Source organism: Drepanopeziza brunnea (assembly GCF_022702325.1).
Source record: "Drepanopeziza brunnea f. sp. 'multigermtubi' strain 214-2 chromosome Unknown ctg3, whole genome shotgun sequence".
Taxonomy (NCBI): Eukaryota; Fungi; Ascomycota; class Leotiomycetes; order Helotiales; family Drepanopezizaceae; genus Drepanopeziza; species Drepanopeziza brunnea.
The window spans coordinates 2,111,142-2,333,459 of record NW_027094066.1 but is presented as its reverse complement, the minus strand read 5'-3'; the positions used below and the strand labels follow the sequence as shown (position 1 = coordinate 2,333,459).

Here is a 222,318-nt window from a genome sequence, read left to right as displayed (position 1 = left end):
TGATCACCTTGCCGTTGATTCGCTTGGGAGCCGCAAGGCAGTTCTTGTGACTAGCTTCGTACGGACCGTAGCAGTTTGCATAGCGAAGGGGTGCCGTGCAGTCTTTGCCGTCGGGCCCGTCGTGCTGGTCTTTTCGCTCGCCGCAGTAAGAGCAGCGTGCGTGCCGAGTGCACTTGGCCGGGTTACATTAGCCGAGGCAGCCAAGGTCGTGCCTCTTAATAAGTTGCTTTTTGTCGACCAGCCGAGAGTAGCTGCTGCAGCCGAACAGCTTAAAGCTGCGGACCTCTTTTAAGAAAGAGACCATCCAGCAGGTCAAGCCGGTCGCCGGGTCGGCTCCGTGCTAAGAGATGCGGACGCTCACCGAGGCTCTCCCGGCCTGAGCCAAGATCTTTTCGTCGATATGCTCCGCCGTCTTGAAAATCTCGCCGAAAAGGCCCTTGATTTCGGCAAAGACCCCTTGGACAGCGTACGTGTACCATTTGACCGGGATAGTCGCTCCCGTGGCCCCAAGAACCTCTTAGTACACCTTTTTAGCCTCATTTGTGATGAAGAGGTCTTTCGCTTTAAGGTTGATCGGGGTGAGTGCTTAACTCGTGCGAGTAGCCTCAAGACGAGGGATAGTGGTTATATCGACGCCGTCCAGTTTGTCGGCAATGGCCTTGCGGGCGGCGTAGCTGTCGGAACGAGCTAAGAGTGCGGCGGAAGGTACTTGAATCAAGACTCGCTTGTCTTGGCGTGTCTTGGGTTGTTCGCTAAAGGACTTGCGAGTGGCCTGAGAGCTCGTAGGCTTGCGGGTCCCTGCAGGTCTTATTCTTATAACGGAAGAGGATCGGGACAGCTTAGCGATTGCCGACTGAGCGGCAGCCCTTGAGTTTTTCAAGGTCTTCGAAGGCCCCGCGGAATCTGCTTATGAGACAGACTTAAAGAGGGCCGTTTGCTCGCTACTATAAGGAGCGGTCGAAGGAAGGGGGGGAGTGGCTGCCCCGGTAGTTGCGTGTGAATGAGTACGCATAAACGTAAGGAGACTCTTAGAGAACTCTTGCGCATAGTGTCGAGATTCGGAGTCAGGTTGGTCGTCCACAATCTAGTCCGAAGCGGAGGCGTATTGCTGCTAGACACGTCGTTTGATAGCAGCCGCGCGATCGATGTCGTCGAAGTAGCTCTCGATGGCCTTCGTCGCCGTGTTGGTAGTCGGTGCTCCTCGTCTTAATACGAAAGGAGAGGGCTGCAAATTGATAGCAGCGTTCCCTCTTCTCTTTTTAGAGTGCTAGGTAAGGTTGGACGGCGATGCAGCGTCTTAAGGCCGTGTATAATCGGCGTTGTTGGTGTTGTTGTTGTCCGCGGAGGACCGAGATGGAGTGACGGGAACCATTTCTCGAGCTATGCGGCGAGCGCAACGAGCTATTGATCTGGTTCCAGCGGATTCTTAAAGAAACCGTATCTTAGGAATCGAATGCAATGAAAATCAAGTCGTTGTGAGCAAGTTGAAAATTTCGTGTTGAATAATTAAGATGTGCAATCTGCTAATAGATGAGAAGAGCAAGTGAAAGGGTGTTATATGAAGAATATCGAATTTCAAAGAGCCGTCCTCAAGATCGCCTATTTCATCAGAAGAGCTCGTGGTCACCAGTGGACTTCGAGCTGCACGACTCGTGGAGAAAACGCCTGAACACCGGAGTTGACGCTTTCGGCATGGCTACAACAGAGGACCACGTTGCATGCACCATACCAGCCTCGGAACTTGAGTTTCTCGGAAGTGGCGGTGCTCATGTATTATGTGTACGATGGCTAAATTTTCTTGTGAAATAGCTAATCGTCGGCTCGCTTAGGTGGGCCTCCTTTCATCCTTTCAGACTGAAAGGATGAAAGGAGGCCCACCTAAGCGAGCCGACGATTACTGTCAATACCCGAGGTGTTTATCAACTTCTTCAGGTCCTATTCCCCTTCCGGGTTCCGAGCAGAGATCCCAAGGTCCCTATTACTGCGAGTATACGTGCTGAACAGTAAAAAAAAGAAACGCAAGTCGCGGATCAGTCCTCGAAAAGGTAGTTAAAGGTTTTCGATCACAGCGCTTGCAGACATCTCATATTGCTTTAAGCACATTTCGCGTAACTGCGTACGGACTTTATATACATGTTGTAGCTCCGGAGGCCTGTTATACATGTATTCCGTACAGCGTCATTGTACTTAAGGCATATGGTCCGGGTATTATTAGTACCTCCGTAATCCGCGTACGTTTAGTATCTGGACCACGTACCAATGGCGCCTGGACCGCGTTGGTACTGATAGCGTCTGACCTCCGTACCTGCTGATTTATAGTGATTGGTATTCACTGTGATTAAATTTAGCGTCTGACCTGCTATAATACTACCTTTAATTTCCTATCGTCTTCTAACAAACGATTCAGGAATCAAAAATTGCTAAGGAAAGAAGAGAGAAGAAAGAAAAACAAAGAGCATGAGATTATATTTTTTTCTTCTCCTCATGTGCATTGTTCCATTTTATCCGTACATTGTGTGGATCTCATCTAGCGATCACTTCGATCGCTACGTAGTACAGTCTATCATGTATATATAATAAAGGTAGATTATCGCCTCAGATCAATTACAGTAGCATTGTGCTTCTTCGTCTTTTCTCTTTCTTTCTTTCTTTCTTTCTTTCTTTCTTTCTTTCTTTCTTTCTTTCTTTCTTTCTTTCTTTCTTTCTCCTCCCCCTCTCTCCCTCTCCCCTCCCCCCCTCTCTTTGCATCTCTCTCTCTTTTAACATAGAGAAACAAAGAAATGAAAGAAAAAGCGAGTGAATTACTGAATGAAACAAAGAAAGAAGAAACAATCCCTCATCCGGTCGGGAAAAAAAAAAGGATATAAGACGTCAGAACTCCAACCCCCATCTTGCGCACGAACAATAACCCTCTATCTCAATCTTTTGAAGTATACACAAACATCATCATCAGGAGAAGAGGAAGAGGAAGAAGAAAAAGAAGCTTTTCTAAGTATTGCATCGAGAAACTTACTATATCAGCTAAAGAAAAGAAAAAGACACGAAACGAAACCGAAGAACAGTACAAGCAGGGAAGAGAATCCAAGATGTCTCTATCTCTATCTCTATCCCCATCGCCAACCCAAATCCAAACCTATCGCACGCCGGTCGTGCCACATTCGCCCACCACCATCACCATCACCACCGCCTCCACTGCCCCATGGCCCCAGACCGACCACCAGATAGCGCTCGACTCCCTCACAGCCACGCTCGCTGCGTTCAAGCTACGCGTCCTCGCCTCCCCGACGAGCAAGCCAGCCCCATCAGAGCCAGACGCTAACTCCCAGCAGTCCCGAACATCGTCCCTCTGCTCGAGCGAAGAGAAGATTCGAATGCAGTCTTTATCCCTGCTGATCCCACTGCCCCTCGCGATCCGCAAGATAAAGCTTGCTGCACCGCCGTCGCCGCCGAAGCGGCCGACGGTGGTGCAGTCGCTGGGTAGGAGGCATTGCTCGTACGAGGCGCTGGTGAAAGTGTGCTCGATTCCTGATTTCAATTCTGATTCTGATTCTGATTCTAATTATGATAAGGGTTCTGATTCTGGTTCTAGGAACGAAGAGAGGGGGGAAGGGGTCGATTTCCGATGCCGCGCAGAGCCGTTCCTCGCGTACGACTCCTTGTACGACCCTGCGCTGGTCTTTGACGAGGTGGACTGGACGCCGAGGACGACGAGGAGCGAGACGAGTGGTTGGATGAGTCCTTCGTTCGTGGGGGAGAGCGAGGGGAATGTCTGGGATAGGAATTGGGGGGAGGATGATTCTGACGAGGAGGAGGAGAACTTGAGACCGATGCCCTTGCGCTTGGGGATGGGCTTGAAATCGAGGCTTAGGATGCTTGAGAGAGATAGTGAGAGTGAGTACTCAAATTCGCGGCCGGGGACGCCGGCGAATGTGGAGAGGAAGATGAGTGTGGAGAGTAGCCTGAACCCGTGGGCGAGGGACGGACGGAAAAGTATCGCGCGGGATTTGGCGAATGTGGTGATGGATTTTGAGAATACCTCCGCATGCGTCGAGATCTTCGCTTCACTGGATGTTGAAGCCCTCGTCGCTGATCCCGAGTGGGAGTTTGAAGACCACGATGCCCTGCGAGGCGCCACGGCGATGGATCTCAGACGGCATGCCCCGAGGCGGAGTTGCTGGTGTCATTGGTGCGAGTTGGATCGGAGCTCTGTCCCGGGGGCAAGGGGGATACACGATGCGACCAAGTGGTGCGGGTGCAATACGTGCTTGGATTTTCTCTCCGTGGAGATGGAAGCTGTTGAGAAGGTGGGTAGTGCCGAGTGGTACGGCTCGCTGCTGCAGCAGATTCAAGAGCAGGAAAGATGGGCTGTGAAGGAGGAGAAGGATTTCGGGATAGCGACTGAGACTGAGACTGACGCTGGCGTCGAGCAGAGAAAGGGGGAATCGTGGGGGACGATGATCTCGAGGGCGTTGCGGTCCGAGTGAAGAGAGTAGGATGGATGGATGCCTTTGGCTGATAATCTAGAGTAGTTCATACATTCATTTAATCGTATCCACGCATCGATCGTCAAGCAACGTGACCAAATGATCAAAAGCAAGCAGAATTACCTATTTAATGCCTTAAAATCAGCCGCAGAATACACAACAGTAGAGCAGAGCAGAGCAGAGCAGCGCATCACATAACTCGAGTCAGACTTCCTGTTCGTGCCCTCTCTCGTGACATTTTCGTGACACTCTCGTGACTTTCCACGATGTACCCACCGTTGATCACCCGTCGTTTATCACCCGCGCCACCAATCAATGACCACAGGCCACACCCGCCACCGAAAGCCAAGCGGCGCGGGAAAAATCTCTAGGCTATCGATCGTCGACGTCGCCGTCGTGAGCAGTTTCTGTTGTAGTTTCTCTTCCGGGCGGAATCAGCCGTACGAGGGCGGGGTGGCCGGCAGGTTTCGAACGAAGTGCGGCGGCAACTGGCGGGCCAGACGGATAGCCCTGCATATCTGCACCGGCATCCCCATCTCCATCTGAATCTAGAGTGAGAAGTGCAATCCGGAGATTGAAATGGAGACGGAGATGGAGGTGAAGATGGAGATGGAGATGGAGGTGGGGTCGTGCCGGGTCATGTCATGTGATAAATAGCGGTAAGGTAGAATAAGCCCCGCAACACACTGTACGGACAGAACTCTTTACAGAATAGGCCCGGTCGTGGCCCGCGCAAAGGTAAGGTGAGGTCATCTTGACAAGGAGAGTCCTGTACTAGCTCTACTATATTCGGGATCCCCGCATCAATCTCAGCCAATCATATATGAGTTAGCAATGCCAAGCTGGACCATCCCGACCCCAGACCCCAACTAGCCCCCACCCCAGCCCCTCCCAGCCCAGGGCCAACCTTCCGGCAGAGAAAGAGCTGCCAGAACTCAGTGGTACGTAGAAGCGCAGAAGCGCAGAAGCGCATAAGCGCCGAAGCTCACTCACTTCTCGTCCCATCTCCCTCTCTCCCTCTTTCTCTCTCTCTTCCTCTCCGCAAAACCGCAGGCAATTGATTCGGAATACTTGCTTGCTTGCGTGCCTGATCAACTGATTGATTGATCGATTGATTGTTCAAATCCTTCGGTTCGTTGGACAAAGCATACAAGAACTACTGCTGAGCCTATTGACGTCAGTTAAGTCATGTAAGTTCCCCTCCGTTGCTATGCCACGAAAGAAACTGCTACGACAGTAGGTCGTGAGCAAGTGAGTAAATAAGTAACTGACCGACCTCAGACCGGATGGACGTATAAGGCAAACATTACAAACATATACCCCTCACTCACTTAATCAATCCTCGGGAATCCGAATCTGCAAGCAAGAGCTGCTCCTTCCCGGATTACCACCCCTCGCGCACTACGTCTTTTCCAATCGCGACATTACTGCACTGATTTTCTTCTTCTTCTCTTCTTCTTCTTCTTCTTCTTCTTCTTGTTCTTTTTCTATTTCTTCTTCTTTTTCTTCTTCTTCCTCCTCCTCCTGCTCGCTCCCCATCACCAAAACCAGCTGAGAGCGCCGCAAGCAATTCCACTACCACTACAACACTATGCGGCGCGAAATCGATACCGAAACAAAACGGGACATCCGGGGCCACTATCTCTTCGAGGTAGCCACTGAGGTCGCCAACCGAGGTACCTATCACCTACCTACCCCCCCCCCCCCCCCCCCAAAACTCCGTGGAGAGGCGATCATGGGTCGGTCAGTCACTAACCGCAGGCAGTGGGTGGCATTTACTCCGTCATCAAGTCCAAGGCCCCCGTCACCACCGCCGAGTATGGCGACCGATACTGCCTCATTGGGCCTCTCCACAGGCAATCTGTGAGTTGGAAGACTCATGCACAGATCCAGATGCCTACTAACAACCACAGGCCGCCGTTGAGGTGGAAGCCCTTACTCCAACGAACCCCCAGCTGGCCGCCACTATCGCGGCTATGGAATCGCGAGGAATCGGCATCGTATACGGACGCTGGTTGATCGAGGGAGCCCCCAGAGTCGTTCTGATCGATACTAAGACGGGATACCGCTTTCTGGACGAGTGGAAGGCGGACTTGTGGCACACGGCCGGGATCCCATCTCCTCCGGGCGATGATGAGACCAACGAGGCGGTAGTCTTTGGCTACCTGGTCGCATGGTTCTTAGGAGAGGTCAGGCGAAACTTCTCTACGATGCGGACTCACCAGCTAACAGCTATAGTTCGTTGCACACGAGAAGGATAAAGCCGTCATTGCACATTTCCACGAGTGGTTGGCAGGCGTAGCTCTTCCCCTCTGCAAGAAGCGACAAATCGATGTCACGACCATCTTCACGACCCACGCGACCCTTCTCGGTCGATACCTGTGCGCTGGCTCGGTTGATTTCTACAACAACCTACAATATTTTGATGTGGATCATGAGGCGGGAAAGCGTGGTATCTACCACCGCTACTGCATTGAGCGCGCCGCGACACATGCCTGCGATGTCTTCACGACCGTGTCTCACATCACGGCGTTTGAATCCGAACATCTCCTCAAGCGCAAGCCCGATGGTGTGCTTCCCAACGGTCTCAATGTCACCAAATTCTCTGCCATGCACGAGTTCCAGAATTTGCATCAGCAGGCCAAGGAGAAGATTCACGATTTCGTCCGCGGCCACTTCTACGGGCACAATGACTTTGACCCGGAAAACACCCTGTACTTCTTCACGGCCGGTCGCTACGAGTACCGAAACAAGGGTGTCGACATGTTCATAGAGTCGTTGACACGCCTGAATCAACGACTGAAGGCCTCCGGCTCGAAGATGACCGTGGTCGCATTCATTATCATGCCGGCGCAAACCCAATCCCTAACGGTGGAGGCCTTGAAGGGGCAGGCGGTGATCAAATCATTGCGAGACACGGTTGACACTATTGAGCGTAGCGTGGGAAGGCGGATCTTTGAGCGCGCTCTCAAGTGGCACGATGGCGACCCTATGCCCGATGACAAGGATTTGATCACCAGCCAGGACCGCATCCTCCTCCGCAGACGGTTGTTCGCCATGAAGAGGGAGGGGCTGCCCCCGATCGTAACCCACAACATGGCCAATGACGGCGACGATCCGATTCTGAACCAGATTCGCCGAGTCCAGCTCTTCAACCAAGAAGATGACCGGGTGAAGATCGTGTTCCACCCTGAATTCCTGAACTCGGCCAATCCCGTTCTGCCAATGGATTACGACGAGTTTGTCCGAGGGACTCATATGGGCGTCTTCCCCTCTTACTACGAGCCGTGGGGATACACCCCGGCAGAGTGCACCGTCATGGGTGTCCCTAGTATCACCACGAACCTCTCGGGATTCGGATGCTACATGGAGGAGCTGATTGAGAACTCGACGGACTACGGAATCTACATTGTCGACCGCCGCAATAAGGGTGTGGATGACTCAGTCAACCAGCTTGCGTCCTACATGTTTGACTTTGCGGAAAAGTCTCGTCGTCAACGTATCAACCAGCGCAACCGAACCGAGCGTCTGAGCGATCTGCTGGACTGGAAGCGAATGGGCATGGAGTACGTGAAAGCAAGACAGCTGGCCCTCCGCAGAGCATACCCCTCCTCCTTCAGCAGCGAGGACAAGGACGACTGCATCCCGGGTATTGAGCAGAAGATCTCCCGGCCATTTAGTGTTCCTGGATCGCCGAGGGATAGAAGTGGGATGATGACGCCGGGTGATTTTGCCAGTCTGCAGGAAGGCAGAGAGGGTCTGAGCACGGAGGATTATGTTGCGTGGAAGTTGCCGTAAGTTTTTGTATCTGAATGGACGGATTTGCGTTGCTAACTGCTGCAAAGTGAGGAGGAAGACCCCGATGAGTACCCATTCCCTCTCACCCTGAGGGCGAAGAAATCCACCAGTCCTTCGAGCCCTGCCGAGTCACTCCTCACGAATGGCAACTAAGCCCGACTTGGATGGATGAATGTGGATGATTGGGGTGGTGGCCCCAGGCAACTTCCGATATATGAATATTAATCCTCGGTGGGGGCGGCGATGCACGAGGAGTCCGGTCAAGTGGTGGAATGCAGTGGGTTGAGATGAGATGAATGGCTAATTGTGCTCGGTGTGGGACAGGACCGGGAAAACCAAAAGCAACCACTCGTGTAGTAAGATGATTTTTCGCCTTTGCATCTGCTTATCTGTCTATCATTGCGCGCATTGGGGTTTTGCTTGCATGCATGTAAATTTCTATCATGGAATGCTCAGTCTACTCTTGCTTGGTTTTTCTTGGTCGAGGTCCTCGCTCGTATTTGATGGCTAGTTGCATTTTCTATGGACCTTGTGGTTTTTCGTTTGCCTGCATGCTTGCCTGCTTTGATGAGATGATAAGATAAGAAGATAATGTGGCATAATAAGATGGGATAATAATATGACATAATATGATATAATAAGATAATGGGACGGGATTGAATGATAGGATGAGTAACGGGACGGTATGGACGCGAGGGAAGAAGAACAAAAACGGGATGGCGACACTGAACAAAGGAAGAGAAAAGTAAATTAGAAACTATGTAATTTTGCATTTTCTCTGTTTATATATATATATATATATATGCATATTTAATTCATGTATATGTATTTTACTTGATAATTAATTATACGATATATATTTTAATTTAAAGAGTGTGAACGAACGAATCAGTTTTTGGAAGTGTGGAGTGGAAGAGATGGGGGGAGGAGAGGAGGGGGCGAGGAGGGGTTGAGGGGTGAGGGGTGAGGGGTGAGGGGTGAGGGGGTGATGGGGCCGGATAAGTTTGGAAAACCTGGGACGTTCGTTGTATTTCTCTTTAAGAGGGGGGGGGTTTGTGGGGGGGGGTTTTTTTTTTTTTTTTTTGGAGCTAAGAGTTAATAGTCAGTGCACTGACTATTAGAGTTATTCTGCTTTCTGAATATAGTTTCTTAACTTTTGAAAGATGGTTAGGTTAGTTTAAGTTAGTACGTAGGTTAATAGGTGCAACCTTTTTTCCAAGGTCGGCTAGGTACCTATCATATGGCGTTAGGTCAATCGAGGAGCATGAAAGAAATCCTCGAAATGAGAACGTGCAAAATTGAAACCTCGACAAGTAGTTTCGTTGTGGAATCGATGTTGCGATTTATTTGCGATTGCGCTTGGTAACGTTCTCTGACGTTTGATTTCGAGGGTCGTTCGTCTTCCTCTTATCTTAATACGGACGGAATGGGTACAGTAGAGAAGTATCCTTGGATACAATATATTTCCCCCATCCCCCTCCGCTATTTTACAAGTCAGGATTTTTTTTTTTTTTTTTTAAAAAAAAAACAAGCTTTAAACGTTAATAATTACTCTGCAGTTTTTTTTTTTTTTTTTTTCTTTTTTTTTCGATGGAGACTTGAGATTGAAATTTATATGCCAACTGCTCTTTTTGCAGATTTCTTCTCCTAGTTTTTCGAGAGGGGTTTCGGGGTTTACGAGGTTTTGTCTTGGGGGTTTAAATGTCTAATGCTTTTTTATGAAAAAAAAAAATACTACTAGTTCAGTCAACTAGAAGCCGAAAACAGCTTTGAAACCGAGACTTGGGAGAGGTACTAAACGCGCGTCCTTAGCCGAGAGAGAAATTGATGTATAAAAGAGAGCGCGGCGAGGATTTCTCGTATTGAGGGAAACAAAAGAGGGGAGGTACAGTTCATGACGATTTGAGGATGATTCTGATTTGTGCTTGCTTGGGTTGCTTTAGTATTGTGTTATGTTATGTTATGTATAGTTAGATCTTGTATGGGTTTTGGATAGGTAGCTGGGATTTCATAAGAGAGAGGGCTGCATGTGATTGGGTTTGTATAGAGCAGGCTTGCTTGTTCTGTTAATACGATTGATCTGTTGTTATCGTGTATGTTTGTGTTGTCGGTACATATTGTGCTGCCAGATATTATTGATAGCTTTTTTTTTTTTTTTTTTAAAAAAAAAAGACGGATGAGTTGAGTTTTAGTTCATATCAGCTCTCATAATTTCCTGCTTGAGCTGATTGTGATTTTACCTTACGTGGCTGAGGGATTGAGGCCGATTTTATTTGTAGAGCTTCCAGTTCTTCCAGGCCTTCAGCTCCTCCAGTTCTTCCATTGTTGGGTATTGCATTGACTGATACTGCTCTTTATAGGTACCTGGCTTATAATTTGAACTCGGTCATTTATAGTGATTGCAATAGGTGACTTCTAGGTAATTGGCGTGCATAGTACTGCGTGAATTTGCTTGCATGACTGTCGTAGCATACAGTAGGTAGTACTAGGCAACTGCTGTTGGCCACTTAAGCGAGAAAATCAAAAGCAACTTTAAACATTCAACCACCACTTCTCAATTGCGTAATAATCACAAATCCAAATCCTATAAAAATAATACCATTCGCATTCCTAGATCTCCTTCATTCTTATTATTCTTTGGCGTAATTATTCGAATGCGCATGGACCTTAATATTTGGTATGCCAGCCTTTAGCCGCGATACAAGCTTTAATCTTATCCGGCATACTCTCATACAAACATCGAACAACGACTGATCTAACGTATCCCACGCAGCTTGTAATCAACTCTCCATCTTTTGCCTTGCGGTCTGATTTGTTGATTGCAACGTCGGGGAACATTTGGTGAAGGGGTTTTGTTTTTTTTAGTTTTTTTTTTATATATAAGCCACTTAACGTGCTCGATCGGATTGAGGTCGGGGGAATAAGGTGGCCAGTAAGACGGCTTAAACGGGTGACTCGCTTCACTCATTATAAATTCGTCATCTTATTTCCTTCGTTGCTACTATCAGTGCTGAGGTCATGCGATTCCAATTTCTTAAAAGATACATTATTTGCGTAATAATAGAAGTTGGCAATCTTGGGGCTGTTTAATTCGTAGCGGTCTTTTCTTTATGAGAGATGTATGTATCTCCGGAGTCCATCTTAACGTATGCAATCATCTGGTCCTCAAAGTGATGGTCCAATATTCAGCTTGGAAAATTACCAAGATATCAGTCTCCTCTCCAAGCTTCAGCCCTAAGCATTCCATTAGCTTAGGCAGACCTCAAAGATTGTGAGTTTGTGTCTTCAGTTCTGTAAAAAACCAGTCTGGCCGATCAGAATTGTGAATACAAGAGGAGATAACTGTCTTTACTGTTCAGGTTATCAGTGAAGGTGAAGATGAACTTTTTATTGCAATGTCGGTCTATTTAATCTCCATTTCAAAGGTAAGTCTAGATCAACAATCCCATCAATCGAAAACGTCGTCCGATATGTCTCCAAAAAAGATCCCGCTTGCGGGAGCAGCAGCAGGAATTTATTGAAGCCACGAAGTCTCTCTCTCTCCTGCTCGAAGTACTCCGCGTATCCAAACAGATCAAATTGTGCGCATCGTAAAGCTGTGCTACCGGTGCCTAGGAAAATAGATTTTGAGCCTCGAAGACAACGAGCGCGTACGAAATGGCTCGGCTCCTCTTCTCTGTGAGATGAAGTTTTGGATTTGAAAGACTATTCCTCGGCAGCGTTTTATTGCTGCCGGTTGATTTATCGCTATCGATTCCTTTGTTTTCAAATTCTATTATGGCATTATAATCCTCTTACGCTATGAAAAAAAGATGTATTTGATATCCTATACAGCAAGTGAAGCTAACTCACATAATTCAAAAAATCAACGCAATCGCATCTCCAACAGTAGCTCCGAATAGGATGGAAGATTGAGTATACACTCTTCCGTGTCGTAACAAACCAAAAAGGATCTCGCGTTCCTATTTACGCTTCTTAAGTAAGGAGTGAAGAGGACGTAATGGTAGGCGAAGAAACTACAGGTAGCGGGTTTATATGAGAAAGCCTACTTGCTAGAATCTATTTGACACTTTTGCTGATTGCGAAAAACTTTCGCTCTGACGAAGACTTCTAGTCATAGCTTGCTCTCTTCGTAACGGGGTCGAAGACGTGTTGGGCGATCGATGAACTCTCCAAGTTGAGTCAGAGGGAAGAGCACTACCACATAAAGTGACCGCTCTCCAATTCTTTTTAAAAAAAAATTGGGGTTTCTGGAATCCTCTATGACCTGATACATATATATATCACCTTCCGACTAGACATCTGCGAGCCTCCCTCCTTAAACAATCCCACCCCAAAATCCTGTCCCCTCAAAGAGAGCAATAGAGAAGACAAGGGTTGGAATACCTACATGGAAAGCCTTTCATACATTTAGAATCGCCCTCAGATACAAACCCGTCCGTCGAAGCCCTTTGCCGTAAAAGCGAGAGGGAAAAAAAAAAAAAAAAAAAAAAAAAAAAAAAAAAAAACAGGATTACAAGTCGCCAAGAGGATCGCAGACGTATAGGAAGAAACAAAGAAAAATCTTCGCGTACTCGAAAAGATCCGAAATCGTAGATCCCTTCTCACATCTCACAACCTTTTTTGCCTTTACCTCACCCTCATGATGCAGATCCGACTTCCCCCCGGTCGATCTCTAGGACGAACAGCCTGCAGATGCGTGGGCCGCGCACTCCCTTGCTACGCTACATATACTGATCAGTTTTGTGCACAGGTTTGAGATCCAAATCCACCAGGTTGGAGTCCGGATCGGAGTCAGCAATGTGTAATTTCTGGATTGCGGCAGCGGTGCCTGCTCAGAATGCGGTTCTTTTTTTTTTTTTTTTTTGGTCTTCCTCTAATGGCTGGCTTTTGTGACATGCAAGTTCGGGCTGGGGACGATACGGCGAGTAGATTTCAAGAGAAGAGAGGTATCACTGGGGCATGGAGTCCCTCCCGATTTACTACGTAGATTGTCCAATGCTTGATAAAGAAAAGAGGCTTTGCGGAAGCGAATAGCAGCAGTGCATAGGTAGCTTTAGCCGAGAGTGCCATACCATAGGCAAGAAAAGATAAAATTTCAGGCCTTACAAATTCTTATCATTAGACTTTTCGATCTTGGCTTTTTCGTTCGTTTCGTACCCATACCATCTAACGTTACCCCCGAGACTTTTCAAAACCCCCATACCCGGGTATCCATCTCGCTTCAAAAGTGCCCCAAGAAAACTCCTCCGATCCTACCCTCCCTAAAGCCTTGCAAGACGACTGTACCCACGACACACAAGAACGAAGTATAACCTACCTATCCTCCCGTGACCTATTCCGATTTCCTGACAAGCCACAAAAACTTTACCCACCCGATATACGCAAACCCCGTGTAGGTGACCGGGACATACCTCGCCCCCCTTTTAACCCACCACATACACACCTTCGCCGCCCAGCCCGGCCCAACAATCGCCCAGCCCATCTGGCTCCTGAAAGCCGCCGGTACGATGTGCCTGTACAGCAAATTCTCATCGTCGTAGTACTTCCGAGCATGCCTCGCAAAAGCGCGTTTCGAAGCTGTGTAGTCACGCATGACGACATTACCTGGAGGCGAGGGATGGACTTCAGCTTCGGAGCCGACGTACCAGACTTCCGGGAGAAGGAGGGAGTAGCCTGACCGCGGTGCGTAGTGGGATTTGAATAGCTCAACGAGGGAGACGGCTGATGTGCAGTTGGCTGTCATGGGATCCGTCTTCGACCCATGTGAGAGAATCAAGATGTCGGTGTTCTTGAGCGTCTCGATGGTCCGGGAATAGTCGTCGAAAGTCCAGTCTTTGCCGTACTTGAGTTCCTGGATGCAAGACGGGGACTCTTTTTGCAGTTCAAGTTTGAGAGCGTGGCCGAAAGCACCCGATGCACCGGTCATGGTGATTCTGCGCGTGCGGATGGAACATCCGGTTCCTAGCACCCAGTCAAAGACGCGGAAGCAGGAGGAGATGTATGATGAGGGGTCGACATGGTGCATAGCGTGGTATTGAGGGCCTACGACAAAGGCGTTGGGATCTTTGGGGACCATGTGGGGATAGGACTTGTGGTTCGAGTCGCGGCCCTGGAGGAGAGCAACCACTATCACTCGTCCCGTCTCGAAAAGCATGTTCAAGCCGAACAGCTCATCGGAGAGTAGACCTTGTCCCGTGAGACCGGCGTACTGAGCGATCAGGTAGCCTAGCCAGCTCCCGAAAAGTTGACATGAAAGCTCAAGAGGCATCTCGAGCACCATGTTCTGGACGAGGTATCGCTCGTTGAACTTTAATCGTCGGTTAAAGTAGAGGTGGTGGACTTGATGGAGGTAGCCGATTTGACGAAGGATCCAGAAACGTGATTTGGAGAATTGGTGGAGGGCGAAATGCGCGACGTCGAAGAAGAGGGAGCCCGCAAAGTAGATCCATAGACTTGAGATGATCGTAACCCACCAGGGAGAGCCTGTGGTGCCGACCAGAGCGTAAGAAAAAATGCTATTCATGGCGGAGACTCGTCCGAGGGTTTCTTTTCGACTTGATTTGCGTAATAGAACTATCCGTTGAGACCAGGCGAGTAAAATGGCTGTTGTCTTCCATCAATCTTGTTCTCATGTCTGAGTAAAGGCCAGTGATTCACAAAGGAAGCAAGGGAAACAAACAACTCTTAGCTGCAACTGATTGATTGGTACAACACTCCCTTCGCATCCGCCAAACTTCGACTGAGGATAATAGAAACTGATGATTGTGGATTTGGCAAAGCTCGAGTCGACCCAGCCAACATGAGAAACCCCTGGGTCTGGATACTTATTTGTTCCAAAATTATTATTTTTGGTTTGTTTGAAAGCCCAGGGACGATGGAATCATCTCGACCGACGTCCAGAAATTGCCAATATTTCTCAAGAGATCATGGGCAGCAGTCCCTGATGCCTGCGATCTGTGCACCCTTAACTTGGGAAGGTGTAGCCGCCGTGTTATACTGCATGAGGGAAGAGAGCAGCAGCTGAAGCGTCAAGTCATCCCTCGCTATGAGACGCCCTCAAATCAATCCAACTCGCAGACTCCGACGCGGGCGGAGACACGAAAGTAGGTAATCTACTCAGCAATGCCAGAGCGGTTTGGAATCAAGAAATCAACAAACAGGATCAGGCACGAAGAAGAGTTCGAGAAGGAGAAGAGAGCTAACGAATAGAAGAAGTGGCCAGAAGATTGGCTTACTCACCTCGCACTGCATCCACTGTCGAGTAGCGCGAGGCTATCGCGGATCGGATACAGCCGGTACGGGGTACGGGGTCCGGTACCGATGGGTGAATGAATCGTGAAGAACAAACAAACACTGGGATCGTTGCGGGTTGCCGTGTTCAGAGAACAAACGCTCCTCCATGAAATCAAGAGCGGATAGCCCTCTCTTCCGCCCATCCATGGTCGCGATCTGAAGTGTGGATGTGTGGATGTGTGGTTGAGACTGACAAAGAGAAGAAGAAAATAATCCAAAGGTCAAAGTGGCGTGTAGTAAATCGTAAATCGTAAATCGTAAATCCAGGAGCATGAAATCCTCGAAATAAAAACGTGACATCGAAACCATGCCTGTGGTTTTGCCGTGTTACCGATATTGCTTGCTGGAAAAGATTCCGCTTGCCAATTTTCTCAACTTGCGGTTTCGACGGTCCATTCACTCGTTAATGCCGAGGGTCGCCCGTCCCACCTCTTGTTCCTTCAGAGCAAGATTTGACGAGAGGACGAGAAGTCCGAAGGTCGCAGATTAATAGAAATTGGTTACTGGAATTACTGCAACTACTTATACGAATCGACGATTGTTGCAGAAAGCGAAAACGGCCTGGCCACTACTCCAGTCGAGAGAGAGAGAGAGTTGCCAAACGTGCTTTAAGCATAAAAGAAACAAGATGTTGGATTTGATCTCTACTGTAAACAAATTATAATAGCCGGTATATCCAAGCCCCTTTCATTCCCATCCCAATAAACCGCAACGCAACGGGTCCATCAATACAAGACTAGCAACAATAGAGAGACGAACTTGCCCTCACACCTCCTCTCAAACCTCCTCGTACACCCACATTCCCTTCTCTCCAGACACAGCTCACCTCCCAAGTTCCAATAATCAAAGGGACGTGTAAGTGAAGATATCAGGTATCCTTCTTTTTTCCCACACAGAGGTGATTGACGTGCAACCAACATGGATGGATTGGACGTAGAATGTATTTTCAGATTCACATAGCGAAGTAGAGCAGAGCACACAGTGCCTGTTAAATCCGCTCTATAACCTGTCTCTAACACGCCAGGATTCCGTAATGTGCTTGCGAATGCTCCCCATACCCCGGCTCCAATCCGCAAGCTGGAGCGTGATCTATTTACAAAAAGGACAATGGTATTAGGAACGCCGATGCTATGCTAGAAGCAAGAAAAATTATGTCCCAATAAACAGTGGCACCTAGCAGAGTTTACTTCTGAAATGCATGGCCACCATTGCGAAAATCAACTCCCCACCCCACGCCGCTCAAACACCTACCAAGGCCATCCAGCTGGTGTATCATATCATAACGCCGACGATCCGATGATCTGCAAATCCGAAGGATCTCGAATCATGGGCCCACGACGCTCTAACGGCTTGAAGGGAGAGCGGCGCCGCCCCTGGCGTGGATTACCGTCATCCCGCTTTTGCTTTTTGACGGTGGCTGGAGATAGCTGCAGCGCTCTTCGATCCTCGCTTCGATCCTCGCTTCGATCCTCGCGTCCTCGTTTGGCGGTGGTTGGAGTTTGAGAGTAAGCGACAGGAGGCGATGACGATTCCAGTAGAGAGGCATCCGGCGGAGGTCGCTTGGAGAAATGCCAGTCGACATCATCGCCCTCCTGAGTGGCGGAAGCATGTCCACCCACACCTGCTTGAATTTTCGGCGTTGTAGAAACGAGTTGTAATTCATCGTCTTCAGCTACACTAACGTTGTGCTCTTGAATCTCATGCAGTTCTCCACCAATGCTCTCCTCGTGTTCCTCTGAAAGATGCGAAGGAGATTCAAGACGCCCTGTAGCCATAGCATTGTGCCGAGAACGTTTGAGTCGATCAGTAAATGAATGTTCCTGTTCTGACGTAGGAGAAGAGAAACTTTTATGCTTGCCCTTCTTCCACTCGTTTTCGCCTATTTCATGAGGGCTACTTAAAGGAGGAGGATGATGCAGAACTCGATATTCAGGCACATCTTCTTGAGAGTCTGGAATCTCTTCTTTCTCTCGCGAACGCTTGGCAGATTGAGATTGCTTGCGTTGCCCTAGCCTGTCACTGTGCATCTGGATTGTGGTTCTTTTCGCAGGCATAAGTGCCTCATTGGCATCGACGTCTTGCGTGGAGTCGTCCAGAATCTCGTAGGGAGCGCCTTCCGCCCCTAGAATAATAGCTGAATCTTTATCGAGCCCACCAAATAATGCCCGAGCTGCCTTTGAGAGAACTCTTGTTAACAGGTTGGGTTCACCACTTGTAGTCTTTTGAGATTTGCCACGCACCTCTTCTGTGGGTGCTTCTAGAGCGTCCAGCTTTGCCAACCCAGACGGGTCTAGCAATTCTGAATCGCCATTTTCGGGGGAAACGGCCAACTTAGACCGCTGACGCTTTTCGGAGTTCTCCAGTGTCTGAACAGGCTTAGCAACAAATCTCCCCGGCGATATTTGAGCTTCATCCGGCACAGGAGAAGTTCCATTACTCTTTGACGCCTCCCGAGACGCAGTATTGGACGTGAGCGCAGAGGCGTCTTTCTCCGGGGTCTTTGAGGCTTTCTTGCTTTTGGCCTTTGCCTTTCTCTCAGCTTCGGCCTCCGCTTGCTTTCTCTGAAGGTCGAACAAGAGCTCTCTAATATCATTGCGCATTTTTGATGCTGGTGGCCACTCCTGATCGTCATCGATAGTGACATAGTCCCTCAGACTCCCTTGCAAGATGCCCTCAATGAACTGGTCTGGCTTCTGCAGGAACTGTTCAATGTAGGTGAGCAGGAACAGGCCACAATCGCAATGGTTATCCTGTTGTGGTATGCCTTTAGCAGTCATACCAAGGTTGCCCGGATCTTTGATTTCGATGTTCTTTTTGTCCTTGATTTCTTGTATCAAATACTTCTTCAAATTGGAACAAGTCGGAGAGTGCGCTATGCCAAGAGAATCGAGTGTGATGATCCGTGGTTCTGTAGGGTCGTATTTGCGAATAGGTGCTGTCGATCTGCGCCTGACCTGCTTCGTCTGAGATTGATCTGTCTCGATCAAATCAGGTGGCAGATCTGACACCACATTCGCTGGCGGCGCGTTCGTAGGGTCCGGCATTACATCTGAAGTAATGTTTGCTGGCGGCGCGTCGTCTATTTCCAATCCAGTCCCTTCAACAGCACCTGGGGCGTCGTTGATGAGGTTTCTGTCATGCTCGCCTCCACGAACGGGCGATTTCTTCCCATAATTCTCCAAGCTCAAATCCATCGTGTTTGTATCCACGGCTATTGAGGAGTCACTTGCTGGTAATTTCCCAGGCAAATACTGAGGTGAGGGTAGACGAGAAGTCGATCCATCTTGTGATCTAGGCTCCTTTGACTCATCTTCTGAAGTCTTGTTCTGTATTGGTGGGCTCGGTGCCTCCTTGGAGCACTCCTCGAGAAGTTTTGGTGCATTGCAGATGATCGCGACATACCAATGAACGGTCTCATTGACTGGGATAACGATGTAATCATACTGGAGTAAGTCTACCTTTGATGTCCAGCGAGCAACAGCTTCGTGGTTGATACCACCTGGCTTGCCTCTAGCTGACTTGGTCAACCTCTCGTAGAAAAACGTGTTGTGGAAGTAAATACGTTTCGCCAAGTCTGGTCGCTCCTGACCGAGTCGATGTTCTAGCCAGCGAAGGTAGAACACGATCAGGTTGTCGTTCAGAAATTCTCCTTCATCCAGTCGCTCGATATCTTGTCGATCCACTGAAGCTTTATTCTTCCCTTCGGAAGGATAGATGACCGAATTACCATTCGGCCAGTATTTCTTTTCCCATCCTTTGTTCTGCACTGTCCAACGCGGGGGATCTGGTGTTGGTGATCGCTGCAACCGTGGCTGACGGGGGGCAGGTGCTGATGGTGCTCCGTGACTTGAAAACTCCCGAGAGCGAGTTTTACGGGCAAAGGATTCCTTGGGTGTGGCGCGACTCGAATCACCGTAAAAAGTCAGGGCACTGAGCTCGTCATTTTTGCGTACATGCGGCCCTTTCAAAAGGTCTGGACTATCGGGGCATCCACCCATTTTCTTGGCGAGACCAGCAGACACCCGAGTTCCTCTAACAGGCTTGCCCTCTTGCTGATATGCGTCATCGTGCTTTTCTGAGATCCGAGGTCCTCTATCCCATAGTCCATTTGCCTTTTGCCTTCTCTGAGAATTGGCTTTGGCTAACCGTAGGTCATCCGGCTCTGCAGATAGCAGAGCTTGCCGGCTTTTACGCTGATGCAGTTTCGAAGGCACATGCTTAAAGGCATTGTCCAGGTATTCCCTACAAATATCAAGTCAGTAAAGTTAATTCTGGTTAGATGCGAAACACTGACTCCATTCTTGTTATTGCGCGAATGTTAGGGTGGATGGATTTGAGCTCTTCGTAGAGCTGTTGACACAGATCCGAACTTCCGAATTCGATGTACAATTTGGGAGCACCATCCTGGTCTCTGGGCTTGTGAATCACCATCTTCGAGCTCGTGCGGCAGCTTTCAATTCTTTCCACCTTGTTGCTTGAAAACTCAATTCTCGGGGTGTCTTCTGCCGCAAAGGCAAGTAAGCCACTATTCTTATCGTGCTTTAGGACCCCAGATCGGGTCAATTCTTTGAGCAGCCAGTCATTAGACTCTGAGAAGAATTGAGATACCTTGTACAATTCTTCTCCGAGTACATTCTTTGCCTTCGTTTTCGATGAGCCATACTTAGTCGGGGCAATATCCGCACTTTTGCCTGTTTCGTCTTCGCTCGACTCGTCCACAGTGAAAGACTGCTTCCGGCTGTTCTCTTCATTAGAATTGGCCGGCGACTGCTTCTGGATCTTGTGAGATTTCAAGAGTTCATGGGCTGGGTGCAAGTCTGGATCAACAAGTTCGTCTATTTCCGAGTCATGGTCACTCTTATTGATCTGCTGTTTCGCTGCGCGAGAAGCAATCGGTACGGCAGAGCTACTAACAGAATGGAGACTTGATACGCCCATGCCTCGTGGTCCAGGATCGGCAAAGTGCCAAGACGTTTCTCCAGTGCTTGTCCTGGAAGGTCCTGCTTTGAAGTTTTCTTGCGCTTGTCTGAGACGGGTGTTACCTGAGAATTTTGGCTTCAATGTAAATTCATGGCTGCTCGCATCCTGAAATTTGGGGCCGGTGTCTCTGTTCGACATGGGTCCCGCCTTCTTGGATGTTGAAACAGTCTCCGTTTCTTCGTCGAAAATAGGATCGTCGGCGTTATCTTGGTGACGCTCAATAAATGAGTTGCTGAATCGATGAGGGCCGCTGATGACCGTCGGGGGCTTATCCAAAGAGCCTGTAAGGGCGGAAAAAGGCTCCTCCGTATTTTGTCGACTGGCGGCTGAAGGGTACCTCTCGGTAGAGCCGTTGGCCCGTTTCTTCCGGTCTTTTCGTCCTCTTGGTACTTTCATGAAACTCTCTACCTTTTGTTGCTCTGGTACACGTCTTTCCCCGAGACTAAAGGTTCTTCCAGAGCCATTGCGTTCGCGACTGTGTCCCGATCTCTGTGAAGATGTCGCTCTGTGGCTTGAAGGTTGTGGTGTCTCTTCAATGTCGATAGCTGTGCCATGGGTCGTACCTTCGACTCGCTGCCTCTTACTTGGTGGCTGTCTGGAGGCATCGTGTTCGGGGCCTGAGGTCAGGTCGAAAGTTTTCGGTTTCAGTGATTTGTTTGCGGGAATCGTGGTCTTGTTTGCCAGTCTATTTATCGGCTGGACACCGCCGCCTAGGTTTCGGGGCTTCTCAACATTAGCACAAGGTCCCATCGATTCCCAGTAATAATATACCATCTCCTCGACTTCTTCAACCTCCTTTGCGGATTTTGGAGCAGACGCAATGGGTCTGGGCATAGACATCAGCTGTATTCAATTTTCCTGCCCTTACAAATCGTCCAACATACCCATAATCTGGCGCACAGGTTGAAGTTCCAAAATAGCGAATTTGCATGCGTCGACGCCTGAAGCATGGCATTAGCAAGGTGAAAGGTCCCACGTTACGTTCTAGGGGTCATACCACTCTGACTGGCTCTCTAGCGCGTCGTCGCTCTTGGTGGCGGCCTTGTCGTCGTGTGCCTTGTCGTCGTGTGCCTTGTCGTCGTGGGCCTCGGGAGAAGACGCGTTGATTTCTTCCCTGCTAGAAGTCAGAACAGGCTGCAGAAGCATTGAGAGAGATGCTTGCAGACATACTTTGTCAGATCAACTGATCCGGCAGTATTTCTCTGCTTCTCTGCCGATTGCTTCTGTGCCGATCTGAGATCTCGGGGTGGTGGGGTGACTCTCCTCACCGATATCACAGGAAACTGGGTCGAGGATATTCATGTTAGTGAAATGTGAAGCTTTAGGGTTTGCATGTGGGGCGTAGCCGATCAGTGAATCACAGCCTCGCCGAACTCCATCGTCCTAATCAAAGAGGAAACCTACAAATTGTTCAGCCACAACCTCCTTAACCTTCTTCCCCTCGTCGTCGACTGTACCCAAGGTATCTGTATCGTAGGCTACGGGTCCTGTGCTCTCAGCAAACCTGGCCTGGGACTGAGAGCTGTTGCGCGTTTGTCTCTTTGTCCCAGAGCTTCTCTCGGACATCTCCCCGACCTCATCTGCAGCGCTGGGCCCCTGGTTCTGGTCTTCTCCTTTGTATTTCAGGTCTCCTTCTCTTGCGCATGCTTCGATGTCGATCTCCTTGCTGAGGGCTCTGCGGGAATGGCTCGATTCGAGGAGATACTCTCTTGTGGTAATTTGTTGGTGGTGGTGATGAGGTTGTGAAATGGCGGGGAGGTCGTCATCGGGTTTTCGCTCGTGATTGGTTCCTGCATCGAGCCTCGTGCCCAGGCCTAGATGTACCGGTAGATCTTCCACGGACTTGTGGCCTTGGACATTCAACATTGCAGCGATAGATTTAGCGGCCTCGGCCTCTGATTTGGACTCGGGTCGTGGTATATTTGTGACTGTTTCTAGTTTCCGGCCACCATTCGACTGGGCTCCTGGTGAAGAAGACACTTGAGGAGGCATATTGATGTTGGGGTCCTGGGTGCCATCTTCTCTGTTGCGGTCTGATAGGAAGGGTTGAAGATTGCGGATAACTTGATCGATGAGAGATACCTTGCTTTCCGCCATCTGAGAAACGAGGGGGAACTGTGGTCTCCGGAGCTACTCGGGAGATGGTTTGGCAAAATCTCCGACTTATTGTTGAGAGTTAGAGAGGTTGAAAGTGTCGAGCTGAGCAGGTCGTCTTGGTTGTAGAGGGTCGAAAGAGCTGCAGTTATAAAAGACACGCCCTACTTTCAGGCCCGATATCTGAAAATTGGTTATCAAGGGTGATGGATGACCAGGTCGAGTGAACGGGTGGTCCAAGAGTATGGTGGTATGAGGCAGCGAGATCGAAATGATTCCGCAAAGCAGATCGTATTTCTTGTGGAGGGACGAAAGAGCTGCAGTCCGCTCCAAAAGATAGCATGGGGATGACCTCGATACACTCGACTTGTTCTTCTTGGACAAGATGGGTTCGTTCGACTTCGCTTTCAACTTTCTGTTGCAGGTCGAGACGAAGACTTGATGTTGAGGAAAGAGACTTGACGTGCCCATATGAGAATTCTGCACAGGTGGGAGAGAACCAGATTCACTGCATAAACAGATGGAATTGGCAACCAAGAAGAGTACCAGAGGCGAACTTTGGTCGTAGAAAGCTCTCACTTGAGAAGAAGTTGACTTTCGTGACACGCAAAGAGTTCGACGCCGGGCCTGACCTGTCGTTGACTTGCTGGATGAGTCTGGCTAATTGCTTCGCTCCTTACTGCCATTGGGCCCATTTCAACATCAACTCTCTCTATGGAATGTTTGCTATGAAGCGGGCAAAGAGCCGTTGTGTGAATGCCTCCAGGTAGATCTAGTAGCGAATATCATCGTCATCTAGAGCAAAGGGTATATCAAAAAACCTAGTGGATAACACTGCCTGTAATTGACGGCTTCAAACTGTCAGGTCTCTCCGTTGAAGCCCCATAACCTAGGTCTCGGCAGCAAGCAGGAAAGATTTCAAAGGAGATGGATGCATTGCAGTTTTTGATACAGCTGTACACATAAGAGAATCCGCAAAGCAGACCCTCCCATTATCACCAACCACTTCTTCTGCTTCTTCATCTACTTCTTCTAGACTCCCCAGCGACTATCCATCTACAGAAGCACGTCCTGTCCTCCGCACCTCATCGCCTACTTTGCCTCGGGGTAGAGCTCCTCCTTCAGTACAACGCCGAGCTCTTCCCGGAGTGGCTTGAGCTCCTCGAGGTATTGATCGTATTGGCCCTTATTCTCAACCTTCGCCTTGATTCCTATGAAGACAACTTTGTTAGCCGGTGTCCATAACCAACCTCTAGAGCGCGTGCATGTATCCGTCGGAGATCACGGCAGTCGGCTACATACCCTCGAATATCCGCACAGCGGTCGGAAAGTCATTGACCCTCCTCGCAGCTTTCAACGCAGCCGTCAGAACCGAGGGCGAAGGAACGAGATCGTATGCGAAAGCGTTGTTCAAGTTGCGCTACTCATCGTACGACGATCAGCCATCCGGAATAACACAACCTTGGGAAGAGGGTCATGAGAAAAAGCTCACCTGAAGCTCGAAGACATCTTGGACCTGGTCGAACTCCTTTTCGTACCTATATACCAGCGCAGCGTCAGCAATTGTATATCGTGACTGGCGTGCATTAATGAGTTTCGGCTATGCAGGAATATGCTCAAATGAGCTCTCTTGGGTACCAAGGAAGGCCAATTGGGGCGACAAACCTCGCAGTGAATTCCTCGAAGCTCTCCTCGCCGTGGCTGGCATCGGAACGGAGCCTGCTACCGGTACTGAAGCTGCTGATGGAACCGGAGGTCGCGACCATGGCCGGGACGGCGTAGAGGGCTTTTGCACGGCGGGGGGTCAGGCTGCGCAGGCCATTAGCACGGAAGAAGGTCGAGGGTTGTGCGCGAGCAGCGACTCGGAGCATTGAAGTCGACGACATTAGGAAAGAGAGTGGTAGTGAAGCGTTTGGGGGAGTTTCACGAAGGGCTTTCAACAAATCATCCGGTTGTTGGTCGTCAGAATGACCACTAGATCCGGATACATTGATTGGTGGTGGATCGCTTATGTCAGCCTGGCGTCAGGTCACGGCCCCGAGCACCTGTAGCCGTAAATAGCAATTGAAGCTATTCCGATTCATCAGGTGATAGGGCTCATTGCTATCTTGCTGACATCGTGGTCGATACGAGTTCAAATTTCAGCCAGAGACTAACTGATACTGTACTTCTCAACTTCAAACCCCATCATCACACCTTCCCAAGTTCTACCTCGGAAGCACTGCTTCTCATCCGTTTGTGGCTCTGCTCTCTCTCTCTCTCTCTCTCTCTTTTCTTTTTTGTATCGTTCTCAAAATCTGCTCTTGTTCTACGACTCCATGGGTCATCTCTCGTGTTTTAAACATCGTCATCTATCAGAGTGCTAGTGTCAGATTCTGTTGGTAAATATTATACGATGCCGTAGCAAGTACCTGTTCATGTTTTACTAGGTCATAATCGATGGTTTTAGGGTGTCGGGGGCTGATTTCAGTCTAAGTCAATTTCTACTTGATTGCAGCAAAGGAGAAATCCTAGAGAAACAAGTGAAAACAGCGACTGGAAGACTTGGAGTTGGTCTGAGAAAAAGAGTCCAGAAAATCACATATTCGAGCAGCTAGCTTGAATGGAACAATGCAATAGTATGGGTGCTTGCTTGAATGATCCTTCAGCGCTCAAGGCCCCCAAGATTCGAATCCAGAAATCAACTCCGCCTCTGACATTGGTTCTTGGGCTTCGGTAAGTTTTCCGCGTACAGATGGATTAGTCGTCAAGCAGCATTCGAGACTAAGGACTCACAGTCGACAAGGAGCCCGGACTGCTGTTGGGAGAATGATCCGCCGCTTGCCATTGCAGCGAATAATTTGTTGAAGGATTAGGCTATCCCGCTGGTTCATATGCTCCAAGCACGCCTTGGTGAGCAACGAGAATTGTCCGAAAATATCAGGATGCTGAATCTCTTAGCCAGTAAGTCGACATCCTCATCCGGTATCCTCTAGATGGGAGTAAAGGTTGACTGGCGCTGGGAGTAGTACATCACTCACGATCTACGGCTTCGAAAGCACCTACCAGAATCGCTGGCTCAGTACCCCAGACCAGCTCCACACCATCAAACTACCCAGCGAGGCCCCTACACCATAATCCTGGAGTCTAACATCACTTCCCCACTTCACATACAAATGATAGCTCCTCCTTTCGCCGTCTATCATTTCACGCAAGCCCTCAGCAGCGTCCCAGCAAAGCGAAACGAGCGCAAGGGTTTTATTTAAAATTGTCGCCTATTGTCTACGCCATCAATAGCTACACCCAAGCGGTCGACGGTTTCCGGTGTGCTCCAAATAGCCGATGCAAATACCAGCTTTGGCGCCATGGCCCCCAATTCAGCACCAAGCCCTTCATTGCGCAGCTTTGCCCGCATGTCAGGCTTCCCTTCCTACGCAACACACCAAGATGCCCGACTTCGCGCTCCAGTGAAGAAGGCCGACAAGAAAAAGGCCAATCTTGAAATTGAGGATGCAGACTTTTGGCTGGTGGGAATCGTTGTCACCTCCATTAATGCTGTTAAAACGAGCGATTGCTGTCAACTGGCACTTCTTGGTCTGCTCCAAATCTCGATAATTTCAGCAAGCTCGAGTCGAATTTCATCATCATCGATCCATGAGGCAGAATAAATAAAATTAGGCCGAGCTCAGAGCCCAGGATCAAGCGCAGGACCATAAGACCACGAGATAAAATCACGTCGAAGGCTTCCTTGAGACTTCCATGCAGAAAGGCAGGGTTTCTGATGTGGTTAAATAAGAGCGCAGGTGGTGTTCTTATACTCCATCGAATCGGGGTCTTAAGTGAAACCCGGGGATACCTAAATCGAGCCGAACAGAATAAATGGCATTCACGCACTTCTGTCTTGCTGTACTATTCTCGAGACGCGCTGTCGATCGGTCACTTGAGCACACAGTCCAAATGAGTGCATGATCCCGTGCACTGAAGCGAGTTCGATCTTTTCACTCCTCGTCCTCTCTCTGCATTGCTGGATCATGATAGCCAGCAGTACACAATATTGCTACCAGGCAGTGAACCTCGACAGCGGTTTGGTATAGCTCACTCTACATTCGCCTGCACTGAAAGCGTGCTAGTAATATTCACCAGGGTACCGTGGAGGCATTAGATGGCTTTAAACAATACACTATCCAGGATATACAAGGTGAGCATCACTATAGAGTCACTGCCCGAAAGGTAGCCGAGGCTAGAGGAAATAGTAAATAGTCCAAAAGTGACAAACAGTACAAGGGACACCATCCATGTCACACAACAGCAAGAAATAGTTTCCCAGAGGAATGAACAACTAAAAACGGTACGAGCACGGCCAACTTTTGTGAGAAGAAGAAAAGGCAGACAGTCTGGTAAGATTTCCCTGCCAAAAGTGTCTGCGGATTAGCAGAGAAAAAATCGCGAGTAGCTGCAGCAAAGTTGAGAGCACCTATTCTCCAGGGAGGACTCCGCACGGTCAGCACTTGACTGCAAACTCTGAGTTCATTGCCGGCAAAATTGATGGATCTGAGATTCGGATTTTTTAAGATATCATGGACTCCAGACTAGGTATCTCCTCGTTCACATCGTACCGGTATTCTCATTCCCTTCCTTCGGTAGCTAGCGTAGAGCTCACGTGCTCCAATCCTCCAATCCAATTATGTGCCAGGGGAAAAAAATCGGCGACAATTTCAGACGGACCCCCTTTTTATTTCCCAACCACATAACGGCATCTCTCCGCTCAAACTCTCTTCATCCCCCCCCCCCCCTTTATCGGTGGTTCTCGTCGCATTTTCTCGTCGCTCCTTCCTCGAGACTCGATCCTCGGATCCCTTCTTCCCTCTTTCTGTGTTCATTGTCAGGTCCTACACCACTTTACTGTTGTGTAGCGCAACGTGTCTTCCCGAGCGCCGTTTTTAGTTCGCTTGTCGCGTTGAATAAAATTCTGTGTGAATTTTCTCCGACTCGACAAACCGACCATCAAGCCTCAACATCAACACATCCTCCTCCTCAATCCCCCTCTACACCCGGCCTTCTGCCTGCTGCAGACACACCCTCCGAGTTCTCTCCGATTTGACGCCCAAGATGTCTTCCGACACCCCCACCGATATCTTCAAGGCCCTGCCTCTGCCCAGCATCGAAAGACCCTTCGGCATACACCTATGGCCCATCTTCGACAAGGCCTTCAATGCCGTCGCAGGATTCCACCCGCAGGATTTCGACTTCCAGCCCCGAGTTACGCCCATGTCGACGTTGAAGGAGAGTGGTTTGGCCATTTTGATCTACTACGTGGTTATTTTTGGAGGGAGGGAGCTGATGCGCAACCGCCCGGCCTTCAAGCTGAACGCCCTCTTCATGATCCATAACTTCTACCTCACCAGCATCAGCGCCATCTTACTGGCTCTATTCGTTGAGCAATTGGTCCCGACTCTCTACAACCATGGCCTCTTCTACACCATCTGCGACCACAAGGGTGGATGGACCAACGAATTGGTCATTCTCTACTACGTATGTCTCGTCCCGCCCAGTCCGGCTGATACCGACTGTTGCTGACCATGCTGTAGCTCAACTATCTTACGAAGTACCTCGAGCTGATCGACACCGTGTTTTTGGTCCTGAAGAAGAAGCCATTGAGTATGGCGAACCCGTCGAGTTGGTGCGAAGTTTGTGCTGATACTATGTGAAGCTTTCCTCCACTGCTACCACCACGGCGCAACGGCCCTTCTTTGCTACACCCAATTGATTGGCTTGACCTCGGTATCATGGACTGTCATCTCCTTGAACCTGTTGGTGCACGTCGTAATGTACTGGTACTACTTCCAGAGCGCGCGTGGCATCAGGATCTGGTGGAAGGAGTGGATCACCCGTCTCCAGATCACCCAATTCGTCATTGCTCTCGGTAAGGCCGGATCTCAGCCGCATGCCGGCTTTCAGCTGCTAACATACGGTCACCAGGCTTCGTCTACTTCGCGTCTTACACCTACTTCACCTCCACCTACTTTCCATCGATGCCGAATGCGGGGAAGTGTGCCGGAGAGGAGTTTGCCGCCTTCTCAGGCATCGCAGTCATCAGCTCGTATCTGGTCCTCTTCATCTCCTTCTACCTGGCCACCTACAAGAAGGACGGACAGCGACCCACCGGCCGCAAAGCAGCGCGCTCCCTCAAAGACGCCGAGATCCCAGACGTATCTGCGCTCACCAACGGCAAGATCCACCCCCCTAGCAACGGCCACGCCAAGTCATCTGGCGCAAGCCCCAATGGGCGCACCACCCGATCGCGCAAGGCATAGGTCTCCCCCCAGACCAGACAAGACATCGGCTGCACCGATACGATGCTTAGACGAAGACGACTGCGGCGCTGCGGACCAGTCTGCGAATCGACTCCTTCTACTTCTCTGTATCATATGCTTGGAACGGCATAGAATATGCAAGGGGTAACGCCCTATTTACCTTGATAGAACTCTGTAATGTCAGTCCAGTAAGAGAGCATGGGGAGGCGCACGCATTCAATTATTGGGCTGGTGGAAAGGCGTTTTTTTTCCCGTCGTGTCTGGTGATCTTCTTCTTTCCTTTTGCGTCTTTGTGTGCACGACGCGTTCGAGATCTTTTTTTTGGTGGGTAGGAGGAAGCTTTGGCCTTTGGCTGGGCTTGTATGAACGGGCCAATGATCGTCGATGCCTGTTTTTCCTGTGCGCCTGCTACGTACAGGCGGAGTAATACGTACGTAGCATGTGTTGATAGAAGTCTAATAGACGGACGATTCCCCGCAAGGAAAGCCAAAAGTTGACCCGACACGACTGGGTATCGAGCATGGCGCACCGAGATGGAGAGGCGAGTCGAGAGGCGAGTCGCGAAGCTCCATCTGTATGCTGGGTGTCATACCCCGCCGCCCAGCCGGGCTCTGCAGTAGGTAGGTAGTACGTAGTATTTGCCCGATGATGCCATCAGCGTGACACACGACGACGATCAAGAAGTTCTAGAAGACGCTCTGCCCTGCCCTGCCCTGCTCTGCCCTGCCCTGCCCTCCCCTCCTCTCCCCTCCCCCTCCTCCTCCCAACCTGCGCAGCCAACTCATCTGCCCCGCTACCGGTACCCCACGCCTGCATCTTCTACGGTAGGGGAGGTAGGTAGGTACGGTACGTATGTATATACATACATACATACAGTACAAGATCCCATCAGTGACATCACAGGCACGCGCACATCTCCTCCTATACGTCTCCTCCTATACCCTATACGTCTGTTCTGTTCTGTTCTGTACTATACTGTACTGTACAAGAAGAAGAAGAAGAAGAAGAAGAAGAAGAAGAAGAAGAAGAAGAAGAAGAAGAAGAAGAAGAAGGTTTGGATGGGGTTGGGCTCTGTCGTGTTTGAGTTGTGGGGTGGAGGGGGGGGAGATGGGGGGGGAGGGAGAGGGGGGGATGGGGATGGGGATGGGGGGGGGGGGGGGAGGGGAGGAGGAGGGGAGGGGAGGGGAGGGAGGAGGTGTGTACCGCAGCTCCTGGGTCTGGTGTGGATCGATAGGGAGGCGGTCCCTCCCTCGTCTTTTGGGCAGGTGCGTGATGGGATGGGATAGAAGGGAAGGGAAGGGAAGGGAATGGGTGGATGGGTGGATGGGTGGATGGGTGGGTGTAGGGGTTTGGGTTTCTGGTTTTTGGTTTGATATAGATATTTATGTTTATATGTGTATATGTTTATATATGTATATGTATGTATATGTATGTGTGTATATGTGTATGTATATATGTAGCTGATAAGTAGATGATGGAGGTCACACACACACACACACCGATTCTATCCATAACAGTCAGTTATACTCTTCTTATCCATATCCATATCCATATCCATATCCATATCTATATCTGCGTCTACGTCCACGTCCACGTCCACGTCCACGTCCACGTCCACGTCCATCTACCTCTCCCCTCTTTACCTTACAGATAGGTAGGTACCTACCTTTAACTAGCTCGAGGTGGATCCGCTATCGATATCTCTACCTACCTACCTACCTATATACCTATATACCTATATACCTATATACCTATATACCTGTATGTATGTATATGTGTACCTGCTCACCTGCCTCCTCCATCCCATACCGCTCTCAAACAGATAGACAAGCAGATAGATAGATGATCGGATACATCGGATCAGAGAAGTCGTCTCGTCTCAAAGAGCGGCTATGCGACAACATCGTCGACGATTATAGAGTAGTGTAGTCTAGTCTAGTCTAGTGTAGATGTATCACAGTACCAGCCAGCCAGCCAGCCAGCCAGCCAGCCAGCCAGCCCAGCCCAGCACGGAGTCATACGGACTCTTTTTTTCCCACCCCATCCCCTCCCATCCCCTCCCAAGGCAGCCCACGGATCTCGGAACGGGTCTCGTTCCTCTGTTGTTCTTTCTCTACTTAAGTACTTATCGTACTAGGTATCGTACCCTCTCCCGTCCGCAGGTAGCTAGCCAGCCAGCCGGCTGCGTGGTGGCTTGGCTGAAAAAAAAACAAGAGGGAAACCCTATATTTTCCTGGTGTGTGTGTGTGTGGGTGTTAGTCTCTTCTTTCTCCTTCCATTCTGACGTTTAGAGTTGGTGGCTGTGAGGAGGATTTTTTTTTCTTCTTTTTTTCTTCTTTTTTCTTCTTTTTTTTTCCTGGCGAAGGTTGCGGTGTGGTGTGGTGTGGTGTGGTGTAGTGTGGGGTGGTGCGGTCTGCGGCGTGACGATATGTAGTTAAGTAAGGTAGTGGGTTAGTTAGTTTCGCCTAGCTGGCTAGCGACGTAGCTAGCTAGATACGTAGCTAGCTAGATACGTACTACGTCCCGTACCGTGGGAGATGGTTGGCGGCTTTCGCGACTGCGGCTGGCCCTCTCGCTAGAATCATTCTGGAAAAAGCGGGATGGGTTCGGTTGCACGGGAAGAATAAGTAAGGACTGGAGGGACTCGATTCGGTCGGATTGCATTGCATGTGGGATACGGTACGGGAGAGAGAAAGATATCATCAGAGCTTGGCTTACGACGAGAGGACGGGGACGGAGTACTGTACGGGCAGGATGGGCCGTCTGTTCGTGTTCCTACCCACCGTTCGCACCTGGCCCATCTGCGCTATGATTCTCGCAGGTCGGTGGATAAAAATAAAAATTCGTTCATTGGGCTTGCAGCTATACTTCTTACAACATGATAACTTGTGAGAATGTTTTCATAGGTCCGTCTGCTTACTGTATCCCTAGGGACCACCTGTCTGTACCTACCGGTACCTTACCTCTGAGCCCGATCCGGCCCATTCGTGAAGCCCAAGTCAGGCGGCCCGCGGTACGAGGCTGGAGCGGGTCTCCGTCTTGGCCGGCAAGAATTCTGTGGCATCGGTACTCCGTACACCGCTGGTTACGTAGTAGTTACAGAGTGTTCTTTATATATATTCTGCTATAATTTTAGACCAGATGGGGGTGTACCGGTACCATACATAGATTTAGCAATCGTGTGTGGCAGAAAATAGCTAAGGTTTTCCTGGGGGGGTTTTTTTTTTTCGGAGTGCTGATCGGTTGCATAGGGAGTGATACCACCTGTATGCATGCCTTGGCTGACGTTTCTGACTTGTTGATATTTTCGTGCAATCGACTCCGTTGTGAGAGGAGCAGCGAGTGCCAGATATAAAAGCGCTCGTTGGGCCCGGCGATCAAACAAGTACTCCATCCGTATGCATCGTACTCGACAGCACTTTCTCTTTTGTTCCTCCGCGTCCTTTGGTACTGCTATTCGGAGAGGCTGGCCCGCCCGTGGTTGGGGAAAAACCTTTTCGCTCGAAATAAAGCGTGCCGGAGGTTTGAGAGTCAATTGAGATGGGGGGGGGTGTTGGGTCGTATGAAAGAGTGGCCAAGTACCCGCAATTGCATACCTCTTAACGTTCGTCCCACTAAACTCTAACAAAGCACTGGTTGACAGTCGCAGCAGCAGCAGCAGCAGCAGCAGCAGCAGCAGTTGCAGCTCTGGCTTTGACCCTCCCCCGTACGAAGCATGTATCATGTACCGGTACCGGTCTGTGCCGTTCTTGGGGCCCATGGGATGAGGTGAGATGAGGTGAGATGGGATCTCGGGGGGTGAAAGGGTAAGGTACTGATGGTGTCAGAAGTAGTGTAGCTGTAGCTGTGAGAAGCTGAGGACGAAAATACAAGTGGTGGGCCAGCTGAAGCTGTCAGAGTCTCAAGCGAGGAATTTGAGGTGGGAGCTCTTCGTCCCATCGTCCCTTCGTTCATCGTCCCTTCGTCCCATCTTCCCCCCCACTTCCGCCCCTGCCCTGCCCTGCAATGCATCATGGCTGCAGCTGCATGTGCACGTGCATCTGCATCTGCATCTGCAGCTGCAGATGCAGATGCAGATGCCATCGACTCCACCCGCATTATCTCCATCATTATGACTTTTCTTATCATCCCATCCACTTCCCTACCGTCGTGTCGAGCTCGGCATACGGAGTGCTATTATTATACAGAGCACATATCATACGTACGTACATAACTTGATGGACTCCCTGCCCATCGAGACCTGTCTCGTGCTACAACATGACATAGTAGTAGGTATACATACATATATATATATATACACACACACACACACACACACACACATATATATAGGTACATATATATATCGACGCACTGCCCAACGAAACATCGTCCCATCCTCCCTCCCCATCCCTCCTCATCCAGCAAACCTTCAATCGTCAGTGGACCTGTCGACGTCGGAATATCAAACTCGACTAAGTGCACTCAACACATCGCCTCGCAAGCTCTCGTACCCATACGAGAGACCCCTTCCAGCACGGCCCAGCAGGTACTTACCTTGTGGGTTGCATTACGGAGCTCCTTCTGCGAAGATCAACTCGAAACATCCCTCTCCACCTTTCTCCATCGAAACGTCGTCTATTTAGGCTCCACCGCTGCACTATCTAGATTACCGACGCCCGTCACGCCGCGCCGCGAAGCTCCCTTTAATTTCGATTTCCCATATTCGCTAAACCGAAACGGACGCCCGTTCCTTTCTAGAAGTACCCATCTAGGTATCTACTACTAGATATAGTATCGAATACTACTACTAAGTACTAAGTAGGTATCTATTCTTACGCGCTCGGCACGAACAGGCAAGAGCTCGCCGGCACTGCGGATAGCAAAGAGTGCCAAGGGTGGCCCTCGCGTTACTATCGTCCCGTGTTTCGCAACGAATCTCGAAAAGGAGAGAGAGAGAGAGAGGGAGAGAGAGAGAAAGAGACTGAGAGACAGCGAGCACCCTGGAGCCCGCTTATATTAGCGAAATGGTCCCCAGGAACCGGGCTGGGAAGTTGCAACCCTCGGTCTCTTCTACCATTCCTTTATTCTATTCCGTCGTTGGGAAGAACCTGGACTGCGACCACAAGGCCGACGACCAAGGACCGATGCAGCCAGCAGAACATTTGCTCGAATTCGCTCCCGTCGAACCTGTCAACAGCGATATGGCCGCCGAAGCATCACCCTTACAAGCTCCGCCTCAGAAGCCATCAGTGCCGGCGCTGCTGCAGAGGAGTCCAAAGCGAGCGTCGAGAATGTCGGATGATGTGGTGCTGGCCTTGGACACGGTGAATGTGAACATGAAGAAGGGTAGCGACGGCATTTCCAGGATGCAGCAGAACGATCCTCACGAGCTGTACCTCTCGAGCGAGGAAGAGGCCTCGCTCTCGGACGACTACGACGACGACGACGACGACGACGACTCGGACTCCCTTCTCGACTTCGATAGCACATACTCCGACGACGAATCCACGGGCTGCCCGTCCCGAACGTCGAGCAGGAAGTCCCGGGAAGTCACGGCGACCGCAGTCAACTTCAAGGTCGTCGGCAAGCCGCAGATCGTCAAGATCAATATCCGGTCCAACCACGTCTCGCCCACAGACATGCCTGCAGAGGAGAAGCTTCACGAGATGCACTTCTCTGCCGACCTCCCCATTATCAGAGCCCCTTCTCCCGAGCCATCCAAACGCCGCCCCGCCGCCCGAAGGCCAGCTCCCCTCAACCTGCACTCGGCGAGGCCCATGTCCACCGCCACCCTCGATGGTTTGAGTAGCACTGCATACACGCCAGCGCTGCACACCAACGCCTCCCTGGTCAACTTATCCACGCAGTCAGGCCAGGTCCCTCCTCGCGCGCAGCGGAAACCATCCCGTCTCGCATCCTTCGTCAATCTGTCGAAGAAGAACCTCTCCGTCTCGAGCGCTCTCTCCACCCCCAGTGCTCGGTCGGCCACCTCGCAGCATTCGTTTCTCGACTCCGATCCGTACGCGCACTCCGCATCCCACAAACCGCCTTTGACGCCGACCGATTTCCCGACCGCCTCCACGCCCAAGACACCCAAGACGCCCAAGACGCCCACCTCCATGTCCTCCTCCTCCTCGGCGTGGAAGAGGTCACTCTCGCGGACGCTGTCCAAGGCGCGGAAACCGTCCACGCAGATGCTCAGCGCGACATATCACTCCTCCTCGCCCCGGACGTCGACGATGGCGCCGCCAGAGCTCACGCGCATCAACTCCAACCCGGAGCCGCCGACACCCAAGCTCTTTGAGGAGAGTGCGGCCGAGCAGGGCCGCGAGATCGACATCTCTATACGCAGGGCGGAGACGCTGCCCCTCGCGCCTGCTTCCGGAGAGGCCCCCATCAGCTGGGAGGATTTCATGAAGAGCACCATCTTCGTGCCCCCGCCCATACCGGAGGACAGCTCGATGCCGCGGGGCCGCGAGGCCCGGAAGTCGTTTAGCCTCGGGCTGGGGCGAAGGAAGAGCTTGAAGGGTCGCTAGACGAGGGCTCAGAGCGACGCGACGCGACGCGACGCGGATATCAACCATTCATTCATTCATTTTCCCTTGAAGGCTGGGATGGCCCGGCTTGCCGGCCACACACTTTTTAAAATAGCAACACCAAACTAATACCTACTGCGAGACTGGGCTCAGCTGGCAGCCCCGAAAGCACTAGACTTGGACTTGACATCCAAAATTTGTTTTCGGAGGCGGGGGGAATATTTACCTTTTTTTTTTTTCTCCGATTCACGGGATGATGAAATTTTTTTTTTTGTCTATTATTTCGGGGGGGTGGGGGGCAATGATCTGGTGGTAAATGTTACCTATTTTTGGCCTCTCTCTCTGTCTCTCTCTCTCTCTCTCTCTCTTGGCGAGGACCCACATAATGGCACGTCCCGTACAAGTCAGTCTATCTACCTACCTACCTACCTACCTACCACCCCTCGGGCAACGGAAAAATATACCAAAAGAGTTTTCTTCTTCTCCTTCTTCTTCTCCTCCTTCTCCTTCTTCTCCTCCTTCTCCTCTTCCTCCTTCTCCTCCTCCTCCTCCTTCTTCCTCTCCTTAGGTCTCTAGGGATAGAATCCCTCTCTCCCTTCCTTCGTGGTCTCAGGGATGGAGTCCCTGCTTATATATATATATATTTTATATTTTTTTAATCCATCTTTTAAAGGTTTTCTCTGCTTCGATCTCTCTCTCTCTCTCTCTCTCTGTGTGTGTGTGTGTGTGTCTAACTCTCTCTCTCTAAATGAGGATAAGAATGAGGATAAGAGTAGGAATGAGAATGAGTAGCTCTTGACCTGCTTGGCTGCCTGGCTGGCTGCTTGGCTGGTGGATTTATTTAATTAATTATTTATTTAATTTTTTTTTTCTTTTTTTGGAGGGGTGGAAGAGGGGAAGAGGGGTTGTGGAGGATGGGTGGTTGTTGTTCTTTTGCTTCGGCTTCGGCTTCGGCTTCGGCTTCGGCTTCTTCTTTGGGAGTGGTGATGGGTGTGGTGAGAGGTGGTGAGAGGTGTGTGTGGTAATGTGTGGTAATAGGTGTGTGGGTGGTAATAGGTGTATGTGGGTGTGTGTTATATTCATAATTATTTATTTAATTATTTATTTATAATTATCTAATTATTTGTGTATTTGTAGGTATATTTAATATAGATATGTATGCGTGCACGCATCTTAACTTCATTGATGCTGTTGTTGTTGTTGTTGTTGTTGTTGTTGGTGGTGGTGATGGTGTGGATGGTACAAGACTGTTGAGTAGGGAGTACCAAGTCACACATCCATACATACATACATACATCCATCCATCCATCCATCCATCCCAGATCCTCATATTTTTTTTTTTTTTCCTTTTTTTTTCTTTTTCTTCTTGCTCACCGCAACGGTCTCCTCTCTCCCGTTACCGTATAGCTTCGTCCATCCATCTACGAGGTACCGATCTGAAGATGGAAGAGGGATGCTTGCTCGCTTGTTCGCTTGCTCTCGTCCGTGTTTACGCGGGATTAGGGGGCGGTGGTGGGGTGGGGTGGGATGGGGTGGGGAGGGGTGGGGAGATAGGGGGCGTGTATGTATGTATTAATGTGTATGCACGACATGCAGATGGATAGATACGTACGTAGTACCTAGGTAGTAGTAGATGCGTAGATGAAAGAGGGAGGAGGGAGGAGGGAGGGAGGAGGAGGAGGATCACCGGTGGGCATACCTACGGTATCCTAAGCAGGGAGGGAAGTCGGGAGGGAGGATCACTCGTGTGTGGTTTCTTTCTTTTTTTCTTTTTTTTTTTTTTTTGGTGGTGGTGGTGATGGTGGTGGTTGTTTACATGGTTGTTTTACGTACCCTCTACGGTTATCTACTTACTTACTTACTTACTCTACGTGTGCGGTGAGGTGTTTGTTTCTCGGGCAGAGAGGGAGAGGGAGAGGGAGAGGGAGAGGGCGCGAAATCAAAAGAAGAAGAAGAAGAAAATAGGGAAGGGGGGAAAAAAGAAAAAAAAAAAAAAAAAAAAAAAAGAAAAGAAAAAAAAGAAAAAAAAAGGAGGGGGAGGAAAAGGAAAGGAAAGGAAACCCCCCTGCCTCCCATCCCCCCTTGAAGGCTTGGGAGATGGAGATGACGCAGGAACAAATAGATAGGTAAGGTAGGTAGGTAGCCTGGCTGGGGAGGCCGATTTGGACTGTTATTATTATTATTATTATTATTATTATTATTATTATTATTATTATTATTATTATTATTATTATTATTATTATTATTGTTATTACTATTATGACTTATGACTTATGACTTATGACTTATGACTTACGACTTATGATGGTAATACCGGTAGGAGTGTTTTACAATCATGTGCGGAAATGAGCCTTTCTGCTAGTACAGTACAGTACAGTACCAGTAAAGGTACCCAGCTAACCAAGTACGTACGCAGTACCGGTAGATGATGCCCAGGCACAGCCTACGTCCCAGGCGTAAGTACCGGTAAGTATTACCCGCCGAGGGGCAGGGTACGCCAGGGGGTTTATAAGCAGTGGAAACCCAACTGTGGAGGCACCCTTCCCGGGGGGAATAATCCCGCCTGTACTGTACTGTAGCGTGGTACTTGTACTTACGGTACTTGTACTTACTTGTATATCTCGTCTTGGCGAGACTGCCCACCTGCCCGGCTGCCAGATCGCCCGTCCTCTTACCGGAGTCCACGGGCACGGCAGGACAGATGATCGGCCGCCCCCGGTGTTCCACCCGTGGTAGGACGGTACGGTAGGACGGTAGTCCGTAGGTATCTGGATCCCGTGTGGGAACTGGGACTCGACGTGGGGGATGGGGTAACCGGTGCTTGCTTGTTTTTTGGCGGCTACGGGTATGTACTAGGTAGGTAGGTATGTAGGTATGTGTGCGTGACGCGACTCATACAGTACAGGAGTAAGTAGTAGGATGGATCCCTTGGTCTTACTCAAGTACTACTTACTACTACTACTACTACTACTACTACTACTACTACTACTACTACAGTACAGTGCTCCGTGCAGCCAGGATTTTAATACTCTCGGCAAAGGCGGGGATACAGTATGTGCGTACCAGTACTGTGATGAGATGATTTCAATGCTCAGACCTCGTTGCAGAGCCGGTATCCGAGACGGACTGGTGCTCGTTGGTTTACCTACCGTACAGACCGTACTTGTGCGCGTGTAGAATACTGGTACGCACCTAGTCCCTAGGTAGCCGCCATACGGAAGTAAAATGAGATGAAATACCCTTTCTCTTTCTTCGAGCAATCAGTTCATGTCAATTAATATCAATCACTATCAGTCTGGATCAATGTAAAATACGCGTGCACGGGGAAGACCGAGCGTTTAGAGTTTTTTTTTTTTTTTTCTTTCGCTTCATCGGCCTTCTGGACGGCTGAGATTTGACATCTGTCATCGAGAAACGGATAACGGGATGACGAATAACGAATGACATCCCTTTTCGTGCTGTAAGTATGTAAGATTAAAGGAGACGTGCAGCTGGTTGAATAAGCTTAAATACCGTGGACGCCTGCGGGGGGACGTGCGGAGGGGGGGGGGTGGAGTAGGTTCGTCTTGGCGATGTGGTCCGCGGGTTCTGGTGGGGCCGTCGCGGGTAGATTGCGCGCATGATTGTATATATAGTTGTATATATAGTTGAGATGGGACGACGTTTGGCTGACTGATTGACACGTACTACGTACATATCGGCGGAAAAGGGGGTGATGACTCGCATTGTTGTGATGTTGTGATGTGAATACCTATCAGTCGGCTGGAGTGATTGAAAATCGCTTACAGATAGAGAGAGGCATCTACCGGTATGCTCATGAGGGGAGCCCTTCCATTTTGCAGAGCAGATCCTCCTCCGTGTTTAGGCGTCCAGATCCAGATTCATCCGACTGTTGTGTTTGCATGTCGCATTGATAAGCGAAGCGAGATGCCGCTCTGGGCAGAACTAAGTGCCAGATATCGGGATCCACCTGGCTACTTTTGATACCCTGAGATATATATGTTCTTACTTATTAGAGATACCAGGAGGCGGGTAGAGAAAGATATGAGGGGGCGGGGCGGGATTCTTTTGTTGCATATCGCAGTAGCCAATCAATGCGTGCGAAGAGAACATAGTAGTCGATAGGAGGGAGGTCCCTTGGGTGGTTTGATGAGCGTCATATCAAAAGAGCAGGCACAAGCGGATTTTGTTGCATGTCGTGTTGGCCAATGGCTGGACGGAGCTGTCAGAATGGGGCTCGGGATTTGCTAGAGTGCAATGGCCAATCACCGCGAGCTGCGAACGAGTTCTGGGACTTGTGATTCGCTTCCTCAGAATCCGATGCCTGAGAACATTTGGTTGCACGCTGCTGTTGGCCGACCAGCACGAGGAAAGAATCTGGCTTGTGCTTGCGATTTGTGGTATAGAAGAAGAAGATGAAGAAGTTTTGTTGCACATCGCATTAGCTAGTAATATTGTCGGAAGAGCAACAAGCGGATTCGTCACAAGTCGTCTCGTCTCGTAACCTTGTATACCCGGGCCCTCGAAACGGCAGGAACGAAGAAACGAAAGTTGCCTCTGTCCTCCTTCGATGGAGTCATCCAGTCGTTTTCTTTCTGGACCACCTTCAACTCATCCGAACCTCGATTCTTGAAAGTCGAAAATCGGCCAAATAAGGGCTGGCTTGGTATGACTACATTCACCCCCACCAGTCCAAATAAGGCGCGAACCAAAGAGAGCCTCACCTCCAGAGAGACGATGACTCTTGCTTGCTCGAAAGCTCATTCCCGGTTACTCGGTGCACTCCCCGCAGGATTACTCACGAACGCGCGAGTCCACTGCCAACATACTTCGGGTTCCCAGACACGGCCACGGCCACGACCACGACCACAACGCGAGTAATCACTTCTAGCATCTCGGATCTACACTCGAGACGACACAGCGCAGGTCATATCACTACCAGAACCCCTTCGATCGCAGACATGACCGTCCCGGGGCACTCTGTACCAGCAGCCACGGACCCGCTCTCTCTTCACAGGACCACCCACGTCCCAACCCAGACTCCACTCCAAGCGCAAAGCACGAACGGCGTGGGGCAAAAGTGGCAGCGCAACCTATCCAGCATCACCGACGGGGAGGCAAAGCCGATGGGTCGCACCACCAACACCATCGCCACAACTGTCTCTACTGTCCACAGCTGGCGCGAGTTCGCCCAGAGAAACTCGAGGGAGCCGCTGCCGCCGATGAGACACGCCCACGCGGAAGACGAATGCATGATCAAGGCGTTCGACAACAAGAATTTGCGGGGTGGCGCGGTACAGAGCGCAAGGAAGGAGCTGTGTGCGGGTTCGACATCAGATTGGAAGATTGCCGCCCCGAAGGAGCTGTTCCCAGTTCTGCAGCCGGAGGTCTCGGCTCCCAGAGAGCTATTCCCAGTCTTGCAGCCGGGGGTCTCGGCTCCCAGAGAGCTCTTCCCAGATGCAAGACAGAGCCCTGTAGAGCCAAAGGGGTTTGATGAGCCAGAGCAAGTACGCAAGAGGAAGAGCAAGGAATTATTCATGTATCTTGTAGTTGAAAAGGATGACGAGACTGAGCACCAGTCAAAGAGATCGAATCCCGCCCGTCTACGATCAAATACTGCGCCAGCGCAGCTACCTCCCCCAACCTCACCTACTGGTCCAGTCCTTGCTAGAATCTCCCCACCAAAATTTCCCGTGGCACCCGTGACTATCTCGATCCAGGCGTGCTCACAACCCTTTAGAGCAGAATCAACGAGTCCGACAACGACGCAACCCGAATCAAGCAGCCCGGCCAGACCAGACGCTATCTCAGCCCCAGCTCAGCCAGAACTTAAGTCAAAGGACGCCTCCAACATCGTCCACTCCGAGCCAAGCACGCCAGTTCCAACCCCGACACCGCCAGAGCGAGCAAGCACCCTACGCTCTCGTCCAGAAACCAGCGATCAGGTGGCCAGACGATTCATTTGCGCGGGTCTGGGAATGCGACTGCCAAAGAGATCGCAGGATGAGATTGAGAAGCAAAAAGAGAGTATGGAGCTGAGGCGCAAGCAGAGGGAGGACAGAGAGCGAAATGGTAGTGTGCAGGCATGGAATACCCTGAGGAAGGTAGAGGCGCCGAAACCAACGTGTAATAGAGTTGAGGCGAGATAGATATGGATTAGCTGAATGGATGGTGCGGGAGCAAGGGTTTTGGATCGAGGATGCAAGGAGATGTGCTACGAAATTTGCGATGAGAAATGTGCTGTTGCAGGGAAATTATGGGGTGTTAGGCGCGAGGATGGGCCGACAACAATGGCGAGATGAGCTTTGCATATCCCCCAATTGGCTGTGTACTCGAAGGAATGGAGAGACACCACTTCAATGGGTCTCAAGAGGTCCATTTGCATGTACTCCAGGGCACTACAGTCGGTCTATGACCATTGATTTCCCACCCAGTAGTCGGCCTACGAGTAGATTTTCAACATAATTTCTTCCGGATGCCTCAGAGACAACCGGAACCTTAAGAAAATTCTCCCTATACAGTGCCCGTGAGAGTTGAGTATTTGCGACGATTGAAGTTGGCGGCATTGGTTCTGGGCTTCATGGATCTCCGGGGAAATAATACGATCAGTGGCCGGTAAGAGATGCCCACAGTCATGTATGCATATTCTGAAAATAATTGTCGTAGGACCAATCCTACATCATCTCACAATCACTCATCTTCACAGCTGGTGGAGTGTCGTCATCATAACCTGTGGGGCTTGCCGACTTGATGACCACTGCCACACTTCACCGCCACACACGTGATATCTAAATTCGCTAAATTCCCACACAGCATTTCGGTTCAACTTTCGAATTACAGGGAATTAATCAACGACATCGACAACCCACCACCAACGACATCGCCAGCACATCGTCGAGATGGCTTCCCGTCCTACCGTATCCATCTTGTCCGCTGATGGCACTGCCAGCGGTGCAAGCCACCCGCTTCCAAAGGTACGACTGTCCTCCATTTACTTTGATGAGAATTTTGCGGTGGAGGGAAATTTGTTTGGGAAGAACAGGACAATGCGCGAATCAGTGCGCAAGTAGACTGCGGAGGGAGGAAAAGAACTGGAGGACTTGGATCGATATTGCGAACTTGAGTTCGAGACCGAGAGACGAATGGGAAAACAATACGGCATGAATGCTGATAGTATGGATCACAGGTCTTCAACTCGCCCATCCGCCCGGATATCGTCCAGACTGTCCACACCGGAATGGCCAAGAACAAGAGACAACCATACGCCGTGAGCGAGAAGGCTGGTCACCAAACCTCTGCTGAGTCTTGGGGAACTGGTTAGTACACCCGCGCGCGTCAAAATGAGCATCTATCTCCGCTCATGTTCCCACCCGTAAATACAACATTTGGCATCCGGGACAAGGTCTGGGAATCCGATGGGGGAGGAAACATGCTGAAGGGTTTTGACTGGTGGCTAACTGGATACAGGTCGCGCTGTTGCCCGTATTCCCCGTGTCTCTGGAGGAGGAACCCACCGTGCCGGACAAGCTGCTTTCGGTAACATGTGCAGATCTGGTCGTATGTTCGCACCTACCAAGGTCTGGAGAAAGTGGCACCAAAAGATCAACCTCGGTCAAAAGTGAGTTTTCCTTCCTCGTAATTTCAAAAACTATCTTCTAACAATCTCCAGGCGATACGCTGTTGCCTCCGCCTTGGCTGCTTCTTCCGTCCCAGCTCTCCTCATGGCCCGTGGTCACCAGGTCTCCACCGTCCCAGAGGTTCCTCTCGTCATCAACTCCGAGGTCTTCGCTGGTGGTGCCATCGCCCGCACATCTTCTGCCGCTAGATTACTGAAGTCTGTCGGTGCCCTCGCAGATGTCGAGAAGGTCAAGGCTTCCCGCAAGCTCCGCTCTGGTAAGGGTAAGCTTCGTGGACGCCGCCACAGACAACGTCGTGGACCTCTCGTTATCTACGACCCTGAGGTTGATGGAAAGGAGCTCTCCCTTGCTTTCCGCAACATCTCCGGCGTTGAGACCTCATCCGTCTTCGCGCTCAACCTCCTCCAACTCGCACCAGGTGGCCACCTCGGACGCTTCATCATCTGGACTTCCGCCGCCTTCAAGGCCCTCGATAACATCTACGGCTCCATGACCATCCCCTCGGACCTCAAGAAGGACTTCCTGCTCCCATCCCCCGTCGTCTTTCAACCTGATATCAGCCGTCTGATCAACTCCTCCGAACTGCAATCCGTGATCCGTGCTGCCATCGGTCAAGCTCGCACCAAGCGCGCTGGTGTCCAGAAGAAGAACCCGCTGCGCAACAAGCAGGTCCTTCTCCGCTTGAACCCATACGCCTCTGCCTACAGCAAGAACAAGATCGGCACCAAGGGCTTGAATGCTGGGAAGCCAACACGCGCCAAGAAGACTTCTTTCGCTGGTGTCCTGAAGGAGGATTAGGTGTGTGACTGCTGGAGGGCGGGCGTTTCTGTCTTTGCTGCTGGTTTCCTGGCAGTTGCTGTCTGGTTACATAAAAAGTAATGAGCAGTCGCAACAATCATTAGAACTAATAATCTTAACCTGCATGTGATGTTTTGTGAGCAGTTGATTTGGGTATTCCATGTCCAAAACCAACTACGCCGCAAAGTAGTCCAACAAGTATCTACTCCCCCTTCTCAAGCGAGATGAACATCCTTTCCGCCAACACCTCATCCAAGGCCTCCTGCGGAGTCTGCTCTCTTAGTCCAGCATCCCGCTGTCGCGCCCCAAACTCCAGAAGCAACTCCCTCACCTCCCCATTCTTCCGCGCCCACTGCATCGGACTCTCATCCCTCACGTTCGGCAGGTTCGGATCCGCGCCCCTCTCCAACAGCATCCTCACCACGTCCGGGTGGTTCCTGTACACGGCCACGTGCAGCGCACTCGACTGCGCCCTCCCGCCCAGGGCGTCGACGTGCTCGTCCTCCTCCGTCTCGAGGATGTCGCGCACGAGGTCCCCGAGGCCGAACGAGGCCGCGTAGTACAGGGGCCGGGTGCGCAGGATGTAGTCGAGGGGCGTGTCGGGGATCAGGCAGCCGACCCAGAAGGCGAAGTTGCCGCCGTTGGGGAGCGCCCTTGTGGCGAAGAAGGCCTGCACCGTTTCCCTGGTTCGGGGGCTGAGGTCGGGAGACGCGGGGGGGGATGAAGAAGAGGAAGGGGGAGAGGAGGAGGAGGAGGAGAAGGGGGGAACGCCGGGTTCGCGCTGGAGGTACTCGGGCCAGCGGCTGGAGGCGTGGTCGAGGAAGGGGTGGGTTTCTAGGTGGGAGGGGTAGGATTTGTGGTTGAATCCGGTGGCGAAGAGGGGGTTCATGAGGTAGCCGAGACAGGTCTGGGCGAGGAACTGGCGGGCGGTGGTGGGTGAGAAGTGGAACGTTGGGGGGCTGGTCGGAGGAGGGGGGGATTGGGTGAGGTAGTCTGCTACCGAGGCGTGAGCGAGACGCAAGATGGGTGTGGGTTCCTTGCTCTTCGCGGTCTTCCCGAGGGGAAGGGGGTTGGTGCGGCTATCTAGGCTCCATTCTGAGGGGGCTGAAATGGTGACCAGGGATGAGCAGCTGGTGTCGTCAGTAGGCAGATTTGGCTCGCAGAGAGATAGATGTTAGGAGTACTGAGGAGAACAACCCGCCTCGCCCGGATACTTTCAGGTTGAGGAACACGCATGAGCTTACATGGCGAGAATATTTCGAGGTTCGAGGAGTCGAGAATCTACGTCGAAGTGAGGCGGTGTGCATTCCAGGTCGACTGCCAGAATCTCTACGATATCGTCGAGCGTGAGGGGTTCTTTGGTCACGGTGAGTGCCATCAGAATCTTCATGACCTCACCAAGATGCTCCTCGTCAATGCTGGAGAGGATCTGATCATAGGTCTGATCCAAATTCTTGGGTAGACCAGCAGTCAATGCTTTCCGTACCGCAGCGACAGAGAGGCAGCGGTTGAACATGTCGAGCTGGCAGACAACCCATTGGAACCTACATGAGAGATCAGCCGCAGACCATAATCTTGGCCCATGGTGACATACATCCCGCCTTCCTCCTCGAGTAGCTTGGCCTGAATCTGCAAGCGGATATCCGGCGGCCACTTCGACAGCTTCTTGTCATTCTGCAGTTTGTCCGCGATGTAAAGAACGATGTCTTCATTCATCTGAGCATCCTGCAAGCATAGCTTATTGGTGGCAATGCTCGCCAATGACTCTTCAATCTCTGCGAGCTGCCGACTCGTAGCGAGGATGTGAAGCCGTAATAGATCCCAGCTCTGCAGGCCATGAATGAATTGCAGAACTTCGTCACATTCGTTGCTTTCGTCTAAGGCATCGAGGACGATGTAAACACTGTGAAAAGTTAACATCAGATTCAGCAGAGTTGCTACGAGCGTCCTCTCATCAGCAGCTCTGATGCCGTTCTGGTGTTCCTTGTACAGCTCGAGGAGAAGAGCTGGCGTTGTCTGCGATTGGGCCGAGAGCTGGGTGACGAGTGATCGGATGAGAGACTCCACGTCTCGTTTCCCGGCGTTGTTGAAGTCGAAGTAGAAATAGGCCACGGCTGCTTTCGGCATCTTCTGGCAGTATCGCACGAGTTGTTCAATGATCGTCGAGCTGCTCCAATTAGCTCTGATGCAGTTCTCAGGTGCCGTGTCAAAAGCCTCACCAGAGCACCGTCTTTCCACTCCCAGCTACACAGACCCAGTCAACCCCATCGTTTTACTTCCGAGAGAGGACCTACGAATCCCGTAGAGCCATAGAAAGCTCTTCGGGCTGCTTAGCCATTCCTCGTACTGCTTGCTCCTCAGGATCCAAGTCCCAGTCTGTGGCTGCCGTTTCTTCCGATTTGCGACATGGTCCACGTAGGGATCAGGAGCAGCCAGCCATTGGTTTATGTCCAGCCGTACCTGATCTTTGCCATTTAGATTTGCTTCACGCACAGAACAGCTAGCCTGCGACGTACCTTCGCCCTGCTTTTGAACCATCTCCGTCAGCCCTCCCACTTGATCTTCAATAGCCATGCTCAGCGTTCTGCACCCTCATGTCAGAATTTTGCTGTCTATTTGTTCGTGTGACGAGGGAACGAAAAAGTCAATGAATGAGAAGATATTTCTCACGCCTGGTCCGCGGATAGTGCTAATGCCATCAAGCTCTTCGCCCTCTCCAGCTCCCCCAACACCCTTCCCACCTCCTTCTCCCTCAACGGCCACACCAAACTCCTCCTCACCCTCTTCCATCCCGCTTTCGGCTGCAACTTGCTTCTCAGCCTCTCTAACTCCTTCGAGCAATTCTCCAGCGTGCCGCCTTCTTGACATAGCATTTCCACTGTCGCTAACCTCGAGGACCCATCTCCATCTCCATCTCCATCCCCGGACTTTGATGGTTTTGGAGAATTCTCGATGAGCGAAAGGAGTGCTTCTAAAACATCTTTTAGCGAGTTCAGACTCGACGATATCTGCAGCACTTCTCGTGATGCGGACGAGACGCCTTGTCTGTAGTCGTATGAGACGGATATCACGGTGGCTGTGAGTTGGAGGACGGCGATTAGGGTACCGGTTATGCTGATGGGGTCCATTGCGTTAGTAAAAGAAGGGAATAGATATACGGACTGTTAACCGGTAAGCTGGAACTCGACTGAGGCCGGCGAGCGATTTGTGGGGTGGATCTCACCTGTACGTAAGTATCATCAGGTGACGGGAGGGTTGCGTAAGGTGGAAGTGACCAATAGGAGACGCAGTGATCCGAAGGATAAGATCGGCATACTGTGGTACTCGGGAAGTTGAACATAGTACGAAGCAGCAGATATATATATTTGACCAATGTAGGGTATCTCTCGTCATCTTCCAAGCACTGAGAAGCATGAAAACAGGACGGGCTGACTCTGCCCATGCCCACGCCCCCATCTCTATCTAATTTGATGACCGCCAGCGCCCGCTCGCTACGATTCCAACATAAATGGAAAACGAAACACCGCTCAAATCCATTCCAGGACCATGCTCAAACTTTTGACGGAGAAAAAAGTAAAACAAAAGCTTAAGTCCGGGATTTCTCAAAAACCAGATCTATTGCTCCTTCGTAAAAAAGTAAATCTGGCTCCCCTTGGAAGTTTCCTCCACATACCGACACGTACGATAGTTCTTCCAAAAGCTCCACAAGTACGGCGTCTTGAAGTCGCTCTGGTAATGCACACCCATCACCTTCTTGACAGCTTCAGAAGCTTCATTGGCGTAGTAGAACGGGATGCGGGAGACGTGGTGGTGCATGACATGGTTCTCGATGGCACCATGGAGGATATGGCGGCCGATCCATCCGAAGTCACGGTCGACTGCCGAGGCGGCGCCGCGGACGAATGTCCATGTTGCTGAAGGGTAGTAGGGAATGGAGAAGTCGGTGTGCTGGAGGAAGGTTATTGTTACTGTGGACGGCGTTAGCTCTGATTTCTGGCACTGGCTGATCTTTGATGGGCAGTAGAGAGAGAAAAAAGGGGGCCAAGGAGCGTACAAATCCAGTGGTTGGTCCATAGGTAGGGGAAACCGTAGAACAGCATCACGTTCCAGCCCCCGAAATACCGAGCCAAGATCCACAGCCCAAGTCCCGAGATGGCGATACAGATATCTGAAAGCAGGATATCCATTTTGTCTCTGCCTCTAAAATTCGGTCCATCGCCTCCAAGGTAGAAATGGCTTCTCGTCCACCACGGGTAGCAATTCATCCTCGGCAACGCAAAGTTGTTGATAGTCAGGTAGGTGGGAAATGCTATCAACTGATGGAAGAAGAGGTGTGTAAGTGCAACGATGGGCATATCCTCCACATATTCTCTGATCTTGGAGTGACCGTCGTGGAACTTCTCATGATCCTCTTTCAGGTTGGGTACAAATGCAATGTCCTTTTCAAGGTTGTTGGTGGTTTTGTGATGCGTAGAGTGAGTGAGGCGCCACGAGTGGAAAGGCACCAAGAGCATGGAGTGGAGAATTAGTCCCGTGACGTTGTTGAAGAGTCGGGACTGTGAGAGAGCGCCGTGGCCGCATTGGTGCGCGATTTCCCACATACCCGTGAACACGAGGCCTTGCAACAAGGAGTAGAGAATCCTTGCTAAAACTTGGAGGTGCTCGTTGGGCAAAGTGCGGATTTGGGTGGCGAGAAATAGGAGAGTGCCCGCATAGAAGAAATCTCGTAGGACGTAGTATAGTGAGAGAAGCGTGTCTGGTTTGAGGCAATGCGGTGGTATGGCTGCGTATATATCCTTCATAGTATATGTTGGAGGCTCAAAAGTCGATGCCCGGGATGGAGAAAGGGCTGAGTCGGGACCCATCTCAGCCCTATTGGCACTTGGTAGCCTCTTCGGCATATCCGGACCAGTGTAATGTGATTCTGTGAACGACTGTTGTTCTGGTAGAAGATCTGTGGCGTGGGCGTCTGGAAATACAAGATCAGAGCAGATAGAAAGGTATATAATGGGAAGGCCACGACGGCAGTCTGGTCTGAGAAAAATCGATTCTGGGTAGGGTAGTCCAAGCTTTGTTTACGATGTTTGAAGCTAGTAGATAACATGTACAAATCAATTGATGACAAATCCAATCGCGCATTTCAGTCTATGCTGAATACAATACAACCGTTGGGACCGGACTAGAACTTGGTGGGACATGCGCGCAGACAATCATGTGTCGACGGCTGCCTGAGAATCGGATGCAGAGTGATTCCGAGGAAAGCGAGCGAACAATAGGTAACTTGGTCGGAACAAAGGAATAGCGACTACACGTGACTGAGATACGGCAAAATCACAACTGTGCCAAGTTCCATATTCTACTGGCTGTAGAGGTAAATAGCTCCGAGTATGTTATTCTACACGGAATACAGTGGCAGATCGGTTCGGATGCACGCTGGACTTAGTGATCCGATTTCTCGAATCGGAATCCAAGATCCTCCAAGCTTTTCGCCTTCATTCCATCCTCAGCAAACTTCCTTCTGATGTCGACACAGATTTCTCGCAGCCAGCAGAGTCTCTCGTCCCAGAATGGTGGCACTTTGGCAAATCCGTTGTTTGCCCCTTGGACCCAGTCATAGAGATAATTGATGTATGCGGCGTCCTTTGGGTAGCCCAGAACGTGGAAAGCAGTTCCATCTCCTAGCTCTTCCACCCTACCCTTTTCCCATGCTTCCATCTCGTCCTTGCTCGAGAGGGCCAGGGTATTGGACCAGACTTTAGCTATGGCTGCGCCTTGAGCTTCAGCGAACGGAAATGGAATAATTTTCTGTCCAAGGGCGGCAAAGACCAGTGTTGGGTGATTGATACAAAAAATTTGTTTGTATAGGCCCATTGCTCGACGGCCGGTGGTGATAATTGGAGGATCAAGTGACTTCAGAAATGGGAAAGAGTACAGATACCCTGTAGCATAGACTATAGCGTCGATGTTTCTCTCTACCCTTCCGTCTTCGAACTTGACAGCTCTTCCTTCGACAATATATTCGACTATTTTGGGCACTTCTTCTTTCACAACGCCACCAACCGGTAGCTGGAAAGTGGAAGGGCCATTGATCGAATTGAGAAGGGGCTTTTTGCAGACAGCGCTGATCTGGTTAGCGATATCCGAACCAGACGCAGCATTTCCGCAAACAACAACTTTCTTGTCTGTGAAACCTTCTGGGGAGCGGTAAACCTTGGAATGTGAAATGATAGATGGATGGGCGGCATGGAACTCCTTAATCCCGGGAACATCTGGAATCCATGGGACGGAGTAATGACCATTGGCAACGCAAACAGCGTCGTACTCTTTTGTTGTCCTTTCCCCGGTAATGGTAGATTTGGCAACGAGAGTCCACAAATCCTGTCCATTCTCTTGCGATAACATCACATTCTCAACTTGAGTGGACAGTGAGATGAGATGTCTGATATCCTGAGAATATTTGACTAGGTAAGCCTGAACGTCCTGGCGCGAAGGGAATAGCAAAGAGTCCTCAGGAAAGTCCTGATCGGAAAATTGCATGAGAGGTTTGGGTATATTCGTGTTGAGAGTCTCATACATCGGGTTGGAAAAGATGGGCGCTGGAGCTCCCTTGGGCCAGGTTGGTTTCTCCAGAGGTGCCCATGGGGTTGTTTGAGGCACTGGTACTCGCTCCGTCAAGGAGGGCGTGTAGTTCCATACTCCACCTATTTCTGCCTGTTGCTCGAAGATATCAATGGTTGAGAAGGCCTTCTCAGCAAGGAGATACTTGGCAGCTGCAAGCCCACATGGTCCCGCTCCAACCACCGCTATCCTCTTAATATTGAAGATTCCTGCCGTCTGTGAAATCGACCCCATGTTGTCCTGATCTGGGAATTGACTGATGAGCGTATGTTATAATTCCTTTGCTACGGGTATAGGCGAAGGAAGTATATATGAGCGAGCCCGTTTATTGGGAATGAGATATATACAGAAGATTGATACGAAAGATTGGAGTAGAAAGAAAAAGGAAGAAGGAAAGACTTAGGTCGTAGTTAGTAGCCTGGGCTCAGGTTTGACCAATCGACGTGATATAAATAATCTTCGAATGCAAGCGTGGGGTACTGATGAGATGCCGAGACTTATAAAGACTTAAAGGATAAAGTTATTGATCAAATACTGATAAAGTTGTGCCTAACAATTGGATATCCGTGGCTGTATGAGCTGCTATTCCAGGGAAACTCCTGATTCCCATGTTCACTGGAACCTGAGGTCCTGACTGCATTGTTCATAGATTAATCACGTGCGCGAGAGAGTGCGCTAGCCTAGCGGCGGTCCATCTCGGCCAGGGTGCGTCATTGCAAACATTCCAACTCGCTCTTGACCTCCCCATCGCGCTTCGTTTCCGAGAAAACTATTTTCTCCTGTACAAGAATAACGTACAAGAACATCGTACAAGAACAACAAGCATCGACATTCATACTCCAATCGCGGATAATGAATCAAATCCATCGTGCCGGATAGGTCCACCGAGAGCTGATATGGCGGAGGAGATGAGTGGCGCGCTCGCGCTCGAAAGCACAGAACACATTCCGATCGCACAGCTTAGCCCTGAGCTATCCACACCTTCCACGAGGTCGATAAAAGCGGTGGTTACATTGACCTGGCCATACAGCTCTGCGGCCAGCTCTGTGGCCTTTCTACTTGCTGAGCCAGATTTCCGTTTGCGATGCGCGAGAGGACAAGTTCGCGTTCGATTTTCTGGATCCAGTGCGAAGGCTGTTGCAAAGTGCGGGATTCAAAGCGGAGATGAAGTTACTGTGTGCCTAGACGGTGCGGAATGGCTTCCGGATAATGAGACCGTAGCTGCGCCCGGAAGGGGCATTGAGTGGGAGCTCAAGTTTACGGAGAGGCTGTTGCTTCAGGTCAGGCCTCAAAGTGTTACAAGGCTTGACACTGCTAACACTCAGCCATAGTTTAAGCAGGACGGCGTTGACGAGATCAAGAGAATTGACATCGACCATCCTGCTCTAGTCGAAGAAGTTGCGATTCCAGCTAGAATTCCAATTACAGAGCCCGCCGAGCCTGTGTCGCCCACCGACAATGGCATCGCCGCAAACAACTCTCTTATGGGGATAATGGGCGGTGATTTATGGTCCTCTCCAGCGTTCTTGAAGCGTGCAAGAACATCGTATGGATCAATGTTTGAGTCAGATTTTGATCCATTTGGAGAAGAGGATGGCACAGTGCGAGGAAAGGGCAGAAAGAAAACTCGTTTGAGTACTACCAGTTGGAAATATACCAGTCGATCCCCGTCCCCAGAAGCTGATGAGCCGCAAGTCGAGGACATAAATACAGCTCCTGGATCGGCGCCAAAACTACCCCCTATGATGGCAGATGAAGGTTGCCAAACAGTCAACCTTGATGGGAATGATGCTACGGAAGGCATGGCCCAAACCATGGCAGACCTCTCTCCACAGGCTACAAGTGTTGGAGGCGCGACTCATGCAGTGCCCCCGTCCCCCGCGTTCTTGAACCAAGCTCAAATGCAGGTTGACACTCCGTTTCTGGCAAGCCCCAACGATTTGCCACAACTAAACGTTATTCGAACGCAATATCCAAATCAAGAAGCAGAAGAACCAAGTTTCGAGACTCCTAGCTCGCCCCGCCTGCAACCAGTGCACTCGGACTCTCTGCAACTTGTCTCACCTCTTGTATCCTCTAAATATGGCCAACTTCAGCATAACGAGCAACTTGAAGCAGAAGGGGAGCAACGACCCCCTATTATCGAGCCGGAAACCAGTGTGATGAACAGCGCCCTCTCGGCCGATGTGGAGCCAGTGGAAGAAGACATCTATGGTGCGAGTCCTGCCGGCCGTCGGGACCAGGACCAAGGACCTGAATTTCCGAGCTTCAGAAACGCCGTCGACGACCAAAGCGGCGTTGGCAACGCAAGTGTGGACGGGCAACAGTATGCCTCTGAAAATCAGTATGGTCAATGGAAAAGTGGAGGAGTACTATCAAGCCATCCTGGGTCACGACCAAGTAATGAACTCTTTACGGAAGAAGGCCGCTTCTGCGAGAACATAGAAGGCTATTCAACCCTTGATGAAGGGCTGCTTGAGGCAAGTACAGAGATGCCACTATCCGAGTACCCTCCCCTCGGTGAAGGCTTGTCAGGGCAGGTCACATCGGGCTGGGGTGCCAGTTCAGTCGCATATCCTGATCTCCCTGAATCTTCAGCATATCCCCTTCCGCCCCCTTTCCCTTCAGCTATTTTGCGGCCTCAAAATGGACCAGTCGCCCCAGCTATCGATTTCACGGAGAGAAATGATGAAGTTGCTACCGCCATACCCTTGGAAATTCTCGAAGATGAGATGGCCGCGTCTGCTGCAGAAGAAGAGATAGGGGCAGAAGGACGGGAAGAAACTGTGAATATTCAGCAGCACGGTCGTGTTGGCAACCAGCATGACTCTCCCAAGGAAGATTACAGTCCTGAAAGCTTCGAGGGCTCACAACTTTCAGCTCATGACGAAGGGGGAGGCTACGGGGGCGACACAGAAATGGAAGAGCTCCATGAAGAAGTTTATCACGAATCTGAAAACTGGTTCAGCCCCTCGCCTGACCCCCAATCAGATCTTGGTGATCAGGATTGCCAGGGATCGTACAGCGAAGAAAGCGAGGAGGGGAGCTACGGCGATGAATCCGAGGAAGAGGAGCTGCAGCGACCACCTCCAGCTCGGCCTCAAAAGTTGCCTGAAGTGATTGACCTACTCTCCTCTGATGATGATGAAGAAACTCCGAAAAGCCCTGCAATGTCGACCAGACGACACTCGCCTACATCTCTGCCACAAACCTCAGCAGATTATCCTCTTGTAGATGCCGAGAGTGATGAGGAAGACGATGAGCGAGGTGAGGCCAGAGAATCTGAGGAATATGACTCGCTACCCTATGCAAAGCGATCAATAAATGGGGCCTCCGGCGAAAACGAGATTGACGACGATGGTAGTGAAGATTCAGAGTCAGATTTGCAACCTTATGCAGATGAGCAGGATAGCAATCTCGACGCGGCAGAGGTTCGGACTCCTGAAGCCGTTGAAGAGATGAATGTAGTGGAGGTTCAAATCCCGGTGAAATCAGTGGCCAATGAAACTCCGATGCCAACCAAAGTAGCTCGCGGAGGATCTGACGGGGTCAATAACGAACCACGATTTGAAGCTTCGTATAATTCTCTATCAGTCGCACAGCCGCCGCCGCAGCCATCGATCTTTCTAAGAAGACTTTCCCAGGACCAAGATCACAAAACTTCAAGTGTTGATCATGGACAGCTCCCGACACCAGAGGATACTCAAATCTCAAATAGTATGAACTCCACGGAAGTATCTTTCTCATCTGCTAGTGAGCATCGTCACAAATCACGTGAGGTATTGCAAGATGATGAGATTGACATGGACCAGACAGACGAAGTTACCAATAAGGTCGAGGCGACAAAATTGAAGTCGATATTTGTCGAACAGACGCAAAACGTTCTTGGCCCAGGCGTAAGCCAAGAGGAATCTATCGAAATCGAAGAAGTTGTAACTAGTACGATCAGATTCGAGGAGCAGGACCAACTTGAAGAAGATCCTGAAGGTGAGGTTGCGAACGATGACGTGCAGCTTGTGCCTACCGAGTGGGATGAGTCTGCCAAGATCGTAGAAGCTAGTCATACGATAGAGATGCAGGAATCTCGCGAGGTCACTGAGGATGAGATCACGGAGACCGTTGTTATCACAGAGACTAGATCGGTGTTTATTGAAGAACCCGAAGCTTCGGCAACACTTGGTGGTGGCTTGGTGTTATACGACGGGGCTGCGGATTCTAGTTCTGAGGAGGCCAGAGACGACGGAAGTGATGCTGCGGAGGAGCAAGAAACTGCCAATGACAGCTCCCGGCGAAGTACCAGAAGTGCAGACCCCCCGATTCAAGTGGTAGCAAACACAGAAGAGAATATTCGTCCTGCAACCCCTATCGAGACCACCAACACGACGGAAAACATCAATTCAGTCTCGCCCAGGAAGTCAACAACCAAGTCACCGGCAAGTACAAACGAGAACATTTGCCCCGTGACGCCGGCAAGATCTAGCGGAGCTCCACCAGCCATTTCAGACACTGACGGGCTATCACCGATGGTCGTGATCGATGCCCATGCAGCACCCAAAGGCCACGATGCGAGCATCGAAATTGCGCTCGAAGCAGCCGACTCTCCGTCCTCACCACGTCACAATGTTCGAAAGCCTCGTGCTGCAGCATCTGAAGCATCCGATTCTTCCCTACCAAAGCACAACCTTCGGAACCGCCAGAACACAACATCCGAGGCTGCCGAGATATCTCCGCTGAACAAGCACAATCTTCGTACATCTCATGTTGCTTCCTCACCGCTGCAACACAATCTCCGCAACCACACCGTTGCCGCTGAGTCACCCCCGGCGCCTCAGCACAACCTTCGAAACGCTCATATAGATACTTCCGAGGTGGCATCTTCCTCACCACCGCAGCATAATCCGCGAAAGACAGGAGCTGAGCTCAAGCTGAGGCTCACTCGAGCTTTGCGGACAGAATTAAGCGAATTTACGCCTTTGAAAGTGCTTCGATACCATCTTAATAAGAAGCTTGATGTCCTGGCTGTGGCTACAACGACTCCGCCAGAACCTCAAAGAGCGAAAGGTGGTCCACGACACTACCAAGTAACTTTCAATGTGACCGACCCATCAACTGCTCCAAGTGGTGTCACTGAAATCCAGGTCTTTCGTCCATATAAGGATGCTCTGCCTATCATCAAAGCAGGCGATGGTATCCTACTTCGGAATTTTCAAGTGATTGCGTTGTCGAGCCGCGGCTTTGCGTTGCGTTCACATGAAGAAGCCAGTAGCTGGGCAGTTTTCAAGGGCGATGACGAAGTTGAAGTCCGTGGACCTCCTGTGGAGTACGGAGACGGGGAGAAGAGGCATTTCGAGCAGCTGAAGACATGGTATGAGAGTCTCGATGAGACAGGAATGGCGAAGATTTCAAGAGCAAATGGTGACAAGGCTGCCGGCTCTGCAGCAGGAAAGCATTAGCGAGGCGTTGTAGTATGTGTTTTCAAAGTTCAGGGAGCATTTGCAGTGAAGAATTACACTATGGCGTTCGGGGCCGGGGGGATGGGGGGGGGGGGGGGGGGGGGGGGGGGGGGGTTGTCGATATCCATGGGTGTAGTGTAAGAATTCTACGACAGCTAGGCACGATGACATTCTTCAGCATTTGACCTTGGTTTTTCGAATCTGGCTGATTTTCACGACATCACTCATCAGATGCCTTCTGCCAGAGCGATTGCATGCCAAGAGCGCTTTCGAGTTGCACGAATGCCTAGAAAGACTGAAAGCATTGGTTCTGCATCTTCCCAACTAGGATAAGGCTGTACATTGTTTTCCCAATTGGGCAGGGTGATCGGGCAATTGCGCGGCTCCTTGTTTAGACAATGCTCTCTCTTCTACGGGGAATTTGCGAGGCCGGAGAGGGGTGAGAAATGGAAAATGTATATGAAGTGAGGAAATGTTCGCGGCAAAAGATATTTAGTCCTCATTCATTTATTGGCACACATCTCTTGCCTGACCAACCCCGGCGGTTTTCAACCAGCGCTTCTTTATCGGAGGCAACTGATACGGTTCTCGGATCGCAGTCAATTTCCTTTGAGACTGTCTCTGAAGTTCCAGGTAGGTAGGTTACCGAGGGATGGGAATGAGGACGAGAGGGTGTTGCGGTGTGATGGTGTGGAGGAGTGGAATGAGAAATTGGGTCTTGAGCCACGGGGCGTGGAGGAGGTAACGTTTGGGGATGCGGCGAGGAAGCTTTTGGAGCTGGAGAAGATTTTGGTCTGGGGTTGGTGACGTGCGACTTGCTGGGCTCGAGAGGGGATGCGATTTATGAACTTGAGCGAGGTTGATCTAGCTTTCTGCTTGATCTTCATTCAATTCGACCTTCGTAGTTGAGCCTTTGTGAAAGCGCTGCGGAGACGTCCTGTTGAATTGCAGTTGCTGTAATTCATGTGGATGTGGGTGGGATGAGGTGAGTGGTGAGAAAGGCATCAATGATCTTTTGTTGACTTTAGCACCACCCTTCATCGCCAAAAGCTGTTGCGACCCATACATAACCAGCAGCAATTAGTTAAAGCCACGCAGCTGCAAAGGATGCCCATAACCTCGATGAGGAGATGATTGGTTTCACTGTAAACTGGTCAGCAAGGATATCATGCCTTTTCCAAATATAGTAAACACGCTATATATGGGTTGGACCCCCCGGGCCTGAAGGCGGAAGCTTCGGAGCCTGTGTTGGTTGATGAATTGAGGGGTCTAAAGCTGATTGATATCTGATCCAGGATTTAAGTAGGCCCGGATTTGGATGTAGTGGTGATGATGATCTGCGATGCAAATTGGGATCCATGAGTTAGATATTCTAGAATCCCATGCCAGCAGACCAGAGGTGAATTCGGTGCCAAGTGTCTTGCTCGTTGCAAACTCCCGTGATAAGAGTATAATATTCATAGCCCAGTTGTACCGTCATACATCTTCTCACCTTAGGTTGGTGAATCAGTGGACGTTCTTGATCTTGCCGCTCCCAAATAAATATTCACAGAGCACTCCCGACATGGACGCCAGTCCATCTCAACCAACTGACACTCACTCCCCCAACTTCCGAAGCTGAATCGAAGAGGGCATTGAAACAAAACGAAATTCGTTTTGGATATCTCGAGAAGACGAAGCTGAGGTGGGGTTGTGTTGTAGAGGAGAGTATTGTACGGCAGCCAGATCGCCCCACCAACGAAGCTGAGCGTGAGTCGACAAACGAACGTCAGCTTTGCGCTGCGAAAAGTCGTGGAGATCTCATCTACTCTTTAGTCGCCTCTCTTCTCTTGTGAGTCAGGTCTACTATTATTTCTGCCTTTGCTCAACTCCTCCTCCTGCTCCTGCTCCTCCTTCTCCTCCTCCTCCTCCTCCTCCCTTCCTTCCTACCCTCCTGACTATGGCCTCAGGCCCGACAAGCTCGACCAAGCGCAGCTTCACATGGACAGAAACATGCGCGAACGCGTGAGCAGGAAACGGAAGAACCCCGACACCAGCACCACAACACCACGACACGGAACTTCCTCCTCCTCCGCGAAACAGAGGAAAAGAACGTCCAAGACCAAGAAGGAAAATAGGACTCAGGACCCGAATGGGTTCTGGGGAATAAAACGGATCGTCAAGCAGGAATACCGAGACGGGAACATATGGTATCTGGTCGACTGGGAGGACGACGAGGTCACTGGAGAGTCGTTTCCTTTCGAGTGGGTAGGTTATACTATTCTTGAAGTTGAAGGGGGAAACTGAAGTTGATGAGTCCATTGCTAACATTCTCTTCTAGAGGCACCACTCAGACGTAACATCCGACGCCCGCGCTGAATGGCAGAAGAGTTGGCAGAAGCAACCAAGCAATACCAGTACTGTCGCGGCCTCAACGTCCGACGACAATCCTGACAGTCAGCCCATACGCCCTGCCAAAGTTCGGAAGCTCGTATCTAGGGCAGAGATCGCTGCAGAAGAAGAGCGATCGCGGGCCGCCAGTACTGGAATTCAAGCAAGCTTGTCGCAACCTGTGGAGCAGCCGGCCCCGCGACGTGAGATTCCTGATAGCTACGAGGAAAGTGCCCCCGTGGAACCCGAAGCGGGGCAGTCCGAAGCTAGGGAATTTCGTGTGGAGGTAGGAAGGCCCAAGGATTTTGAGACCTCCGAATACGCGGCCGTCCAGGCGACTCAGCCGTCTCCTGCTGAAGTCGCCAGTGACCTGGTTCCTTCGTCTTTATCAACCCCAGCTTTCAAACGACCGAGGAGTCGACCTCACAAGCCAAAGCAGTTTGTCTGGGACGAGGATATCGAAGAAGAGATTCCAGATTCACAAGAAAACGAATCGTCGTCTTTCAAACCTTCTTCCGGAACAGTAACATCGAGACCTGACTATACGGCGAAGAATACTCAGATAAACACAGAGGCATCTCTTGTCCGAATCGAGTTTCACGTTACTAAGCTGGTATCGTCTAACAGCCACTCTGGCATCACCGAGAGCCACTTAGCAGCCGAGCCTGCGAGAGAAGAGAATATTGAAAGTTCAGAGCCGACTTCAGCTCAACGTTCATCGAGTGAGGAACCCTCCAGTCAATCTGGCCGTTATCCGTCTGCACAGATACGATCCCCAGCTGGAAACCTTCTATCTCAATCGCAATCTCCCGAGGGACCACGGTCTGACTCGGTCGGACCAGACCAGCTGCTGTCAGTAAATAGCGTGGATTCTGGTGAGGAAGAGAGACGAGAAACAGCAAGCCCTGTGGTGGATAGTCCAGACCCCGGTGATTTGGAGATTCGAGGAATAGCAAGCCCTGTGGTAAACTGTGCACAGACCCAACACCCTCAACTACATTCTCAGTTTCTTCAAGACTCACAATTGCAAGCTGGAGCATCTCCAGCAAGATCCATATCTCACCCTACTAACTCGCAAGCCTCAGAGCCCATCTCACATAGTCAACCTTCCTCTTTGCCCCAATCTCGTTTTCCTCATATTGGAAATTCACAGGACGATTCAAGAGAGATCAATCTACCTTCAGGTGACACTTTTCCCGACCTAGAGCCCGAAGCATCCGGAATAGATCAAATCGACGATACGCAAAAGTCCTCTAGTAGCTCTGGATTTCGAAGCCAAATCTCTACATCGAGCCATCTTCCTAGTCCCCCGGTCGAGGAAGTCAAGCAAAGCATTGAACAGAACGAGGAAGCAACACCGGTCAAGTCGTCTCAGTTTAAAGAGCCTGTCTCTAGTCCGTCAAGCCTATTGTCAACAACGGGGATTTTCGCAACGATGGAACCAAGTATTGAACCGTATGTATTCGGGGAGCTCGTCCTCTTGTTCCGGATACAATTCCTCGTCCATTTCCCAAATCAGTGCTATTATCAAAGTTGCTGACTCACTTTAGAATTGCTCCTCCACCACCTTCGGACCCAACCTCAAAATTAAAGGCGATAATGGCTGAATTAAGAGCGAAAAGGGCATCGGAAACAGCCGGAGCTTCTATGGCTTCTATATCCCCATCACCAGCACCCTCATTTCGAAGAGAAGGAGCTTCCATAGCTTCTTTATCGGTATCTTCTGCAGCACATCTGCAGAATGAGCGAGCCGCTGCTGCTAACCAAGAAGTACTGGTACAAACGGCCGAAGAGACGTCAACTCCTGCAGTAATACAAGGCTCTCAGATTGTCGAAGCCATATCCTCCGAGTCTCCACCTCCTCCGCCACTCACTAGGTCTCCTAAAGCGTCCCCAGAGCGTCGGCAGCCAAGTATTGAGCAAGAGCTGGTCCTGGAGCAAGAGTCAGCTACAGAGCATACTTTGGATTCACCGCCACTTGATGTTCTTCCTTTACGAAAAAACGAGTTCGACATACCTTTACCCATCGTGGGCCTTACGAGAGGTATTTACGTTCAGGTAATTGAAGCTCACGAAGCCAAACTTTCTTTCTACCGCAAGAAGGCGGGCTTCTACAAAAGCATTCTAGTAGAGATCAGCTCTTTGGTGGATGATCTTCATAAGGTTTGCAGCCATATAGGCTTACTGGAAAACGACGCATCGCAAGAAGCGGTCTCGCCGGCAGAGCAAGCTAAATTTGCAGAGAATGTCAGTACGAAAGCCATTTTTCTCGCCGAATTCCTGCCACTATTGAAAGAAAGTAATGAGCATATCGTCATTCTGGTACGGCCTGGTAAAATGTTGATGATTTTGCAACATCTCTTACTTCAGCACCGAATCATGCACTGCCGGGCAGATCAGCCAGGATGGAAAGAGACAAGAACATCGGGAAATCTATTCCGGGTTACTCTTTATCCCACGGGTATTGAAAGATTCAAGGTTGATCCACCTTCGCTTGTCATTGCTTTCGACTCGACCGCTCAATCGGCACCTCAGCTCAGTGAGTTGCGGACTTCAAGATCCCTGGACCATCCAGTACCTCTATTCTCTCTACTGGTAACCAACTCGATTGAGCATCTGGAAAGGTGTTTTGATTCTAGCCTCGAGCCTTCCGATAAGAATTTTAAGCTTTTAAGATGCATCATCCAACTTATGGATCGGGTTGGCGACATTGACGAGGCTGTTTATCATTCTCCGCCAGATGCCGCTAAGGTTGCCGCCGAATTCATACGTGACGGAGGTGCTTGGCCACTATTGCCGATGCCGGAAATAGAAGGACTCGACCTGAGCCTTATAAACAGCCAGTCCCTGTCTTCGGAAGAAGCAACGGCTTCGGCGTCCGAAACTTACAGCGTGTCTTCTCTGCAGGTTCTCCAACCAGGTTTTAAGCGGGACTTGGTGAGGCCCTCACCATACAAGAAGATTATTTTGATCTCACACTAAAATTTCTCAGGCTACAGAAAACTCAGTCGAAACAAATCCATCAAAAAAACGAAGATTTACTCCGGTATTGGCCGAGTCTGACAATTTACGCACCAGTGACACTATTCCGTGTTCGACGCCAGCAGGTTTAGATGAGCCAGAGGACTTGGATATCGATGCACTTCTGAAGAAGGTGAGTCGGCCCCTAGATTTTTATGGGCCGTGGTTGCTAAGATGCAGTAGGTCAACGATCTAGAATCACAACTGCGCAGCAAAGATGCTACGGAGCTAGAGATTTTAGAAATCAACTCTGATTTGGAGAGTCGCTGCAAGGACTATGAAAAGAGCATTGCTTCGATTCAGCCTAAATATCAAGAAGCCCTCGACGATAGAGGAAGCTTCGAATACGAGTGCATTCAGGCAAAAGCCCGCGAGAATTCAGGTCAGAAGCAGCTTGACGACAAAGATGCAAAGATAAAGAAGTTGCTTGAGAAGATCGAGTCGCTAGAAGCCGAGCTCGCCGCTGCGCATACCGCTCTCGCGACTTCAGCTAGCCCCAAAGCAGCCGAATTCGCCCGAATCAGAGAAGAACTCGAGCAGTCCAAAGCACGGGAATCACAGTTGCATAAACGTCTTACGGCCGCGAATAATGACCTCGACTACATACGCGATTCATACCAGACCGCGTCCGCGCGTGCCAAGGAGACACAAAGCAATTATACCACCCTCGTGTCCGAAAACACTTCGTACCGGGAAAAAAACAAGGTTGATATGGTGCGCATCCAGGAGATACAATCGGCCAACGAGAACGCGGAGCTCAGAAAGAGTAACAAGCAGCTAAGAGCCCGGGTGGGCGACTTGGAACGTGCGACAGAAAAGATGAGTGAGGAGCTTAAGGCGCTTACAAGTGGGCGCAGAGCGGTGAGGGCAGCCAGCGCGCCGAAGAGTATGAGTCCGGGCCCGAGGCAGAGGATGTTGCAGCTTAGCAGTCGGGGCAACAGTCCTACGCCACGGGAGATTGGTGCTGGCGGGAATGGGTACCCGATTGGAGCGGCGCTGTCGTCGGGGCCGTCGAACTTGAGAAATGACAATACTTCCTCCTCATGAAGGGTAGGGTGGGTAGATAGACGGTTGCAGATGGATGGAGGAATGGGATACCCGGAGGGTGGGTGGGTGGATTGTTCTTTGATCATTAGCGGGAAGGTTCTTTTATTTTCAGGGTGATGCATCATCAATGCCTCCTCCGCGTCAGGACTCTACTTGCTGTTTTTGTATTGCCTCTTGCATATTCGGAGGGATTGGCGCGAGAGGCATACCAATCGACGCAAATAGCTAAGCGCAATATAGTCGTCCATTCCAGTCCAGTCCTGCCTGGTCTTACAAACGTGTTTACATGTGTATGTGGGTGCGGGTGTGGGTGTGTGCGTACGGTACTGTGCACATAACAAGGTATGTATATCCGTACAGTGGACTGGTACGGTACTGATCAGACGAAAGGGGGAAGACGAGAATAGCAAGACAGACATTGCGGACGGGGTATGCCCGAGTCGACGAAGTACCGATTCGGATATTCAATCAATAGAGCGTGTCAGTGTCCGGGTGTGGGGTGATTGATCCATTATCGTGTATGTCCATCTCGGTATTCACTCTGCGTGTTTTGCTTATTTGATGGGAGGGGAGGGCGGATTCGGCAGTGTTGAAGAGGAGAAGGGAGAGGAATGTGTGGAATGGAAGGACAAGAAGGGGAGGGAGGAATGGAGGGGAGGATTACTTATGCGGGCAGGTATGCATGGCATTGTTGTTGTAAGTCGCTGTGCTTTGCGGTTTGGCTGTCGTTACTTGCTGATGTCGGTAGGTGGTAGGCACACACATCTGGCTGGGAATGTATGACCTAGGCTGCTTGTTACAGGCCTAGTGAGAGAAGCAAGGGAAAGAAGATATGTGTGATGTACCGGTAGGTCTATTCAGCCCAAAACACAGGCCATATCCCTAGCCTACTAGCACCGCAAAACCAAAACAGAACGGGCGCCCACATAATCTTCCCTCATCCTATAATACAGCAAAAGACCCCCACCACCTGCTCGTAGTTTAATCGACCAAGCAAGACCCGCAGAAGAAGTCTCGTTCTGCCCATTTCAATTCGTAGCGACTCGCTTTTTCCCGATTAATGCAGCCCGTTAGTGTACATGGAGGGGTTTCGTAAAAGTCAAAAGTAGGAAGATCCGTCGCTCTAGATACGCTCATCATATGCAAAGTTTGGAAAAGGAGGGCTGGTTCTACTTCTTCTCTGCAGAGAAGGGGGTATCGTTTACATCCTTGTTGCCGTTGCGAGCGGGTGTGGTGTGATGGTTGCCGTGTTGGGATTTCTCCTTTCGCGCGTCGTCAATTGCAGTCCTCTGCTGGATGCTGGAGTCGTGGCTCTTCCACTCGACTTTGGTATCAGGTGGGAAGCTGAGAATGCGTTTCATCGTCTCTCTGAAGACTGTTAGTATGGTGTCACGATAGAGAGGACTTGCACATACCTGATCCTTAGAACCCTCCCGCCATCATTGCGGGCCCAAATGCTCAGGATGTCCTCCCCGTTTCTTACACTCAAAACGGCTCCACAGACTTCCTCGCTGGCCTCTGCAAACTGATCTCCAATCAGCGCAAAGAGGAGATCCTCCCAGTATCTATCCGCCACGCCCTTCTTCAATCTGACGATCCACTTTCCACCCTTCTTATTCTCTTCATCCTCCCAGACAGGTCTGATGCCTTTCTTGAAGATATGGTAGTCCGAGACAAGTGGTAGGGTAGATGGACGCTTCAGGTGGCTATACAAAGTGAAGAACTCCTCCATCGTATCGAACTGCGCTACAGGATGCAATGTTTTCTCGTAGTCCACAAATCCATTCGACTTTGATATTGGCGGCCGGAACCAGAGCGCCCAGCTATGCCTCAAGTTATGCGCAGGTGGAGGTGTGAGAACCTTGGAAGTCGTGATGCTGGTCTTCGAAGGCTTGGAACCCAAGTCCCTGAGCTGCTTCTCGGCTGTCGGGGTTTTCGCGCCAATCGCACTGATGTAATCTAAACTGGTAGTTGCCTTAGGAGTCTTCGGGTTGGTATTGAATTTGGAGAATGCACCGGTTCCGAGTCCGAATGCGCCAGTTGCGCCACCGGTTGGGGAGGTGAGGGAGGATATAGGGGGGGCCGCGACATTGAAGGGGTTCTTGGTGGTGTGCGAAGACGTCTCCCCTGCTCTTCTGCCTATGGATCCTGAGAAGCCTACTTTCGATTCAGTGGAAGGCCGAGCGCCATTCGTGGGAGGAGGCCCCGTAGACACGGAGAGCTTGCTGGAGCTGGAGACATGTTAGCTTCGCGCTCGTGGCAGGTACGTACGAGACGGGGCGACTCACTTGGCACGGCGAGTCCAGAGATCCATAGGGAACGAGAGAGGGGGTATCTGAGGGTGGGGAGAGGCGATTTGCAAAAGCGGCAAGCTTTGTCGTCGGTGGACAGAGCTCGTGAGCTACAGACGACTTTCCAAGAGCTGTCTTTCCAAGTGGTCGCTGAGCTGATTTCGAGGAGTGGACGGCAGAGGCAGAGGCAGAGGCGGGGCGAAGGGAAATTGATATCTTGTACTAGCGGAAGAGATGTAGTACTGTGATGCTTCGATAAACGTTATTTTACTGAGTTGGATTGGGTTGGGTCGGGTTGGGGTGGGATGGAATAGAAAGAGTCGGGCTGGAGATGTTGGCTGTAGTTGTGGGTTGTTGTGCGTTGTTGTATGTCTGGAGAAATAATTGAAAGCCAGCGGGGCCCAATTCGAGGTGCCATCCAATTATTTGGGGCTAGCGACGGATACGGTCTAGCGCCCGACACCTCTCGTTTGGATAAAATGCAGAACCTTTCTTCCCTTCGTGCGCTTTCTTCTCCTCTTCCTTTCTTCAACAGCAAGACCTCCAACTCAAATCTTCGCCAGCTCGATCCATTCCACACTCAGCTGGCGACTCCGATGCGTGGTCAAGATCGATCTATCTTACGATATACTACCACTTTAAAACCATCGTAGGGAGGGCCCCTTCCTACTTGTAGGATGCGTGCGCTCCCATGAATCTATGATGACCTCAAGATGGCAACATGCTCGCAGCCGGGGAATATGGGGTAGATGGGAAGGGACCGCACATGCTACTTGATACTGACGGTGGTGAGATGAGATGAGATGGGACGAGACGAGACGAGATGTACGTAGCTTCTCTCTCTATCTATATTGCATCGCCGCAATGCAATCAAATGATGACAACACAACTCTGGTAATACGATTCAGCCCTCGTGCTCTGCATGCATGGTTAGTGGTTGAGTATGAGATTCAACATTGGCGAATAAAGTCTGATGAGATACTACGTGCAGCCTGCCATCGTGGGAACTCACTTCTTCCAGAAGCTCCAACCCTGGCTAACGTTCTTTCGGCGCCAGGCAGCTTCTCAAAGTATAGGGCGGGCAGATGCGGTCATATGTCGCACAGGCCGAAGGTGTGCTTCGATCAAGCCAGGATTTTCACGGTGACCAAGTGGTAGTCGACATACGTCCGACCAGTTCCACACCAAAGTTGAGTAAAGCTGGACCATGTTGCTTGCTTCAAGGTTTCTGGGACGTGCTCAGCACTCATACTATCATCGACCGGCTGCATCGCTCCCATGTACACCCACGCTTTCGCGAAACCAGTTCCAGCATCGAAATCGCATGACTGTTCAAGAGTACCGTTGTACAAAGAACTCCATGAGCTCCTTAGCCTCCCTATAACGTTGCCTCTGTCGTTGAAGGCGGCTTCGAGTGAAATGTCAACAGTATTTGTCGAGCGACACTCGTAAAGTCGAAAGTTGAGCGCACCTCTGGGCCGGTTCGTTGCACTCCATAGCACTGCTCCATTTTGGAAGCTTACCGGGTTACGCTTCGAGGACTGCTCTTGTCGAAGACTCTGAGTATGTAGCTCCGATAGCGGTGGCAGTCTCGTCTCGTATCTTTCAGAAAATTATCTGGACAGAAGGCTTCCAAGTTGCCCATTTTTGTGATTCGTCACAGGGAGGTGGACTTCTCACTTCATGATGTTATGAACCCGAAATTGGGTACATTTAATGTCTTCAAATGATTTACCTGTGACTCGCATGCTCTGAGTATGAAGCATACGAGCTCCTGGGACGCCTTTTGATAGGAAATATAGCAATAGGATTGGCGAATATCCGCTTTCATCAATTTTTCCCTTACCAGGCCAGGCACGCTTCTCCTTTCCTATTCACCTTCTATCGTCAACATCAGCTCTTCAAAGCTTCATTTGTAATATATATCTGAGTGGTAACCAGGATCATGCCATTTGAGCTGTCCCGCAGTTTCTGCCTTAGTCCAAGCGGCCAGCCATGAAAATCGGAGCACTACCACCAGCTTTACCATGTTCGGCATGAGGAATCTCAATTTGTCTAGCTTGTTCTTTTATTAGTCATGTCCCCATAACCGTATCTTTACGTTAGTATACTTCAAGACTTAAGAATACTTCAAAACGATGATAGCCACTCGGAAACCGACGGCTTATCTTCTCGCCTCATACCACGGCAGTTCTCTCGCAAAGAGAGCCGAATTTTGTCCACTATATCATGCATTGAAGAGTGGCCATCATCCGCTTCTAGAGATACCACGAGAGTTACGGAGACTCCGTATGCTACGGCCCAGATTAAGCCTCCATCAAAACATACACTGCGCTCCGGGCTATCCACGGGTGCAAAGCCACTCTCAGGGATTCAAGCTGCTGTCGAGTCTTCTTGCCAGCTCCAAAAGCTTAGAGCGACTGGAATTTTACAAACAAAGCTTTCCATGTATGCAAACGGCTCATATAAGTAGTTACATACTGCAATAATAAATACCCAGATATACATCTGCCTTCGCATTCTTCTACGCAGCCCCTAGAACCGTCGAACACCATGTCTCCACCAACTTTTGAACCTTCTACCCAACGCTCATCTACCAAACTCTATGATAGGAAGAAGATAGAGAGCAGCTCACAATACTCTCTCCTACTTCAAATACCTAACCCTCGTCGTTATCGACGAACATCTTTCCGCGAGAACTCCTTCAGCAAGCTACACCTCACTCACTTGTTTTCTTCGAACTTGACCCGTGATAGGAAGAAGTTCATCGATACCAGTCAACATGGTTTCACAGAAACTAGCCCTCAGGAGGCTCAGGTGGTGCCTGCTAGTGCCGATAAAGTTCAGTAATACTCGTGTCCTCGCTTAAGGGACTCACTGTTCAAAGTCGAAGAGGCTATACGCCCATGCTTCCTTCCAGAATAAGTTGACCCCGTGACTTGAACCCAGGTAGGTCCCCTGATTAAAAGGATAGTAACTTTGAAGTGCCTTCAGATCTAGGTGACTAATGACGGTTCCGACTTCCTCCCCAAGAAATTGCTGGAATAATTTTACTCAAAAACTCGGAGACCTGGGCACTTCTTCTCTCCGCAGTGTCGCAGATATCACCCATCACCCATCATCCATCCGTCATCAACCAGACCATTATTGCTACATTACGGACGTGGGCCTCGCATCAAAAACAAACACAGAAAAAAACGCTGGCATATCACATCACATTTAACATTTGCATCCTTCAACATCGCTATGACCTTTCCATCCGTCGCCAAACACCTCCGCCGGCTTCGCTCCCCCGTCTTGAATCCAACACCGTTTCCGAAGCCTGAGGTGCCACTTCTAAAGAGCGATATGTGCTTAGCGAACATCAAGGACGATCAGGAATGCCTGGAACCTGCCAGGGAACAAGCTGTCGCTCCTGTTATCGAGACAAGATGTTTGGTCTCTGCTGAAGAAAAAGAGCGCGATGTTCCAGTCGAGGAGGATCTTATGGTCTATGAGCACAAGAGCTACACCGAGAGCCTTACTTTTCTTCGCCCGAGTGAGTTTTGCACCGTGCTCAGAGCTTTGGGGAGCTTAGCAAAGACTGGCAAGACTGACTACCTCCAGAGCTAGGCCTCATTGCCGGCGAATCCGATGCCTACAAGACTGACCCGACCATCTTTGTAGGCATCGACCTCAAGTATCGCCCCGGTGTGAAGCAGGATATTTCTGAAGTTGGCATTGCCATCCTCGATTCTCGCGCCTTGAAGTTTCGACGCCGAGAGGGTCGCATATGCCCGCCGGGATTCCCAATTCGAGCCTACAATTTTACCGTGGCGGATACCCCGAACGCGGATTTTGCCTTTGGAAAGGCGGAGATCATAAGTGCCCAGGAGCTTCCTTCCCTTTTCAAGAAGGTCGCTTTGGGCCACATGGCACTCCAACCTCTTTACATGGCACCCAAGATCAGCGTCGTCTTCGTGGGTCGCGACATTACGGCGAACTTGGCTCGCATGGGCCAGGGCGACCCGAATTTCTGGAAGTCAGAAAATGGAATGTCGCTAGATGTTTCGGGTGTCATTGATCTTGACATCTTGACCGCGGATATGGGCCTCGTTCCGGCAAAGCTTGCAAAGCATCAGTTTCGATGTGCCGGTAATGAAGCCAACTATACCATCCGAGCAATGCTCAAGTATGTTCATTACAAGACCGATGTATGTCTTTCCGTCCCCGTGTCCTCATCTCTGTTGTATTCCCATGGTAATCTCCCCATACACGAGAGGAAACTAACCAAGCTAGGACTCTAATCCAGAGGTCCAATCAATGAGGGATTCGGTGCTCAAAATCGCCTCGGAAGGCCTTCCCGATGGTCTCATTGACGTCACAAACCTGGACGATGGTATCCTTTCAAGCAGTGAACCTACCGAACGATCATCTGGGTCGGCCGAGAGCTTCTCCTCTATGAGCAAGACTACCAGTGAGAAGTACAGCAAGGCAAGCGATACCATAGGACGTCGATTCTTAGTCAAATTGAAGGAGCTCACAGGAACTCACAAGAGGAAGCAACTTGGTCGCCGGATCAGCATGACCAATTTCTTCTCGGAGAAAGACTGCTTGGCTTAGGATTGTAAGTCGGCGAAAGGGGCGTATGGCGCATACATGCATGGTTTATACCCGTACAGCTAGGTAGCTGTGAATTGATTTCCGCTTCTCTCTTATTTTCGACTTTGGTGGACTGTGGACATTCGTAGGGTGCAATCGCAATAACCAGTGACGCGACTAAACCAGCGTATTTTCTCTCAGCGCCATCCACCACCTTGAAATCGGCAAGCTAGAGTTTCCACTGCGTGATTACGAGGGTACGGCCTGGGGCTTCGATCTCAGGGATGATAGTCACGCCTCTACCGGCTCAGGTCTGCTGCCTGCGCTCTAAGTCGGCTTGGTCATATGATTCATTGACGCGTTTGTTGAGTCCTGTGACTGCTGGGTCTGGGAAATCGAGATGAAATGCCGAGTAGAAATCGAGCTTTTCTTTCTTTGTGAGCTCTGGATTGACGGTGGGGCTGTCACTGAGATGGAGATGGAGCTTTTTCTGTTTGAAGAAAGATACATAGGAGCACATCTCGAGGATGAAATCAGGCGGGTAGTGATGCTTTGCCGCGTCCAGCTGTGCACAGTTGTCAGCTCTACCACTTCATGGCCACGGAAAATCCCACCACTAATCCTCGTACCCCCAAAGCCTGGCGTATCGACTGCACTACCGCTTCTCAACTCGGGCTCAAGACACCTCTTTGTAGAATCGAGATTGTCCCCCACCAAGCACCAAGCGGACTTGGCCCCGTGATCACAATCCCGTTGCCGGTCACTTTGATGGAGTACTTCGTATCCCTCTAAAATTGTTGAGCCTGCAGCGTTCAGGTATTCGCCCAGATTGCCAATGCTCAAAAATGTAGAATCCCTCGCAGCAGAAGTGCCTGTCAACACTGGGACTGCTAAATCCAAAGACGAGAGTAAGTTGGCCCTGAAGCTGTTAGAGAAACTCCTGGGAGTAGGTGGTAATAGGTTATCCCCTTTGGTATTGACGGCGTTCTTATTATTCTTGTCAAAAACGACGGACTGCAATTTCTTGAGAGAGAACGAGTATTTCGAAGCTGAGCCTTCAAATGTAACGGTAGGGATGCCGACCCATCTTGCGGCTGTGTCTCTGTTAATCGAAGTCCTGATCTTGTGCCAGGGACTTACAGATTGGAGGAGAAAAAAGCAAGAAGCCCACCGCTGAAGAGTTTCATGGATGTGACAGATATTTGTTTGACTTGTCAAGCGTCGATGTTCTTGGGCGAGCCACGAGCTAGGACACTGGGTTGTTGAAAGATATATTGTTATTTATCTTGATATATATTTTCTTTTGTATATAAAGATTGGAGGCCAGACCGAACCCAGCAAGCCCCGAGAATGACCCTGCGTATCTGCATACTGCATTTTTAAAGGTAAAGTAACGTTGCTGGGAAGCAAGATCTGCACGCTTTCCTATCTCCAAAGTAGGGGAAGCGTGCCATCTCGTAAGATATGGAGAAGCACGATTAAAATACGGAGAGGATGGTCGACTGGGCTCGAAACTGTGCGTGGTTTTGTCTGAAAACGAGAATGAGAACGTATGAATGCCTTCAAATGACTGTTCGAGTCATGTGACCGTAGGAAGACGGGTAGGCAAACCTCCATGACGACGCGATGTCCCACTAATGCCGCTTTCACCTTCAGGCTTCAACCTTCAACCCTCTCTCTACTTCCTTCCACATCACAACTCACAACTCCAGTTTTCCCGCTGAACATAGCGACTCCAGTGACTGAGCTTTGGTGAAAGCCCAAACACATCCTCATCGGCCACGGCGGCTGCGGGTCTCACTCATCATGGAGGGCTGGGAGGCTGAAGTCGACTTGGACTCGGTGGACTTCCCCTGGGAAATTAATAATCGATTTTTCTCCAAGAAGGAAGAGGATGAAATAGAGCTTTTCATCAATCAAGCAAGATTTCAGACGGAGGAACAGCGGCGCCGAGATGACTTCAAACAATATCTACGACGTCTCGAGAGCGAATTTGAGCGGAATGAAACCAAGATTCAGTCGCGATTGAAGACCATCATCTCGTACAAACTTTGGGTAGAGTACTATTCGCCGATCTGGCTCTCATTGTGGCTAATTCTCTCAGGGGCAAGACGTCGACAGCGTACGGACATCCCATGTGCCAGCTTATACCTTTACGAAATTCCCTAAGCTTCCCGTCGAGCTGCAAACAAGTATATGTAAGCATTCACACACTGCCTTGCGAGCTCTCAAGCAGAAGGCTATCAAGAAGGTTGCCCTATAGAAATAACTTCGCAGTGCTGATAGAAGCACAGGGTCTTTCGCCGCACGTGTCGATTCTCCCCAAACTCATCGGTTGTCTCTCATAGATTCTGAAGGCAGTGTATATGCAGATGACGACGTACGGAAACCAGACGGCATTGAAGTCTTGTGGGCCTGTCGAAAGTCAAGAGAAGTAGCTCAGAAGATTTTCACGTACCTAGAACTACAGAATAGTTGTGGTACGTATCGGGAGCCATACTTTGATATTTCCAGGGTTTCTGGTGATATGTCTCATTGCCACTATCGCTAACTTCTCCTTGATGTAGACGAAGGCCAACTCCAACTGGTCAATACTCTCTATGACAAATTCTCTATCTGTGGCCACCGCTGGTCTGATTTCAAAGTCTTGATCGATCAGGTGCTGCATTTCAACAATCCTGGGAAGATGATCAATAACTTTCAAAGAGACATACAGGGCATTCAGAAGATCCGTTTTCTCGCAGTGGACTTCAACATATTTAGCGCTATCCCAGTGCTTGTTTGGGAACAGTTTTCCAGTCTTGAGCTTCTTACTATCGTCACGTACCCATACTGCGACATTCGAGAGTTAGATTACACAGAAGATTCAGACCATAAGCTGGAGTTGATCAAGCCGCAAAAGTGGTCCATGTATGGGAGACGAGCTGATTGGATTCTGGAACGAGCAAGGAAAGCCTTCCAAGCAGCCAAGCAAAAAGGCGGCTTCCCCAAAAAAATACCAAAACTCGAAGTCCGTGTACGAAAGATTGACGACGAGGACTTCGACTATCTTGTACAGGAAGAGTGGACTGATGATATAGAGGACTACATGCAATTGCATGGTATTAACGAGTATGACCACGACCAGGATGACGAGCAAGGCCTGGACAGTGTTTGGTTTCAGCAAGCAAAGATGAGGATGCACCATGTTGTCGCACGACCAGAAATCGAGGCGTTGGAGCAACTTCATTACCCGGCAAAGGATGAGTAGTTCGTCCGAGTTCATGAGCTCTGACTAGATTGGGCAGACGTTGTTCCTGATCGATGTGTATGAGTTGTGCAATGGCTCTGACGAGATTGTGCAGGCGTCGTTTTTCCTGATCGATGTGTATGTATGAGTTGTGCAATGGCGACCAAAAGTATGGTGACAATTTTCGGGGCGAGCTATGTGTGTAGCATTGGCATAAGTCATAGTGTACAGATAGATGTGGAATTTGCATGTGGCTGAGCTGAGCAGAGCAGAGCAGAGCAGAGCAGAAATGAATACGGAGCTTCTATACAAAACTGTGCCAAGTCCGTCTTATATGATTTTCTGCATCTGATCTTGCTCTGTAAGTCATGTCCACAGGTACAGATCTCTGTTAGCAGTTTCACGATGCCTGGCCGGGCCGGGCCCGTACCCCGTCTGTTGTCATTGCACTGGCCTGAAAAGAACGCTTGGTCGCGGCGACATGACAGCCGAGCCACTTTTACGCTTCACCTACGGAGATGCACCAACAACGCTTTGTCTAGATACTAAAGGTACTACTTCGTAACTAGATGGAATGGAGCCTTTCCTCCAATTGAAGGAAGCATGGATCGTTTATCCGTAGGTTCCTCCGTATTATAATTTGTATTTACCCGTGAGTGCGTTGACCACGACGTCAAGCCGGTGGCGATCTGACACCCGCAGCATAAATAAACAAATCCCACAGGATAGGTAGGTATTGATTCGAAATTTCCCGATCTGAGAGGCTCTCCCTCGTGCGGACTTGCGAGAATGTCTACCAGAGATTGCACCCGTATCACGCCTCAATGTCCAGTCGAATACACGATCTACGGCTACTACCCCAATCTTCCTGGCAACGTTATTCTTTGCGTGGTATTCGGCATTTGCATGGTTCTGCAGGTTGGATTGAGCATCAAAGGACGCACCTGGACTTGGCTCGTTGGACTCTTCATCGGCTGCGCGATTGAGTTCGCGGGCTACATCGGCCGCATCATGATGCATTCGAATCCATGGAACGATATTGCTTTCAAGCAGCAGATCATCTGTCTAATTCTCGCGCCGTCGTTCGTTAACGGCGGCATCGACCTGACCCTGAAGCACCTTGTCCTCCGCTTTGGACCACAGTACAGCCTTATCAGGCCCGCGATGTACACGTGGGTTTTCATCGGGCTCGACGCCGTGTCCATCCTCATACAGGCAGCGGGAGGAGGCATGGCAGCCGCAGCAAGTATCGAAAACGTGAGCTTACTCAACATCGGAAACAACTTGATCCTGGCTGGTATCGCCCTGCAGGTTGCCCAGCTTGTTGCTTTTGGTATCGTGAGCTTGCATTACGCCTATAACGTCTACCGGCATCGGAAATTAGGCGCTTTTGACGGTGCGGACGCTGTAGTACCGGGAAGGTTGAAGTACTTCGTGTCCATGGTGGCGGCAGCATATTTTCTCATCCTGATACGATGCATCTATCGGTAAGTCCGCTCAGGAACTTCTGCGTTGCGGAGATCTGACATGGTACATAGTATTCCAGAGATGTCAGGAGGATGGGGAAGTGAACTGCAGCGTGACGAACCACTGTTCCTGGTATTGGATGGAATGTAAGTACTTTGTGAAATTTCCATGCATCTGGGTCTGCAAGATTGACATTATCACAGTACCGTGGCCATCGCCTGTATCGCACTCACGGTGGCGCACCCAGCTTTGTGCTTTCCTGAAATGGGGCATGGCAGAAAACTCATATTTACATCCGAGCCAGAAAGTGACGTAGAAAAATAGATTGGAACCCAAAGGAAAAACTGGGCTGGAGAATGGCACTTAATGATGAATATGTAGATAATCTACAGATTTATAATAGACTAATCAAGATATAGGACCTCGAATGGGAGAGCCTGATCGATTTTTCCCCTGGAGCGAAAATTCCGGACGATTCCGACACGGCGAAATGGGGCTAATGCCACGATTCTGGCCTCCAGAAACATGTAGGTTATATGGTAAGGGAAAGAGCGAGCCGTAAACTGAGAATAGCAACTGATTCGAATACGCATAATCACACAATTCAGCATCTGATACCTGTGATATACATGATTCACACAGTTGGCGGTCTTTCCGGTCTTTTAAACGTTTTTAAACGAGGAAAACAACAATATCGAAATCGCAGCAAAGGAACAATTCCAGGGGAAGAAATGATACGATGTTAAAATTATCTAGATGAATAATTCCCCTCCCTTTCTCCCTCCGACCACTTTCTGGACGTCCGACTCGTCCTCGCTTATGCTTATTTTCCATCGCGGAAGTCTCCATCCAGCCAGCCCCCTGACTGATTTTAAGCGAGGAGTTTATTTATACGTAAGGTAGCGATCACCAGTAAGCTCGTACCACCGACTCATCTTCGTTATTGTCATACTTATCACCTTGACAGTATTGTGATGTTGCTCTCTGCCTGATGATTGTGGGGATACCTGCTGATTGTTTTCTCGCACGGGAGTAGATGATCTATCTATCTGTCTTGGGGCTTTTGACGTAGAGCTGAAGGGGACGAAGCAAAGATGTGCAGGCGGGGAATCGGAGCGTAAACCAGGGGCCGCTGCTGGTGTTCTCGAGCTTTACCATCGAGGCGTATTCGTATGGGTTATTGCTGAGGAGAGAACGAAAGTGAGGAGGCTTGAAATGAGCTGTTTGTTGGTGTTGGTAAGTGGGTTTCGGAGTTTGTGGGTTCTTGGGTGTGGAGAAAGCATGTCGCATGTTGCTATGAAGTTTGGAAAGAGAAGGTGAAGTCAGAGGATCATTCATACTTTGATACTGCGGTGAATAGTCAGTCTTCCGCTCCTCCCAGGCCATCTCCACCGTCGCTACCTTGTTGGCGTCCACCTAGCTTCGGGCTCGCTTCGGCACCCAACTTATCGCTTCATATGTCGCAATTCTCACCTTCAGCGTAACCTAGAACAAATGGAAGCGTGTACGGTGTAGTTGGATGGCTTCTTTCATCTCAATTGCTACAGGATCTAGCACTCCTTAACAAGACCAATGCAGGACGGACTATTCTGGGCCAGAAGTAGAGATCCTTTCAAGGGAAATGGGGGGCGTATCTCCTCTGCGAGGCCGTACGTCTTCTCATAGACTTTAGCAATATTAAAGGCGGGGATGAATCCGGACGGTGTTTTCGCCACTGGACGGTTTCTTGGGGATAAGACAACTTCGAACACTTTTTTTGATGGGGTTTTCTTCTATATATATATATATATATATATTCTAGGCTCAAGCCAGCTCTCGCAAAGAAAATAGCTAAAACAGTGAGCGACCCTACACCTCTGAAGCCCGACTACCATAGTGCGTAATTCGACTTTCTTCAACCAAACGGCGAGCATATCAAGAAATGTATTTTGACTGCCGGGAAAGCCCTCAAACCGGAAACCTGTGGTAGAGGCTGTTCTGCATGAGGAATGCCTGGAATCTTTGGAGGAAATTTTGATGTTCCTCTCCAGTCTTCCCAGAAGACGTTGGAATGTATGATCTTTTGCTTGATGCGAAAGGAATCGGGAGATTACTCGAAAAAAAAAAAAAAAAAAACAACCAGAAGAATCGCTATGACAATGACAAACGGCACGGAGGGAGGAAGGGAAGAGACAGAGTCGCGTAAAGGCAGTGCGGAGATGTACTCCGTAGCTGAATAACAGATTGCCAACTCACCTCTTCCCCTCCACCCCTTAATAAGTTGAGGTATATACTATTGATATACTTCATAGGATTGACCTTTAAAGTGTACAACTGATTTGTGACAACCCTTATCGGCCCCAAATCACATAGTAACACCGGCCCTCAAGGGGGTTTTGAACCTTGAAGCCCCACTGTAACTAACTCCACCTGTTTCTGACCCTCGAGGGTGTAATTTAGTAGTATTGGGCCTTAACGGAGTACTGGGTCGGGAATAATAATCGAAAGATTTCCCGAGCTTGAGAGCTGACCTTTGGATTGGGTCCATCCCCCTGAGCCCGCTTATCAATGGCTTGAAGCCTTGTCACTACTGTATGATTGCACAGACCAGATACTCGGGTACTCGATCAGGGCTAAATAATATGTACTAGTTCATTGGCTGCACAGTTCCACTTTCGCCCTTGGTAGAACAAGACTGACTGCAGGTACCGAACGGAGCGGTCATCCCGACAGATCATCCGCATAAGCGAAGTGGGTCAACAATGGTGCCACCAATCATCCATCTGGACCTGTCAGACAGACACGTGAATATGTCTCCTATATATAAGTAGGACGTTTCGTCTCATCTCATTCGGGGACCCATCGGAATGGAGATCCGTAGATAGGATCGGGACCGGGAGGATGAATAGAGAATTTCCGAAGATGGCTGGCTAGTACACTAGTACATTGCACTCTGTACTACTATATTCTGTATAGGCATTGTTCTACAATTATTTATTGTAAGTCGACTCGGACTTGGCAGCTCGAAAGAAGTTGGTAAGTCATGAATGAATATGCATGATGTAGGGTACTTCTCCAGACTTGATGATACACCTCCAATTACATGTACAAGTTGTACTACCTACTACTAGTAGTATGTACCCTTCCTATCAAGCAATGAATATGGCCGGGGACGGCTGAACGTGATGCCGGCTGCTCTTCATGCGTGATCTGATGGCATCCTCACGGAGATCATTAATTATGTTACCACTCGCACCAGCAAAAGGACCCAGCGTCTCTTGGAAAAGGGAAATTCAGGGTTCTCCCGTTTCATCCTTTCTTCTTAGCCTGCCCTGCATCGCAAAGACTTCCCTTTGCTGTCCAACTTCTTTTGCCTACTTGTTCCCTTCTGCTGGGCCGTGATGTTGTTGTCATCGTCGACCGTCACAGTTGACGGTCTTTCACGCTAAAGTAAGGGCGTTACCGGTAGTAGAACAAGAAGTGAACTACTCGAGTACTCCCGGCTTGGCTCCGATCCGCCCCGCCCCGCCCCACCCCACTCCACCCCACCCCACCCCACTCCGTCCTACTCTGCTCGGCTCCACCGCTTTCTCTTAAATCCGGTCGAATTCTCCTAAGTTAAAGTCAAGTACGAACGGTCCAGTTCATTTCAATCCAGTCCAGTCCAGTCCAGCCGATGTTCTTGGTTAGGCCAGTGCACCGCCGTCGACCTGTATGGTACTCCACTTCATCTATCAGGACATCGCCACTCCTTGAAAATGCATCTTCCTGAACCCCGTTTCATCACTGCCAGTCGCAGTCTCTAAGACTCGCGGACGTGGACGTCGACGTCGACCGAGGACCTCGATAACAATCATCCACCTGGGAATACACCGCGCAAGGTAGCAGATCAGATAAACCACACGAACAGTGTCAGCCGCGACCGCAACCGCAGCCACAGCCTGCCGCTACCATGTTTTCTATTCTGTCCGATATCTGGGGGCAGTTGAAGTCTTTGAAGCCGGCCTTCATTTCAAAGACCCCGCATTTCAATTTCATCACGGTCCATTGTGAGTTGCCCTGGGCTTCAGAGAGGCAGCCCCCGCTAATCGGTTGCCTGCAGACTTCTGGATCATTGGCATGGCCCTTTTCGGCTCTCTATGCCTGTACATCCGAGGAGATCTCGCCTACATCGATGCGCTATTCTTTGCCAGCGGATCTGCCACCCAGAGTGGCCTCAATACCGTGGATCTGAACCTTCTGAATACCTGGCAGCAGGTGGTCTTATACCTGATTTCCATCGTTACCAACCCGATCACCATCAACTCGTTCGTCGTGTTCTTGCGATTATACTGGTTCGAGAAGCGTTTCCAGCATATTGCGAGAGAGTCTAGGAAGAACCGCCTGAGTATTGCAAAGGCCAGGACACTAGAGCCAGACATCGGGGATGAGGAGAGGGGAGTCAGAGGACGACGTATCATCGTGAACCATGCTAGCACAAGACCAAATGGTATGACAAACAAGGACGCGATCCCTGAGGACTACGATGATCAGGTTAAGAAGGAGAAAATCTTGGCCAGTGACAATGCCAGTGGCTCTCATTCATCGGAGAGCACTACCAAAGGCCGTGGTTCAGAGACAGCAGTGGATGACGACGAAAAATATCTAGTCGGGGATCAGTCTAGACCTCAGATCAAGTTTGCGGATCAAGTAAAGAGGAGCAATGGCCTGGCCGATGAGCCAATTCGGTTGCCAGCTCAGCGTAGCCACGAAGACCATATTGCCTTTCTCGAGCGTCAGCGGAATCAGGACGAGGGAGCTGTGCTCAGGATCCCTGGACCACGAGATGCAGATGCAGGCGTAGCGCCGGTCACTCTGGATCATCAGGACCAAATTTCTCCCATAATGTCTAGACGAGAATCCAGGCTTTCAGGACAGTTCTCCCATCAGGACCAGACTTCAACTAAGCAGGGCAATGAGGAACACCCACCGTCGGCGAGACGGAATATCACAATCGCAGAGCCCACTCAATCTCATATCACCGAAAAGATCGTTGTCGATGCAAAGGCTGCCAAAGACACATGTGGCGTTCTACGACTTCGTAGACCTAGAATATTTGGTGGCGAGAAAACAGACGCCGACGAACACACCCAACACGCTCGGAGATCGTCAACCTTTAACACAATCATGACAGCACTGTCGAGAGACAAAGACGAGGGTATGCCATATTTGAGTTGGGAGCCAACAGTCGGACGAAACTCGGCCTTCGTAGACCTAACCGAGGAGCAGCGAGAAGAGTTGGGAGGTATCGAGTACAGATCCCTGAAGTCATTGGTTCTCATCCTGATCGCCTATTACGTCGGCTTTACACTCTTCGGCGTGGTCAGCATCGTGCCATGGATATTCAGCGACGACTCTTACGGAACAATTGTCGAAGCTGCCGGGGCCAGTCGCATCTGGTGGGGAATCTTTACATCCAACTCGGCCTTCACCGATTTAGGCTTCACCCTTACCCCTGACAGCATGATTTCCTTCCAGAAAGCTCAATGGCTTTTGGTGGTGATGTCCTTCCTCATCATCATTGGCAACACGGGGTTTCCTATAATGCTCCGAATCATCATATGGATTACTTCAAAGTATGTTCCAAGGGAGAGCGGAATCTGGGAAGAGCTGAAATTCTTGCTTGATCACCCTCGTCGATGCTTCACTCTTTTGTTTCCTTCAAAGGCAACGTGGTGGTTGTTTTGGATCTTGGTCATCCTGAACGGGGTGGACTTGGTATTCTTCATCATCCTCGATGTAAGTGCTCTATTTCTACCAGCTTTAACAAAACACTGACCCTTCTGGAGCTGGGTAACGAGATAGTCACTGACCTTCCGGTCCACATTCGAGTCCTCGCTGGCTGGTTTCAAGCTGTGTCGACCCGTACAGCTGGATTCGCCGTGGTCAATCTCGCTGCACTCCACCCTGCCATCCAAGTATCGTACCTCATCATGATGTATATCTCCGTTCTCCCCATCGCGATTTCGGTGCGTAGGACCAATGTATACGAAGAGAAGTCCCTCGGTATCTACGGCTCTTATCAGGAAGACAACGCCGACATGGAGGAGCCTTCATACGTAGGTGCACACTTGCGGCGTCAACTTTCCTTCGATTTGTGGTATATCTTCCTGGGACTCTTCATCATTTCCATTTCCGAAGGCGAGCGTATCCAAAACGGCGACCCAGCATTCACCATGTTCAGCGTTCTCTTCGAAATTATCAGCGCATACGGTACCGTTGGTCTCAGTCTCGGCTACACCAACATCAACGCCTCGTTCTCCGCTGAGTTCGGCATCATAGCTAAGCTCGTCATTATCGCTATGCAGATTCGTGGCCGCCATCGTGGTCTCCCCTACGAATTGGACCGCGCCATTCTCCTCCCAAGCGAACATCTCCAAAAGAGAGAAATGGATGACGCCGTACGCGCAATGCGAAGACGTTCATCCCTCGCCACAATGGCGGCCAATGGTGGTCCTGTCAGCAGCGGTGCACTCAAGACTGCACGTACTAGAAGTCGCAGCCCGGTCAACCTCCTTGGCACGCTCTTGCATCCTGGCCCTACTATTCCGAACAGCCACCGCGATCCGATGCCGTACAAGTCAAGGAGAGCGAGTACGGTGTCTGTGGGTATGAGGAGCCGCACAACACGGAGCGTGAGTTCGGCTCATTCGTCTTGCGCTGATGGTCCGACCGAGAAGAGAGGTCGAACGGAGGGACGCAGGAGTTTCTTTCAAGAGGGCGTCAATCCTGCGCCTACTGTGCATCCAGAGACTATCTCCGAAGCTACGTCGCCGGCCACTAGCGGAAACACGAGCATGGGCGTTAGTATAAAATGAAAAGGTAATTTGAGCGGGGCGCAGCTTGGTGTTTGACATAGCTTTTTTGGTGGGAAGGAGTTAAGGGTTCTTGGAATATGTATATTTGCTGTCCTGGAAGCGAGCGATTCCTTTGGTTAGACCCACAGGAGTACAACAACTGTGTGATTACTTGGGACATGTAGGTATACCTATGCGGGAAGCAAATACCGCGCTGGAGTATGTGGCATTGCAAGTTGTGTGTGTATCTGTATGTGTATCTGTATAGATGGGCGGGTTGGGATGGATAGTATATTTGGGCGGGAGACGCCGGCGGCACGCGGCTGGCCTTATTTGCTCAGCTGAGAAAGAAACTAACAAATAAATAGTATCGGACAGAATCCCTCCCTCAACATACGGAGCTAGCGTCAGGTGTCAGGTGTCTTTGTCTCATGGTTACTGAGGGCTGCTGCTCTCCTGGACTCCTGGGGAAGAGGTTCGTTCTGCTGATATAGATAGATAGAATTTTTTTTTTTTTTTTTTTTTTTTTTTTTTTTTTTTTTTTTTTTTGGATTAGATATGTATTTAATAGGTAGTAGTAGAAGTGAGTGTGTAATCACGCCGTACCGTACCGTACCGCACCGGATTTGAATAGGACAGTCAGGATGGCTTTGTTGGCGCTGCGTTGCGTTGCGTTGCGTTTAGCATAACTTTATTTTATTTACTGTTCCGCGGGTGTGTGTGTGTGCGCGCTGGTAGCGGGAGGAAGGAAGGAAGCTATGGCTATGGCTGGATCTATGGCTGAATGTACGGATGTGGCTATGGATGTGTGTGTGTGTGTGTGTGTGTGTATGTGTGTATATGTTACTTAGCTGCTGCTGGATGGCTGTTGGGTGATGGGTGATGGATAGAACCCGCTCTGGTGCTGTTGGAATATACGGAGTACGGGCAGGAGGGAGCTCAAATAAGATACCGAATTCCTCACACGGATGGATAATGATGTTGGAATGGTTTTATATATACATGTTCATACATTCGTATATATATAGATACATCTACTTTACTTTACTTTACTTCTCCCCTACCCCTTAGCTCGATTGTCTTTTTTTAATTTCCCATCAGAAACGTCCGGGATGATATCTAGCCAGTCGAGTAATGCCCCTTTTCTCTTTTGTTTCTTTTTTTTGCAAAGCCGGCGATCGCGCCTTCCATCCTGAGAAAACTCCATGCAAAAAACATTGCTGCAAACGGTATCTGCTCAATATCGCTGACATACTCCGACAACAACAATAAGAACAGCAGCAACAACAACAATCTTCAAAAAATCGTGCCCATGCTTACTACAAAGCACCCACCCACTACCCACCAGCCCGTAGGTAGGTAGGTAGCGCCTAGGCGTCGGTCGTACAGATATGCACATTTGCAACCACCCCTTGACCACTTCCCAAATGGGTGTTGTTGTTGACCACGACGCACTTCTCCCCGGCTCGGACACGCCACATGCCACCCTCTCCAATAGCGAACGTCTTGCCTCCGAGCGCAACCTGGACGCGGCCTTTAGCGACGGAGCAAATCTTTACGCTCTCCTTCGAAGCATGCATAGGCAGTTCATGCTCGGTGCCAGAGCCGATGGCCAGGACCTGGAACTTCGTGCCGGAGATGGAGATGCCGAGGGGTCGGGTGGAGAGGTAGGTGGAAGAGAAGGCGATATCTGAAGGGGGGTTAGGAGGAGATTTCAGTCCCGTGGGTCGTAAGGAGAAAGTTTGAGGTTTAGTATGGAAAAGGGAGGGGAAAGGGACGAGTACTTACTTTCCTCCGTCTCTTGATCGTCGGCTTTGCCTTCGGGGTTGATACGAGCTCGTACTCTGCCAGAAGCGACTTCCCAATCCTCTCTTCCATCAGCTTCTCCAAGCTTGCCGCGACTTCGCTTTGGGGCCTTCGATGGAGTTTTGCGTGGCAAAGAGATGGCTCGTGGAAATTTGCGCGCTGGGCCGGTACGGATCGGGCTATTGAAAGGATCTGGCTGGGAGGTTAGACCGCCGATGACCGTAGCAGAGGAGGCTTCTTTGAGTGCTGTGGCGGTTTCAGATGAGGGATTGTTAGACTGTGTATGTTCCTTAGACTTCTGGCGATGTGCTAGCTTGCTGCTCTCCGCAGGGTTGGGCTTCATTCCTGGTGTGATCCGGGCCGTAGTTGAGATTTTACGCTGGGGTAGAGGAATAGGGGTTTCTATGCGCACTTGGCCATCAGAGGTGACGTTCTTTGCGGGAACAATTGGTCGGGGCTCCTTGGGAGTGACACGAGCAGCAGTTCCTTTACGCTGATGAAGGACGACTGTCGGCTTTTTAGGAAGCTCTGCCTCAGATTCCGAGATTTCCGAAGGTGGACGAGTCGGGTATACAGCTGCTTTCAGCGCGGCTTGGCCTACTTCAATCAACTTGCCCATACACATTGCAGCAGGAGACTTCGCAGAGACGGTACCTGCAATCAGAGCATCTAGTCTGCGGTCGTCGCTGGCAGGGGGTGAGTGCGTGCTGGTGATCGTAGCCAGCAATGCATCCATCTTGACTTGCTGAGGGGTCCGAGCATCTGCTGGCGCATCATCTATGTTATGCTGGCTCGTCTTTGGGTTGTGTACAGCGTTCAGTGCAGATGGGAGGCCGTTGGTTGTAGGACGTCCGCCATCAAGGGCTTCGTTATTTGCGAATGCTGCGATTGAACTGGGTCTGATGTTCGATTCTTGCAGGGACTTGTCCTTCTTGCGCCTCTTATTCTCAGACTTAGAGGTATCTTGGATCGTGCTGACTTCCGCGACAGTGACCTCCGAAGCTTGTTGTCCCGCCTCCTCCTTATCCTCGTCGATTTCTGCTGCCTTACGCTTCTTGCTCTTCTTGGACTTCTTGGCCACCGGCTCCTCAACCTGTTGCTCCTGTTTACCTTCTTCCTTGTTAACGCCCCCCGTCTGTTCCGGATAATTCCTGTAATCCATCTCACGCTTATGCTCAAGACCCTCAAGGCTCTTGGTAGCATCTGCAATCTTTCGCGCCAGCTTCGCGGCTTTGGATTCATCAGGACCCGACAGGAGAGTTTCCAGCTGAAATTTTTGCCTCTGGATTGCCGCTCTCAAGACCTCGGGATGGTCTTGACCGTTGCCATGGGTCGGCTTGGTTTCATCGTTGATGGGAAGCTGGTCTAGATTAAGTTGTCAGCAGCGACGCACCCAACTCTCAGCCCCCCAAAAGTGACATACCCTTCTCGTGGCTCTTTGCCTCTTTCTTCATCTTCTCCATCTTCTTCTTCTCCTTCTTGCCATCGCCCTTCCCACCTCTCAAGCATACAATTGCTGTGCCCTCAATCCCTCCATCACCCCCAGATGCATTCACCTCTACCAACCCCTCAGCACGACTCCCTCAAGCATCTCTCACCCTCGACCTCCCTATTATACTCTCCCAATTCCGCCCAATCCCCACTGAATTATAGCCCAAAACCAAGAAAATCACAAACTCACCTTGAGGCGCCATCTCGTCTTTCTCTTCTTCTCTCTCCGTCGCGTTGCGTATTGTTGCACAGAAACAAATCTCCAGACTCACAGAAAATCACGAGCCAAAGTCGAGTTCGTATGTTTTGTTGTTTTCCGTGAACAAAATAAATGAATCAGGTACAGAGACGAGTTGAGTTGAGTCCGGGAGGGAAGTGAGGCGAGGCGCGCTAGTAGGGAGGCGCTAGTACGGAATTAGTGCTAAGTAGCTTCGATTTGACGACGACAAGAGGTGAGAAGGGAAAGGTGAGAGGTAATAAGACAGGGGAGGTGAGGAAGAAAAAGAGAAGATCTTCAAGGACTTTGGCTATTTTGAACGGAAAAACGAAGGGGAACATTGGAGGAGAGCCTTACGAAGGTGATTTTGTAGAGCTCAAAGTCTAAAGGCGGGAATTGGGGAGCTGAGGAGTCATCGTCTTTGATAAATTGGTGAGTTTGAAAAGAGATGAGGAAAATGAGATGCTAGATTATATTTTACATGGGGAGCTAAGGGAAAGAGAGAGAGACGGAGAGAGACTGTGTATAAATATGAACGTAATTGACAGCTCGTACAATGCAAAGCTTTACATGCAGGCAACAAGGACAGAAGAGCAACAAAGGAAAGAAACATGCAGCAACACAGTGGATGGGTATCATCCTCCCTACAGGCCAGATGCAAAATGCAGAGATGCAGGACGACAACGAAACTTTGCTATCATTCATCGTGTTCGTCTCTCATCAGTAACGCCTATGCCAGCCAGCGATCCCGGCCAGCAGTCCCATCCTTTGTATGGACCAGTAACCCCCATTCCCATCCCCAAGTGCCAAGTCAGCAGCGCTACCTAGCACCCCTATCCATATCTGCATCGCCCTCGTCATCGAGCTCATCCAGTTCCTCAGGGTGTCCAAGTAAGCCAGCCACATTTTTCATCTCGTAATGCCTCTTCCTCGCCTCCTCAAATTTGCGATGCTTCTCCTGCTCCTCCTCACTCAAGCCCACATGTTCCTCTCCCCGAACATAGACGGCCTTCTCCTTCCTCTTACCATGCTCATCTACACTCTCACGCTCCGGCACGTCCTCCTCCGGCTCCCCCAGACTCAAGCCCGGGATATCATCTTCCTTCGCCTTGGACGCCTTCGCCTTACTCCCGCTAGAGCCAGACCCAGCCCGGGTCTTATCCAGCTCATCAACCATGATGTCCTCCGTATCGATCAGGCGCAGCTCTTCTTCGTCCTCCGTAGGATCATACTGCCTCGCATACGGCGTCTTTGGCTCGTCGATCTTCATGGTAGAGCTCTTCTCCTGCTCCGTCAGGTACAAGTTCGCCTCGTCCCATTTCAACCGCATTTGCTGGTCCTCGGCGCTTTGCGCGAGCGAGCCGTGAGAAGACTGCCGGCGCGATCCGGAGGGTCGAGTCCCGGACGAGGAGCGTCGGTGTCCGGCATTCTGTAGGGTGTTTTGGACCGTGATGTCTTTGTCGGAGATGTCGCGAGGGATCGAAGCACGAGCTGCAGGAGGGGGTGGAGAGTGCGATGATATGGGGGCTTGGTGAGGGGGCGAGCGGTGGTAGGAGTTTTTGAGGATTCCTGGATGGGGGTGTTAGCTGGAGATACGTGAGAGAGGGACTGAGGAGACCGGTGCCATCATGACCGGAGAGACTTGCCTTTTGGGCGGACGGTGGAGGAGCTGGGAGGGGAGTGCACTCGAGGGGGCTCTTCTGAAGCCATGGTGGTGGTGGTGGTCATCGTGTGCATAGGGCTGGCGGGCGGGCGGGCTGCGTGGGTTTGTGGGTATGTTTCCCGGTATGGTAGTTATGGATGGTCTCAGATGATCGTGGGTATGGTGTGGTGTGGTGGTGTTGTGTGGTTGGTGTTGTGTTGAGTGGAGCAGGAGACTTGGTAAGTATTTGTTTACTTCAGCTGTCAAGTATCTCAAGACGACTCATGGTGGAAGTTGACCTTTAACTTTGAAGAGCCCCAGGGCCAAAAGTCGTGGGGTCGACTCCCACTATTATCGAATAGAAGTGTGGGGCTAAGTCAGCCAACGCCAACTGGGTGGGTGTTCAACGTCATCTTACTCATCCATACCAAGGTTATCCCGGCGCGAATCATTTGATTACAAATACTTATGAGTGATGTCAATGTGAAGAATATCGAATATTACACTACGTACTTGTTACCAGTTCACAAAATCCTTTGTCACGTGATTAAATCCATTGGTACCCCGCGTTGTGCTTCTTTTCCCGCGCTTGCCCTTGGAAATTGACAGCAAGGCTTGGCCCTCGGAGTACAACCTGAGGCTTGTGAAAATGCCAAGCTGTTGACGTCGACGGTCACGTCTACGGTCGACATCGACATCAACAAAAGGTCAATCAGGTGATCCCTATGTTTGAATTATTTATATTTTTGGGACTCGAGAATGCGTGTTCTTCTTGCTTTGCACCTATCGGCTGGGTTTCCCCCATTATCGTTTCCTTCTAATCACGAGTCGCGGGTCTACCGGTAGTCAGACATATCTCCAAATCCCATCAGACCCTCAAGTCCTATCGAGAAATCTCCAAGACTCAGCCGCTTGAACTCCCCTACAGTCACAGGCTCAGCCTTCTCTGCCATCGCCGTCGCCGGACACGCCGCATTTGGAACAATCTTCGCCACAGGCGCAGACTGTTGTACATGTTTAACAGGTCTCTTCTTCTGATACCTCTCTTGAGAACCAGCTCTCCTCGGCGGTGGATTCAGTCGATCGAAATTCCCTGCCTCTCTCTGAACAAAAGTCCTCGGGCCCTGCACTCGTTTCCTTTGAGAACGCCTATACTCGAGCTCGATCTGTCGGACATGTTCATCCATGTTCTCGTCATAATCAAGAAAACTTTGCCGATAGGCTCCCGGGACCCTGACTTCGTTGGTGTTCCTTCTGCTTAGCGGAGTCCTGGCTCGATACGAAGCCGGATGGTGCTTGGGCAAAGAAGGGAGGCGTTGGATGGGCCACGGGAAGCTTCCTGGCATGTCGAATGATGGTTGTCGTTCAAGAGCAACCGGGAGCAGCTCCGCCATAGAGGACGTTTTCGATGAACTCCAGCCGTGGGGTGGAGGTATTATCGGAGGGTAGTATCTTAGTTCTGGGCGAACGAGGATGTGTGGATATTCAGCCGACCTGTGGCCAGTTAATGCTGGCACGTTTCTTGCGAGGAGGCTACGCTACATACCGAACGGAGGATAGAGGAGACCGCCGAGAGTGGTTGCTGATGCTGCTACTTGGAGTCACACGCCTACTTATAGACCGTTGGCTTACTGGCCGCCTCGCAATCACCGCCTTTCTTGGTATCGTAAAATTCGAGCTCTGTCGCGATGAACTCTTGCTCGTGTAGCATGATGATTCCGAAGATTTATCGTCCGAAAGCGAAATAGCCGAGTCGGCAAGCGACTCAGTCTGCTTATGCGCACCGACGTTCCTCCTAAGAGCGTGCTCCTCTTCCCAATCATTCGATACCGATTTTGCCCTTCCTGGAATAACCAGCAGCGGTGTCGTCGGTCGTTCCGCTACCGCACTCTTCTCCGAAATGGTCTTTAGAAGAGGTTTTCTCTGAATTTCTGTTCCTGGCCCTGGCTGTGGATGCACAGACATGAGTTTGTCGCTATCAAATACCTCTCCCGAATCGAACGAGGAGTCTCGCGATACACTCCGGTCCATGATACTATCGAATGGATCCCCTCTCGACTCGGTCTTCTTCATTTTCAGGAAGGCTGGAATTCGAAAGGGGTATTTGCAGGATTCGAGGGCCGTGATAATGATACCGGTAGCAATACTACAACCATCAGCTCGGCTCTCTAAAGCTGGGCTGGGGAGACTTACAATCCAAACACTGAAGCGATAACATCCGCAATTTGCAGCTTGCAAGCATTAGATCCAGTCAGACACGCATTCGGCGTCACGACGACCACAAGTGAAGCGATGAAAGCTGCAATCCAGAATACCAGCCCTAGACGAGCTACTATGAAGCAAGTCGCATGCAGTGTCCTCTCCGGCGGCCTTGAAACACCCACGGGTTCATTAAATCTCGCTGCCAGACCATGAAAAGCGAGATACACGACTGATGTTGCAGCCTACGAAACCCGCATCAGCACACCAGCTGGAAGATTTGTAACTTGGGATGTTCACTTACAGCAACCAACCCTAGAGCCTGTACAGCATTCACACTCCTTTTCCTCTCAGCATTAGAACTCAGCACCGAGGCTGCAACTCCCACAACTACTACGCTTGCTGCCGCCAATATCGAAATTGCTGTAAAGACAATGGCTGGCGGGAGCATCCTAGCGGCGCGGGTAGTTGAGAAGACACCTGATGGCAGAGTAGAGCCCAGATCCGGGTAATAGGACCCCATTGTTGCCTATCATCCGGTTTTCGCTTCCTTATGGTTGCCTTTGGGAGAACTGCAAAGATTTGCAATGATGCGATCGAGCAAGAAAGTCGAAGTGTCTGTTCCGACCGAAAGACGAGGCTGAGAATCAGACGCTGCGAAAGCACATTACCACCAGGGCAAAATTCCTCTCCAACAAGATGCTTTCGAGCCAAGTATCGCCGTCGTTCCGATGCGAAAAGAAGTTTTGCGACAAAATTCACTCTAGTTCTCAAGCCTGCTCAAGAAGACGGAGCGAAACGTGATGGAAATACAACAACATATAACATCCACGCTTTCACAAATGGCTGGGAACAGGAATTCCATTTCTCTAGAGGATGTATTCTTTTCCTTCGCGTGGTCCATGCTTGCCTGTATCGCATTCTCGCGCGTGGCGCGCGGATCGCCCATATATTGCATTCCTAGACGCGGTCAAGGGGGCTTTCCCATCCATTGAACCACGCTGCTAGCGTTTCAAATTGCGGACAACACGTCAAACAATGGAAGAATGGAGCAAGGAGTGAAGGGACAAGGAATCTTCTCTTTTTCCCCAAGTTCTGTTTCTCATTTCTCGTGCTGGGCTTATCGTAGTCGGCGCGTGGTGGACAAGTCGCAGCCGTTTGCGGAAGTGTCTCGGGCCACGCACAAGTATTTGACGATTAGGCGCGTCGAGTCACCATTGTTATGAATCAGTAAATCTGCCCTTGATGAGGTTCCAGATCGTTCACACGAGGTCAGCAAAGTTTTGCGCTCTCGGTTGCTTTGCAGGATAGTTCCTGACACTGCGCGCATGTTCTAAGCTGATGGATGGCATGATTGATGGCGAGTGAAAAGTACTTCTCGCGAAGCTTATCTTGGCAATTCTCTTTATTTATCTTTTGTCCTCAGCAACTGCGTCGTGGAGACGAAAGCTTTGAACCTCACCAGAACGGAATATGCGTGGCAGTGCCTAGCAGTTGTAGTCATAGGCCGAGCTTAGAAGCAATTGTAAATACTGTTTTGTTGTCGTAAGCTATATTAGTTTTCGAGGAACTCGAAGAAAAATCAACGCTGGCATACAACTTTAAACGATTTTCGAGGCTGAGTTCATTATTCCTACCTTTTCGGGTTTTGATAAGTGACCGAGGGTCAACAAAATATCCCACACACTCAGAAACACAGTTACTGAAATACAAGTATGTTTCCTGCCATCAACGCATCACCGTATCATTACTCACGTCCGCCTCTATCCCTCTTGTCTATCAATCAAACATCAACCTCAACTTAAGCACAAGGCACAACATAAAGCCCAACAGGTGACCTCGCGCTATTCTGGGAATATCTCAAGCTTGTATTATTGACACTGCTCACCTGAATGGTAATCGGCATCCCGCTCTGGCACGGGAAGGTCGCCACCGTATACCTATTTCCTGGCAGGATCGCGACCTTGCCGTAGTCTGCCTTGACCGGCGGAGTCGACGTGAACGTCGTTTCAGCATTCGCAATCCCAGCCAGCAATGCAAAATTCAGTCCACCGTTCTGGTACACGACTTGCTCCTGGCCTGAGTACTTGTAAGCCCCAGCCGACGGGCTCATTTCTGACATGTACGGGAAGAGGAAGAGCAATGAGCAGGACCCGGTGTAGGAAGACGGGATGTCAAAGTTGAAGAGTGTGGTATTGGTGGCGGAGATGGTGGCTAGGGAGGAACTGCCGAAGGATTGGCTGGGTGCTACGGGTGAAGTTGTTACGATGAGATGCGGAAACTCAAAGGGACCGGGCGAGATGTCGGTGGGGCATGTTGCTGTCGCTGGCTCCTTCGCAGCAACATTTTGACATGATTCTGGCGGCGACGGCGATGGTGCTGCCGCGATCGCGCGTTCTTTCTTGGCCGTGTCGCAATACTGCCAGTCCATCTTCAGGATGATGCTCAAACACCCGGTTCTATCCGCCCTCAAGTCGCTGTTGACGTGGTAGCCACCAAACGACCAATTGGTTGGGCACGCCAGCCAGCCCTCGCGCCCGTCGTGCAGAAATGTGCCGTCGCTCGTCAGCCCGAACTTGATGCCGAATTCCGCGCCGCTTGTGCATTGGAGGCCGCCGTCGTAGTCCATGGGGCAGGTGAGGTCGCGGTTGGTGAGCTTGCCGTCGTCGCTGAGGTTGAACGTGGCATCGTCGAGGAAGATGAAGCCGGTCTCGTGGGCGCCGACCATGATGGCGCCGACGTGGCTGGCCGTCTGGACGATCTTGGGACCTCCGGGGAGGCCGATGGCGACCAGGCGGAAGTAGCAGCCTTGGGCTGTGGAGAGTAGGATGCCGAAGGCAAAGAGGGCGATGTGATGGAACATGGTGCTTGTCATGAATGGATAATCTCTTTGAATCTGTGCAGAGACTGACGGGAGTCTTGGGTAGGGTAGAAGAAGCAAAAGAGCTATGATCTATCCAAAAAACCACCAGTACAAATGAATGGTCTGAGTCCTCCCGCCATGCGTGTTCAATGTTCTGTCTCTTTATAAGGCCGAGACCGACCGACCGACCGACCGACCGACCGACACTCGGAACATCGAATGGCTGATCAATTGACTCATCAGACCATCTGATCTCATCTCGTGGTCCCTGTGGCAGGAGCTACCCAGGATTTCCGTTCCCCTAAGAACGCAAGTAAGTACTTGCCGTAAGTAGGTAAGAGGCAACCAACGCAGACGATAGATAGCTCTTTTTCTTATTCTTCCTCTTTCCTCTTTCCTATTTCCTCTTTCTCTTTCCTCTTTCCCTTTCGCGTTTCTCCAACGCAGAGTCACAGACCCTGCCTGTAATGGAACGAAACGTCTTGCTTGTTTTCAGTCCGCAGAAGAGAGAGGGCAAAGAGGAAAAGTGTGATTTAGCTTTGTATCTATGTATCTATGTATGTATTCACGGCGGCTCTCTCGGGCGTGACGGCCTACGGGATGAAATCCTGTGTCCGCGGCGGCGGGACGGCGCATTGCCGTCTTGCTGGCTGGCTGGCTGGCTGGCTGGCTGGCTGGCTCAGTGAGTGAGTGAATGGGTGCGAGTTGACCTGGCGTGGTGGGAGCACGAGACGGGATGACGGTATGCGGTACAGATACGCTGCTGGGAGTCGGGGGTGCTGAGATCGGGGAGGGATGTGAGGACGGATGTGAGGATGAATACGGATGCGAGATTCATGCGATACTTTGAGGAGGGGGGGGGTGAAAAATATGTCTTTTGCTTCTTTCTTGTTGGGAGCTTAGGGAGTGCGTGTCTTAGATCAAATGCTGTGGTAGTTGGTTGGTGGTAGTTGGTCATGCCGTCTGGTTCTTTATTGACTCGTCGGGATACTTAGCGAGGTGAAATAGGGATTTTCGATGTTGTGTTTCTGTGATTGTTTCGGATATACAATCGTGTAGCATCGGGGCGAATGCAAGGGAGTTGGCTAATACCGTATATTTCTTGCTGTTTGAGGTCAATTCAGTGCTTCACAGAGCAGGGCAGAAGTCCACTGCTCACTGCTCACTGCTCACTGCCTATCATCATCATTTCTATAACCATAAAATCTTTTTTTGTACGAAATACCTATCCTCCTCATCCAGCCTATATCCGACGCCTCACCACGAGGATACAGAGCAGAGGAGGGGAACAGATCTAGCAAGGGCAGGCAGGCTTCGTTGATACCGTACATTACAGCTCGAGAGCGAGAGGAGAGTTGTTTGTGATGAAAGAGTACCGAGAACTTTAAATAAGTGCGCTGACAACGACACCGCCGGCCAGGAAAGAGACACTGGGTAGCTAGCTCTTGATAGCGACCGACGACTAGATCAAAAAAACAATGAGACATTAAACAATTTTTTTTTTGCTCGAAGACTCTATTATATCTTTTGAATTTATTTACACAACTTTTTTTTCCTGAAAAAAAAGGGGGGCTGCGAGATTAGGAACGCTGGATACCATACCGCTCGTCCGCTATATTATGCCTACTCTGAGAGCGCTGGAGACTATTCATGCGACTTTTACTCAGTCCCAAGATAGATAGATAGATATCATGGGCTATTTTTTCCTTGTTTATCTTTTCTCTTTCTCTCTTGGAATTTCCCAGACACGGCGTGCAATTATTAGAGTGTGAGGACGTCAATTAGCACTGGTAGCGTTCCGTTCCATTCATCGATAGGAGACTCGTCGGAGCTGGTAGATTTGAATGCCACCAAGGAGAATGCGAGATCTATGGATTTTTGTAACTTCTGAAGATTTGCGCTACAAAATACTCGCACTCAAAACTCTAGACGATGACTCCCATCTTCTCCAAACCGCGCGCTCATCCGGAGAGAGTAAGATACATTGTACATCGAGGAACAACGAATTTCTCGCCCACGAGACTGGCCCTAAAGGCAAAATTTACCCCCTCCTCCTATCTCCCCCTTTCACCCCCACCCTTGACATTACCTGCCACTTAGACTCGGATCGCACTCCCTTAGCGAATTCCCGATCCGCGCCAGCACGTCGTCGCCATCCTCACTGATAGACGCACTCCTCGCCGCTCTCTTCACCTCCTCCTCCTCCTCGCACCTTCCCAGCCAGCTCTCCACACTCTCGCCGTGATTCAGGTACATCGTCTCGTTCTCGTTCTGGAAGGCTTCCTCTCTCTTCTGAATCGCGTAGGCGAAGGTGCCTTTGTCCAGTCGTTTTGCCTTGATAGTTTTTAGCTTCACTTCTTCGAGGCCGAGCTTGGTTTTCTGGGATATGGCTTCTCTGGAGAAAGTTTTTTTAATGGCAGTGATGGTGGGGAACGTTCGAGATGTACGGGGTTGCGACTTTATGGATTGGCTGGATTGTGCGGTTTTGATGTTGATAGAGCCTGAATCGGGGCTCGCTTGGGAGGTGGCCGGGCGGGATGCGAAGGGAGTCGAGAGCGTTGTGAAGAGCGCGGGAGACATCTTGCGAATCAGAGGCCGGGTGCAAGGCGCGGATGCGCAGACGAGGCCGGTGAAAACCTCGATTGAAGTCCAGGTCGTGATGTAGACTCCGTTCCCTGCGTAGGAAAGGGTCAGGAGATGGATAAAATTGGAAACATTAGGCTGGGAACTTGGACGTACATGCGAAGTCTTGGGGTTTGTTGAGTTTGACGATTGCTGTGAGACGGAATACGGCTGCGATGATGACAAGTAGACCTAGACCGACGACGGAGAAAAGGGATGCCTTTTGGCGGCGGGACATTTGGAGGGGGGCTGTGGGTTTTTCAAGGTACATCGATCATTCTTAGCCTCCACAAATTGTGGGGGTCGAACAGCAAACGATCCGCAAGAGTACATACCAATTCGAGGAATCAAAAACGCCATAAGCGCCAAATCTCCAATAACATTGCAAACAGTATTTGTGATAAAAATAGGCGTGACTGGTAAGCAGTTCTGCGCGCCCAGAGTCCACGCATTGGATACGGGTTTACAGGAGAAAATAAACGTGAACTCGATCGTGACAGCTGAGACCAGGACGAATCCGAGAAGAGGGTATGCAATCAACTTGCTCGTCCTGTCCCTGAAAAACTGCAATGAATAGCAACCGATTCCGAGTTTGGTAGTACAGAGTACAAACTGGTATAGGAGTCTGGAGGCGAAGGCGAGTTTCATGATTGAAATTATATCGGCTTCGCTTTGGAAGACAGCCCTATGGCGGGTACCGTAGGCGACGAACAGGGAGTTCATTGCCCCGAGGCCAAGGGCTCCGAACTGGAGGTTTGATCAGTGATATTGGGGGAAGGGGGAGAGCGGTGTTTCCCACCCATGATAATGATATCAAAGTGTCGTCGAGACCCCAAGTATTGCAGATGAGCTTCCGGGTATAGAGCCTAGCAATGACAAAGAGAGAGCCAATGGTTGCTGGGACAATGGATCCTGCCAGCACCCCTGGTACACGGGATTCTGTTGATATTGAATTCGCATTGTTCTGCGAGTTCATTCAGTGATACGAAGATGACGGCGAAGTAGAATACCAGGGCAGTCTGATCAACTTACTGGGTCCATGGCAGAGAGACCGCCTTATGTTGGGTCGTAGTTCATGAGGAAACGCACAGGCAGCGGCCGAGGACTGGGAAAGATAGAGGCCATCGGCAAATTCACCCAAAATGATGGAACAGAGGTTGTTTCCAAGAAGTCCAAACATGCATCTTGCACACTTGGCAGTGCCGTGCCGCCAAGAAGACACAAGCCCAGGATCTCCCGCCAGATCTTCCGCTCCATCCCGCTTCCGCCCAAGAGAATGCTTGGCTATGTGAACTCTATTTCCCGAGGCGCTCGATACATGTTTCCTTAGGGCGGACTGCATCTTGGCCTAATCATCAGTTGTCTGGGAAAAAGCCGTCAACGTGGGACAATGTCTCTCCATTCGACTTTATCGTCGGGAGATGCTTGGGGTCCGTCTTCAGCTGAGTGAGTGTATTTCAGTAATCCGTGACTTCAGTAGCCTTCAAGACAGGTTCTTGAAAACCCCAGGTGCAATCGAATCGGCAGCTGTCCACGATTCCGGTACAAATACCTGAAATAACGCCACCAGCCGGTCTACGTTGCAGCTACACAATTGGATGCCTTGGAGCTGGACTCGGCATCCCTTGCCTTCTTCAATCCATGTATCCTTCTCCTTTGCGTATTGAGCGCCGGATACGCTCCAACGCATCAGCTCGATAATTGTTGCGCTTCCTGGCGTGCAGATCTCACACCCCTGGATGTCCAATGTGCAATAGACCCATATTACGAGCGCAGCAACGCTGACGGCGATGTGTGCCACCGGGTCTAGCATACGGACAGAAGCCCCATTCCCAGCTCCGTCGTGATATGCTATGTTTTGATGGACGGCGAGAATATCAACTGCGTGGCATAGAGACCACCGTGCTGTTGGTGTGGCTCCCCACTGTTTCATGGAGGTTATGCGCTGTTCTCGAGCTTGGCGATGCACTGCAGAGGCTTCTTCGACGGTGCCTAGATGTCGGTCCTTGGCGAGATTCGTGAGTGTCCTGACTTCGGCGAATAGTTGGAGACTGAGGAGATGATAGAATATAATGGTGTCAAAGAGGAGACCTTTCACGCGTGCGACCACCACATTCTGCCATCCAGGTCGGGCATGGTCTTCGTAGCCGTAATAGTACCGCAGCGGTAGATGTTCCTCTTGCCCAAATTCAAGAACCCCAGAATCTTGGTTGAGTATAGTATCCAGTCGCGATTTAATGTTGTCTAGTTGCCGTCTGAGAGAATCTTTCTGGAGAACTAGTCCAACTTGAGAAGCAGGAGACGCGCATGCCTTCCAAATGCTGGATTGTAGAGCGGCGAGGCATGTTTGTGTATCTTCTACGAGCATCGGCGTCTCGTTTCCTGGTATGGGGGCTAGTGCGCTTTCTGAGATGATTTCTGATATCGACTTCTGGCTACGGTAAATTGGTTCATTTGCCTGACGTTGCTCCCCTGTATAAAGGATTAGCAATGACCGACATGATATACATTATATGTATGGGGTCGCTGCCTACGACTTACACATGTGAAGTCCATCGGCATTGTACAATGCAAATGCACAGGGAAGAGGAAAATGCAGCTCTTCCGATACGACAATGGCGGGCTGATCTCGGAGTATGCTCATGTATGCATCGATCTTGAAGAGATATACTGCCAGCCTCTGTCTGTGACCTAGTCTAACGAGGCGCATAGGGATAAAATACCCTGGCTTTTCATCGATCCAGGCCGTTTCGGACTTGAAGAATCCTACCTCTCGGAGAGCAGAAACCAGAATGCATCTTAACATCACAGCCCTAGATACTACACTGTCGTTCTAATTTGAGATGAGCAAAATTTGGTCCTCGTTAGGCACTTTCACTTACCCCCAAATATAGAGCAAATACAATGTTTAGAAGGGCGGATTGACATAAATCGAGAGACAAGGACTGATATAGTCTATCTTGGGCAGTCACGGTACACTGTATGAGTTAGGGGCAACGCATGGCCAGTAAGAGGGCTTGCTTACCAGACGGGGGAGTAGCTGCTCAACCAGAGCATCGTGCCAGGTTGTTGCAAATGATTTCGACTCGCAGGTTCCTATTTCGAGATGGATAGAGTTAGCACTTCAGATGATAGATGTATGGTCACATGTGTAGATTCGGACATGGTTTGACAGACATACCTACAAGCCAGGCACCAATCATCTTTGCGGAAGACATGACGAGAGTGTCTTCCTCCTGCTCGAACGCAGGTCGGTGGACAAGAGTCCAACGATGATGAAAATGGTTGAAGTAGGCCTCAAGATACTGAGCGGACGTTGGATCTGGTGACGGGTTCTCAATGTTGTCCGAAGGCGTATCGCGCCGAATTTGGATGGTCGACCAATCGACCAAGCCAGTGGGACCAGTCAACTTGAAAGCTTCAGATTCTTTGCGTGCTTCTGTGGTAGTCTTCAGCTCTAGAGGGGCTCTCTCAGTAGGAATTTGGCCAAGGAGCGCTCTAGTCGTCGTCTGCTCATCCACCTCCATACATCCTGGCAGTGCTGCTGAGTTTAGAGGACTCGTCCGTCCGTGTGATTGGTTTTCTGCATCGGCAACCTGATCTTCTGGTCGGTATACACACTCGATGCTTCTCTTGATGCATGTAGCACAATTGTCGTTTCCGTCGCACTTAATCTTGCCAGCTCGGCAAGGTATGCAAGCTCGCTTGCTTCTGCCAGAAGGTGTTGGCTTGTAAGCGTCTCCATGTCGAGCCAGATGCCTCTGAAGCGAATCACTGGGAAGGTCAGCAGAGTTGTGATGCCGGATGGTTGTTGACCGTCCGCCTCGACCCTTCGCCTTCGCCTTCGCCTTCGGAAACACGCTCGCTCTCGCTCGCTTGAAGTAAGGTATTGAAGGAAGGGGTGCTCGTTCGCGTCGGGATCCACGTGACTCTCAGCTGACCTGGATGATGAACGTACTTTCGATTAAATTCCCGGCCGCAGACCTGGCATGTCAATAGATTTTGCGGATCATGGGTCTTCTCGTGACGCGACAAATGTTCTTTGCGCGAGAAGGACTTTCCGCAGCCCGCGTAGGAGCAAGGATGCTGGCGAGAGTCCATTACGGACGGGCATGAATTGGAAGTGCTCGTGTCGAGCAGATGATGCAGGCAGTATCCCTTGATGCAATTCTCGCGTGCTGAGGGAGCCGGATGGCGAGGATGAGGGATGCGGTCGTGGTGGTGGTGGTGGCGGTGGGAGGCGGGATTTCTTTGGTTGGAGCCGAGGGAGCCGGGCACCTAAGCCCCCTCTTGTTTACTCAGCACCAGGAGTAATCAGATGTGAGTATCAACTGATGATGGCACTTATTGATCTTGGCTAGAGTCTATCTAGGATCCAAGATGAAGTGAACACCTCATCGATGGTGTTATGTAACAGTATGGAGACTTAAATTTCGCTCATCTAGGTAAGGATACGATGGGAATACATGCAAGCATATACACTAGATATATGTATATATATAAGGCTCTTGCCCCCCCCTCTCTCTCCTCGCTCTACCGAGTATCTAAAGCCAGATCCAAAGCCCCAAGCCCAAAGCCCAAAGCCCAAAACACCATCCATCCACTTCCTCTAGGCTCTTCCTATTCATATACTCTCTCACACACACCATGGCATCCATCAAGAATGTCACCATCGTCGGAGTAAGCTATTCCACCCTATTCCAATCCCTCCCTACCTACCCCGTCTCATGTGGCTATGTATCTTCTTACTGATTCCATTCATCACAGGGAGCTGGCGGTCTCGGCAGCGCCCTCCTCAAATCACTCGTCGACTCCGGAAAGTTCAATGTCACGGCCGTCACACGGCCAACATCGACATCCACATTCCCATCTTCCGTCAAGGTCATCAAAGCTGATTACAACTCCATCGACGAGCTCACCTCTGCATTGAAGGGCCAAGACGCTCTCGTCCTTGCATTGGGTAACGAAGGCCTCCCTGGACAAAACAAGTTCATCGATGCGGCCATCGCATCAGGCGTGAAGCGCATCATCCCTTCTGAGTTTGGATGCGATCTCGACAAGGCCGGATCGTTGCCAGTCTTTGGGTTTAAAATTGCTACGCGGAAATACCTTGAGGGGAAGATTGCTGCTGGTGCTGATAGTAAGTATTTCCTCTAAATGATCAACGCTGTTCTTCCACGCCTCCGTCTGGAAGATGTGAGACTAACTGTCATCCACAGTCACCTACACCTACGTCATCAACAATGCTTTCCTCGATTGGGGTCTTGAGAAGAATTTCCTTGTGGACTGGAGTTCCGAAGAGCCGACCCTGTATAACGGCGGCGACTTCGTCTTCAGTGCCACCACTCTCGCTTCGGTCGGCCAAGCCGTTGTCGGTGTCCTTACCCACCTCGAAGAGACCAAGAACCGCCCAGTCTTCGTCGAGGATATTGGCATCTCCCAAAACCAACTGCTCGCGCTGGCCAGAAAAGTTGCACCATCAAAGAAGTGGACCCCTACCACAGTGGACCTGGCCAAAATCGAGGAGCAATGTAACGAAGCAGTGTCGAAGGGTGATTATTCGGCCAATGTGATGATTAGCTACTTGTGCGTGGCTCTCTACCAAAACAAGTACGGTGGCCGCCCGGAGAAATTAGACAACGAGCTTCTTGGAGTTAAGGGCAAGACAGAGGCTGATGTCGAGTCCATCCTGAAGGGCGTTCTGGGAGGAAACTGAGGTAGAATTAGGAGGAAGGAATGGTATTGGCGTCTAGCTTGTATTGTATTGCTTGACCCTAAATATTAGCTCCGTTGACTACCGATACCGAAAGTCTTTTTCTCCGCCTGTTGCTCTTTTTGACTCACATATCGGCTTTGGAGCACCTTCGAAGCGGATAATCGCTAGTCTCCCGAGGCGATGGTGCCTTCTTGCAACCCGATTCCTGCAACCGCAAACCGTGTCTCCTAGGCTTGCCGTCCCTACCCCAAGGTTGGAGCCTGTAGCATGGTCAAACAAAACGCCACCCAATCAGATCCTCTCATCACATTCCTAAAACATATTTGGAACTACTCATCAGCTAGCCATGAGGTTGATTTGAAACAAAAGCTTTAAGCGAATCCAGGCCAGAAGTTATGTGTACTCCAAAACTGGGCTCGTTTGATGAGATCACCTGATGAACGCCCGCCTCAGCATTGAGCTCCTTTTCCTACCTACAAGCTTGACAAAAATGGCACTGCGTTGTCCATCGGATTCTCTCGCGAATCTTTCCCCGTGGACAACAAGTCTCTTGAGTGCCAACCTACGACCCGCATCACACACGTACACATATGTTCTCTCTCTCTCCCTCTCTCTCGCTGTGTAGTTTCTGCAAAGATTCGCAAATCCTGGCTGCTTACTCTCTTTCATTTTATATAAATACAAAAGCTATGTATGTACACGCAGGGTCGGCTCGTGAAGGATAGGTTTGCAGATGATAATAGGTGGGTTGGGAAACTTCCAAATTGGTTTTTGACGGCGTGGGGTGTGTGATGGTGTCTCTGCTATGGTTTTTTTTTGGTTGGTTGGTGATTTGGATTTTAGGAGGATCAGGATTACGTATTGATTGATGGATGGATTTCGGGGGTCTGGCAATGTGTGTGTATGAGTAAGTGAGTGTACTCGTCAAAGTTGAGACAGCGAGATTCTCAGACTGACTGTGGAAAAGCAGGCAGGGACTGACTAGTCTTAATATTGTTGCTGGTGCGTTCAAAGCCGGAGAGGTGGTGAGCAGAGCGTCCTCTTGGAAGCATTTTGTTGTTCCCCCAGACGATGCCAAAGGTAGGTCGGTTTTTTCAAGTCGGCTGTAGAAGAATAACCTGCCGGCTGTTTGGTACACTCAAAGTTCTCTTGAACACCGATTTTTAACATGGCACACTTTGTGGAAGAGAAGATTGGCTGGCACTGGTCGAAGGGAATATTTCGGCAGGGACAAACAGCGAGCTGAGCATGTGTGTAAACAAACACTCTTGAATCCGCCAATAGTGCTTGGCTCACCAAAATAAGTTGTGGTACTCGCAGCCCACACTCTGAGAACGTAAACTTCGGATATTAGAGGATCTTGCGCGATCGCTAGTATCGATAGTCGTAGATAACGTTCATTAGTACGGACCATCCACCAAGGTCGTAAACCCTCGCTTAACCCCGAACAACAAAACAAAAGGGGCGACCTCGCTTACATGGCACCGATCGCCCTCAAGAGTCCATCCCACTCTTATCCTATTATCTCGACTCAGTCTAACCCCATCGACGATACTTCCACAAACCTCCGTGCCTTGATATCTCAATCCAATTCAATTCTCCACCCAGCCCAAATCTCAACTTGGAAAAATGAGATTTCAAACCCCATCCAAACCTTAAAGAGCTCTAAAACTATCTCGACCAGCGTCAGCCTCGCATCGACGATATTCTTCCCGTCTGCTCCTCTCCCCCAGCATCCCCTAACCACCAACGTAGCAAGGGTCAGAGGAGATGTATGAGACGGTCGAGCAGCTGAGGGAAGTGCAGCAGCGGATGACTGCAAATTTCGAACGGGTGCTGCGCCAGAGCCTGGAGGTCGTTGAGCTGACGAGGGGATGGAGGAACGTGAGGGAGGAAGGGGTGGAGCGGGACGAAGGTTGGGACGGATGTATGGTTGCAAAAACCTCAGCTAATACATTGGTGGGAAAGCTGCTAGGCGTTCATGAAATTTCGATATTGCAATTCTGTGGCTCCTAACGCCGCGCTTGATGCTTCCTTTATCTGTGTAGCCGAGTAGGAGAGTGCTACCTCCGTCCTCCTCTGCCAGCCCCGCCCATCATACCGCTCATCTGCTTCATCATCGCTTGCATATCCATACCACCCGGCATACCCGGCATACCAGGCATCCCGCCCGCACCGCCGCCTCCACCTCCGCCAAGCATCTTCATAAGCGATCCCATATCAGGCATCCCGCCCCCTGCTCCACCACCGCCCATGCTCGCTAAGCGCTTCTGCATAGCAGCCATTTGTTGCTGTTTGTTGCCACCGCCCATGGCGCCCTGTGCCTTTTGCAAATTCTTTATATTGCCACCCATCTTCTTCGCCATACCAGCCATCATCTTGTGCTGCGTCAAAAGATCCTCGACTTCATGGACGCTGGTCCCGCTTCCGTAAGCTATCCGTGTCATTCTCGTTGGTTGCTCGATGAACATCTTCCCATCGCTGTCAAGCTCTTTTGCAGTCATGGAATCGCAGATGTAGATCATTCGCTTGAGCTTCATGGATCCTTCATCGTCATCCATGCCTTGCATCATACCGCTCATGCCTGGTATCATGCCTGCCATCTTGGAGAGCGGTCCCATCTTCATGATGTTCGATAGCTGGTCTCTAAGATCGCGGACTGTGAAAACACCTTCGGCTATGTGCTTCATCGTGTCCTTTTGGTCCAGCTTAAGTGATTGCACATGTTCCACCAAGCCTTGCATGTCTCCCATTCCTAGCAGCTTTGACACAAACTGTTGAGGCGCAAATCTTTCCAGGTCTAGCATATGTTCTCCAGTTCCGATAAAAACTATAGGTGTATGAGTTGCCGCAACAGCTGAGATAGCTCCTCCTCCGCTTGCATGTCCATCCGTCTTCGTGATGATAATAGCGCCGAAATCAGCAGTCTCCTTGAAAGCTTTACTTTGAGCCTCGGCTTGTTGTCCGATACTGGCATCGAGAACCATAATCGTCTGATCCGGCTTAACAGCGGTCTGAATATCCACCATTTCTTGGAACAGAGCGTCCTCTTGTCGATGTCTTCCTGACGTGTCCACGATGATTATCTCAAACCTCTCCTTCTTGAACTTCTCCACACCTTCTTTAGCTACCACTGCAGGATCCGTTTGTGTGAGGGATCCATAGTAAGGAATCTTCGCCTTCGTGGCATTCTGCTTCAGCTGGTCAAAAGCACCAGCACGGAACGTATCCGCGCAAACCAAGCATGCCTTAAACCCTCTCGATTGATAGTGTCTAGCCAGCTTCGTGCACGTCGTCGTCTTTCCCGCACCTTGCAATCCCACAAACATGATAACATTTGCCTTTCCCTTCTTCGGTTTGAATGGTTCAGCATGGGGATCCACCAATTTGACGAGTTCATCGAAGACGGCTTTCTGGATGAGGCGTTTCTTGTTCACGCCCGGCGCTTGATCCTTGAAGTTGACGGAGGCTTTAATCGATTTCCGCAGGTTTCCAACCAGTCGTACGTTTACATCTGCTTCTAGTAGAGCGGCGCAGATCTCTTTAATCATGCCATCGAATGCCTAGGACTGTTAAGTGTGTTTGCGCCAGGCGGTCAGTAGGTACTGACCTTCTCGTCCAAGTTGCTGGACCTCGTCAGGTCGCTGACGGCCGCGTTGATACGCCGCCCAAGATCTTGAAGAACCATATTGCTGACAGTGTGCGGTAATGTTAAAGAGGTCGAAGTGGTTGATGGTCCTCGAAAGTTGTGGGTTCGCGGCGGGGTATGAGCTAGGGAGATCCTCGGGTATACCTATACCTGTTTCAAAAAAAAAATCCGGATAAGATGTGGGAGAACGGCGCAAGCACGATCGAACAACACCATCAAATCACAATGGCAGGAAACGTCTCGAAAAAGCGCAAGGCGGAGGATAGAACCAAGAGCAAAACACGGCCGAAAAAGAAATTCAAGAAGCAAACCGACTACGACAACCAATCCTCATCAGAAGACGAACCAGAGGCAGCGCAAGATTTCCCAGCCGTAAATCTCCAGGATTCCGACGAAGAGGGACTCGATGCCACAGATCTGATCGCTGCAGAAGAATCCGATTTAGATCTCGGCAACGATGAACCTGATTTGGGAGACGAGGAGGAGGAAGTCACAGATGCGTCGAATTCCGACTCGGAGTCTGGCTCTGATGACGAGGAGAGTGGCAATCCTAATTTGATCAAGAAGCGGAAGCGCAATGACCCCGAAGCATTCGCGACTTCTATGTCCAAGATCCTAGGATCGAAACTGTCGACGAGTAAGCGCAGCGACCCGGTGCTGTCGCGCAGTGTGGATGCGATTCAAGCTAGCAAGGAGATTACGGATCTGGCGCTGGAGAAGGCTGCGAGGCACAAGATGCGAGTGGAGAAGAGGGAGGCGTTGGAAAAAGGTCGTGTGAAGGATGTACTGGGGGCGAGTACGGCGTTTGATGCTGCGAATGGTGTGAAGGATGGGCCAACTGTGCAGGAGACGCAAGAGCTGGAGAAGAGGCTAAGGAAAACGGCGCAGAGGGGTGTGGTAAAGCTGTTTAATGCGGTCAGGGCAGCGCAGGTCAAAGGAGAGGAGGCTGCGAGGGAAGCTAGGACGAAGGGCTTGGTTGGACAGGGAAGACGAGAGGATAAGGTCACTGAGATGAGCAAGAAGGGCTTCTTGGATCTCATTGCAGGAGGTGGTGGCGGCCTCAAGGCTGGTGCCATCGAGGAAGCATAAGCAGGGATCTTCAATATCTTGAAACTATTGTCTGGCGTTGAGAAGGGAATTGGCGTTAATTTTGGCATCACCCTAGATGCATCCACCTCAGCTTTCTTCTACAGGTACAGGTACAGCATTATAATGTACATGGGTATGGGCGATAATCTTCTTCATGAAGGACTCATTATTCGACCAAGTATTGTCCCCTCCCCTCCCACACCAACTCCTTAAATCGTCAAAAGTCCGCCCGAAGCTCTCTATTTTCGTTCGGCATTTGTGTGCCCCCTACTTGCGCTGCTCGAAATCGCTCTTCTGCATATTCCTCGTCATTGATGGCAGCTTGACCACCAATCCATTCAGCTCCGGTGTCATGGTGATCTGGCAGCCCAACCTCGATGTCTCCGTCAGGCCAAACGCCAAATCCAGCATATCGTTCTCTTCGTCTGATGCCTCGTCCAACTTGTCGAACATCTCCTCATCCTGTACGATAACATGGCATGTTGAACATGTGCATGATCCCTCGCAAGCACCTTTGGTAGGGTCAGCTTTGAGTCACATGTGCTAAGCAGCATCGAACTTGCCTTCCATCTCAATATCATTCGCCTGAGCAATGGTCAAAAGATTATCGCCTTCATTGACCGCTAGCCTGTCTTCATTCCCATCCTTGTCGATAAACGTAACATATAGCCTGCTCTAAGTCAATATACATCCTATTTGATCTAGGATAGATCCACTTACTCTTTTCCAGGTGGAGGAGGTTCCCAGTGCCCATGTGAAGCTGCTAGAGTTGCCGAGAACGTCCGCCGACTCAGAAACGATCCCACAGCACTGACAGGTGTGTTTTTGCGCTGAATCCGAACACTGTCCATGACAAGGGAATGCGACATCGTCGCGGCAGATGTGGTAGATAACAGTGCTCGTCTTTGGAATCGAGATTGTCTCTCCAGCGGTATCCGCAGACATTGTATCGACCTCCTTCCTAGGGCAGACATGCTGGCAACTGCTGTCCTTGCTGGCGCCATCTGAACGTAAATAATAGAAGTACAGAGCTCGAAGATATAGTTGATCAAATTCGAATGCGCCGTAAAGTAAATGTTGATGCTCGATTTCGGGGAGGCAATGGAGTTTTCGTATTTCAATCTTCACCTATTGCAGCATGAAGAAGAGGCGAAACAGTTCCTAACCGATTGCTGTTCCTTCGAATGTTGGAATCGTTGCTTGCACGGTATGTTGGCGGTTGCGGAATAAAAATAAATAATTCTCGGTCAAGTCATTGGCGGGGCGGCAATCCTTGTCTGATGAAGCTTGCTTGCATATATATGGATTGCCATTGACGAAGTCTTGGTCAGCCCTACTTGTTTTCCAACAATACAACAACTACCCTTTTCTCACGAAATAACGATCAGTACACCATGTCAACAACACGAGAAGGTCCAAATCCATTGCGACCGTACTACAAACCACCTTCGATCGGGATACCTCCGGGCCCGCCAGGGACGACGAGCTCTGGGACCCATGGATTAGGACCAAGGAATGGCAGTGCGGCTTCCTACGCGTCATCTGCACGCGATATACTTTCAGATATCGATTACACAGACTACGGCTCGTCGTCTACGGTGGAGTCGGTAAAGCAACAAATTGACGACTGGTTCTACAGGTACATGAGCATACTGCTCGGCCAGCCATTTGATGTTGCGAAGACGGTCTTGCAGATTAGGAGCCAAGTGACAGACGATGGGCCGGCTGTCGAGCTCAAACCGCGGCGGCAGCGTAATAAAGAATCTGCGTATAATGATGTATGGATGGAAAAGCTAGGAGGTTGGAAACACAGGCTAACTCTTGTAGTATCCTTCAGATGACTCGGATCCAGACGAGCCGGCGTACTTTACATCTACTGCTCCTTCGTCTCATTCATATTCTCCTGCGAGGAGTCGGAGGCGGCACAGCAGCGACTCGAGGTTTTCACCCTCTCCTACTCCAAAGCCGGCAGCTGCTCCGGCGCATCAACTTGTCCTCAGACGATCCGATGCAGTACTGGAGGTAATATCACAAGAGTGGTCGAAAGAGGGGGCATGGGGAGTGTGGAAAGCGTCAAATATTACCTTCGTCTACAGCTTACTGCTACAAACTATGGAGAAATGGTCTAGGGGCTTGATATCTGCCCTGTTGAATGTTCCAGATCCTGAGATATCTGCTGGACTGATAGGCTCGACCTCCCCTTGGGCTACACTGGGCGTGGCTGTTGCAGCAGCGGCAACGGCAGGAGTTTTTCTGGCGCCCTTAGACCTCATCCGCACAAAGTACGCCATTTTCCCCATATCTTTTTTCTTTTCTTTTTGGCTGACATTCTAGACTTATCATAACGCCAGTGGCGTCCCCAAAACGCTCTCTGACTTCCCAACTCCGGACCCTCCCCTCCTACCTCTGTCCAGCATCTATCCTTCTCCCCACAATCCTGCACTCCCTCATTACCCCCTCCATCTCCCACTCCACGCCCCTTCTCTTGCGTTCCCACCTATCTATTGACCCAATGCTCACGCCCGGCACTTACTCTCTCTTCAAATTCCTCTCCCGCGCCGTCGAACTATTTGTCAAACTGCCCTTAGAAACTGTCTTGCGGCGAGGACAAGTCGCCGTATTACTCGAAGACGTGGAAATAGCCAAGGCCCAGGGGACATGGACATCGGACTTGAAACCCGTCGTCAAAGTAGGCGAATACAGAGGCGTGATTGGGACAATGTGGATGATTATCCGCGAGGAAGGGATTCGCGAACCTCCCATTCTTACCCAAAATATCAAAGGAAAGAAATCTCAAAAGGAGCAGAAAGGGCAAGGGCTGCCAGGGCTGTGGAGGGGGTGGAGGGTGGGCATGTGGGGGTTGGTTGGGATGTGGACGTCGCGGGCTTTGAGTGGTAGTGTGAATGGAGGGGAGTTTTAGAGGGGAGAAGAAGGGGTTGACGATACCAAGTTATTTTTTTTTTTTTTTTTCACGTTTTCTGCGGGCGTCGTGCTTGGAGTTTTGGGATACCCGAGTGCCCGCGGGACTTCGCAACATACTCTACTTCTACTGTCAAACCCAGGGCTCAATCCAGCCCGCGACTAACTCTGTTGGTCAGAGGAGTCCCAAGTGAAGGACTTTTATTTCAGCGAAGGTAAATACCGCGATACCCAACTACCGTGTACATATTCCACGATGGAAGTGTTTACTATGGGTCTGTCTCTACTCACAGCAATGGAGTCAAAGGTCAATTGGTACTTTTTGAGCTCTAAATGGAACCATTCTGGTCTTTGCCTTTGAGATGAGATATTGCATCGCCTATTCACACTGCCGCGCCTAGAGAAAACATGCCGCCCGGGACATGGGCCATGGTTATTAAGAGGCAATCTATTTTCGAGACCGGTTTTCTTAATCTCGATTGCATATCCGAGCATAGAAACAGGAGTCATCCAACCCTTCTCCTGTTGCCACTACCGGCACATCCATTAATCCAGCTCCGATAAATTTTCTGAAAACTGTTCTGAATGGTCATGGCGTGGCTTCAGAATTTCAGATCGACAAACTGGGGTCCTGTGGCTGGCTTTCTTGACTTTCCAAAGTCATCCATGAAATCGCCCTTGATCCGCTGGCTGAAGCCTGAGGGGCGCCCCATCATCTATATGAAGCCGCAGGGCCAGTAGCAGCCCGATTGAGAGGGAAGATCCGCGGGAAAGAGCTAGAAACTCTGGAAAAAGATAAAAGGGGATCATCAATCAACTACTGTGAGCTATGGCAAACTGCCAGGACGGATGTTCTTTGATATCGGTAGCATAATCCTGGTATTTGCCTAAAATATCTGGATGACTGACTACCTAGCTATAAATTGGAAGATATGCCCTATCTCAGCCTGGTTGTTGGTTATGAGATTCTCCTCGTGAACTATCCAATCCTTAGGTAGATGAGTCTTCTTCTTGTTTGGAAAGACTTTGACCACGGACGTGTGGAGCCGGGGCTGGGTTGAATGTTGGAGGTTGATGATTAGGATTATGATCGGGAAAGATCTGACTTGATGGCGAAGTGTGATGAGAATGATTTCGACCTCGTTCTATTGAACCACAGGCCGACGGTAAAAGGCAAACATGTGCTTGTTTCGTTTGGTGAACGTGCACGGGGGTACGCTACTCTCCCCCCCCATGAATAAATGTCGGACCCAGTTTAGGCCCATAAATCATAGAACGGTGGTTTATTAATGGCTCAAAGCCCTGTCAACTCCACTGTATAGACTAAATACTGGCTCAAAGATACTTTCCAAAGCTGAATCCTTATAAGTTGATTGGTTTAAGCCTTGGTAAGATCCCCTTGCGAAATTATACTTTCGACATTTATTCATGGGGGGGGAGAGTAGGAAGTGAGCAGAACAATAGGACAAACACACGTCACGACGGTGTCATTGAAAGCCGCAAGGATTGTGAAGCGCCGCGGGAACATACTACTACGTCGCAGGCGTAAGTATTACCCCTCGAGGGTAGGGAAAACACGGGGTTTAAAGTGTAAACTAAACTTTTAAGGCACCCTCGAGGGGTAATACTTAGGCCTGTACCGTGGTACGTATGCAGTACGGTATGCGGATGTTTCAGGGGTAGATATCTGCAAGTGGATTCGGCCGTGGCTCGCTCCGAGTTTCGAAGCGAGGAAAAGGGGCAGGACTCAGGACTGTCAAGAGAAAGCTGTGTACATTGATTCAAGCTCACGATCGCTTGGATTTCCCGGACAGTGAACATTGATGCGGACCTAAAGAAGCAAGCAAGCAGGCATGAATATAAGAGAGCATGGCGTTGAAACTAAAAACGGAATAGATGAACATCGATACGCATTGGACAACTGCAGAAACAGGTAAGAGCAATATCAGTCATCATGGCAAAGGTCATGGCAAAGGTAATGGATGGTAATACCGTAGGTAGGTACCGTACCTAGGTAGTGATGGTGATAATAATAGTAACAGTAAAAGGATGCAACCACCACGAGCATGCAATGTCTTGGCGTTGGGCTTCGACGGCGAGGATCAGAGCTTCGATCATGCAGGTCCTATGTCATGTCATCTCCTGTGCCGGGCATTGGGCATCGAGGGGAAAAAATCTGAAATCTAGAAACCTAAAAATCTAAAAGTCTAGAAATCTAAAAAATCTAAAAATCTAACCAAAAAAAAATAGCTCACCGCTGAAATTATATGCGTATCTGCATTCATATATAGGTACCTATGTAAGCATTGTTTCAATTTCGCCTTCTCTTTGGAACATCAAATCACACTTCATTACAAATTTCCTGACAAAGCTGTATATACTAGATACCCCGCTCACAAGACAAAAAAATTTCACGGTCAAGAACCAACCGTTGATCAACAACACCACGAACATCTATCTCAAACCCGAGCGTAGATCCAACAGCTCTCCCCGATGAATTCTAATTCAAGGAATCATACCGCTTAACTTCGAAACCCATCTTCCAATTGTCACAGCCCAGTGTCCAGCACGTAGACCTGTGACAACGATAGCGACATCGCAATACGTCCTACAACTCCACCAACTACTTACTCTATGAGCAACAGAGACTTGCTGAGATTCCTGTCCAAGCCTGCAAAGTAAGTCAGGATATTTCTTTGTGTCCTCGCGACTGGCTCTGGGATATTCACTCCGTACACTGCCGTGTGCTCTGTAGGCTGTGATATGAATCATAGCCTGCATTACACCTCAACCGACGACCATTTCCTTCTCGCCCTCTCCTTTCCCTCTTTACGATTCCACCTACATCTACACGACGTTGACTTCGCTTGCCAGGCCCAGATAACACCAGCCACGCCCCCTACGCTCCACTTCCATCGACTTTTTTTCCCCAGACTGCAGATTATCCTCATCTGCTAGACCCGATATCCATCTACGGTATCGGAATCTATCAGAGCGAGGCTATAACAAGAGCCACAATTCCATCAGCAAAGAACTTCTACATCCCTTTGTGCACCCGACCCCCATAACGTCCCCCAAAGACGTTCACATACCACACATTTAGCTGGCTCGGCCAGCACTCGGAACATACCACGGCTCCGTGGGCCTTCTCTTCCCAGGCGGACACCGCAAGGTTCGTTTGGGTGGCAGATAGTGCTACACAGTACTTACAAAGGAGGTCGACCATACTCTTCCACATCATCCACAAACCCGCCAGTCGGTTCAGATACCAGTGTCTGTCTCAGTTATGCTCGACCTTGAGATACCAGCCCAAAACACTTTGTCGCCTTCTGAAGGTACTCCACACCTGACGATCAACCATGAGGCTACCATCGATCTTGATAGTAGCAATGCTTTCGAAGGTATTGTTTCCATCCTATCATGCCGGCGAAAGCTAATAATTTGCAGGCCCCGAGAAGTTGCTAGAGGTCTGGTTTGCCCCAGCTCCCGATGCCCTCCCTCCAGGAACCAAGAAAGATGGCTTGAAGGCGGTCGCCGCGGATACATGGAAGGGAATGTTGGATTTGGTCAACTGCAAGGTCCTTTCCGTCATCGAATCCGAGCACATTGATGCCTACCTCCTCTCCGAGTCGAGCATGTTCGTCTTCCCTCACAAACTTATCCTGAAGACTTGCGGCACTACCACTCTCTTGCTGGGACTCCACCGCATGTTGAGGATCGCTGCGGTTGAAGCTGGGTTCCCTTTCGACAATACCGATTCGATGGAGGATATCAAGACTGCGGCTACGCCATACCGAGTCTTCTACAGCCGCAAGAACTTCCTATTCCCAGATAAGCAACGTGGTCCTCACCGTAGCTGGAAGCACGAAGTCAACTTCCTGGATTCCATGTTTGCTGGTGGCAGTGCGTACATGGTGGGGAAGATGAATGGTGATCATTGGTATCTCTACTTGACATCACCAAACACCTCTCTCACACCACCAAGAACACCCGACAATGAGCGGTCACCCACCGAGACCAAGATCCTGAAGATCCCCGGAAACTCGGCCTACGCCATCGGCCAGCGAGCCATCGAAAACGATGACGAGACCCTCGAGATCCTCATGACCGACCTCGATCAGGATAATGCCCAGAAGTTCTATCTCGAACACGCGAGTGCGGTCGCGGAAGGCAAATATTTCGATCGAGCCCAGAAAGCACGGAAAGAAGGCGCTAACAGTCCCGGCGACCTCGGCGAAGCCATGACAAGCTCAACCCTCAGCGGCACCACTGCTGCCTCCAACGACGGGAAGTCCGACGTCTTCAGCCACGCATCCTCCGAGAGCAACACCTGCACCCTCGAGGACGAAGCCCCCTTCCCCGAAAACCTCAGCACCGAAGGCCACGCGCTCGGAACGGTCGTGTCGGAGGCCTGTGGACTGTCGGACGTGTATCCCACGTCCAGATACCCCGATGCTCGCGTCGACGCGTATCTGTTCACACCGTGCGGATTCTCTGCCAACGGGGTGATTCCGGCGCCGCACAAGGCAGGTGCTGCAACGCACTACTTTACGGTTCACGTCACGCCAGAGGCCCAGTGCTCGTACGCCTCGTTTGAGACTAACGTGCCCGGTCGCCAGACGGGCCGTGAGACGTCGGAGGTTGTGGAGCATGTGGTTGATATCTTCAAGCCGGGGCGCTTCAGCGTCACGCTCTTTGAGGCCAAGGCTGATTCTCTCGAGACTCCTGTGGGAGAGATGAAGGCGACAGCTGCGCGGAGCGCGAAGATGGAGCGGATCGCGGGGTATAAGAGGGTTGATCGGATCGTGCATGAGCTGGATGGGTACGATCTCGTGTTTGGGTACTACGAGAAGGATGGGTTCCTTGGCGGGCCGCCGCGGTTGGGGGAAGTTGACTGAGGGTGTGACGTCGAGGGTGGCTGGGGGGGGTCTCTACAGATTGTCTCGTTTGGCTTTTGTACATGGCATTTATGCAGTCCGGTCGTTACATACTTTGCTATCGATGAATATATTGACGGGTGTGATGTGATGCGGTGCATTCATTCTTTTCCCTCTCTGGCGGATAGTTACAACGAAATGGTCATGCTGTGCAGATTGATTCAGAGGAGAATATGCGACTGATCCCACGATTCCGTGCTGAGATGGGTAGCGGATATATACCTAGATTAGGTATGTATCTGGCTATGGATTTATGCTGAGGAACGTATCTAAGTCAACCCTGGTATAGCACAAAGTAAGCGTGCATGCTCCTCCTACCTACCCTGCACGGTCAAGGAAGCGAGTACCCGGCTCAGCAGCCCAGCCTCTTCATTTTGTGTGTTCCCGGTATATTTTGTGTTCCGGGCGGTGGTGGCATCCGTCCTGGTTGGCTTGATTGGGTCCTCGGGCGAGATTCCTTATTTGTTGTTGAGGAAGAGGCCAACGAGGCAAGGGATAAGCAAGATGGGGAGAAGAGGAGGTTGGGGATACTTACGCGAGAGCGAGATCGCGAGAGAGAGCACATGCTGATGACGGTAGGTAGATATCTTAATCGTGTATGGTATCGTGGTGTGGATGTAGTGCGGTGTTTGACTTTGTGCGGAGTAGAGCAAGATGGGACGATGTAGGTAGGTAGGTATTCTTTTCTTTTTATTCATTTACGGTACTTCCTTACTTTACTTACCGGCGACAGCTTCTCTGCTTTACTTGCTCTCTCTCCCTGACCTGCCTTGCCGGAGTCTACTCTTATTGATTGATCGATTGGCCTTTGTAATTTGCTACGTTTTCTTCTTCTTCTTCTTCTTCTGCTTCTTCTTGTTTCTGTTCTTCTTGTCTCTGATAGATCTTCTTGTAGGTGAAACGTCGGATATGCATCACGTCTACAGTACTCACTCGCGCCGGGGGTTCGCGGTGTCTTTTTATAATCGCGTTCGACTCGACTCGACTCGACTTGACTTGACTTGACTCGACCGCGCCGAGCTGGGGCCCCTGCATCCAAGCGCCTTGCTCGCTTCCAATGGGAAATATGAACACTCGGGGGCCAACACGTCCACACGTCTGCACGTCTGCACGTCACGTCCTGGCTGCTGCCAAGAATGCCGTTGATTGGCGGTCATCGCGAAAATTCGCGGTCGGAAGATGCGTAGGGGGGAATTGGGAAGAGGAAAGGAGAGGTACGAAGGCCCGTGAGCCTGGATTATATGTGACATGACCTCCCCCCAAGAGAGAGAGGTTGATCTTGTGTGAGTGTGTGTGTGTGTGTTTGTTGTATTCGTGGAATTGTGAGCTGGATTTACTTGTTTATTGGTTTGGAAGGAAGCATTCATCATAACAATAACAATAACAATCACAATCACAATCACAATAACAACAACAAACAACCACACGGCCGACAGACGACAAGGTTCACGACGACGACGACGGCAGCAGCAGCCACTTCTCAATAGCCACAGCAGCAACAGCAACACCACCAACACCATCATCGTCAATTGAATCGTCCGTCACACGAAATCGAACACCCTACCTACATTCAACGTTGAACACCTATCAAGTTCAGCTCTGCAAACTCAATCCTTCCCCTTCCTTTGCCTTCGCTTCCCTGCCCACACCCATCCGCATCCCCTTCCCCATCCCCATCCTCATCCCCCAACAATGGCAACCCAACTGGCAAGCACCCGGCAGCCCTTCGCACCGCTCAACTCTTCCCGCCTACAAACCCTCACTTCGCTCAAGAACCGCCAGAATGGTACCTCTCCCTCTCCCTCTCCCTCTCCCTCCCCCCACCACCCCCACCCGCCCTCACAATGCCATCAACTCCCACTCTAACATCCCGCCTCCCAGCCATATCCTCCCTAACCCCATCCTCAAAACGCAAAGCCGCCTCCTTCGATGCCGACCACAGCAACGAAGACGGCGAGAATATCGACCCCGCCGCCTTCCTGTCGCCCAAGCGCTGCAAAGGCGCCGATGTGAAGGATGGTGGCTGCAAGCCAGTCAACTACTTCCTGACCACCTCCACGTCGTCGCCCGCTGCTGCTGCTGCTGCTGCTGCCAAGCTCCCGCCGCCAGGACGTGCGATCCTCCATGCGCGATCGCCTGCGAATCCGAGACTCGAGATCGGGGGTGCAGGTGTGAGGAAGACGCCATTGAGTGCGCCCGCCGGCCGCAGCCCCACGCGCAAACGCGCCGGCATCCTCCACCGGCGGAAGACGGGTGGTGGAAGCTCGCCCTTCACGCGCGTCGACCCGCCCAAGTTCTCGTCTTCTGCTCTCTCTTCGTCGCTGGGCTTGGGCTTCTCCATCGATGCCGCGCTGTCGGGTACGATTCCCGGCTACGCGTCAAGGGCGAAGGAGCAGGAGCGGGAGCGGGAGCTGCAGCAGGAGCAAGAGCAAGAGCGGGAGCAGCGTCAGATGAGCAGCGTCCCGGCGCTGTGGACGGACGACAAGCCGAGGGAGTCGTGGAACTTTGAGATCTACGAGGACACGGAGGAGGAGCTGGCTACGAACCTCATGGAGCATGGGGCGTGCACGCTGGAAATCAGTAGCGACGAGGAGAGCGCGGCGCGCGAGCGGGATCTCAGGGGTAAAGAGAACGTGCCCCCTGAGGCGGAGGATGGGGGTGATGTCAGTCAGACGAGCTCTGCATCTTCTTCCTCTACCTCTGCTGATGCGGCTACGCTGGCCGTGCAATCCGCCATGAAAGCTAGCACGAACCGTGCTCCGAGGAGAGGGAGGATGCAGGACGCCAACGCGATTGTCATCGACCGCTGCCCGCTCGGTGATCTCCCGGCCGAGGACTTCTACGCTGAAGGCTGCGATGAGAATACCGTCGTTCTCGCCGATGCCGATGTCGACGCCGATGCTGATGCCAGCGCTCTGATCACTCCTCCTGCCGACGGAAGTGAAAACGACGGTCGCGCTAGTACTAGTACCAGTCATGTCCCAGCATCGACCTTTGACTTGGCGGCTGGGGCGCTGCACAAGGGCAAGGGTAAGGCTATCGAGATCGATCTCGATGTCTTGATGGCGAAGAGCGCGGAGAGTGGTGCGCCTGGCGCGAGGCTCTTGGAGCCGCTTGAGAAGGCCGAGGTCGGATGGACCGTTTGGGAGAGCGGGAGCGCGAAGGCTGACGGGGAGGAGGAGTAGTCGGCTCTTCCGTACTTGGCTTGAGGGGGGCCAATCTCTGGCGGGTTCCCCCCCTCCGTCTCCCTCTCTCTTTCCTTTGTTGTGTGTTCCATGTTCATGAGTCAATGCTCGTTGGTGGAGTTTATGGTTGGTCTGGTCTGGTCTTGTCTTTCTGTCTGTCTTGCTACTGTAGCTTGCTGGCTTGTCCAGGTGCGAAGTGACGGGATGTGATTGGCTTGGACAGGACAGGACTGGATTTGATTTGGTTCTCGGGGGGTGCGGGGGCGGAAAGGGGGGAGGGAGGGCTAGGGCGGGCTAGAGGCGATGACCACGGAGGGGATAGGCATGCACGTAATGGGATTGCAAGTGGGAAGGTGGTGGGAAGGTGGTGAAAATGGGGGCTGGCTCGGCTCGGTACACACTAAAAGGGGTTCCAAGAACCAAAGAAAGGTCGGAAGAGCTCTTGCTTTAGGCGTCTAGCTTGCAAGTACGTTTCTTGCTTTTTCCTGACCATCGACAGTCATTCCTTGTAGCTATCTATCTATCTATCCGTCTGTCTATCCGTCTGTCTGTCTGCTCTATCTGCTCCCTCTTCATATCTGCTCTCTCCGTCTGCAGCTCTGCCTTGGGGCCTGTACGGGATAAAGGGTATTTCTCGGTCTTGCTTTGCTTTGCTCTGCCTTGCTCTGCTCTGCTGGGGATTTAGTACATATATATAGACACACACACACACATCCACACATCCACACATCCACACATACATACATATATATAAAGACATACATATATACATATATATATATATATATATATATATATATATATCAAAAGACATTCTAAACAAACCCATCCAAATGCAAACAAGCAAAATAAACCCATCTGAACTTCCCCCCTCTCCCTCCCCCACCTCTTTCTTTTCTGTGGCTTTTGTTACGACCTTGAAGGAGAGAGAGAAAAAGAAAAGAAGAGGGGACAGGGAAAGGGAAAGGGAGAGGGAAGGAAGGAGAGAGAGGGGAAGGGGAAGGAGGGGTCGATATAACCAACCTGCCTGTCGTTTCAAAGGGGGCTTGGCGACTTTGGATGCGGAGAACGGATGGCCGTGTTTGTGAGGGGCTGCTTGCTGTATTTATTGCGGTTCTCGATGTTAGAGGTCTCTTCTGATGAGGAGGGAAGGAGAAGGAGGGAAAGAGTAGGTAGGTGAGGCTGTGGGTGTGTGTGGGTGTGTGTGTCTGCAGCGTAGATTGGCTTCAGGCGCACCCAGGCATAGATATGATGTGAATTGCCTTTATCAATATCAATATATCAATATCAATGTCAATATCAATGTCAATCATAGCACAGGGTCGGAGGGGGAGAGGGGGCGTGAGGCGTCTAAGCGAAAACCTCGCTTAGCATTCAAGGGGCTCAACCGGACTTGAATTAAATGTGTTCGGCTTTTCTGACCGGGTGGGATTCGTGGTCGTTTGTTGTTAGCTGTGAGGCTGTGCGGCGTTGGGAGTGAGCGGTTTTTTTTTTTTTTTTTCGCCTTCTGGTGGGAAGGCTGGGTGTTGTTGATGGTGGCTGGCTGGCGATGGGCAGAGGTTCGTAAGGTGGGTGAAGTGGATGGGAAATGGGATGGGAGACGGGAGATGGGAGATGGGCACGAGGCTGCACCGCGTACGTGGTTTGAGTCTATGCCAGCCAGCCGATTTTCCGGGCGCAACGGAAGATTTGGGAGACGAGGGACGGGGTGAAGCGCGGGGGAGAAGGGGGGTAATTGCTTTGCTAGCGCTGACTTGGTTCTACTGTGGGTGCCCGTGAGCCATGTTGCAAAAGCTCGGAGCTCAGCATGAAGCCAGTGCATCATTTTTTTCCTTCTCCCCCGGATTTGTCGTCTTGAAGAAGATGTGGAGAGAAGATGTATTGGCTCATTGCTGGTTGTGTTACGAGTGTATCATTGCGTTTTGCTGAGGAAGACTGATGGTCACTGGCCCTAGGGCATGGGCTGTGATGAAGGGTGGTGTACAAATCCCGCACTGTGTAGGATGACGAGTGAAACAAGCTTGGTTCTGGTGGGCAGCTGGTCTGGCTATAATTTTTGGGATTTGGATGCGAGTGAGTATGCCTGACGCGGCACGCCGTCTTGGGGATGCTTCTAACGAGAGCGGATTGTTGTTTTCAGGAAAGGAGTATGTCATGGGGCTTACATAGAGCGATGAGAATTTGAAGTGAAGTATGTAGATGTGATGAGTGAGAAGATCGCAGAAGAGAAAGAAGGAGAGGGAAGACATGCCTGAAAGAGCGTACTTTACATCAGAGATTAGGAAATTCACGTCTGGGACTGAGCACGTAGCCAAGTGGAGACTTTCAAAGTTTTTTCAGCTTGAGAGCATCCGCTCCGGAGCTCTCTCCAACAGAGTTGCTGGGCATAAGCCATTGTAGTAACCTGACCAAAGAGGGACAGAGTGCCCGTAGGTACTGTATATGCCCGCATTCGGAGTCCTCACCTAATGTACATTATTCTACACCCGTTCCATGGTACACGTCGTCATCCATCTATACTATTCCCAGCGGCTTGAGAATGGACTCTCTTGAAGCCTGGGCCGCAGCGTTTCCCCCTTTCTGCAACGCAATCGCCCCAATGATGGCATACAAAGAGGTAGTCAGTACCACATCAATACCAGAAGACTCCAATTTATGAACCTGGTTGAAGTTAGCTTTGTTCTTTCATGGTCTACAGAGTCCTTACCATCCTCGGCTTCCATCTAATGACATCCCGCATTCCCAGCGAGGTCGCCAGTGGCCCGAGTCTATCCTTGTTCAAGATATCGCTGATCGGTACGTCCGTCAAATTCCGCAGCCCTTCCAACGCAGGATGTGAGAATGGAACACGGTCGTCGGATGGGTCTGGGAGGGTCTGAGTCTTCGTAGCAACATCGGATTGCAAAAGTGCAATGTTCGTCTGCAAGGTTATGATCCGCCGACCTACGAATGTCAGCACCACGTCTCCTCGCTTCCTCCATGGAGCGTACCCAAGAATGCCAACCGATCATTGAATCCTCTCCGCCCCTGATCAAAGCTCTTATGCGTAACCGCCAGCCATTTGGCCTCCTCCGTAAGCACCTGCTCGCCGCCCCGACCCAAGAACCTGATGTAGAACCGGTCTAGCACTTGCGGATCGCTGTTGCATTCCCACACCTTGTCTGGGTCCTTTATTCGCAACGGGAATGGGGCCTTCATTTTCTCTGGCGTGTATGACCATCTGGGGCGTGATTCGTGCTGCGTCTCGTACTGCGCATCGCTCCTGTATTTTGACGCTGAGAACTGTCTGATCGATGCTGTTCGGGGGTGTTTCGAGCTGGCGCATTCGCAGGTTGGCCTTGATTGTCGTACCAGGCTTTGCAGCGACCGTCCCGTCGTTCTTGACGCCATTATATCCCTCCGTTGTTGTGGTCGGCACTTAAACTTAAAGTGTCGAATTCGAACTTTGGCCTGTAGTAGAAGTCCGTAAATTTATATTCGCTTACATAATCAATATATTTCGATCGCGTCTCCCTACCGCGTCGACGACAGTAACCAATCTAAACGCCAACCTCTCAGAGCATGAGTCCCATATTTTGGTATCTGTCTTGATCATGGCTGCTCACGAGAGACTCAGCATGACATCAATTGTTTCTCCTACATTAAGTCAACAACTCTCCACCGTGCTTCCCAAAGACTCGCAATTCAAAATCTACCACCTCTCAACGCCTCCAACCCAAACCTCTTCCCTCTACTCTGCACCTCCAGGGACTCGTCCTGATCGAACATACTGCGAGAGTCACTTCCTCACCGTTTCCATCCGTGTACCGGCGAAGGATGATAATGCGGAACCCCATGATGTGCTGGTCTATGCGGTCGAAATCTTGATATACTCGACAGCTTACGACTCGACATTCTTTGTTTCAAAGGCGGACTCGACGGGGTACCTGCATCTTCTGGGGCTGGAAAAGGGTACGCCCTCACCCATAAGGGATATTACTGCGACCTTCTTGCGCCATCTCGTTGAGCAGCACCAGAGAGCCAATATCCGCAGTGTGGTGTCCCTGTTCGCGCGAGCTCAAGGTCAATATCTATTCCCAGGAAGCGTCGAATACAGTGGCAAACATGTGTTGGATGACCGAGGACTGGTTCGCTGGTGGTGTCGTGTTTTAGATCCACTCATTGAGGGGACGAGGAAGGAATCGAAGGACTGGGAATCGGTGAAGGGGTACTTGACAGTTCCTGGGCTTGAAACGCAAGAAGCAATCTCTTACATACCGAATCGGAATATTTCAAAAGCATGGACGATTGGACACCCGCTTCGGGAGATATCACGACATCTCGATGCACCCCCGAGATGCCTCATACCACACTACCCAGATGATCCCAAGGCGCGGTTTCTCGATGAGCTAGATGAAGAGATACCTAGAAGTCAGGAAATGAGCGGCCAATGGAAGAGTGTCAGATCTATTGACGAATTCTGGGATATGATGGCTTTCCGACAAGAATGCTCTGCCGGTCGGATGGTAGGCTTCATTTGGATAGTTCTTGAACCGAAGATTCAGCACCGTACGACTGGATCTGTCATTGCTGACAGTCAGAGTACTTCCATGAACCATGACAGCCAGACCGGTGCAGAAGCGAACTTCAGCTCGCCCCATCGCCGGGAAATTCTCATCACGCCGAGTTCATCTCTCAATGCATCTAGCCAAGTCCTGCCACCAAGCTCGCCCGTCAAAACGGAAACAGAGTACCCTGACTCTCAGACACCAATGTTATCGAGATCACGCACCCCGAAAGAGAAGAAGAAGAAACTCTCTGGCCCTATCGTTTCCCGGCAACCTCGAGTGAAGACGGAAAAAAAGAATTATCTCCTCGAGAGACCCGAGAGCTCAGCCTACTATATTTGGCGGCCTGAAGGTAGAGGTCAGATTATTGTCGAAGAGGCGTCTTACAAGCGAATCACTGAGTTGTTACTCCGCCTGGACTTCGCCACTCTTGAGCTTGCAACGTCAAGTTCAAGCCGATGGATCAATGAGGTGCGTTCAGGTGGATGGGGAAACACCGGCGATGCTTGGGGTCAGTCAGTCACTGGGATGAGGGCCTTCAAAGCTCACTCTGCAGCCGGAGCCCCTGGTGTAGCTACGTTGAATATCGGCTTGATGCGAAAGAAACGGAAAGAGCCCCCCGAGAAATCCCCAACCGTCCCGGCTGCTCTTCAAGCGACTCCAGAAGTCAATGTTCTTGATGCTGGCCTAGTTCGGAAAAAGGGAAAGGTGTGAGTGTGAGATGCTATTTATAGGTATCATTTGACAATCCAAAGGCGTCTACAGGGTATGATTTGGAACGGGGGCGGCGCTGTAAAACGAATACCCAGGATAGTGAATAGTTGAAGATTGAATTTGATCTTGGCTTCCTTGCTCATTTGCAGGGTCATTTATTTGGATCTTAGTTTCAGTAAATACTGCTTGCTTGCAAGGCGAGCTCTATTGTGATCTTTCAAAACGTCGAAATGTCTCCGGTCCTATGTCGCGGTCTGAATTCAACATTATGTGCACATGGGTAGTTCAGTCTAGAGAAAGGCCGCCTTCCCTTGTTTTTGTTTGGAGATGGCTGTTCCGCACTCCCCATTAATACCACCAGCAAAGCATAGACAGATAACCATCAGGCCCATGCGGACCGTCATGGCTTCCGCAGCTCCAAATTCCCAATCTCCATGCCATTTCGCTCTCCGTAACTCTGACAGCATTATCGATAGTAGTAATACTGATTTGCGTCGGGCGGGTATCCAAAACGCAATGCTTGGACCCTAAGACCCCCCATAAGGTACGGCGACGTGCTAATTAGAGACTATATATAAAGTACTATCCAATCGAGAGTAGAAACCACGTTAAGGAAAAGCCCTCTTTCAAAAGCCGCGGGTTTCTGATCCCTTAATATCGTAGATTCTTTGTAAGTCTTTTCAAAGCATGTCAAGGGATTTGCACCGAGTTGTCTCTCTCGATAACTGGTCGAATGCGTATAGCCTTACCGGCGGCCTCGATCCGTGTAGGTATAAACATCGTTCTCTTTTTCCGTAAGGCTATGAAGGCTCTCGGTCGTAGCCCTTGTGTAAAGCCGGTGTGTTTGGAAAGCGCTCTTATCGAAGGCGCAATATCGTGTTTTCAAGCGAGCGACCTGAGCCTTTTCCTATTTCTCCTTAATCTCTTCATTCGGTATGCCCGTTAAGTATAGGTCGTAGTCGGCGGGGTCATCGAGAAAGGAAGGAGGTCCGGAACCGCCGGTGAAGGAGAATCTCTTCGAAGAGTCGCCGCTTACCGATGATTCACTTTCGGCTCTCTAGACTCTTTTGCCGCAGGAGAGAGCTGGAGGTTCGTAAGAGACACTTCGTACAGGTAAAGTAAAGATTCGTAGCCTCCCGCACTATCGATCAGAGGACAGGAAAAGTTGCTAAAATTGACGAAGGTCATTGCTGCGGCTGCCGATGGAAAGAGTATCCTGCGTACGGGTGAGCTCTGCTATTCCAGTCTGCAGTTCGCTTGAAGTGTAGAAAAAATTGAGGAGAGCCACTCTATCTCGAGTTGCGGACTTGGGCGTCAAGGCCAGTCTCTGCTTCTTCTGTGAATACAGAGACTTTTCTTTTCTGTCAGTCAAAGCCGTCTTTATGCCCCGTTGCCGCAAATTCCCTGGGCTTCTGCTTTCTCCGCGAGATCTAGTTCATTACCAGGTGACGATGGAAAGCAGGATTCAGATAGTGAGAGTGGTATCGCATTTGACGAAACCCGAGTCGAAAGGCGATGATTGGTTGACTTGCACAGGTGGTATAACTCAAGAAGACTCGTGCAACAGCCACGAAGACCTGCAAAGCGGTTTGCTCGCTGTATATCTGCGCTGCTCGCCACCGTACCCGCGCTTAAGCTGTTTCGACGGAAATTGTTTCCTACTGGTTGACCAGCCGGGCTCTCGTAGAATAAGTGACCGGGACTTTAATTGATTCAGTGTTTGGAGATAAAGAGACATCTATCGGGGCCGGAGATTACTGTAGTATTACATTGAATCGAAACCTTGTAATTTTCTTGCAAATCGCACTCTTGAAAGAAAAGCAGTGTAAAGCTTAAGCCTGAGTCTTATGAGAATCCTGGCCGGCGTCACTCTTGAAGTTTTGATAGCAACCAATTCGTCTGTACTCCGTAAGAAGTAATTGCGAGGTGGCCTTCCATTTTCGCCTACTTTTACTAAAGTAAGCGAGGTACGGCCAAAAGTCGATTAATAGTACTAGAAGTGGGTTCAATCAGTTAATTCTCAACGCAACCACATTAATTACTATATACCATTGCCTTAATCATTAATAATAATTAACTTCCGATGACCCGATGTCAAGAATTGCTTCAATTCCGTTAAAACCCAAGAATATAATCGATTGCTTTCGCTAAGCCGGTCACCTTTCCACTTGAGTGCAGCGCGCAAAGTGACCCCCTATCTGTAATCTACCAATTTATCGCCTTTCTTTTGATATTCTAGCAGCTTTGAATTATATTAATTATTATTACAAATATTCTTCCTATTAACAGATTCGCAAGCGTACGGATTTTTTTGATTACGCCGCAATATGCTTTAGTCCGCCGAGCATTTACTAGGTACTTGATGATCACCAAAAGTTGGGAAAATAAAATTACAAATTCAACGAATCGTGTAGCTTCTTGCACCCAAGTTTCATGTATAAAATCCAAGATGAAGATATGCATAAGCGCATGATAATTCTGAAAAATTCTCGATCTCATTAGGAAAGCCTTGAAAGGGGTACTTGATCAACCATTAATCATCAAGCTGAAAATCGAACCACAAACTAACGTTAAATGATATGATCAAATAGCTTTTGAAATCTCCACTTCGTCTGAAAGTGTTTCAAATCAATATATTCTTAATTGCGTAGTATTTCTAAACAGGGTTGGTCATGTAAAGAAAGCTGCGATTAGCGTGGTGGATTGATTATTAATTAGCACGTCAAAAATTGGATCCTGAATCGACTGTTGGCTGAAACTGTGCTTCACCTGATTGAGCGAAATCAGGTGAAAATGGCGGGCCGCCTTACAATTACGCTAAGCGGGGTACACACTTTGGCGCTGGCTGAATCAGCTTTGAAATTAAGCGTTGTGAGCCTTGATTGGTTCTAAATTTAGGATAATGATGAGGACATACTACTACAGTAGTAGTAGTTGTACCACAGAAATTGGATCCCGTGTACGGAGGAGAGGAAGTGGAGATGATTATTCGTCTATGAGCGGCCGAAAGACTATAAATATAGTCTAGGCTAAGCTCGTGGATGTTATGACATCATGAATTGTGTTGCTCCTTCTCCGCATTTACTACGTACGTAGTACTACCGTACCACGGTACGAAATAGGCGTACGGAGTGTTACACTTTGAAGGTGGTACGTACGTAGTAGTAGGTTCTACGGACTTGTACTAGTACGTATAGTACTTAGTAGTAGTATCTCGATCACCTTTAAACAACGCTGTCCTATCATTTAAATTTAAGCAACAACTTTATTAAGCAACAACTTTATTACGGAGTCTCGCTCGAATCCTACGCTTCTTAATTAACTCTTTTAGTAAGTCGAGGTTCGTCTTGACGAGCTTCGGGATATTTCTCTTGAATAAACGGAATCCTTCGTCTAATTCTAAACCTTCTCGGTCGAGATAAGATCGAGAGATAAAGCTGGCCATCCAATCGGCTCGATACCACAAGGTTTAAACCTTTACGGAGGTACGGAAAAATTAAGAGCCGACCCAGTTGAGCCCCATAAATCGTAGAGCGGTGGTTACGGAGGTCTGAATGGCTCAAAGCCTTGTCAATTCTATTGCACAGACTAACCACTTGCTTAAAAATGCTTTTCAAGGCTGAATCTTTATAAACTGACTGGTTTAAGCCCTGTGTAGGAGCCCTAGCAAAATTATACTTTCGACAATCATTCGTGGGGACTGTTGGAAGGGCGCTCCGAAAGGCTGACTCGAGCTAACTCTGTTGTGGATCTAAGCTAGATCTAAAAGAGCGGAAACCTGCTCGTGGTTTGCAAGACCTGCAAACCATTAGCAAGTTGAAATTCATTTTCAAAGTAGCTTAGTTCGGTCTATTGTTTGGTGTAAAATGTATAGAGGCTATTATTGGCTTTAAACGTTAGTCGTTAAAGGGGTGCGTAATGAGAGGTGGTAAAGGGTTGTGTCTCGAGCGAAGTGTACAAATAATTAGTATTTTCAATCTCAATTCGCCGCAATAGATGAAAACTTCGTACCGCTAATTAATCTACAGGAAACCATGAATTTGCAGCTTCGAATCGAGAGCAGCTTCGTACTTTATGCAAGATACACTAAGAGATGATGCTATTACCGATCCCCTTTTGCGCTAGCATATCTGGCTCCGTTTGCTTTCTACTACTTACGTAGTACTACGTAGTTGTACTTCCTGGCCGCACAAGTACTCGGATGCGAGGAGCCTAAAACACGCGAGAGAAAATTAACCACCTTCCAAATCTTGTCACATTTATTTACCTTCAACCTAAAAGCTGATCAAAGATTGGCATTACGGATAGGCTTTTAGGGGCTGTTTCCTCAAGCCCGTTGGTAGTCCGTCCTACCGGTACTTCATCCCCGTCTCCCCCCCACCTTGGAGTACCGGTAATCACGGAAGTGCTAAAAGTAAGGGTCTAAGCATACCTACTACTACTACGTAGGTACCTACACCTGCCTTTTTAAAACCCCTGGTTACCCTACCCTCAGGGTGTAACACTTACGCCTTGTGACGTTGTACGTAGGTAGTACTACGTATTTGACCACGATGGAATTTGAAGCCTACGTTTAGCCACAACTACCTAATAACCCAGAATGATTTCAAGAGTCCAAGAGCTCGAGACCCTTGAACAACCATCGTAGGGTCCTGGTTTTGTTATCTTATCGAACAAAAATCGCGAGTAATCCTTCGTACCTACCCCGTAGAGTAGGGTACCTTAGATAATTGCGTCAACAAGATTCGGCAATCACCGGAGCAGGACTATTTGTTTTATACTTTGGTGGGAAAGACAACCACCATAAGCCCTCATCCAAAAGACTATACATAAATAGCGAATGTACTATCCTCCAACAATAGCTGCTTCCCATCCTTCTCAACCTCATCTTCTCAAACCTTTCTAGCTTTCACCCGTCCTCACTCAAACCGCGATCATGAGATACTCACCTCTATCATTATTTGCACTTGCTGCAACTAGCGTGCTGGCCGTCGACATGTCCCTTTACAAACCTAACAGTGACGTTGACAAGGGGTTTGCAAACTTCGTAGAGCAGTAAGAATACTGGCCCAAAGGGGCCCGTCCGGTACTAGATACACCTGGTAATAAACTTCGACACAGATACTACCTCACATCCGAAGACAAAAATTCCGTCGACGCCTTCCTCTCTTTCTGGCCTCCAACGGGACGCTTGATCGTCGCCGATACCCTTTTCGAAGGCTACGGGGAAATCCTTGCCGTCAAGCTGAGCCTTCTGCCCCCAACCGGCAACAAGGCTTGGTGGCATCTCATCCGGGGCGCTTCGGTTGGAGCGGAAACCGACGAAGACAAAACCTTGATCGCGGACATTGTGATTCAGACGACCTACCACCCTGGCAACTGCTCGCAGGCATAGTAAGTTTGCCGATAATATACATTGTTCGATCACGACAGTGCTGATGGTTCTGCAGCGGGAGTGCGGCATTCACGATCTTGAAGGATGCGAACGGAGAGCTGAGGTTGGACCCGTACTCGCAGAGCTTGAGCCTGTACAACCTGACCGTGTCGACGACTGAGTCGCCGACTGACATACCTTGCTCTGTGGATTAAGAGCCACGCACCCGAGGAAGGGGAAACGACAGTTCTGATGAGAGGAACCCTTTTTTTTCCCCTTTGGCTCTCGCTATAGCCAATTTTAGACGGATCTCACCCCTGAGCATGTACTATTTTTCTTCGGTTTATTAATAGAGAATAATGGATGTGCACTTCGCCTAGATACCGAAGGTGTAGGCGGGCCATTTGGACTCACCCGATCTCGAAATGATACTTATGCTAGCATGCCAGATTATCAGTCGCGACAAAAAGTTCCCAGTCCCCCGAAACTTGGCTTGTCACCGCCATCCATCACTACAGCCAAGTATTCAAAAGACTAGCTTGGGCGTTTGTCTTTCCAGGACCTCAATTCTCATGACATTATTGAAATTGGCGCCGCTGCATGCCGTGGGAGGTTGAGGAGTTGCCAGAGACTCAATCAACACTGTACGACCAGGGTCTGTACTCGCTATAGTATCGCGACGATTCTCAATAGACACGCCTTCCGGATCTCTTCTTGTTCTGCCGCCATTCACTTCGATCTTCTTCTCATCTAAGGCTCTAGTTGACACCGCGCCGCCGTACCGGGCGTATGCATCCACTGGTAGATGTATAGGGGACAGTCCAAGTCATGCCGGGTCCGAGATGTTTGTTCAGAGATCTAAAAGTGGATTGCCATGACAGATGGAGATGATTGAGACCTGCCCTTGCGGGGGTCGGAGGGGGCATTTGTTGTTATCTTGATGGAGTTACGCCGGCGTTCATTCTTGGTTGCTGAGGTTTCCAGCGGTATGTGTTGTTAACGTTAGAAGAACCTACTTGCATGGCAGACCTTTACTCACACTCTTGATTGAAACCGATGAATGCAGGCGTCCAGTGGAAGCTTTCGGAGAGGCGTAACAAACTTGCCATGCACATATTAGACAGGACCTGGCAGAATGAAGAATGGGGTAAGAGGTATACAAAAGTGCCGGGAGGGTTTGCTTGGACTACACCTCCGAAGCACAACTAAGCCCACGAAACATTGCTATCAGCTATAAGTCTTCGGAAATGGATGGAACAATGGGCTGCTTCATTTGAACACAAGATTGTGTCGACTACAGGCGCTGGGGGAGTGGCACTGGGAGAGTAATCATCGTCACACTGTCTGTACCGCCCTTGCCCTGATACACATAACAAACCCATCGTCACTCGCCGAGACCTTGATTATTGTTCCCAATTCAACTTCGCTAAAGCCTCATCACACCGCGGCTTTCGACATTGGCAGCGCAACAGAAGTGGCCAAGTTCATCGCCGATGTCATCTCAAAGTACCGCCAGACCGATCACCTCTTCAACTGTGCTGATATAAACCCAAGAAGATTGGCTACGGAAGAGATCACTGATGCCTCATGGGATAAGCTCATGAAACACAAACCTCAAGGGGCTATTCGACGTCACCCGGCCCTTCATCCTCCATCTTCAGCCCAGCTCAACAATAGTCAACATTTCTTCTATATCGTCGCCCTTGAAACTTCCGCGCAAGATGCATTCTACCATGCGACTACAGCTGGAATCATCGGATTCTCTAAAACCACAGCTTTAGAGCTTGGCCTGCGTGGTATTAGGATCAATTTTATCTGTCCTGGGTAGGTCGATACGAGGACAAATGCGTCGATCCTAGATAGATCGGGAACGCTGGACGAGAATGCAGATGTGGTTGTTTTCTTGTTCAGTGACCAGAGTCGTTACATGAATGGGAGCGTTGTCGAGGTCAGTGGGGGTGGGGGGGATCCATGAACGGCAAACTACCAGCGCAGAATAGTCCTTTATCTAGAGTCTCTTCGATTCTTATATTTTCTTGGTATGAGGAAGGAGACTCGTGGTTATCAATTATCAAAGCTCTTCCGCTCATGCTATGCTGAGCAAGGAGACTAAGCGAAGCCGTGGGAAACTTCACAGCATAACCCTTGGAGAGTTGTTCGGAGCATTCAAATAGCCGCATTGCATTTGAGAAAAATAGTTAGCCAAATCTTTGCTATCCAGTTAGCTGTCAATCCGCCGTCAATATTACAAATTGCATGCAGCTTACCTCTCTACTATCAAATTGGGGAGTTGATGACTCGATTTGCGCCCTGTAAAAACCTGCTTTACCGCCGAACAAGAGAAGATAGGTATCTATCTACATCCCCTGTGTCGTACCCAATTCTATTCGCTCGATAAATTTCAACACGATGTGTGGGATTGATGGACAGAGTGATCGGAGTTACGGACCCCTGATCGGGGTTAATAGCCAGTGGGCCGTGCAGCCTTGGCACCACCACCACCACCACTACTAGGTAGCGGTACCTACTTCCCTCTCACCTAGAATAGCTTCCTCTCCCTAGACTCAATACAACGAATATTACAGAACCTACTCGTATCCAACTTCGCCCGTGTGCACACCTATGTGGATACACCAATACGCCATGAGGATTTTCTTCGGCTCGGTGCTGAAATTATCTTCCCTCGCTCATCCGACCAAGCGCCAAAGCTGTTGGCCGTCGCTATCAAGCTCGTATACAAGTAAAGCACTGATGTACGAAAGGTTTCTATTTTGAGAAGTTTGGGCCTTTCATATCTCCGATCCTTGGTTATGGGAAGGAGATCCTTGGTCGTCGGGGAGGCCATCCGGGGATTACTACTGTACTGTAGCTGATCCGCGATTTATATAATCGCTCGGCATTCGCTGTAAATTACCCAGTGGGAGCGTGTAGTTGGTTTTGGCGACCTGGACGGGCAGTACTGCTTGCTTGCTTGCTGTCTTTGCCGAGCTATCTGTTTTCCCTTCCGTCGGCGAATGTTGCCTCTGTGGAGGGGAAATTACAGCGGAGAAATAGCTAGTGCAATCAGCGAGATACCTTGACTAATTTAGAGAGCCACAGAGTGTGGGAGAGATTTTCAAGTCCTGCTCCGTAATGTTGATATTGCACAATCACAGGGGGTGATCAGCCTGTGCAACGATAAGAGGAATTCAACGATACAACGTAAGCATTAGATTTGATTAAAAGTGTTCAGTTCCCCTATGTGAATTTCGTAGATGGCATATAGCCTTCCCTATTAAATTAAGATAAACCTCCGACGCTGCTCCGGTGTTCGAGATCTCGAAGCTCGAGAGGTTCGAGAGGGCCCCTCTTTCGCTTAGCGTATATTAGCCGAGCGGCACAAACTGCGGCCCTACGCCGACCCCACCTTCAAATTTTTCCAAAACACATCATAACACCAACCACAGCGGCGCTGACATCGAAAACAACGCGAAGGTTCGTTCGCACACGGTGGTGTGGTGTAATGGTAGCACGTGACGTTGTGGTTGTTCTTCCCCGGAGACATCTATACTGACCCGTTTCAATCTGGGTTCGATTCCCAGCACCGCCAAGTATCACATCTTGGATTGAAAGTTAGACGGTTAAAATCCGTCAAGCTTGTCACATTTCTTTGTGTGATTTTTTTTTCTTTCGCTGCTTTGGATTGCTGAGGCTGGAGAGAGGAGGAAGGAAGGAAATTTTTTTTTTGCTTGTGTCATCCGCCGAGGGTGGGCCGGCAAACGTGACGGGATTTACAGGGGATCGTGGAGTCACGGCGGAATGAAGGAAACGTTCAAAGGTTCGTTGGTACGATGGATAGGTAAGGTAGTGTAGAATATTACGCATGGCTTTTTTGTTAATGTGTATAGCATTCGGTGATTTTGAGCTTTCTGTTAAAACACTCGCTAGCGCCATTTCATTCAAATCATTACTACTTTAGAATACCTAGATTCTATGCCGAGTGCTAATACATTGTTTCCCAAACCATGTTGAGTATATATAACTCTCTCAACTCCCCCAAAAATGGACAGCCAAACTTCAACGCCGTACTCAAACTCCAACAACCCCACATCCAGCCTCATCAAATCCGCTGTATTAGACCCGCCAAATGTAGTATAGGTATAGCATTGGATATCTATGCACTCTGCTCCTCTAAAAACAGAAGTAATACATTCTCTTGAAGAGCGGCAGGCCAGCAATCCTCTGCCTTTCAGCCCTGATGAGATTCCAGTCGATCTCTCTCCGCCCAGTATCCAAATCGATATTATCCAGAGTCAGCCACAGAGGCTTCTTCCAGAAATACCCACAAACGAAGAAGAAGATCACGACAGGCAGACCAAGCATAGACTTGAAGAAGTCTTCGGCATTGCCCACGTGACCGTTTGCACTGAATGGATAGAGCGCAACGTAGAACTGAAGGGGTTTAGTGGAAACCGAGGTTGATGGTGAAGAGGAGGTGCGACGAACCTGTGCCATCAAAACAAGCATTATCATAGCCAACGCAGCGATGCTGCCATAAACGCCAAAGACCGCTCTGAACGGAATCTCATCCACCGTATGACCCTGATGTCTCCAAGCCGCGCGGAAGCGAATATGGGCCAGGCAGATACTCGCCCACGTTAACAAGACCGCCAAACCGGAAAGCGCTTGTAGCCAGTCGAAGATGGTTTGCCCGCTTGCGGAGCAATTGACGAATCCGATGAGGCCGCACTGGACGATCAGGAGATTAGCAAACATTCTTTTATGCTTGACTTGGAGGTATTATGAGAGCAGGGCTGCTGCGCGGTTATACTTACAATAAGAAAGACGATGACAGCGAAGAGGGGACGTCCTGACTTGTCGATGTAGGAGAACAGCTTGGGAGCGTATCCTTGTTCAGAGAGTGCGCAAAGGGTGCGGGAGCCGCCATAGACGCCCGACATCCCGATGGAGATTACGGAGATAAGGATCACGGCGTTCATGACTTGGAGATGTTAGTACGGTATCTCGTTCAGGTTGAGAATGAGAGGAGACACGTACAATGATTGTAGCCGTAAAGAGCTGCGTCTTGCCCAATGATAACGAAGGGACTAGACTTGGAATCGTTAGGGTCCTTGGAGCCGATCAGTCGAGGATCGTTGGCGCTGAGCACTGTCAGTTGGAATACACATCAAGCTGGAAGGTGTTCTCCCACCTGACCAAGAGCCCGACGAAGAATAAGCCAAATATGTAGAACATTGTAATGCGGTAGAAGATTTGCTTGATCGCACCTGGTAGGGCTCTGCTTGCATGTCAGCAAAGATGTGCGTGCATGTCTGGACGCTTATCGTGGCTGCGAAAGGTGCAGGATGATTTCACTGACTTGGCAGGATTTGCGGACTCGGCGGCAGCGAGGCCAACAAGTTCCGTCCCCGAGAACGAGAAAGCCGCTGTGATGAACACAGAGCAAATACCCTTGAACCCATTCTTGAATGGACCACCATCCTCATGCCATAGGCGAGCACCCCAATACTCGCCGTATTTCCCATCCGAGGGACCTCCTCCAAGGACTGTTGATCGGATTAGAAAGTGGAAAGGCAATTCAGGATGCACGAAAGCTCACCGAGAACCAAGGCAATGATCATAAAGATAACAATCGCACCTAACTTCAAGCAAGCAGCCCAAAACTCCGACTCAGCATATCCCAGCGTGCCGAAAACATTGATGAGGACGACGGTAACCAGGAAGATAGCGACGAAGACAGCTGGGTTGATGGTATCGTTCCAGTAGCTGACTGTCACGCTGGCAACTACGAGTTCGAGAGGGAGCACGATGGCCCATTGGAAGACGTAGTTCCATCCAGTAGCAAAGCCTAAGGTGGGATCAACAAAGCGAGACGTGTACGTGTAAAAGCCTCCAGAGACTGGGTACATGACGGCAAGTTCTCCAAGCGCGTATACTAGTGGAAATCAGCCATATACGCGTCATAAACTTGCTATCGAATGGACTGCTTACCGACATTGAAAACCATTACGGCGACGATCAAAAAGTCGACGAGAAGAGCTCCAGGGCCCTGCATACCTGTTATTTATGATCTTCGAAAATGCGTTTGAGTTGTGAGTGTTTGACTGCGAGGTCATCGGCGGAAACTTACTCCGGTGGCCAACGCCTTCCCAGATCCCACGAACAAGCCAGCACCAATTGACCCTCCAGCCGCAATCATGTTCAGGTGCCGAGGTTTCATGGTTTGATTGAGGGGGTTCTCCCCAGGCTCCACGATTCTCCTCTTGAAAGACTCTCTCGTACAGCCATTCTTGGTCCAGAAGCTGATGTCCGAGTTTTGTGCAGCAACATTTTCCGGCTTGTAGTCTGGAATGGCGTCGGGGGCGTCGAGGTTGCTGCCGCTGCCATTACTACTTTGAGTTGGAGAAACTGGGACTGCTTGCTTTTCGTTATCACTGGAAGATGCTGGCGCCGGCTCTGGGGCTGGCTCCCGTCGGCGAGACAGGAAAACCATTCTAAGTTGGTGATATTGAGGAATGGAATAACGAGATGATATTGAGATGTGCTCAAGGAAAGACAAACACGGGGGGGCGGGGGAGGGAATCGAATGGGGTAGTGTCCTTATAGGTAGTTAGTCACAAAATGGTGGGCCTAGCTCCAAGTCTTGACGTTTGTCCTAATCAGGGCGACTATTCGCTCTTATCTTTTGGGCCATCTTGGTAGCGAAAATATTCTACAAAGAAAAGGGAATGGTTCAAGTACGATGATGGCGTACTTGGCAGGTGGAGAGAAGTAAAAGTATTTTGGCTTTTGGCAAAGGTGGATTTTGTTCGTTTGATAAAACGACTGTAAAGTAACGCTGAACCAATTTTGATGTAGAAATACTAAGACCATAGAGTCAGTCTGTGACTTGAAACCTCAGCGCTTGCAAGTGAGGAAATATAATTTAGGCCTGGAGAAACAAGAGCTTATGTGTAGGAGACGACAACTTGGAGTTAGGGAAATCTCTTGTGAATAAGGTAATGGCGACATCGTAGGAGGATCGAGCACCAACTAGCGCGACTTGAGCTTTTGATTGGGTATCATGAAGATACTAAGGGAGATAGCTATTTAATGCCCGAAGGGCAAAAAATAGCCATGACCGTGTAGGGATGGTCCATTCGTACGGGACCTACCTTCCCAGACTAAACAAGTCCGTGTATGAACGAGCTGAGCTCTGTGATAACCAGCAATGCAGGGAATTAGATTAGAGAATGATAAGGCTATCGAAATCGGGAATTCGTCAGCTGTACTTCTCTCAGGAGTCAGAGTTGTTGCCGGGCTTTGCCACGGATATGACCTCACCAAATGCTAGCGACAGAGCATCAACAACGCACCGCTGTCTGGAAACCCTCGAAGAAGCCGCTCTATTCAGCATCGGATTGCCATCCTGCAAATATCATGGGTCTTCCAGGTTTTGTTTATTAAAGAGTCCAATTCGTATTCGAAACTTATCTGAGAAACAGTCTGGGCCCTTAGGTCGTGTTCCTCGGCGTGTCTTCGGTTTTAGGAAGACCAAGCCGTATGGCGGCTGGCCGTTGAGACTTTGCTGGCAGAGGATTCTACCACTGGACCAACTTCTCCTAGGCCTTAGTGAGCTTACTGAAGCTGGTCCGCAGTAGTGTCAGTGCTATGCACTTTTCTTCCGAGGGCCTAGTCAAGCGCATGGCCGAGATGCTATGTGTAGCTTTGTCTCTGGGTGGCGGCTCAAGCTCCCTGTCCTCCCGCGGCTCTGAGCTCTACTGCTGCAACCACGTTCTTGGTAATGCCCTCAAAGATTGGACACAGGGAACAGCCTTTGTACTTCTCAAGCAACATGCCGGGTACCTTGACATAGCTTGTGTCACTTCCATCGTCGCTGCTTTCAATGATATTTCCATTGACCTCCGTGCCCACGGGATATACTGGCCTCCTTCCCGTCTCGACCAGCATAACGAATTGTGGATCGATAGGGACACTCGCGAGAAATCTGACTCCGAATTCCTGTGCCATGACTTCTCCACCCCCTTTGCTGAAGATATTCGTACATTCTGAGCAGTTCGGGCAAACAAAGCCGCTCATGTTCTCTACCACGCCAATAATATTGATCCCTGTCTTGGTACAAAAGTTCAGCTCCTTCTTGACATCCGCAGTGGCAACTGCCTGTGGTGTTGTGACGACCACTGCACCAGCAACTTGACCCGGGAATGCAGTCTTAAGTAGAGTTTCTGCGAGCGAGATGTGTTCGTCTGATGTTCCAGGCGGAGTGTCGATCAGCAGATAGTCAATGTCGCCCCAAAGCACGTCTGACAGAAATTGTCGAACCATTGCGGTCTTCTTCGGCCCTCTCCAGACTACTGCATCTCCTCGTTCTCTAAGCAAGAACCCAAGACTCATACAGGAGAGAGAGCCGATGCCTACTGCGGGGTTCCCATCGTGTACGGGGACTGGTATCCAGCCTCCGGGAGCTTGTGTGACTTTCGCGGATTCGATACCGAGCAGTCGCGGTATGGAGGGTCCGGTAAGATCTATATCGAGGATTCCGACAGACTTCCCAGCGAGAGCAAGAGAGAGGGCGAGTTGGGTTGTAATGGAGGATTTTCCTACGCCACCTTTGCCCGAGAGGACCTGGGTTTGTTAGCAGGGTCCGAGTAAGGTAAGAATAGAAGGGATTTTCTTACGAGAACAATGTGTTTTACTTTCTCGAGAGACATTGTCAGGTAAATTAAATGTATTTAGCCGTGTCTGTCGTGTATTCGTCTCATTGTGAAAAGAGAACGGAAGTCCTGGTCCGGATTGATATTTCCAAATTCTTATCCATTAGCAAGCAATCGGCCCAAGCGGCCGCATCTCCCATGTTGTTCCGACCTTATCTTACTTTGGCCGATATCCGGGAAACGTCACACCCTACTCTCTCACGCTTCGACCTTGACATTCGACACTGGCGAGATGGTACCACTCCACCTTTGTTTATGATTGGAATCAACATGAGAATCACTACTGATTCTTATCGATATGGACGATCCATGGGCCTCGCCCTGGGCAGACGAACTACATCTGCGAAGTGAGACGAAAAAGGAAAATAACGCGACCCAACCAGCGACCTTCGTTCGAGCCTCACCGTTGGCGTTGGAGGAGAAGTCAGATTCGCCGTGGGGCAATAGCGGCGACGATGGGTTTGGGGACTGGGCGGCACTTCGTGCTGATGCTGGGGAATGTGGTAGAGAGGATGGATGGGAACGACCATCTGCGGAAACAGTGGCTTTGTCCCAGGATCATGCAAATGTATTGTCTACCGATTGGGACATCCACTCTACCATAGAGCATGATGGACCCTTGGATATAGCCCCCGGTCCTCTTCCAAGGCCTGCAGAACCTATGCGAAGGTCTTCACCGGACCCGTGGGCATTGGACATACGGGGAAAGATTGACCAGAAAGAAGCATCTCCGGGAGCAATTCAGGATAAGGAGGAGGGGACTAGTCAGCAGATCATCATTGATCATGGAGTTTCTAAGGCTTATGAGGATGGAATGTCGAAAATCTCAACCGACACGCAGCTACCTGACACTGCGAAGGATGATTTAATATCTGGGCATAGCAGATTGAAGGAGTCGACGGACGTAGATCAGAGTGACAAACGGGTTTCTGTACCATCATCAGCTACGGGGCCAAGTCTCCAAACTCAAGAAAGTGGTCCGGTATCAAGACCGTCTTCCTTGCTCTCAGAACGCAGCCGCCACGACGAGCATTCACCAGAATCACCCCGGACTTCTTTCGACGAAGATCCGAAGCCTCTTGGAAACCAAATTCCACGAAAAGCATCCTCAAAGATTCAGGGCCTGGTGGAACATTTCGATGGGCTTGCCAAAAAAGAAGTCACTGACCCTCCCATCCGTCGAACCAACATTGCCCAAGATGCACTGGGTGAGGAGTCAAATGGCGAAGAGGGGGACGAGGATGAATTAGAGGACTTCGGGGAGTTCGCAGAAGGCCAGTCCGGCGATGACGAGGAGCCGCGAGAAATATCCAAGGACGATGAAGGCAAAGATCAGAGAAGCCAATCTTCGGGGCTTCAGCACGGTGAACCTTCGGAGAGAGCTTCGATGAGAATCTACGGGCCAGTTGAGTTTACGTTGGATATCACGGAACTAGAGAATATATTCTCTAGTAATGTCCCCATGCCTGCAGAAGGGAATATATTCATTCCCGATTCAATCCCGTTCGACTCTTTCAGCTCTACAGAGGAACGGAAAGCTTGGTATAGAGTCTCCAGGTACGGTACCATGCGGAAACATAATGCTGGTAACGATGAGAATTACGTCCGAGCCACCTGGAAGGAGTCCAAGATACGTGATGAAACATTGAAAATAGTGTCTCGATGGATGGAAGAGGATCGTAGTAGTGGTCGTGTCGCTCTAGGTGGCGGCAGTCGGGGAAGTTCTGCATTCGGCTGGAACGATTCGAAATCGCCGGCAGTGCCTTTAGCGCATGCATTTGCGAAGAATCGAAAGCAGCAATCAGTCAGGGCTCCTGTTACTGTGGAAGCAGTAGCTGATGTTCCTCGAGAGTGGCCAAGATTGGCGAGGGACCGCTCAACAACACAATCACGATCCGCTTCCGGACTGCGGCCAAAGAGCTCGGTCAAGTCTGTGCCAAATCCAAACGAAGCCAAAAGTTACCCTGTAGTTCCTGTGGCGCCAGTGGCCGACTTCGGTTGGAATGCGACTTTTGAAAACCTGAACCTCACCGCGCTCGAGATCGGATCGTCTGAACCCCTTTCAAACTCCGTATCAACCTCCAAGTCGCAGTCACCTCCCCACCAGTCAAGGTTACCCCATGGCTCCTTCTCCAGTACTATCGTTTCAAGTCTCGTCGGATCTAACTCGGTACCTATTGCTACAGCCTCGAGCCTTGATATTCAACGTGGTCCTCCAGCCATAAACAAGATTATCACCACAGCTGACTCTGTGAATGTTATCAACGACGATGACGACTGGGGTGAGATGATCTCATCGCCGGATAATCCAAGCGTGCCTGCTTTCCCGCCGCAGAGAGGACTTCGGCACAGCTTTGGAGGCCTGGATGGCGATGTGGCTAAGATATCGAACGTATCCGAGAGATCAGTTGACATTCCTCAGTCTAATTTAAATCGTCGAACATTGACGAGGTTTGATGAGCCTCTTGTTCCCCAGATCTTGCCCTCCCCCTTGACGGGTCATCGGACTGCATCCGAGGCAAATGCCATTACAGCTGCTCCGAGTAATACTTTCTTGACGCCAATCCGATCGATGCCGGTAGTCGAAACGTCGGTTGATCCGTGGGCATCAGCGGATCTCTCTTTCTTCGATACACCTGCTCCTGCACAGAAGGCCATGCCACCAGCCACAGCCAAAGCAACCGTCTTCAAGGCCGTCAAATCCAGTCCGTCTCCGATGTCTCTCGGGAATGATCAAATGCCCCGAGAAGAAAATGATCAGGATCGTATCGCCAGGGCAGTTGTGAGGGGTCTCCCGGACTTGTCTTACATGCTCAGAAAATGATACACATTTATATGGTTTCAAAGATTATTTTATAGTCAGGAAACAAGGGACGCGGGAGAACGACTTGAAGTATTGTGCTGCTATGTATTTTAGCGAGGAGTAATCCTGGGGAGCGATTGGATATCTGTATATCTGTATAACAGCACATAAGTTGGGAGGAGTTCTGGAGCAGAATGAAAAATTGTTGCGAATGAGCAATCACCCTTGAAGCCTTTGCTGAGGGGGCTACAAGGTGTTGAACTGTTGGACTGGAGTAGAAAGAATCTACGTTGGCGATACAGTTGAATGCGGTAGCATGGCTATATACGCTCACCAAAATCTTGGAGTAGAGGGTCGAGACTCGAATGTTCAGCTGGGTAGGAACATTGGGCCTCGCTCCCCATCATCCCGTCGGGGACTAAATCTACGGCGATGGAGATTCCTTCCTTCTAAAACACTACTTGTGAAGTAACGCAACGTCGACGTGAAGCCAGTAAATCTCCCAGCAGGCATCATCAACAACCAAATTTCCCTTCTAATTTCTCATCAACGCCGACCTATGATCATATCTTCCTTCCAGCGCAAAGCTGTCGCGCTTTCGTATATGCTGTCTTTGATGTTTACTATTAAGATTAGGTTCAGATAAGCAACCACTACTCTGAGAAAAATCACCTTGGGCACGAGGGCTCACTCGATGAACCAGGGAGCCTATAAAAGATTGCAGCACCAGGCGACGCAGATTGGATTTGAACCATCCGTTTTACCAATGCACACGGATTCTGCAAACATAGTGGACGGTGCGTTTAAAGAGCCAGGCCAGGGTATTGATGATAAAGAAGAGTCGGACGAACTCGCTAAGATTGACGATGATGTTCGATTCTCACATCCCAGCTACTTTTCGAACATTTGTCGCAAGACAATGACCGTCCAAACCGATGGTACTGAGGATCTCGACACTCCAGCAAGATCGATGCCAGACCCAGGAACAGCCCCTGATGACTACTTGTCACTTCCCATGACAAGTCCTGCCCAACCCGGTGCCTCTTCACCGGCAGTCGGAGACTGCTGCTCAGGTCTTTTGGCCGTCGAACCTCCATCACCTATATACCACGGCACGGAGGCCCCCCCCTCGCCTATCGAGAGGTTGGGCTCCAAAGGCAAGAGGAACAAGAACTATATTCGTTTCCAAGGATCACATCCATTCGTGCCGGGGAAGATCACACATAAGCACCCAGGTAAGTCCTGAATCTCGCTGACGGGCTCCCTCTTTCAAGCTTCAATAGGATTCACGTTATTGATGACGGGCATGTGCATAGCCTCAGTGCCCCTTCCACATACCAAATCTCTGGGGACAGAAACTGACTCGATGTTCTTTGGATAATAGGGGGGCTCCATCACAAAAAGTACATTCAGTACGTATATTCGCACACGAGCTCTGACTACAGGATCACACATCACTACCTTTGCGAAACATCAGATCTCGAGAAGCCAGTGTATTACTATCATGATGTTGGGGGCTACACACGCCTGGACCCGGACCACAGATTTACCCTACATTTGGGAAATTATTCCGGAACGCCTATACTTGGGGCGATGTGGCACAGCAGTGGTGGGATGCAGTAAGTGATTATCGCTGTTGGAGCCGAGCCTTTTCTTAACCCTGTATTGCAAGCATACACTTGGACTGACTGGAGCAGTTTCGCTGTCGGCAATCCCTTCATGGATATCAAGAACATGTACGACGAAAGTGTGTCCACCATTCAGAGACAACATTGCGATTACCTCAAGCCTATATCTTCCGCTCCAACGAGATGGCACATGGACTTTTCTTTTGGAGGCGGAAAAGGAGAAGGGCTGAAGAAAACTTACAGGTGGCAAGTTGTACATGTGGCCGAGAAAAACCCACAACTTCGACGTGGAAAATTAGAGTTAAGGGAAAAGCACGGCCATGAAGATGTGGATGAGGAGGGCAAGAAGAAGGAGAAGAGCAAGTTGCTTGCTACCTGTAGAAATGCTGATGAGCTGAGTACGAATCTCTGGGTCAGAGAAGTCTCCGATGAGCTGGGGGACGAACTTGCGAGGATGAGATGGAAATCCTGGGTTCTACTGACTTGGGGTGCAATGCGAGATCGAATGCGAGGCCCCCATAATACAGGCTCTCCTTATCACGATGTTGGGTACACCCAGACTACCAAGACAGTCCAGTCTCCGGGTGGGCTGATTCCTTTTTCTGGCTTTACACTGGGAGGGTGCATACTTCCTGTGACAAGAGGGGATATTCGGGAACGGAGCTTGAAGGGAGAAGAGTACTGAGACCACGGTCTTGATCTTTTGATAGCACGGGTTTGACTGGTAATCTCTTGCTCCGCTACTTTCTACCGACTCCAACAACGTCATCGACATTGGACTGCGTGATGGTAAACCGACATTAGACTCCCAGCCCGATGCACACAAACCGGCGCGGCACTCCTCGTTTCTTCTTATCAAGCAGCTTGTGTGACTGTCCGAGTCATGCCTCTCGCGGGGTAAGTGAATTATCCGACAGATACTGCGAGCGCTTCCGACGACGATGATCAAATCCCAAGAAACCGTTTCTTGGTACTGGCACTTCTGGAGGGATCTTGAGTAGGGCCAAGTCTTTCGGTCCACGGCCTCTGTTTGAGTTGTTTGAATTCCATATTTGAATTCCCCCCCCAAAATAATCAGCATTCTTAATTGTTGACTGGTTATATTTTTTCGTTTCTGGTGTATGGTTTATTGTGTATGGGTTATTGTTTATGGTTTATTGTTTATGGTTTATTGTTTATCCCAGATTTCCAAAGAGACGTCCGGAGCACCCGTGGCCATTCTCCCGTACCCACCACCTGCAAGTCTCACAAACCTTAACTTCAAGATCCACAGCGTGAGCTTACTCTGTAAGGCTACCCGATCGCTACCATCGGCTGGCTCCCGTGTGGGATCTAGGATTTGTTGACTTACTTTCCGATTGGGCAATTGTCATACAGGAGCTCTAGACAGCAAAATTTTCAAGGGCTGTTACCAGGGCTTGAACCAATCAACTTATAAGGATTCAGCCTCGAAAAGAACCTTTAGGCAAGTCTTTGGTCTTTGCAATAGAGTTGACAAGGCTTTGAGCCATTCAGAAACCACCGCTCGACGATTCATAGGGCCAAACTGGGTCCGACATGTATTGAAGGGGGGACTACAGAGTATACGTAAGTTGTTGTACGTAAGTACTACTGTAGTAAGTAAGTCTGACTTGTCGACTTCACACCATGGATGCGTTGAGTGGATCCTTTCCCTGGCAGTTCACGGAGGTATTAAAGGAAACGATGTCGACGTCGATGCCACCTTTCAAAATCAACACTCAAAACCATCTCTTGGGGTCTCACCGGTGAATTGGTATAAGTGTCATTCATGAAGTGGAGTGGTTCTCGGAGAACACATCCACATCCACATCCACATCCACATCCACATCCACGTCCACATCCTGCCTTGTTGTGTAACCTGAAGCCGACTGTCGGATCCCTCACGAGGCAGGCAATAAAAGGACAATCTTGAGTCTTGACGAAAATCCCTCGCCACAGATTGTATTTGACGCATCCCTTCAGAATACAACCGCCGGGATGGGCCTCGATAGCAATACTCACGAGGTGAGGGAAGTCGGTGCCTCCTCTCCGGTGCCCGTAAGTCCGGTAGATGAGAAGCCGAATGCACCCTTTGGAGAAACTGCTCACGAAGCTGCTGAGAGAGGACATGCTGCTACCGACAGGCGAGTCCTTTGCCATCTCACTTACCAGAGACGAATCTAATCCATATAGATAGACATGGCCACTCGCTCATCACCTTTGACCCCAAGGCGGAGGCCAAATTACGGATGAAGATTGATCTCATGATCGTCCCCACTGCGGCCCTCCTCTATCTTTTCTGCTTCATCGATCGCGCCAACATCGGTCTGTCTTCCCCTATGCCCGTCCCTTCATTATAGATAGGTACAAGGCTTACCCCTCGTAGGAAACGCCAAACTTGCGGGCCTCGAGAAAGATCTTGGTCTCAAGGGGTACGACTACAACGGCGTGCTATCTGTATTCTACATCTCGTACATCATCTTCGAGATCCCGTCTAACATCGCGTGTAAATGGATGGGCCCTGGCTGGTTCATCCCTTTCATCTCATTGATGTTCGGAATCTGCTCCATCTGCACCGCTTTCGTGCACAATTTCAGTCAGATTTCTGCCGTGAGATTCATGCTGGGTATCTTTGAAGCGGGAATGCTGCCCGGCATCGCGTACTACATGTCTCGATGGTATAGACGCAGTGAGCTGGTTTTCAGACTGTCCCTCTACGTCGTCACGGCTCCAATTGCCGGTGCCTTCGGAGGTCTCCTCGCTTCCGGTATCCTCAAACTGGATAGTTTCGGTAGTCTGCACTCCTGGCGCATGATCTTCGCCATCGAAGGCATCATCACCTCTGTCCTCGCTCTCATCTCATTCTTCACTCTCACAGACCGACCCGCTACCGCAAGATGGCTCACACAAGAGGAGAAAGACCTTGCCATCGCCCGCGTCAAGTCGGAGAATATCGCCACGACTGAAGTTCTGGATAAATTTGACAAGCGCAAAATGCTGCGCGGCATCTTCTCCCCCGTCACACTGGCTACGGCCTTCATCTTCTTACTCGACAATGTCACTGTGCAGGGACTCGCCTTCTTTGCCCCGACAATCGTCAAGACCATCTACCCAGATAAATCCGTCATCTTCCTCCAACTGCGGACCGTGCCCCCATACATCGTCGGGGCCGTCTTCACACTCCTATTCCCGTTCCTGTCGTGGAAATTAGACCGCAGAACCATCTTCTTCATCTGCTCCGCCCCTCTCATGATCATCGGATACATCATGTTCCTGGCCTCGTCCGAAGGCAGCGTGCGCTACATCGCCACCTTCGTCATCGCGTCTGGGGCCTTCACCTTCGGATCCCTCTGCAACGCCCAGGTCTCGGCCAACGTCGTCAGCGACACGGCGCGCTCGTCGGCCATCGCGACCAACGTCATGTTCGGGAACATCGGCGGCCTGATCTCCACGTGGAGTTTCCTGCCCAGCGATGCCCCCGACTACCACCTCGGGAACGGGCTGAACCTGGCGACGAGCTCGACCATCTTGCTGTCTAGCATTGCGCTGCTGTGGTGGATGAAGTGGGATAACGGGAAGAGGAAGGAGAAGGATGTGAATGGTGCATTGGAGGGCTTGAGTTTGAGGCAGGTGCAGGGCTTGGATTGGAAGCATCCGGGTTTCAGGTGGAAGCTGTAAGGGGGATGTGGGAGGAATTTTTGGGGGGGAAAGGGGGGGAGAAGGTTCTCTCGCTATGCGGAAGCCAGCTTTGGCGTTCTGGTCCAAGATGGAGGGGGTGTGGGCTCCGGCTGGACACAACTGCTCTAGGTATTACTGTACATGATGAGTTTGAGTTTGCACAAAGCAACGATGAAGTTCAATTTTTTTACGAACGAACGCTTCCCTTCCTGGTCGATTATTTCCTATGCCTCGAAGAAAGTAGAGTTATATTTCCCATGCCTCAACCCACTTTTTGAGTGGGCCCGCCCAGCCAAATCTACTCGCTGCTTGACGCTACATTTAACGACCTCGGCTTCGGTATACTTGATTCTGATATAGATACAGATCTATTTAAGTAGCGCGCTCGTTGCAACTACGACGTTCGAATAAAGAAGCTACGGTATCGGTATGGTGAAGAAAACATATATGCTATGATCGTGTTCTTTATATAAGACCGTTAGTTGCGCGGACAGCGTATCTTTTGGAATTGATTTTTAAGCTGATATTTATAATTAAAAACACATATATGTCTTTAATTCGCGATCAGGTTTAGCGCTACACCGAGATCCGTAAGCGATAAAATTGTATTTATTTATTTTTATTAATTTTTTTTTTTAAAAAATGTAAATGTAAATAGCTTTAAAATTACAATTGAGAACTTCAAAAAATAATTCTAGTATAAGCGGCATTACTGAAAAAATTTTCTTGTATAGAGCAGCGAGTAGATTTGGCTAGGCGGGCCCACTCAAAAAGTGGGTTGAGGCATGGGAAATACAACTCCACTTTCTTCGAGGCATGGGAAATAATCGACCTCCCTTCCTCTTTTGGCGACTGACTAGGTATATATATGGCTTACTTAACACTGGAGTATTCGCAATCGGTACAACGCGAGGCCTTCCGCGTCGTCCTAGGAAGAAGTCTCGATCGAGGATGTGATACCTATCATTCTAATAAGCGCGGCTTTTCTAGAAAGGTTTGGTTAGTCAGAGTAGTCTACACCCGCACGTACGTAAAGGTATGCATGGCCCTGTAGGATTTGGTGTTGGAATTTGTATCGAAAATAGAAAAGAAAGAAAGGAAAAAAGCAAGACCCCTCTTTCATATCTGGCTTGGTACCGAGATGTTCCCGCGCATATTTCCCCCCCCCCCCCCCCCCCCCCCCCCCCAAAAAACCCCCCCAAAAAAAAAATAAAAAAATAAAAAAATAAAAAAGTGAAAAAGTGAAAAAATAAAAAAGTGAAAAAGTAAAAACATAAAAACGTAAAAAAGTAAAAAAAGTAAAAAGTAAAAAAGTGAAAAAGTGATAAGGTGAAAAAGTGAAAAAGTGAAAAAATAAAAAAGTAAAAACGTAAAAACGTAAAAAATTAAAAAATTAAAAAATTAAAAAAGTGAAAAAATTAAAAAATTAAAAAATGAAAAAAAGGGAAAAAAAAAGGATTTTTTTTTTTTTTTTTCATTTACACCGCATTGATAGAGAGGAAGAAATCCGTAATCGTCGTCTCCTATCAAATAGTGTGAAAGGTGCGGTAGTTTAGCGCTAGCGGCGCGTGGTCGGTCGCTTTTGAGTTACTACGTATGTGAGTCTTGTACCGGTACTCTCGTGAGAATGTGAGTTTGGTTGTACGTAGTAGATATTGAGAAACATATTCGACTAGGTTTGTTTGGGAATTGGAACCGTGTTATACGGAGTACCTATTTGAGCTTCAAAGTTGAGCTTTTTAATTTTTCTCCTCTCCTTCCCACCCCAGCCCCCAACCACCCCTTATGCGCTTGACTTTAAAGCTACTCCTCCTCCTCCTCCTCCTCCTCCTCCAACCTGTGAGGAAGCTACGTCAGCACTATCTTCCCCAACCACCTTCCCGCCAACTTCTTTTTCGGCACGGCCACCACCTCTTCCTTCATCACCCGACGACATCTCTTCAAGCCTCGTCTTCTCACAGTCCCTCTCCCACTCCTCGTACGTCCGGTATATGCTATACTGAATGTCCCTGTGATTCTTGTAGTACGTTTCATGGTTGATTTCGCAGACACCTTCCTTCTCGCCTTTATGCTCGACGCAGAAAGCCCGATCGCACAGGTGACAGAGTCGATTCGGGAGCCGGTCTTTGAGGTGGGGTTTCTTCACCCGCATTCTCTCGTGGACATGGCAGGGCTCGATTGCGCCAAAGAGAAAATCGTTCTGGGAGATGGTTAGCCTACTGGATGGATGTCAAACTTGGGTGTTCGGGGTGGAAGAAGAGAAAAGATACCATGATTGTGGTGGTGGTTGGTTATCGTTTCAGACTTCTTCCCTTCGATGATCACGCTTAGCACGTTCGTTCTCGCTTATATGGGTTTTTAGCGGGGAAATCCGAGGAACCGTGGTGTTTTTTATGCCTTGTGAGGATGGAGATGGACTGTGACGTGCGGAAGAAGTGAGATGAGGGAAGGCGGGCCAAGTGAGCCGAATTGTGAGTGGTGATGTCGTACCACAGGAACGCAGTCATCAAATGATCACCGATGTTACACAAGATGGTCATAGATTCAAACTTGATGTTTTCTTTGGCGTACGATTTACTTGGTGTTTCGCATGTGGATGGTAAGCCACGCCCTTTAGAGAAACCGGATATGACACCGAGCTTTCGGCTAAAGCAGCACATTCCTTCCTGGTCCTCTGGTCTGCCTATCAACATCACTTGTGTGTTATCCGTTGGAACCTTTGGAACCTAACCGACATCTGCACTATAGACACCTTGGTGCTCCGAACGCCTATCAGCTAATAGGCGTTGTGCAAAACGTTTAAAGGGTCAGGCTTTATGGTTAGGCTATACAGACGACCTACTGAGGTCAGACTATATAGCCTCCCGTTGCTAACTCGATGGACTGACAGGCCTGCCTATGGCATCCTCCGTATTAACAAGAGAGGTTGTTGAAATGATGTGTTGCCTAAGCCCAATCAATGATGCATAAATGCAAGCGCTGACTTGCATAGCTATGCAGAGTGCTTGATCGGGCATTATCAGCACGATTGTTTCTTTAGAAGAATGTAGGCAGACAGAGCAAGGGCAATAGCAAGAGTAAGAGCGCATAATTTCGAAAACGAAGCCAAGATGTGCAAGTGCTGCATCTGAAGAAGCTGGGGATGAGATTGTTAGACCGAAGAAGCGTGCAGGCCAATGAACTGCATCTACAGTATACTAGCGAATGGTGGGCTTGTCCCCTGACCTGCTTGAGGAGCGAAACCTCCGTTCTATGGTGAGAGGTCCACTACTACAAGGCGGTGGCATCAGGACGAAGATGCTACAAAGTTTGAGCATCCCGTTCTCTGTTTTCTGATCAGTACTGAGCCGCGAACTTGGAAAATGGATAGTGATTTCGGGAAGCAGAGGCACCCAGCCCCCAAGGGCAAGAGCCACAGCAGCATTTCACAGGTGATACTCGTCAAGAATGCGCATCGAAGTAGCTGCCCTGATTGTAGTTGCATAATTGTCATTCGAAACTTGATGGCTTGCATGCTGTGTAACGTTGAGGTGGCTGCGGAAAGAGAGGGCCGAACTTGAAATGATAAACGTTCAGGCCAACGTTTTGCCTGCAAAAGCTTTAATACGGACAATGGACAACCCATACAGGACTCCAACTCATAATGGGTGCAAAATTTCAATCCCAAATTCCTCATGCATTCTCGCATCGATCCGTCAGCAGACCGGAAACAAACATCTCAAGCAATATAGATCATAAAATGAAACAACCCAGAGATGGCATCCTCGTGAGTCGAGATTAACGACAGATCCTTCCTTCTACAAACACCGTCGCGGCCTCACGACGACATGACGCCGCCGCTCAGCCGTTGGAACACCTCTGTGGCCACAATGCAGCGCGGAAGCTGCACTACTGCGCGGAAGTGGTTTGGTGCACGAGATAATTGATTAGAAGAAAGGGAGAGAAATGTCTGTCGTGGAAGAAAATTTTATATGGTGTTGAAGATTATGTCAGCAGGTCACGGGACGCAGAAAAGCGGACAAAATGAGGTCCGCCAATGAGAGAGGTTGAGTTGTCAATAAGCTGGAAGAGGGCCGAGGGAGAAACAGCCGATAAGGCCCGAGACTGCAACGAAAACGACAACCACAACCACAACCTACAAAGACATCGACGACATTGAGACTTTGAGCCGCAACGCCACGAACTGTTACTGACACCGTCGGCGAACCACCCACAGAACATAACCTAAAACTCCACAACCCGGAACAATGCTGGCACAACGGGCGACTCAGCAGGCGATGCGCAGGCGTAAGTTGAGCTGCCCCTCCCACATCATACCCAGAGTACGTGGACATGTAATGGAGCAATCGCTAATGATTTGGCTGTATAGTCGTAACGAGGCCTTCGATGGCTTCGCACATTGCTTTCAAGAAGGTCGCTGCGCCGATGGCTGTTGCTTCGAAGATCCAAACGAGGTAGGCATTGCGCGTCTTTCGTTTTCGAACCTGAGATCCGACATATCCTCCGGCCCAAGGAGGGATTCTGCAGGGTGCTGGAGCTGATGGGAAACTGCTGCATATGCGAATGGCATCAAGGCCCTTTGCTCTTCGGTTCAGAAATCTGCGCGCTCTGCGACCTCTCTGCGATGCAGCACAAGCCAGCGATAGAGTTGAGCTCTACTTTCTGCCCATTTCACCACTACGCCAATCAGGATCGACACAAATGCCCTTCAATATCCCTCGGGCTCAATTGATCCAGACACACGCAGTCTTCCAAGTTGAAACACCAGCTAACATCCCCTCCCAGACCCGTAGCAACCCACAAAGTCTCCGTCGCTGACAGCTCCGAAATTCTCGTCGCGCAACGCAAACTTCGTCCGACCTCCCCCAACCTCGGAATTTACAAGCCGCAAATAACCTGGATCTTATCCTCTCTCAACCGTGTCACCGGTCTCACCGTCGCGGTCCCTTTCTATCTCTTCGGCCTGGCTTACCTTGCCTCCCCCGCGCTCGGCTGGCACCTCGACTCCGCCACCCTCGCCGCGACATTCGGAGCTCTGCCAGTAGCGGCAAAGTTCGGTATCAAGTTTTTGGCTGCGTTGCCGTTCACGTTCCATAGCTGGAACGGGGTCAGGCATTTGGTGTGGGATACGGGACGAGCTTTTAAAAATCAGACGGTCATTAAGAGTGGGTGGGCCGTTGTTGGGTTGACGGCCGTTAGCACCTTGTATTTGGCTTTCGCGTATTAGAGGGCCGTGGTGGCTGAGATCGGTTTTAGAGAGGATGAGAAAGGAAGAAGGGTGGATCGGTGCAATGGGTGCAATGGATGCAAAGATGCCACAGGGGCATCATACAGTAATTGCTATTGCTTGGGTTTGGGGAACAACTGAATACGATTACGTATGTGTACAAGTCAATAAAGACGATTTGATTTCGGTTCCTGGAAGCGGTCTTTTTCTCGTCACAGAATGCCAATCGCACCTGGAGACATCAGTTAGCTTTTCAGGCCCATGAAAGTCACGCATCGACGAATCATCGATTGCTCTTTCAACTCAATGGGCAAGAAAAGCAAACCATGTTGATCTTTCTTCCATGTTTGGCCGGGTTGGCTCCATGGTACGGAAGCTCCTGGCTCCCTTCGTAACCGGTCATCGACGATTTTGAATATTCATTCCAACGTCCTCCAGACACGAGCTGGGCATCCAATCGATATACTCGATAGTTACTCGATCCCGCGGCAGAATGAATCAGTTAATAAGTGAATGAATGCACGACCGGGCCGAGCGCTGCTGGGTGCAGGAACCGGTCTCGTGCAAGCCGCCGCCACTCGGGAGACACAAGTCTCGCCCGAATCTGACCACACTCGTATGGTTCCCCGCCTCCCCCTCTGCCCTATGTATACATACCTATATGTATATATCTCACGCATCTGTCTCTGCTCAAAGCCCGTCGCAAGTTCCCCATCTTTCCCAATCCACATTCCCGAACTCACGTCAAGGAGAACTACATTCCGTTCGTTCTCCCACCACTCCATCTCTTCCCAATATCTACTTACTACCTCATTCGCACAAACCACAACCCACAACCCACAAACCACAAACTGCATTTCACACCTCACGCCCATATCTCCTCTTCCAACGCAGCAATTCGACCCAGCCGCGAAGAAAAGGAAAGCAAAGCAAAGAAAAGAATGGCAGCGGTGCAATACACAGACGTCGTGGTCGTGGAAGAGGGCCAGGGCCAGGGCGGGGAGGTGCTGCAGATGGGACCCGTCACGATCCGGATTCTGGAGGATGGGCGACACACGGATAATCGTATCGGGTCCATGGTGTTGACTATCCAGCCAAGGACGCCGGGCCCGCCCATCCATGTTCGTTTGCTCGCTCGTTCCGCCGTTCTACCCTTCTCTCTCTCTCGGTCTCTTATTTGATCTTGTTTGGGTTTGTGTGATTGTTTGATTCAGATACATGTATATATATGTGCATACATCCATGTCGATCTACATACGCAGACCACGAGCTGATGCGCGCGCGAGAGGGCGAAAAATAGTGGCACCGCATGCACGACGAGACCTTCCTCATCACGTCCGGCCGGGTCCGCTTCACGACCATCAAGGCGGCGACGGCGAACTCCTCGGGGCCCGGCGGGCCAGAGCTCAAGAGCGACGAGAGCCTGCGGGAGGATCTGGATGCGAAGGCCGGCGACTACGTCGTCGTGCCGACGAGGAGCATCCATACCTTTAGCAACCCGTGGGACGAGGAGGCGAGTTTCTTCAATACCTTTACGCCGGCTTATTATGTGTGAGTTTCCCTTGCTTTCTCTCTCTTTCTTTCTTGCTTCTTCCCCTTTTTGGTTTGGGTCTGCAGATTGGAGGCTGGGTTTAGAGATGTTATGTGATGTGATGTGATGTGATGGGGCTGGCGAGGGAGAGATGAAGAGAGAGGGAGTGAAGGGGTGGGTGGTGACTGAGTTGAGAGAACTCGAATGCTGATGCGGGAGTAGGGACTATCTGAGGATGTTGGCGAAAGCCATCAACGAGGCGCAGAGCGGAGGGAAGAAGTTGACGGAGGATGAGCAGAGAGAGGTCATGGCGCAGTTTGCGACCTTTGAGCCGTAGGTGGGTATGTAGGTGGCATGTAGGTAGGTGGGTGATTCGTTTTCCAATATGCTATTAAAGATAAGAAGTTTTTTTGGAGGCAGAAAACGTTTGGTGCACAGCGACCGACTAGCTCGAGCTTCTTTCTGTCGACTGGAAAACCCTTGATGAGGTGAAGAAGGGGTATCGAACGAGGGAAATTTACTCGCTTAAGTAGTAAGGGCAGGCCACTCGCTTAGCAGCCCTACCAGTCTTCCTCTTTCCTTTTCGGGCATTTCATTCTATTTCCTATTTTCGTTCAGTGTCTCGGCAAAGAATTCTTGAGTAATGAGGCATCAGTGCGTTTGAAATGTTCGTGCTTTCAGAATATCGACAATAATAACATTTATAAATCAAGCGAGTTCCTGCACATACGTACCAAACTCTCCTTTTAATATATACAGAAACAAGCATATCCGCTGGCACCGCCTTCTCCATGCCACGTATTCACCAAGACAGCTAGCTAACTTACTGCTTGGGGATGCTCTGCGGGTTGGTGGTGAACATGCCCGTGGGATCAATCTCCTTCTTGATTCTCAACACTCTCGGCCAGTTGCCAGCAAACAACCTCTCGCTCCACTGCGCCTCCGTCAGCTCCGTGTCTCGATAGTTGACGAAACCCCTCAACGGCACGCCTTCGGTGGCCAGCTGCTGCTCGAACGGCTTCAGTCCGTTCTGCATGTAGCTGATCCCATCCGCAGGAAAGTCCGTCAGGCCAGCCGCGAGACGGCCCTCCCAGCGGATGAGGAAGAGGGATTTGGCGTACGCGAACGCGGAGTCGGCATCCTTGACCTTCCGGGACGACGCGCCCCAGAGGTCGATGAAGCCGAACTTGGTCATGTCGGTGCGGTTGAAGGCGAAGGTCGTCGCGTTGTACAGGGCGAAGGCCGACTCGTAGGTGAAGGGCTGGTCCTCGCGGAGCACGAGCGCCTGCAGGTAGAAGTTGCGGGGCGGGAAGAATTCGATCTTCTCGTCGATCAGGGGGGTCGCGGCTTTCTCCATGGTCCAGAAGTCGGCCGTGGCACTCACCAAGGTCGTGTTGGCGGGCAAGCGGGCCATCAAGGGCGCCATGATGGCCTCGAAGTCCGCGGGGCTGCCGTAGTAGAAGCCCGTGCCGGAGAAGGGGGGCGCGGTCAAGGACCAGCGGAGGGAGAGCTCGTCGGGGCACTCGCCGCTGAGGTAGTAGTCCTGGATGCTGAGCAGGGCTTTGACACCTGCGTCGAGGCTGGCATCGGGCAGGGTGATGGTGTAGTTGGTCACCGTCTGGTGGACAGGCTTCCACGTCCTGGTCGTGAGGGAGAGGACGATCCCGTAGGACGAGGCGGCGCCTTGCACGACCCAGAAGAGGTCCGGGTTCTGCGTCTTGGAAGCAGTGACGATGGTGCTGTTGTACAGCATGACCTCGACGCTGGTGAGCATGTACATGGGCGTCCCGAGGAAACGGGAGGTGCTGCCGAATCCCGCGCCGATGGTCGAGCCAGCGAGACCGACCCGGTTGGCGCGCACGTGGGGGAAGTGCACGCCATGGTTCTGCCAGGCCCAGGTCACGACGTCGCCGACGATAGAGCCGCCTCCGAAGGTCAACAGGCCGGTCGCAGCGTCGAAGCTGGTGGATTGGAAGGCGTCCATGTAGATGACCAACGCCCCATCGTTGCCACCGACACCGTACGAGCCGTAGGAGTGACCACCATTCTTGGCTGCTACTGGGACTCCGGCAGCGGCGGCGCAGCGAAGGGCTGCAGCGATCTGGTCCACGCTAGTGGGCTTGATGACGCCGGCAGGCGTGGGCCTGATACGTAGTTGCCATGGCGAGATGTCCTCTGCCCAGTCGGCGCTGTCGGCGAAGGTGGAGGGGATGGAGGCTGCGGCGAGACAGCTCTGGAGAGGAGATTGGGCCACGGCGGGATTGGAGAAGGCGAGAGCCGAGACGAGCAGGGCGGTTAGGGTGAAAGAAGGCATTTTGGAGGAAGCGACTATCAAAGCGGGTGTGGTAGGTAGGAGAAAGACTGCAATGAACGATTGCTCAATTGGCCGCTCGATTAAGACCGGATTCTACCTCGCTTTGTATTTCCGGAGAGCTCTTTCTCTTATAAAAGGAAATGTGGCCTTATGAAAAAACGCAAATAATCCTTTTAAAGCAAGTAGAATTGATTGGTCCATCAAAAAGTGCGCGTAGTGACGAGTAGCAAAGTCTTAAAATGATAAACAACGTGGTTGGATTTCATTTAACTTTCAGAATCTTAATACCTCCGCTCTTAACGCGTCTTAATTAAACGCAAGATGAATCGCGTCGACCATCATATTCTTCGCTGAGCTATTACCGTTTTCGATTGTCAGTTAATAAATCAAGTACGGATAGCGCTTTTCTAGCATTTACAACACTTTCCCCTTTCTTCGCGAGTTTTCATAAGCTTCGCTATGCTTTTAAAAATCGCTTAAAAAACAAACGTCGCTTGCAAACCTTAAATAGAAACAGTATCGCACAGCTCGCAAAGGACTACGAAATAAAAACGTTATTAAATAAAATTAAAACGTCTTAAAAAGTCGAATTTCCATTATTCTCTTTCGTGCCGATATTGATACTTCTGATAATGCTTTACGAATTCATAAGAAAAAAAGCATCAGTGAACGAGTATAATCATATCAAAAATGTTTGCGCTAAAAACTACCTTCGTTGAGCAAATCAAAGCTTATCATACTAGCCAAAAGGCTAAAACTGCCGGATAAAATACTTCAAAGTTATGGATTCCAGGGGGTGTAGTAGGGGGTATAGCAAGGGGTAAGAAGGAGTATACAAGGGTTTTAAGTCAATCGATTAAGATTCTATCTGATATGGAGCTGGCCCTCCTTGAACATCGATTACAGCTTAACAACGCCTCTATTACGATTCGTGGAGAGATTCGATATAGCTATTAAGAATAGCGTCTTAAGCCTCCCGTGTAATCTTGGAATCTTTTAAAAGAGATCGATTAAGTATTGTAAACAAATAGAAAATATTTCTTTTTGAATATACCTTTTCATCTAACTCTAAAGGTGTTCGATTAGATTTGAATCGAGAGAGTAAAGAAGCTAATCGATTATCGAAATACGTAGTATTCCTTCGATACTCCCCCCTATGAATACTATCCTCCTCTACGAATACATATCGGACCCAGTATAAGCTTCTAAATCGTAGAGCGGTGGTTTCTGAATGGCTCAAAGCCCTATCCATTTAATTGCACAGACTAAATACTGCCCTGAAGATACTTTTCAAAGCTGGAATCTTACAAGTTGATTAGTTAAGCCTTGGTAAGGTCCTTTGCAACATTATACTTTCGACATGCATTTATAGGGGGAGTATCGCGGCTAAAGTTATGCTTACGAAAAATCCTCAGATTAAGAGAGGCTTGACTAGCAATGCTTTAAGTATCGTGAGAGATTTTAGTTGGCTTTTTGAAGCTGGTTATGACAAGGATATTCTTATTATGCTGATCGCTTTCGATAAGTACCACGGTCTTTATGTCAGGAGCAGAACCCACTCGGAAGTAGTCGGAGGCTTTGCGGGCTCGGCTCGGTCACGTATACTATACAAGCCACATTCTATAAGAAACCCCTGGAGTTCAGGAGTTTAGAAGGCTAGGGATCAGTCTGATTACCAACGGAGCCTGATCGGAACCTCGAATAGTGATTCCGTCCCATTATGAACCTTACACTTTGCTTTTTTAAAGTGCTAAGGGTTAACAGGTCGTGCCGATTACTCTTTCAAGAAAAAGAATTTCAAGTACAGAATATGGCTTGTACTCGGACGCAGCTCCCTCTCATTATTGTTTTCGCCATTATTGTTCACAAATCTTCAAGGGTTATAAAGGATAAAATGATGACGAATTTGATTGCTAGGAATCACTTTATTAGATTGATTTACGCAGCTGTTTCTTGGGTCAGGACCTTAAGAGGTCTTTTATTAAAAATCTATTTGATTACTTTCGTTCTCAACTGACGAAGGTTTCGAAGACGACGAATATAAGACTAGCTAATATAATACGGCGCTTCCTTTAGCATATGTCGTTCTTTATTTTAAAGTTCAATTAAATCACGTCATCAAGGATTTATAATTGTGGATATCATAAGGGTCACGTTTTGATAATAAAGCTAAAGGTACTAACAATTAGACACTAGATATATACTATTATTTCAAACTTTAAATAGCTCAAATAAACAGGCCTTTTGAAATTCTGTAAACTCTCAATTGCACGCATATGAGCTGGTAGGTGCACCTTTAAGCTCTCTTTACTGTGACGTACGCTGCTTGCCATTTACGTCAGCTTACTTAATACATACATATATACATATGGCTCATGGTTCTGGCCTTGGATCTGACAATGGAAATGAGCTGGCCCTTCAAGACTGGTTTAATCTTGGTGACGATTCGCTCATACTCTCAATGTACCAATGCCAGCAGCGAAAATTCTGGGAATTAGCCTTTAGGGAGATCGGTGCATGTTGCGATCATCTCAAATACCGGTACTACTACGTACGTAGTACGTACTACGTAGATACCTATGCATATTAAAGCTTGAATGCTGCCGGTTTGACTTTATTACTTCTTGGCAGGGGATTGGACTCTGGGGTACAGTAGCGCATCAGCACTTGAGTGGTTCTCGATATCCGCCAATTACTATGCGCTGAGCATATTATGCTGTGCGATGAGGATAGGGGTTGTCGCTTTGAAATTATCATCTCTATTATATCCAGATAGAAATAAATATCTCGATCGCGTATAACTGTTTCGTTGTCAAGCCAGGAGGGTTTTGCGATTCGGCAAGGAGGGTTGTCAAGAAACACCAGGCGGATATGGACCGCGCAGTCAACATATCCTTGTATGTAGTTTGTCATTTCTCCCGCTACTACCATATCATAACAAATGGCAGTAACGCATTGTAGAAGACTCTCTATATTTCTAGGGATACTTCTAGGCCTCGACTTTTCTCTTGCGAACTTTCCGTTTGGCCGGCTGCTTCGTGAAACCAAATAGCCTATTCGCTTAAATGTGCCAACTCTGAAAAAGAACCACTAAAGAAAGCAAGGAAAATCTTTGTTTTCAGCTATGCATTTTGAACCTATAGCCAAGTTCAATCAATACTGGTTAAAGTACAATGGTTACGTATGAAAAAAAGCCTTTGTTGGTGGTCATAACGAAGATCGCACTTGCCATTAGGTAGTAGCCGCATCCGCCGAGGCTCCAACATAAATCCTTAAACCCCTCCATTTTGAGTTTATGCTAGAGCGCTGGACCCCGAAACTTTACAGTACTATAATTTGCTTCTCCTTCTTCTTCTCCTCGACCTCGGAGCAAAACAAATACCATCTACCTCTTAACGTTTCCTGAAGGAAGCTTTCAAATTACTGCCCAGAACGGATACTTGTGGAAGCTCGTCTGATGATCCTTTATATGACTTTTGTTACGACTTGCACCGCATTGAAAGTGATCCAGTGCGGATTTCGAATGCTTCGAAACCCCTTCACGGGGCATTCATATTCATTGATACTGGCTCGAGGTGTCTGACGCTCACCCAGGAGACCTTGTTGATCGAATCTTCTGACGGGTCGGGCTCGCTCATTCCAGGAGCCGTCTACTGTTCTTCGGATTCCCTGCCCATGTGTGTGTGGATCGTTACATCTTCACAATGGTTGATAGAAGATTATTATGAAAGATTACACACTTCAATATATCGTTCCATCAAAACAAGAAGAAGCAGCTCGTCGCAGAGAATATCAACGACGTTCGTAACATGCTATTGATCTTGACTGTTTTACTTATTTTGAAAAGTATTTCTCGACTACCTTGATAACTATCAATTACCTTTGAGCTCGCCTCGGCTCGAGTTTGACGGCTGAAGGCCTAGGTAAGCCTTCAGTTTCGCCGTCTTTCTCGAGCTTGGGCTCACGCCTTCCGCGGTCGCGTTAGAGCAGAATAATCATCGTGAATATTAATATCCCATCTTATTTTTATTCGCTTGAGGTTTAAACCTTGCTCGATGCCGCCGCTTGCTTCACGAGAGTGGCGTTATTTGATTTTAAAAGTCGATATTCGCAAAGTAGAAATAATAGCAAAGGTTTTCCTTTCAAGAAAACAGGCTGCTACGAGCGTTATGATTACCGAAAGGCTAGGCCGAGAAAGGGAGTCTTGGCGGGATGACAGGTCCGGATAAGGAATCCCATCGGCGTTTTCGTCATACAGCCGGTTGCTATGCAAATAGTGGGTAACAAAAACAGTGGATTCCTCTGATTGCATGTGACTTACGGAATTCGGTCTAAACGATCGAATAGTAAAGAAACAATGATTACTATGCTCATCACATGAAGCTGAGGCTTAGGTTGAACTTGAGGTATATTTCGCACAAATTTTTTTTTCTTGGATTCCGCGAAACCAATTTGAGTCAGTGTTTTGTGTGCGAAACAGATACACTTGAAAGAGTGGTTCCTCGCGAGGTCGTAATGTAGTCCGAAGCTTCCAGCGCCCCCTTTCTCTGATACTGCCACCAAACATGCCTGCCTTTGGATATTCATTCGTTGACATCGTCACTATCATAAGCATCCCCTAATACCGCCAGATCCCACCGCACCCACGATTCTAGTATGGTGCCGATTCGATTAACCGCACTATTTCAGTCAGTCCCCTTTCGATGCTACAGTATCTGAGATTAAGGGGTTGTCTTACGCATTTCATGATCTGTGTCGAACACGCGATTAGCCTCATACCTGACTTGACAGGAAAGGATACTTACACCACCTTCAAGAGGGAAGCCACAGTCGCCGCCTGTTCCACTCGGGGTTTCACAACGGCCACGAGGAACGACAAATTGATCCGGTTGCGCAATTCCGTTCGAAGAGCAACAGAACAAGTACTTTCCCTCCTTGCCTTGGCAGCCAGTGTTGAAGCTTGACCAGCCATAGTCACAGTACTCAGTAGTCCTAGGCTGCTGCTGTGGTATAGCACTGCAGCTCAGGGCGAGGGCACTGGCGAGGAATATGGTAGTGAGTTGCATCTTGAGGAGCAGTTGAGTAAAAGCGGGCTTTAGAACTGTCAGTAATCTGATGTACCGGCTCAGGAACTATTCGAAGAATTGCGGTAGCTCAAGTGAAATAAGATGAGTTGAGAAGGTGTTGACTGGTGGAGGGAACCCGAGCGCTATATACAAAATTGAGCACCCCGCAAAGAGACTCTTGAATAAATTGAAGGCCAGGAAATACGGAGTAAGAACGTGTCTCAGACCTGTGGATCGGCACTACGAAAATACGAGGGCTTAGTCGAAAGACTTGACAGGGTTTGGTACAGTAGAAGCAAGAAATTCAAGGAACGGAACTTGCTCCGTAGTCCGTATTATCCTCCCCCATGAATACATGTCGGACCCAGTTTAGGCCCATAAATCGTAGAGCGGTGGTTTCTGAATGGCTCAAAGCCCTGTCAACTCGATTGCACAGACTAAATACTGACCTACTTAAAGATACTTTTCAAGGCTGGAATCTCATACGTAAGTTGATTAGTTTAAGCCATGATAAGTAAGATCCCTTGCAAAATTATACTTTCGATGTGTATTCATGCGGGGATAGTACAAGTAGAGCATTGTCATAAGTAGGCTCGGGTATGATATGGCTGACTCTTTCCTACGTATGCCTCGAACATGGTGGAGCATGTCTTTGCATCCCTTAAACTTCTTAAATCCACTGCCGATCTTCCGAACAATGCGAATTGTTCGTAATCTACCTACTCGCGTGGCCATGAAGTCCGTCCGTCATGCGACCTATTTTTAGACGATTTTCGCCTTGGCGGAAAGACTTCGTGGCCGTGACCGTTTTTTCCGGGCCCGGTTTGGCCTCATGGTACTAAATCGCAGAGCGGTGGTTTTCTGAATGGCTCAAAGCCCTTTCAACTCTACTATACAGACGAAACACTTGCTTGAAGATAATTTTTAAGGCTGAACCATTATTAGCTTCAAGCTCGGGTAAGAACCCTTGCAAAATTCGTAGCACGGACGATTACAACGATTGATTAAACTACGCTTAATCCGCTCCTTGAAATTGTGCAACAAATCGACTTTGCGAATAGCTTCATTTTCTACTCTCCCCCGCCATGAATACATGTCAAAAGTATAATTTCGCAAGGGATCTTACCAGGGCTTAAACCAATCAATTTATAAGGATTCAGCCTTGAAAAGTATCTTTGAGCCAGTAGTTAGTCTATACGGTGGAGTTGACAGAGCTTTGAGCCATTAAGAAACCACCGCTCTATGATTTATGGGCCTAAACTGGGTCCGGCATGTATTCATGAGGGGGAGAGTACTACGTACTGTGTTTCGCTTTGCGCGTACGAAAGAAGTCTGCGCTAGCAGCACAAAGTGTAGTAGCAATCAAATTAAGAGGTTAAGGCATGGGACCCTACAGTATCGGCCGTATCCACCCTTATTTTTGAATCTCTCTTCCTTCCTCCGCCATTTACGTAGTATCTCTCTGTATCCTTGGATATCCCATCTCGGGTATCTCGGTATCGCGAAGAATCCTCGCATTCTACGTTCCGCAGCGGAACGAAGACATGGCGTCATTGGCGAAAGCATTCTCGGGTTTTAATACATCGTCAGTAACACGTCGGTAAGAAAAGTATCCATCGGTGGGGACGCAATAGGCAGAACTAATCTGAATCGGCTATCTGAAAGCATATCAGATTAAAAAATAAGAAAAGTAGCTTGCTTACACGTAAAGTTCGCATCCGTACTAGTTGTGGGTATCGATACTGGTCACACGGCCCGCCATACCAAAGTTTGAAAGGCCGAAGTTTTATTTTACAACATTAGCTGCATTCAATAACAGCTTTATATAAAAAAGTCGATAATTGAATACAACTCGATTGCGCCGCTTCGTGCATCTATCTTTCAATATTATTAGTCGTTGCGATATTGACTTATTCGAGTTGCAATCGCATCAATTCTAGCTGATATTTTGATGTTCCGGAGCCTTTCAAGCTTAATAATCGATAAGCTGCAAGCTTGCTACGAGTTTTCATTTCAAAAAACCAATCATTTGCGTAATAGATATTATAACAATTGATATATATATATATATATTTGATATTTGATAATCTAATAGAACATCGTGACGCCGATACGTAGATATAACTTTTATTATTAGAGCTTGTTGCGTTGAACAGTTATTGTCGGTATAAACCGTGATTTTTGATGATTTTTAATGATTTTCAACCCGATTATGCATACTATTTAAGATGGGACACTTGCTTGGACTGACAAATATTCAATTCAGCGGTGCCATCAAAAGTCTTACCTCTCAGTGTGTCAGGCTATTCCTGGCTCGTCAAAGTGCCAACTTGGCTGCTGACGCGTCGATAGATTTGGAATTGTTCCGAAGCTTCCGTGAGCTACTTACGAAAGGAATCAAGACTTTGACGGATCTCCGTAGAGAGACGTTAAGACTTCCGGAAAAGGATCGTAAAATGCGTAGAGCTTGTCCGATGATACAACCCGCAGACAGTTTGCTCACTCCCTTGCAAAGGGGGCAGAACGGTGGAAGCAGCTTCTGAGCTCGACCAGACCTTCTGCTCGATTTTTGCTCTCTTTTTGCCATAAGGCCCACGGTCCCTCCCTGGGATAGTTAATAACAAATGGACATACTGCTGCATAATAATTGAATAGCTCGTAAGTGCGTGTGTGGCTTCAGACGATGGTGCAAATGGTGCGCAATAATACTACTAGAAGGAGATCCCGGGGACTACTCCATAAATAAAGCTTGTAGAGGATCATCTAAATGATCGAATTATACGGAGTAAATTAATGATGGTCACCAACATAGTCACATAAGCTGTAGCTTGGGGGGAACCAGAGGCATGCATATTCCACAAAAGACCGGTTGAAGTAGGTACTAGTTGTATTAATCGGACATTATTGGCATACGCAAGAAGAGGCATCCTATCGTGGGGGAAAATAGCAGTGCCGCCCGCAGGATGCGATCTCACTCATGGTTCTCAAGTACAAACAACCAAATTCCAATGCGGTGTTCCAAAAAAAAACCGTGCAAGCCCGCCATAGGTGAGCGTAAGCAGAGATGTGGTGTAAACAATAGACTCCATTCCAGAGCCTGCGGGATGATGCGGTCCTCGCTATGTACCCTGACGAAAACCTCTGGCCTGGCCAAAATATTTCCGAGAATGGTTTTGAGAAGAAGTCATTCCGCAGCTGCCTCGGCTGCCTCGGCTGCCTCAGCCCCCCCCAGCTCCACCATCTCCCGTGGATCCCGCAGCTTGTGCATCGCTTGCAACATTCAAAACACGACACCTGTACCGGGCGACGAAACCAGAATCATAATTTCTCTTCAATCGGAGGTTCTCTGGCCATTGCTGCTCTTCCGCCACTCGGTCCAAATAGTCCCCAATGTGAGTGTATTTCATTCCGCCTCCTGGGGCACCAATGTCTTTCAAATTTCCCAAGAGGTAGGCGAGCAAGTCTCGCTCGCAATCCTGATACCCGACTGGGTTTGTAATGAGATTCTTGAATTTGTATGGGTAGTAATGGGAATAGACCGCAGGTCCGACGGGATCGTGAAGCTCGACGTTTTCAGGGATAGGCTTTCCCGAACGGTGGTATTCCCTAAGGCGGGAGTTGATTTCGGCAACCAGTCCTGTGAGATCGATGTGGGCGTGTCCTTTGCCCAGCCGCTCAGTACGTTTGTCGTTCAGAGCATTAAGCAGATCGCCGTAGCAACATAATCTCCAGTGCCCAGCTGGATCCTGAGGAGTGGTAAACAGCCTGCGTCTGTCGATGTATTTGTCCTTGTCGATTTCATGGAGGAGGGCTCGGAGATCTCCGCGATCATGGCTATGGAATTTGTGACTTTCGCTAAATTCAAGACTTCCCGGTTCCGGGGAACTTCCTGGAGGGGACAAGCTGGGAGACTTCCTTGCTAGCTCCGCCTTTCTTGCTTCTTGAAACGCCTTCCTCCGGCCGTATTCTGTCGTCGAAGGCCTTTTCTCCTTTGAACCACTGGCCGCTGATGACATATCTGTATTTGTTGAGATACGTACGATAACAGTTTGATCTGCAACTGCCAGAAAATCTGTGGAGGTATTGCGAACAAGTATGGTAGTAGATTAAAAGTGAACTTGGAATTGGAAGTACCGTGTCGAAGTGTGTATTCAAGAGAAGGCTCTGCGAATTGTGCTGGTGATGATGAAAGGAAGAAAAAATTAGAACAGCAGTGTGTTTATATAGCTCTCTCGAGGTACTATTGAATCACAGAATTATTAAGCTGTAAACAGGCTGTGAATCAAAAGGACTGTGAATCGAGGACTTCTAAGGGTTCGGTGGCTGCGAATCACCTTTGTAAGTCACAACCATGTTTCCTAGCTATTAGTGCCCATCACCCAAATCATAACTGTGATTTAGGTATCAAGGGAATAATCTGAGGACGGTCATACGTAATATATACATATTCGGGACTCATGGTTTGCGCCTTTAATACTAAGCTTGCTATCCCAGATCCAGAAGCGTGCTTGCAAGAAGTCTTGTGGAAGGGTCAGCCCTTTACAAGTAAGTCACAAGGGAGTATAATAGCGAAGGACATTGTGCCATCTGGATATCTAGCAAACATTCCAGCTTGCCCGCTGGGGACTTCAAAGTACTCTTCACGGAAGTTCACTATTGGGTTACAGTTGTTTCCCCCTTCGCTAAACAATCTCGCGTAATAACAAGGTAAATAAGCCGCTGGCTGACTGATAACAAAGACCCTCTGACCTTTGATCTCGAATTACATAAATGCCTGCTACTATTACACTTTGTATGAGGCTCTTTCGGTATTTGTGCTGCTATACGTGATACTATGCTAATAGTCACGTGTGCATTCAACATCTCTATTGCGGAGAGAAACGTTTCGCTTAATTCTCAACTGTTGAATCCTCACTTCGCTGCATGAAAATAGCCGTCTAATACAGCTAGATATAGAAAGCAAATTTCCATTATTTCGAAGGTAAAGTCCTTTCATCAGCTATATGCGAATGAGAATTGAATACCGTCTGATCTAATACATCATTGGCAAGGAGTGGAAATCGCTAACAGGACTTTCACGTTTAGTTTCAACGACAGCCACAGCTCATAATCGCATAGCAAACTTGGCCCAGCATGACATCGAGCAAAGCAACACAGCCGTCGATCCCTCCAGCACGGAGCATATTACTGCGAAAGGGCGCAAAGAGCCCGAGGCAAACCTGGGCTTCGTCAAGCAACTAACTCATCATCATCAAATCGCTCTCTCCCTTATCCGGAGCTCTCCAGACGTCCGTCCGCCCGAACAGATGAACCGAGATGGGTACCGTACCTGCATTCCGAAAACTCAAAAAACGCTACCCCCGCGCACTCTGAGCCGCCATAGGTAATTGTCGCTTCCGCTCACGGTTGTAATTGGCTGCAGCGAAAGGCATATATTTCTAGTTTCCCCAGCATGGCGAGTTGAGAACTCGAATCAGGTCTGGATATCAATTATTCATTCTGTAGATAAGAAGATCGAAAAGTTAAGAGCTAAGCGCTAAACAATAATCAAAGCCTTCTTTCTCGCTTTTAACGCATATCTTATCATAGCCAGCGCGGGGGCCTGACACGTGGGGGTCCCGTTCCCCTCTTCGACGTCGACTTCGATTTCGGGCTCATTTTCGAATTCGCACAGACACTACTAATCGGGCTCATACCACCCAAGCCCGAGTCCCTGAACGTCTCATCTTTCTTCGTCGGCTTTGGCTTTTTCGAATTTGCGGCTCCTCCCAGCGAGGCTGCCTTGCGATGGCCGACGTCCTTCTTCTTCGCCTTGCTTTCTTCTTCCTCGCTCTTCTGAACGGCCCGCCGGCCAATGTCCATCAGGTTGCACTGTTCCCGCTCCGCCATCTTCACCTGCGCCAGATGCACCACGTCATCCCGATGCAGGCTCTCTCTCAGCTCGCCCGAGTACGGCCCATCGCCGGCACCCAGCTCGTCGCCGGCTATGCTCAGGCTCACGGCAGAGTCGACCGAGCCGTCCCTCCCGTGCAGCGGCTTTGGCTTGGCTGATTGAAGGCCGGGCATGCTCTCATCCTCATACATCATCATGCTGCCGCCGACGCAGTCGAGGTGGAGCTCTTCCACCCAGCTCTCGATGTCGGCGACCTCGCTGGCCACGTCCACCTCCTCCACAAACTCCTCCACCAGGTCCGCGAGGTTGAGGAGGGCCTCTGCCTCTTCCTGCATGATGACGACGAGCTCGGTCAGCTCGGCCACGATCCTGTCTTCCTGCTGGACCGTGTGCTGCTGCTCCATGATGGTGTTCATGATGGACAGAACCTCACTGAGGAGACTTGTCATCTTTTCAGGCGCTTGAGATGAGGGCGTTGGAGGGAAGCTGCAGTCCTGGTCCTGATCTCGTAGTCGCATTGGTGCGTATTTGGGGGTCGGCAGGCGACGAGCACTTGGAGGCAACGGGGGGAGCGGTGCTTGAGGCGGTGGTATCGATATCGGCTGTAAGATGAGACTGGGTCTCCTTCTGACCGGTATCGGCGGTGTATCTGGGTCCGATCTCCTGCTCCTTTGCTGGAAATAGTCAGAGACAGGAGGCGGTACGTCCGGCAGCGGGAAGGAGGCAAGAAGCGTCTTTCTCTGCGGCCGCTCGGTTGGCGTAGGCGTTGTCAAGACGATATCAAAAGTCGATGACGAGAATTTTTGTCTGTGAGCTTCGGGGTGAAACTCTGAGCCCATGAAAGCAATGGGGGATTCTCCGTCGACGGCGGCCTCGTGCAAACCGTTTGCGAAGCCGTCATCAGCGTGCCGCGGAAAGGGAGGGAAGTGATTCGGGTGCTCATGATGGAACGGATAAGCTTTACTGAATTTCTTTCTCCACATGTTTGATCCCGCCGTCCGTCTTCTTAACGCCCAGATTTAAGTCGGGAAAGAAGAAGATTTTATGAAGGAGGAACCTAGAAAATGTCCTGGTCAGAAGCCTCGGGGGGAAATTAGGTCAATGTGGCAGGGACAATGCCGCGTAAGATAGGGTTCCCTTCAGCGCCTACTGAGAATAGACGTCATGGAGAAACAAATTATTGATGCGGAAGTCATAAGTTATATGGACTTCAATGCAGGCTGGGATGTTCGAGATGTCGATCTCGCTTAGCTGGAGAAGGACCCTGAGCGGAGGCGTTTCCGGCTATAATTAGGCCCAGCAGTAGCAGGCATGATGGCAATCGTAACATACTACTATTAGAGCTTCGAGGAAGCTGCTGGGGTAAAAAGATCGAAATAACTTCCGTTTAAAGTGAAGAATTTGCAGATTACATAGTTCATAAATATCACCGCTGTGTAAATCCGGGTAATGCGAATCATGAAGACCCCGGAGGCGGACTAAGAGTCAGTAAGGCTGAAGGAGGAACATCTTAATAAAAGCTTACAACACTACTGGCTCTGCGACCGCAATAAACAAAGAGAAAAAGACTCCCTCGGAATTATTGCAGCATCAGACTGCCTTGGTAACCTTAAAATAAATTCTGTCTGCGTCTCAGAGCAAGGGAAAGCCTGATGGAAGAAAAGAATAGCGTCCAAGATACGACGATAAATCGCGTCAAAAGAATGATGATTTGAACTTCCACTATGACTACATCCAGGAAGGAAAGAAGAGGAAGAAGAAGAAGAAGGGGGAGGAAACGACAGTAGATCCCACAAAGAAGAGGACTCGTCCATTCAGTAGCAATCCTTCATCTCAGCACTCCATGTGTCGTCTGTCTCTACAGCCATATAGACCGAATCCCCGCGTCGGACATATTCCTAGCTTCTTGTTTCAATTGGTCAGGGACCATATCTACAGGCACTGCGAATAGTAGATGGTCGAGAACGTGCAGACATACGGAGCCACGCAGGTGTATGGGCCAGCGAAGGGAGCTTGACCACCACACTGGGCGTAGTGGGCAGCCCCGGAAGTGGAAGGCGCAGTGCTCGTGGTAGAAGTCGCCCTGCTTGTCGTCGTCGACGTCCTGCGCGTAGAGACCGATGTAGCAGCCTTGGAGGTCGAGCTAGAGCTAGTCCCACTGCCGGGGAGAGGGGTGCCAGAGAAGGTTGAGTTGAGAGCTCCAACTTTGATGTTGCTGTAGATGACGTAGGAGTTAGGGGAAGCGGCTTCGACATCGGCGGGGACTCCAGATGTTGTTGGGCAGGTACCGCGGCCGACTCCCGGGGTAGCTGGGTTGCCGGTGACGGGGTAGGTGGAGTCAAGCCACAGCATGTTGGCGGCATAGTCATCCCAGAGAGAGAGCGAGAGAACCATGCCAGCAGACATGGCGGCTGACATCGATGCGAAGCCTCCGCGTTGTTTGTAGATGTTTGGGTCACCAAAGACGGTCTTCTGAGCATCGCAAAAGGCGGCCGTGAGACTGTTACCTGGGACACCGGCAATCGTCGACTGCGAGTTAGGTATCACGACGCCGTTTTGAACGTAGAAGCGTCGAATCTCGCTTAGAGTACCGGCATCTGTACCAGTATTGGTGATGAATTGGGTGACGACCGTGAAGACTGAGTTTGTGTTGACGGTCTTGCCTGGGCCGTAAAACTCCTTGTTGCCTTGGCGGTAAGAGTTGAAATCACTGTCCGAGAATTTAGATCTCGATTTTCGCAATCCAAGGGAAGGTATATGCTTACCATCCGTCTGGATCGGTCACCCCAGCATATCTATCGGCAGAGTAGGTCCCTCCGCATGCATCACCGAGACATCTGGTCTGCCCGACAGGACTGGCCGAGTGAGGAGTGAAGGCCGTGGAGATGGAGTTGGCTTCCCAGATATCCATTTCGGCCTGCATAACAAGTCAGTATCTGCCATTTGTAGGTAGGTTTATCAGTGTGGGATTTGACAACGTCTAGCGATCAGACTGGATGAAGAGGGAAAGATCTCAGCCTCCCAATGTCTTACACAGCAAGAACCATATTTTCCAACACCGGTGTTTGCGTTGTTGGACGCCGGCACCCATCCTTCAACATTTGCCTGAGAATCTATGTCAGCGGGATCCTCTAAAGAGAAAGGTATTCGGGACTCACTTCTCCGTTAATGAACTTCAAGTCACGGGGACACTGCCAAGGTAAGAGGGTTAGCAGACGATCAATGTTGCATGTTTAGGAGCAGTCTTAGGCATAGATTTCCCCAAAGACACTCGAAACAAGGAAATTGGCTATGAGCCGAAGACTGACCTGAGCATCGCAATACCCAACACCGTATTTGGCTCCGGCCTTATTGTTGGGGTAAAGAGAAGCACCACCATCCTTAGCCATGCTGACTAGATAGAGAGCACCATTCAAGCCACAAGGAAGATGAGAAACATCAACGTCGAATGTGAACTCCTTGTTGAGCAGGTTGAAAGTTTGATAGGTGCTATCATCAGCCATGAGGAACATACGGGAGCCCACGTTCCGGCTTGCACCGTTGGTAACGAAATTGAGTCTCAAAGCATTGCCAGTCGTCGTTGCTCCGTAACTCCCACTGTAGTCAGCACCGTCAAGGTAACAGTTCTGAGCACAAGCAGTGCCATTGGGGCAGAGAGCAGCGTTCCAAGTGTTGCCGGTGTAGCAATTAGTTCCTGTAGAGCTGTGCAGCCAGCGCCAGTTTGAATCGAGGACGACCTTGCCGTTGATGGTGGTGCAAGAGCCAGGAGCTGTACAAGTTTGCCAAGTGAGAGGGGGGTGGACCTCAGCAGTGAACGTGCCGATACCCTGACCAGATGCAACGGTGAGAAAGAGCGAGGCGAGGGCGAATCTGGAAGACATGGTTTCTGACTGACGGATATCTTGGAAGTGAGTTATAGAAAGATTTGGTGGGAGGAGAATGAGACTTATATAACCAATCCTGGATCTTAGAGCCAAGGGGAGAAAAGGCGGACGTGAGGGAGAGAGCTCATTGCACGCGGGACTCCAGATACCAAGCTCTTGCCGTCCTGGATGAGCGGCTCGACGGGCCCATCGGAATGCAAAGTGACGAGGAAGAGGAGGGATGACTTTTCACGATAGCCGGTCAGAAGCAAAGAGATTGGAGGGAGGAAACATGAAGAGTGAATTCTTGTACCCCACGCGCCTTGCTCTCCAGTCCACTGAGTATTGAGTGGAGGACTTTCTTGCATTGTCTCAAAGCCAAGCTCGAATGAGCTCGCAAGGCTTATTGTCTTGTCGCGGGGATAACTTCTTGCTTCTTTCACGATGTAGTAAAGAGGGCCTTCCGGACCTGTTTACCGAGAATTATCGCGGAATAAATCCAGGGTAGATTGCTCGCCCGGGAGATGACTGATGAGGAATATGGAGATTTTCTCCGGCCCAGTTTCCATTTTACGTAATCTTGAGCCAGGCCAAGGAGAGAAACTCTGGACGATTCTGCAATAGAGAATGTGCTTCTGAAGGAACCCAGGCAAATTTTGGTGGCACGACAGCAAGCAGTGTCCCAGATTTGACAGCATCTAGTAAATTAAACACGCGATTTACTTCACGGGAAACGGGTTAATTTTTGGATAGTGGAATGCACGGATGCAGATTGATTGGAGGGACTTTGGGTTTTTCCATATAAAAGTGAGTCTACTGAGACATTCTTGTACTGCAGCTAAATTTGACGATATTCCATACAGGGGTAGTGAATGGCGCAGCAATACCTACATTACAGTCGCCGGAGGGAGACCTGCCGTGTCATCAAGATGACTGCGACTATTCCATAGCTACGGGCAAGAGTTCCGAGCTTAGGCCTAGAAAGGACTTGGAATTTTCATAGCATTAGGCTATCAAAACATTCGGCTCACTCTTCTCGCCGAAAGCTGGAGACGGCTTGGGCAGACCCTAGACCATCACACCCTCAGGTACACTTGTACTCCAAGACAATGTTCCTGCCTCTCATATCACCAGCCGCCTATGCAGCAGAAGGGTGAGGTACCTCCGGGGGTTGTGCATCAAATGAACGCTGCTGCAGTCAACATCAAGCCAAGAGAGACTGTAGCAGAAACGATCAGACCAATGGGATTTCCTGCCGGGTAGCAGCAATGATGGGAAATTTTCCCACGGTCGGAAAATCTACCTCCACTGCGTTGCGCCGCTGCGGACGAAGAGGTACCATCTCAGTCCGGCGATGAGCTGATAGATTGGGATCCTGCAGATGCAGGAACCTCACATCATCGTTGGTAAGCTTCCCGAGGCTCCTGAATGGTTGCACGCCACAGTCGAACGGCCTTTGCATTTCCGCATATTTGAGGGTATGCCATGTCATGCTATGCCTTGCAATGCCAGGACGATGGGTACCTACCTTCAGGCGAGCCGTCTGCTGGATATCCTTGGTAGAAGAGTATCTACGGAGATTGACCGTCTCCATGCAGATAAAGTCATATCGAGGTACTCAGACCTACCTATACAGTTAGTCAGCCTTCTTCCACGCCAGCACAGATAGGAAACTGGACTATAGAGCCCCGGCTGCTCGATGTGTGTCTCAGAATCGTCTTACCAGACCTATCCTCCGTGACCTACTCTGACAAATACGCGTTTGATCATTTCACAGGAAAATCAGAGGTATGCAATTGGCTAGTTGGCGGTTGAGTTGAATTGAGTTGAGTTGAGTTGAGTTGAGTTGAGTTGAGTTGAGTTGAGGATGATGTCGATGTTCTTGTTCAGGCGGAGGTTTTCATGACTCGACTCGCCTTGATTTTCCGGAGGTACAGCGGTGAAGTTTTCCGACCCACTTTGGAAACTGGCATAATCGAGCATTACTTTCACGGTCCTCCGCTTTGTATCGCAGAACCCGATACGCGTTCGAATCTTTATTTCGTATACTTTACTTCGTACAATATGTTATTATCAATAGACTACAGTGTAATCAGGCTGATAGGAAATTGAAGAAACATAAAAAAACATCCTTTTCTGTCGAATATATATTGTATTATTTATGTAAGAGGCTACGATTCTTTACCTGTACGAGGCGCCTCTTACGAACCTTCAGCTCTCTCTTGCGGCAAAGAGTCTAGGAGCGAAATTGAATTATTGATATGCGACGTCTCTTTGAAGAGATCTTCCTTTATCGGCGGTTCCGGACCCCCTTCCTCTTTCTTCTCGAATACTACGCAGACTACGATCTATACTTAACGGGCATACCGATTGAAAAGACTAAGAGGATTTGCGATAAAAAGGGAACGGGTATAAGAGATGGGATAGGAAAGGCTTAATTCGATTATTCGAAACCACGATATTGCGCTTTCGAAAAAGCGTTCTGCAAATGCACCGGCTTTATATAAAAGCTACGAACGCGAGCCTTTTGAGCTTTACAATAAAAGAGAACGATGTTTATACTTATACGGATCGAGGCCCCTCGTAAGGCCACACGTATTCGACCATTGACGAGAAAAAAATGGGCGCACATTATTATGAATTGCTAAAGGGTTTGTAAAGTGATATAATTCTTTTACTCAGCACGTCGCCGTATCCTATAGGATGTCTTAGGGTCTAAGCATTGCCTTTTGGAATCTCGCCCGACGTTAACAAATACAACAACAACAACAACAATATATTGTATTATCGCGTTCAGCGACACGAAGCGAAGGACCGTAAAGCTACTGCGCGATTAAGCTAGTTTCCAGAGTGGGCCGGAGAACTTAACTGCTGTACCTCCGTTAACCTCTCCTCGTCTCCTTGCATGACTCTTGTTCTTCCGATACCTTGCACTCGGTCGACGTATCAAACAAAAAAGGCCCATCTCTTCATATTTCTCTTGAGACGTTTCGCACGGACAGTTGGGGCGTTTGGTGAGATCTGAATCATCTGATCCCGTGACCACAGCGGACTTCTCCTAAACCATAGCTTCCAATGTCAACGCCCGATAAAAACTTTAACCTCTCTGGAATTTTCATTCTGGAATCCGACAAGCCAACAATCTCAAGAGCCGCATCGGAAATAAAAGCCTTCTCCTACTAGTATATGTAGAACCTTTCAGTTGACTTTTCGTAAGGATACACATACGTTATTTATTTACGTAGTAATGTAAATTCTATTTTTGACACACATCCAGTTAAGACTTCGCTCGTCCCTGCGGAGCTCCTGGTCTGCACATCCCGGACCAGCGACGTTTCAGAACTTCAGAGCGAACTGAACAGAGCTGTCTTGGCATGTCAATTGAGTTCAACGGATGTGTTCACATCTTTCTTTTTAAACTCCCGAGTCCGTAGCCCTTTCTCCATTTCCACGATGCCTCTGCTCGTTAAGTATTGCATCTGCACAATCGCAGGATGCCGTCTGATGTCCCATCTCGGGAGAAACCCCTCCTGCCTTACTGGAACTCGAAGAAGAATGTGGCCACGAAGAGGGCGGTTCGGACCCTGACTATCGCCGTTCTGGTCGTGTGCGGGCTCCTCCTGGTCCTCAATCACAGTGTCTCCTCCCAGCCGAGTCTCGAGTTCAACTATGTGCCAAAACCTATTCGGCCGGAGAAGCACCCGGCCGAGACGGTGATCCCTCTACCACGGAAGAGCGCAAAGAAGATGCCGAAGATACAGCATAAGGCTGTGCCAGAGACCATCAGGGAGAAGAAGATCCGCGAAGCCAGGCGGGAAGAGATTCGCAATGCGTTCTTGCATACGTGGGAGGGCTATAAGGCGCACGCATGGGCGCATGATGAGCTGCGCCCGCTGGCTGGAGGATTCAAGGAGCCTTTCTGTGGGTGGGCGGCGACGATGGTGGATAGTCTGGACACCCTGTGGATCATGGGTTTGAAGGAGGAGTTTGAGCTGGCTCTGGCTGAGTTGGAGAAAGTGGATTTTACGAACAAAAAAGGCTGCGTTATCAACCTGTTCGAGACGACGATTCGGCATCTCGGGGGTCTGCTGGCGGCGTGGGATCTTAGTGGAGGCAAATATGGTATTTTGATAGAGAAGGCAGTGGAATTGGCAGAGGTGCTCTTCACGGCGTTTGATACACCGAACAGGATGCCCACCCCGCACTATCAGTGGTCTGCGTTAGTAACACCTGTTCGATTTCTCGTATCTCTGTTGACATCCACAGCACCAACCCTGCAGCGAACAATCACTTACCGAGTAATTCCGTGGTACTTGCTGTACTGGGCACTCTGTCCCTCGAATTCACTCGGTTATCGCAAATCACGGGAAATGACAAGTATTACGATGGGATCCAAAAGGTTATGGACGAGCTCGAGAAATGGCAGGACCAGACGCTGCTCCCGGGGATGTGGCCGGCGATCGTAAAATCGGACATTTATAACGAGAGCATTTCCCTGGGAGCGGCAGCGACAGGGGAGCAACAATATACCCTCGGAGCTTTGGCAGACTCGGCGTACGAGTACCTGCCAAAGCAATACATGCTTCTGGGAGGTCAATTGAAGTCGTATCAAACCATGTACGAGAAATTCGTCCGAGTGGCCAAGGAATACCTATTCTTCCGACCCATGACCATCAGCGACGAAGATATCCTCATATCGGGCACAGTCTTTAAGGCACCGGGCGGCCAACCGAGACTGTCACCCGACCTACAACATCTGTCATGCTTCACTGGTGGCATGCTAGCTATCGCAGGAAAAATATTCAACCGACCGGAGGACGTCGTTGATGGCGGGAAGCTGGCGGATGGTTGTGTCTGGGCATATCGAAACACCCTGTCCGGTATCATGCCAGAAACCTTGACTGCGGTCCCTTGCGAGAATAAGTCGAGCTGCACATGGAATTCGAATAAGTGGTATGAAGCCATCCAACGTGGGCGTGGTCATGCGGCGAGTACTACCCAGGGTAAGATCAATACCGGGGATTTGTCTCCGGGATTCGCCAAGGTGAGCGATGCTCGATACCTTTTGAGGTAATTCATATTTCCTTCCTCCCAGCTCAATCTCTACGTCCTAACGCAAATCACAGACCCGAGGCCATCGAATCAGTCTTCATCATGCACCGTATCACAGCGAACCCGTATTGGCGCGAGAGCGGGTGGAACATGTTCAAGTCCATCAACGCCTACACCGTGACAGATATCGCGCACTCAGCGCTCGATAATGTGCTCAAGGGCGCTCCGGCTCAAGTTGACGAGATGGAGAGTTTCTGGACGGCGGAAACGCTCAAGTATTTCTATCTGCTGTTTAGTGACAACGACGTCGTCAGTTTAGACGACTACGTCTTGTGAGTTACCTTCCTTCTTTCCTTCCTCCCTAGCAAATGAGATGAGAATAGAGCGGCATTGCTGACCCCGAGGCATAGAAATACCGAGGCACATCCTCTCAAGAGGCCTAGATGAGCTAGATCCTAGAACGGGGCTGTTTATTTGCATTAGAAGGGAGGTGTGGGGGGCAGCATATTTCTTTTCCAGCGAGCGCATCAAGAAAAATTGGGAACATTCGCGTTCCCATGTATTAGTAATTATGGTCGTTACTCCAAATAGAGAATTGTATATCACCTCAACCTGCTTGCTTGCTGGCTGCCAATGCCCTCTCTCTCTCTTCGCACATATCCGTCCTCCGTCCTAGGTATGCAAAGCTCTGGATTCCCATCTCTCTCCTTACTGTCATCCAACAGATGAATTATACATCTATCATTTTATTCGTTCATTCTAGGCGAAAAGTTCGAGAAGTTCGAGGAGTTTTAAGGGTTATTTGTTTGTGTATATATATATATATACGTGCTCGGTAAGCGTGATGAGCCCAGTAAGCTAGCTAGGTCAGGAATGAGAAACCTACAGCTCGATACAGGCATCTCTTTCTCTTATATTTACATATATATATACATATAAATATATATAAATGCGAAGCGGGAACTTGATTAACACTTCTCACTAACAACCTCATTTCAAGGTTCGAACGAGAAGCGAAAGATAAACGAAGAGGTCCTGCCTGTCCTTTGTATAGATAAGCATCACAGAAAAGAAGGTTGGGGGGGGGGGGGAAGATAAAACACATTGCAAAGAGGGTCCAAAGAAACAAGAAGCCAACTTGAAGGTGCTGTGCAGATCCAGGGCATTCGGGAGACGAAGGACCCAAAAAAAAAGGCTATAAAGGAGATCCGGGGTAATCATGTAACTGTGCCGAATGTTCAAGTATTTCAGGTAGCGAGGAAATGTGGGGAAATCGGCTGTCGTAGGAGTGCTGTGCAGAGTGTCCAGGGCATCATATTAAATAAAAATGGATTTCTAAAACTCGTCCGAATTAGAAGGAAAACAATTCATCAAGGGTCCAAGGTACCTACTCGTCTGATGTATATGAGCAAATATAAACATAAGAATGAATAGGGATATTCATCGTATCCAGGACGTCGGGATTCCATATGGTGAATCTAGGGTTACAACCGAGTGAAGCCAAGGAAAATAGGCTCTGGGAAGTTGCCGAGAGACAAGGTCAGGAATTCTGACAGTCGGATGGCGGATAGACGAGTAGCCAAACAAAGATGCAGGGTGCAGTGAAAGAAGAATGACTGCCGGAAAATTTGACTGGCATGAAAAACCAAAATAGTAGTTAGATGTAGCGCTCAACAGAGTTCTGAACTAGGATCCTAAACGAAGGTTGTAACAGGTGTCGAATGAGCGTTCTGACATGGGGGTACTGAATTAGATCGAATTCGAGGTAACGAAGCTCGAATGAGAGAGGTGGTGTGAATCGGGGAATATTCTGGCAACTTTGACAAAGTTTGTTGTTCCTGTCCCAATGTATTTTTAGTCCTGTGCCAACGGAGTTGCAGTAAACGAATGAAGTCGACTCGTCTGAGGTGGAGAAAATGTAGAATCTTCGGGCCGCTTCCGCAAATTCATAGGTGTTGCTGGGGGTACAGATGTGGTATCGGATTTGCAAAAATCTCTGGGCAACAAACGAACCGATTCGAAGGGAGGCAAGGCTGAAAGAAAAGAGAAGAAGGCCAGGATGACTGATGGAAGTAAATTGACAGAGGGTGAAGTCAGTGAAGGCGCTCAAAATTGGCGGAGGAAGGTATGAGAAGCGTTTGACAAGGTGGTGGCCAAAGATAGAGAGGCCGAGGGGCAATAGGATGCTTGTAGTCGAAAACAGGTGATGTTTTAAGATCGTTCTCAAGCTGATATGAAGAATAGAGGGGCCGATAAGTAGGGGGGAGGGGCGAAAATGCAGGCCGACAGAACAAGCCAAGAAGCTAGGAGGAGGTTGGACATCGGAATGAGAGATTCTGAGCACCGATTTGGGGGCGGAGTAATTGGCCGAGGAATTGAGAGGGCCTAATAGGGAAAGTTGGAAATTTTGCGAGGTCGTTCGAGCTGAAGGCAGGGTCGAGATAAACAAGGTCCGCAGAGAGAAAGCAAAAGCCGTGACAATGAAAAGAAGAGGTGGTTCCGAATTCGTTTTGAAGGCAGAGAATACAGAGAGAAACGAGAAGCCATATGAGGGGGTTTCGTTAGCGCCGAATCTCCCATGAAGGCAGAGAGAGGCTCGGAAATTGAAGAGAGGCGTGGGAAATTTGAGTGGCGTGCTCAGAGATCGGAACTTCAGTGAGAGAAGTGAAAGGCGCTAGCACTGCGTAAATATTAGAGGTCGATTGCTTGCCAACGAATGGGAGTTTGCACCTGCCAAGTTCTAAATTCTTGTTCCAACGAGAAGTTCAGGGCTTGTATGCTCGGTAAACGAGCAAGCGACTAACTCAGAGGGTCAGGTCGGGATAGACAAACAGGTTTCCCCAAGGCATCAAGCCAACGACGCAGAGGGATAGGCAGAAGGAGAGACATTCGTGAAGGATCTTGAACCATCGCAAGAAACAGTAGTTAAAGGAGAGCCAGAACGCGGAAGGGAAGAGCGAGAAACAACAAATGTCTCAGAAGAGGATGCGGCGAAAGTAGACAGATGGGTGGAAGATGGAACCTGTTGGGAAGAGGGAGGAAGGTTGTTGCTTGAATTCTGGAGGACCCGGGCCCCTGCTGTGGTTCGAGGAGTGCGGCTGAATCTAGTCGAGAGTCAGCGGGAAGAGGAATAGAAAGATGTGAGGTCGTGTTTATGGTTATGGTTATGGTTATGGTTGTGATATATCTTGCACCGGCGCGTTGAATTGGTGATGACGAGCTCATGAGAGGGAAGCCACGACTATGGCCAAGGTCAAGCGATGGCAATATCACGAACAAAGAACATTGTCAGGCTAAGAGAACGGAGCAGGCAGTTCTTGCAAATTATTGACAAGATTTATAAATGAAGTCAGGCTGGTGATGTGATTTAAGTCATTGTGAGGTTATAGAGCTCAGAGGTAAAGTGGAAACTTGGGCGACTCTTGCTAAAGCGGCCGTCAAGCTTGTCGGCACATCTAGGATGGTTCGAAAGGACCAGCATTGCCAGCTGGGCTTCATCCCCTAACTGAATTTGACATCTCGAGACGATCCATGCCATCAAGATTACTAGAAATTAATCAAGAGGATTCATTGAGACGGATTCGATGGGTCATCTGACTTCACTTCCAGATATGAATCCTTTGGGAGAAAAAACACATGTGCTTGAATGAAGTGAACCTTGACTTCCTGCATTTATGAGGAGATATGAATCCCAAAGACAACATGCAACATGGCTCAACGGAAATTTGCAGTTATAATGACCAGAAGAATGGCCATTGTGAGTTCTCCAAGGTCCAATCGCTCCATATATCCTGCTACTGCTACTTGACCGGCGTCGATTGAAAACCACGAAACAATCAATGAACGGAGATTCAGACAGCCTAGCATCCATCTTTCAACTTTAGATCAGTCCAGCGAGAATTCCTACCCACTTGGGACATAGGCACACTGTTTTACGCAGAGCTGCATACTCTTTTCCAAAATCGCCACTCCGGCCGCACCCCATGATTTCTTCTCCGGAGAGCGTCGAGAATCTCGGCGTGGAACCAGCCGCAACGAGGGAGCAGATCTAGGATGAGCCGTTCAAAGGTTGGACACCAATACTCGATTGCGCTGATATCGATGTGGCTCTCCTCCTTCGGCCCGATCTCTGTCGACATACTTGGGACTTCCCACGCGCAACTACCACGGAGTAGCGAAATACGATGCAGAGATCAAGGCGCGCGCGACCGACAGCAAGATCACTTTGGAGGACGGATCAACATTAGAATAGCAGCAGATGACTCGTCCAAAGAAATCGCAATTTTGCAAAAGCCCTAGGTGGGATGAGATACGATACGGACTTGGAGCCACAAGCACATACACATAGCGAGGCATGAGGATTGCGAGGAGGATTATCAGCCGTTCAAGAATTGTGGATGTTGACCCGGCAAAACCATCAGTCCGCACGTACATGAGCACTGCTTATGGTAATGTACAACCTCACACGGCATCTCCCAGACTTCCATTACCGGGCGAGCTCACCAGTTGCAAAGTTAACCAGATCTAAGGTCTTACATCAAAATTTGATGTCACCATACATACTCTTACGCAGAACCTCTTCAAAGACTCCCCTCGATCGGCCTCGCTAATCCTCACGCAAGTGATGGTCCAAATAACTTTTCCTATCCAGGATCCCGGGCACGCTTTCCCATGCATGGCACCTGCAGCCGCTCCCACTTATGATCCCCCGCGACAACAATTGCAAGACCAAAGGCAGACCATTTCTCCCGTGTTGATATCTAAGCGAGTATACGTGCATGTATTCTCTAATAGAACAGAATCCAAAAGATATTGTGTAACAATGTTTTTAGTTATTACTGATAGCTATTTCACTTGGTGTGTTGAGGAGATGGAGCTTACTGACTTGTTGACATCGGTTATTTTGCAGCTGGACCTGGACCTGGACCTGGACCCTGCTAAGGGTGTTGGTCACACGATAAATACGTACTGTCATCGGAGTAAAGAGCCAATACGCATCGCAAGCGGCGAAGAAAGCATCCTACATAGGTGGTGCTCTGCTACACAATAAGCATACCTCGGGTCGTCGACAGTGACTCGCGAGGATGACGGGATCTGGGATACAGACTCCTGATAAGGGAAAGTTAAGCCCTCTTATCTTCTTCGTCCTTCCCTTCTTACCCCGTTGTTCCAGCCCCATTTTGTTTTTTTGCATTACTTGAGACCGGATACTCCTCGTCCACCATTACATTCTTCCGTTGGGACGCTGGTCGCGGTGAGAACTTGAGAAGTATTCCCGGGCAAGGCTTCTTCTACGGATCTTGGAAGAGGAGAATACTTATTCGCTGCGCTATATATTCGAGATTTGGCCTATGGTTACGAGTAAAACCATCAGGAGAGAAAAGCAATTATGGCGACCATAGGCCACGATGAGACGAAACTCGCAGACGAGAAAGCCTCGCTCCCATCAGCTCCCAATGGCGTCGACGACAGTCTCGCGGCTCTGGGCTACACTTCTGAGCTCAACCGGAACCGTTCGCTGTTTACGCTGTTGTTCCAGTCTCTCGCTATCGCCGCAATCCCCTATGGCGAAGGTGGGCCATTGATCTCCGCCATTTATGGAGGGGGACAACTCTCCATCTTCGTCGGTTGGCTTACGGTCCTCGTTCTTGATGAATGCGTGGCACTATCACTCAGCGAACTCGCATCTCGGTATCCAACCTCGGCCGGGCCCTATTACTGGTCTTTCCAAATCGCCAAATCGCACAAGACCATTCTATCGTTTATCACGGGTTGGATATGGCTGATAGGAAATTGGACCATCACACTCTCCGTCAATTTCGGGTTCGCGTCCTTGATCGTGGCGACGGTGTCAATGTACCACCCTGATTTCATCGCTACGGCGTGGCAACTCCTTCTCATCTTCTATGCTATATGTATTATCACGCTGATAATCTGCACATTCGGCAACCGCTTTCTACCCATGGTTGACACCATCTGCGCAGCCTGGACCGGACTATCCATCATCATCATCCTCATCGCCCTCTCGGTCAAAGCAGACGTCGGCCGACACTCCGCATCCTATGCCCTTGGTCACTACGACACCTCCCTCTCTGGCTGGGGTGGCTTCACCTTTTTCATCGGCCTCCTCCCCGCAGCTTACACATTCTCCGCCATAGGAATGATCTCCTCCATGGCGGAAGAAGTCTCCGACCCAGCGATCAAAGTCCCCCGCGCCATGTCCTTGTGCGTCCCTGTTGGCGGCATCGCAGGTCTCTTCTTCATCATCCCCATCTGCGTCACCCTGCCGCCCCTAGCAGCTATCGTCAGCGCACCTGCCGGCCAGGCCCTCCCCTACATCTTCCACGTCGTGATGGGCTCCCCCGGCGGTGGCCTCGGTCTCACGTTCCTGGTTCTGGGCATCACGATGTTCTGCAGCATCAGCATCACCGTCGCCGCGTCGCGCTGCACATGGGCATTTGCGCGGGACGACGCCATTCCCGGTTCCAAGCTCTTCGCCAGGGTCAACACGCGGCTGGGCGTACCCGTGTACGCCCTCGTCCTCGTCACGCTCGTGCAGATGCTTCTCGGGCTCGTCAACCTCGGCAGCACGTCCGCCTTCACGGCGTTCGTCTCCGTGGGCGTCATTGCGCTGGCCCTCTCCTACGCCATCCCCATCGCGCTGTCTCTGGTCTGGGATCGCAGGACGGCGGTCGCGCAGGCGAGGTGGAATTGCGGACATGTTCTTGGAACGGCGGCTAACGTCGTTGCGCTGGTCTGGATTGCGTTCGAGACCGTGTTGTTCAGCATGCCGACGGTGTTGCCGGTCACGAAAGTGAGCATGAACTATGCGAGTGTGGTCTGCGTAGGCTTCGGCGCTATCGCGGGGGTTTGGTATGCGCTGCATGCTAGGAAAGGTACGTTTAACCCTTGCCTTGCGAGATGCTTACAGGGATGTTTCAAGTTTGCTAATCCGAATTTCAGTGTACAGAGGTCCGCCTGCCTCTGATGGGCTGTAGGTTGGTCCGGGGCTTCACTTGGAGCCTTCGCTTAAATTTTGACTTCTGGAAGTGGATGTAAACAGAGAGGCTCGGAGCGAATATCCCAGAACTCGGCTCAGTCTTTGTCTTTGTCTTTGATACCCCAATCGTTTATTCAAATCAATCCCTTTCCGCATACAGTTCATGCCTAGAGAGAATACAATCCTGATAACTGCAAAGCCGTAGACAACGCTGCTCTAGCAGAATTAAATTTATACTAATGTAGCTGAGCTAAGAAGTAGGCGTGGGATCCCAGAAGATCTAAGTAAGCATCGAGACGAAGTTGTAATTTTTGGAACGTCGAAGTGGAAACTTCGGCAGACGTGAATGGGACTTCCGATATCGACAGAACCCGAAGAAGACAAGTAGCGGGGCTCGCGCTGTGTGCTTCGCTTCGCTTATCCTTTCTGCTATTAGAGTTTCGCGCAGAATTGGGTCTATAAGGACCGCTCGTTCGTATATGCGTCTCTCCTTCCATATACGAACCGAACGAGCCAGGCACCACGATACGAACTTTGTAATGCGGTCAACTGTTCGATGATCAGGAATTACGTTGGATCTTTTACTTGCACGCGTATGGGAATTTCAGGCGGGGTGGTTTAGCGAGAACTGAAAGCTTGGCTGGATGTTAGGAACAGACTTTGTTCTACCTATCTAGAGTTCGGTCTTGCTTTCGGGATTGAAAACTTGTTGTGCTCCGTGTAGATAGATAGATAGATAGATAGATAGGTAGATAGCTGCATGTTTGCTGTCTTATCAGTGCGACGCAAGCATCCCTTATATTCCTCATATTCCTTATATTCCTCATGTTCCTGATATTCCTGATGTGAATACCCCCCCCCCCCTCTCTCCCTCCGCGTCGGTGTCTCTTGATTTCATTTATCAGTCACACATTTGCTAATTTGGTGGGGGGTGTTTGTTCGTTCCAGGGGGAGTAGCTATCTGGGATAATCGCTCCGCGTTCCACGCCGCGACGCTTGATTACTGGGCGAGCGGGCGGGACATCGCGTCGTGGGTATTGGTGAGAAGCCGTACCTGGATCCGGATAGCGTGTGCGTGTCCAAGGCGGAAGCAGTCGCTGCTGCCGCAGAGGAGGTAATCGCTCAAGGCCTTTAACAAGAAAAGATAGATGGGAGTTGAGCTGATAGCGCAGATGATCTATCTCACTGAGCTTCTGTCTGTTTTTTAAATGATGATGGCTAATATTAGCTAGCGGTTTGAGACGTTATATGATGTGAATTGGGATGGAGGGGAGATACTCGCTTAATTACGACTAATGTCAATAAGGGTTATAATCTATCATCCTTATCAGCAACACGCCTTAGAAAACCAAAACACAACTTTTATTTTTTACTTTCAGACTAGCGTTCATCCGCTCTTCTGTTCGGGTTTATAACACCGTGAGCATTACGCAATAGGATAGTATTTAATCCGATATAAGTGCACAATCTTTCCAATATCCATCCGTAGTTCTACGCCTAAGAGCCCGTCTATTGGCATGCGTATGATATGATAGCGTCATCACGAACCGAACCGGCCGCCACTCCACCTCAAGCAGATCTCTACGGGAGCCAAGGGAGGAAGTTGCGGAGCCATGCCAGAGTACGGCGTAGAGTGATTTTCTCTAGACGTTGGCTCTTCGGTTTCACTTATCGGAGAGAGGGCAGCATCGTCATCTTCATCCTCGCTATCCCAATCACCTTCATCGTCTTTATCACTATGATGTTCATCATCTTCACCATCGTCTTCATCTTCGTCGTGAATCCGCGGCTGATACGTACTCGTCTGCCGACGTACCGAGCAGCTAATCCCCAACCCAGACTGCCCCCCCGTACAATCCTCTAGCGTGATGATCCTCTCTCCATTCCCGGTAGAAGAAGAAGTAGTAGAAGAAGAAAACGTCAACATCCTCTTGCTCTTCACTATACCCCTCTTCTGGTTTTCTTCTACGCGCGGACGAGCGAGCAGTGGCGGCGTGGCTGTGACGGGTGGTGGTGGTGGTAGTGGTGGTGGTGTATAGCCGAGAGAGACCTTGCTGACGCTCAACGGCGCGACGGAGAGTACTGGTGTCGATGTCCGCAGAGACGTCGCTGCTGCTGCTACTGGCTGTGCAGCTTCTTCTTCGTCTTCATATAGCAGCGACTCGGTGGAGCTGTACCATGCATCATCATCCAATGTTGTCGCCGGACTGGGAAGACCGGGTTGGGGTTTTGTCTCCTGGGATATCTCAAGTGGGGGTGGACTGCCTCTGAGAGGACGAGGCGAGTCGGGGCGCGCTGGTGCTGCATATGCATCTTTGAAGCGGAACGATAGAGGACATTTCCTGGTCGAGCAGGACGGGGACGTCGTGGACTCCACCTTCACTTCCTTTCTGCGCAGTGATGAGGAGCGTGGAGGGGGGATGATCGGCTTTCTTGCATCTGCGTTTGGAAGTCTTGCTTCGGCCACGTTTTGCTCGGGGCCTATCGGGGCGTCTAAGAAAATACTGTGCTGCTCGGAGATTCCTAACCCATTGACTCCTCGGGCCGTTGGTTTTTCATGCAAAGCTGGGGATGAAAACAAGACGAGTCTAGTCCCCAGCCTGTATTCCGGCTTGCCGGAAATATCGTACGGGGTCGCCAATGTGCGCGGCTCAAGGGATATCGGTCCAAGACTATCCTGCCTGCATTCCTGAATCGGGGACAGGCCGGCTTCGAACTTGCGTCCTCGCTTTCTCGTTCTCGCTTTGGGGAGCCGGGAAGGCATCTGCGGTGCCAGAGCAGCGCTAATTCCGCGTCTCTTCGCCTGATCTGACCTCGATGAACGTGCTGCAATGCTAGCTTCGTCGGATACAGACCATTCACGAGTGCTACTAGGCGCCCACCTGACCGTATTGCGTTGCTGAGTCTTGCGCCGATGTTCAACTTGTCGAGCACTGCGCTCAGCAGCCAGTCTCAGCCAAGTACCCGGCCAAACTTCACGCAGCCGCTCTTCATACTCATCGTGACGCTGGATTCTCCTCTCCGGCGAAAAAACTGGCTTCGGCTTCATCCCGCTCGGCCTCTTGGTCCAGACCCATGCTACCCATCTCTTCGCACGCGGCAGGATCCTCCTGAACCGTAGCGGACATACCACTTCCCGGGGTGTCATGAAATCAAGCAGTTCGCTTCCCGGGTCCTCCTTCCGCCTCTCGCCGGCTAGAAACTCGTGGATAGCCGTATCCTGCCGCCGCTTGTCGAGGAAGTAGAGATATGTCTTGCCAATACACCAACCGGCAGACACCACAGCGAAAGCAATGCCGAGACCTTTCACGAAGGACCACGGCAGCGTCTTCCTGTTGACGAAGGTGTAGATGCAGACTACCGTCGCCAGAATCAAAAAGAGGGCGAGGAAGAGGATTGGAAGAACAAGCCTGACGAAGTCTCGGAGGATGTGCCGCGGAGTACGATGCGGATGGTCGAAAGGGCGCGTGAGGAGGTCGGCTTGTCTTCTTCTTTCTCGCGAGTCGACGAGGTCTAGAATTTTGTTGGCCTTGGGAGTAGGGGTCAGAGGCATGGTGGTTCTGTTCAGAGGACTCGGAAGAGAGGGCGTAAGAGATGTCCCCTGAAGTATTTGTCCACCGAGGCGATTTTAATGAAAGAGGGTTGCATAAGAGAGAGAGAGAGAGAGAGAGAGAGCTCATCTGGACGACAGACTGCGGCATCGAGGTCCAGCCTTCGAGAAGCCACGGCGGAGACGGGGGAGTGATCCATCGAAACGCTGTCTCACTCTTTATGGCGAGACTGTTGAAAGAGTGTCTACGAGTGATGCCCCGGAATCCAGCTATAGCGTTCCAAGCGAATCAATCTGAGGCGGATTCTCTTGTTCCTATTGTGTCGAGGGCTTGGTAGACACACGAGCCCAAGACATTTTAGTATCGAGACCAGACGTCCGGATGACTTTTCGAACAAGGGACTTACTTGGTGTACCATTAGAGGTAGATGTACCATACATATTTCCCCGAAGCTGTGTCTCTTGGAGAGTTATGGGATGTATACCGATGCAACATGCTATTAGATCTAGAGCTAGCGTCAAGGCCAGATCCGATATAAAGCAGCACTTCCTCCCTCAACCATCCCAATCGTAGATCCAAAGTATGACTTGACTCATTAATTAGTAATTCAACTCCTACACTTTTTTCTTCTCGCAGCTGCAGATGAAGCCTACCCGCGAGAGAAAACACAGCTCCATCTCCCCTTTCCTCCAAAATCCAACTCCCGCTAAGAGTGGTCCTCAACAAAGGCCCGTGGTGAGCTGGGCGAAGACTATACCTCCCCCCTTCTTCCCCCCTCCTCTCCCCTCTCAAAAATCACAGCAACATCCCCATCTCCAACCCACCGATTCGCACTAATGTCATCCACCTGCTGCATCCCCCCCTCCATCCCAACATCCCGCCTTCTTCGCCCGGACCGCCCCCTCCTTCTAACCGTTGGCTGTCGGGAACTCGTCACCGTCGCCGCACGGCCCGGCTTCCTGCCGTTGCCCTTGCTATCACCATTATTGTTTTTACCAATCCGCCTATCTCGCGAACGACGAGGCTGTTCATCCCCGTTTTCCCCTTCCCCTTCCCCTTCCCCTTCCCCTTGCCCTTTTTCTCCCTCCCCTTCTCCCTCTCCACTCCTACCATTCATCCCAACCCCAAACTCCCACCCTAGCTCATAGCCACCGTAACCAAAACCAGAACCAGAACCAGAGCCACAGCCCGTGTCACCCAGAAAAGCCCTATACTGTCCCTCCGCAGGCCTCTGCACAGCAGCAGAAAGACCGGCCACCGAAGAGACAGAAGCTTGCGGTGGTGCATAGCCTCTCACCGGCGGCGGCGGGGCCGGGAGAGGAAGGAGGTGCTGGGGATCGGGCTGTGTCGGCTGTGCTTGACGAGCATCGGGCCCGGGACGACTCTCTGATCCGCATTCGGGACGGGGATCTCGTCTCGAGGTTGGAATTGGAGCTAGGATTGGAATCGGGATTGAGATTCCGTGCTGCTCATCGCGGGAGTCGGACAGCAGACGTGAATGCCGCGCCACCTCACCGGGAAGCCAGAGCGGCTTCAGCTTGCTATCTTTCCCTCTCTGCATCGGCTTCCATGTCCCCCCCTCTCCCTCTTCTCCTCCTCGCTGCTCCCGGTCCTGGCATGGATTTAGAGTATCCGGCTCCGGCTCCACGCCGTCCTCTTCCTGATTTCGCTTTCGCCTCTGCTTCTCTTTCCGCTTCTGCCGTTGCCGCAGCAGCCTCACCTCCCCCCTCTCCTCTTCCATCCTCGCCAAATCTCTCACAGGCTCCCGCTCGCGCATAGCCAATCCACAGACCACACCCCCGTTGCCACGACCATCGATCTTGACCCCATCTTCTCTCCCTTCCCCTTCCTCCCGCAATGCTATCCTCCCTATGTCTCCCGGCCCAGGATGCGCCACCAGCAGCGCGTGCTGCGACACGGGCCGAGTGAAATAGTGCGCGTCTGCGGATCTGGATCTGGCGGATTCGCGGGGACCGGGTGGCTGTGGTGCAGCGCTTCTCGAATCGTCGTTTGGCTGGAGAGATAGCGCCGATGACCCGTTACCCTGCCGCTGCTGCTGCTGCTGGTCGTGGTACTCGTGATGGAGCTCGTTGGCTTCGAGCTCGGAGACGTGGCTGTCGCGGCTTCCTCTGCTGTTGAGGTAGATGGCATTTAGATGCCGATGTTGCTGCTGCTGCTGCTGCTGCTCCGGCTCTGGATCTTGGAGGCCTCCAGACGCGAAAGGGTGTCCGCTGTGTGTATCTCCATAGCCGTTGGTGCCGAGGTGGCTCCTCGCCGTCGCTGGAGCGACGACCTCGTTTCGCTTTTGTTGGAGCTGGTGCTGATATTGATGCAGCTCTCGTCTCTGACCCTGAGCCTCAACGGCTGGACCTCCATCATACACACACCCACCCACCACTCGCGAACTCTCTACCATCCCATCCGGACAATCCGAAGCGCTCTCCTCCCGGCTCTCCTTCTTCGTACACGGAAAGAGCCAACCCATCCAGACCCGCCAGCACACATCCTCCCGATCCTCCTCCTCCACAACAAGCCCCGGATCGCAACTCTTCGTGCTCCCCGCCGTGGTATCATCAGTATTTTGAGTCGTAGCTCCTCCATGCACCACCCTCCGCTGTCTCTCCCTCTGCCTCTCTCTCCTCCGACACCACACTGCACAATTCCCCAGAACAAAAGACGCAATGAGCACCGCGAACGTGATCGTAACGCCCACCACGAACCTCACCGGCAGTGCGCGCCGCAAGGCCAGCGCGTAAACCAGGACCACTGCCGACGTGATGCAGAAGTGGATCGTCAGCAGCAGGGGCAGGATGCGCGTGGCGACGGTATGGAGGCAGGAGAAGGTGGTCGGCGGGTGTGTGCGGGGTTGGGGTTTGTCCGGGTAGCCGGTGATGACGATGGGTTGGGAAGACATTGCGATGTGAGATCTGTTTTGCTCTGCTATGCTCTGCTCTGCTATGGTGTAGTATGGTTCCGAGTCCGTCGGCCAGCTCCTCGAGCGTTGAGGATACAGATAGAGATGGAGACGGAGGTAGACGATAGACACATACTCACTCACTTGTTTCACTGATTTGCTTGCCTGTGTCTGTCTGTGGTCTATCTCTCCATCCGTCCCAAGCTTCAATCTCTTGATCGGGCTAACACTAACTAACCAACCAACCCATCAATCGACAACTATCGAATCCAGACGACGGTTCGAGGAGATAAAGAAGAAGAGAAAAAGAAGCAGAAGGAACGAAGCAAAGCCATAAATGTCTCTAAACTCTACCTACCTACCCACACCCACCCACCCAAATCCAAAACACGACGTTTCTGCACCGAGAAAGAAACGGCGTACACTTGCACTCACCCAATCCCATCCCATCCCACTCCAATCCAATCCCGTCCCACCCTTTAAAACCATACCAATGAAATGAGAAATCTGTAAAAGAAAGTCCACAAAGATCCAAACAAACAATGGCATTATCTTCTTTGTAGAAAAAAAAAAAACCCAAAACAAGATTGAAAATGCCCCTTTTCCATCTCACTCACTCACTCATTCACTCATCTCAACTCACTTGAGCCCCCTTCGTTTCGTACGTTGGTTTCTTTCCCTAGCACACATATATCTTTCTCGGCCCTTTCGCTTCTCTCAAGCTATCAGGAAGCCAGATGCAAGAAACCGTGCATAAGTAGTCTTCCCAACCCCGATGCCGCCCACCACTTGGCATTCGGAAATCCTGTTCAGTGCCCTTCTATCGTGGAAACAACAAGACAAAAGTTCCAGTACCAGAGAAGAGAACGTGGAAAACAAAACGCAGCGCCCAAAGTACAGAGAAACAGAACAATCGCAACCTTCGACCCTGTCTTCCTGAAATTAAAGCTGTGGATTTTGTTCGGCAAGAGATAGATAGCTGGAGAGCCCATCTAGCTACCAGCCCTATCAACCAGGTGATCACTCATACCATAGATCGATGTTAACTCCCGCTAGCGCCCAGAAAATGCATGCTCGGCCCTTCCTACTACCGCCTACCGTTCACCGTGACTCTGGTCAAATTCTCGTCTATCTTTTTAATCGCGCACCCAGTGGAATTCTTCGCCTAAAGTCAATGTTCATTTCCTTGTTGCTCAGCTAACATCTGGTAACCGGACTGCGATATCCCCGGATTGTGTGATATAGCGAACCCAGGGTAGAGAGGGGTATTGCAGCTGACATATGTAAGTAGGATGATATTCGGGATGGGAGGGCACGTACCTTTGGCTCAATAATCTTCAAGTACCGCACTTGAATTCCACTCGTAGTGAAATACGGAATCTCAAACTTCACACTGATCGGTCTCTTGGCGCCCTTTCCACCCATTCCCCCCATACTGCCGCCAAACCCGCCCGTCATACCACCGCCGTGCTCATCGTCACCCTTCACACTCGGTAGTCCCAGCTCGGCCCTCATCAGGAACTCCTTGCTACCTCCAAATTGCTTGATCTTCCATACGATAGCGCTCTTCTCTGGCGCATAGTGGACGCTTCCAATGTTCGTTCTAAATCGCGGGGAGTCGGCATCTTCTGGCACCGGAACCGTAATCTCGACATTGTTCGCCGTGCTCCGTCGCTTAAATTGCGCCTTGGCTTTCAGCATGTACTCGATCCGACTCCCAGAATGCGACTCCACGATACACTCAACCCAGATCAACGGCTTGACTTGCGTGTTCAGGCGGTAGGACATGAGCTCGAACTCCCCGTCGGGAGGAATGAAGGAGATGGTGCGGTCATTTTCGAATCGCGATAGGCGCACACATTGGTGGAACTTGACATCTTCCATCTCAATAGCCTTTCCTCTAGTCGCCCGGCCGGTGGTCTCGAACATGACTTTGTCGTTGAGACCTAGACGGAGTTCGGGCATTCCAGACAGATAACACTTCATCTTGATTGCACCCAAAATCTCAGACCGCAGTACATTGCCGTTCGAGGAAACGAGCAGGTTGAGGGATTCGACGACATCGAGGAAGACCTCGTTCTTACGGTATCTGATCCCTTCCGATCGCCAGGAGACGGCATTCGTGACTGCAATAGGCGGCCGTGCTTGGACCTCCAGCTTGTGCGATTCCTGTGTAATGTATTCTTGTAAGATCTTGGATTCGGTGGTCTGCGGGTGTCCAAAGTCCATCATCTCGTCGAGAAGTTCGTAGATGATGACGAAGTTATCCCGTATCGATTCCTCCTCTAGCTCTTTGAAGTACTCGGTGAACACCTCGACAATTTTGTGCAGGAAGAGGAGGATCTCGGCGGCGTTGGTGTTCCGTTTCGTGAGGGCAAGGAGGTAGAGGTTGTTGTGTCGAATGTAGAGGTACTGAGAAGGTTAGGAGCGGCCTCGACACAGCAGGTGTGACATACGTTGATGCCTTCGTCTGAGAAACATGGCGGGACCGAGGAGCTTTCTTCTTCTGCTTCGCTCAGGAGTATGGGGAACTTCTCGACGGCGGACATGGGAATGTCTCCTCTGTAGTTCCTTGCCAGAAGGGTCTACGAGTGTCATCAGTACCGCCCTGAACATTGAATTGTTTGGCTGGGCATCTGGTTGGGTCAGGGGCAATACCTTTCCCTTGAGGTCGAGGAAGAAGAGCGCAGAGGCCATGGTGGAAGTATAGAGCAGGGTAGGGTAGGGTAGGGTAGGGCGAGGAGAGGGTGCTCCTTGGTGAGATTGGAGAGCGGGAATGGCCGCTGTTTAATGGATCAGGTTCGTGGCAACATCCGTGTTGGCGGCGAATATTAGTTCGGGGTCGGATTATGGGAATGCGTGGTGGTGGTCGTCGTCGTTGTCGTCGTCGGTGCTCTAAGTTGACCCCACGTAGCCGTTGCGGTTATGCCTGGAGCTCCCAAGTCGCTTGGGAGTGAAGTTGAAAGGAAGGCTTGAGCTCGGAGCTAATCCAGATTGGTAACTAGCGCCTTTTGGATCCGTATAAGAAAATTCTCCGCTTAGGGGTAATTTTCTTCCTTTTCTTTCTCCATCGCGCCCTTCTATAGACAGTGCTACTCAACAGCACCACCGGCCTGCCGTTATGGCAGCGCCAATTCTGCTTTCAATTGATGAGGAAGTGATACTGCGGCGCGGAGACGGAATATTGAGGAACCATAAGAGCTGGCCGAGCATTTCGCAATCAACGAAGCTGTTGCTTGGGTGGCGTCAGAGGGTCCATACAGATAGGAAGAAGCTGCGGCTGATGGAAGGGGAGGAGAGGAGTAGGAGGAGGGGGAGAAGAATATATTTAAAATTATTATCATTATCATCGGTATTGTGATTAGTGTTGTTATTCTCTGCAAAGTTTGGGCTAGTCTGGCCGTCTGTATTTATTTGTCTATTCATCGATTTATTTATTGTCTAGCATCCCATCCATCTTCATACAAGTTGCGAAGTACTTTTTCCTCATCTCATGTCATGCTCTGTCGTGACCGACTGACCGCTCTCCACACGTGATCTCGTCCTATCATCAGATCACGCGCCAGCTTGCTGTCTGTGCATGTACCGGTACTCGTAATTACGTTCCGGGTTGTCGTTTGGCCAGTGATTTTTAATGCCTCGAACATAGTAGATCATGTTATTGTATGCCTCAGCCCTCTACCATGTTCGAGGCATTAAAAATCATTGATCCTTGTCGCTGTATTAGCACGTGCTCCCAACAACTGTGATAAGTAATCGTCGGCACCGATGTCTCGCATGTGACGAATATCGTCTGACCGATAGAACTTTTACCCTGACAATTGCCCTGCCACTGTATACAACACCGCAACTTTTCCTGACTATACCACATCCACACCCACATCCAATCCACATCCATATCCACATCCACATCCACATCCACATCCACATCCTCATCCCCATCCCCATCTCCATCCCCATCCCCATCCACATCCACATCTGTATCCCCCCTATCCCGCGAATGCTGTGCCATCCGCCGGTCCCTCCTATACGCCTGTTCCCTCAACGATAGATACAGTACTTATCTACCTACCGACCTCTTCGACTCGCAGAACCTCGGCGCAACCCCCTTCCCCTGCGACGGCCATGGACCAGATGGAGCCGGAGCCGGAGCACGACCACGACCACGACCACGACCACTATCATAAGCATCCTCCCCCCTCCTACTCCTGCTCGCCCTCCTCATCCACGCAGTCTCAGTTCCGTCATCACGATCCTCAGTCTCTGGCCTTTCCTCCCGTCCCGACCGCACCCATCCACCATGAGCGCACACTACCGCCGCTGCCGCTACCGCCGCCCCTTGCCCCAGCAGAACAACGATGGCGAGCAGAAGAGTATCGCTCTATCTGGCCGTCCTCGAATCCCTTGGCTGCCTACTATCAGCCAGGACCCTCGGCTCTGTCGCCAAAAACACAGACTTCAGTAGGCCTGGACTCGCCGAGGACTATGGATCTTGAACCGCCAGATAGTAGGGGGAGACGGGGTGGGAGTGTCCTGTCGATCGACGATCCGGACGTTCGACTCGCAGCTGAAGCGCTGGGAGACCTCAGAGCTGGTACGTAGATATCAGGGCACTCCACTTCGCGATCCTCGGTTGATTAACACACGAGACAGACTTCATTGGATCACCGCACCGGGACAACACATCACTACCATCCTCCTCCCCTCGAACCTTCCCCTCAGGAGGTGCACAACCCGAACCGCTCCTCTCTCTCCTCACAACCTCTCACCCTCTACTCGGCACAGCAATCGGCGGCTCTCTATCCGCTTACTCAGCCTCCAAGAATTATAGTCCGCGCTTCAAATCAAGCGCCGAATACGTTGAGCGAAGGTTCAGCCCCGTAGTCAACACAGTCGGCTCAGTCGGGCGCATGACAGGCATGGAAGGACGAGTCCGCTGGTTCCTAGGTGGCCGCCGACCATCTCACCCCCAACCCTCCGATGCTGAGTATGGTTCCGAAGGCTCTAACAAGCGGCGCAAGGTCGCCTCGGAAGACGTCGACATGGACCGTAGTGTCCCTCATGATCCATACCCTGTCAACAGACAAGAACCCCAACACAGACAACGCAGATCCAGCCAAGGCTCCACGGTCGAGAGTCTGCCCGCCTACGACGAACATCGTAGTCCCAGCTACGAAGCGAATGCGCTCGTACCGACACAACCGCATGGTGAGCCGAGCTCCCCAGGCAGCTCCTGGCAATCGCGGCTCGTTATCTCTACCAGCGGCCTCAGCGTCGCCATGAGCGAAGAGTCGCTCCGCAGCCTGAAATATTGTCTCGGCTGGCTACGCTGGGCAAACGAACACATAGGAAAAGTCATCATCGCTCTCAAAAGCGTACTCGAGCAATACGAGAATGGGCAACGGACAAATACGTCCGGCAGCATAGAAAGTGGCGATAACTCTGGTCAGCTCATTGTAAGTAGTGACGCCGAGCGCTCAGTTCTCAGCGCCAAGATCGTCGAGCTTAAAAATCACCTTTTGAAGACGTTGAAAGACGCCGTAGACATAGTGTCTAGGTACGCCGGCGGCGCCCTGCCCGAGAATGCTCGCATCCTCGTGCGTCGCCATCTCACATCTTTACCTCGACGCTTCCTGCTCGCGACCTCGCGCACGGCAGAGGGTGCGCGGAGCGCGGAGACGAAAGTCACGCAAAGCGCTAATCGCGCATTGGTCTTGGCGAAAGAGGGCCTCGATATGATGGCCCAGGTATCCGGTGTGCTGGATGGCACCATTGTCAGCGCGGAGGAGTGGTGCGAACGTCTTGGGCGGTCGAAGCGTGAGGATGCGGAGAAGGAGCCGATGGAAAAGTCGCCTGCGGTTTTGCCTCCTATGCAAGACAACAGGTACACGAATGAGAGTCTGGGGCAGTTACCGGATGTGAAGATGGGTTGAAAATTCGCCCTTGCACTTCTCATCTGTGCGACACGATCTCGTCTGTTTGGTACGAAAACTGGTCTTGCGTATGTTTGGTTTGGTTTGGTTTTGGAGTCGCTGGAAGGAATGGTGTGTAAGGATCCAACGGTGACGACGATGATCAGAATTATTAGGATTTGGTATGATCGCATTGGACGAAAGGAGTCAACAGGAGCTACGAACGCTGCTGTTTTATGTGTGCTTGAACTCGGCTTGGTCTGTCTATACTGACCGACCGACTTGTTGATATTGAAGCTTGGAAAGCCCTCATCGGATATTATTTGTCTGCTTTTTATATACCATTCAAACTTGCAGTTGGGAAGGCTTCGCGGGTTACAAAAAAAAAATAGGATACATAGAAACTAAAGTCAAAAAGGTAAAATGAAATTATAAAAATTGACTTGTACATGCAATACGACATTATTGAAATTTTATTGTAATTTTAGATGCTTGCTTGCTCTCTTACCTACTCGCTCATCTCTTTCTTTCTTTTCTGTATTTTGAACCTCGATATTTGGAAGGGGGGGGGGCGGGGGGAGGAAGGCTTGGTTTATCTCACTCAGTCAGTCAGTCAGTTGGTCAGTCACCAAAAATCACTATAAACGAAACCTCTATTCGGATTCTATAAGCTAGCCAGCTATCAGGCCGCGCTTGGAGCTCCTGCCACCCTCCATCCAAGTGAGTTCAACAGAGAGGGGCTAGCCAGCCCCCCCCCCCCCCCCCCCCCTCCCCCCAAATTTTTTTTTAAGTCGGTCACATCCTCTCCTATCTTATCTTGCCGTATCGTGACGAGTAATCAAAACTACCTACTGCCTCTAAACGTGTGAATCCTACAGCAAGAAGAAAAGCCGACGAGAAGGGAAAAGAAAAGAAAAAAAAAATCCGTCCTCTCCTCTCCTCTCCTCCTGGACCTACGCAAGCCGGTAGGTATATCTCAGCTGCAACTGCATAGACAGAAGCAAATTTAGCAGAGGAGACGCCCACGGCACATATTCTAGAGTTGACCTCATGCCTTATTTTCCAACCTGGGAGTCTGGGAGATGATGCTTGAGGTACCTATCTGTCTATCTATCTATCTATCTATCTATCTATCTATCTATCTATCTATCTATCTGTTGATAGTAGTGGATACCTGATTAAAAAAAAAAAAAAACTCGTGCTTTCTCGAGCGAGATTGCTGCTCTTTCCATGTAGAGGGCAGAGAGCAAAAGTCTATATAATTTGACAATATTAGGTGGTGGGAGAGGGAGAGGGAGGTAGAAGGGGGGAGGGGAGTGTATATATATATATAAGAGGGAACTTCTAAGCCGGCCCCCATCAAGTTATGATTTTATGCTCCCTCAACTTTCGATCCCCATCAGAGATGCAGCCTGCAGCCTGCTGCAGACCTTGTGTGTCGCGTTGGTTTGGTCAGGTCACAGAAGCAGGATGGATTTTGGCCGGCTGGCTGGCTGTCGCCGAAGGCTGCAAGACTGCAGCGCTTCGGGGAAATGGGGTGGTGGCTGAATAGACAGACGGCTGGCATTCGATATGGCGAGGTTGTTAAATGAGGAGGAGTGATTACCTATTGGAATGGTCAGACGAGCTCTCTCTTCGCAGGGAATAAACAGGTGGCGATGGGGATTTATGCGAAATTTATATTGACCTTGACCTCGTTTGTGCGAAGAGAGAAGATGAGCGGTAGGCTATGGAGCTTAACCGGCCCAAAGCACTCCGCGTGCGAAAAAGATAGCTTTGTTTTTGCCCCGTCAAGGAATTCGCAAGTATCAGCGCTCGACTCTTCTATAGAATTAAAAGCTATTATTGCTTTATCACACGTGAATCACAACAGAATATAATCGTCTGCTCAAAGTAATCTGTAAACATCAAAATAAAGGTCTCGCTTAATTAGCAACCCTCTCTCTCGCACTCGCTTAGCTCGAAATCCACACACCAAATTTTCCCTCCATCCCCCTGTTATGGAAAAACCAAAAAAATTATTCAAAATAACTGTTGAACAGGAGGGGATTCGAACCCCTGCGGGCAGAGCCCATGAGAAGACACCAACTTTTGGAAGCTGACAAGATCAGATCTTGAGTCACACGCCATAACCACTCGGCCACCTGTCCAGTACAACCAATGAAGGAGTATTGATGTCTGTCTCGTTGGTGGGTGAATTAATATTGTAAAAACAAAAATTTCGCGGGAATTTTTGGGGCCGGGCCGAATAGCTATCTCACCGCTTTATGGCATAATCGTGAGGAGACACTTGAAGCTAATGGTGGGAGTTGACCTCGCAAATTTTGGGGGCATGGTTATAATCTGTTTTCAGGCTACAGCAGATGGCTCTGTCGCTGACAAGCCATCATCAACTTCACAATCTGAATTAAGCGGAGGTATGCATATATGAAACACTGGCTTGAAAAAAAATAGGTGTAGCTTGTTGAGGTTACGGACTTATCGGCTATGCTACAATTTAACGTGACATACTTACTCCTCTTATCTTACACTGCAGATGTTCTTTTTTTTTCCCTCCTGGGCTTGCTTAACCATTAAATTGATAATCTTATGACCAGGATCGGGGTTTCGTAGAAGGTTGACCCTTTTGGGCTCCCAAAGACGCCACATCCCTTTGGACTTCTCTGCTGAGGTGATACTTGGAACCGAGGCCATGATGCGTGGAGCTGCTTGGATTAATTTGTCGTAAGTCAACCGAAGATTCGGGTATCCCATAAGCGCTTTAGCTCCAAAAGACAAATTGAAATGTCCTTTTGCTGACTCCCTATTTTAGAGGACCATGACCAGTAACGCGTCAACCACTACTTTAAAATGTAGTAGGTCGATGGAGCCAGCGGTGCTTTTGTCCTTGGGCGCATAACAAGGACCCTGGGGACTTTACAATTGCTGAGTACATCGATTGTGCCGCTCTTACGGGGAGGTCTTGTCTTCGAGACTTGCGATGTTTTTGCAGACATTTTTGCCAATCAGCATGATCTCCACCTCGATATGGGCAGCTCCAGAAGAATTCCCTGCGCGCGATACTGCCGGTGCTTTCAAATACAATCTGCCTCAGACCTGGATTCTTGGTACGATCGATACTCTTGCGGCTCGTACTCGCAGTGTCCGGATGATCAGAAGGCATTTTATAGCGTTAATGAACTCCAGGTTGTTTGCGCCTGGAACATCTTCAATGCTCGCGACAGAGCTTGGAAGCGTCTGGTCAAATACATACATCAGCATGCTCAGCTCAACCATTAGAGCTCTGTCAAAACAGTTAACATCTCCAATAGGTCTTAGAACCAGAACTTGGTTCTGATTCTAACCTCTGGAAGAGAGCATTGGCGACGCTTTCGAGCGAATGATGGATCTAGCCAATGCTTCGAGTATGGTCAGCGGGAACACTTGCACCGAAGAATACTGACGCTCAAACCAACGACTCATCTCAAAGGGCACGGAGTAGTTGCACTAGAGCTCCGTGAAAAATATACTGGCCTTTCGGGAAAGGTTTCCTCAGTCTTAGAGACATCATCCAGGACATTGCTGGGACTCCGAGCACCGTCATTTGCCCTAGTTTGATTGCAGTAGCTATCCGCCGAGGCTATCTCTTTGCCCAAGTGGACCAATAACTTGATAGCTGTGCCTGCATCGTCGGTCTCATGGGCAATCGCATGTCTGATCTCTCCTCGCGCAAGACTATCGAGCCTGAAATGGATCTCGCGGGAGTGGTTGCTTGCTAACTAATTCGTCGGCTATGTGGCCTCTCTTCTTCAAGACTGACCTCCATTCTGGCCAGCTTCGATTTGATTGCTGAGATGTCTTTCAAGGTGGTGCCATGGGCGTGAGAGACGTGATGGACTGGTAGTTGGGATTGGGCTTCCGGGTTACTTTCATAGTTGCTGAGAAGGCGGTCGAGTTTTTGGAACGAGAATAGGAAATTGGAAATTGTTATTTTTTAGGGGATATGACTGCCGCTGGATTATTACATAGTTTGTCTTGCAGTTTCCGCTGGCGATATATTCTGGGGCAGAAACCCAACGTTACTGTCCTGAGCAGCACCACGTGAATAAATGCAGCCAGTGCACTCACCGCCCGCCTGCTTCGCGCGGCAGAACTTGATATTTTTCAAGCCCTCCAAATTATATTAATTACCCCACCAAGGCTGGATGATCTCGACAGACACTATCATTTCTCTCCGCAAGAATGGCTACTCTCAACTCCAAAACCGTCCATAGTCTTGTTCTTGACTCCGGCCCAATAATCAAAAACGATCCTCATGTCAATACCCTCCTAGGCCGAGCTGAGAACATCTACACGATCCCCGCCGTTATCGATGAAATCCGCGATGCAGTAACGCGCGCCCGAATCGAGAGCACCCTGCTGCCTTTCCTTAAATTACGATCGCCGAGACCTGCGAGCGTGAAGGTTGTCACGGATTTTGCGCGGAAGACGGGCGATTTGGAGGTGCTGAGTAGGCCGGATGTCCAGTTGATCGCCTTGACTTATGAGCTGGAGTGTGAGCGAAACCATGGAGATTGGAGACTCAGGAGGGAGCCGGGGCAGAACGGCTTGAACGGAGAGCCACCTAAGAGCTTGGAGGAGGGTGCTGTGAAAAATGACGATGTCGAGTCTGCAAAGAAGCAGAATGTGCCTGCTCCTATGCCAGAGACGAGAGGTGCCTGGGGAACAAAAATTCCAATAGCCGAGAACAGCGAACCAAAGTCGATAGATCACGTACTTGCAGGAACCCATCTTTCTGATCCACAGGTACAATCTCCAGAGCCTATCGTCGAATGTACACATAAGGAACAAGCACAGTTATCCCAACAAGAAACCACAATCACGGATCCGGAAACTACGCCAGAGGTACAGGCACCAGAGCCCAGTGTAGGGGTACCTACCGAGCCAGTCAGCCAGCCAGAGTCCGAAGTCGAGGAAGTGATAGAGTCAGACTCAGAAGGCTCTGACGGCGAAGGCTGGATTACCCCTTCCAATATCAAGAAAGTGCAGGCAAAAGCGGAAAAGAACTTCAAGACAAACGACAAGGAGGATCAAAATATGCAAGTCGCAGTCATCACCACCGACTTCGCCATGCAGAACGTCATCCTCAGAATGAACCTCAACCTCCTCTCATCTGGTCTTCAAAGAATCCGACAACTGAAGACCTGGGTGCTGCGTTGCCATGCCTGCTTCGCAATCACAAAAGATATGTCGAGACAGTTTTGCCCGAAATGTGGGAAGGATACTCTGATGCGGACATCGTGCTCTACAAATAAGGATGGGAAGGTTTTTGTTCATCTGAAGAAGAATATGCAGTGGAATACTCGAGGCAATGTTTACAGTATACCTAAGCCAGTGGCGGGCACCTCGAACGGGAAGTTGGTTCAGGGAGGTGGAAAGGGCGGATGGGGCCAGGGGCTGATTTTGGCTGAGGATCAGAAGGAGTATGTTCAGGCTATGACTAGTAACCAGAGGAAGAAGGAGAAGGACCTGATGGATGAGGATTTTTTGCCTGGGCTTCTTTCGGGCGATAGAGGGCGGACAGGTGGCAGACCGAAGGTTGGAGCTGGCAGGAACGTCAATTCCAAGAAGAGACATTGAATTTATGGAATTTTGGCATATGGCGGCGTTCAAAATATGGAGCGTTCACATGGAGTCATTCTGGAGGCTTGGTTCTGGTCCGTATATTTCTTGCCAATGAGAACAAAAACTCCTGGCTTGAGTTCCCCCAAGACGACAGTGCTGTTTAGAGAGTGGTTAGCTCATGACACTGGTCCACTTGCACTCGTAACACAGAAGTCAGCCAAATCTCTATAGATTGACAATTTCTGATTTTTGATTTCCAGCACACGTAGCCAAGGCGAAACTCCAACGCCCCAGGATAGTCGAAAGTTTTCCGCCCATCCCAAACGCCTGCATTACGCCCTACAAGCACTGCGAACGCAAAAGCCCGCAGTAACCCTCTCCAATCCACCATTATTCCACGGGCCCTTGGTCCACTCGATGCCATTGTCACAGCTTCCACCCTCTTCTCCCTAGCACTCCACCCCACGTCCTTCCCTCTACTGCCCCAGAACCTTGAGATCCTCTGCGCAGAAAAACCCGTCAGCAAACCTGTCCTCCAAATCGCAACGCGCAACCAGGTATAGAGGGGGGAGGGAGGCAACGCACTCTGCTGCGTCATCAGCAGCCCGTATCTCTTCTTCAGCGTGACCCGATGTCTGCTGTACTTATCGTCGGGGGAGAAGCGGGCCGGGTGCGCAGACTTGGTGACCGCGCCCGAGACGACCTTCTTGAGGGTGTACACGCGCTTGCCGGCGTCGTCGATGGTGAACATGAGATGCATGTTTGCAGTTTTCCGTTTTTTTTTTCCCCTTTTCTTTTTTTGAATTTGAGAAATTGATGTTCGAGTTTGTGATTTAGGGGGGAAGAGGCAGAATGGGTGGTCGAGAGTCGATGGTAGAGATGGTGTTTTTACGGATAGGTATCTTTGTCGTTGGAGAAGTTTGGGAGTAAGGAATTAGTTTTTGTATCTTTTTTTGATTTGGGGGAAGTTTGGCGATTTGAGCTGCAGAGTGGAGTGGACGCTAGTCTGTTTTTGGAGCTGGTGGGATTTGGCTGTGCTATAGCTCGGGTGGAGCATCGCTCCTCTCTTCAATCAACACCTCTGACCCACCTCTCTACAACCTCCCTGTTTTCGTCCGAATCTGACATTCCCTCTCAAACTCTATACTCTGCACTTCTAAAGCCTGAGTTCTCATGCCTTGTTCGCTGCCATGTCCGATATCATCTATCGCGATGTTCCTTGCACATCTTTTGAGAAGCTTGGCTTGAACGAAAGCAAAGCCAGAGCTGGAACCTCAAAGATTGTGATGCTTCCAAGTCAAAGAGTTGCTGTTTCCTGAGAGCTTCTACTAGATGCCGTCTACAGCATCATATTCCTTTCTGGTAGCCATCTCTCCCAAGTCAAAAATCGACCGCGAAACGGTATGATTAGCAAAATTTATTTGACTATTTTGGAGAAATCGTCAAGTTGACGCAATTCGTCGAGATCCTCATATTTTACGGAGGCAGAATTGCAAATTAGGGAGACGCAAGTATATGATGCTTCCGAACTCCTTAATCGGATCTAAGGAACATACTAGTTCCCCAGTATCTCACTCAGGATCCGCAATACCTGTCTCCCCGCCACTACCTTGACCGTTTCTGGAGGAGTCATTGTCGTGCTTTGAGTGAAGCTGCTGTTATTCTGGACTGTCAGAATATGCCACAGCAACGCCCACATTCGGTTCAAGATGCCGGTTTCTTCGTTTATTTGGCAGGATTGCGTTTCAAGAAGTAGTTTCGTGTTTCAGCACTTCTACTTGAATCTTTCAATTCCGATATCAATTTGTCCTAAAGGTCATATTGCCATGACTTTCCCTCTCGAGGAACAGGTGCATTGGAGCGAGGAATCAAGAGTCCGTGAACTGTTCCTCCCATAGTCCTAGTCCCGAAAATCCCTGTGGTCAACTTACGAAGCTACGTCTTGCTTGCCAGAAGCTACCAGTTCTGCCAGCATCTCCTCGATTTTCCTATGTGCCTCCTCAGGAGTTGGATCTGGCATCGACGGAATCTCGCCGCGACGACGATCGCCAACATATTCACCCCGCTCGTCTCTCTCCTCCAGGCGAATATCAACGGGGCTGCGAGTCCTTCTCCTCCTTCTATCACTTGGAATTCGACCATGCTTCCTGAAAGGATCGGTAATCCTATTCGGATAGGTCATGCCTTCTTCCCGGGAACTTTCCGCCTTCAAGACCACCATCTGGTCCGAGTTATTCTGCTTCCCCATGAGCCAGCTCATCCAGGACTGCGGTTGCCGAGGCATGATCGGAGTAGTGGGCTTCACATCGATCAACTTCCATGTGCGGAGGCGCCTGCTGACACTGGAAATCCTCATACGTTCCTGAACGAGCCACTGGATCTCACGATAGATACTATTGGGCAAATTTGCGAGTCTCCTTTCCAATACACCTGCCCCGATCTTCGAAGCTTCGTACTTACTTTTCATTTTCTCCTGGGAGCAAGGCATGCCTTCGACAGAATAGACCTCGTCGTTAAGATGCTCGCTCACTCTCAGGCCGAGGAATGTCCAGTTACGTTCCATTCGTCGAGTTTGTCCTTCAATCTTCCGGATGATCCATATCTCGTAGATTTCGTTACTCTCGATAAAAGCACTACTGTACACGCTCGGTCAGCATATCCGTGTAAAAAAGAAGAGAGGTTGATCACGAGTAACTCACTCTGACTCAAAGGAATCGAATGAGCGCCAGCTCAGAGCATCGTCGTCAATCCGCCGGTTCGGTCGAGGAATAATGACTACTTCGTCCATCTTCTTCCCTGTGTCCGTAAGATCATCGCCAGCCTTCCATCTCTCAGCCAATACCTCAAGTTCTTGCTTCCGGAACTCCAGCTCGCCCGAAAGATCAACAACTCGACTCGTCAGTTTCTTCATCGTCGCCTTCTCTTCCGCGCTCAAAGTACTCCTAAAACAAACATCAGCGTCGCTATTCTCCACGCTTTATTCAACGTCAAAAACTACTCACTCGCTCTCCATTCTCTTCAAAGCCAAATACCGAATCGCCTTGGCTACATGAAAGACATGTCCCTTCAAGGTCTCCAGATACCACACCAACTCATCTGTCGTCTCATACCCACCCAATACCCTCACAAACCTCACACACCCGGCATGATTAAAGGCATTTGGATTTCTCGGCCTGACTACTGACCTCCCACCTCCACCCACACGTTCCAGATCCTCCCACTCGTCACCATATTCCTTCTCGGCTTCCACACCCTCCTCCAAGGCCCTGCCCACTTTCTCGAAAATTGCATGCAAGCAGGCGATGAGAGGTCTGGTCAAGGAATCATCGTAATTGGTATTGGGCCCGTATTGGGAGATGGTGGAATATAAGGAGTGGAGATTGGTGGCTACGAGGGTTAGCGCTTGCGAGAGGTCGGCGAGGCTGTGCGGGGTGGTGGAGTATTGTGCGATGAAGTTGATGATTTCCGTGGAGGTTTCGGAGCCGAGATTTGCAGTGAGGAGGATGAAGTCCTGGTGTGTTTTGACCGGAGTCTCCATTTCTTTTTATTCGTTCGATCGTTCGGCTTTGTTCCCTTCTCTGATTTCGCGTCACGAGCACGATAGTCGGACGTTCGAGATGACGTTAATTCGCCAAGTTGCTTTCTCGGTATTTTGATACTCTCGCTAACACACAGCTCCTTTCTCGTTTCTCTGGATTCTCTCACCGTTCTCGATAGGCACGCAGCGCATATATATGTACATTTATATCTATCTCTCTCCATGTTCAAGTTAGGCTGCAGTCAGCATCTCGTGAATCATCAGGCAAGACCGCTTCAGCTCCGATGCCACGCATGAAGCCACGTCGGAACGTGACTTGTCCAACCCATCCATTTGCGTGCCAAGTGGTCAGCCCTTCTTTGCCAGGATACGGAGGACACTGCGTAACACAACGCCGGCTCTCATGGCTGGCTCTCCGCACCTCGACGAATCACTGGATAGCAACTACTACCTTGCTCTGTGGCGTCCCGCGTTGGCGAGAGGCCGCAGGGCTTCTCTTTCTCTCACTCCGAGTCCTCAAGTAAGACCTTTCTCTCTCGGGACTCACCTCTGCTCGGTCATTTCGAAATCACCTCTCGCACGTATCATCAGACTGCACAAGCGTGTCACCGGAATCTGCGCGGGCTCCGTCGTCCTCGACTCTCCGTCATCTCTGTGGGGAGTTTGAAGAGGTCTGGCCGTGATGGTTCTGCGGGGACGAGTCGGTGCGAGCTTCCACGGGGCGGGCAGCAATTTAGGAGGCGTCGAAAGGGGATGATGGGTTTGTGGTATTAGCAATGTTGTTGGGTTTTCTTTTGCTGTCTGTGGCTAGCGCTGACTCTTCTCTTGCCTGTGAAGGAGTTTGGATAGGAAAGGGGAGTTCACTGGCTGTTTTTCTTGCGCACGATGTATCTGGTGGTTTTCTGATCTGTCTCTCTCTCTGTCGCCTTTTTCGTCGAGACTGAGGGGGCTGGGCTGGGCTGGAATGGGCTGGAATGGGCTGGACTGGACTGGACTTCTCGCGTACTGGATAGGGGGGGAGAGATAGAGAGAGGGGGAGAGAGAGAGAGAGATTGCTCTAGGTATGTATATTGCTGCAGGTATGTATATTGCTCTAGGTATATATATTGCTCGAGGTATACAAATTGCTCGAAGTATTTATATTGCTCGAGGTATATATCATACGAATGCCTGTTTTCATTCGCAGCTCCCGATCCCCGGCGTGACTACATTCTGGATCAGTCTCGAGCGCAAGGCATGCTGTGTTATCACAGCTCCTCACGCTCAGCAGGGCAGCAATTATATGCGTTACAAGGTCGCGACCCTTTACCTCGTGCGCCCCTTTCTTTGCATTACTGTATTGACATGGCGGGAAGTCGGGCCCAAGCCGAGCCAAGTAGGCCTCTCAAGGCCTCCCAAGGCCTCTTTTTACTTTCTTGTGGCTGCGACAGGTTTCACAAAGACAAGACCCAAGACCCAAGACCCAAGGCCAGCAGCAACCGGCTTCTCGCGAATATGTACCGACCGGCGACCAGATGTGGATGATCTTGCCGCAGTTCCTCCCCCCCCCCCCTCTCCTCCCTTTTCCCTTTAATTTTTATCTTCTTCTTCTTTTTCTTTTTCTTTTTCTTCTTCTTCTTCTTTTTCCCCATACACTTTTTTTTTTCATAAACGTTCCCTGAACAAGGCCACCCAGGGCGTAACTCTCGAGGATCTCGCTGGCGATGGAAGAAGTATAAGTACAGTATGGAGTATGGAGGAAGGAAGGATCACGGTTCCCTGCGAAGCTTTTATCCTGTCCTGAATCCTAACTCAAAAAGCTGAGTAGGTAGGTACGTAGTACGTACGGTAGGTACTCCCGGTACGTCCTACTCGCAGGCGGCTCCGCTGCCTCCTGGTGTCCTGGTCTCCCGGTGTCCTTCTCCCCGCATTGCTGGGATTCCCGAGTTTGAGACACTTCTGGCAGGGGTCACGCCAAGAATGCCAATTTTAACGTTTTAAGATTACAATGGGGGGGGAAAGAGCGACGAAGATCCGTCACGCGCCGAGGAAGTTTGTTGTGAGACGAGACGAGAAGAGAGAGAGAGAGAGAGAGAGAGAGAGAGAGAGACGAGACGAGACGAGACGAGACGAGACGAGACGAGACGTTACGCGACGAGGGCCTGCTGTACTGTACTGTACTGTACTGTACTGTACCCTACCCTAGCGTCCCGTAGCGTAGCGTAGCGTAGCGGACCGTCCTTTGCTTGCCTACGGCTACGGAGTCGTCACATTTATCTCATCTCGCTCCTGTCACCTCTCACCTTTTCACACTACCCGCACCTATTTACTAGCCTCATCCCTCATCACTGCCCTTTCTCCCTTCTCCCTCCTCCCTTCCCCCTTCTCCCTTTCCCCTTCCCCCTCCCCATTCCCCTCTCCGTCCTATCTACCTACCATGCTCTTGCCCCCCGCGGCAACATTGCGACTACAGGACCACAGGACCGCTACTCAATATTCATAGCACCCTCGAGGTCTGCAGAAGAAGAGAAGAAGAGAAGAAGAGGAAGAAGAAGAAGAAGAGAAGAAGAGAAGAAGAGAAGAAGAGAAGAAGAAGAAGAAGAAGAAGAAGAAGAAGAAGAAGAAGAAGAGAAGAAGAGAAGAAGAGAAGAAGAGAAGAAGAAGAAGAAGAAGAAGAAGAAGAAGAAGAGAAGAAGAGAAGAAGAGAAGAAGAGAAGAAGAGAAGAAGAGAAGAAGAGAAGAAGAGAAGAAGAGAAGAAGAAGAAGAACAGAAGAAGCTGCTACACCATGGTCGAAGAGAAGGCCCCGCCCCAGAAGTACTCGCGGTACCGCTCCGTGCGCCAGGCTGTCAAGCCAGAACCAGAGCCCCAGCCAGTGCTGTCGGCCTCGAATCCCAACAATGACGGCTCACATATGAACAGTCTGGCCCGGTACCGACGGGCCACCGTGCCTGCGAATGCGGACCAGATCGCTGGCCTGCCGACTCCGCCGGTGCCATCTCTGCCGGCTCTGCCCAGAGCCCAGCAGACGGCGAAGCTGTCCGAGACCAGGAACCTGGAGCGGAGGGTGACGGAGCCGGTGCGGAATACCCAGGCCGAGGAACTCTTCAGTAACGGGGGCAGATCCGGGCTCCAGCGTCGAGAGACGGAAGATGAGCGACGAAAGCGAAAGTTCCGGGAGAGGGAGGATCAGAACCGCAGGGTCGAGCGGGAAAAGGAGGAGCAGAGACGCTTGCGACAGCAGCAGAAAGATGACGAGGGGCGGCTGTACCGCGAAGAGGAAGAGGCCGCTGAGCGCGTGCTGGCAGAGCAGAAACGTAAGGATTTGGAGAGACTGGAGGCCGAGTTAGATGCTGCTTCCCCAGTGACGAGGCCATTAACCAGCCCGATGAGAGAGAAGCTTCCGTTCTTCTCGAGGAAACGAGACGCACCGAGGCCGAGGGCTCCTACGACGTCGTCGAGTGGATCTGGATCGAATTCCATGTCGAAAACTCGAAGCAACGGCGATGGTCCGCCACGGCCTGTAGAGGCCACTAGGAGTACGGAAATGCTCAGGGGCATAGAGCAAGGCGGAGGGGGAATCGTGCCGCAAACCGATGCGCCCATCTCAGCCTCCAATGCAGGAGAGCGTGTAAGTGCGCTGCTGTGGCTTCGTGTGCCTTGCCTTTCTAACCAAGAGCAGTGGGTTAACGTCCGATGCAAGCAATCCTCCATCGCCCTTCCGGTCACCCCCGAAACAACCCCAGTCGAACTCATATACGCATCCGCCAATGTCATGTCTCACCACATCATACCTTCGAACACTATACTCCTCGAAGCGTACACACAGCTCGGGCTGGAGCGTCGGCTACGCCGGTATGAACACATTCGAGACGTCATGAACTCGTGGGATCGGGATACCCAAAATGCACTGTTGCTGACCAGGTCGGACTCTCCCAAATTCGATACCGACCTGGAAGCCTCTTCGGTGCCCCAAGAGGCCCCGGGCGATCTCACATTCCCCTTGTACCATTCCCAGGGGCGTGGGAAGTGGAACAGGCGACTCGTATACATACTTTCATCTGGCCAAATGTTCACATCCAAAAAGGAGGCCGCGAAGATTTCCGACAAAGATTCGTTGACCATATGTCATTTGTCCGATTTCGATATATACACCCCAACCCCGCAGAAGATACGCAAGGAACTCAAGCCCCCGAAGAGGTATTGCTACGCAGTCAAAAGTCAACAGAAATTGACCCTGTTTCTGAGCAACGAGAATTTCGTACACTTCTTCTGCTCGGACGACCAGGCGATAGCCGAGAGTTTCTACGACGCTGTCCAGCGCTGGCGCAGCTGGTACCTCGTCAACAAAACGGGCGAAGGCCAAAACCCTTCCACCCTCGGCTCTTCTGCACCCCTCGTCAACACGGATCGTTTCGCAGCTAGATCTCCGAGGTCCAACGAGGGCGAATGCGATTCGGAAGAGGAGAACAAGCCCCGCCAGATCCCGTTCTTTCTGCGCAACAGCATCTCCTTATCCCCTATGCCCAACGAGACCCGAAGGCACCCACCGCCGCCACTCGCGTACAAACTTTCACCCGAGGCCGAGGACGAGTTCGCATACTCGGGTCTGCTGGGAAGGTCGTACTCTCAACGCGTGAAACAACAGAAAGAAAAAGAGTTGGCCGCTCAGAATTCAGGCCCCTTTATCGAAGGCTCGCTCCTCCAAGGCCCCAGCACACTTCTCCAGCGCACGAACTCGATCAAGTCCATCAAAGCCAGCGGTCGCCGTCCGAACACCGCTGGAGCTGCTAACGGGGCCGGAGGCGATGGCCAGCGCGCAGCGGGCACCAAAGCAGCAGGTCCACCGAAACCGCTACTGGACTTCAAGGCTACGTTCAAAGAGGCACCGCAGTGGGACAAGGCAAATAGGGGGCATGGCGTAGCTCCCGTCCAAGGGGTGCCGTTGGTGGAGATTGCGACGACGCCGGAGGTGTTGCCGGGGGCCATCCTCATCCCGGGGAACACGACGGTGTTTCGGAGGGATGGCAGACCAGCCACGAGTTCTGGGGCTGGGGCTGGGCCTGGAGGTGGAGGGCCGTTTGTCAAGGGGGGGCTGATTAGCGGGCGGTAGCACGCGGTGAGGTGAGGTGAAGGGGAGGGTTGAAGATGATCCCTTGATTTTTCTTCCAAGCGCGGCGTGCCGTTCCGGATGCTTCAAGGTGTTGCTTCCTGTTACATTATGCTGTGGTGTGTTTTGCAAGCTGCACAGGTATGCTTTGCGGTGTTTCTGGCTGGGCTAGCGGGGAAACAAAAGGGCTGGGTCGGAATCGGGAAACAAAATGGACGGTGCGAGTCTTTGCCATCTACCTCTCTCTTTTGTCGTTGTTGTGTTTTGGGTTCTGGATTCTGGATTCTGGATTTTGGGTCTTGGGTTTTTGAAAGGATGGCCATTAGGTATCGTCTATCTACATCGTCCAAATCTCTCTCTACTCTACTCTATCACAAGTGGACGACATGTGTCCTGTCGACGGCTTTAATTTTTTTTTTTCTCTTTTCTTTTCCTTTTTTTTTCTTTTTCTTTTTCATTTTCGACTAGCTTAACTCGACTAGCTTAACTAGCTTATAATATTTTATAATATCTTATCCGGGCTAGGTACCTATCTTATCCTGTTTGTTGATTGTTGATTGTGATGGTGATGGTGATGGTGATGGTGAAGATGGCGTCTGAGAGAAGCGAGGGGACTGAAACTAGGTACGAAGGATTGTACGGTTAGGTATTAAATGGATGTTTTCTGTCGGTAGCAGATGGATCTTTGATCGACTTTGTGAAAGTTGTCGCTGGAGAGCGTGATAGTATCTGTATCTGTACTCACTGCCTTTCTGCTTTCTGCAAAGGTCATACGGAGTAGCCTAGGTCCTCCGTAACTAGCTAGCTAGTCACGCCTCTGGAAGGTGGTGACGCATCATTCCACACGTGTCTCGACGAGGATAGGAAAGACCGAGTTCAGTTTCCTCCTGTATCGGCAAATCAACATTTTCTGTCATTTGGATCTAGGTTACTATTGACCGATTCGTAGAATTTAAGCGAGGCCTCGATGGGACGGACGGCCCTGAGACGGTCTCTTTCTTGCATTAAGATAGTTTGTTTGGTAAACTGTGCTCAATTTATAGGGAGGTCTGACGTTGATTTTACTGTAGCTGGTTCAATTACCGCCCCTCCTACGGCTGAAATGGTTTTAAGGGAAGGTTGGTGGGCTATTGAGTTGAAATGCCTTCGCACCGTCCTCGAGAGTATTCGACGGTGGATCAATATGATTGACTAAGGAAGGTACCTAGGTATACGGTATGCATGCTAAAGATCAGTAGATCGACCGCTTTCCGAAAAGGGTTTGAACCATTGAAATTCTGCCGTCAATTTTTTCCCCTCCTTGACTCGGTTCTGCGCCCACCCCACCCCGCCATCTCCGTCTCCCATTTTCCCCAACCCGCACTTCAACGACGTTTCGTCGCACCGCTTTATCAGTTGTCAATACCAATTCAACAGTTCATCGGTTCGACTTTTCTGACATTCACTTTTACGGACGTTTACTTTTTTTTTTTTTCCATATCAAACTCGAACCACTCCTCTCTCCTTCCGGCCCACACCGCAACGATGTTTCTCACCATCCCAGGGGAGTCTTGCTTCACCTCTGCCGACGCGAAGAAGCTCAAGAAGAGCATTAATGCCACCGGCGCTCTTTGCACGAGAGTCCGGGGATACTGGGTTCACTATGTGCACCTCAAAGACGCTTCAAACCAGGTACGAGAAGAAAGACAACGGGTCTCAGAGTCCGAGGTGGACAGGAGAAAGTAACTTGCGGGACTGGAGTGGAAATTGATGACGAAGGAAATGTGACTAACACCCGTCCCTAAAGGCGACCCAGGAAAAAATCCGTCAGCTCCTCCCCGGCTCCAATTCAGAGTCCAGCGAAGTCCTCAGGAATCCTGGTGGCATGACCCGTTTCTACTACATCACCCCGCGCAACATCTCGCCCTGGAGCTCTAAAGCCACTAGTATCGCCTACGTGTGCGGCCTCAAGTCCAGCTTGCAACGCATCGAGCGCGGTCGCGTCATCCTGCTGAATTTCGAGCAGAATGGGGAGGCTGAGACAGAGGATGTGCCGTTCCGCGACGAGCTGTTTGATCGCATGACCGAGAATATGGAATCAGAAGCGCCGGACATGGATAAGATGTTTGCGGAGGACCAGCCATACCCGCTGGAAGTCATCGAGTTGGGGGAAGACGAGGGGCAGAGGTTGGAGGTACTGAAGGGGTATAATAAGGTGCGAGGGCTTGCGCTGGATCAGCTTGAGATGGAGTATTTGGTTCAAGCTTGTGAGTATTTTCGCTACGCTACCCTGGGAACTTCGGTGACAACTGCCTTTGATGCGGTTGGTCCATTGGCTTGCCGCTTACGCGCACTGTCCTTGGAAACTTGGGGGACACCATGTTGTGAATCGCATACTGATTGATTGGTAGACAAGGAGCTTGGTAGAGATCCCCACGATATCGAGTTGTTCATGTTCGCTCAAGTCAACTCCGAGCATTGTCGGCACAAGCAATTCAATGCAAACTGGACTATCGATGGAACTGCTACGGGTAGATCTCTATTTGAGATGATTCAAAATACCCACAAACAAAACCCCAAATACACTGTTTCGGCATACAGTGACAATGCTGCGGTCTTGGAGGGAGAAGTGGCTAGTTTCTGGGCTCCTGACTATTCTACCGGTAGCTGGAGACAGACCAAGGAAAAGGTCCACTTCCTCATTAAGGTGCGCAGAATTTTGCTCGGGTATGATAATTTGACAGGGATGCTAAGCAAATAGCTAGGTCGAGACACACAACCATCCTACAGCTATCTCTCCGTTTCCAGGAGCTGCGACTGGGTCCGGTGGTGAGATTCGAGATGAAGGAGCCGTGGGCCGAGGATCGACCCCCAAAGCTGGACTTTGTGGATTCTGGGTCTCTGATCTCCTGATTCCCGATCACAAACAGCCCTGGGAAATGGACTTCGGCAAGCCAGCACATTACGCGAGCAGCCTCGATATCATGCTCGAAGCTCCGATTGGCAGCGCTAGATTTAACAACGAGTTTGGCCGACCTTGCTTGACTGGATGCTTCCGCACACTTCTCGCCGATGTTGACACCGGAGTTGATGGTCACGAAACCCGAGGATACCATAAGCCAATCATGATCGCGGGTGGTGTCGGAACCGTTAGACCTCAGCATGCTCTCAAAGATGGACGAGATGTCAGGGAAGAAGCCCACATTATTGTGCTCGGTGGCCCAGCTATGCTGATCGGTCTTGGGGGAGGGGCTGCGTCAAGTAACGCCTCTGGAGAAGGATCTGTGGAACTCGACTTTGATAGTGTCCAGCGTGGCAACCCTGAAATGGAACGCCGGGCCCAGATGGTGATCAATACATGTGTGGCTCTTGGAGAAAACAACCCTATTGCCTTCATTCACGATGTTGGCGCTGGAGGTCTTTCCAATGCTCTACCTGAATTGGTCAAGGATGCCGGATTTGGAGGCAAATTCGAACTACGACAGATCGAAAATGCAGACAGGAGTATGAGCCCTCTACAGATCTGGTGTTGCGAGGCCCAAGAAAGATATGTCATGATTGTCAACAAAGAGCACATGAACCGGTTCACCAGCATTGCGAATCGGGAGCGTTGCGGATTCTCTGATGTTGGCACTGTGACGAAGATGGATTCGAATGGTCACGGCAGCCTTGTTCTGACCGATCGGGAATCTACGGAGTACCCCAAGCCTATTGATATGCCAATGTCTCTACTCTTTCCGAAGGGCAGAAAATTAGACCGAAGTGTCAAGACGCGAAAACCTGTCCTGACTCCCTTCGACGCCAGAGAAGCTCTCATCAACGCATACCCGCAATTTCCCGAACACTACCTCATCGGAAAAGCTATCGAGCGAATCTTCCATTTACCAGCCGTTGGTTCAAAGTCCTTCTTGATTACTATTGGAGATCGTTCCGTCGGAGGTATGACAGTCAGGGATCAGATGGTTGGCCCGTGGCAAACGCCTGTTGCAGATGTTGCAGTGACTGTCACTGCTCTGAACATGGGCGACAAAATAAAGACGGGAGAAGCTATGAGTATGGGAGATAAGCCCAATATCGCCCTCGTCTCGCCAGCTGCATCGGCGAGAATGGCAGTTGCGGAGTCTTTGATGAACTTGGCTGCTGCTCACGTCCTTCGTGCGGACGAAGGTGACCTGGCCCGAGTCAAGCTCTCTGCGAATTGGATGGCTGCAGTTAACCACCCTGGTGAGGCCGCCGCTCTGTACGAGGCAGTGCATGCCATTGGTATGGACCTGTGCCCAGCTCTTGGTATCAGCATTCCAGTCGGCAAAGACTCTACGTCAATGAAGGCATCCTGGAAGGATCAGAAGACTGGGGATGCCAAGAGCGTCACTGCTCCAATGACAGTTGTCATCTCGGCCTTCGCACCTGTCGCGAACGTACGCAACACCTGGACTCCGACTTTGCGAAGATTTGAGGACGTTGGTGAGACCTTACTCATGTACGTTGATCTTGCTCAAGGTCACCAAGCATTGGGCGGCTCGGCACTTGCCCAGAGCTTTGGCCAGCTGGGACATGAAGTACCTGATGTCAGGGATGCTGATCTGATCCGGGATTACTTTGACGCTATTGTCCAGATGCACGAAATTGGCGTTGTTCTCGCCTACCATGATATCTCAGACGGTGGTCTGATCACTACAATCGCTGAGATGATGTTCGCTGGCAGATGCGGTGCTGAGATTGTGATTGACAGCTTTGCGAAGAGCTCTGGACTTTCTGATGTCTTGGGATCTCTCTTCAATGAAGAGTTAGGTGCAGTTTTCCAGGTCCGCAAATCAGACGAGACGAGATTCAGAAGTTGCTTCGCTACATGTGGTCCTCCTAAAGGAATGGTGCGAACAATCGGCCGTGTTCCTGCAGCATCGAAGCAAGAACTCTCTATCCGCTACGGCCAACAGACAATCATCCGCCTGCGCCGATCCGAGATGCAGCAAATGTGGGCTAGCACATCCTACCAAATGCAGCGCATCCGCGATAACGTCGACTGTGCCGCCTCCGAGTTCGACACCATCAGCGACGACCGCGACCCTGGACTCCGCTACAAACTAACCTTCGACCCCAAAGAGAACATCCTCCCCCTGACATCCTCCATCACTTCCGTCTTTACCAAGATCCCCCGCGTCGCCATCCTCCGCGAGCAAGGCGTCAACGGCCACGCCGAGATGGCCTTTGCATTTAAAGCCGCTGGCTTCGACCCCATTGATGTCCACATGACCGATATCATCGATGGCCGCTCCCTCGCCGATTTTGTCGGCATCGCCGCCTGCGGCGGCTTCTCCTACGGCGATGTCCTCGGCGCAGGACAAGGCTGGGCCAAGTCCATCCTTATGCACGAAGAGAACGCCCGTCCTGAGTTCCAGAAATTCTTCGCCCGTCCTGATACCTTCGCTTTGGGCGTGTGCAATGGTTGCCAGATGCTCTCCCGTATCGCCGAGCTTATCCCCGGCGCCCAACACTGGCCCACCTTCCTACCAAACGAAAGCGAACAATTCGAAGGCCGCGTCTCCATGGTCAAGATCCAAGATAACAAGAAATCACCTTCCGTCTTCCTGCACGGTATGAGCGGCACATCGATGCCAATCGTCGTTTCTCACGGCGAAGGCCGCGCTTCATTCCGCAGTGTAGCGGATCTAGAGGCCATGAATGAACATGGGCTGGTGCCGATTCGATATACGGACAACCTGGGCAATGTGACGACGCGGTACCCGGCGAACCCTAACGGTAGTCCGGAGGGTATTGCGGGGGTGAAAAGTTTGGACGGGCGGGTGCTGGCTATGATGCCGCATCCGGAGCGCACGGTGATGGCTGATGTTGGGTCATATATTCCGAGTAATCTGGTCGAGGGTTGGGGCGAGTTCGGGCCGTGGGTACGGATGTTCAAGAGTGCTAGGCGGTGGGTTGGTTAAGCTACTGGTTGGATGGCCCTCGTTCGGTATTTCTTGCCTGCCTGGTTCGGGATGAATGATCGAATGCATGTATCGTGGGTGGATGGGTGGGTAGGTAGACATTGGCGTTTTCCCAGCATAACGAAAAAAAATACCCCCTTTTATTTGATCTCCCTCCTTGGGCTCCTGTCTCCAAAAATGAATCTGGTTCCTCTCCCTCCTCCAAGGCCGGCCGCCTCCCTCGCCCGCACTTTTCAACGTCCCTAGCTTTCATCACTCGGCCGGTAACAGTACCCCCTTCTCCTTTGAAACCCAAATCCCAAGCCCTTTTTCCCTTTTTTTTTTCCTTTCTTTTCTCTTCTCTTTTCTCTTCTCTTTTCTCTTCTCTTTTCTCTTCTCTTTTCTCTTTTCGAAAAGCAAGAAGCGATTGATGGATGGATGGATTGATCTCCCTCCTGCTGATGATGAGAATCGGCCATCTATCCATCCATGCATCCATGCATCCATCCTCTCCCTCCTCCTCTAGGTGCTCTACTAGGTTCTTTACTAGGTGCTCTACTAGTTCAGACCGAAAGGATGTCAGGAGGCGGACGAGTACCGGTACCTCGCAATCCGCTCTCTGCATGCACGGGAGCGAGGACCGAGTACCGATACCGATACCGAGGGAGTTCGCTTGGGTGGGGGTGTTGTAGGGTTGGATTGGTTGGATTGGTTGGATGGGTGTTTGGTTGTATGGGTGTTTTGGTTGGATTGGTTGGATTGTTTTGGTTGTTTGGTATGGAATGGCGTGTTATATCAGGTGTAATGAGGTGAGGTGGAGTGAATTGGGTTGGATTGGATTGAGGTGAGGTGGAGTGAGGCGGGTTGGGTTGGTTTACGCTGTCGGTTAGGTACGTATTTGGCTTTGGTGGAGAGAGGTTGGGGAAAAGAAGAAGGATTGGGTACCGGTAGGTATTGCGTGTGTATGTACGAATTGGGTGGGATATGGTATTGAGGATTGAGATGGGGTCGCATTTGGGTAGGTAGATAGATAGGTTAGGTTGGGTTGGGTTGGGTTGGCTGTCGTTGGTTTCTTTCTTTCTTTTTTTTTAAAAATTTATTTATTTATTTATTTATTTATTTATTTATTTATTTATTTATTTATTTATTTATTTATTTATTTATTTATTTATTTATTTATTTATTTATTTATTTATTTATTTATTTATTTATTTATTTATTTATTTATTTATTTATTTATTTATTTATTTATTTATTTATTTATTTATTTATTTATTTATTTATTTATTTATTTATTTATTTATTTATTTATTTATTTATTTATTGATTGATTGATTTATTTATTTATTTATTTATTTATTTATTTATTTATTTATTTATTTTTCTTTTCATGTGATGAGATGTGATGGGTGGGTGGTAAGAGCTTGGGATGTACTACGTCGCAGGCGTAAGTATTACCCCTCGAGGGTAGGGAAAACAGGGGGTTTAAAGTGGAAGCTAAACTTTTGAGGCACCCTCGAGGGGTAATACTTACGCCTGTACCGTGTTAAGTGGAGATGAGAGGTGAGAGGAGGGGTGAGGAGGGGAGGGGTGAGGAGGTTGGGAGAGGTCAAGGGGGTTGTTTATGGAGTGTGGCTACGGTAGGTATGGTTGTAAGGCGCTTGCTTGGCTTGAAGGCTTAAGCTTGGATAGAGGCTTGAGCTTGAAGGCTTGAGTAGGTAAATAGGTAAGTGGGTGATTTGATGTGAAGCTACAGAGGGAGAGCTGGGCATGCGGAGTATGATGAGCTGTTTTTATAGGTGCTCATCGTCGGTTATTTTGAATTTCATTTAATTTCGTGAGAAGAATCCGACCTTGCCCTAGGTCGGTGTTTTATAGTGTTTTTTTTTTTTTTTTGGAATGATATTTAAGGCAATCGACGGGTAGGTGAAAGAGGGAGGGAGCTTTGTTACTGGTTTAGAGCCTACCGAGTCTAGTTTCAGCGCTGGTTTTGCATCGGTTTGGAGGGTTGCTCATATTGTAAGTTTTGTCTTGTGAATGTATGTTTTCTTGCAGACCTGCATGTGTTGATCGTCCTCGGTTATGATGAAATAAGTGGAGGTTTTTCATGCTCATTTTGGCCGAGGCTTCTACTTTACGTGCTTCAAGTGCTTTACGCAATTGGACACCTCGAATGGACAGGCTTCTACGGGGGAGGGGGAAAAATGAAAAGGGTGGCCCAGGCGATTAATGGAAAAATACTCTGTTTATCATAGGCGTACTGTTTCCTTATACTAGGTCTGCGTAGGTACCTTTGATCTGATCTTACTCAATCAGATCTGCAAATCAGGTGACAGGGTAGTAGGGAGAAACCTCGGCCCGAGAGATCAGACTAAGATGTCTAACCAATCGGTGTCTTTCTCTCCGACTCTCGATCTCAATTCGGAAATTAGCTCGACAAACCTGTCTGACTTCTAAACGTTTCCAAATCAACACCAACATCGATCTACCTATCCATCTTTGCTCAGCAGCTACAACTACAAGACGTGCGTAGCAGCTGTACTTCTCCGCCTTTGTTGGGTCCGACTCCTCTATCCCCTCGCGCTCTCGGTCAGCCCCCACGTCAACGATGGGTGTCGTGTCCTTGGTTATGGGCGCGGTCGCCCCCTTATTCATTGCATTGTCTCCAATCACCTCCTATTCGGACCAGACGTATTCGATACATAGGAACAAATCTAGTGCCGGATTCTCGTTGGATATCCCGTTGATCATGCTGGTTGCATCTGCTTTCAAGTACGTGCCGGGGGAACGGAGCGAGCAAGCGAACACGGTTTGGGCTGGGTGCTAACGAGGTTCTGCAGAGTGTTCTACTACCCTGGCGCGCAGTTCGACACGGCCCTCCTTATCCAATCGATCATCATGATCGCTATCCAGCTTGTGCTGTTGAAGGTTGCGCTGGACCACCGACCCGGCCCGTCCTCGAGAGGGGGAGAAATGGCGAACCCGTTCGCTGGTGCTAGAGAAGGGGATTCTGGTATCCAACGGCCGTACAACTTCTGGCAATGGCGGTCTCCCAAACCGTGAGAGCTCCTTGCCGAAATTCGGTACGCCCGCTGACTAGGATACCTCCAGATACTGGCAATTCATTTTGTATATGTTCATTGCTCTCGTGTGCAACGAACTCGTGCTTTCCACAGTCCCTAGTATATATGCCATATACTCTGCGAGTCTTGGAATAGCCGGTCTCTCGATCGAGGCCATCCTGCCCGTCCCGCAGATCCTCTCGAACCGCCGATCGCAATCGTGCAAGGGCTTTCGGTTCTCCGTACTTGCCAGCTGGATTGCGGGCGACGTCATGAAGATGGTGTGGTTCTTCACGGCGACCAGTGCAATCCCTTGGACCTTCAAGCTCTGTGGCATTTTCCAGATGTGCTGTGACTTCTTCTTGGGCTTTCAGTACTGGATGTATGGCGACGGGGAAACGGTCGTCAGGGGTCATGAACTCAGATCAAGCAGCCTTGCACACGGTCTTGGAGAGGGGTAGATGTATGTTTTTTCTCAATGAACGGAATGGCAAGCAACGCTGAATCTGCCATCGGACCCCCGCACCTTGTTCTTCTCCCGATTAGCCACTTCTCTTCTTCTCGGATACAGCCTTCGGCATTGGCGTCGGAACGAGCTGCCCCCAAGGATCGAGACGAGCAGCTGTTCTAGTCGGTCGGCATTGATTACACGAAGTTTCTGACATCCTCGGAAGCTCAGAGATTATATTCTTGCACTCGGGGGATCGACTTCTTGAGAATCGATGTGGGGGAGGAGATGATTGCTCATAGCCGTTGAGGCATTGAACCACAAGGGTTCTGTCCCCGCAAGCCCAATATCAATTTGTCTTACGGCAGGTTGCGCATGCCCTGTCATTGGCCAATGCTGCAGACTCGATCATTCCCCAGAGATGCCTGCCGCCAGCCGAGAGATATGTGCAAATGTCTGCTAGAAGCAATGCGATAGCAGGACTCGACAGGTCTGCATGACTGGAGGCAGATTCGTGGAGGGATTCGAGGGCCTGGATTGTTGGGCAGAGGGGCTCGGCTAATTTTGAGCATGGTTGTGAGAAGCAGAGATGCTCGGCTAATTTGGAGCACGGTTGTGAGGTACTGTGAACGACATCAGCAACTTCAAAAGTCTTCAAGAGAGGCAGCAATGTCAACGAGAAGGGAGGAGAACCAGAAAAGCTGTGGAGTGGATTGCAGGCATCAGAATATGTATGACTTGACTCAAACTGGCCCGCAGGACAAACAGTTCATGATTTCCAGGCAGGATTTGCAGTGCAATTCCTATGCAGCTGTTGTTGTGTATTCACACAGTCAAACATACTCTCACACCTCCCCTGTTGATTCTCTTCTTTGTTCTCCGAGTTGACCTTCGCTTTCCTTGTCGTTCTCGCCGCCTTCGCTAGCGCCAATGCTGCTGCCTCGAGCCACTACATAAGTCCGCTCCCCCAACCTCGACCTCCTCCTCCTCCTTTCCTCCCACCACAACATCTCCACACTTCGTTTTCGCAACTCCAACAGTACTTCCAAGGCAAGGCTCTTCTTACTTCATACGTCTCTTGCACAGTATTTCCTCGTCCTCCAAACTCTCGCTGATCATCTTCTCTGCCAGCACCCCAAGCTTCGCAGCTCGATCCAACCAAAGAACAACCAAAGAACACCACACAAGGCAAGTTGATCTCCCTCGGCGCATGCTATCCTCTCTCCTCTCTGCCATACCATCATCTATACAGCGCAGCAGATGCTGCACTACTTGCTGTTTCCCTTTCCCATCACATCATCTCGCCTTTGCGCGGTTCCCCATCTCTCCACAGCCTCGTCGTCAACACGCGACACGGCCTCCACCCTTCCTGTCATCTCCGCTCTCAATCACCATAGCCATACCACCTTCCCCCCTCTTTTACACAGCACATCTCTAGACAGACTCGAGTCTGCGTCTCAGATTACATCTACCAAACTGCATCGTCGTCTCCGCAAATTATTCGAATTTCCCCAGAAGTTCGGCTTTCGAGCACTTCGGTGTTGGTACTTAGCAATCACCCTCCACCCCCGCCTCATCCATCCACCCTTCCCAGCTCGACACACTCACTTTGGCTCAAACTTCCATCGCACATCTTCTCGAGTTCAACACCACTAACCTTCAACGTTCATAGAAAAATCCCCCGAACTCCAGCCAAGATGCCTAACTGGAAATCCTACGAGAGCTCTGTCCGCCTTCTGAGCGCCATCATTGCAGCCCATCCGGACCTGAAGCTTAACTACCAGGGTACGTTTGCGGAACATCTCCTTGCCCTCTCTTCGTCGCTACGTTATCCATACTCCTACATCTTCGTCGCTACGTCGTCCATACTCCCACACATTTTTTCGAGTCGCTTTATTCTGTCGTTCCTGATTATTTCTGTCGTCCCTGATAACGTCTATTTATGTAGCCATTGGTTGCTTCTATGGTGATGGCGCCAACTACAAGTCTGTCTGGAACCGGTTTCGGACCCTCAACAAGAACGCAAAGGCCATCGCCGCCGCCGTTGAAGCCGGTCAAGATCCATTCCAAGTCCCGATTCAGGACGGCGCTCAGTCTCTGAAGTCCAAGACCTCAGGTAGCCTTTGCTTTACTTTCTGCGTTTGCTTTTTAATCTTGCACCGTTAAATTATTTGCTTTCTACCCCAATTTTCAGTTTTAGCTGTTGATGTATATCAGACATCTCGGCCAGATTCGGCGGTGACTGCACCCAGTCTGCTGTCGAGAATCGCTTCCGTCGAATCAAGTCTGATGCCAAATTGATCAATGGAGCCATCCAGAAGGGCATCGACCCTATCACCCTCAACATTGGAGACACTGATGGCAGTGTTGCAAAGAGAGGAAATGGTCAGGCATTCACATCATACCCCATCACATTATACTTACACGCTCTGCTTGCTTGCTGGATACATTTTTCTTGCTTTATACCTTTCTTTCTTGCCTCTGTCTATGTGTTGATAGTGGATCTCAGACATCGCAGCATGCTATGGCTCAGACACGACCCCTGGCGCCATTCGCGGTGCCTGCGATCGCCAAGTGATTCCTGTCCTCAAGAAACTGAGGGCCTGCAAAGAACTCGGTCAAGATGCAAAGCATTTGGCGATCGACCAGGTGTGGGCTGGTAGAAGGACCGGTATTTCTTCACCTACTTCATGCACTTGTCTTCATTGCTTTCCATCCCCTTGAGTCTGATTCTTGATGGATGTGTGGCTTGCTGGCAAGCATGGTACTGCTTCGCACTTGCACCCTTACACATGCTTTCTATTTTTGCATTTAAACTTGGCTACATTTCTTCCTCATGTTTGCTGTTGATGGTGGCTTTCTTCCAGATCTCGCCAAGTACTATGGCTCAGACGCAACCCCCAGCTCCCTGAAGAATGCATTCAACCGCCAGGTCCGCCCCGCGATCAAGCTGCTAACTGAATGCTATGGTTCGGGCGGTGATGCTAAGGACCTTGGTATCGAACATGATCTGATCGGGGGCAACAACGGTAGCCTTTCTATATTTCTTGTTTTTACACATTGCGCACTTCACGATTTCCTACTCTCCGATGATCCTGGTGCGGGGTATTGATATTGACGGCAACCACCAGATATGGTGAAGTACTTCGGCAGCGACGTCTCCAAGAACTCGCTCAAGATTGCTATGTGGCGTCACTTCAAGCCTGATGCGCAGCGCGTCAAGGATTGTGCGGACGCTGGTGGTGACCCGAAGACGATTAACCTTCTTGACGATACTAAGGATGGAGGCAAATGTACTCCTCAACTGCTCATTACCATCGCTCCCCTACACAAGCCCACTTGCACGATTCCCTTTGGTTGTCAGCCGAACTTGCATTAATTTGAGCCCACAGAGATTGCGAAATACTATGACAGCAACACCAGCAAGGGCGCTGTCCAAAAGGCTTTTCAACGATATTTTTTACTACATGCAACCCTCGTCGCCCAATGTGTCAAGGACGGAAAGAATCCGATGACCATTTCTATCGGTACTGAGGTTGCTAAGGGTACACCTATTGGCTCTTTTGATGCATGCGCACTTCAAGATTCCCTTCTGTCCTTGATCTTGATCTATTTGATGTTGTTTGTTGTTGATTGGTTTTATCCTGCGAGCTCTCGTTAATAACAGCCAGAGATGGTGAAGCACTTCGGCTCCGACACGACTGCTAACGGTCTCCGGGTGGCCATCTACCGCAATGTTGGCCCCAACGTCAAGCGTATCCGCGAATGCGTGGAGTCGGGTGGAGACTGCAAGGATCTCTGCCTTACCCAAGATGCTAAGGATGCTGCTGGCAAGGAAGCCAAATGTCAGGCACTGCACTCTTTTCTTTCCTTTTCGTTTCTTTTTTGTTTTTGTTGGTTTCTAGTCTGTGACTACCTCCAAGAAGCATGGATTTCCAGGCTATTGATACCCACCCGGCTCCTATCCCCAGATCTACTCTCTTTTTCCCTGCCCAGCACAGCACATTTGATCTGCGATCCGAGCACGAGCACGATGTTGATAATCACCAGAGATGGCCAGTCTCATGGGCAGTGACGTCACTCCCAGCGGACTCAGATTTCAGTTCAACGATCGCATTCGGCCTGTTGGCAATCGAATGGTGGAGATGAGAGCCGCTGGAGAGGACGCGAAGCATCTCAACCTGGACGGCCTGTACAGCGCCAAGGGCAGCAAGAGGGCCACGGGTGGCCGATGTCAGATCCTATTTACTTCCCTTCTATTACCGCACAGCACACAGCACAGCACAGCACAGCACAGCACAGCACTTGTTTTGTTTATGACTTTAAATTCTTGGGTTGTGATATTAATTGTTCGTTTCCAGAGACTGCTCGTGTCTTCGGCACTGATGCCACCCCCAAGGCCATCACCCATCAAGTCGCTGCCATGAAGCTTCTCGGCAAGAAGCAGGTCGAGATGTTAGCTAGTGGTCTGGATCCCAAGGATCTTGACGTCGGCGCTCCCTCCTCCAGCAAGACTGCTAAGGGCAAGCCTCGAGACAAATTTTCTTCTTCTTGAATTCCGCAGCAGAGAACAGCCACATCTTTCCTTCTCTTTTTGCACATTATGTTTCGGACACGATATTGATCTGAATGCAGAAATCAGTAACTACTTCGGAAGCGACAGCACCGGAGGCGGCATTGGCTTCCAGTTCCGCGCCATCAAACATTATGCCAAGCTTCAGAAGGAGTGTTTCGATGCCGGCCTCGATCCTTTGACCCTAAACATTGGAGCAGGCGGCGTCACCAGTGGTGGCAAAAACAGCTGTACACACTCGCCTTTGCATTTTCCCTTCTTTCCCAGTACAGCACAGCACACACAGCACACATTATTTGTGGAAAAGCATGCATTGATCTTCAGTTCTGGAGATGGCCCGAGTTATGGGTAGCGATACCACCGGTCACCAGCTGGAGTGGCAGTTCCTCCGCTTCAAGGCTGGTGCGCGCAGCCAGATGTTCTATCCTGGCTCTGGCAGAGATCCCAAGAATGCGCCAGGTGGCTTCAATCCCTTTGGGGTCATCCAGTGCAGCATCCACGATGATCCTCATAGTACTTGCATCTACCCTCTTCCCTTTTGTTCAAGCACATCACTGCTTTTTCGTATTTCAGCATATACAGCACAGCACAATTCTTGGGTCGAGACGGAGATGATGTTAACGCCTTCCCAGCAATGGCAGTTCTCCTTCACGATGGAACGACTGCTGCGGCAATCGAGCATCAGTTTCGGCCTCTGAGAAAGGGTGCCGATGCTATGAAAGCTGGTACACGGCTCACCTACTCTCGACCCCATCTCTCCTTCTCTGCCGCATCCACAGCATAGCATAGCACAGCACAGCACAGCACAGCATATCACTTCATTCTGTTCTGGATTTGGTACTCGCGAACATCTGAAGTTAACCCTTCTTAGCAATGGCTGTCCGACTCAACGACGGCACCTCAGAGTACGCTCTGCAGCATGCCTTCAGACCCATCAAGAAGCAAGCTGCGGCTATGAACGCTGGTAGCCTTATCTCTACACACAATCTACACGCGGCTCGACCTCCAGTTCCTACCACACCGTTTCCTTGGGTCGATTTTTCTTACCGTCATCCCCGTCAACAACAACCGTCATCTGATCCAGAAGAAACATTTGCTAACGGGTGTATTCTGATAGCTGTCGCTGGTGAGGACGGCGGTTCCGCTCGCAAGACCCCATCCAAGCCCCGCACTCCTGCCAAGGTATGCATACTTTCCCTCTGATTCTTCTCTTTGCACAGTCTTCGATACTTAAGATGGGTTTGGCAAAAGCTAAGACCCAAACAGAAGTCAGCAAAGAGCATGAAGTTGGACAACGATGATGATGAGGACGATGAGGAGGAGGTTGAGACCCCCACTAAGAAGTCTGCTTTGCACAAGACCAAGGGTGGCCGAGTCCAGAAGAAATCAACTCCCAAGCGTGCTGCCGCCGCCAAGGCTCCGCGTTATGCCGAGTCGGAGGACGATTTTGAGGAGGACAAGGAAGTCGATGAGCGTGTCGTCAAGGATGAGATCGTGAAGGATGATGACGACATGGTATGTTCTCTCTTTTTCTTTTCTCCTCTCCGTCCCTTTCCTCCCCCGATCCAACTCCTGCCCAAGCAAGCAAGTAAGCAAGAATCTAATACCTCTCTTCTTCTCAGTACGGCGTCGAATCCCCTACAAACAAGGACAACGGCAACACCTATCACGAGGATGGTGGTGACGACGAGAATGAGACTGAATTCAACGACGCTCTCGAAGTCTAGATGCCACCTCCGTCTGCACGTCCCGGGATCTGAATCTTCGCTTTGCTACCCATCATCGAACCAAGAAAAGACATCCCTTGCTCCTCGGATGCCGACAAGAAGAAATACCTCGCCTTCTCGCATTCCTTGATGTGGTCTCCGCGTCGCCATACAGCACTCCTCGATATCTCACGGTCCGGTCCGGTTTCGCCTCTTCAATCTTCCGTCTCCCCTTTCAACGCGTGTTAACCGTCACCTCACACGGTCTTACTGGTTCCGGATCGCCGCGCTTTTCATGATCTGCTTGTGGCAGCAATGCACACATTTTTTCTTATTTCATCCCCCGTTTCTCTTCCAGACTCCGTCGCGACTTTCTCTCCTACCTACTTTGCACACACCACGCAAATTCTTCCCCCGCATCTCCGTCCCTTCCCTGCGTCACCTCAACCACTTTTTCACACCCTTCACCCCCGGGCGCGAGAAGAAAAAGAGAGAAAAAAAAAACGTCCTTTCCTTGCATGTTCGTCAACTGGGCTTAAGTGCTTGCGCGACGGATCGGGCTAATTTTTTTTCCTTTTTCTCCTTCTCTCTTCGGCTGTGCTCGATGGACTTGCTGATCGGCTTAGGATGGGTTTGGATCTGGGTTTTCCGGTGGGATGGATGGATTTGGTGGCATGGTGGCATGGTGGCGTGGTGGCATGGCATTGTTGGGTTGGGTTGGTGATCGATCAGATGAGCAGACGAAGCAGATCGATAGGGGACGCGTAACATATCAATGGACGCTTGCGTTTCTTTCCTCTACCCCCCCTCCTCCTCCTCTCTCTACTTACTCTTCTTGCTCTTTCGTTTACTTTACTTCTTTTGACGGGTGTGTGATGTGTGATGATGATCTGATCTGATCTGATGATGATGATGATCTGATCTACTAATATCTCCCTTATCCCATCCATCCCATCCATCCCATCCATCCCCTCCCATCCCCTCCCATCCATCCCATCCTACGTGATAAAACCTTCGTCCGCGCTACTTGTCACATACACAAACACGTACGCGCGAGCCGTAAGTAAGTAAGTAAGTAAGGAAGGAAGGAAGCCGATCGATCCACCTCCCTCCCTCACTCACTTTCAGCTCCCGGCTTTCCTTCTCAGCTGCAATGATGACGACTGATTGCAACTGATGTTCCCTTTCCCTTTCCCTTTACCTTTTTCTTTCCCCTTCCCTTTTTCTTTCCCTTTCCCTCTCCCCTCTTCTACCCCCTTTCCCATCCCCTACTCTCTCTTCAAACAACCATCATACCACTCACTCACCTCCCCCACACCCACACCCCCCCCTTCACCACACCCCGTCCTCAACCCTCGATATCGATCAACAAGTGAAAACAAGTTCGTGGCAAGCTCAATGTTCTCCATTTTCTCCATTTTCGCAAACCAGCCAGCTCACAACATTCAAAAAGTCAAATATCTCCCCGTGCCGTATCTTTCTATCTATAG

At 50.1% G+C, this 222,318-nt stretch overlaps 63 protein-coding genes across 64 annotated transcripts; 33 read left to right on the top strand and 30 right to left on the bottom strand.

Annotated features, from left to right (window-relative positions):
* Positions 1–400: 400 nt before the first annotated feature.
* Positions 401–691, top strand: L3040_002788 (uncharacterized protein; the record flags this gene model as incomplete). Its single annotated transcript, XM_066155679.1, has 1 exon — positions 401–691. One exon carries the CDS (start codon positions 401–403, stop codon positions 689–691), a length of 291 nt encoding a protein of 96 aa, XP_066012655.1.
* Positions 692–3,086: 2,395 nt separating this feature from the next.
* On the top strand, positions 3,087–4,484 carry L3040_002787 (uncharacterized protein; the record flags this gene model as incomplete). The annotated part of the gene is made up of 2 exons (XM_066155678.1): positions 3,087–3,512; positions 3,570–4,484. 2 exons carry the CDS (start codon positions 3,087–3,089, stop codon positions 4,482–4,484), a joined length of 1,341 nt encoding a protein of 446 aa, XP_066012654.1.
* Positions 4,485–6,075: 1,591 nt separating this feature from the next.
* L3040_002786 (uncharacterized protein) lies at positions 6,076–8,435 on the top strand (the record flags this gene model as incomplete). Its single annotated transcript, XM_007296262.1, has 5 exons — positions 6,076–6,160; positions 6,250–6,347; positions 6,398–6,673; positions 6,723–8,278; positions 8,330–8,435. The coding sequence occupies 5 exons, from the start codon at positions 6,076–6,078 to the stop codon at positions 8,433–8,435; spliced, it is 2,121 nt and encodes a 706-aa protein (XP_007296324.1).
* Positions 8,436–13,617: 5,182 nt separating this feature from the next.
* Positions 13,618–14,808, bottom strand: L3040_002785 (uncharacterized protein; the record flags this gene model as incomplete). The annotated part of the gene is made up of 1 exon (XM_007296263.1): positions 13,618–14,808. The coding sequence occupies one exon, from the start codon at positions 14,806–14,808 to the stop codon at positions 13,618–13,620; it is 1,191 nt and encodes a 396-aa protein (XP_007296325.1).
* A 2,047-nt stretch (positions 14,809–16,855) lies between these two features.
* Positions 16,856–22,655, bottom strand: L3040_002784 (uncharacterized protein; the record flags this gene model as incomplete). Its single annotated transcript, XM_066155677.1, has 8 exons — positions 16,856–17,752; positions 17,819–19,820; positions 19,873–21,281; positions 21,330–21,384; positions 21,443–21,499; positions 21,556–21,672; positions 21,729–21,841; positions 21,963–22,655. 8 exons carry the CDS (start codon positions 22,653–22,655, stop codon positions 16,856–16,858), a joined length of 5,343 nt encoding a protein of 1,780 aa, XP_066012653.1.
* Positions 22,656–23,744: 1,089 nt separating this feature from the next.
* On the bottom strand, positions 23,745–24,538 carry L3040_002783 (uncharacterized protein; the record flags this gene model as incomplete). Its single annotated transcript, XM_007296265.1, has 4 exons — positions 23,745–23,863; positions 23,955–24,072; positions 24,145–24,190; positions 24,318–24,538. The coding sequence occupies 4 exons, from the start codon at positions 24,536–24,538 to the stop codon at positions 23,745–23,747; spliced, it is 504 nt and encodes a 167-aa protein (XP_007296327.1).
* A 3,202-nt stretch (positions 24,539–27,740) lies between these two features.
* On the top strand, positions 27,741–28,945 carry L3040_002782 (uncharacterized protein; the record flags this gene model as incomplete). Its single annotated transcript, XM_007296267.1, has 4 exons — positions 27,741–28,163; positions 28,220–28,289; positions 28,342–28,554; positions 28,611–28,945. 4 exons carry the CDS (start codon positions 27,741–27,743, stop codon positions 28,943–28,945), a joined length of 1,041 nt encoding a protein of 346 aa, XP_007296329.1.
* A 5,006-nt stretch (positions 28,946–33,951) lies between these two features.
* L3040_002781 (uncharacterized protein) lies at positions 33,952–35,463 on the top strand (the record flags this gene model as incomplete). Of its 2 annotated transcripts, XM_066155676.1 has the most annotated exons (2): positions 33,952–35,236; positions 35,347–35,423. In XM_066155676.1, the coding sequence occupies 2 exons, from the start codon at positions 33,952–33,954 to the stop codon at positions 35,421–35,423; spliced, it is 1,362 nt and encodes a 453-aa protein (XP_066012652.1). The 2 variants fall into 2 exon arrangements, with proteins under 2 accessions (XP_066012652.1, XP_007296331.1); XM_007296269.1 differs by having other exon boundaries at positions 33,952–35,463.
* A 4,961-nt stretch (positions 35,464–40,424) lies between these two features.
* On the top strand, positions 40,425–41,612 carry L3040_002780 (uncharacterized protein; the record flags this gene model as incomplete). Its single annotated transcript, XM_007296270.1, has 1 exon — positions 40,425–41,612. One exon carries the CDS (start codon positions 40,425–40,427, stop codon positions 41,610–41,612), a length of 1,188 nt encoding a protein of 395 aa, XP_007296332.1.
* A 750-nt stretch (positions 41,613–42,362) lies between these two features.
* On the top strand, positions 42,363–43,898 carry L3040_002779 (60S ribosomal protein uL4; the record flags this gene model as incomplete). Its single annotated transcript, XM_007296271.1, has 4 exons — positions 42,363–42,437; positions 42,650–42,779; positions 42,931–43,081; positions 43,133–43,898. 4 exons carry the CDS (start codon positions 42,363–42,365, stop codon positions 43,896–43,898), a joined length of 1,122 nt encoding a protein of 373 aa, XP_007296333.1.
* Positions 43,899–44,100: 202 nt separating this feature from the next.
* Positions 44,101–47,026, bottom strand: L3040_002778 (uncharacterized protein; the record flags this gene model as incomplete). The annotated part of the gene is made up of 7 exons (XM_007296272.1): positions 44,101–45,028; positions 45,143–45,442; positions 45,493–46,065; positions 46,118–46,142; positions 46,193–46,363; positions 46,415–46,482; positions 46,569–47,026. 7 exons carry the CDS (start codon positions 47,024–47,026, stop codon positions 44,101–44,103), a joined length of 2,523 nt encoding a protein of 840 aa, XP_007296334.1.
* Positions 47,027–47,513: 487 nt separating this feature from the next.
* Positions 47,514–48,700, bottom strand: L3040_002777 (uncharacterized protein; the record flags this gene model as incomplete). The annotated part of the gene is made up of 2 exons (XM_007296273.2): positions 47,514–47,866; positions 47,953–48,700. The coding sequence occupies 2 exons, from the start codon at positions 48,698–48,700 to the stop codon at positions 47,514–47,516; spliced, it is 1,101 nt and encodes a 366-aa protein (XP_007296335.2).
* Positions 48,701–49,337: 637 nt separating this feature from the next.
* On the bottom strand, positions 49,338–50,750 carry L3040_002776 (uncharacterized protein; the record flags this gene model as incomplete). Its single annotated transcript, XM_007296274.1, has 1 exon — positions 49,338–50,750. The coding sequence occupies one exon, from the start codon at positions 50,748–50,750 to the stop codon at positions 49,338–49,340; it is 1,413 nt and encodes a 470-aa protein (XP_007296336.1).
* A 662-nt stretch (positions 50,751–51,412) lies between these two features.
* L3040_002775 (uncharacterized protein) lies at positions 51,413–55,969 on the top strand (the record flags this gene model as incomplete). The annotated part of the gene is made up of 2 exons (XM_007296275.1): positions 51,413–51,796; positions 51,848–55,969. The coding sequence occupies 2 exons, from the start codon at positions 51,413–51,415 to the stop codon at positions 55,967–55,969; spliced, it is 4,506 nt and encodes a 1,501-aa protein (XP_007296337.1).
* A 1,382-nt stretch (positions 55,970–57,351) lies between these two features.
* Positions 57,352–62,407, top strand: L3040_002774 (uncharacterized protein; the record flags this gene model as incomplete). Its single annotated transcript, XM_007296276.2, has 7 exons — positions 57,352–57,368; positions 57,522–57,800; positions 57,919–58,216; positions 58,290–59,794; positions 59,890–61,276; positions 61,332–61,493; positions 61,544–62,407. 7 exons carry the CDS (start codon positions 57,352–57,354, stop codon positions 62,405–62,407), a joined length of 4,512 nt encoding a protein of 1,503 aa, XP_007296338.2.
* Positions 62,408–63,576: 1,169 nt separating this feature from the next.
* Positions 63,577–64,721, bottom strand: L3040_002773 (uncharacterized protein; the record flags this gene model as incomplete). Its single annotated transcript, XM_007296277.2, has 3 exons — positions 63,577–63,775; positions 63,823–64,638; positions 64,696–64,721. 3 exons carry the CDS (start codon positions 64,719–64,721, stop codon positions 63,577–63,579), a joined length of 1,041 nt encoding a protein of 346 aa, XP_007296339.2.
* Positions 64,722–65,822: 1,101 nt separating this feature from the next.
* L3040_002772 (uncharacterized protein) lies at positions 65,823–66,343 on the bottom strand (the record flags this gene model as incomplete). Its single annotated transcript, XM_007296278.1, has 2 exons — positions 65,823–66,171; positions 66,222–66,343. 2 exons carry the CDS (start codon positions 66,341–66,343, stop codon positions 65,823–65,825), a joined length of 471 nt encoding a protein of 156 aa, XP_007296340.1.
* A 1,601-nt stretch (positions 66,344–67,944) lies between these two features.
* L3040_002771 (uncharacterized protein) lies at positions 67,945–69,300 on the top strand (the record flags this gene model as incomplete). Its single annotated transcript, XM_007296279.1, has 3 exons — positions 67,945–68,236; positions 68,305–68,891; positions 68,977–69,300. 3 exons carry the CDS (start codon positions 67,945–67,947, stop codon positions 69,298–69,300), a joined length of 1,203 nt encoding a protein of 400 aa, XP_007296341.1.
* A 1,785-nt stretch (positions 69,301–71,085) lies between these two features.
* Positions 71,086–72,529, top strand: L3040_002770 (uncharacterized protein; the record flags this gene model as incomplete). Its single annotated transcript, XM_066155674.1, has 5 exons — positions 71,086–71,334; positions 71,384–71,477; positions 71,574–71,659; positions 71,750–71,759; positions 71,847–72,529. The coding sequence occupies 5 exons, from the start codon at positions 71,086–71,088 to the stop codon at positions 72,527–72,529; spliced, it is 1,122 nt and encodes a 373-aa protein (XP_066012651.1).
* Positions 72,530–73,297: 768 nt separating this feature from the next.
* On the top strand, positions 73,298–74,475 carry L3040_002769 (uncharacterized protein; the record flags this gene model as incomplete). Its single annotated transcript, XM_007296282.2, has 4 exons — positions 73,298–73,995; positions 74,047–74,121; positions 74,179–74,287; positions 74,395–74,475. The coding sequence occupies 4 exons, from the start codon at positions 73,298–73,300 to the stop codon at positions 74,473–74,475; spliced, it is 963 nt and encodes a 320-aa protein (XP_007296344.2).
* Positions 74,476–77,906: 3,431 nt separating this feature from the next.
* Positions 77,907–80,811, top strand: L3040_002768 (uncharacterized protein; the record flags this gene model as incomplete). The annotated part of the gene is made up of 3 exons (XM_007296283.1): positions 77,907–78,003; positions 78,057–79,732; positions 79,783–80,811. The coding sequence occupies 3 exons, from the start codon at positions 77,907–77,909 to the stop codon at positions 80,809–80,811; spliced, it is 2,802 nt and encodes a 933-aa protein (XP_007296345.1).
* Positions 80,812–82,160: 1,349 nt separating this feature from the next.
* L3040_002767 (uncharacterized protein) lies at positions 82,161–84,290 on the bottom strand (the record flags this gene model as incomplete). Its single annotated transcript, XM_066155673.1, has 4 exons — positions 82,161–82,480; positions 82,579–83,961; positions 84,020–84,154; positions 84,278–84,290. 4 exons carry the CDS (start codon positions 84,288–84,290, stop codon positions 82,161–82,163), a joined length of 1,851 nt encoding a protein of 616 aa, XP_066012650.1.
* An 834-nt stretch (positions 84,291–85,124) lies between these two features.
* On the bottom strand, positions 85,125–86,032 carry L3040_002766 (uncharacterized protein; the record flags this gene model as incomplete). Its single annotated transcript, XM_066155672.1, has 2 exons — positions 85,125–85,873; positions 85,951–86,032. The coding sequence occupies 2 exons, from the start codon at positions 86,030–86,032 to the stop codon at positions 85,125–85,127; spliced, it is 831 nt and encodes a 276-aa protein (XP_066012649.1).
* Positions 86,033–86,782: 750 nt separating this feature from the next.
* L3040_002765 (uncharacterized protein) lies at positions 86,783–88,668 on the bottom strand (the record flags this gene model as incomplete). The annotated part of the gene is made up of 4 exons (XM_007296284.2): positions 86,783–87,440; positions 87,493–88,092; positions 88,140–88,390; positions 88,450–88,668. 4 exons carry the CDS (start codon positions 88,666–88,668, stop codon positions 86,783–86,785), a joined length of 1,728 nt encoding a protein of 575 aa, XP_007296346.2.
* Positions 88,669–89,946: 1,278 nt separating this feature from the next.
* Positions 89,947–91,008, bottom strand: L3040_002764 (uncharacterized protein; the record flags this gene model as incomplete). The annotated part of the gene is made up of 1 exon (XM_007296285.2): positions 89,947–91,008. The coding sequence occupies one exon, from the start codon at positions 91,006–91,008 to the stop codon at positions 89,947–89,949; it is 1,062 nt and encodes a 353-aa protein (XP_007296347.2).
* Positions 91,009–93,093: 2,085 nt separating this feature from the next.
* On the bottom strand, positions 93,094–94,671 carry L3040_002763 (uncharacterized protein; the record flags this gene model as incomplete). Its single annotated transcript, XM_066155671.1, has 6 exons — positions 93,094–93,683; positions 93,748–93,879; positions 93,966–94,186; positions 94,244–94,377; positions 94,430–94,594; positions 94,663–94,671. The coding sequence occupies 6 exons, from the start codon at positions 94,669–94,671 to the stop codon at positions 93,094–93,096; spliced, it is 1,251 nt and encodes a 416-aa protein (XP_066012648.1).
* A 442-nt stretch (positions 94,672–95,113) lies between these two features.
* Positions 95,114–97,157, bottom strand: L3040_002762 (uncharacterized protein; the record flags this gene model as incomplete). The annotated part of the gene is made up of 5 exons (XM_007296287.2): positions 95,114–96,102; positions 96,172–96,463; positions 96,513–96,608; positions 96,656–96,726; positions 96,812–97,157. The coding sequence occupies 5 exons, from the start codon at positions 97,155–97,157 to the stop codon at positions 95,114–95,116; spliced, it is 1,794 nt and encodes a 597-aa protein (XP_007296349.2).
* A 1,120-nt stretch (positions 97,158–98,277) lies between these two features.
* On the top strand, positions 98,278–99,346 carry L3040_002761 (uncharacterized protein; the record flags this gene model as incomplete). The annotated part of the gene is made up of 3 exons (XM_007296288.1): positions 98,278–98,310; positions 98,398–98,770; positions 98,850–99,346. The coding sequence occupies 3 exons, from the start codon at positions 98,278–98,280 to the stop codon at positions 99,344–99,346; spliced, it is 903 nt and encodes a 300-aa protein (XP_007296350.1).
* Positions 99,347–101,409: 2,063 nt separating this feature from the next.
* Positions 101,410–103,034, bottom strand: L3040_002760 (uncharacterized protein; the record flags this gene model as incomplete). The annotated part of the gene is made up of 2 exons (XM_007296289.1): positions 101,410–102,909; positions 102,957–103,034. The coding sequence occupies 2 exons, from the start codon at positions 103,032–103,034 to the stop codon at positions 101,410–101,412; spliced, it is 1,578 nt and encodes a 525-aa protein (XP_007296351.1).
* Positions 103,035–103,220: 186 nt separating this feature from the next.
* L3040_002759 (uncharacterized protein) lies at positions 103,221–104,084 on the top strand (the record flags this gene model as incomplete). The annotated part of the gene is made up of 1 exon (XM_007296290.2): positions 103,221–104,084. One exon carries the CDS (start codon positions 103,221–103,223, stop codon positions 104,082–104,084), a length of 864 nt encoding a protein of 287 aa, XP_007296352.2.
* Positions 104,085–104,351: 267 nt separating this feature from the next.
* On the bottom strand, positions 104,352–104,953 carry L3040_002758 (uncharacterized protein; the record flags this gene model as incomplete). Its single annotated transcript, XM_007296292.2, has 3 exons — positions 104,352–104,596; positions 104,648–104,754; positions 104,805–104,953. The coding sequence occupies 3 exons, from the start codon at positions 104,951–104,953 to the stop codon at positions 104,352–104,354; spliced, it is 501 nt and encodes a 166-aa protein (XP_007296354.2).
* Positions 104,954–105,478: 525 nt separating this feature from the next.
* Positions 105,479–107,004, top strand: L3040_002757 (uncharacterized protein; the record flags this gene model as incomplete). The annotated part of the gene is made up of 4 exons (XM_066155670.1): positions 105,479–105,723; positions 105,784–105,862; positions 105,912–106,366; positions 106,419–107,004. 4 exons carry the CDS (start codon positions 105,479–105,481, stop codon positions 107,002–107,004), a joined length of 1,365 nt encoding a protein of 454 aa, XP_066012647.1.
* Positions 107,005–110,289: 3,285 nt separating this feature from the next.
* On the top strand, positions 110,290–111,901 carry L3040_002756 (uncharacterized protein; the record flags this gene model as incomplete). Its single annotated transcript, XM_007296294.1, has 2 exons — positions 110,290–110,404; positions 110,451–111,901. 2 exons carry the CDS (start codon positions 110,290–110,292, stop codon positions 111,899–111,901), a joined length of 1,566 nt encoding a protein of 521 aa, XP_007296356.1.
* Positions 111,902–113,632: 1,731 nt separating this feature from the next.
* Positions 113,633–115,125, top strand: L3040_002755 (uncharacterized protein; the record flags this gene model as incomplete). The annotated part of the gene is made up of 2 exons (XM_007296295.1): positions 113,633–113,726; positions 113,822–115,125. The coding sequence occupies 2 exons, from the start codon at positions 113,633–113,635 to the stop codon at positions 115,123–115,125; spliced, it is 1,398 nt and encodes a 465-aa protein (XP_007296357.1).
* Positions 115,126–117,639: 2,514 nt separating this feature from the next.
* Positions 117,640–118,323, bottom strand: L3040_002754 (mitochondrial 54S ribosomal protein mL57; the record flags this gene model as incomplete). Its single annotated transcript, XM_007296296.2, has 3 exons — positions 117,640–117,786; positions 117,833–118,068; positions 118,116–118,323. The coding sequence occupies 3 exons, from the start codon at positions 118,321–118,323 to the stop codon at positions 117,640–117,642; spliced, it is 591 nt and encodes a 196-aa protein (XP_007296358.2).
* Positions 118,324–118,718: 395 nt separating this feature from the next.
* On the top strand, positions 118,719–120,386 carry L3040_002753 (uncharacterized protein; the record flags this gene model as incomplete). Its single annotated transcript, XM_007296297.1, has 1 exon — positions 118,719–120,386. The coding sequence occupies one exon, from the start codon at positions 118,719–118,721 to the stop codon at positions 120,384–120,386; it is 1,668 nt and encodes a 555-aa protein (XP_007296359.1).
* Positions 120,387–125,322: 4,936 nt separating this feature from the next.
* On the top strand, positions 125,323–125,975 carry L3040_002752 (uncharacterized protein; the record flags this gene model as incomplete). The annotated part of the gene is made up of 3 exons (XM_007296298.1): positions 125,323–125,441; positions 125,508–125,780; positions 125,837–125,975. The coding sequence occupies 3 exons, from the start codon at positions 125,323–125,325 to the stop codon at positions 125,973–125,975; spliced, it is 531 nt and encodes a 176-aa protein (XP_007296360.1).
* A 920-nt stretch (positions 125,976–126,895) lies between these two features.
* Positions 126,896–127,588, top strand: L3040_002751 (uncharacterized protein; the record flags this gene model as incomplete). Its single annotated transcript, XM_066155669.1, has 2 exons — positions 126,896–126,907; positions 127,061–127,588. 2 exons carry the CDS (start codon positions 126,896–126,898, stop codon positions 127,586–127,588), a joined length of 540 nt encoding a protein of 179 aa, XP_066012646.1.
* Positions 127,589–129,930: 2,342 nt separating this feature from the next.
* Positions 129,931–132,253, bottom strand: L3040_002750 (uncharacterized protein; the record flags this gene model as incomplete). The annotated part of the gene is made up of 9 exons (XM_066155668.1): positions 129,931–130,191; positions 130,246–130,488; positions 130,575–130,741; positions 130,798–130,901; positions 130,952–131,038; positions 131,120–131,306; positions 131,360–131,695; positions 131,752–131,809; positions 131,891–132,253. 9 exons carry the CDS (start codon positions 132,251–132,253, stop codon positions 129,931–129,933), a joined length of 1,806 nt encoding a protein of 601 aa, XP_066012645.1.
* Positions 132,254–133,485: 1,232 nt separating this feature from the next.
* L3040_002749 (uncharacterized protein) lies at positions 133,486–134,471 on the bottom strand (the record flags this gene model as incomplete). The annotated part of the gene is made up of 2 exons (XM_007296301.2): positions 133,486–134,385; positions 134,439–134,471. 2 exons carry the CDS (start codon positions 134,469–134,471, stop codon positions 133,486–133,488), a joined length of 933 nt encoding a protein of 310 aa, XP_007296363.2.
* A 301-nt stretch (positions 134,472–134,772) lies between these two features.
* Positions 134,773–137,298, top strand: L3040_002748 (uncharacterized protein; the record flags this gene model as incomplete). The annotated part of the gene is made up of 1 exon (XM_007296302.2): positions 134,773–137,298. The coding sequence occupies one exon, from the start codon at positions 134,773–134,775 to the stop codon at positions 137,296–137,298; it is 2,526 nt and encodes an 841-aa protein (XP_007296364.2).
* Positions 137,299–138,043: 745 nt separating this feature from the next.
* On the top strand, positions 138,044–139,590 carry L3040_002747 (uncharacterized protein; the record flags this gene model as incomplete). The annotated part of the gene is made up of 3 exons (XM_007296303.2): positions 138,044–138,512; positions 138,662–138,896; positions 138,975–139,590. The coding sequence occupies 3 exons, from the start codon at positions 138,044–138,046 to the stop codon at positions 139,588–139,590; spliced, it is 1,320 nt and encodes a 439-aa protein (XP_007296365.2).
* Positions 139,591–140,903: 1,313 nt separating this feature from the next.
* Positions 140,904–142,583, top strand: L3040_002746 (uncharacterized protein; the record flags this gene model as incomplete). Its single annotated transcript, XM_066155666.1, has 3 exons — positions 140,904–141,049; positions 141,103–141,230; positions 141,292–142,583. 3 exons carry the CDS (start codon positions 140,904–140,906, stop codon positions 142,581–142,583), a joined length of 1,566 nt encoding a protein of 521 aa, XP_066012644.1.
* A 1,783-nt stretch (positions 142,584–144,366) lies between these two features.
* Positions 144,367–144,856, bottom strand: L3040_002745 (uncharacterized protein; the record flags this gene model as incomplete). The annotated part of the gene is made up of 2 exons (XM_007296305.2): positions 144,367–144,783; positions 144,854–144,856. 2 exons carry the CDS (start codon positions 144,854–144,856, stop codon positions 144,367–144,369), a joined length of 420 nt encoding a protein of 139 aa, XP_007296367.2.
* Positions 144,857–146,830: 1,974 nt separating this feature from the next.
* L3040_002744 (uncharacterized protein) lies at positions 146,831–147,810 on the top strand (the record flags this gene model as incomplete). The annotated part of the gene is made up of 3 exons (XM_007296306.2): positions 146,831–146,870; positions 146,953–147,037; positions 147,369–147,810. The coding sequence occupies 3 exons, from the start codon at positions 146,831–146,833 to the stop codon at positions 147,808–147,810; spliced, it is 567 nt and encodes a 188-aa protein (XP_007296368.1).
* Positions 147,811–148,751: 941 nt separating this feature from the next.
* On the top strand, positions 148,752–149,678 carry L3040_002743 (uncharacterized protein; the record flags this gene model as incomplete). Its single annotated transcript, XM_007296307.2, has 3 exons — positions 148,752–148,931; positions 149,111–149,361; positions 149,564–149,678. The coding sequence occupies 3 exons, from the start codon at positions 148,752–148,754 to the stop codon at positions 149,676–149,678; spliced, it is 546 nt and encodes a 181-aa protein (XP_007296369.1).
* A 486-nt stretch (positions 149,679–150,164) lies between these two features.
* On the bottom strand, positions 150,165–151,655 carry L3040_002742 (uncharacterized protein; the record flags this gene model as incomplete). The annotated part of the gene is made up of 1 exon (XM_007296308.2): positions 150,165–151,655. The coding sequence occupies one exon, from the start codon at positions 151,653–151,655 to the stop codon at positions 150,165–150,167; it is 1,491 nt and encodes a 496-aa protein (XP_007296370.2).
* Positions 151,656–156,326: 4,671 nt separating this feature from the next.
* Positions 156,327–156,721, bottom strand: L3040_002741 (uncharacterized protein; the record flags this gene model as incomplete). The annotated part of the gene is made up of 3 exons (XM_066155665.1): positions 156,327–156,335; positions 156,394–156,405; positions 156,461–156,721. The coding sequence occupies 3 exons, from the start codon at positions 156,719–156,721 to the stop codon at positions 156,327–156,329; spliced, it is 282 nt and encodes a 93-aa protein (XP_066012643.1).
* Positions 156,722–159,939: 3,218 nt separating this feature from the next.
* On the bottom strand, positions 159,940–160,737 carry L3040_002740 (uncharacterized protein; the record flags this gene model as incomplete). The annotated part of the gene is made up of 1 exon (XM_007296310.2): positions 159,940–160,737. One exon carries the CDS (start codon positions 160,735–160,737, stop codon positions 159,940–159,942), a length of 798 nt encoding a protein of 265 aa, XP_007296372.2.
* Positions 160,738–162,304: 1,567 nt separating this feature from the next.
* Positions 162,305–163,597, bottom strand: L3040_002739 (uncharacterized protein; the record flags this gene model as incomplete). The annotated part of the gene is made up of 1 exon (XM_007296311.2): positions 162,305–163,597. The coding sequence occupies one exon, from the start codon at positions 163,595–163,597 to the stop codon at positions 162,305–162,307; it is 1,293 nt and encodes a 430-aa protein (XP_007296373.2).
* A 949-nt stretch (positions 163,598–164,546) lies between these two features.
* Positions 164,547–166,495, bottom strand: L3040_002738 (uncharacterized protein; the record flags this gene model as incomplete). Its single annotated transcript, XM_066155664.1, has 5 exons — positions 164,547–165,324; positions 165,380–165,531; positions 165,648–165,719; positions 165,773–165,805; positions 165,923–166,495. The coding sequence occupies 5 exons, from the start codon at positions 166,493–166,495 to the stop codon at positions 164,547–164,549; spliced, it is 1,608 nt and encodes a 535-aa protein (XP_066012642.1).
* A 3,476-nt stretch (positions 166,496–169,971) lies between these two features.
* Positions 169,972–171,976, top strand: L3040_002737 (uncharacterized protein; the record flags this gene model as incomplete). The annotated part of the gene is made up of 4 exons (XM_007296313.1): positions 169,972–170,696; positions 170,744–171,547; positions 171,604–171,861; positions 171,940–171,976. 4 exons carry the CDS (start codon positions 169,972–169,974, stop codon positions 171,974–171,976), a joined length of 1,824 nt encoding a protein of 607 aa, XP_007296375.1.
* A 4,942-nt stretch (positions 171,977–176,918) lies between these two features.
* L3040_002736 (uncharacterized protein) lies at positions 176,919–178,527 on the top strand (the record flags this gene model as incomplete). Its single annotated transcript, XM_007296314.1, has 2 exons — positions 176,919–178,425; positions 178,493–178,527. 2 exons carry the CDS (start codon positions 176,919–176,921, stop codon positions 178,525–178,527), a joined length of 1,542 nt encoding a protein of 513 aa, XP_007296376.1.
* A 1,967-nt stretch (positions 178,528–180,494) lies between these two features.
* L3040_002735 (uncharacterized protein) lies at positions 180,495–182,082 on the bottom strand (the record flags this gene model as incomplete). The annotated part of the gene is made up of 2 exons (XM_066155663.1): positions 180,495–180,527; positions 180,580–182,082. 2 exons carry the CDS (start codon positions 182,080–182,082, stop codon positions 180,495–180,497), a joined length of 1,536 nt encoding a protein of 511 aa, XP_066012641.1.
* Positions 182,083–182,988: 906 nt separating this feature from the next.
* Positions 182,989–184,994, bottom strand: L3040_002734 (uncharacterized protein; the record flags this gene model as incomplete). The annotated part of the gene is made up of 2 exons (XM_066155662.1): positions 182,989–183,050; positions 183,191–184,994. 2 exons carry the CDS (start codon positions 184,992–184,994, stop codon positions 182,989–182,991), a joined length of 1,866 nt encoding a protein of 621 aa, XP_066012640.1.
* A 1,193-nt stretch (positions 184,995–186,187) lies between these two features.
* Positions 186,188–187,691, bottom strand: L3040_002733 (uncharacterized protein; the record flags this gene model as incomplete). The annotated part of the gene is made up of 4 exons (XM_007296317.1): positions 186,188–186,268; positions 186,315–187,406; positions 187,451–187,579; positions 187,653–187,691. The coding sequence occupies 4 exons, from the start codon at positions 187,689–187,691 to the stop codon at positions 186,188–186,190; spliced, it is 1,341 nt and encodes a 446-aa protein (XP_007296379.1).
* A 1,428-nt stretch (positions 187,692–189,119) lies between these two features.
* L3040_002732 (uncharacterized protein) lies at positions 189,120–190,927 on the top strand (the record flags this gene model as incomplete). Its single annotated transcript, XM_007296318.2, has 2 exons — positions 189,120–189,588; positions 189,648–190,927. 2 exons carry the CDS (start codon positions 189,120–189,122, stop codon positions 190,925–190,927), a joined length of 1,749 nt encoding a protein of 582 aa, XP_007296380.2.
* A 4,200-nt stretch (positions 190,928–195,127) lies between these two features.
* Positions 195,128–196,525, top strand: L3040_002731 (uncharacterized protein; the record flags this gene model as incomplete). Its single annotated transcript, XM_007296320.1, has 1 exon — positions 195,128–196,525. The coding sequence occupies one exon, from the start codon at positions 195,128–195,130 to the stop codon at positions 196,523–196,525; it is 1,398 nt and encodes a 465-aa protein (XP_007296382.1).
* A 461-nt stretch (positions 196,526–196,986) lies between these two features.
* Positions 196,987–197,270, bottom strand: L3040_002730 (uncharacterized protein; the record flags this gene model as incomplete). The annotated part of the gene is made up of 2 exons (XM_007296321.1): positions 196,987–197,012; positions 197,096–197,270. The coding sequence occupies 2 exons, from the start codon at positions 197,268–197,270 to the stop codon at positions 196,987–196,989; spliced, it is 201 nt and encodes a 66-aa protein (XP_007296383.1).
* Positions 197,271–198,437: 1,167 nt separating this feature from the next.
* L3040_002729 (uncharacterized protein) lies at positions 198,438–200,048 on the bottom strand (the record flags this gene model as incomplete). The annotated part of the gene is made up of 3 exons (XM_007296322.2): positions 198,438–199,146; positions 199,210–199,452; positions 199,513–200,048. The coding sequence occupies 3 exons, from the start codon at positions 200,046–200,048 to the stop codon at positions 198,438–198,440; spliced, it is 1,488 nt and encodes a 495-aa protein (XP_007296384.2).
* Positions 200,049–202,814: 2,766 nt separating this feature from the next.
* L3040_002728 (uncharacterized protein) lies at positions 202,815–205,139 on the top strand (the record flags this gene model as incomplete). The annotated part of the gene is made up of 2 exons (XM_007296323.1): positions 202,815–203,657; positions 203,709–205,139. The coding sequence occupies 2 exons, from the start codon at positions 202,815–202,817 to the stop codon at positions 205,137–205,139; spliced, it is 2,274 nt and encodes a 757-aa protein (XP_007296385.1).
* A 1,521-nt stretch (positions 205,140–206,660) lies between these two features.
* Positions 206,661–211,060, top strand: L3040_002727 (uncharacterized protein; the record flags this gene model as incomplete). Its single annotated transcript, XM_007296324.1, has 4 exons — positions 206,661–206,807; positions 206,923–207,382; positions 207,527–207,822; positions 207,881–211,060. 4 exons carry the CDS (start codon positions 206,661–206,663, stop codon positions 211,058–211,060), a joined length of 4,083 nt encoding a protein of 1,360 aa, XP_007296386.1.
* Positions 211,061–213,647: 2,587 nt separating this feature from the next.
* L3040_002726 (uncharacterized protein) lies at positions 213,648–214,562 on the top strand (the record flags this gene model as incomplete). The annotated part of the gene is made up of 3 exons (XM_007296325.1): positions 213,648–213,811; positions 213,880–214,098; positions 214,151–214,562. The coding sequence occupies 3 exons, from the start codon at positions 213,648–213,650 to the stop codon at positions 214,560–214,562; spliced, it is 795 nt and encodes a 264-aa protein (XP_007296387.1).
* Between the last annotated feature and the right edge of the window lie 7,756 nt (positions 214,563–222,318).